The sequence below is a fragment of the Rhinolophus sinicus genome, linkage group LG07 (genome assembly GCF_036562045.2).
Source record: "Rhinolophus sinicus isolate RSC01 linkage group LG07, ASM3656204v1, whole genome shotgun sequence".
Lineage (NCBI taxonomy): Eukaryota > Metazoa > Chordata > Mammalia > Chiroptera > Rhinolophidae > Rhinolophus > Rhinolophus sinicus.
This window is the reverse complement of record NC_133757.1, coordinates 72,126,887-72,351,850: the sequence shown is the minus strand read 5'-3', so window position 1 is coordinate 72,351,850 and position 224,964 is coordinate 72,126,887. Positions and strand designations below refer to the sequence as shown.

Below are 224,964 nucleotides of genomic sequence, written 5' to 3'. Positions count from 1 at the left end.
ATCTCCTGATCTGCCAAACCTCCCCTGCCTTGAGAAAGAAGACCAGGAATTTGAGAGCATCAGCTGCCCTCCTGCTGGAGAGAAGGGAGAGGGGCCTGGGACGGAAGCAGTTACTGAGGAGCAGAGAGACTTCTTCCATAGGATTCATAGTTATCCCAGACTCCTGAGACTCCCAGAAAGCAGAGGGTTTGGTCTATGGACCCCTCAGACCATCCCCAGGTTTAATGATGCACTAGAAGGACTCACAGAACTCAGCGTATAGCCATCCTCACAGCTATGACTTATTACAGGGGAAAGATACAAAGCAAATCAACAAAGGGAAAAGGCACCTGGGTTGAGGACCAGAGGAAATCAGACGCAAGCTTCCAGTGGCTGCCCAGGGCCAGGAGTGGAGGGAGGGATGGATTACAAAGGGCTCGAGGAAACTGAGGGGGGTGATGGAAATGTTCTGTATCCTGATTGTCACAACACATCAATTTTCACACTGTGAAAGGAAACAGTGTGTTATACAAAAATCACTCTTTGACAAAGTTGGTAAGATTGGATCCAAAATAAAGAATATGGGCCGGCCCGGTGTCTCAGGCAGTTAGAGCTCCGTGCTCCTAACTCCGAAGGCTGCCGGTTCGATTCCCACATGGGCCAGTGGGCTCTCAACCACAAGGTTGCCAGTTCAATCCCTTGAGTCCCGCAAGGGATGGTGAGCTCTGCCCCCTGCAACTAAGATTGAACACGGCACCTTGAGCTGAGCTGCCTCCCGGATGGCTCAGTTGTTGGATGGAGCACAGGCTCTCAACCACAAGGTTGCCAGTTCGATTCCTCGACTCCTGCAAGGGATGGTGGGCTGTGCCCGCTGCAACTAGCAATGGCAACTGGACCTGGAGCTGAGCTGTGTCCTCCACAACTAAGACTGAAAGAACAACAACTTGAAGCTGAGCAGAACCCTCCACAACTAAGATTGAAGGGACAACAACTTGAGTTAGAGAAGGGTCCTGGAGGTGCACACTGTTCCCCAATGAAGTCCTGTTCCCCTTCCCCAATGAAATCTTTAAAAAAATAAAATAAAATAAAATAAAGAATATACACCATTCTGCCGATTTTATTCGGCATAAAGGAACAAAGTTAAATGCTTTTTGAGTTTCTCCACTGAAATGTGATCTCTTAAATTTGCTTTCATAGAGAGCTGATCTCATTTCACAATGACCTTTGACCTTAAAAAGCTAAGAAAAGCACCTAAATCTATACTTCCTTAAAAAGAAACATGAAATAACAAAACCAGTACTGTTTCCCAATTGCACCCTAACAAATAAGAAATATTTCTTGAAATCCTTCTTCTTCAATGGTTGGATTTTGGTCATGCTCTTTTGAACGTATGTAGACTGCTGTTGCGTGAACATGTAATAACTTGCTTTTCTGTTCTTGGAGTGGATGCTCATGTTTGCTGTCCCTCTGCAAATTTCTGCAGAAACTCAGTTCCCTAAGTGGTTTTAGTTATCATTGCATCTCACACGGGGCAGAAGAAACAGCTAGAGGAACTGCTCCCCTAGACCTCAGAAGTAGAACTAGAACAGGATGTGCAAATGCAGAAGCTTTAAGAAGAAAGGAATAATCATCACATTTGCTCTGCAAACACAGGGCCCCAGACACACAGGCACCAGAATTTGAGGGAAGTCGGTCTTCAAGAATCTAGAGAACAGAGGAGATGGGCCTCCAGGCCTAAGCCTCAGAGAAAGTAGAAGGTTCTGGAAGGAGAGGGGCCTCAGAAAGATACAGTCCAAATAAGGGGACAATATATTCTGTGAGCTTAGAGGACTGCCTTCTTTGGCACATAGAAGTAGTTTCATTGTATCCGTTTGCTGGGGCTGTCATACAAAATACCACAGTCTCAGTGGCTTAAACAACAAACGCTTATTGTCTCCCAGTTCTGGAGGCTGGAAGTCCAAGATCAAGGTGTCAACAGTCAGTTTCTCCTGAGGCCTCTCTCCTTGGCGTATAGATGCCGTCTTCTCCCTGTGTCCTCACATGGTCTTCCCTCTGTGCGTGTCTCTGTCCACATCCCCTCTTCTTATCAGGACACCAGTCAGATTAGATTAGAGCCCTCTCCAATAATCTCATTTTACCTTTTTTTTTTTTTTTTGTATTTAATAAAAAAGCTGATCTTTATTCTTATATTCTTTCTTCATGTTTGACATTACATTTTTTAAATTACATAATAGTTTTTAATTAACATAATAAACTCGGCTCAGTTGTTGTTGGTCAACTGTGGTAAAATACACACAACATAAAACTGACCATCTTATCCTTTTTTAACAGTAAAGTTCAGTGGCATTAAGTACAGTCACATTTTTATCTTGATTACCCCTTTAACACCCTGCTCTCCAAATATAATCACACTGTGAGATCTTAAGGGTGAGGGCTTCCACATATGGATTGGGAGGGGGGGACACAATTCAGCCTGTAACATTCACATTCCAGCTCAACCACTTATGAACCTCAATTTTCCCATCCACCAAAAATTACATGTTTACTTTACATAATTATCATGAGGACTGAATGAAGTAATACATTTAGAAATCGCTTAGTAAAGGAACAAGTACACAGTAAGTATACATCAGCTATTACCCTGATATACTACATACACATACATACAAATACATGCATGTATTATTTCTACAGGATTTTACAATGGGGCTCTCTCTCAAATAGGATGCAGCCCCCAATCTGGGAGAACATTACAATAAAAGTCAATAACAAAGCTTTACTATGTCACCCAAGCAGAGCTTCAAAGAAGATGGTTAAAAATCACCCTGTGACCCCTTAGCTCCAGGATCAGCAACTTTGGTTGTAAAGAGCCAGGGAGCAAATATTTTCAACTTTGCAATCCACAGGGTCTCTGTTGCAACTCTGTCATTGCAGTGTGAAAGCAGCCATAAATTATATGAATGAAAGTGGCTGTGTGCCAATACAACGTGATCTGTGAACACCAAAATTTGAATTGCATACATTTTCCATATGTCATGAAATATTATTCATCTTTTGCTATTTTTCTACCATTTATAAATATAAAAACCATCCATAGGAGTACTATTTGCAATAGCCAGAAAGTAGAAAGAGCCCAAATATCTTTGATGGATGAATGGATAAACAAAATGTGGCCCACACATATAATGGAATATCATCCAGAGATGACAAGGAATGAAGTGCTGATACTCACTACAGGGTGGATGAACCTTGAAAACGTAATGCTCAGTGAAGAAACCAGAAACAAAAAATCATAACTGTATGATTCAACTTATATGAAATATCCAGAATAAGTAAGTCTATAGAGATAGAAAGCTGATTGGTGGTTTCTAGGGGCTGGGGAAAGGGAGAAGTGGGGCATGAGGTTTCCTTTTGGGGTGATAAAAATGTTCTGGAACTAGATAAAGTGATGGTTGTACAACATTGTGAATGTAGTAAGCAGACTATCTACAGCCCTGAGTACTGGAGAGACAGTTTCTGAGCAGCAGATGCACACTGCAGCTAATCCTAGTGAGAAGGGTGGGGATACAAAGATGAGGCAGCTGTGTCTGGCAGTTGCCATTACCGGGAGGAGAACAAAGCCTCAAACACACCAGCGGCTTCTCGCAGCCCAACCTACCCCCACCCTTCACAGCTGATCCCAGCAGGGGTACCTGGGGCACCTCTGGCAGCACAGTACTGCACCTGACTGCAGGAGCAGCACTGGGACTTCAGGGGTTCAGAACGCCACCACACACTCCCATAGAGGTGGTGACCTGAGACGGAGTTGACCTGGTCACAGCAGAGTCACTCACCTCCCCAGGAAATACAAGGGATCTCCCCCGCACCCAGCAGAAATCCGAAAAGCCAACCAGAACAGTGCAATAGAAAATAAAATGCTCTAGCGCCACCTACTGTAAAACCTCTTCTTAGCAACCTGCTGCAGAATTCACTGTCACAGATGTCCAGGCAGAGAAAGAGTCCATTAATTACCATGAATAACCAAGGACCGAGGCAGCTCCGAAAGAAAATGAAAAGTCTACAGAAAGTAAACTTAAGAACATGAAAATATGTGACTTAAACGACAGAGAACTCAAGGTTGCAGTTCTGAAAAAACTCCAATGAGATGCAAGAAAATTCAGATAGGCATATTAATGAACTCAGAAATAAAATCAATGACTACTTTACCAAAGATATTGAAATTTTTAAAAAGAACCAAATAGAAATCCTGGAGCTGAAGAACTCAATAAAAGAGATGCAGAATGAAATAGTGAGCTTAGAAAATAGAGGTGACGACCAGACAAGGGAAGATTGAAGATAGAAATCTGGAAATGACTCAGATGGAAGAAGAGAGAGACTTGAGAATTAAAAGAAGTGAAAGACCTCTACAAGAACTATCTGACTCCATCAGAAAGAGTACTTTGAGAGTAATGGGTAGGAGAAAAGAGCAAGAAGGGCACAGAAAGCCCATTCAAACAAACATTCAATGAGAACTTCCAAAACCTATGAAAAAAAAAAAAAAACTGGATTCTTGAATCCAAGAAGCAAACAGAACACCTAATTACCTCAATCATAACAGGCCTTCCAAGGCACATTATATTGAAGTTGTCAAAAATTAATGACAAAGAAAGAATTTTCAAGGCAGCCAGGGAAAAGAAGATGGTAACCTACAAAGGAAAGCCCATTAGACTATCATCAGATTTTTCAGCAGAAACTCTATGAGCCAGGAGAAAGTGGAATCAAAGATTCAAATGATTGAAAGAGAGAAATTACCAGCCAAGAATAACATAGCCAACAAAGTTATCCTTTAGCTATGAAGGAGGAGTAAAGACCTTTCCAGATATTCAGAAGCTGAGGGAATTTTCCACCATAAGTCCTACATTACATGAAATACTGAAGGAGGTTACTGTACCTGAAACAAAAAGACAAAAGGATACAAAACCATCTGTAAGATTACTGACAGACAGAAGCAGGAAATGACAACCCCTACACAGAATAGGATACTATACACTTAAACATAACATAAAAAGTAAAGGAGATAAAAACATAAAAAAAGAAGAAGAGAAGAAGACAACTTGCTATTGCAACCCAGAAATGAACTCACAGCATAAATAGGGATAATTTGTGACAACAAAACATAAAAGGGACGGGGTAAAGTTCTGAATTTGCAAAGGAGAATGGAGATAAGATGCATGCTGAAGAAAAAAAACAAACTACTGTATATATAAAATTTTATTTTATTTTATGTTTTTTAAAGATTTTGTTGGGGAAGGGGAACAGGACTTTATTGGGGAACAGTGTGTACTTCCAGGACTTTTTTCCAAGTCAAGCTGTTGTCCTTTCAATCTTAGTTGTGGAGCTCAGCTCCATGTCCAGTTGCCGTTGTTAGTTGCAGGGGGTACAGCCCACCATTCCTTGTGGGAATCGAGGAGTCGAACTGGCAACCTTGTGCTTGAGAGTCCACCAGCCCATATGGGAATCGAACCGACAGACTTCTGCATTAGGAGCATGGAGCTCCAACCACCTGAGCCACCGGGCCGGCCCATAAAATTTTATTTTACATAAATTTAAGGGTAACCACTCATGAATAAAAATCCAAAACTGAGACACATAACATAAAAAAAAGAGGCAATGGGAAAATAACAGCAAAAGCAAAGAAACGATGGAGACACCAATCTTCAGCAAACAAAACATAAAATAGCTATAGAAAATCTTCAATAATCACCCTAAATGTAAATGGGCTGAACTCACCAATAAAAAGACAAAAAGTGGCAGATTGGATCAAAAAACAAAGCCTAACCATATGCTGCCTTCAAGAGACACATCTCAGCTGCAAGGACAAATATAGACTCAAAGTGAAAGGGTGGAAAATGATACTCCAAACAAATCACATCCAGAGAAAGGTGGGTGCAGTCATACTTATATCTGATGAAATAGACTTCAAGACTTAAAAAATGGTAATAAGAGACAAAGATTAACATTTTATAATGATAAAGGGGACAATACATCAAGAAGACATAAGACTTATCAATATATACAAGGTATGATGAAAAAATGTGATGAATGCTGCTGTCGAGTGTCAGCCAACGGATAAGCAGGGATCTTCAATATGGAAAATGACACATCAAACCTTAGTAATGGTGTGTGACAATTTTCAACTTGTTTGGTGCAGTCAGTAGGGTGTGAGCTATGGTTGAGAGGTGTGTTTTAAATTGTGCTGGCCTTAGAAATGGGCAAATGGTTTCATCCTCCATCGTGACAATGCTTCGTGGCACACATCACTTCTAGTATGGCAATTTCTGTCAAATAATAACATTACAGTGCATCTTCATCCACCTTATTCACCAGATCTGGCACCGTGCAACTTCTGGCTCTTCCCCAAAGTCAAATGACCATGAAAGGTAAACATTTTGAATTGATTCAGGACATTAAGGCAGCCATAACAGCTTAACTAAAGACACTCATGAAAGAGGACTTCCAGAACTGCTTCAGAAAGTGGCAAGAATTATGGAATAAGTGTATTTGAAGTGAAGGGTAATATTTTGAGGGGGATGAATGGCAATGTGTCTTTTACTGTAGTAGTTTTTTTATTATTATTATTGGGGAAGGGGAATAGGCCTTTATTGGGGAACAGTGTGTACTTCCAGGACTTTTTTTCCAAGTCAAATTGTTGTCCTTTCGATCTTAGTTGTGGAGGGTGCTGTTCAGCTTCAAGTTATTGTCCTTTCAGTCTTACTTGTGGAGGACACAGCTCAGCTCCAGGTCCAGTTGCCGTTGCTAGTTGCAGGGGGTGCAGCCCACCATCCCTTGTGGGAGTCGAACCGGCAACCTTGTGGTTGAGAGCCCGCGCTCCAACCAACTGAGCCATCTGGGAGGCAGTTCAGCTCAAGGTGCTGTGTTCAATCTTAGTTGCAGGGGGTGGAGCCCACCATTCCTTGCGGGACTTGAGGAGTTGAACTGGCAACATTGTGGTTGAGAGCCCACTGGCCCATGTGGGAATCGAACCGGCAGCTTTCAGAGTTAGGAGCATGGAGCTCTAACCACTTGAGCCACCGGGCCAGCCCTGTAGTAATTTTTTATTTAAACATTTACCATATTTTGTGATCATGACCCATATGCTCCCAATCAGAGAGCACCAAAATATATAAAGCAACCACTAACAGAACTAAAGGGAGAAACAAAAACACAGTTATAGTAGGGGACCTAAATATCCCATTGACAGCTATGGATAGATCATCCAAACAGAAAATCAATAAGGAAATATCAGACTTAAATGACACAATTGACCAAATGGATAAAGTCCACATTTATAGAGCCTTTCATTCCAGAACACCAAATTATATATTCTTCTCTAGTGCACACAGAACATTCTCAGTGATAGACCACATGTTGGGACACAAAACTAATCTCAAAAATTTTCAGAAGATTGAAATTATACCAAGCATAATCTCCAACCACAATGCTTTGAAATTGGACATCAACTGCAAAAAGAAAGCAGGAAAAACCACAAATACATGGAGATTAAACAACATGCTACTAAAGAAAGACAGGGTCAAAGAAAAAGAAAAACAGAGATCAAAGGATACATAGGAACAAATGAGAATGAAAACACAACATATCAAAACTCTTGAGATGCTGCAAATGTGGTAATAGAGGGAAATTTATGTCATTACAGGCCTATCTCAAGAAACAAGAAAAATCCCAAATAAACAACCTAACATTATATCTTTATTATTTTTTTATTAGTTTCAGGTGTACAAAACAACATAATGATTAGAGATTTACACCCCTCACAAAGTGATAACCCCACCTACTACCCATCTGATATCATACATAGCTGTTACAATTGACTATATTCCCTATGACCATTGACTATATTCCCATATTCCCTATGCTGTACTTTACATCCTGTGATGAATATATATATGACCATATATATATATATATATATATATATATATATATATATATATGACATTCAGTATTATTTTATATTAGTTTCAGGTGTAGAGTGCAGTAGTTAGGCATTTATATTATCTATGAAGTGATTCCCCCAATAAGTCCAGTACCCATCTGACATCCTACATAGTCTCTAAAACATTATTGATTATATGCCCCATACTGCATTTCACATCCCCACTAATATTACATCTTAGAAAACTATAAAAAGGAGAACAAATGAAATCCAAAGTCAGCAGAAGGAAGGAAATAATAAAAATTAGAGCAGAACTAAATAAAATAGAGAACAAAAAGACAACAGAAAAAAATTGATGCAACAAAGACCTGGTTCTTTGAAAATATTAATAAAATGAACAAACTCCTGACTAGACTCACTAAGTAAAAAAGAGAAAAGATACAAATAAACAAAGTCAGAAATGAAAAAGAACTTATGATGGATACTACAGAAATACAAAGGATCATACAAGAATAAAAGACTATATGCCACCAAATTCAATAACCTAGAAGAAATGGACAAGTTCTTAGAAATATATACCTTCCTAGATAGAATCACAAAGAACTAGAAAATCTAAATAGACCAATTAACAGTAAGGAAATTGAAATAATCATCCAAAACCTCTCCAAAAGCAAAAGTTCAGAACCAGATGGCTTCACTTGTTAATTTTACCAAACATTCAAAGATGATTTAATACCCATCTTCTCAAATACTTCCAATAAATTGAAGTAGAGGCAATATTTCCTAACTCATTTTATGAGGCCAACATTACCCTAATGCCAAAACCTGGTAAGGATAACACACAAAAAAGAAAACTACCATCAGAGACAAATATTCATCAGAGACCAATATCTCTGATGAATACAGATGCAAAAATCCTAAACAAAATACTAGCAAATTAAATACATAAATACATTTAAAAGATTATATATCACAATCAAGTGGGGTTAATTCCAGGGGCTCAAGGATGGTTCAACATATGCAAATCAATCAATGCAATACACCACATACACAAAATAAAAATTAAAAATCATATGATCATATCAATAGATGCAGAAAAAAGCATTTGACATGATATAATATCTACTTATGATTAAGACACTCAATCAAGTATGTCAACATAATAAAGTCCATATATAACAAACCCTCAGCTAATATCATACACAATGGTAAAAAACTGAAAGCTTTTGCTCTACGATCAAAACAAGACAGGATGCCCCCACTCACCATTGTTATTCAACATACTATTGGAAGTCATAGCCAGAGCAATTAGGTAAAAGAAAGAAATAAAAAGCATTAAAATTGGGAATGAAGAAGTCAAATTGTCACTTTTTGCAGACAATATGATTCTTTATATGGAAAACCATTAAGACTCCATCGAAAGAAAGAAAGAGAGAAAGAGAGAACGAAAGAAAGGAAGGAAGGAAGGAAGGAAGGAAGGAAGGAAGGAAGGAAGGAAGAAAGAAAGGAAGAAAAACAATAAACAAATAGAGTAAAGCTGCAGGATACAAAATCAATGTACAAAAATCCATTTCATTTCTATATACTAACAATGAAATTTCAGCAAAGGAAAAGAAAACAAAACAAAAACAATTCCTTTTGCAAAGGCAACAAGAAGAATAAAATACCTAGGAATAAACTTAATAAAGGATGTGAAAGACCTATACACTGAAAACTACAAGACATTATTAAAAGAAATTGAAGAAGACACAAAGAAATGGAAAGATATTCCATGTTCATGGATTGAAAGAACCAACATAGTTAAAATGGTCATATTACCCAAAGCAATATACAGATTTAATATAATCCCCATCAAAATCCCAAATGTATTTTTTAAAAGAAATAGAACATATAGATGATGTAATACAGAATTGTACACCTGAAATATACTTAACTTTACTAACAATTGTCACCACAATAAACTTTAATTTAAAAAAAAGAAAAAAAAAAGAAATAGAACAAAAAAAAAAATTATCAGATTTGTATGGAATCACACAGACCCCAAATAGCCAAAGCAGTCCTGAGAAAAAAGAACAAGGCTGGAGGTGTCACATTCTCTGACTTCAGTTTGTACAACAAAGAGACAATAATCAAAAAAGCATGGTACTGGAGAAAAACAGACACTCAGACCAATGGAACAGAATTGAGAAACCAGAAATAAGCCCACATATATGTGGGCAGATGATTTTCAACACAAGACCCAAAAACATGCAATGGAGAAAAGAAAGTCTCTTCAATAAGTGGTGCTGGATAAATTGGAAAGTCACGTGCAAAAGAATCAAAGTAGACTGCTATTTGTCACCATACACCAAAATTAACTAAAAATGGATCAAAGACCTAAAAAAATAAATTGCATAGAAGAAAACATAGGTATTAAATTTATGGACCTTGGGTTTAGGGAGAATTTTATGAATTTGACCTCAAAGGCAAGGTAAGTTAAAGCAAAAATAAATGAATGGGACTATTATCAAACTAAAATGTTTCTGCACAGCAAAAGAAACTATCAACAAAACAAAGAGGCAACCAACTGAATGAGAGAAGATATTTGCAAACAATACCTCTATTAAGGGGTTAATTTCCAAAATATATAAAGAATTCTCACAACTCAAAAAACACACACAAAAAAACAATGTTATTAAAAACTGAGCTCAGAAACTAAACAGACACATTTCCCAAGAAAACATACAAACAGCCAACAGGTAAATGAAAAGATGCTCAACTTCACTAGCTATTAGAGAAATGCATATCAAAACCACAATGAGATACCACCTCACACCTGTTAGAATGACTATTATCAACAAGACAAGTAATAACAAGTGTTGGAGAGGCTGTGGAGAAAAAGGAAATCTCATACACTACTGATGGGAATGTAAACTGGTACAGCCACTATGGCAAAAGTATGGAGCTTCCTCAAAAAATTAAGAATAGAATTACGAAATGACCCATCAATCACTCTTCTGGGTATCTACCACAAAAAAATCTGAAAACGTTTATCCATAAACATATATGTACCCCTATGTTCATTACAGCGTTACTGACAGTGGCCAAGATGTGGAAACAACCAAAGTGTCTTTTGATAGATAATTGGATAAAGAAGTGGTACATATATGCTCAGCCATATATGTACATATATTACTCAGCCATAAAAAAAGCTGAAATACCGCTATTTGTGACAACACGGATGGATCTTGAGATTATCATGGTAAGCAAAATAAGTCAGAAAAAGTCAAGAACCATATGATTTTATTTGTATGTGTGATATAAAACTGAAAGCAACAAATGAACAAGACAAACAAACAAAAACTCATAGATACAGACAACAGTTTAGTGGTTACCAGAGGGTAAAGGGGGTTGGTAGTAGAAGAGGATAAAGAGGATCAAATATATGGTGATGGAAGGAGAACTGCCTCTGGGTGGTGAACACACAATGGGATTTATAGATGATGTATTACAGAATTGTACACTTGAAACCTACATGATTTTACTAACCAATGTCTCCCCAATAAATTTAATTTTAAAAAGATTAAATAAAGCAATGCATGTAAAATGTGAATGAAGTATTTGACACAACCCAATAAAAGTTACAAAGTAAAAAAATAATTTAAAAATAGTGTGGTTAAAATGGTAAATCCTTTGCGTTACAAAAATTGTAAGGAACCACTGTTTCCCATATACCTTAGATAAGATTCACAGGTTTCCCATTGTATACCTATGGCAAGGACAAGACACTACCACCCAAATTCCCATTCTTTGCCTCATAAGCGATTAGATGAACTGCTTGTCACCACTGCTCAATCAGAACAAATGCTTATTAACTGAATTTTGATTACTCATAAGTTTCTTTCCTTTCTCCTGGCCCCTGAACTTTGACCCACCCTCACCTAATCCAGCAAACAGCCATCTTTAATCCATCCTGGATCTCAGAAATATGTTGGAGATAGAAAATTTGAATAGCACACATAGAGGAATTGTGTCTGTGGTGTGAAAGATCTCTTAGTGGGTCAGAGACTCACTAGTTGTTCAGCGAACTATTTCCCTCTTCCTCAGCGATACATAGCTACAGTATACTTCCCACTCTCCTGTGCAGTCAGGTATGGCCATGTGACTGAGACCCAGCCAATGAAAATGCAAGGGGAAGTGATGGATGCCGTTTCCAAGCATGGCCCATAGAAACATGCTGCCTGATCTTCCAAACCTCACCTTTCTCTCTTGCCCCATCTGCCAGATACAGGATCTAATAGAGGACATCTGGGAAGGTCTAGAGGATAACAGAGGCATGAGATGGGAGAAAGCTGGATCCCTAAATGATTGCTGGAAGGGAGCTACCTAGGGGAGTCACCCAACCAAGAACACCCACGTTGAACCATTGAGTGAGTGAGAAATAAGTCTGTTGTGTTAACCATTGGGAAATGGGGGCTTGTGTGTTATAGCAGTTAGTACTATCTACCCTAACTAAAACACCCAGAGTATTTGTAGAAAGAGGAAGTTCTAAAACAGAGCATTTAAAAACAAAGACAGGACCAGAGAGGGGGCCACACAATACGTAGACTGGAAAGGTTGTCAAGGTTACAGACAAATGAAAAAGCAGAAGTTTTTCAATTCTATTTATTACTTTTCATCCTTACTGCAGAGAAAGGGCCACAAGGGGTGAGACCCAAGATGAATTAAAACTCCCAAGAACTAGACACAGGATTGGAAAGAACCTGTAAAATCAGTGCTGCTTGTATTGTTTTAAATATCATGGGGCAGGGACCCATAGTATGAAGATTCTGACCCCAGTTTTCAAAGATCATCCCTGAAGACTAGAGATGAGACACCTGATACTAATTCCAAGTCAACTACTTTCACTCTTGAATCTGAATCTTCTTACAAAAGCCTCCAATCCACTACTTAACCAATCGTCAGATAAATGTAAATCAAAGCCACAACAAGATGCCACTTTACAGCCATTAGGATGGTGATTTATAACAACTAGGAAATCACAAGTGATGATGAGGATGTGGAAATCAGGACGCTTGTGTACTGCTGGTGGGAATGTACAATGGTGTAGCCACTGTGGGACACAGTCTGGCAGTTCCTCAAGAAACTAAATATAGAATTATCATATGATCCAGAAATTCCACTTCTGGGTACATACCCAAAAGAATTGAAAACAGGAACTCAGACAGAAATCTATGCACCCATGTTCAAAGCAGCTTTATTCACAGTAGCCAAAAGGTGAAAACACCCCAGGTATTCATCAGTGAATAAATGGATAAATACAACCTGGTCCATCCAGACAGTGGACCACTGTCTTATTCAATCTTAAAAGGAAGGAAAGTCTGACACCTGCTACAACATGAATGGACCTTGAGGACATTATGCTCAGTGAAATAAACCAGTCGCAAAAGGACAAATACTGTGTGATTCCCTTTTATGAGGTCCCAGAGGAGTCAGATTCATACAGACAGGAAGTAGATGGTGGTGCCAGAGGCTGGGGGAGGGGAGGGCAGTGAGTGTTTAATGAGGACAGAGTTCCATTTGGGGAAGACGAGAAAGCTCTGGAGATGGATGGTGGGGATGGTTGCACAACAATGTGAATGTACTTAATGCCACTGAGCTGTGCACTTCAAAGTAGCAAAAATGGTAAACTTTATATTATGTATATTTTACCACATGAGAAAGATAATAAAGTTATTTTAAACCCTCCAATAGCTTCTTTCGGTCACCACTGTTGATCTGCACAGAGTCTTTGTGAGAATTAGAAAAAGGCAGCCCTGCTCCCAAAGTGTATGGCTTAGCTCAGGACGAGTTTTAGTCCCCACATACCCCTGCAGCCAGGCCCTTTTGCACAGAATACAACTGTATACAGAAACACTGGCTTCCCATTATGATTAGAAAATGAGTTTTCATCAAAGCCTGTCCCTTCCAATCTCACTGCCTAATTCTCTCCTTGCTGTCTTTACTTCAGGCCACGCTAACCTTATTACCATTTCTTGATCTCACCAAGCTTATTCCTTACACCTCAATAAAGTGGTTTTGAAAAAGAAAAGAGGAAATTTGTCCAATGTCTGACTTCAGGCCTAAAATTCCACTATTAGAGAGTCATTACTTTAGATAAATATATCTCTTCTAGAAACTACAGTGTACTGACTGAACAGTTACTTGCTGCTCCCTCTGCTTAAAACACACATTTTTCTTCCCCATTTTTCCATGGCGCACTGTGTCCATTCACTCAGGTCAGAGAGGTCTTCATTGGTCATCCAATCCACAGTGACCACCCGCTGCCATCAAGAAACGCTCTAGCCTGCTACTTTGCCTTATTTTTCTCAATGGAGCTAATCTCAAAGTAAACTCAAACTAAGGCCACGTCTTTACTCAGCTTTTTCTCCTGCCCCTTTCTGCTTGACATGGGGGCGCCATTTTGGCCAGGACAGGAAGGGAGATGCAAATAAGGCTCTGTGGGCCATTTTAAGGATTCAGCCTGGTGCCTGTGCTATCTGATGTTAGGTGCGCTTTTCCCAAGTGAACTGGAAATGAGGGAGGCTGGAGACAGAGGAGTTGATGATACTAATGACTTGAAATTAGCTGTCGCTGCTGTATTTACACCGTGACGTTGGCAAACGCTATGCCAACACCCACTGACTGAATCACCTTACTCCATGGCTCCCCATCTTCTACAGTTTAAAGCTCAAACTTATAGGCCTGACTTCAAGCCTCCCTTTACAGTTCAGAAAGCTCTGAACTGTGCTGAAACCAAATCAGCGATTGCCACTAGACAGCAGCACACAGCTCCGGATTAGTGCTGTGGGGACAGTGGAGAAAGGTCTCAGGGAGCCTGAGCCTCCAGTCCCAAACTTCAGGGAAACACCGTGTGCTGTGTCCTGAGGACAGGCTTTCCTCCAGTCAACAGTCCCCATGAAGTATGATGGGACCTACATAAAAACCCACCACAGGAGGAAACTTTGGGAGGTGATGGATATGTTTATGGCCTTTATGGTGGTGATGGTTTCACAGGTACTTATCCCCAAACTCATTGCAATGTATACATTCAATATGTAAGCTTTTTATATGTCAATTGTACCTCACTAAACTGGTTTTAAAAAGGAAGGAAGGAAGGAAGGAAGGAAGGAAGGAAGGAAGGAAGGAAGGAAGGAAGGAAAAAAGAAAGAAAAGAAAGAAAGAAAATCTGTCCCAAGCTTGACTTCATTGAAATTCCATTAGAGAGTCATTCCTTCGGATCAAACATGTCTCTTCCGGAAGATACAGGGTACTGACTCAACAGCCCACACAGAGGCCCCTGGAAGGGACTAAAGAAGTGGGAAGAGACTTCAGATCAGCAAAAGACTCCTGGTAGAGTCCCCTCCACCTACAGTATGTTTCCCTGCCTTTTGAACAATATAAACATGAACTTAGCCCTCAAAGACCCAGATCCAACATCCTCTTCCGGGAAAATGCTCATCCCTCTAGGTTCCTCCAACTCCGTTTTTCCCTCTTGCCCCATGTCTACATAAGCCGGCTTTACATGTGCACGTCTGTATGTGCATGCATGCAATCGCCTGTTGAAGGAGGGTGTCGGTATTATTGTATCTGTGTGTTTGTGTTCTTACTCATTTTCAGTCTGTTCTCGGTGCTTTTCCGGGGGTGGGGGGCGGGCAGTACTTGGGTCTGGGGTCTGTTGGCCTTTTGCAGTGGGGAGGGGCTGGTATTGCTGTATCCGTGTGTCTACAGCTGTCTGCCTGCTGTTATATGTGGGCAAATATTCGTCTGTCTGTCTGTGTCCATGGGTGCATCCGCCTGCCATTCTGTTTGGTTCATTTGTCCATTTGTGTGTATTTGGGGGTCTTTGTTTCTTCATAATAATCTGTGCTGTCTTCGTCCTGTTGTATATGAGGGTATCTCTATGAGGGCTGTGTATACACTGTATGTGTTTCAAGGGTTGAAGTGCATCCTTCCAAAATTCACATGTGGAAGCCCTAACCCCCAGAACCTCAGAATGTGACCTTATATGGAAATAGGGTCTTGGCAGAGGTAATGAGTTCGATTGAGGTCACACTGGAGCACAGTGGGCCCCTAATCCAGTAGGACTGGTATTCTTATAAGAGGCAGAAATTTGGACATAGACACACAGAGGGAGGATGCCACGTAAACATTGGGGTTATGCTGCCACAAGCCAAGAAACTACCAGAAGCTCAGACACGCCTGGAATAGATTTTTCTCTGGCATCTTAGAGGGAGCAGTACCCTGCCGACCCATTGACCTTGGACTTATGGCCTCCAGAACTGTGTCCCCAGGCAAAGGGATGTAACTGACAGCTGGAGCTAGAGAACTTCCGAGCATTGTGAGGCTGCCATGGTCCTTTGAACCTCTCTGTGCCGGCATATTGGGGTGACAGACAGCTCTTCCCTCGAGCCCAACTCCCCAACCATCAGCAGGCCACTCCAGGATACACCTGAGGCCTTTCATTGTCTCCACCAGGCCCGCAAGAAGTAGCCTCCTCCAGCAGGTGTCTTCAGGAAGCCAGTCACCCTTCTCTTCCTAGTCCCCCTGGGGGAAACATAAGAAGGCAAGTCCTGCATCAGGCCTTACCTGGGTTTAGTCCAGCTTCTCCAGCCCCTCCCTCTCTCCCTTCCCCTCCAAGAAAAGTGAATCCTGAGGCAACTAGATGGCTCAGTTGGTTAGAGCACGAGCTCTGAACAAGGTTGCTGGTTCAATTCCTGCATGGGATGGTGGGCTATGCCCGCTGCAACTAAAGATTGAAAACGGCAACTGAACTTGGAGCTGAGCTGCGCCCTCCACAACTAGATTGAAGGACAATGACTTGGAGCTGATGGGCCCTGGAGAAACACACTGTTCCCCAATAATTTTTTTTTAAAAGGGAACCCTGTGCAGTTCCCAGAACCCACAAGGCACACCCTCCCTTGTATCTCCCCCTAAAATTACTTCCCCTATTTTTCTTTAATAACTCCAACTCATTGTTCAGGTGCTACCTTAGATATTTCCTCCTCCAGGAAGCCCACCCTGACCGTCTCCCCAACCCGAGATCCAGTTAGATATGTCTCTGTTCCCATAGCCTCCCCACTTTCCTCATGGTAAAACTCATCACTCCATGTTATGATTGCCTAGTAGATTGTTAGCATCCTGTTAGATTGTCCCGTTAGACAAAAAACAGATATTGTCTCACAGTTCTGGAGACTGGAAGTCTGAGTTCAAGGTGTCAGTAGGGTTGGTGTCTTTGAGTTCTCTCTCCTTGGCCTGTAGATGGCCATCTTCTCCCATGTCTTCACGTGGTCTGTGAATGTCTGTGTCCCAATTCTTACAAGAATAACAATGGCAATGAATAGGGCCCACCCTAATGAACTCATTTTAATTAGTGTGGTGGGGTAACATTAAAAGTATTATCTATTTTCCTCCAAATTAACATACAGCTGTGGCCCTCCCCAGCCCTGGCCACCGTCGTTCTTTTCCTCCTATGGACTACTCCTGCTGTCCGCAGGAGATTACCAAAGCAGCAGCTTCCTGGCTTTGGAACATCAAAAGCCTACTTAGAGTCTGAGACTTGGCTTTGGAGCCTCACAAATCTCAGCCCTGAAGGGCTCCAGATAAAAGTCTGGCTATAGCAGGTGGCAGGGACTGGGGGAGAGGGGGAGGTGTAGCTCAGTGGGTGCAAGATGAAAAATGCTGGAGATTGTATGCACATCAGTGTGGATAAACGAGTATGTCACAGTCCTGAACTGTACACGTAAAGTAGGCTGGGGTGGTAAATTTTATGTTATGTGTCTTTTGCCACAATTTAAAACAATAGTAGTCTTCTGTTAAAAAAGTCTGGCCATATATGTGGAAGTGTATTTCATCAGGCTGAGTCAACTTTTCCTGCAACAAAATAGATCAGGGTCCCCCACATGGAGGGGAAGGGTTGGGTGGGAAAGAAGAATGTTAAACTCAGAGATGGGTGCATCCTTGTATCCTACCAGCACCCCCCAACCCCCACGTAGATGGCTTCAGGGTGATATGAAGCTGTAATGTTCCCCGGAGCTCCCAGATCCCCGGCTGTAGCAACCTCTACAGTTTACCCACACCTTGCATGTGGTGGCATCCACGGAATAGCAATGTCTGCAAAGGGGTGTGCATGCGGTTTCCATTCTTTGGGAGAACACTGCAGACCCTGTCGGCACCCCACTCCCAGCTCCCAGCACTGGCGACATCCATACAGGTTAGTGACTCCCCAAACACCTGCGGTTCTCTGGCCACCAGAGCAGCACTGCCTCCTACAAGCAGCTATCAAGCAATGACTGATGGAAGCTGGTGAATAAATTCCCCAGCTCCCTTGCCCCTCAACTCCCAGGCATGTTCTACACTGACTTCCAGGGTCCCCAGTAAGAGTGAGCCCCCCTTGTCCACCGCTGTCACCTGCTCATCAATGTTCCTTGTGTTGGCTCCTTCACTTTCTCATCTCTCTTCACTCCCTTCCAGCTGCTTTTTGTGATTACCTCCCAGATACACTTTATTCCGTCCCCGACCCAAATCCCTATCTCAGGCTCAGCCTCTGGAAAAGCCCAACCTAAAACAATGACCATGTAATTTATTGCCCCAACCAGAACGTTTTGGAGAATGAAAAGGATTGTGATTAACAACCACACCCGGGTGAGAGCCAGGGCTGTCCCAGGAAATCCAGGACGTAGAGTCATTACACCCAACATTTATGGAAAACCACGGCAGAGAAGTGAGAAAGCTGAAGGCAGGGTTTGATGGGTCGGTGCTGGTCTGTGCCCCAGGGCCCCTTCCCATCTTTCCCGTTCCAGGGCCTTTTGAACAACACCAGGCCCTCCGTTTGTCATTTTATTAAAAGCAGTTGCCTTGAGCCCTGCCTTCCCAAGGGGACTCAAGAGGAAATCAATGTGTTATAAATTAACCATGGCAGGGCATCACCCCAGGAGCTCTGCCAGCTGGACGCTGGCCCTCCATAGTCCATCTCAGGTTCTCAGCCCACTGGGACCTGTCACGGCCCCTGGCCTCGCAATCTGCTCATCCTGGGCTCACAGCCTACAGCTTCTTGTCTCTCTGCCAGTGTGCCAGAGCTCAGCAGTATTCCGAGTAATCCTCCTCCACATAGTTGGATGGGAACCAGCCAACCTGGGAAGAGATGAGGCAGTCATCAGGACAGTCTGTACACTCTTCCTCCCGCTGTTCAACACCTCAGACAGGTTCCCTCCCACATTGCACCTGCCATACCTCCTACCCCAGAAAGTACACCCCTCAGGAAGACACACGGCTGACCTCCCCTACCTCCTACAGTTCCTTACTTACATGTCACCTTATCAGTAAGGGCTTCCTAACCACCTTATTTAAAACTACAAACACCATCCACCCCAATACTCCGTAACCCCTTTTTCTGCTTCAGTTTCTCCATAGTACTTATCACCATCTAATTTATTGTATATGTTATTACTTATGGGCTCGTTATCTGTCTCCCCCTACACACACTACAGCATGAGTTCCAGAAGGCAGGGATTTTTGTGTCTTATTCACTACTGAGTGCCAAGAGCCTAGAATAGTTCCTGGCACACAGCAGATATGTAAAGAATATTTTTGAAAGGATGGATGGATGGATGGATGGATGGATGGATGGATGGACCAAGAGACAGACAAATGGATAAATTCTTTACAGCCCAGACCTTCCTAAACACCCCAAAAGGCTCTCTCTCAAACACTAATTGTCTGAGAGACAATTAGTATACTAATTGCCTCTACTATACACTAACCTTATCCTCCATGGTTCTTGACAAAACTCTTCACCTAGGTAATTATCCACGTCACTTTTTCACATATGTTTTCCCCCCATAAGATGTAGGTTTCTAACCCATTTCCTTGTCTTTATTCAACAAATATTTCCGAGAAAACATTACTAGCAAGGCAGTATTCTAGAGGCTAGGAATTCATCAGCAGATGAAATAAAAAAGGCTCTCTCCCTTTGTGAAACAAAAACAAGAACCAGGCAGAAACCTTGTTTTGAGAAACCTTGAGGTCCTTCCTAACAGTCTGAATTCAGGCATGCAAAAAAGGACAAAAGGTAAAAATGGTTAGTCCCAGCTCTGTCTCTTCATGTATTCAATATTACTTGAGCACCTACTATGTGCCAGGCACTATTCCAGGCACTGGTGATACTACAGTAAACAAGACAGACACAAAACTCTAACTCTTCCTGTTCTCCAAACATGCCAATCACTCTTACCCCAGGGACTTTGCATAGGTTGGTCCCTCTTCCTAAAAATACTTTCCCCTACCCCCACATGACCTTTTAACCAGTTAACTTTACATATCCCTCAGCGACCAGTTTGGCCTCCAAAAAGTCATCCTGATCTGCTCCCAGGGCGGGTCAGGGGTTCTCTTGGGGCTCTCATGTTGCCCTGTGATTCCCCATTGCAATTTTGACCACTCAACATTGTAACTGCTTGGTTACAGGTCTATCCTCTTCACTAGACTATGAGTTTCATGAGGGCAGTGATTGTACTGTGCTCATTTTTGTCTCCTCAGCACCCAGCAGGATGCCTAGCACATAGTAAGTGATCAACAAATAAATGCAAGTTGCATCAATCTCTGTGTCCCTTCCTCCACATGAGCCACACCCCACCTCCTCCATTCCACAATTCCAGTATAGCTTGTGGATCCTAAGAAAGAAGATACCTATCAAGAAGGGCTCCTGGTGGCTAACTGGGCTCAAATTCCAAAGCAAAGCATAGCAACCATTTCTAAACAGGGGCCTAACATGCAAACCACACTTTAAGGAGAAGCCTGCACTGAACTGCCAGCCAGCACTGAGTTCCTACCACCTGAGCCAGCCCTTATAAAGGAGTTCCTGGAATTGTATTTCAACCAATAGGACTAAGACTTTCACCATCCAACTGGAGCTGTGTAGTCTCTTCACTGACCAATCAGAGAGGTTCCATTCTGACCAATCAGTACAGTACCTTTTGGACCAATCAAACTGTGAGGATTTGGAGTCCTCATTTGCATGAGGACAGACCAATCAGGGGCCAGGGAAGGGCATTCTATCTATATAAGTCAGCTCCCCTCCAGCTCACGGAGAGTACTTTCTGTTTCTAACACAGACAGAAGACTATGTTTTCCCACCTGAAGCTGAAACATCAAAGAAATCTAGCTGGACCAGAGCAGAATAGAATGGAGTAGAGCAGGCTGGCACAAAACAGACCAGGGCACAGCAGAACAGACTGGAGCAGATGAAGCACGCTGGAGCAGAACAGGTTCACCTCACCCCAAGGCTGCCTCACAGCCATGCTGCTTCATAATTGAGTTGTAACACTAATGAGCTGTTCCACAGCCATGCTGTTCTCATGTTCTCACAGCTGTACTGTATCACCATTGAGCTATTTGCATTGAATAAAGTTTCCTTCTTCACCGTACCCCAAACTGGGGATTACTACTGGTGTTGAATCAGCACCAATGATCATTGGTTGACAAGTTCTACTATGGCCAGCTCACCCCAACACCCTTTCCCAGGCTGCCAAACTCCACCCTGACTCACCCGGCCATAGATCTCCCCTCGCCACCAGCCTTGTTGCCCCTTCTTGTTAAGGATCTTGACAATGTCACCCTCTTTGAGGTTTAGCTCCGATCGGTCCCGGGCGCAGAAGTCGTAGCGAACTTTGGCGGTGCCAAAATACTTGGTGCTTCCTGCTGTGTAAGGGAGAGCAAATGTGGGAAAAAGTCCTGGAGCAGACACCCGTCAACTGTCCAGGGGCAGTAGGAGGGCAATGCTCTCAGAAGGTAACACCAGGATGAAGGGTCCCTTAATGCTTCTGTGTGCAGTGTCGGGTATCCTGTGCTCTGAGGAGACACAGTTGTACTCCCAGAATCATCCTTCCAGCCCAAACGGCATCCAAATTTAGAAAATAATACCACTTACAAATTTTTATATGGTTTGAATATATTTATAGTTAAAGGAGCAGAGGATTGATGTGGAAAAACTCATTCTAGGCTGTTAAACATTATTTTAAGGACCAAGTGTTGAAAAAGAGAGGAAATGGGAGAAAGATAAGCAAGGGGAAAAGACATAGAAGACATTTCATAGTACGATATTAAGTGATACTGTAGAATATAAAATTAATTTGTAGTATTTTTACAAATATGGTAAGATTGAACATCCATATATACAACAGGACAAATTAGTAACGCACATAGGCAGATAGAAATATTTATTCTATTGGGTTATGAGAATAGGGACAATTCTTGTCCTGATGTTATACTGGTTTTGCTTTTTCATTAATATAACAGTTCAATAACAATTTTCAAATATCTCTTTAAAAAATTTTTGGACATATGAAAAAAATTCAGACACTACACAGCCCACGTAACTTTTCTGAAAAACGTACTTCAGAATGTACTCCAGAAAGTGAAATTTGAATCAAAATAAAGAATTTTAAAAATAAGGAAAAACATGGAAAACAAGAGATGTAGATGGTCTAAATAATTCTTGACGCTATATTTGCAAAGTTAAATGCAACTGTTAAGAAAGAATTCCTGAAATATATTTCATAATTATTTTAATTCGTAACAAACTACATCCAGCATTTCAGATAATTTCAACAAATCTGGTGGGTGAGAGATGCAAAGGAAAAGGGGAGAGTGCATTAAAACTCTTGCTTTGAAGGAGAAGGTTATACATACTAATTAAGCTTTGATAGTCATACAAAAATATAGGCTTAAAAAGTACAGGTAAAGATCTTTCTGGTTCCTAGTGTCCTCATCTTCCCCAATACAAAAGTAACCCCTGCCCCACCTTCCATCCAAGCAAATGAGTATGCAAACCACTCAAGAACAAAGGGACACACAGGAGTGGGAACGGTTCCTGCTGATTCACAGATATGACCTTTGCATGCTCACTGGAAGGAATGTCCATGGTATACCCAAATTTTTCCTCCACAATAGGAAGGAAGTAGGGATACAGGCCCCCAGAATCAGGCCTCCTACCTGCTGGTTTGCTGATGGCTCTCCTCTCAGGCTCCTTGAAGGGGAACTGCAGGATGGTGTCCAACGACTTGAAGCAATCCTTTAGGGAGTTCTGCTGGTAAAACTCCACCAGCTCCTGGAAGGAGGACAGCAGGACACATGCTACCCCAGCAGGCCAATCCCCGAGGGGGCAGGCCCCTCTTTTGGCCTCCCTGGCAAGTAACTCCTTGAATGCTCCCCATGATGGGAAGCTCACTCCCTTTCTGCACAGCCAGGACCATTTTATAGGGAAGAGACTACATTGCCTAAAGCCAATTCTCCCAATAACCAATTCACTTCATGATAAATTTACCAAATAATCAACTTGCCTAACGATCAGCTCACCAAAACACACCCCATTCTGTGGGTGCCAAGAGCTTTATTTTTACAGTTAATTATAATAATAAATGCTATAAGGGCAATGATACATCATCAAAATATCCTAATAATCCTGAGAGGTGAATATGTTCATGATTCGCCCATTCTTTAAATGGAGAAACTGAGTCACAGAGCAGCCAAGTTCCTTGTCCAGAGTCCCACAGCTGGAAAAGGGTGGATCTAGAATTCAGCCTCAGGTGAGGCAGCAGAGTATAGCAGCTAAGAGCTGGCTTCTGAAATATAACTCATCTGAATTCCAGTCCCAGATTTGTTGCACTTCTGAATAATTTTTCCACAAATGCTCAAGCTGATTCTAATAATAAGTACACAGTGAGGCAAGATATAACTAAGGGACACTGTGTAAAACAAAGTGTTTGCATTTTAGAGTTCTAGACTCCAAAATTGCCAATATCATGAAAGATCAAAAAAATAAATAAAAGACTGGGGAACTACTGAAAACTAAGAGAAAAAGGAGATAAAAACTAAATGCAATCAATATGTGTAATCCCTGGTTATATCCGGGGGGGGGGGGGGGGAAACAGCTACAAAAGACTTAACTGGGGCAATCAAGGAGTTAGATAATAATTTTGCATCAATGTTCAACATCCTGAGTGTGATAGTGACACTAGGGTGAGGTATGAGAAGTCTTGGCTCTTCGGATATTCATGCTGAAATACTTATGGGTGAAGGATCATGATGCCTGCAACCTGCTCTCAAGTAGTAAAGCATATATGTGTGTGTATGTGTAGAGACAGAGAGCAAAAAAGGCAGAATATTAATAATTAATAAATCTAAGTGAAAAACTTACAAATATTCATTATACTATTCCAGTAACTTTTCAGAAATAAAAAATGTTGGAGGAGAGATTTTTCAGAATAAAAAGTTTGGGGGAGAAAAATATTTGTGGAATGAATAAACAGTCCCTAACCTCTGGGGGAGTTAAGGAACCCTGTGAGGATCAAGTGAAATCTGAGCCACACACCCCCCCTAAACAATGCATTTTCTTGATTTCAAGAATCCACAGACAATGGATAAGATCTATATGCCAATAGACTTAAAATGTCTAAAAGACAGTCCAAAATTACAAGGCACTAAATAGAAGCAAAACCACTTGAAAGGCATTTGAATTCTCAGCCAAATAATCATTGAACAGATTAGACAGAAATAAGTCTTAAAGTCCAACAGTAACAGGGGTTCTGCTGTTCGGTGATACAAGATGGGGCCTAAACCTCAGTTTCAACCATCTGTGAAATGGGAACTCAGAGAGTGAGTTGCGGGGATTAACTGGAGTCTATCTGTAACATGTCTGCCACTCAATAAGTGCTCTGTAAATGCTCACTACTGTTATTTATTATTGTTACTATCATCATCACTGGTCATTAGGGGATTGAGCTTAAGGCCAATTAATCCAAAATATCCTTGAAGGAGCTACTGTGAATGTGGGTAAGTGGGAGGTAGTCCCAAGATGGAGCTTCAGGGATGGTCCTGCCTAGATTCTGGGACACTGGAATTAGGAGGAGATTGGCCCTTACCGTCAGCCCCCGGAAAGCCTTCTTCTCTGTAATCCGATACAGTCCTTCGGCTGTCATGATTTTAATGTGCTTGACCTCAACATTATACCTGAAAGCAGTGAGAGACAGGCCAGTGGTCATTGGTCTCTGAGGCTGGGGACCCAGGCCCATTCTGAGCCAAGTCTCAGCCCCAGGATATACCCCCAACCATGGAAGATGCAATCTTGGCTACTTCAGGGAGGGGGCGACCACTGGAACCCAAAGACTGAAGCTGCCTCCTGCTTCCCCAACAGGATCCCTTCCCTGTGGCTTTGCTGTTCTAAGTCTTCATCTCTTCCTAAGGTAATAGGAATCATCTTCCTGGACTCACAATGCTGTTGAGAAGTCAAAGAGACCCTGTAAAGAAAGCAATGTTCTAGAAGAAATAGGACAAGATCCACACTTCCACCAACATGTCGAACCACAAAATGGTAGACACATGGAAGAGACAGTCACTCTGCCAATGTGGAGAACTAGATGACCAAAACACCCTCTACTACAGAAAACCCCAGAAATGCAGAGAAAAAAAGTGCTGAGTTCTCACAAAAGTAAGGGAAAACCCCAGAGGCCAAAAATGAGGACAAAACTAATAACTAAGCAGTAAGCCTGAACTGCTAGCCTAAGGAGTTTGCTAATCTTAGAAGCCAAGAAGCTTGTGTCTTGATGATCACAGAAACACAAGAATTACTGGGTCCCTGTCAGGTGGAGTGTTGACCTGACACCCACCCATAGCCTGTAAGACTAGACTGTCAAAAAGCTTCACCTTCAGGAAAAGAGGTAGGCTAGAAAAATGCCACCCATCAGCACAGCAGGGACAATAAAAAGCTGTCTGCCTCAAACCCAAAACAGAAGTCACCCTTGCAAATTCATAACCTCAGCCTGCCCTCAGGAAGGTTTGGAGTGTCAACCAAGGAGAGGTTCCAGCTGTAATAAAGAATAAAAGCATTTATTGGAGCGAAAGGATTGCAATCCTAGAGACACAGATTCGGGTAGCAACTACACTGCATTCCAGAGAGAATGAAGAAAGGCAGATTTGTAAAGGCAAAACCCACAAACTGTAATTCTTTCCTGCAAACACGGATTGCTGGCTAGGTTAGCAGGGCTCGGTTAGTTCAAATATGCAAACAACAGAGGTGAAAACTACAAGGAGAAGGTCAAGTCCAAAGGTGTCTACAAAGCAGTGGTTGTTCCAGGATGTTTATGGCTTGGCCGTGAACTAAGTTTAGCAACAGGTTATCATCTTAATAGCAGCTCTGAGAACTGAGGCACAAGACCGGCAGAAGCCCCACTTCCCTAAGAGCCTCCGACTGTATTTTAAGTGGGTCTCTTAGCAATGCTTGTTCCATTTTATATTTTTCCATTATCGGAGGTTTGAACTTAAAACACCTATGTAGTCTGGGAAACTAAGGAATTAACCTAAATTTTTTTAACCTCAAAAAGAAATTAACCTGTTGGTGTATCAACAGAAACAAATGCAAAATCTCTGCAAACCCAGGCAGGAAATGATTCCAACAGGGGGAGCACCACTTAAGATCACAAGACAAAATTATGAAACCTACGAGAAAACAAGTCACCATGAGTGAGAAGCTGCACTAAGCAAACAGAGACATAAGAGACAGAGTCTGCAAGATGTGAGTTCAGATGACATTCTGCCTCTTCCTAGAGGATGCTAAATGCCTTTTGGAGCCTCTCAAGGAAGCATATCTCTTTCTTGTGGGTTGTCAGTCATTTGAAGGGAATGAAAACAAAATTTTAAAACACCTAGGACCCCAGGTGTTCAGTAAACGGTGGCTATCATGACTGTACATTCTCTTCTTCCTCCCAGGCACCTGTAACGCCCAGGTCACAAGGAAAGATGGGTCTGGGAGGGAGGAGTTACTTAATGCTGATGGCAAATTCTGCTGCATCCTTCACCCTCTGCCGCACCAAGAACGTCCCGTCTGAACGGTTGGTGAGGATGCTTTCTGCTCCAGCACGTTCCATGGGGCCAGCATACCTGCCAAGACACACCAAGGAGAGAGGTCTGCACAGCTGCCATGCTGGGCCCCATATTGCTACATTGGGGCTTCTTTTTCTCCCAACCCCTTTGATTTTTTTAAGTTGGTGACAGCCTAGGTCCAACAGTCCTTAGACATTGGATTCTGAAAAGAAGATAACTATTGAGAAGGGCTCCTGGTAACTAACTGGGCTCAAATTTAAAAGCAAAGCCTTGCAGCTGTTTCTAAACAAGCCTCTCATGCAACCCCACTTCAGGGAACTGCACTGAACTGCCTGCCTGCACTTTGTTCCTAAAGACTGAGTCAGCACTTATAAAGGACTTCCTGGAATTTAATTTTAGCAGCATCTTCATCGACCAATCAGAGTGGCCCCATTTTGACCAATCAGGACAGTGCCTTTTGGACCAATCAGACTGTGAGGATTTGGAGTCCTCATTTGCATGAGGACAGACCAATCAGGGACTAGGGGCAGGGACTTCTGTCTATGTAACTCAGCTCTCCTCTTGCTCAGGGAGTGCACTTTCCCTTTCCATTGAAGACAGTGTTTCCCAGCTGCAGATGAAATACCTAAGACATCTGGTGGCAAGGTAGAGCTATCTAGCCAGGTGAGGGGCCTAGTCCCAGGGCCACCTCACAGTTGTGCTTCTTCATAATTGAACTATAACACTACTGAGCTGTTTGCACTAAATAAAGTTTCCTTCTTCACTGCACCCCAAATTGGGGATTCCTGTTGGTACTGAATTGGCACCAGTGACCATTGTTTGACAACACCAACTGAAAACCTGAGGAGGCAGTGGCCAGAGTCCAGAAGTGGGCAATGACCTTCACACTTCTGTCTAAGTCACATGCAAAGTTTGACACATGGATTGCAGAGAACTCAGATCTTTGGGTCTGGTTGTGTCTTTGTGTGACATAATAAGAAATACATTGTCTATTTGTTCTCTGCCCCCATTTCCTGGCACAAAGCTCCTAAAACCTTTAGCATCTCCAAAGTGATAAGTGTCTTTTTATATGCTAATGAGATGACTGTGGACTGGGGCCTCCTGGAGAGCATCATGGTGGGGGCTGGTGGCCAGAGGAATCAACTATGTGATTAGAGGATTAGAATTTTCAGCCCCACCCCTCACGCCCAGGGAGGAAAGAGAGGCTGGAGGCTGAGTTAATCACTAATAGCCAATGATTTAATCAATCACTTCTGTGTGATATGCCTCTATTAAAAAAAAAAAAAACCTAACGGAAGGGGTTTGGAGAGCTTCTGGTTGGTGAACAGTTGGAGGTACTGGAGAATGGTGTGCCTGGATGGGACATGGAAGCTCCACCCCTTCCCCATACCTGGCCCTATGCATCTCCTCCATCTGGCTGTCCCTGATTTGTAAACAGATGATCTTTTATAGTAAACAGATGATCTAGTAAGTAAAATGTTTTCCTGAGTTCTGTGAGTTTGTGTTAGCAAATTATCCAACCCAAGGAGGGGCTTGTGGGAACCCCACATGTAAAGTTGGTCAGATCAGAAGTAGCAGAGGCCCAGATTTGTGATTGGTGTCTGAAGTGGGGGGGTCAGTCTCGGGGGACTAAGCCCTTAACCTGTGGGATCTAATGCTAACTCCAGGTGGATGGTGTCAGAATTGAACTGAGTTACAGGACACCTGGTTGGTGTCAGAACTGGAGAAATGTAAGGGGAAAAAACCCACACATTTGATTTCAGAAGTGTTGAGAATGTGGGTATAGAAGAATATTTTTTCTTTTACTCTGGAATTTGGCATTCCTAAATAGGCATTTACAGAGTATATACTGTTTGCCCAGCTCTGTGGTCACCGAGACAGAAATAGGGCGAGAAGGGTTAGGCACTAGACTTGGGTACAAAATTTAAATGGGGAACCAAAAAAGTCACCCATCAGAATAAATAACAAATAAAATAAGAAGTATTTTAATGCAATATTTAAAAAAATCAAATTGACTGCAAAAGCAGACATAAAAAGGAGTGAGGCACTGACACTTGCTACAACATGGATGGACCTTGGAACACATGACGCTCAGTGAGAGAAGCCAGACATGTAAGGCCACACAGCGTGTGATTCCATGTATGTGAAATGTCAGAACAGGCACATCCACAGAGACAGGAAGTGGATTCACAGTTGCGAGAGGCCGGGGGAGAGGAATGGGGAGTGACTGCTGTGTATGAGATTTCCTTTTGGGGTGATGAAAATGTTTTGGAACAAGATAGAGGTGATGGGTACACATTACTGTACTAAATGTCACTGAATATAATTGTGAATATGAATATATCTATGTAAATGTATACATAACATATAGTAATTACAGATAATATATAAGTATAGATTATATATACAAGGTGTGATCAAACAGTATGGTGCATGTTTAAATAAAAAAATGTATTACACTAAAAGACACATTGCCATTAATCCCCTTCAAAATAACACACTTATCCTATCATTCTTGCCACTTTCTGAAGCAGTTCTGGAAGTCCTCTTTAGTGGGTGTCTTTGGTTGCACTCTCGTGGCTGCCTCCGTGTCCTGAATTGATTCATAAAGTTTACCTTTCGTGGTATTTTTGACTTTAGGGAAGAGCCAGAAGTTGCATGGTGCCAGATCTGGTGAATACGGTGGATGAGGACACACTGTAATGTTTTTATTTGACAAAAATTGCCATATACCAGAAGTGATGTGTGACAGGGAGCGTTGTCATGATGGAGAATGGCTTATGGCACACCTTCTCTCAACTGTAGCTCACACCCGACTGACTGCACTGAACAAGCTGAAACTTGTCATATAGTTACTAAGGTTCAGTGCGCTGCTTCCTGTATTGAAGATCCCTGCCTTTCCATTGGATGGCACTCGGCAGCAGCATTCACCATATTTTGTGGTCACAACAGAAAGGCTCCATGTGACACATCACTTCTGGTATATGGCAATTTCTGTCAAATAAAAACATTACAGTGTGTCCTCATCCACCTTATTCACTGGATTTGGCACCGTGCAACTTCTGGCTCTTCCCCAAAGTCAAAACAACCATGAAAGGTAAATGTTTCGAATCAACTCAAGACATTGAGGCAGCCATGACAGCACAACTAAAGACACTCATGTAAGAGGACTTCCAGAACTGCTTCAGAAAGTGGCGAGAACAATGGGATAAGTGTATTCCAAGTGAGGGGGAGTATTTTGAGGGGGATTAATGGCAATGTGTCTTTTAGTATAATACATTTTTAAAAAATATTCACCGTATTGTTTGATCACACCTTATAAATGTGAATATAAATATATTTATGCCATAAATTTAAATATGTAACATAATATACACTAATTACAAATAATACATAATTATAATGATACATAATGTAAATATATTTATGCTATAACTCTAAATATGTAACATAATATAGTCATTATAGATGATATATAATTATAGATAATATGTAAATGTAAATATGAATATATGTTATAAATATAAATATATACCATAAATAATATATATATATTAATTTAGGTAATAAATAATTATGATGTATAAATATAAATATGTAATATAAATGTAAATGTTAATATAAATGCCACTTTAAATGGTTAATTTTATGTGACTTTCACCTCAATTCAAAAAATAAATGCAAAAAAATTTCATTATAAACAAAATGTCAAAACTTTAAATAACAACAAGCTCTGATTCTGCACTTGCCTGGGTCTCCACAATTTGCCTTTTCCTACTTCCAGCCTTGTTATATCCTATCTTTATTTACAATTTTGATATTTTGTTCATCATGGACCATTTTGGGATTACTTTTGATTTTTAAAAAAATTACATTAAAATGTTATAAATCTCAATGCCTGAGTTTTTTGGTGCCCCCTTAAATTTTGCACCCACGGTGAGTGCCTCACCCCACTTCCGGCCCTGGTGACCACTTTCCCGGCAGAGGGAGCAGAATGAGTGCAGCCTGGAGAGACCATGGTTTGAATCCTGACTCTGCCATTTAGTTGCTCTAGACTTCAGGAACTGATTTGGCCACTCTGACCCCCATTTTCCTCTTCTAAAAAGAGGGTGATAATCTTACCCACCACAGAGGAAGATTTTTGACAAATGGCGGTAATGCAGTTGAAACACCTCGTACATGGAAACAGAGGAGTTATTATGCCCATTATGTTATTATGACTTTCTAGAGGCTGTGGAGTCAGGCCAACAGGCTCAAATCCCATCTCCGTCACTTCCTCACTGTGTGACACTGAACAAATCACTTCTCCTCTCTGAGCCTTGGTTTCCTCCTTTGCAAAAAGGGAGTTAAGAATAGCACCTACCTCAAAGGGCTATTATAAGAATTGAACAAGCTGACACACAGTCATAAAAACAATGCTGTTATATCAAATCTAAGATGCCAATGATTGTAAAATGCATCATTCTTTTGTGGGCCATAATTTTTATTATGAAATAAAAATTACTACCCATAAAGTTAAGCAGAAGACTGAGACTTCACTGATTGTAAAAGATGTTAAAATGCAGGGGGGCGGGGGGATGTACATTTTAGTTAGAATGGATGAAACGTGATCATAATAGCTAATGGTAATAACAACAGATACTAAAGTGCTTGTTGTGTGCCAGTTATGAAGCTTCATGACAACCGTATGAAGTAAATATTGGTATTAATCCACTTTCCAGAGAGGAAAGCTGAAGCACAGAGAAGTTGAGTTGCTAGCCCAAGGTCACACAGCTGGGAAATGTTGGAGTCAGGATTTGAACCCAGGCCAGCGAGCTCCAGAACCAAAACTATAAATCTTCACCTCTCACTGCTCTATATGCAGTATGTGCTCAACAAAATGGGGACCACTGTTATCACCACCATCATTTTCCTGCCAGCAAGACCATAATGTCCTAAAGTCTGGGACCCTTTTTTGATGCTCTCTCCTCAGCAGCCTCTGTCGAAGGGCTGGACCCAGCTGTCAATGCCCAGGGTTCAAAGAATGAATAACTGATTGGTTTGAAGGCCCCTCCGATGCCCAGCCCAGGCACCCACCCCAGAGGAACCCCAAGTTGAAAATAAGAAAGTTGGTTCTACTCACCATAGATGAACGGACAGGTCTTGAGGGGGACCCTGGGGACACAGACAGAGACCAAGACTTAGGGCAAAGAGCCCAGCTTGGCAACAGACTACAGGGCACTTCATTCATTCATCCATTCATTCATCCATTCATTCATTCATTCCACTAACCTTTGCTGAGTGCCTATGATGTGCCAGCATTGTGCTAGCTGCTGGGAATACAGTCCCAGAATCTAGGGGGAGAGACTAGTCCCCTACCAAATAAATCAGGGATTGTCCAGCCAGCTGTTTGGGCATGACCCTCCTGCTATGAAAGGTTTTTACATTTTTCATGGTTGACAAAAATTTTAAAAGACTAGTATTTCCTGGCATGTGAAGATGATACGAAATTGATATGTCAGGGTCCATAAATTCAGTTTTATTGGGGCACGTTCATGCCCCTCATTTACTGATCATCTAGGCTGCGTTGGCACTACTGTGGCAGAGCTGAGCAGTCACAAAAGAGCATCTCACTGTGAAGCTGTCAATGTTTACTGTCTATTTACAGAAAAAGTTTGCTAATCCCTGATCTAAATAAATGTAAAAGGGTGTATACACTTCCACCACCTCATACCCATCAAGATGGCAAGGGGGGTGGAGGGGAAAGAGAGAGAGTGAGAGAGGGAGAGAGAGAAGGAAGAAAAGAGGGAAGAAAATAACAAGCGATGGTGATGATATGGAGAAATTGGAACTCTAACTACTGGCAAGAATGTAAAATGGTACAGTCTCTATGGAAAACAGATGGCACTTCCTCAAAAAATGAAAAATATAATCACCATATGACCCAGCAATTCCTCTTCTGGTTACATAACCAAAAGAATTGAAAGCAGGGACTCACTGAGATATATTTGCACACACATGTTCACAATAGCATGATTCACAGTAGCCAAAAGGTGGAAACAACCCAAGTGCCCATCGATGGATGAATGGAGAAACAAAATGTGGTCCATCCATGCAATGGAAGATTATTTAGCCTTAAAATGAAGGACGTTCTGACACGTGCTACATCATCGGTGGAAACACTGTGCTAAGTGAAAAACGCCAGACACAAAAGGAGAAATACTGTGTGATCCCACTCACATGAGGTCCCTATAAGATCAGATCCATAGAGACAGAGAGTAGAGGGTGGTGCCAGGGGGTGGGGGAGGGGGATGAGGAGTGAATGTTTAATGGGAGTTAGGGTTTAACAGAAGTTCGCAGAACCTTGAGTTTGAAAATGACCTTCCATGATGGGCAGCCACCTCCCTGTCTCCAGGGTGTCTCCCCAAGCCTGCCCACCCTCGCAGGAGCCCCTTGGGACCTCCTTGCCCTCACTCCATCCAGACTTGAGGCACTCACATGCACGTAGGGCTTCACCCTGTTACAGGGAAACCAGCCAACTTCATTGGTGGAAGTATTTCTGCCCTAAAAAGCCGGGAGGGAAAAAAATGGACAGAGAGGTTACAGGCATCGGCACATATGTGTGTCCATCTTTCTACCCAATAGCCATTCAACCTGTCCATCTCTATCTCTATGGGCTGGATGACCCAAGGAGGTGCCAACTAGTATCAACTTCCTGGGAAGATGGCCAGCTCAGAAAAGCCCCACTAACCCCAGAAATCTCCATCTACACCACCTTCCCCAGGTGCCTCCTCCAGACCAACTTTCCCTTGCCAGAGTCCAGTGGGGCCATGACCCCACTTCCCCAGGTCACCTACACCCATCCCTCCCACAGCCTCAGCCTGTACCTCCCACCAGTTCTGTTCAGCCTCAGCCTTGGTGAGCTCCACGATGTCTCCGGGGTTGAGCCGTAGAAAAGGTCCAAAGGCTCCGGGCGGGGGAGGCAGCCCATAGTACTCCTGGCACACCTCCATCTTGGGCAGCCCTGGAGGGAGGAAAGGTGGTAGCACAGTGCAATTGGTACTCAGGGATCTTCAAACCTGAGTCTCGCCACCCACCAGGATGGCAAAAATTGAAAAGATTGACAATACCAAGTGGTGGCCAGGTAGGGAGCACCTGGGATTCTCCTATGTCGCTGGTGGGAATCCACTTTGGAAAATTGTTTGGCATACCTACTAAAACTAAATAAATGTCTACCTTGTGATCCAGCAATTTGCCAATAGAAATGAAAACACATGTCCATCAAAAGTCATAGACAAGAATGTTCACAGCAGCTTGAGCCACAACAGTGAAAAACTGGCAACAAACCAAGTGTCCTCAATAAAATGGATAAACAGAGAGTGATATAACCATGCAATGGAATACTATACAGCAATGAAAAAGAACACGTTATTGCTACAAGCAACCACGTCAGTGGGTCTCACCAACATTATGCTGAATAAAAGAAGCCAGATGCAGCAAGAGTATATACTGTATTTTTATGATTTCACTTTTATGAAGTTCAAGGACAGGAAAAACTAATCTATGGTAATAGAGTCAGATGGTGGTTCCTTCTGGGAGGTAGGTGGGTATGACTAGCACGGTGGATGGCCCCCAGTGCTGTCCCACAATACTTTCTGTGATGATGACGGAAATGTTCAATAATGTGTGCTGGCCATTGGCCACTGAGCACTTGAAAGGTGGCTAATGTGATAGGATTTTTAAGATTAGTTAAATAATTTCAGTTTATATTGGGCAGTGCAGATCTACAATGATGAAAATTATCTGAGTTGGTGACATGGGTAGAAATTCATTGAGCCTATAGTTAAGATTTAGTCATTTAATATGCCTTACAGTATGTATTTCCTATCTCAATAAAAAGTATATATATGATGAATATGTATAATTGTGTGTATGTATATATATATATATATATATATATATATATATACATATCTATGATGCATATAAGCACCTATATAGGGTATAAACATAATGGATATGTACACACATACACACACTCAGATACATTTCCTCCTATTGAGGACATTTGGGTTGTTTCTAGTTTTTGACAAATAAAACTGATACACACATTTTTATATAAAGCTGATTATATAGAGAATTATATTCTATATAAATATTATATGTATGTATATACATACACACACATATATATGTGTAGATAGATAGATATAGATATAGATATAGAGATATAGATAGACATAGACATAGAGATAGAGATAGAGATAGAGATAGAGATAGAGATAGAGATAGAGATAGAGATAGATATAGATATCCTACTGAGGACATTTGAGTAGTTTCTAATTTTTGACTGCTGCAAAAAAGCTGAAATAGCAAAACCTACATCTATCTATAGATACAGATCTATAGCTCTCTAGCTATAGATTGATATCAGTAAGTAGATATAAAATCTGAGTCTTTATAGTGACTCTGTGACCAAGCAAAGGGTTTCTTTCAGCCACACCAAACTGTTTTCACTTCATAATGCCTTGCTCTCTTGCCTCCTAGCCTTTGCACATGCTGTTCCCTTTGCCTGGAACACACCTGCCCTCCTCCTCACCTAACTCCTCCTCATCCCTCAAGGGTCCACTTAAATGTCTCCTCCTCTGAGAAGCCTTCCCTGAAGGCTCAGATTCATCAGGTCCCCCAGTTTTATGCTCCAGAAAACCCTGTAATTCACCCACCACAACTGCAACAACTTAACTAAAGTCTGTCTCCTGTTACCAGCCTGGGAGTTTGGGGAGGGTGAGAAGCAAAACTGTTTTAGTTAGCATTTGCCCCAAATGGTATGTACAATAGATGCTGAATAAAAGTCACCTATCACTGCTCTGCTCTGATTCCACAAAAACGATTGATGTAGGACTGAATCCAGCCTTTTCCTCCTGCCATTGTGCTAAAAAGATTCTGGCTTGGCCAAACTGTGTCTCCCACTCCCCCAACCTCCAGGTGGAGGACACTTTGCTGAAACCATCATATAACAAGATTTTGTAATGCAGAATCAATCAGAGAGGGGAGGAGAACTATCAGAGGTATTCAGGCATTCCCTTCATCGTGTTTGAGCAAAGCAGGTAAAGAACTTGAGTTATTTTTGTATTTCTTTCAAGTGTCTAGGACTGGAACAATGCTTTATAAGGACAACGTTATGTGGATATAATTGTTGGGATGGGTCCGTAGGCCGGCATCACTGAAACAAAGACCAGATTTCTTCCCGTCTCACACAGCGCCCCCTGCTGACTCACCCAGTTCATTCCTCTTTTTGTCCTGCGCCCGGCGATGTGGCTTATCCTGGATGGAGAGAACAAGAAAGTCAGAAAAAGTCGAGAACCATACGCTTTCACTGATATGTGGGATATAAAACTGAAAGCAACAAAGGAACAAGACAAACAAATAAAGAAACAAAAGCTCATAGACACAGACAATAGTTCAGTGGTTACCAAAGGGTAAGGGGGGGGATGGTAGATGAGGGTAAAACGGATCAAATATACGGTGATGAAATGAGAACTGACTCTGAGTGGTGAACACACAACATGATATATAGATGATATATTACAAAATTGTACATTTGAATCCTATATAACTTTACTAACAATTGTCATCCCAATAAACTTTAATTAAAAAAAGAAAAGAAAAGAAAAGAAAGCCCGCATGGCTACCTGTGCCAACCCTGGGGGCTCCTCAGCCCCTGTCTGAGCACCTAGCAAAGGGCCATGCCTACTGCTGGTGCCTCCTGGGGCCTCCCTTCATTACCTCCCCCCATGATTGCCCACGCACAGAAAGGAGCAAAAGGTCTTACCTTCTTCATAGTTCCAGCAAAATCTATGGGAGGGAAAAGGAAAGTTAGGATGGGAAATGCCCCTGCAGAACCAAGCCCAACTCCACCCTCTCTGCCACTGGTACCTTGCCCATGGCGGCCACAGGGAGGGACCCTCCCCAGACACTCCTTGTGTGCAGGCGCCCGGCACCGATGACAACGATAGCCCTGATAGAAGGTGCCTCTGGGATGCAGGGGATGGAGAAAGAAAGTAGAGTCAGTGATGTTGATGGACACAGCCAACCATTCTGCCAACAATGTGAAGGGCCCTGTTGGGTTCTCTTTAGAGCAGGAGAGAGATGGAGAAGATGATGAAAGGAGAGTCTCCTACCTCCCAACTCGGGGGACTGACAGCTGGAGGAGCCCCTTTAAAGAGGAAGAGCTGGCCAAGCCCAGGACCCAGGCCCATCCTCCCAGACTCCCACCTCAGCAGCATCTGGCAAGCCTTGCAGGACGTGGTCTCCTCGAAGGAGAACATCTGGAAGTCATGCCCATTAGCAGCTGCGTTCTCAGGGTAGATATTGGAGCTGGAGAGGGAATATAATTTCATTCAATGCAATCGTATTCAGCCATAAAAAGAAACAAAGTATCGATACATGCTGCAGTTTATTTCCTTTTTATGGCTGAATACCAATCTGTTGCATGGATATACCATATTGTGTGTATCCATCCACCCATTGATGGACATTTGGGTTATTACCACCTTTTAGCCATGTGCTGCTATGAACATGGGTGGAGACAGAAATCAGATTAATGGTTGCCAAGGGGCTGGAAGGAGAAAATGGGGAGTAACCGTTTCATGGGTACAGGGTCTTCTTTTGGGGGTATGAAAATGTTTTGGAACTGTAGGTAGTGGTTGCAAAACATTGTAAATGTACTAAATGGCATTGAATTGTACACTTTAAAATGGCTAATATTTTGTTATGTGAATTTCACCTCAAGGGTGAAGAAAAGGAAGGAGTAGAAGGAAAAGGAGGAAGGAGTTCTAGGCTGGTAACCAAAGCTCGCACAGAACCTTGGTATTCTTAAGCCTGTCCCTCCCATTTCCCAGATGAGGAAACTGAGATTCAGAATGGTCCCACAGAATGTCAAAGCAGAGGCGAGACTAGAGCACGGAATTGCCTCTCAGCCTGTGTACCCATGTGACAGAGTCCCCTGAGGATAGAAAGATGGAGGAGGGGGTCTCACATGGCCATCTCAAACTGCTCCATCCACTTCTTCTTCAGTTCTCGCGTCTTGAAGAACAGCTCATAGCCCTGAGCACCGTGGTCCTCAATCAGGAGAAACATGTGAGTCCACTGCAGGGAAGCAGGGTTCAGAATGAAGGCACCACAGGCCCACTGACCCCACCCTCTATAAGGAGAAAAGCATGGGGCCAGTAAAGCCTCTCTGCCCCAGAAGAACCATGCATATACCTTTGTAAAGGGCTGCTGGCAAGACCCACATACACATCCAAAATCTAAAATCACACACACACATATAAACACTCATGTCTGAATTACACAGATACACACACATTCCAAAGGTCAAGTGGTGTATCTCAAGCACTGGGGCTCCCCAGCAATGGGATCCCCAGTTCTGCCCTCAGAACTCCACCTTCTTGTTGTCGCGCTCTCCAGAAGAGTCATCTCGAATCTGGAAGCTGTGCAGGTTCACAAAGTCCTTGAGGTCGTAGGAGTCCCCTCGGCGCTTACAAATGAGCAGAGCTTTGTCGAGGAGGAAGGCGTACCTAGGAGCAGCTGGGTCAGGTGCCTCTGTCTGGCTTCTCCAGCAGTCCCCACCAGCTCTCTGCCTGATTCCTGGCCCCACCTTGCTATCCATCTATCTAGGACTCCTTCCCTTCTCCTCCAATGTGGCCAACTTGGCCACGCCCACCTGCCCATCCTGACCTCACCCATCTGTTCTTTGCTGGCCTGGTCATCTACCGGTCTTGGCTCCACCCACACAACCATGCTGGCTCCAACCTGTCCACCTAGGCTCCACCCCCTGGTCTGGATGGCCCTACCCACGGGTCTATCTAGAAATCTGGCCCCACCCCTGTTCAGGGTCCACCCAAGATTTATGTTGGCTCCGCCCACCCACTTATCTAGAGACCTGGGCTGGCCCCTGCCCAGGCCCCACCCACCTGTCCATCTTGGAGCGCCGCTCCACTGAGGTGATCTTGAGCTCCCCATCGATCTTGGGCCGGCCGTAGTGAGCCAGAGACTGGTCCTAGGCAGCAGGCAGGGGGTCTGGCAAGGGGCCACGAAGGAGGAGACCAAACACCCTCCCCACATGGCCACACCCCTGCCCTCCCTGCCGCACCCCCTCACCAGGTTCTCTATGGACAGCTGGAAGTTGGTGATCTGCCGCAGGGTTTCGTTGTCCCGCTTGACCTCGTTCACGCACTGCGCCAGGTCCTGGAGGTGGGGAAGGGGTGAGTCTGGGTTGCCCGCTTAGCTCAATCCCCTACCTGGCTGGGGATAGGGGTCAGCCCCCACCAGGGCAGGCAGGAGGCATACAGAGGGTGTCCACAGCATGCCACTGTCCCCAGTGGAGATGCTGCGAATAATTCACTCATCATACAGATGTGTCACTGCGTTGTTGGGGAGAGATTGCCGGTGGGTGTGACTGTGTCCCTGAGTGTTCCCACGCAGTACTGACTTGAATGTGTATATGCCTGTGTGTGACCATCATCTCTGTGTGACCACTCACCCTCATGGCATCCAGGGCCAGCCGCAGGTTCTCCTTCTCCATTGCGTCCTGAGTGTGTTTCACCAGCTCCTGTACGACCCACAAAGACAGACATCACCTTGGCCTGCCCTCTCCTCCTGGGGGGGGGGGGCCTTCCAAATAAGCCTGGACCACCAGCTCCTCCTTCTCCCTCCTGCTTCCCCAGCGACCCCTCCCAGAGGGTCCTAGAGCCCAGCCCCCAGAAGCCAGCTCCACCCCCTCTCCTATGACACAGGGAGGCAGATATGTCAAGCCCATTTTCAGTGGACCTAGGTCCCCATTTGTGCACCTGGAGAAGGAGGTGGTACTTGAGTACCCGCTGCATGGGCACCATCAGTAGGTCTCTCAAGGTGAACCTCCCATTGTTTGCTCGCTGAGAACATTCCTGGGGGATCAGAGAACCAGGTACGCAAGATGAGGTGGAGGCAGCAATGGATTTTTCTAGAGCCAGAGACATCCTATCTCCCCGGAGGAAATAAGGAAGGAAGAATGCTATGGGGTGAGGGGTGGTTGGAGACCCAGCTGGAAGGCTGCCTGGGGAAGAGGCCCAGGACTCCGCCAGCTGAATGGGGCAGGACAGCGGGAGGACAGGTCCAGAGGGTCCCCACCGTGCAGAGGCTGGATGTACAGAGCATACATTTCCTCATCATCCCGGCCTGTCTCTGCCTGTTTTTCATAATCCCTGTCTCTGCTTCCACTAGAGATACCAGTCCAGGTTGGGGCTCAGTCCAGACCAGGATCAGAGCTCGGTTTGAATTTGGAGCTCATCCCAGACTTGGTGCACAGCCAAGGTTGGCCCTCAGCCCAGCCTGGGGTTCAGTTTGGAGTCAGAGTTCAGTTTAGAGTCAGGACCTCAGCCTGGTATCAGGGCACAGCCAGAGCGGGGTTCAGCTGTGGTCAGGGCTCAGTGCTTCAATCCATTTCCACCTGCTCCAGTACCTCCCTCCCAAAACCTCCGATGGGCATACCCCTGGCTGGGCTACAGCAGACAGTGACACCACCTCCAACTCTGTGTCTTCCCAGCTACCCCCAGGGCCTGGAAAGAAGTGGAAGAGCCCCCAAGTTGGGGCCCAGCCCCACCTCCAGCTTCATCTGCACATCCTCCCGGGTGCTGGCCACGCGGTCCAGGTGCTTGCTGGCAGACTCCACTTGGCTGCAGTAGCGGCCATAGACGAGGAACCTGCAGGAAGAGAACAGGTGGCAGTGACTGGACAGGTAATAGTTGCCAGCACCGAGGTGAGACAGATCTACATGTCAGTTCCGGCCCACTTCCCCCCAGCTGGATGATACTGAGCCTCAGTCTCCCCACTTAGAAAATGGGCATAACAATAGCACCTCCCATATGGGGTAATTATAGCATTAATGAGGTAATGCACAAGAGGCTCTTAGCACATGGCGTATCACCTCTGCCCAATGTTCATTTAACAAATACTTATTGAGTATGTACTGTATGCCAGGCCCTGTGTTAAGCATTTTAAGCATCAATTTATTTAACCACATCCCTAGGAGGTATGTTCCTGTGCCACACTGATTTTATAGATATGGAAGCCAAAGCACAGAGAGGTTAAGTGACTTCCCAGTGCCACACAGCTCTCAAAGGGCAAAGCTAGGGATTGAACCAGAGATGGGTAGCCCCTTGCCCATGAACAAAGAAGAAAAAACCCTCCCTGTCCAGTAGTCTCTGAGGGCAAGGCCTCCCAAATGCCCTGCCCAGGCAGAGCAGGGTGACCTTCAAGGGTCCAGGCTGGCTAGCTGGGTCTCACCTCTCCTTGTATTTGATGAAGACCTGGTAGAGGGTGGGTGCACTGGGGGTGGCCAGGGCTTCCTTCATCTCCTTTAGGAAGTAAGTGTGCACACGAAGCAAGTCCTAGTTGGAGGGAGAGTTGAGGGCTGGGGTGGGAGTCTGGGACTCAGGAGAAGGGTCACCTATCGGACCTATGTTGCCCAACTCCCACCCCACACACTCCAGGGGCAGGTGGAGCCAGCAGAGGATCCCCGCTGGACAGAGGCCCAGGAGGGCTGCGGATGGGCCAGCTCACCTCGATGTTGATGAAGATGATCTCTATGTCTTCAGGTTTAAGGAACCGCTGCAGGGGCTTCATGAAGTGCTGAGGGGCGGGGGGAGAAGGATGGAGGAAGGTGAGACCCTTCCCTCCAGCCCAGCCCCAGAGAGACAGGGCCAAGGAGACAGAGGTGGCAAGAGGCAAACAGAAACAGAGAGACTGGGAGAGAAAGAAACAAAGATGGGGAGACAGAAAGAGACAAGGAAACAAAAACAGGCAGAAAAAGAGAGACAGAGATGGAGAATGTCCACATGAAAACCTGTACGTGACTGTTCATAGCAGCATTATTCACAATAGCCAAAAGGTGGAAACAACCCAAGTGTCCATCAGTGGATGAATGGATACACACAATGTGGTCCATCCATACAATGTAATATTATGAGTATTCAGCCATGAAAAAGAGTGAGGTGCTGACACTCGCTACAAGGTTGATGGATCTTGAACACAAGGTGCTCAGTGAGAGAAGCCAGACACACAAGGCCACAGTGTGTGGTTCCATGTATGTGAAATGTCCAGAGCACACAAACCCAGAGAGACAGAAGGTTAAGTAGATTAGTGGTTGCCAGGAGTTGGGGGAGGATGGGGGTTTAAGGGGTAATGGATAAGAGGTGTGGGGTTTCTCTGGGGATGATGAAATGTTCTAAAGTTAAATGGTGGTGATGGTTGCACAACCTTGTGTATATACCAAAGGTCAGTGAATTGTATACATTAAATGGGTGAATTGTATGGTATAGTAATTAAATCTCAATAAAGCTGTTGAAAAAGCAATGGTCAAAGGAAAGAAAGAAAATAGAAAGTCAGAGGCAATCATAGAGACAGAAAGAGACTAAGATACAAGAAAAGATATAGCCAGGGATAAAGAGACACATAGGGAGAGAAAGACAATGAGAGGCAGTAGGGAGAGACCAGGGAAAGACAGAAAAGCAGAGATGAAGAGGGGCAAAGACACACAAAGCAATGGGGACAGGGAACTGCCCCCGGCGGTCTTGGGACAGATGGAGTCTCTGAGCTTGGCCCCAGAGGCAGCAAGACAGGTGGATGCACACCTGCCAGCCATGCTCCCGCGCATGCGCCTGGCAGTGGCTGAGTGGGAGCCTCGCACCTGTTCGATGGAGCCCAGTGTGTCCGTGTATTTCTCCTCAGTTTGCTGGATCTCTCGCAGGCAGCAGCACCGCTTGTCATACTCTGTCATCTTAGGCTGAGAGTGGAAAGGAGAAGCCAGAGTTGGGGGACCTGGGGTTGCCCCTCACCCATGCACCCTCCTGGGCCCGGCTCTCCGCCCCACACACCGGCATGGGCATCGGCTCCGTGCGCATGAGGTCTTCATAGATCTCGTCGCCCTCAGCCTCCTCGTTCTCCACACAGTCGTACAGGTCCTCGTCCTCCTCCACGGTGTCACTGCGAGGCGCAGAGTCAGACAGGGCCACTGGCACCTCCAGGCCAGGGACCCCTCAGTCCCCTCCCAGATCAAAAGTATGCCCCCTCATGCCCAGGGCAGGGCCATGTCCCCCTCAGACCCCCAGGGCAGGGCCATGTCCCCCTCAGATCCCCAGGGCAGGGCCATGTCCCCCTCAGAACCGCCAGACACTCACTCAATCTGGTCAGACAGGCCACTGTAGATGTCTTCATCCCCCACACTCTCCTCCTCAGTGGGGAAGGGCCTGGGGAAACAGGATAGTATGAGCCAGAGGCCAGGGGCGGGCAGATGGAAGGGGGCGTGAAGGAAGGGGAGGATGGGGTCCAGATCAGCCCAAAGCTGTCACCTCAGTGGTTACTCACATGATCCCCTTGTTCTGGGCAATCGGGGTCCAGGACAGAGCGGACAGGGTATAGATGACCTATGACAAGGGCCACGTTTTGCTCAGCAAGCCCCTCAGCCACCCACATACCAGAACGCAACCTCCAGCTCCAAGCAGCTGAGGCTGGACTTGGAGGTTAGAATTAGGCTTGGGAGCCTAATTGGGGATTTTCTCCACCTTCACATCCCGCCACATCAGCATGCCAGCCTTCCCTTAACTGAGTTCCCAACACTTGAGCCCACTGTTCTGTTTAATACTCATAAACTCTCGGAGAAGATGGGATGATACTATTCCCTAGGGCTCCGAGAGTCATGACCACATATCTGAGGTCATGCAGAAAGTGGTGGATGGAGCAAGGGCTCAAACCCAGCTCTGCATGGCCTAAGTTAGGCTCTTTGCACCTGGTGTCCAGCCTGGTCTGGCCCATCTGTCCTTCCCCCAACAGCCCTTGGCTTGCCCATGTAGATGTTCATGGAGATGAATTGAAATCTAGTCTTTGGCCTCTATGTGCCTAGCAGCTCGACCCCAGCTCACCTTCCCGAAATCCTGCACATCGAAGAGGTCAAAGGCCTCAAAGAGCTCACTCTTCTTGAGGCCAAACTTCTCACAGCAGGTAGACAAGAAAGTGCGGATATTCTTAAGGCACAGGAACTGTGGAGAGAGACAGAAATGAGGGCGGGAAACCTATCAGGACAGGGGAGAAGCTAAGCCCCAAGCAGTCTAACTTGGGGACTGGCATAGAAGGGAAACAAAAAGGCCCCTTTCTCAGTGAACCACACCTTCTTCTGATAAAGATCAAGCTGTACCTGCCCCTGATTTTTTTATTGAGGTAAAATTCACAAAATATAAAGTTAACCACTTATCCATAACCAAATGTGCTATAGTCATACAATGGAATATCACTCAGCCATTAAAAAGGAATGAGGGGCGGCCGGTTGGCTCACTTGGTTAGAGCACAGTGCTCATAACACCCAGGTTGCCGGTTTGATTCCCACATGGGCCAGTGAGCTGCACCCTCCACAACTAGATTGTAAACAACGACTTGACTTGGATCTTATGGGTCCCAGAAAAAATACACTGTTACCCAATATTCCCCAATAAAAAAAAATTTTTTTAATGATATACATTATAAAAAATAAAAAGGAATCAGATTTTGATTTATGCTACCACATGGATGAACCTTGAAAACATTATGTTAAGTGAAATAAACCAGACACAGAAGGACAAATACTGTACATATGAGGTCCCTAGAATAGGCAAATTCATAGAAACAGAAAGTAGAATGTTGAAATCTATGCAGTTTTGTTAACTATTGTCACCCCAATAAATTTTCATTTAAAAAGAAATAGAAAGTAGAATGGAGGTTACCAGAGGTCAGGTGGCACAGGCATGGAGAGTTAGTGCTTAATGGAGACAGAGTTTCAGTTTGAGAAGATGGAAAAGTTTTGGATATAAAATAATGTTTACACAACATAGTGAATGTACTTAATGCCACTGAATTGTATACTTACAAACGGTTAAAATGATAAGTGTTATATTTTTTCCAAAAAAGAGCGGAAAAGGGAAAAACTCAAAGATGCAAAAAATGGGAAATAAATAACAAGATGATAGATTTAAACCCAATTACATCGATACTTATATCAAATATAAATGGTCTAAATACTCCAGTTCAAAAGCAGATATAGTCAGATTGGAAAAAAGAAGACCCAACTATATGTTGCACAGAAAGAAAGAAAAATGCCTTTCAACTATAAAGTACAAATAGGTTAAATGTCAAAGAATGAAAAAATAAAAAACATATACCAATGGAGCACTAATCAAAAGTAGATTCCAGAGCAAAAATAATATTACCGTAAATAGTTATGGTCATTTTCTAATGATAAAGGAGTTATTTGGTCACAAGAACATTACAATCCTAAATGTTTATAATCTTTTATAGCTTTAAAATACATCAAGCAAACACCAATATAACTGCAAGAAGAAATAGAGAAATCCACAATTATAGCTGGAGATTTCCACATTTCTTTCTCCATAACTGACACTACAAGTAGATAGAAAATCAGTAGGATGTAGAAAACCTGAACAGCATTGTCAAGTAACTTGGTCAACTTGACACAAAATTTTACTTGCATTTCAGGCTGAGATAACCAAATAAAATGCATTAATATGCAAACATCTAGTCTATTCATTAAGGAGCAAAATTTAAAAATTATTCACATATAATCATTAAATCATATGCCTAATATACATGGAGACAGAAAAATATAATTTTATTTCTTATGCACATTTATATAAATTTTTATTTATATTTATATATATATTTATTCATATAATTTTATTTATATAAAATAAATATTATGTATCTTTTACCACAATAAAAAATTTTAACCATTAACTATGTTAAAGGGTTCACTTCAGTGGCATTTATTACATTCAGTGTTGTGCAACCATCACCCCACCCAGTTCTAAGATATTTTTATCACCCAAAAGGAAACCCTGTACCCACTAAACAGTCACCTTCCATTCCCCACTCTCCTCCCTTCTCCCTGGCAACCACTAGTCTGCTTTCTGTCTCTACAGATTCTGTTTCTATGTCCATCCACTGAAAAATGGATAAACAAAATACGGTATATTCATACAATGGAATGCTAAGCCATAAAAAGGGGTGAAGTTCTAACACACACTACAAAGTGGATAACCCTCAAAAACACTATGTTCACTAGAAGAAGCCAGATACGAAAGGCCACATATCATATGATTACATCCATATGAAATGTTCAGAACAGGCAATTCTATAGAGACAGAAAGCGGATTAGTGGTTGCCAGGGTCTGGGGAGAGGGGAGAATGGGGAGTGACTGTGAACGGGGATAGGGTTTCTTTCTGGGGTGATGAAAGTGTTCTGGGATTAGATAGTGGTGATGATTACACAATTTTGTGAATATACTATTAAAAGCTACTAATTTTAAATGGTGAATTTTATGGTATATGAATTATTTCTCAATAAAAAAAATTAATCTTCCAGGTCCTTCACATAGCTACTCAGTCTGTGGACACTGAGTTAGGTCCAGTCCTTCCTCTGCCCACAGCCCTCCAGGGCTCCCACCTTGCTCCGGGTAAAAGTCCAAGTCCTCCTTGTGGCCCACAAGGCCCTGCACGACCTGCCCCTCTCCCCTCCCTGCCCTCACCTCCTCTCTCCCCCCCTCTTCACTCACTCTCCAGCCACACGGGTCTCCTCGCTGTACCTCTAACACATCAGGCATGATCCTGCTTCAGGGCCTTTGCACATGCTGTTCTCTCTTCTTAGAATGTACTTTTCCCTGTGTTATAACTGAACTGAGTCCCCCACAAAATTCATATGTTGGAGTTCTAACTTCAGGACATCAAAACATGACTGTATTTGGAGATGGGGCTTTTAAAGAGGCAATTAAGTTAAAATGAAGTCATCAGGGTGGGCTCTAATCCAATACAACTGGAGTTCTTATATGAAGGAGAAATTAAGACACAGGCACACACAGAAGGAAGACCATGTGAAGACAGAGGGAGAAGACGGCATCTACAAGCCAAGAAGAGAGGCCTCAGGAGAAACCAAACCTGCTGACACCTTAATCTTGGACTTCCAGCCTCCAGAACTGGGAGAGAATCAATTCCCATTGTTTAAGCCACCCACCTGTGGTGCACGGTCACGGCAGCCCTGGAACACTCAAATGGCCTAACGTGCACAAAGTTCCGTACCAGCGTCTTCGACGCTTTGCTCAAAGGTCACCTTCTCAGTGACCTGCCCACCCTGTTTAAAATTGCAACCCCCACCCCCATTCGGGCATTTTCTATCCCCTCCACTGTGCCTCATTGGTTTTCTTTATTGTCCATCTCCTCCAAATAAAATGTCAGTTGTAGGAGGGCAGGGCCACAGCTCTGTTCCTTGGTCCTTGTTGGACATTCAGCACCCACTAGAGCCTTAGTAAACATTTGCTGAGTGGATAGATGGCGACGAGGCCTGGAAAACTGCATTTTAACAAGCTCCCTAGGTGATTCCTAGGTACTTGCTAACCCCTGCTCTGTGATTTTGCAATAAGAGTATTTGCATTTTTTGGACGCCTACTGCATGGCATGGGGCACTCAGATTTATTCTGCTCTCATGACAACCCTGTGAGTTCTTCATGTCCATTTTCCCAACAGGAAAGAGGGAAGAGAGGGGAGGACGGCTGCGCAAGATTATTAACAGCAAGAAGAAATCGTGGAAGCACTGAAGTTTAACTCCAGGATAGTGGGACTCTAGAGACGACTTTCCTGACCACAGCATCTCATTGCCTTGCACGAGCGCCCGTCAGGTGTTCAATCCTCAGCACGCGCTCTCGCTCTCTCTGTTTTTTAATTGTATATACTTTTTAAATAAAAATATATATTCAAAGTGTCCAACATGATGATTAGATATTCATAGTAACATGATGACTGCAGTCAAGTAATTTACACATCATCTTCTCACGTGGTCACCATGGTATCGTGTGTGATGAATGTCCCTGAAATCGACTCTCTTGGCATATTTCCAGTGTTCATTAGTGTTATTAAGGACAGTCATCATGCTGGACATTAGATCTTAGACTCATTCATCCTCCATAATTGCAAGTTTGTCCCCTTTGACCAACATCTCTCAGTTCTCCCAACACCTCCAGCCCCTGGTGACCACCATTCTACTCTCTGCTTCTATGAGTCTCTCTCTCTCTCTCCATATTGACTGATAGATATATCGATACATAGATGACATGGAATCCTCACAACAATCCTACAAGGTAAGGTAAGTTCTATTGTTTTCCTCATTTTACAGATAAGGAAACTGAGGCAGAAACAGACAGCCAGGATGCAAACTCAGGATGCAAACCCAGGCAGCATGACTTCAAGCTCTGTGCCCTGACAGCACATAGGAATCAACTCCAAACACACTGTTCATTGTATCATTAGCTCACATTTCCATCCTCAGGTTGTATCTTCGTGATTATTGCCACATCCACAGTCGACCTCACCCATTTTGTATGGAATACGGACTTTTAATTAACTTTAACTTAAATAGATGTATTTAAGAAGAGAACTTTGTATCCTGTCAAAGAAAACTAGGATCATTTGCCATAAACAGAAGCCAGTGTAAAATCCACATAATATAAACGGTGTTATTAAATTCTAGCTGGATCCTGTTGCATGCCCAAGGCCTGGTCTCTCTGTCAAGAAGGGATTAGCCACAGTTAGAGACACCAGACATAGCAGCAATTCAACATCCATTCATGATTGGAGAGAGAGAGAGAGAGAGAGAGAGAGAGAGAGAGAGAAAGAATATTCTTGGCAAAGTAAGAATAGAAAGGAGCTTCTGTAACCTGGTAAAAAAAAAAAACCTTCAAAAAACCTTAAGCCTTTGTTTTAAATAAAAAGCAAAATACTACACTTAATACTGAAATGTTGAAAAGATTCCCTTTGAAATCAGAATCAAGGCAAGGGTGCCCACTAATACCATTTCTATTCAACAGTGTATTTAAAGTCTTCACCTGTACTACATGACGAGACAAAAAAAGAGAAAAGAAAAGAAAGAAATACAATGGTGGTCATTTTTGCAGATGATATGATTGTCAACATAGAAAGCCCAAAAGAATGTATAGATAAATAACTAACATTAATAAAATAATTTTGCAGGGTGGCTACATACAAAATCAATATACGAAGTTTACTGTGCATTGGTACCTCAGCAACAATCAATCAGAAAATGTTATTTTTTTTTTAAAGATAACATTTGCGAAATCCTGAAATAAGCAAAACTAACCTATGGTGATAGAAATCAGATTAGTGGTTGCTTCTGGGGTGAGGATGGTGGTGGAGATTGACTCAGAAATCCCACAAGAGATGGAAATGTTCTGCGTCTTGATAAGGGTGTGGGTTGCACAAGTATCCACATGTGCTAGAACTGATTGAATGGTAAACTGAAGACTTGAGCGTTTCACTGTATGAAAGCTGGACTTTGCTTTTAAAAAGATACCACTTACCACAGCCTAAAAATTGTAAAACAAACAAAAAAAGGCTGGTGATCTCTAACACACCTAACAAAAAGAAATGCAGATCCTTTATGGAGAAAATTATAAAATGTTATTGAAAGACATGAAAGAAGATCGACATAGAGTGAAATACATACTAAACTCATCTGCTGAAAGACTCAATATTTTAAAATTTTCAACCCTCTCCAAAATTGAGCTATAGATTCAATGTAACTTCAGTTAAAATCCCCACTTTTTTGGAAAAATAGGATTTATTCTAAGCCAGATTATATCCATTCATTTTGAAGTTTAAGGAGTTGCTTTTGTTTTATTGTTTATTAAGTTTACTGGGTTTTCATTGAACTTGACACATGAATGTTAAAATAAATTTGTATGGAAAAGCAGAGTCACAAGTAGCCAAGACAAGTCTATAAAGGAAAAATAAAGCGAGATTCTAGTCCTACTAGATATCGTGACTTATCATAAATCCACAATAATGGGGTGGCCGGATGGCTCAGTTGGTTAGAGTGCGAGCTCTTAACAACAAGGTTGCCGGTTCAATTCCCACATGGGATGGTGGGCTGCGCCCTCTGCAGCTAAAGATTGAAAACTTAGAGCTGAGCTGCACCCTCCACAACTAGATTGAAGGACAACGACTTGGAGCTGATGGGCCCTGGAGAAACACACTGTTCCCAATATTCCCCAATTTTAAAAAAATAAAATACAATAAAAGCAAATTTCCTAAGTTGGTGATAAATGTTTTAAAAATAATAATAATAAAATAAATCCACAGTCATTAAGACCATGTAATTATAGTAGTTAGTCTCCAAGATGACCCCCAGTGGTCCATGGGTCCCAGTATTCATGCCCTGTTTGTAATCCACACACACACTGAACCAAGACTGGCCCTGTGTAACTAATAGAATACAATAGAAGTAACGATATATGACTATTATTCACGGCTAAAGAATAAAGAATACAAGGCATTGCAACGTCTACTTTGGCCTCTTGAGTTGCTCACTGCCGCTGTGTTGCGAGGTGGCTCAGTCTGTCCTGTCCTGTGGAGAGGACCATGTGGGGAGGAACCAAGCCGCCCAGGAAGTGCATGCTGCAACCCCAGTCAACATGTGACTGCTGGCCTCAGAAACCCTGGACGCAAATCATTCATAAGCCTAATGGTTGTGTTATATTTTGAAGTTTTAGGATAACTTGTTACTCGGCAATAGATAAGTAATAAAGGGTTAAAGACAAATAACCCATACTACAGGACCCAGAAATAAACCACATATATATGAAAATGCATTTTATGAATGGGCAGGTATCATAGACACATGGTAAAAAGAAGTACTATTTTATAATCGTGGGTGGTCCAACTGGTTGCCCATAAGGGCAAACAAAATTAAATCAAATTCCTACCTCATATCCTACTCAAAATCAATTCCAGATGGATTAAACACTTAAATGCTAAAGACAAGACTTCTAGAAGACAATTTAGGAAAACATCTGCATGACCTCAGAATCGGGAGCAATAAACAGAAAGCCCAATTCATAAAGGAAAAGATTCAACTACACGAAAATAAAGTTCTATTCATCAAAAACATCATGAAGAGAGTGAAAAGACAAGCCACTAAGCAAAAATGGTTACCTGTTATACATTTGTATCCAAAATACATAAAGAACTCCTAATGATTCAACAAGCGCCAAACAGTATAATCAGAAATGGGGAAGACGTGAACAGGTGTTTCACTGAAGAGGAATTACATCTGCCCCGAACCCATAAAGAGATGACCAATCTCAGTAAGTAGCTACCAAAGAAATGCTATTAAAATCACAATATATAATTTCCTGCCCACCAGATATGCAAATCGTTTAAGTCAGGCAAATACCAAATATTGGCAAAGAGGTGGGATCCCAGAAACATTCTTACACTACTTCTGGGAGCATGAATTGGTTTAGAAACTTCGGGAAACAGTTTGGCATTATCGCCTCTTTGACCCCCAAATTCCTAGGTTTAAATCATAGAGAAACACTTGCTTATGCACCAAGAGATGTGTACAAAGATGCCGAGAGCAAGAATGCTTGTAAGAATCCTACAGTAGCCAATTTTCAAGATGACCCCAAGGAGCCTCACTCCCTGCTATTCACACCCTTGTGTAATCGCCTCCATGTGTGTGCAGGACTGTGACTTGCTTCTAATGAATAGTACAAGATGGGAATAACAGCGTGGGACTCAAAGGTGAGGTTCATAAAGGCAGTGAGATGCCTCTCTTTCCCTCTCTCCCTCCCGCTCTCTCTCTCCCTACTCTGAGTGAAGCCATGTTGTAAACAGCTCTATGGAGAGGCCCACATGGCAAGGAACTGAGGTCTCCTGCCAACAGCAGAATAAGCCATCTTGGAAACGAATCTTTCATCCCCAAACTCCTGATGATGGCAACCTAGGCCAACACCTTGATGAACCTCATGAGATACCCTGAGCCAGAACCACCCGGCAAAACCGTTCCCAGATCTTTGATCCTTAGAAACTGCATGAGATAATAAACGTTTGTTTGCTCCTAAATCTTCGAGTAATTTGTTACACAGCTATAGCTAACTAATACAAGCCCAGAAATGGAAACACCCCAAATATCCATCAAGAGTAGAATGAATAAATTGTGGCAATTTAACACAGTGGAATACTATACAGCATTACAAAAGTATTAACTACAGCCACATCCACAGACATGGATAAATTTCAAAAACATAATGTCAAATAAAAAAGCAACTCTCATGCATATATTGTAATTCCATTTATATCAAGTATAGACATTGGCAAAATTAAGCTGCACAATGTTTAAGGATATCCATACAGCAAAACTATAAAGAATACCAAGGAAATTATTATCTAAAAGTTGAGGACTGTGGCTACCTCTGGGGAGTAGGGGAAAGGAAGGGTATGCAGTCAAGGAGGGGCACACAGGGGCTTCTCAGGCTATGTCTTCTAGACTGGATCATGAGCCATTAGTGGGTCATGGAATCAGTAGATCCCACTAGAATAGAATAAAATACACTGCAATGTTTTCAATGTAGAAAAGGTAGGAATGGATTCATAAAGCTTTCCTTTCAGTTGCATGTGTACATGTGCTCTTGTGGCAGTGGCCAGGGGAGTCATGGGGAAAAAGTGCATTCACTATGGTTAGAGTCAAAAGAGCTTAAGAAATACTGTTTTAGGGATTCCCAAGAAGCAATGATGTTCTAATTCTTCACCGGAGTGATGGCACATCGTTCATTTTATTATTCTTTAAACGTTTCCTATATGCCTTACACACCCTCGTGCACATATAATAGATTTCACATTAGGAAGAATATTTCCAACAATAGAACAAAACTGAGATTAGGACTGAAAAAGAAACAAAGACAGAATGGTATTTATCACTGTGAGAGTTGCTGTTTTTTGTGGTCGGCCTAAAAGCATCTCAGGTGCCACCTGTAGTAGCTGGTGCCACACAGGGATTAAAATGACAGCACTTACCCGTACGTTTGTTCTTCACACAAAATGTTACAGTTGTCTGGAAGTGTTTCTTATGCTACAAATTGAGCAGCATACTAAGATTGCATGCCTATTTTAGTTTGGGTCTCAGAAGCAGCCCCTGAGAGGAGGATTTGGGGGTACAAGTAGTTTATCTGGGAAGTAATGCAAGGACTCAGGGCAGCAAGGAAGTGAGACAGGGAGAAGAAAATCAATGCAGGAGGTGTTTATTGGGACGTGCTGGAGTAAGCTGGGGCTCTGCCCTCTGGGGACCTCTGGGAGATGAGGTAGACATTGCCCAGAATCATCCCATCTGAGAAATGAGAACACTGCGACACTGATCTGTCAACTCCCCTCCAGCATTGATTGTGGCTGCCTCTCAGGGTGTTGACTTCACGCACCAGACTGCCCTTTGCAGGCTGTCAACCTTCCTACAGCCAGAGAACGTTCTCAGGCAGGGAGACTCAGGGGCCATCAGGAACCCTCTGTGTAGTGACTCCAGAGAGGGCTAAGAACTTATGGATTGGGAACCCACAGCATCCTCTAGAGTCCTGAACAATCCTCCTTTGTCTGCCCCCGCCCTCTCATCTTCCAGAGCTTCCTATTATGTTCATTGCAAGAATGACTGTCAAGGGGCAGCCAGGTAGCTCAGTTGGTTAGAGCATGAGCTCTGGTTCATTTCCCACATGGGCCAGTGTGTTGCGTCCTCCACAACTAGATTAAAGGACAGTGACTGATGAGTCCTGGGAAAAAAAACAACACTGTTCCCCAATACTCCCCAATAAAAATTTAAAAAAAAAGAATGACTATCAAGCGAATTCTCGAAGAAACTGAGATTTCAGTAAGAGTCCAAGTGAGGAATATGGGATCAGGACGTTCTTCCCAGAGGTGCTGGGACAGGACAGCAAGGCGCTGGCGGCGGGAGGAGGTCCAAACACATTTCTCTCATCAGCAAATTCGCTTTTGAGCAGGATCGCAGCACCTTTGGTGTAAACATCACTACACTCCAGAGTTTTCTCTCCAACCTATTCTCCTCAGCCCCTGGAGTCAGGAGGGAGATCCTGGGATGGTAAGGTCGGGAACAGGATGGAGAATAAACCCCAAAGTTCTCCTAATACAAAAGGACACAGGAAGAGCCTCCTACGTGCTGTGTGTCTTCGGGCAAGTCGTCTCCCCTCTCTGAACTTGTTTTTTCACTAAATGCCTACTGTGTCACGTTGTTTCAATTCAACACAACGCTGCATGTTAAAAGGCTTGGCATGGTGTAAGCCCTCAACATCTGGAAGTGATCGTTTTTTTATCAACATCGATGTCACCACCATCACCACCATTACCACCAACATCATATCCATCATTACCACTATCATCACCATCGTCACTATCATGCTAATCACACTATCATTGTCATTATCGCCATCATCATCATATCACCAACAATATCACCATCTTCTTCAACAGCACCATCATGATCCCCACCCCTAGCCCTTGTTGGGATGGGGCACCACTTACCGAGCACTTAGCCTTTGCCAAACTTTATGTGAAGAGTCTGATATGCAGAGTTGTATTTAATTCTCCCACCGTCACTGCCGAGATCTAAGAGGTGGGCTCTAATAATATATGTCCTTCGTATAGTATTCAGACCCAAAATGTTGGAGTCGCCTTGACTCCTCTATTTCTCTATCACTCGACTTCCAATCCATCAGGAAATCCTATTGGTTCCACCTTTAAAATATACCCAGAATCCCAGTCCGTCTCTCCACCTCCACTGCCACCTCCTCGGTCCAAGCCACCATCGTCGCTCACCTGGATTATTGCAATGGCCTCCTCACTGGATTCCTTGCTCTGCCCCTGAAACCCTATGATTTATTTTCAATACAGCAGCCAGAGTGATACCGTCAGACCCCTCCCAGGACTCTCCTCCCACCCACCCAGATGCAAACACAAATACTCTCTGCAGCCCACAGGTGCTGCCCAACCTGTCCCCATCACCTCCCTATCTTCACCTCACTGCGCTGCAGCTACATGTGTCTCCTCACTGTTCCTAGAACATGTCAGGCACAATCTAGCCCCCGGACCTCTGCACATGCTGTTCCCTTCTGCTTAGAATGCCAACCCCACAATTAACCTGCTGCCTCCCTCCCTTGTCTCTCTCACACCTTTGACGAAATGTCACTTTTCAGTGAGATCTTCCCAACTACTGTATTTAAAACTACAGCACACACACATGCATGCACACAGCACTCCCCGTCCTCCTTTTCTGATTTATTTTTTTCCCTATAGAATTTGTTGTCTGGAGCACTGTATATTTCACTTATTTTGTTATTGTCTGTTTGTTCTCTGCCCACCCTCCCCTATATACTAGAGTGTGGAGTTGTGAACATCAACTCCACACGGGCAGGGTTCTTCCTGTATTTTGTTCACTGCTGTGGCCTCAGCACCAAGTACAATGACTGGTGCATAGTAGGTGCTCAATAAAAGTTGGTGAATAAATTTCCACTTGACAGATGGAACAACTGAGGCTCAGAGAGGAGACATCCCCTGCCTGAGGCCACAGAGGTAGGAATGGGGAACCAGACGCCAATTCTCTGGGCATAGAGGCCAAGCCCCTAACCACTGTACCACTCTACCTCTTTGAACCACACCAAGCTGCTTCTTGGTGCCACGTAGGGCCCTAATGTGGGGTTCAGCACGTGACAGGAAACACATATACCACTCTCCAGCCCAGCAGCCTTTGCAGGGTCCTGGGCTGACTCTTGGCAGGGCTTACAGGTCACCAAGGGCAACAGAACAGATGGCTTCATCTGGCCTGGAGGAGGAAGTTCCTTCCAGACCTCAGGGAGATCAGCTGAGCCTTGAGACTCCTTCCCCCCAGTCATGTGACACCTCAAAGGGGGAAAGGGGGTATGACTCATCAGCCCTCTGGGTTGGAGTGGGGCCAGCAGAAGAAAGGGGCTACATCAGACAACCGGAGTAACTGAGGTTAGACCACCAGAAGGACTTCCCGGTAGCCTGAGGCGTGGGAGAAGGTGGCAAAGAACAGGAGGCCTTTTAAACAAATGTAGGCAGGGCGTGTGAGGACAGTTCCTCCCTGCTGGGGGGCAACCACTCAGCTCCTCTCCTCCTTCCACCAGAACATCAGAGTTGGGCTGGCATCTTACCCACATGCAAATCATCACCCTGGCACTTCCCCTTTGCCTGCAGTTCCCCCATCAGCACAGCCCCTGACCCAGGACAAAGAAAGAGCTGGAAAGGTTGTCTAGGTCACTGCCCTCCTTCAGGGAACAAGTGGGCAGGGACAGAGACCCCTTTTGGTGGCTGGAACGGGGAGCAGGAGAGTGGACCTGGAGCTGAGCACAACTGCTGCAATCAGCTCCCCACCCCCACCCCAGCCCCAGGGAGCCTGCCGGAAACAGGAAATGCCTGTTACAAGGGCTTGCTGGGGAGACAGAGAAAGGGGGGGCCCTCTATGTTCAGCCCTTGCAGCCCCTTAATCTTAGGGCTGCAAGACTTCATCTTGCAGACCAGAGAGGGTGGAGGCTGCAAGACATCATCTTGCAGACCAGAGAGGGTGGGTATGCTGTGCACCCTTTTCAAAGCCTGGAAGCAGCAGTGCAAAGCATACACTCCTCATCCTGGTCTTCAAAACCCTCCCTGAACCAGCGTGTCTCTCTTTTCCCCCTCCCCTCCCACCCCAGCACACACCCAACCTGTTAGTGTCAGTTGAGGGGGTCCAGACAGACGTGGTTCGACTCCCAGCCCAGCGGCTACAAGCTGATAGATCTTGGACGAGTCCCTGCACCTTCTGCTGCCTCAGTTTCCTCATCTTCACATTGGAAATGAAAATACCAAGCAAATCTCCACTCTAGCACCTGGGCCACTAGACAGGCTCATCCATTCATTCAGCAAACATGTATTGAGTGCCTACTGTGTGCCAAGCCCTGCGACCTGGTGGTGGCCAAGACAGAACCCAGTCCCCACAGACCTTATATAGTCTAGAGACAGACACTGAGTAGATATTAACACAAATAATTGATCAATTACCACAGTGGTGAGGGAGTACGCAAAAAAGCACAGAGAATTGTGGGATCTGGTTCAATGGGAGACGTGTCTGATAAAGTCAAAGAGTAAGAGATGGCAACCAAAGAAGAAAACCATTCCTGGCAACCCTCGCACACTGCTGGTAGGGATATCAGATGGTGTAAACAGTGTGGCAGTTTCTTACAAAGTTAAATATGGACTACCATGTAGTCCTAGTCCATCCTCAGGCATTTACCCAAGAAAGCAAATATCCCTCTGGAGACTGGCACACAGACGTGCACAGCAGCTTTATCTGTGACAGCCAGAAAGTGGAAACAACACAAATGTTCAGCACCAGCATGGGAAGTGGTCCAGGCAGAGGGAAGCGCATGCGAGGGGGCTCTGATCATCCACCCACCCCTTCATTGATTCAGTAAGTAGTTCTGAGCCTCTGCTCTGCTCCAGGTAATGGTCCAAGTGCTGGGGTTACAGCTGTGAGCAAAAGAGTACAGATCCCTGCCCCTGCGAGGCTGACATTCTGACAGAAGGAGGCAAATGACGCGTTAGATGAATATGAATATAGCTTGTTAGAAGGAGGAGAGTATGCAGAGAGGACAAGCGGTGGTACGTCCGCACGATAGAATACTACTCAGTAATAAGGAATGAAGGACTGGTATAGGCAACAGCACAGTGAATTGTACCAGAATCATGCCAAGTGAAAGAACTAGACTTAAAAAGCATACATACTGTATGATTCCATTTATATAAAGTCTAGAAGACACAAGCTTTTCTACAGTAACCCAAAGCAGATTAGTGGTTGCCTAGCGATGGCAGGTAGGGGGACACAGAGGGTTGGGAGGGAGAGATTTCAAAAGGGTGGGAGGAAACTTTGGGAGGTGATAGGTTCACTCTCTTGATTATGGGTCTGGTTTCATACATATGTCAAAATGTACCAAATTGTGTATTTTAACTATATCATTTATTGTATATTATAAAGCTGGTTTTTTTAAAAAGTCAATGGGGGACCAGATAACTGCTATGTATTTCCCCTAAAACTAGAAGCTTCAGGGGAGCTTTTAGGAAATGGGAGGGTGAGAAAGAAGGAATAATGTAAACCATCATTTGGTCAATAATGCAAAACGTACTCTCCTGTCACAGTTTTGTTCCGACCCTTGATAAAATATACCAAATGAGAGGCAAATATGTGCCCTTCCTGTCCAAATAAATCTTACTTTAGAGTATGAGAGGGCAAAAGTATGCCCAGCAGAGGGACGAGCATGCGAGGGGGCTCTGATCATTCAGCCACCTCTTCTTTGGTTCAGTAAATAGTTACAAGCACCTACTCCAGGTGGACCAAGTGCTGGGGATACAGCTGTGAGCAAAACAGTTCCAGATCCCCTTCCCCTGCAAGGCTGACATTCTGGCCAAAGGAGGCAAACAACGTGTTACATGAGTACTATGAGTAAAGCTTGTTAGAAGGTGGCGAATGCTAAGGAACAAAATTAAGTAGGAAGTGGGGGTGGAGAGTACCAGGAGCGGGTGCAATTCTAAATAAGGAGGCCCAAGAAGACTTGCTGAAAGAGTGTCACTGAGTCAAGGCTTGAAGGAGCGGGTGATCCAGGTAGATGTCTGGAGGAGCACTATTCCAGGCAGAGCGAACAGTCAGTGCAAAGGCCCTGCTGTGTTGCGGGAAGAGGTTGGAGGCCAGCGTGGCTGGAGCCGAGTGAGAGCGGGGGGAATGGAAGGGAGTGAATCAAGGGTGGTCTCAGGTGCCGATTTACAAAAACAGGCCATGTGATCAAAATAGGGCAAGTGGTTATCACCCTAAACAACCCAGCATTCTGCCACATCTCCCAGAGGCCCTGCAAGGGAAGCACAAATGGTGGAGGCGTTTTGAAGCATTTTCTCCAACTCCCAGCTCAATCACAGATCAGACTGAAAGCACCAGCCCCACATCTCTTGGGGTGCTCAGACGTTGTACCCATCTGGAGGTCATTCTAGGTCCCCCAGACAGACAGCCACCCCAAGGTGGAGTTCTAGAAACACTGTGCATTGAGGAGCCACGAAGGGGCTGTGAGTGTTCGGCCTGTTCTAGAGGCAACTTACAGGAAGCTGGGGACATAATCACGGTAGGCAGATCTCTGATGGGCTGTCTGGAGGAAGGCTGATTAGCTACGCACTGGTGGTTTATGACAAGGAGAGTCCAAAGAAAGGAGATCTGGCTTTGATCTATGAGTGAGCTAAACTCCAAAACCAACAGAGCCAGTAAAGCTAGGGAGGACCCTGCCATGGGAAATAAAACCATTGCATATCATCGATTCTCCGGCAAATAGCAGTAACAGCAGCTCCCTCTCATTGCAATAATACACTGAGCTCAAAAAGGCAGTAACTTGCTCAAGTTCTATGCGGGTCATTAGCCTGCTTGCTCTCAGATCCATTCCTTTGCTTTGACCTGTAGCCAAGAGAACTACATTTCCCAGGTTCCTTTGCACCTTGGCTTCCATGTAGGTTCATCCAATGGGAGGTCCAGGCAGGAGACTAGAGGGTGGGCGGAAGAGAGAAGACAGGGTACTTCTCCTTCTCTTGCTGTGCCTCTTCAGCAGCACACGCTTCTCTTTCATGGTCTCAGTTCCCTGAAGACAGCTCTTGCCCCAGGTTCTCGCTCTCATTGAATGGCTCTGGCCCTTGGCCCCTGGTCACACCACCTCTGTCAATTGTTTCTCCAGCCTAGTAGCTACTCTCTTAGTATCCCCCATCTGTCCTTTCCGCTCCCCCACCACCCATTAGCCAGTTCTCTGAGTTAAATTATCTCTGTCAGACCTAAGATTATTTCTGCTTTCCTGGCTGAACTCTGACTGGGACAACAAGAAGTTTGAATCCAAGACTATTTCCATAACTAGCTGAAAGGCGCATATGACCCCTCAAAGTGGTAATATTCATACAGTGCTTCTGGTCACAGGTTTGGGAGGCCTAGACACTTGGGTTCAAATCCCAGCATAGCTACTCATTCACTCAGGCAACTTACTTAAATTTTCCATGTTTCTGTTTCCTCATCTGCAAAATTAGGATAGTAACATGTAGCAGGTGGTGCTTTCCAAAGATGGCCACAAAAATATTACCCAGGGCGCAGCCAGATGGCTCAGCTGGCTAGAGTGCAAGCTCTCAACAACAAGGTTGCCAGTTCGATTCCTGCATTGGATGGTGGGCTGTGCCCCCTGCAACTAAGATTGAAAATGGCGACTGGACTTGGATCTGAGCTGCACCCTCCGCAACTAGATTGAAGGACAACGACTTGGAGCTGATTGGCCCTGCAGAAACACACTGTTCCCCAATATTCCCCAAATAAAAAAACAAATCACCCATCCAGCAGGCTCTTCTGTAGTGTGACTTGTCTGCTCTCATCAAGAGGTGGCATCTGATTCCCCTCCCCTTGAATCTCCCCTTGAATCTAGGCTGATCTTAATGACGTGCTTGTCACTAACAATGCCACAAAGTGACACTGCATGATCTCCAAGTAGGTCAAAAGAAACCTTGCAGCTTCTGCCTTGGTCTTTTGAGGAACACTTGCTCTCTCTCCACGTTCCTCCTCAAAACTTAGTTGCCATATTGTGAGGAAGCCCAGGCCACATGGAGAAGCAACATGTCAGTGCTCCAACAGCCCCAGTTGAATGCAGCCTCGAGTCATTCCAACCCCGGCAGCCATCACGCGAGTGAAGAATGCTCCAGATGATCCCAGCCCCCAGACCCTCAAGGTTTCTCATTATAGAGCTGACAAACCGTCATCACCACACCCTGTCTGAATTCCTGATAGAATCTGCAAGAATTATAAACTAGTTGCTGTCTTACATCACTACGTTTGCAGTGGTTTGTTTCACAGTATTGCAGTCCCCCCTTATCCATGGTTTTGCTTTGCGTGGTTTCAGTTAACCGTGGTCAGCTGTGGTCCAAAGATACTAAGTGGAAAATTCCAGAAGTAAACAATTCGTAAGTTTGCAATTATGCACCGTTCTGAGTAGTATGATAAAATTTCACGCCATCCTGCGCGACCCCGCCTAGGACTTGAATCACCCTCTTCTCTAGCACGTCCACATTGTACACACAGTGTGGTAAGATGTTTTCAGAAAAAGAGAGACCACATTCACTTAACTTTTATTAGAGTGTAGTATTAGAATTCTATTTATTGTTAATCTCTCACTGTGCCTAATTGATAAATTAAACTTTATCACAGTGTGTATGTATAGAAAAAACATAGTATATATAGGGTTCAGTCCTATCTGTGATTTCAGGCATCCACTGGGCGTCTTGGAACGTATCCCCCTTGGATAGGTGGGGGGTGACTCTAATAGATAACTGGGACATAATGGTACCTACTCCATGGGTTGGTTGTGAAAATCAAATGAGTTAATAAGTATTAAATACTAAGAACAATAATTGCACATAGTTAAGTGCTCAATACATGGAGCCTGTTTCTGTCATTGTTATTCATTTATACCTTCCCAATTGATTGCCATCCACCTCATTAAAACTGTTCTGTTCAAAGTAACAAGACCTCAGTTTCTTGGTACACTTGACACACTTTCCTCTTTTGGCCTCTTGACATTACACCCATCTGGTTTTCCTCCTACGTCACTGAATTCTCCTCTTCTGACTTCTTGCTGCTTCTTCCTCCTCTTCCTAACCTTCCCCCTCACTCCCCAGTGCTGCTGCACCCTAGGGCTCAACCCTTAGACTCCTGTTCTCTCTCTCTCTCCTCCCTCCCAAAATGAGCTCATCGGCTCCAGAAGATTTATTTCCGAATCACTAATAGATACTGCCTGCATTGTAACTTTAGATACCGTGTTTCCCTGAAAATAAGACCTAACTGGAAAATAAGCCCTAGCATGATTTTTCAGGATGACATCCCCTGAACATAAGCTCTAATGTGTCTTTTGGAGCAAAAATTAATATAAGACCCGGTCTTATTTTCGGGGAAACACGGTAGGTACCTCTGCGTTATAACTTTACAACAATTAACACGTTAAATTTTAGTATATGTGCTGCCGAAGCAAGCACAATACGTTAAATTTTTATAACAGCCCTTTAAGGGAGGGATTATTCTTATCCTTATTTGAAGATGGAGAAACTGAGTTACAGAGAGGTTCAGTAACTCATCCAAGATCCCACAGTCAGGATTGGAACCCAGACCCTTATGCAACTGGATTCCATATCCCTCAAATAGGATTCCTCAGCCTCGGCACAATGGATATTTGCAGGGCTGTCCTGGGCATTATAGGATATTTAGCAGCATCCCTGGTCTCTACCGACTTGATGCCAGTAGCACACCTCTCTGTCCCGTAGTGACAACCAAAAATGTCTCCACACATTGCCAAATGTCCCGTGGGTGGATAGAGTCCCTCTCCCCATCCCGGAAACTACTAGGTTAACCACTATTCCAAAGTGCTTTCCTTCTCCAGTGTAACATGGCCCAATCAGAACTCCCCAAAACCTGTTCCTCCCATTTTAGCCTTCCCATCTTAGCCAATGATACCCCCACTGATGCAGGTCCCTAAGCTACAAACTTAGACATCATCTTGCCTCCTTTCATTCACCCCTGCCCCTCGCCCTCATCCAATCTGTCAGCAAGTCTGGTCAGCTCAACCACCAAAATGTGACCCAGATCCATTGTTCCCAATTCCTAGTCCAGGCCACCATCACTTCTCATCAGAACACCTTCATCAATCTCCTCCTCCCAGGACCCCTTGCTGCCACCTCCATCGCCCCTAGTCTGGTCCCCACAGAGCAGCTAGAGGGACCTCTTTAAACCATCAATCTGCTTAAGCCCGCCAAGGACTTCCCATCACATTTGAATTCCACACACATTCCACAGACACTCTACTGAAGTACCTTCCTCCCAAAACTCAGTCCCCACCACTCTCCCTTCACTCACTCACCTTCTGCCAGCAGATTCTTCATTCAGTTCCTACCCACCACAGGGCCTTTGCACTGCCTTTGCCTTCCCTGCCCCCATTCTTCCCAGAGCTCGCTCTTCCTCCTTCAGCTCTCAGCTTCCCTTTAGCCACCCTCCAGAAAGCAGGTGCTTTTTTATTGCTTCATCTTGACCCCTGGTTTATTTTATCTGTAGCATTTATTACAATGGTTCATTGATTTGCCTGTTTACTGTCTGTTGTCGGTTGAATGGTGGCCCCCAAAAAAGATATGTCCACGTCACATCCTTGCGACCTGTGAACGTGATGTTATTTGAAATAAAAGAACTTTGCAAGATGTAATTAACTAAGTTAGGGATCTCGAGATGAGATCATTCTGGATTATTTGGGCAGGCCCTATCTAGATCAGTGACAAGTGCTTTTATAAGAGACAGACAGACACAGAGAAGACAGCTATATGAAGGCAGAGGCTGCAGTGACACAGCCACAAGCCAGGGAACATCTGGAGTTGCCAGGAGTGGGAAGAGAGACACAGAACCAGTTCTCCCCAAGGCCTCCGGATGAGCACCACCCTGCCAACACCTTGATTTCAGCCCTTCAGAACCTCGAAACAATGCTATTTCTGTTGTTTTAAGCCACCCAGTTTATGGTTTTTTGTTACAGGAGCCACAGAAAACAAATACACTCCCCTTGTCCCCCACAAGGCTATGAACTCAGAAGAGCGGAGAGTTAATCTGCTGTGCTCTTTCCCATAACCCAGCAATCACAGTGCCTGTTGTTGATAATAATATCAATGAATATTCTAACTCAAAGAAGCTCTCAACCTCTTCTTCACCGTCCCCAGACAGTAAGAGTTTATTTTTCATTGGATCCCCCTGAGATAGAAGCTCACTCTAAAACAGGGATTCTCTCACCCAGGGGTGATTCTGTCCCCCAGGGGACATTTGGCCATGTCTGGGAACATTTTGTTGTGACATCTCTGGGGGAAAAGAGTGCCGTGGAATTGAGTGGGTGGAGGCCACGGATCTGCTCAACATCCCACAATGCACAGGGCAGCCCCCATGTCAGAGAGAGTGATCCAGCCCCAAATTTCAGCAGTGTTGACATTGACAAACTCTGGGCTAAATTGAGTACTTAACGCCAATATAAACCTGAATTGCCTCCTGACATCTATTTCTCTTTCTTCTGCTAACAGTCCCTCAGTTTCCCCTGTGCAACTGCCCCTCCCCCTCTCTTAATCTAGCTCCTTTGGGAAGAGTTGACTCCACCCCCAACTCCAGCAATGGGCAGGTGACCTTGGCCTGACCAATCAGAGCATCATATTATCCCGGACACAGAAACTGGTTCAGGAATGGACCCTGCCAAAAGATGCGACCCTGCCAAAAAAATCATGTTCAATGAAAGATAGGTTTTTTTAAAAATTTTATTGGGAAATATTGGGGAGTAGTGTGTTTTTCCAGGACCCGTCAGCTCCAGGTCAACTCATTGTCTTCAATATAGTTGTGGAGGGTGCAATTCACTGGCCCATGTGGGAATCAAACCAGCAACCTTGGTGTTATACGCACTGTGCTCTAATGAACTGAGCTAACTGACCACCCCAAAAGATAGATTTTGGTTTGAGAGGCCTTTAAATCGACCCTCCTATTTTCCAGTGGAGCTAGAATTGTGGGAGTACAACTTTGGAGCAGCTGGGTACCATGTCTGCCTCCATGAGGGGAAAGAATGACTGAGAATGGAGATAAACACCCAAAAGAGCAAAGTTAAGCGATAAAGGGTGAGGCAGGAGAGGGGATCAGTTTCCCTGAGATAGTGTCTGAGCCCCTGGATCCAGCTGGACCTAAAGGCATTTTCTCCCAATCTTTTTAGTTATGTGAGCTAATAAATATTTTTTGTGACAGCCAGTTTCAGTAGGGTTTTTTGTCATGAGCTCTAAGAGACTTGGTTAAAACTTCTACAGACTAAACTCAAAATTTCCTTAAACCTTAAACTTCTCCAACTGACATCCTTATTTCTTCCACTATTCCCAAGGGATCCGATTCCCAAGTTCTTCCTAAAGTCCAGGTCACAGAACACCATCCCTGACATTGAAGGGAACAGTCCATCTCTGCAATGTGGTGAGATCTTTAGAAGGCTAGCTACATTCATCCAACACACCCTCAGGTCCTGCCCATTTCCTGGCCCCATTAGTATTAGCAAGGGAGACAAACAGAACTCCTTTTGTCCCCTCAAATATGCCCCAAACTCTCACATGCAATTGACATGTTGCCTCCTCCAGGAAGCCTAACCTGATTACTTCTGGGATTCCCTCCCCTCTGCCCCCACAGCACATAGGGGTTCATCACTGAATGTGTTGTAACTATCTATTTCCTCATCTATTTCCATGAGCTGCCTGGGGGGGGGGGGTCTGTGTCTCATTGATTATGGAATTCTCCATCACCCAGCGCATGGCCTAATACAAAGAAATGTCTGTGAGGTGGATGGTATTATCATTATTATTATTGTTATTATTATCATCATTTTCCCATTTTACAGATGAGAAAAACTAGACACCTACCCAAAAACTAGGAACTCACAGAAGCAGGATTGAGCCCAAGCAATCCAAACTCAACTATCACTAACCAACTACCACTAACCAACAATCAGTAAGCCCTCACCAAATGCCTACTAAATGAGGGCTCCATCAGCAAACTCTGTAAAGAGCCAGATAGTCATTTCTTTGGCTTTACAGGTCATAGGGTCTTTGTTGTGGCTATCCAGGTAATAAAATCAGCCATGGACAATATGTCAGCAGATGGGCATGACTGTGTATCAATTAAATTTTGTTTAGAAAAAGAGGCAGCCAGCACATGAGTTCATGTGCTGACTCCTGTATTAAATGAATGATGAATGAATGAAGTGAATATTTGATAAATATTTACTCAGCACCTACTATGTGCTGGCCACTGGGGATACAGTTTGTGAACCATACAGGCAAAAAGCCTTGCCCTGGGGGCGGCCGGATGGCTCAGTTGGTTAGAGCGTGAGCTCTGAACAACAGGGTTGTCAGTTCGATTCCCACATGGGCCAGTGAGCTGCACCCTCCACAACTAGATTGAAGGACAACAACTTGGAGCTGATGGGCCCTGGAAAAACACACTGTTCCCCAATATTCCCCAATAAAAAATTTTTTTCAAAGTTAAAAAAAAAAAAGCCTTGCCCTGACATTCCAGTGAGGGAAGCAGATAATAAGCAAATAAGTAAGTAAAAACTATGGTAGGTCAGAGGGTACTGAGTGCCTTGGAGAAAAATTAAACAAGAAGAGAATGAAAAGTGTATTGCGCAGGGCGGGGGTAGGGAGTCTGATTTTACATATGGAAACCAGCGAAGATCTCTCTGATAAGAAACCTGAAGGAGGTAAGAGAACAACCATGGTGTATATCTGGGGGAAGAAGGATCCATAGAGCAAGAACAGCATGTGCAAAGGCCCTGGGACTAGATTGTACCTGGTGAGTTCTAGGAACAGCGAGGAGGCCTGTGTGGCAGGAGTAGAGTGAGTGAGGAGGAAAGGAGAAGGGGGGTACTGGAGGCAGACAGAGGCCAAATCTTCTGGGCCACAGTGAGGACTTTGTATTTTGCTCCAAGGGCAACAGGGAGCCATGGGAGGGCTGGGAGCAGAGGAGGGACATGGTTTTCTAGTATCCTCTGTGAAAGCCCTGGACTGGGCCCAGGAGGAGGTCAGTGAACAGAACAGAATAGAATGGAAAAGAAGGCACAGTGTCAAATGTTGAACTTCCCAGCTTCCATCCCTATCAGTCCTAGTAAATGTGTTGAGATGAAATCTTCCACCCAATACAGCCCAGCGCACTTTGCTGAGATTTGCTTGCACCCAGGCCCTCCATCCCTAACTGAATCCCTTCCCCACAGCTTTTGTTCAGGTCCTCCTCACTCCTCATCCCACCGAGGATTGTTCCAAGCCAGCGCCCACCCCCACCCCCAGACCTGCATCTCTGAAGCTAGCCAGGCATCACCTGGGGGTCCTGTGGCATTAACTTTTCTATATCTACCCAACCCATTTCCTCATCCTCCCTGGCTCCCAGCTAAACTACATTCCCAGCCTCTCTTGCAGTTGGATGGGACCATGTGACCAAGTTCTAGCCAATGGAACAAAAAGAAAGGTGATGGCACCACTTCCAGGACTGGCGCATGAAAGCCTCCATGGTTTCCCTTCTCACACTCCTTCCTGGCCCTCTGGATAGAGAGGACTCCAAGGGCTTTAGGGAGGATGGGCCACGAAATGGAAGGAGCCTGGGTCTGGAAAGAACCTTGTAAAGAAGGGCTACCCCCTCCAACCCCCAGTGGATCCAAACTGGATTGTGATATGAACCAGATTTAAATTCTTACTGTCATGGAAGAGATGCAATTTGTCACGGGAGCTAACATCACAATTTGTCACAGAGCTAACACCCTGACTTATACCACATCCCACAGCCAACTTGAACCCACTGAAATCAAATTAACAAAAAGAGTGACTGCCATTAATTTAGCACTTGGTATACATCAATCATACGTCAATCACCATGATATAAATTTAACTTACCTTATCACATTTAATCCTCACACAACCCTGAGAAAAAGGGGCTATCCACATCCCCATTTTATAAAGAAGACAAACAGGGCTCAGATAGGTTAAGCAATTTTTTTTTCTCCAAGATCACAAAGCTAGTGAGTGCCTGACTTGAAATTCAAACCAACTTAATATATAAAGAGCTCCAGAAAATCAATAACAAAACAAAAAAAGCCAACAGTCCTAGAAGGAAAAAAAATAATGGACAAATGATATGAGCATTATTACTTCACTGAGAAAAAATAAAAATAGTTCTTAAATAGGAAAGTAGGATCAACCTCACTCAAAAAAAAAAAAAAAGAAGAAGAGAAATGTAAATCAAGCCATAATGAGCTCCATCAAGCTGGCAAAACTCCAAAATTTTGGTCAAGTTGGCAAAACTCCAAAATCTTGACACCAGAACAGTCTGCTGGCAAGGCAATGGAGAACAAGCATTCCCATGCACTACTAGTGGGAGGGTAATTGGAACAATCCCATACAGAGAACAATTTCCCCATAGCGAAAACATGGACTCATTTGCATTGAGCCAGCAAACCCTTCTGAGAATTTATCCCACGGACATCCTTGCTCATATGTGTGACAGCAACAGTTGCATTTATATGTAGCCAGGTATTTTTCTAGGTTCTCTACAGTAACTCATTTATCCCTCACAAATAAATGCTTTAAGATGGGGATGTATTTCTCCCTTTTACAGATGATGAAACTGAAGCACAGAGAGGTTAAGTAACATGCCCAAAGTCACACAGTGCAGGATCCAAAAAATGATTCATGGACAAGGTTATTGATTGCAGTAAGCTTGCCAGAAAAAAAGTATGGCACAATCCAGGTGTCCATTGATGTGGGGAATAATAAAATAAATGATCCCCCAGTTCAGCACTGAAACAAAGGCAGTTTAAAGTAATTGTTTAGATCAAATGTTAAGAGTAAGGATCCTGGGACCAAGCTGCCTGGGTTAAAATTCCCAACTCTGCCACTTTCAAGTTGGGTGCCCTGGAGCCTCAGTTAACCCTGATGAAAAATGGGGATAACAATATTATCTACCTCATAGGTTGTTGTGGGGATTAAACTAGTTAATGTATAGAAAGTATTTAACCAGGAATCAGTGAGCTTTTTCTACAAATGTCTGGAGAATAAATACTCCTTAGTCCAGAATCTCTGTCACAACTACTCAGCTCTATAGTTGTAGCTGGAAATCAGCCATAAACAGCACATAAATGAATGGGTGTGGCTGTGTACCAATAAAACTCTATTTGTAAAATCCAGATTCAGCGTTCTGACTGTAGTCTGCTGTCCCCTGGTTTAGACTAATGCCTGACACATAATTAGCACAATATAAATGGTTTGTTAAATAAATGAACTATCTGGGATACCACATAGCCATTTTCGAAAAGGAATGAGGACAATCTCTATGTATTGATCTGAGAAAATTCCCAAGACGATTATTGAAATGAGGAAAGCAGCGTATAAAGCAGTGGTGGATGTGTCATCTTTTGTGTTAAGGGAGAAGTGTAGTAAATAAGAATGTAAATTCCTATTTGCTTATATTTGCATAAAGAAATTCTATATAGATATACAATCAACTTAAAAAAAAAGAAGTAGTTACGGGAGAAAGTAGGAACTGCGTATCTGAGGAACAGGACTAGAAGTTAAAAATTTTCTCTGTACTCCTTTTTATGCATTTTAATACTTAAATGACATGAAAGTATTATTCAACCAAAAGGTTAAATAATTTAAAGATTCTATTGGGCTCTCTGGCACACGGTTTCTTGACCTCAGCACTGTTGACATTTGAGGCAGGATAATTCTCCGTTGTGAGCGGCATCCTGACCTCTATCCACTAGATGCCAGTAGCATCTCCCGGATTTGACAACCAGAAATGTCTCCAGACACTGACGAACGTCCAGACATTGCCAAATTGCCCCAGTTGACAACTACAACCCCAACCCAACTCCTACCTGCTGTGTTATGCTGCCCACCTTCCCGCTACCCCACATCCTTCCTACAAAGACTTTTTAGTGAGGGTTTACCTGGTATCAGACAGTGTGCTGAGCAGTACTGAAATATCATAAGCGTCCACCCAAAAATGGTGCCATTTTTGTCTATATTTCACAGATGGGGAAAGTTAGACTCAGGGAGGTGACGCCAGGAAGTGACGGCATCAGCATTTGAACCCAGGTCTGGCTCCTCCAAGTCACCGCCCCTGGCCCACTCTCCTGTTCTAACTCTCTCATCCTCCCGTCCTCTCATTTCCCTGCCTCTGCCAGTAGCACTAGCATTCATCTCGGCCCCAGCGCCTGCCCCCTGCCCCTAGCCTAATCAGCTCCCACGTCCTGGTGGATCTTTCCCACAATGACTGTCACATTCGTCCTTGCCTCTCCACTCCCTTGGCCTTAAAGTGTCAGTTCTGCAACCCAGAATTTGGAGCCCCAGAGAGCAGTGGAAGAGAGCTGGAGTGTCTGGTTGTCACTGTAGCTGTCTGTGATAGTATCATCCTCTCTCTCTGGGCCTCCAATCTGAGGGACCATCCAGCTTGAAGACTCCCTCCAATCTGACTTCACCCATGAACCATTTCCACCAGCCAGGCCACTCACTGACCTGAAGTACAGAATAGCCTATGTGGTCATTGACCCATTCCCACCCCAGGGCCTTTGCACTGGCAGTACCCCCTGCCAGGAGCACTGTTTCCCAAGATCCATGTGGCTCATCCCCTCACTTTCCCCAGGTCTCTGCTCAAATGTCACCTTATCAGTGAGGCCTCCTGGATCCCCTATTCAAAAGTGTGACCCCCATATTCCTGAGCCCTTTTTCCTGCTTTGTTTTCTCCAGAGCCTGTACCACCTCCTGACAATGTATACGTTTCCTCATTTGCTCACTGTCAGTCTCTCCCCCTAGAATGCAGGCTCCATGACAGCAGGAGTTCGTGTGTCTTGTTCCCACTGTCTTGGCACCAAGAAGAGGCCTGGCATACATCGTAATTGTGGATGGGTGGATGGATGGATGGATGGGTGGATGGATGGATAGATGGATGTTTAAACATGTTCTTCCCTGGAAACAACTGACCAAAAGCAGAGGAACTATGAAAAGGAAATGAGAGAAACTGGAACGCATTCTATTTCTATCCTGATTCCAGCCTCCACACCTTTATTTATGCCGCGGACCCCCTCCTCACTTCCCCGTGCTGATCAGGAGAACCCTCCCTTTTCTCTCTCTGCCCTTCCACATCCCATTCCATTCATGCTCCAAGCTTACATCTGTTGACAGACAGGGACTTGCAAACCTAGAGAGGATGTTCTTGTGGCACCTCCCTCTGGCTCAATGTGACTACCTTTTAGCTTCCTGCACATATCCCCACGGTGAACAGGACATGGGGCTGAGCTTTGAAGGGAGACAAATTGGGCAGGGGCAGGAAGGCACAGAGCTCCCAGGTAGGGAGGATCAGGAAACACTCTTGCTCAGCCTGGGGCCTGACACAGCCAGGTGTAGGAATCCGGAACAATGAGAAAGCTCCTACTCACTTTTCAAAACCCAGCACAAATGTCCCCTCTTGCAGAAAGCCTGACTCCCTCACGCAATGTCTTGCCTTTGCTCCAGGACTCCCAGCTCAGAGGTCTGTCCCTCTACCCCAGTCCTGACAACAGGGGCTGGGTGTCCTGGTTTTGTCTCCCCCAATCTGGGAGCACCTTGAGGACCAGGTCTGGGGCTGGGCCCCTGGCATTGCCCAGAACAAAGAAGCAGGATGGTCTTTGGAGCCCAGCAGCTGCTGTCCTAGAGATTAATGCCATACCCCCTTGCCTTTTTATCAGAAAACCAGCTTTAGGCAAGATGTATGGAGGAGTGGAAGTTCATCCTTAATTCTATCCACTTTCCCATTAGCTGCTACTGAAGCCTCTCTGGGGACTTTGCCTCTCTGCAGATCTGGGGCCTGACAGGTCCTACAGCTACTTCCTAATGTGCTGGAAGCCAGAAGGAGACAAGCAAATTTAGGCAAATTCAGGATGACCTGTGGCCAGAGGGCTGGCCAGGGGGACGGAGTCTCTGGGGCTCCCTCATTCTATCAAGAAGCTCTGCCTGGGCTAGAAAGGGTGGGCTACCCACCTCTCCTCTCACGGCCCTGTCCCCAATACATGTCCCCAGGGACCATGGGGACCCCACTCCCTGAGCAGTCATTTTCCCACCCCCATCTGCACATGGCACTTCAGACCAGAGAACAGGCAATGGATGCCCCAGCTGCCCTGCCCGCCATCCCCACAAAGTCCCCCGCCACTAGCCCACAGCTCCTCTGGACAAAGCTTTCATCCAGGCATAGGGCCTGAGGGCCTAACCTCATGTCCCCTCAGACCCCCAGGCAGACCAGGCACCCCCATGTCTCCCCCAGAAGCACACACCACTTCCACCAAGCACCCAGGTGGCCATAGGGAACCAGAAGAGGAGCTACAGAGAGAGCATCCAGCCCTGTTACCACCCCCACCCCAACCACATTCAAATAGGGACTTGAATGTATTTCCTGAGCTGGGGGCGTCACAGTCAAATCCACCTCCTTTTGGACCCTTTGCCCTTACAGAAATCCTTACCGAGAAAGAGCAGCTATTTCTAGGCTCCCAAACCCCAGGTCTGGCCTCAATGTGCCCCCAAGGATGGAAAGAGCTAGGAAGAGGAGAACCCTGGGGCGCAGCCCCCCCCTCCCCAGCCCCAAGCTGCCCCAGGCCCAGGCAGGAAGCCAAGGGGAAGGAAGGGGCCCAGGGCCCGGAGGAGGAGACACATGTGGGGAAGAAGGTGGAGAAAGCCCCTCCCCCATAGCCAGAATCTGGGGGTAGGGGGTCAAAGAAAACGTCAGACGCCCTGTTGGCCGCCCAGAGGGTTTCTAGGCACCCCGTCAAGACTTCCAGATGGTGGCATCTGGGGGCTTGAACCCCAATGGAGTCAGCCTGGGCTTGGGAGAGGTTAACCCCCAGCTTGTCAGTTCTCAGCCTACATTTGGATTCACTTGAGGCCTGTGAACGCATTTCTCTTAACCTGAGGTGGGTCACCTCAGAATCTCAATGCGACCACCCACATCCCCCTGCCCCCATGCCGGCCTCAGAGTTGGGCGCACTACCCCCTATATTGCCGGCCCAGAGGTAGCGTGCACTAACCCAGACTGGAATGCTCCCCACTTCCAACCCTCTGCCCGCCAGCCCACAGGGGTCTCACCTGGGACATCTGGGGGCGCAGGTTGACCTCGCGTAAGTTGATGGCGTGGGGCAGCAGGTTGTTAAGCAGCTGACAGAGAAGGACCCCATCCCGAAGGGCCTGTGCCAGCTCGCACACCTGGGCCCCGTCCCAGGTCACGCGGTGGCTGGGAGGCAGCACCCGGCACTGAATCAGCCAGTGGGTACACTGGCGCCACAGCTCCATGGCTGCTGCCTTCCCCGGCCGGCCCGCGCACCCTCGGGGCCTCCACCACCAGCCCGCCCGCCTGCTTGTGCTACTAGCTACCACTTCCTCTTCTTTGCTTGTAACTGTCGCCCGGAGAGGGGGTGGAGGAGGAGGAGCCGTGGGGGGGGGGGAGCAGGGGGCGGGGGGAGCACCTGCAGCCCAGCTCCGCCCCTTCCACGCGGGACTTCTTTTTCCTCCACCAACATAACACCTGGGCACCTGGGAAGGGGAGGGGCTGCCGGCGGAGTCGGGCAAACTAGCCTGAAGCCGGCTGCCTTCCTCCACATCCAACCCTTGAGCTGTAACACCTGAAAGCACTAAAAATCCGTCCTCCATACACCCCTCCCTTCTCTGCCTCCACCCTGGTCCAGCGCCATCATCACTAGCCTGGACCAACGCGGTCTCCTCCGCCCTGGTCCCCTCGCTCCCGCCCTCTCCCTCCGTAGTCTATCCTCCCCACCGCAGCCAGAGGGAGCCTGTGAGCACCTGAGTCAAGTCAGGATGTCCCTCCTCTTGTCACATACCTTCCTCATTGGGCTAAAAGTCCTCTCTGCAGCCCACAAGGCCCTCTATGACTTGCCCTCTCCTCCCCTCCCTGCCTTCACCTCCTCCACTCCCGCTTCGCTCACTCGCTCCAGCCAAACGGGCTTCCTGCTGTTTCTCCAACACACCAGGCCAGTCCTGCCCCAGGGCCTTTGCACATGCTCTTCCTCTGCCTTAGGCAACTTCAAGACTAGCTCCCTCACCATGTACAGGTCTTAGCTGAATGTCACCTTCCCATGAAGTCTTCCCAAACCTCCCCATTTCAAATCACAGCCTTTTTCCCCACCCTGTTCCACTTCTCTACTTTAAGCCCTGATTATCATCAAACCTGATATTTAATTATATGTATTTCTGTGTTGTCTATTTAGAAATGTGTGTCTCTTATGTACTGCTGGAAACTCCTCCCCAGCACATATACATGCTCCATAAATATTTGTTGAATGAATGCATGAATTAATAAACAAACAAACAAACAAATGGTTGAAAGCTCTATTGGCTCTACCTCTGACATTTATCCCAAAAACATCCATTTATCCCCATGGCCCTGGCCACCAACCACCATCTGCCTCCTTATAGTCTTCACTAGTGTCGTTCGTTAATTCATTCGTTTGGCAAACATTTACTGCCTTCGTAGCCCTTATCACCACCTGAAATCATTTTTTCTAAGCGTTTCTCGGCCTACCTCCATCCTACTAGGCTGAGTAGTTTTCCCTCCCCCCTCGATCTCACTCGGTACCCCTTGCATTATCTTTTTAAATTCTCATAACCACTAGGGGGCTCTAGGCTCCTTCACTGGACATACACCCTACCCTTTGTACCAAAACTAGGAGGAAGGGGGTCAAATAAGACACTCCCCTCAGCCCCTCGTTAGCCAGGTGTCTCTTCCACATTGGCGGGGGGCGGGGGGGAGGGAAGGGGGGGAAGCCCAGCCTGGAAATTCCCAGCTTCGTGATCCTACAGGCACCAAGACATCCTTCGCTCTCTTATGTGTCAATTTCCTCATTTGTAAAATGGGTGACCGTTTAGAATTATAGTAAGGAGCAGAGATAGTGGGGCTGTGAAGACGAAAGTGAGGAAGATAGGCTGACCCTTCGGGTCTCCGGGATTGTATCCCACTCGACCTCACAAACTGAGTCAACTTGGGCAAATGGCTTAGCTGTCCAATGCCTCAGTTTCTGTATCTGGGAAATGTGGGTGGTGAAAAGAGTACCTACCCCATCGAAAGGCCTATGTAAAACTTAAATGCTTTGCAGTAGGTAGAGCAAGCAGTACAGCCCTGGCATACAATCAGTGTTCAATAAATGTTAGCTACGACAACTGCTTTATTTCTTTTTTCTTTCCTTTTCTTTTTTCTTTTCCCCTTCCTTCCTTCCTTCCTTCCTTCCTTCCTTCCTTCCTTCTTCCCTCCCTCCCTCCTTTCCTCCTTCCTCCCTTCCTTCCTTTTCTTTCCCCTCCATGAACATGGCAGGGTTTTCTGTCTCTTGTCCCAGATCCCCCCACCTTTCTCCTGCTTGTCTCCAGACTTTACGATGAAAACCCCCCACCTGGGAAACTACCTGAATGTTACCCGTCCCCCCCATGCCTCCCCAGAGTCTAGCTCAACTCCATTGTGCTGTCACTGAGGGAGGCTCTAGCGTTTTCCCGCACCTCTCCCCACAAAACCCGACACTCAGCTGGGGTTCCATTCCCGGAAACCCAAGGGGGCGGTCTGGAGGAAGCGCACCCCTCAACGTCACAGCGGCTGCCACCCCCTGCCAAGTGAGAAAGTCCATAGGGCAGCCCGGCCCCTGCCGGGAACCCTGGGGGGCGAGGAGAAGGACATCCCCCTCACGCGCCCCCAAATTGCCAGGGACGCGTAGGGCCAGCCCGAAGGGAATGGAGTGGCCGAATTTTAACAAGCGGTACACGGAAAGAGACCGGGAAGTGAGTGGGCGTGGCCCCTCGGAGGAAGGCGAGGCGACGATCTAAGGGGACGGGCCCACTTAAAGGGACGAACGGAGTTTCCCAAAGGCGCGCGTTCTGTGAAGAAGGTTTTAGCCAAGGGGGCGTCGTTAGCGCCAAGAAAGGCTCTGAAGGGGCGAAGCGGGAACAAGGGGGCGAGGTAAAAGCCTGAGAGGCAACAGTTGGAGGCGGGGTCCGAAGGGGGCGGAGTCTTAAGGGCGGGGCCAGGTGATTGGGCTTGGTTCCCAGCCGGCACGGCTGGAGGAGGCAGAACCTGGGTAGGACTAGGAGGGAAGGCCCCGGAGCCGCACAGCCTCAGGCTTCCGTCCAGCACCTGCCTCTTGGGAGCTCCGCAGGCCCCGGCCCAGGTGAGTGAGGGGCCCGAGGGGGATCAAGGACCAGGGGATTATTAGAATAGGGAGTCTTCTTTTCCCGGTGGGGCCACTGGCTCGCAGGGAGGGAGGATCTGGGTGTCTGTTCACATGCGTCTGCGGATATAGAAGGGGTCACCGAGCGCCAGATTGGGTAGCTGTGCATCACGCGTGTCCGTGTCCCTGGGCATGCTCCTCTGAGTGTGCTTCCTGTGCAACACCGAGAGCCTCCCTGCTTCCATTTTTGCCTGACCGATCATTTTAAACGGCAAACTAGATCGGGCCCCTCCCTCATTGAAAACCTTTCCATAGCTCCCATTCCATGCCACTGAGAAATCGGGGGTCCACCAGTTCCTGCATGTTCTCATGCCTGCGGACCTCACTGCTCTCCACTGAGCTCTTTGCTCATTGCAGTCCAGAAACACTGGCCTATTTGATGATGTCAAATGTTAAAAAACAAACTCCATCTCACCTCCAAGCCTTTGCACTTGTAACCACCGCCATCTGGACTGCTGTTTTTCCAAATCTTTGCATAACCCTTCTTCCCTTTACTGAGGTCTCAGCTCCAATGTCACCTTCTGGGAGAGATCTTCCTGACTAGGCTATTTAAAGCCACCGTCATGATTACTCTGAGAATTTATTCTTGTTTTGTTGTGTGTCTTGTCCACCAGACAGCACAGAGCAGGTCTCTTTCATTACTGTATCTCCAGGGTCTAGAACAGCACACAGTACGTGCTCAACCAATCGGTGTTTGCTCAGTGTCAAGTTTGAGTCCCATGTCCACCTGTGTCCATGTGTCTATGTGTAGGTGGCTGCCCCCTACAATGTGTACACTTGTATATGGTCTCTTTGGCATGAATACCCCCTCCCTCCTGTCTCCATGCCCTAACCCTTCCTCTCTCCTCTGCCCAAATATCCAGAAATTATTCCAAAAGACACAGGGCAGGAAAATGACTTAGCCTGTGACTGACCTTTGGCCCACCCTGAGCTCCACCTGCAACTAATGAGAGTTTTGTCAGTGGCCCACCTCAATGCCCACTAAGGAGGGCATGAGACAGAGGAACCTGGAGTTGGGGGACTCTTAAGAGGAGGCCGGGCCTGTCCCAGGTGACAAACAGGAAGTGCACAGGCATCCAAGAGACACACCTGGCGTTCAGGTATGCAATGCCTGGAGCCAGCTCCAGACCCAGTTCCCCGCCCCTATAGCCACGTAAGGCTGGTCTGGGAAGTTCCTGCCCCTTGCAGTCCCTCATCTAGGCTGACTCAGAATGTAAGAATCCTGGTGCAATTCTCCTGCAGACCCTGGCTAGGCCCAGAAGATCTTGAGGGGTGGGGGCAGTGAGAAACAGACTCCCTGCTTCCCTCCCATCCAGGGCAGGTTTTCTCCACCAGATACTTGAGACAGGTCTGCTTAATGATCAAGACACCTTGGAGTCCCAAAGTGTCTGAGACCTGAATTTGACCATAATAATAACAACAAAATGTATTGGTTCCAAAATTGTGTTTGCTGACATTTCTACAAAAATGTGGCCTTTCAACATCCTTAAATACGGTGTTACATTGGAAAGCCGTGTATAAGTTCCATTTTCTTACGTCCTAAGAATCTTTGCATGTATACATAGATTGCTAAGAAGCCATGGACAGTAGTAAATTAAATTACCTTCAGCCTGAAATATTCTTTCACCCTGAGAACCACCCAGCTCGCTGCCTCAAAATCCTTCCAGTCATTACTGACTGAGACCTTTCCAGGCCACTGGTTGGAAAATCTTAACTCCACCGTTTGAATCTTCATATCCCAACCCTGGTTACATTTTCCACTTAGCTTTCTCTGGCCTATCTACTCCCTCATCTACTCATTTATTTTCTTACTCGCCCGTCTCCCCCACTAGAACTGCAGGGTCTCTAGCAGGTAGAACAGCTCCTGGCACAAAGTAGGTGCCGCTTAAATACTGGTTTAAGTGAATCAGTTAATTAAGTTTCTACAACACATAGCATTATGTCATCTGCATAAAGTGCCATTACGTTTGAAAGCAGTGCATATGTCTTCTCCCTTTGCAAGAACTCCAGTGAATGCATGGCTGTATCCATGAAGTCACGGCCAATTCTAAATTAAAGTTACTCCTACCCCAATTTTATATACAGGTGTGTGTGTGTGTGTGTGTGTGTGTGCGCGTGCGCGCACGCGTTTGACCCTTGAACAACATGGGCTTAAACTGCGGTGGTCCACTTATACAGATTTTTTTCAATAAATATGTACGGCATTGTCAATGGTATCTTCTCTTATGATTTTCTTAATAACATTTCCTTTTCTCTAGCTTATTTTACTATAAGAATATAGTATATAATACATAGAACATACAAAATATGTGTTCATCAACTGTTTATATGATTGGTAAGGCTTCCAGTCAACCATAGGGTATTAGTAGTTAAGTTTTTGGGGAGTCAAAGGTTATACACGGAATTTCAAATGCGCGGGGGTCGGCGCCCCTAACCCCTGCATTGTTCAAGAGTCAACTGTAATCTGGAGTATATCTATATATATATCTATATGTCTGCCGTATATATATATGAAATCTGATTATAAGTAACTTGTTTAATTTAGAATATAATATATATTTATATAATATTTGCATACATATACAGAGAGAGTTGCGTTTGAAGGTTTGATAAGTTGTGGGCTGCTGTCTCCAAAAAGAAGAGGAACATGGAAGGGTTGACCCAGCCACTCAGGAAGCAGGAATAATTATTCCAATTTTATAGATGTAGAAGACTGAGGCCTCTTGAAAGTACAGAGTTCAGCCCCAGCACCCACCACCTCCAAAAGCTCCATGCAGGTGCCACAGGATGGAGAGGACTTCGCCAGCCAGCCCTGGTACCATGGCCCCCTGTCCCGCCAGGTACCTCCTCCTGCAGGGCCTCAGCTCCGTCTGATAGGGAGCCTTTCCCACACTTGACCTGCTGGGGACTCCGGGGTGCTGGGTGAGGAGTTTAGGGTTAAGATCTATTGGAAGGGGTGGCTGGGGGACTAGGGACTATCTTGGAATTTGGTTGTCATGGCATGTCCCTCCTTACATTTAAATTATTACTTTCTTTGTGATGGTGCTGAGGATGGTAACAGAGATAAAAGAAGGTCCTAACCCCCTCAAAGCACTCCTTGGGTTCTGCTTCTCTCTCTCTCTCTCTCTCTCTCTCTCTCTCTCTCTCTCTCTCTTTCTGTCTCTCTCTCTCTGCTTCCCAGGCACCTGGGACCACCAGGGCCCCATCCCCCTCTCAATTCAAGGCTCCCCACGTTCATCTCCAACTCCGGGGTCACCTTCAGAAGTCCCAGGAATCTGGGCTTCCAATCAAATCGTGAGAGGCAGTATAGATTAGTGGTTAATATCCCACACCTTGGAGTCAGACATGTTGGGTTTATTTTATTTTTTAATTTTAAATTTTCTTGTATTAGTTTCAGGTTTACAAAACAACATAATGATTAGACATTTACACCCTTCACAAAGTGATAACCCCCCTCCCAGTCTACTACCCCTCTGACATCGTATGTAGCTGTTACAATATGTATATACAGAGGGTGCCCAAAAAATGTATATACATTTTAAGAAAGGGAAAAAACTGTATTACAATTACACCGATGGTAACCAATTTGAGCACCTCTTATAATTGCAGAAGTCAAACGTGACTTGTATTCATCTTTTGTTATCAGTATATATTGAGTATTAGAATTTTAATACAGTTTTTTCCTTTCTTAAAATGTATATACATTTTTTGGTACCATTTGTATGAGTATGTTGTATATATATTGCATATATATATGTATATATATATATTTAATGATAGTTAACATTCAATATTATTCTACTTCAGCTTCAGGTGTACAGTGCAGTGGTCAGACATGTACAAAGTGTATGAAGTGATCCCCCTGATAAGTCCAGTATCTATCTGGCACCCTACGTAATCTATACATCATTGATTATATTTCCCATACTGTATTTCACATCTCCATGACTATTTTGTGACTACAAATTTGTACTTTCTAATCCCTTCACTTTTCTCCCCTATCCCCCAACCCCCCTCCCATCTAGCAACCATCAGTTTTTTTCGCTGTATCTCTATGACTATTTGTTTTGTTTGCTCATTTATTCTGTTCTTTAGATTCCACATATAAGTGAGATCATATGGTATTTGTTTTTCTCAGTCTCTTATTCCACTTAGCATAATATTCTCTAGGTCCATCCGTGTTGTTGCAATGGTCAAATTTCCTTCTTTTTTATAGCAGAGTAATACTACGTTATATAAATGTACCACAATTTCTTTATCCAATCGTCTATTGATAGGCATTTAGATTGTTTCCATATCTTGGCTATTGTGAACAGTGCTGCAGTAAACATAGGAGTGCATATATTTTTTTGAATTAGTGTTTTGGATTTCTTTGGGTAAATACCCAGGAGTGGAATTGCTCGGTCGTAAGGTAGTTCTATTTTTAATTTTTTGAGCAACTTCCATAGTTTTCCATAGTGGCTGCCCCAATTTGCAATCCCACCAATAGTGCACAAGGGTTCCCTTTTCTCCACAGCCTCACCAATACTTGTTGTTTGTTGATTTATTGATGATAGCCATTCTGACATGAGTGAGGTGGTATCTCATTGTATAAAATAAATGCTTTTATTTGCATTTCTCTGATAATCAGTGACATTGAGCATCTTTTCATATGTCTTATTGGCCATCTGTATGTCCTCTTTAGAGAAATGTCTCTTCGTGTCCTCTGCCCATATTTTAATTGGGTTGTTTGGGTTTTTGGTGTTGAGTTTATGAGTTTTTTATAAATTTTGGATATTAACCCCTTATCAGATGTATCATTGGCAAATATCTTCTCCTGTTCAATAGGCAGACATCCTGGGTTTAAATCCCAACCCTACAACTTACATTCTGTGTGACCTAGGCCAAGGTATTTCACCTCTTTGGGCCTCAGTTTGCCTGTCTGTAAAATGGGGATAATACTTATCACTTAACCTGGGTAAAGGATTAAATGAGTTCATATGTTTTACACCTAAAGCAGCACTTGGCACACAGTAAGGGCTAGACCTGTGTCCACTGCGTGTATTGTTCGGCCCCCAGCCCCTATCACCAGCTCTGCTTTACCTCTCTGGTGCCAGAGCCCTCAGCCCCTGTTTTAATACCAGCTACCACAGCTGGCATGAGACAGTATGAAAATTTTTATGAAGGAAGATTTATCGGTCACACTCTGGAAGGATCCAGCTAATGGTTTATCTTGAAGCTACATTTGCATAGCAAGTACAGTGCATTTACTCATATTGAAAGTTGCGTCAGTCAGTGTTGACTACCAGCTGTAACAAACATTCTTAAGATGTCACTGGCTAAACAATACATATTTAAGGGCTCGTTCATGTCACAGTCCAAGGTGGCTGAGAAGTGGGGATGTGGAGCTCCACAAATCAGTCAGGACCTAAGCCTTTCCATCTTATGGCTCTGCCTTCCCCTGGGGCTCTGGAGATATCAACTGGCAAATAGGGGACAGAACCTGTAGGATTTTGCAGGAGAGTTTTATAGGCCAAGTGTGGAGAGTCCCCATTGCACTTCTGCCCTCATCCCATTGGCCAGGTCTCATTACATGCTCGCTCTAAACTGCAAGGGAGCCTGGGAAATGTAGTCCAGAGGTGTGTCCATGACAAAGGGGAAATAATGGTTTGGTTCAAAACTACCCTAGGTTGGCTTTTCTTGGGTGGGGATGGGTGGGGGTGGGGAGTCACCATTAACTGCTGATCTGAGCTCATACCTAAACCTCCTGCCCCCTGTACTCCAACCCCAGAAGGCAGAAGCTCTCCTTCAGCAAGATGGCGACTTCTTGGTTCGTGCATCTGGGTCCGATGGGGGCCACCCTGTGATCTCCTGCCGCTGGCGGGGCTCAGCCTTACACTTCGAGGTGCTCCGTGTGGCCCTGCGTCCCCGGCCAGGCCGGCCCATAGCCCTCTTTCAGCTAGAGGATGAGCGTTTCCCAAGCCTGCCTGCCCTGGTTCACAGCTATGTGACCGGCCAACGTCCACTGACACAAGCCACAGGGGCTGTGGCCTCCAGGCCGGTGACACGGCAAGGGCCTATTCGACGCAGCTTTAGTGAGGACACCCTCCTAGACAGCCCAGTTCAGACAAAGCTGCTCAGGTAGGTACTCACAGGCTCCCTACTTCCAGGTGACACCCAACACCCCCAGGGTTCTCCACCTAGGCACTATTGACACTTGGGGCCAGATCTTCTTAGTTGTGGGGGCCGTCCTATGCATTGTACAATGTTGAGCAGCATACTTGCTTCTGTCTACGAGATGCAGTAGAATTCCCCCCATCCCCAAGATGTAATCAAGGAAAAATGTTTCCTGACCTTGCCAAGTGTCCCTTTGGGGTACAACACCCTGGTTGAGATTCAGTGGTCCTGAATGCCTGGGAGTAGGGGTTTCGGGCATTGGTGGGGGTTGCCCTGCTCAGGCTGGGACTACACATCTTCCCCATCTCTGCCCCCCAGGGCTAGAAAGTGGAGTGACAGTCAGCCTGCAGGTTTGGAGCATGTGGGGCAGTCAAGAGAAGGCAACTCTGGACCAGGTGAGGGTTTGCCAGGACAGCGCATGGCTCAGAGATTGCTCTGCCCCTCACTCCCTGAGTAATCTTGGGCAGGTGACTTAACCTCTTGGAAAATGAGGATGATGATGCTCTCAAAGTTGTCACAGGGGTTAAAAGACACAGGAACTTTGTAGGTGCTTAAACTATGGGTTTACGATTAATCCAAGAAACCCTACATATTCTGACCATGGCTGACCTCTCTAATAACTACTGCCACATCCCTCATCTCTCCAGTCACACAGTCTGCCCTTCAGTTGCTAGCACCTTTCAGATTTGTTCCTAACTCAGGGCTTTTGCATTTGCTGTTCTTGCCATTGGAAAGCCCACACCCCTAATCTTTTCCTGACTCCTTCTCACTTAGCATGAGTTCCTCAAAGCAGCTGACTCTGATCATCACACATAAAGGAGGTCTACCCCTCCCTCTGCCCAGTCAGCTTCATCTGCCCTGTCCACTCCCCACCCCCACTCCATTCAACATGAACCCTCCCTGTGTGCCTGGGGCTCTACTAAGTGCTGAGATACATCAATAAACAAGAAAGACAAAGATCCCCGCATGAGTGGAGCCCACATCCTGTTAGAGGAAGATGGACTAAGGGGTTAAAAATTAGAAGTACAACAGAATAAAGGCGATTTTAAGTAATTGTCAGGAAATGCCCCATGGAGAAAGATTTTAAGGAGATAAGGAAAGGAAAGACATGGATAACTGGGGGTGAGAGTGGCCCAGGTAGAAGGAACAGCCAGTGCAAAGGTCCTGAGGCCAGAACAAGAGTTTGAACTATTCATTCAATCAAAAGGGGGTGAATGTAGCTGAAACAGCGGGAGTGAGGGACAAGTCAGAGAGATCTGGAGTTCAGATTGTGAGGTCTTTTTTGGCTACTATGAAGACGTTGGACCTTACTCAGAGTTGGCTGGGAACCATGGGAAAGTGTTAAGCCACTATAACAGATCTATTAAAATGGTTCATAAATATAGAATCTCCGAAAAGTCTGGGTGTAGTGTTAAGTTCTAATATCCTCAGAAGTAAGCATGCCACAAACTTAACAAAAGACAACGTTTGAAGGTTTGATAAATTCTGTTGTTTTGATGTTTATGTAGTTTTGTGAATTCTGATTTATATATATATAATATATTTTTTTTAAGAAAGGAAAATACTATTAAAATTGTAATAATATATACCGATAACAAGAGATGAATACAAGTCGTGTATACATTTTTTTGGCACACACATATTGGGGATGCCAAAAAAATGTATACAAGTGGACACTTTGGTCAACGTTGCTCAAGCAGTAGTTCACCGTAATCAGAAGTGTCTGGACGCTGATGGTAACCACTTTGAGCACCTCTTGTAACTACAGAGGTCAAACATGACTTGTATTCATCTTTTGTTATCAGTATATATTAAGTATTACAATTTTAATAGTTTTTCCTTTCTTAAAATGTGTGTACATTTTTTTGGCACCCTCTGTGTATTTTGTGCTTTCAATGCTTTACCATATTCATTCAGAGGAACAAAACAAACATTTAAAATGTGGTATTCAGAATTCTCAAAACCACATAAGTGTCAGAGAAAGTTCACTTTCAAATCATTGGTAAGTATGTAGCATTTACACTGGGGAAATTGTTCAAGTTCAAAGCTACACCAAGATAGATAGGGATACCCCAGTATTGGCTGAAGGAGTGGATGAACCAGGACCCACCCAACTATCTTCTCTGTGTACCTCTTGCACACCCTCCTGTGTGATCCCCTAGGAGCCTCCTCTGTGCCCACGCTTGCCCTGTCTCGGATTGGTAGTGACCCTGTGTTGCTGAAGACCCTGGGTCCCCTGGCGTCCATTGCTGACAGCCTCAGGGCCTCTGATGGGCAGCTTCATGCCAAGGCGCCAACCAAGCCACCTCGAACACCCTCACTGGTGCTGCCTAATGCCTCTGGACACTCCCCAACATACTGTGAGGTGGTGCCCCGAGTGCCCAGTGCCTGGGGAACACCCTCTAGCCACAGCTGCCCAGAGCCAGAGGCCCCATGGTGGGAGGCCGAGGAGGAGGAGGAGGAGGAGGAGGAGGAGGAGGAGAGATGTTTTGTGAGACCACAGGCAGAGGTCTCTTTCTGCCCCCCTGACAACCCCTGTGGCCTGCTGGGCCCCCAGAATCGGCCCCTGGAACCCAAAGTCCTGCGTACTCTCCGTGGCCTGTTCCTGGAGCACCACCCTGGGAGCATCGCCCTCCACCTGCTATTGACAGACTGTCAGGTCAGTCACCTACCAGGTGCCTGGTCCCCAGGCAGGGGCAAGGCCCAAACGAACTTTACACCCATATGCTCTCTCTGTTCACCTATCCTCCCCACCCTCCCTCCACCTCTACCCCCAGGCTGCGGGCTTACTGGGAGTGACCAAGGTTCAGCGGGGTGCCATGGGGGTTGCCTCTGGCCTGGAGCTGCTCACACTTCCCCATGGCCATCGCTTGAGGTCAGAACTGCTGGAGAGGTGAGCCAGCCATCTGGAATCCCCCAAACCTTCAAACCTCCATTCACCCAGGGGCGCGGGTGGGCAATGCCACCTCCTGTCCCTCCTCGCCCCGAAATACAAACTTCCCCACTGCCCCCGACCCTTGCCCTCCGCCTCCACAGGCACGAGGCGCTGGTGCTGGCTGGGGCGCTGGCGGTGCTGGGCTGCACGGGGTCGCTGGAGGAGCGCGCGGCCGCCCTGAGGGGCTTGGTGGAGCTGGCACTGGCGCTGCGGCCAGGGGCGGCGGGAGACCTGCCGGGACTGGCTGCAGTAATGGGCGCTCTGCTCATGCCCCAGGTGCATGGGGAGCAGGGATGGGAAGGAAGCCCAGGCGCAGGTGCTGGGGAAGAGGGAAGAGGAGGCATGCTAACGGTTCATGTCCCAGGTGTCCCGGCTGGAACGCACGTGGCGCCAGCTCCGAAGGAGCCACACCGAGGCCGCGCTGGCCTTCGAGCAGGAGCTGAAGCCGCTGATGCAAGCGCTGGATGAGGGCGCTGGTGAGTGGTGTCATTTGGAGCCCCGCACCAACTCTAAACCAGAATCCTAACCCAATTCTACGCGGAGTGCCTTCTTCTGTCCTAGGACCCACTCCTCCATAGGCGCCGCCCTCTGCACCAGACTGGGTCTTGGACCCAATCCCTAATCCCCGCCCTCACTCCTGTTCTAGGCTCCGCCCCTGCCCTAGGCCACGCCTTTGACCCTGTTCTGTGTGAGGCTCCCCCGCCGGTTACTTCTCTTTGGATGCTTGGCCCAATGTCCCACCCTCGTCACCTTAGGCCCCGCCCCCTGCCCTAAACCCATTTCGGACCCTTCTCCCCACAGGACCCTGGGACCCGGGCTTGGTGGCGCTGCCTCACGTGGTACCGGCGGCACGTCTGCTGGAGGGCGAAGAACTCCCGGGCCCCCTGGACGAGACCTGCGAGCAGCTGCTGCGCACCCTGCAGGGGGCGCGTCTGATGGCCCGGGATGCGCTCAAATTCCGTGAGGTGGCGGCCGGGCGCCTGCGAGGTGAGTGTCCGTTCTGCGCTGGGCTGCCAAAGAGTCTCGACTTCAGGAGCACCCCGCATGCTCTAACCAAGTGCCCAAAACCAACCGGGCCAGGGACCAGAGCCTCCCGCCACGCCCCCCAGAGTCCCACCCAAACTGGGATGTCTTCCCCCAGAAGCCCCCAAGCCTGTGCCATAACCAGCAGTGGTGACTGGAACAATGCCCTTCAGCCCAAAAGGGGCTGCCCTGCCCCCCAGAGTCACACCCACGGGATCCTACTCCCACCCTCCAACATGGCCTAACCTCCTTCCAAGTTTGTAGCTGGGTGGCCCGGACCCTAAATGCTGACCCTGGGCTGTCTCCATCTCCAGGCACAGCCCCTAAGGTGGGGCTCCTAGCAGCTCGAGTCTGGAACACAGCACCCCCATGCACCCTGGCCGAGCCTACCTTCATACCTGCAGAGACCCAGCAGCCCCTTTCCCCGCCAACCTCGCCCAGCTGTCCGAGTATTTGGGGCAGAGTCCCTCCCAGCCCCTGCTGGGTCAAAGTCCCCAGGGATGAAGGCAAATGTGAGGAGGGGTGAGGCAGGCTCCTGGGCCCCGCCCATAGCGCACCTGGCACCGCCCCTAGGATTTCGGCCGAACAGGGAGCTGAGGGAGGCCCTGACCACTGGCTTCGTGCGGAGGCTGCTCTGGGGAAGCCGGGGCGAGAGGTCACCGCGGGCCGCACGTCTCGAGAAGTTCCAGCGCGTCCTCAATGCCCTGTCGCAGCGCCTGGAGCCTGATAGCTGAGCGCAGACCCTGGGACACCAAGGCTTTTGGGGACCCCAGCAGGAGACCAAGGAAGTCATCCCAGATTGTTCACACAGTCAAACGGGGGGGGGGGAGGGGGGGGCGACCCACTCCCTGACTAGCAGAAGGGAGACCAGCTTTGCAAGAACCCACCCTGTCCCCTGAAAACATACAGGGATCTTGGAGTGAGGGGCACCCTCCCCCACACTAGAAGACCCAGGTGTCTGGAGGCCCTGGCTGCCCTTTCCCATCCCCCTCCCCTATACATATCCCATAAATGGTGAACAGGTAGCTTCTAATGGTAAGAGAACTTGCAGATCTGTAAGAGGCCAGAGTTCAAATGCCTTTGAAAAACTGACTTCTAGCAAATTATTTGCCCTTTCTGTGCCTACCTTCAACATAAATGTAAGACTACTTTCTAGGGGTTATTGTGGGAATTAAAGCTCAATGTTTAAATGAGATCATGGATGGAGAATACCTGGCATACAGTAGTTGCTCAATAAACGCTACCTGTTCTCATTAAGCCACCATGAACACGGAAGGGATGATGTTTGGCGCCCTTCTCCCTACACTGATCACAGACAAGGACCGAACTCTTATGGAGGGACAGGGTGTGTCCAAGTTCACCTCCCCTTCCTCCCCTCACCTTCCCTGTGTGGCCTGTAAGGAGGGTGGCAGTGGTGTTTCAATATCCAGCCCCAGTATCTAAATCTCCTAATAAAGCATGGACTTCAAGAACTTTACATGATTTTATATATATATATATATATATATATAAAACAAAAATGGCCCTAGCCAAGTGGCAGGAAGAAAAGATCTGAAACATGAGTATGTACATCAATGGTGAAAGGCACAGCGGGTCCATTTGGGGTGAGGAGTGTGGGGTGGGGGCAGCAGGTTACACAGGTTTCAGCTGAAGCCACGGGGGCAGAAATAAAGTGCACAGGTCCTGGGGCCCCCTGTGGCCCAGAAGCAGCAGCTGACAGCACCCCCTCTTCCCGCCTCCGGCAGGGTTCAGTTGAGTGTGACTCGGAGGTAGGAGGTGGGCACGTAGCCTTCACCTCCCTGTTTCCGCCTGACCCGAGTCCAGCCGTCGCCTTTGTCCTCTTCCATGAGACTCAAGTCTTCACCCTCAGCCATGGAGATGGTGCCCTCGCTGGACCCTGTCATGAGGGTGGCGATGGGTTCAGGTCTGCTTTAGGCGAATTTAAACAGAACCTAGCCAGACACCCCTCCACCCCTGCCCAAGCAACTGATACCTTCAAAGTGGTAGATGGCCACACAGTGACCTATAGGCGATGCAGGCTCTTCCTCAAAATCCTCATCGAACTCTGTGTAGATGGGGGTGTCCTGGCCTTCTTCCGAGGGGGGCTCTTCAGAGCTGGTTGGGGAGAGCAAAGCCGATGAAGACAGGCCTCCCACGTCCCAGGGGGCAGAGCCACTCTGGCTACCCCGCTCACCTCTCTTTGTTGTCCTGTGATCCGCTGTTGCTGTTGCTGCTGCTGCTGCTGTCCGGTGGGGCGCTGGCTGGGGGTTCTGGAGGCCGGGCATGCCGGCTCAGGCTGTCTCCCCGGTTGCTCAGGACCCGGCTCTCAGCTTCTACCAGCCAAGCCTGAGAGGAGGGACCACACGGTTAGTTCCAGGGTGGGGCTCTGGGGTCAGGCCACTCTGGGCTCGCATGTTTCCTGAGATCACCCATGCACACCCAAAGCTGTGATGAGAAACAGCTGGAGCGCCCCCCCCAACACCTCCCTGTCCCCCAGGCAGTGACTCAGCCAGGCCAGCTGGCCCCCACCCCTCCCCAGGGTCTTCCCTGACCTCATACTTCTGTACTTCCAATTTCAGCCGTTCAATGTTGTTCAGGGTTTCTGTGATCCGTGGCTCCAAGCTGGCGGGGTCCCCCATCTGGGGTGTCTTTTCATATACATCCTTCATTTTCTTCAGGGCTTCCCTAGGACCAGACAGAGATGAGAAAGAATAGCCCCGTGTGACTTAACATGCAAAAAATATGGGCTTTGCTTCAAGGAGCAAGTAGCCAGATAAGACAGTTAAAGCTCAAATACTAGTGCTTCACTACCTGGGTTCGAATCCCAGTCTGAGCATTTCCTAGTTGTGTCAGTTTGGGTTGTTACTGAACCTGTCTCAGTATGCTATCCTTGAAAATGGGGATAATGATACATATACCTCATGTGAGTTATTGTGCCTTTATTTATTCAGATACACACCGACTACCGATTGCATAGCAGGCACTGTTCTAGGTATCAGGAATATAGCACTGAACAAGAGAGTCAGGATCCTGCCTCTGCTCAGTGTCTCAGGAAAACTTAGGAACTCCAGCGAATCCATGTAAAGGGTTTGGGATAGTGCCGGGCATATGGTAAGCACTCTATAAACACTGTGCTATCGTTATCATTATTCCCTGGTCCCTATTTCCTCCACGACTATAGATACAAGCAGTAATCGCTATAAGCATAGATTTCTGGAATATGTCAAATCTGGGTTCAACTCCTTTCCAGTCCTAACATGACCCATGTTAGAGATGTGGAAACTGAGGCACAAAGAGGCAAAACATCTAGAATGGAAGGTCAGTTTGTCTTACCCCCATAGCACGCACCCCTTAACGCCTACACCATAAAAACTCAGGAACTACAGAGTTCCAAATGGAATTTTATACTAATAAAAGGCATTTTGTACAAGAGGTTCTATGCAAACGGCAAATAATTTGGCTGCCTGTTGGCAAGTCGCAAACGTCATTCCTATTATGTAAGAGAACTGGGAAGAGGATCTTGTTGCTTGGAAAGAGTGAGTAAAGATTTTCTTTTTTTAATCTGGCAGATTTTTTATTGTTAATATTTTAAGTGTTTGAGTTAGTAAATAGATAACCTTATGTTGTTTTTTTTCCTTTTAGCCAATTAATGTGGTGAATGAGACTGATAGATTTTTTTGATGTTGAACCATCTTTGCATTACTGGGATAACACCCAACTGCTCATGACTTTTTCTTTTGTCTTTAATTTTTTTTTTTTTATTACACTAAAATATACGTAACAAAATCTCCCATTTGAACCATTTTTAAATGTACAGTGCCATGGTATAAAGTACATTCACATTGTTGTGCAACCATCACCACCACGTAATCTATTAGTTTTAAAATCCACCATTGGATTTGCTTGGCTAGGATTTTGCACCTAAGGTCACAAGTGAAGTAAAATGAGCCCATAATTTTATTTTCTACCTTCTTGCTAACTGATTTTGTAATTGAGTTTCCACCAGATTCCACATCTGAAATGAGGTGGCAGCTTTCACTCTTTTTCTATTTGCTGGAATGACTTGTATAAGATGAGAACTGTTTCTTATCAGTGGGGCAGGAAGCACCTATAAAACCACTGGGGCCTAGAGTTTGTTGGGAGATGTTCGAGTACCATTTCAATGTATAGATGGTCCCTAACTTACGAGGTTCGACTTACGATTTTTCAGCTTTGTGATGCTGCAAAAGTGATATGCATTCAGTAGAAACCACATTTTAAATTTTGAATTCTGATCTGTTTTAGGGCTAGCAACATGCAGTATGATACTCTCTTGCAATGCTGCCAAGTACCATCAAGAGGGTAAACAACCGATACTCTACAGTGTAGCATTCAATGCATTTTGATTTACAGTATTTTCAACTTAAAGTGGATTTATTGAGACATAACCCCACCGTAAATTGAGGAGCATCTGTAATTCTTTATTATTTTATTTTCTTATTTGCCTGCCTCCCTCACCTTACCTCTGGTCAACCTCCTTCTGTAGTTCACGATTACGGTCCTCTAGCTGCTGTTGAAGCCGCTTTCTCTGCTGCTCTGGGGGCAAGTGGCTGAAATCCTCCGTCACCACTGTCTGCAAGGTGGGAAGAGGACTGAGTTCGGGATCCTGGAGTCTGAGTTTCCAAGCTCTGAGACACTCCTAAGATACACCAAGTCCACCTTCCTCCCCGCCCAAGGTTCTTGGGGGGCAAGGCCATGCACAGAGCAAAGCAGGTCCGGGTCGCACAATGGGAGGAGGGGACCCAGCCAGCGGCAGGAAGCGAGCCCAGGGTCCCGCCACCCGGCCGCTGGGCGGGCTGGAGCATCCCCTACTCCTCCCCCAGAGGCCTCACTTACCCCACGGCTGCCTCGAAGGCTGCGGAAGGATGCTAGCCGCGGTTTGACTGACTTACTGATCTCACTCAGTATGGCCAAGGGGTCGAGGCCGGAGCGGGGGGATGGGGGTCCATTAGGCAATGCCGAGGGCAGGGGGCCCCCCAGGGGGGAAAGGGGTGGGGGACGCAGCTACCGGCGGGGGCCGTGGAGGGGGTGGGTCAGGAGGGGTGGGAGAATATAGAGAACGAGGATGGATGGACGGACGGAGGGACGCAATAAAGGAAAAAAGGAAAAAACAAAATGGAGAAAAGAAAAAAAAAAACGGTAAGAAAACCACAACTCAAGATGCACAATCACACACAGAAAATGCATGCAAAGAGCAACATAAAAATCCGGGAGGTGGCAGGGAGGGCATTAGACTGTGAGCCAGAAGGCCAGACCTCTACCTCCCCAAGATCTCAAACTTCCCCTGCATCCCATGTCTAGTACCCAGAATAGGGCCTGGGGGCACAGGGAAGCCCATATTTCTGTCACCCCCACGCTAGCTTTCTGGGCTCACAGACTAGAATGTGGAGGGAGATGCATGCAGAAGTCAAGGTCTCATACAGGTATGGGGCCACAGAAGTCAAGGATAAGCAGAGAGAAGGGTCAAAGGCATGAAATATCAGAGGGTTACAGGTGGGGTTTCAGCTGGGACAGGGGCACCATGTATAAATTGAAGAGGGGTATCAAGGGTCAAAGGTATAAATTAGGGAGGATGCAGTTGCTGAAGGTATAAACCAGGGGTGTCTAGGTATATGCTTGACATTGAAAGCCAAAATAAATAAATAAATAAATAAGTAACAGCATGAAGGTCGGGGGCCAGAGCCCCATTGGTGGGATGGAGAAACCCAGAGGGAGTCCCCAGGGCCGGCATCTGAACCCTCACCCAGCCCTGAATCCTATAAGCAAATCTTCTCCCAGCATCCTGAGAAGCCAGACAGACTCCACAGGCCCCCCTCCTGACACCCCCGTCAGCCTCGGGGGACTCCCAGGCCAATCGCCCGGCTGCCTTCCTTCCCTCCAGCCTGGGCTGGCAGCCAAGAGGAAAATTCCTGCCCGGGACTCAGCGTTCTGGCGGCTGGGGCTGACTCAGTGGGGGACTCCCCCCTCTGTCCCCACTCACTCACACCCCCTCCCCAAGAGCCCTGGCCCCCACCTTGTTCTTCTTGCCGAAGGGCCAGCGCTTGGCACGGCTGCGGGCCGGGCCTCTAAGCTCGGGCCGCCCCTCTGAGGGGGTGCCCAGGCTGCTATCCGAGGGCGCACGGTTCATGGGCTGGCTAAAGTCTTCGAATTCCACATCACTCGGGCGGGCAAAGCCTGACTTGTGCAGCTCAATTAGGACCTGGGAGTCCTGGAGGGGGGAGGGCAGTCAGGGACAACACTAGGTGCTTAGTCTCTGGGTCCGCCCACCATCCCACAGCCCACTGGCCCAGGACAAGGCACCCACATTCTTGGCGTCCACGGCAGCCGCAGCCACCTTCATGCCCTCCAAACACTTGGCAATGATGGGCACCACCTGCAGCTCGGCCTCTGACAGCAGCCCATACCCGGCCCCCAGGTGGGTGGCCCGGCGCTCATCCATGTCCTGCAGCTTCTACAGGGACAGGGGTGGGGTGCAAATGGAGAAGCTGGAGCACAAAGACTTCCGGCCCAAGGTTGTCAAGGGACAGATATGGGGCCAGGGAGATTTCAGAGGGGACTTTAAGGAACCCCCCACCCAGAAGTCAAGCAAGGCTTCTCAAAAGAGGTGACAATGGAGACAAGGCTTTGAATAAGAAGCAGACCCAGCATCAATAGTGCCAATTCCAGGGTTAAGACAGAGAGCAGAGGATGAGGCTGAAACAAAGAGGGGAAATTCAAGACCTTTCAAAGGGGTTCTTCGAGCTGGGGCTTAGAAGAATGAATAGGAGAATCAAAGGAAAGAAAGACACTCCTGGCATAAGGGACAGCTTGAGTAAAGGCAGAGCTCATTGTTACACTTTGTTTCTAATTCCCTTTCAATTTAGAGATTGGGACATTACAGCTGGGGTTTTGACAAATGTGTAAAAGATGGTTAACTTTAGGGGGTTTTCGGGAAGGTGGGGCTGGGGCTAGGAGGACTCACATCAAATATCTGGGGCATCTGGGAAAAATAGAAGTGTGCCTGGTCTCTGTTGAAACGCTGTAGTTGGGCTGCATACTCATTTTTGCTTTCTTCTGCCATATGACTCCGAAGGTGGGCTTGTTGCTTGGCCTGAGGAATATCAATGAGGGGGTCAGTGACAAGTTCTGGCTCCACCCCACCCTGACCCCCCAAGGCTGTCCCAGATCCCACAGCACCTTCTCCACGTCGGCCTTGGTGGCGTTGATATCCTGGTCTAGCCGCTCCGCGGTCTGGGCCGCCTTCTCGGCCTCCCGGCAGTCCCGCTCAAATTTACGCTTACTCTGGGTGGGAGACAGAACCAGGATGAAGGAGCAACCATCCCTGATGTCAGAAGGTAGAGGAAGCCAAGATTTCAGGGACTGGTGAAAAGTTACCCAGCAAATGGGGGGCAATGGGCATGCTAGAAATGCAAGGAGGCGGGGGGCCCGGGCCAGACAAAGTGGGCAGCTCTGTGGCTCAGCAACCCTCACTCTGCTCCCTGGGACCAGAGCCACCTTCCACTCCCACAAACTCACATTCTCCAGCTGTTTGAAGCCACTTTCTAGCTGCTGCTGGGCTCGACGGCCTTCTTGGAAGTGCTGTGGAAAGAGGAGCGATAGGCTCTACCAGTTTATACAAGGGCCCTTGGGAAGACCCAGGGCAGGGACCACTCACCATCTTTCTCTCCTGTTTCATCTCCTGTGAGTACTTGGCCAGCTCGAGACACACACGGAGGCTGAGGTTCTCGGCCACGAGCTCCCGCTGGCCCGCAAAGTCATTTACTTCCTGGAGAATCTGTAGAAAGGACTGCTGCTGGCTGAACCTGGGGAGGGGTGGGAGAGGGCAGGGAGCCAGGGGTCAGGCCCCCAGGAGCCAGATACCCCAGGACCCATCTACACATGAGAAAGGGTAAGCTCCAAGACATTTACCCTGGAAGCAATGACAAATTCTGGCCCATATCCGTTATCCCTAACCTTTGAGTGGGATGCATTCCGGAACTCAGAATTTTTCAGGTTCTAGAAATGAGATATCCTTTGTGTATCACCCCAGTGGGGTGAGGGGCAACATCATGTAACCCAACACTAACACTAAGTGGGATAAAAAGCAAGCCCTTAATTAACGTGATCAACATCATCAAGTCAGTTCAGGTCAGAGGTTGCCTCCAAATAAGTTACCAGAAAAACTTTTGATTTCTAGAACTTCTTGGATTCTGGAACAGGAGACTGGAATAAATTGTAATGCTTCTACTTACTATGGGCTGAGCACTGTTTTAACGCATTATCTCAAGTTAGTCTTCACATGAGCTTTATAAGATCATCGTCATCATGCCCATTTCACATATGAAGAAAACAGAAGCATAAACGTAAGTCACTTGTCCAGTCACTCATTTAGTATCTGCTGGAGCCTCCCCTATTTAATAGGTGGGGGGGGGGGGGAATGGAGGCAGAGAACTTGAGTCAATTGTCCAATGCAGTTCAACTAGAAAGTAGTGGATTTAGGATTTCAACCTGGTACTCTGGAGCCTGCACCTATGCTCTTACCTCTAGCTGGGAATTAAGGTGAGAGGAGAGGGACCTGATTGAATGACCCAGCTGAGGGAAAGGAAGTGGGACCAATACCCTTTGCCCCTCAGATCTAACCTTGCACCCCCTCTCCATCCTTACTTGGATTCAGGGTCATCTTTGGCAGGTCTCTTGGGCAGATATTTTTTCACCAGGCTCCTAAGAGGAGAGAGAGTCAGGAGAGCTGAGGTCCCAGTCCCCTAACCGTAGCCCCTAGCCCCAGAACTCGTCCACCCTAGGGTTCTCACCGCAGCTGCTTCGCATAAGCCTGCTCCACCTCGGTCCGCTCTTTCACGAACTTAACATATCTGTCCAACAGGTCCAGCCCCCACTGCGTGTGCCGCTCAATGACGTCAAATTGATCCTGGCGGGGAGTGGGGGGACTGGGGTCAAGATCTTGGGACTCCACAGCCCACCGACCAGACAACCTGGGAGCCTCAAGGCTCTGAGCTCCAAGGAGTGATTTCCCGGCCCCACCCCGGCGCGGCGCGGGCAAAGGCAGGAAACCCGCGGTAACCCCCTCCCCTTCCAGGGAAGGGCCAGGGAATAGGGGCGGGGCCCCAGCCGGACGACAGGGTCCCTCTCTCTGGACCGCCAAGAGGGGTGTGGAACCGGGCAGGGCCACTCCCCTTGCTCCAACTCCCCTAATCCCCCCCACATTCCGGAAAATCCGGCCGGCCCGGCGTGAGTCAGGGCTACAGGGTCAGGGTTCCCTGTAGCTTGGGGGGGCCCAGAATGGCCAGGGGACAGGCACAAAGTTCCCCGGGGCGCCATGCTTCCCCCGGTACCCCGCTGGGTGTCTCAGTTTCCCCCACTGACTCCACTGCACAGCCAAAAGAAATCCCAGAGCTGAGGAGGGGGACGATCTAGTTACCCAGCTACACCAGGAACCAGAGGTGCCACCGTCCCCAGAAAAAGGAGGGGTCGGAGGTCCCAGCAAGGATGGGGGAAATTCCTGGGGCTTCCAGAGCTGAGGTTAGAGGATGCCCCTCCCAGTACCTGGAAAGGGCTGAGGGAGGAGGCCCAGCCTCACGCCCCCTCCCCCACTAAAGCGTCCCAAGCCCCTAGGTGTTGATTGGAGGCGACAGAAAAGGCGATCAGGACTTCTAGGTCTCACGTGGGGTTGAAAGTGGCCAGAGGGTCCCCTCCCCCCCACCAGCCGGACAGGCGGGCGGCGGGCAGGGACCCAGGGGCCGTAAGATAAGCCGCCAGCCCAGCCAAGGCGCTCAAAATAGGTGACCTCGCCCGGCCGCCCCGGCCTAGTCCCAGGACTTCTTCTGCCCTCCTCACTCTAAACCCCGTGCCTCAGTTTCCCTACGCCACACCTACAAGGTCGCCCTCCGCACCCGGGCGTCCTGAGACATCCCGGGAAACTCCGAGAGAGGGCGGAGCGGGGACTGCAGGGGTCAGTGGAAAGGATAGCGTGGAGCCCTGGTTAAGGTACTGCAGGGGCAATGGGGGGCTTCTGGACCACAGTAAGGGAGGAACTTGGAGCCAGGCAGATTGGACTCACCCACAGCTCGGTGCCCCAATCCATGCTGCTCCCGCCGAGGACGCCACCGAGGACGCCGCCGCCGCGCCCGGTCCGGGTCGCCCGCCACCCGCCACCCGCCGCGGGGAGATTCAGCCTAAGGCGGCGCGCCCGGCCCCGCGCCCGCCAAGGCCCCGCCCACTCCCGACTCAGTCACGCCCCTTCGGACTCGGTCACGCCCTCCGCCCGCGCGGAGCCAGAGCAACTCCCTAAAGGCGGGGCACAAGGAGGCGGGACCAACGGGTGCCCCGCCCCGCCTCTAAAGGCACGTTGCCACCCGACCGCACAGAACAGACCCCTTAAAGGACCCCGACTCATTTCAAAAATCCTCGGGCCCCTCTTATCCTCCCCACCCCTGCCTCGCCCCGGACTGTTCATCCTTTCTTCTTTCCCTTCAACGATGCCTTAACGGGTCAGGACACTAAAACCCTACCCAAGAGGTCCTCCCCCAACTCCTTCGCAGGGAGAACCTGAGGTCACCCAACTATTGCAGGCCGGCCCGGCTCCAGACATCTACGCTCGTCCTACTAATGATCTAGTCCCTCCGGCCACAGAGCGGATAGGAGGACTTCGATCCTGCCCAGGACGCACCTCCGCCAAGGCCGGGTCCATTAGCGCCCCCACCGCATCCTGCCCCCCCCACCCAAAGTCTGCATCGGGAAACTGAGGACGGGCCGTCCTTGGGGCGCTGGGCCCAGGCCTTTCCCTGGCTCTTGTCCAGTTCGCATTTCCACGTGCCCGTTTTCCAGTCGCATCCATCAAGGCTCTGTCAGGATTAATTGTCTGTACTGACCCTGGGATTCCGACTGCCCCTTCCTCCAAACACTCGGGTCCTGGGGGTTGGAATTCTTTTCAGCTCCCTCATAAAAGTCTGTTCACACCTTGTTAATCCTTTTGAGGCACTGGGATGAAAGGGGAGAGATCCCAACAGCTCCCATCCTCATCCTTTCCTGCCTTTGGTGCTTTCTCTGTGGCTACAGAGGTGACAGATGCCCTGCTGGGGCTGGGCCTGGGGAAAAAGTTAGGCTCTGAGCTCCCAAACTCCAGGTACACATACCAGGGAGCCCACACTGGGACAGATGGTTCTATGGGGGACCTGGCCCCACCTGCTGGTGGCTTCTGAGCTAGAAAACCTCAAGTTGCAAAGTGGGCTGTGCTCCAGTCTCGGGGACAAGATGAGTCAGGGGCTCAGGGCTGGGGTCTGGACTCAGTAGCTCAGCCTGGAATAGGGTCTCAAGTCTAGTCTCAAACTCAGATTGGAATTGGAATTCATGCCAGGTTGGGACCGAAGTTGGGATGGGATCCCAGATGGGTCAGTGTCTTAGCAGAAGGGACAGCAACCCAGTTGGGGGTCTAGGACTCAAAGTAAAGTCCAGGGGTCAGGCCTCGTCTGGGTTCAGGGCTCAGTCCAGGTGGGAGGCCCAACCAGAGATGAAGGCTCAGTGTAGGGCAAAGGTCAGTGGGGTACGTTAGGCTTCAGGCTGGGGTCGGGGCTACGCTGCACAGAGGGGCCTCACCTGGGGTCCGAGTTCAGTCCATAGTCTAGTCCAGCCTGGGATCTGCGGGTGGGCCTACAGTTGCCTCACTCTGGGATTGGAGGCTTTGCCTAACTAAGGCCGGGACTCAGCCTGGGGTCATAGGGCATCCTAGGGTCAAGATTTAGCCTGGGTCAGGTTTAGGCCTCCGGGTTGATCAAGAAAATTAGAACAGGACAGGCCTCAGCAAATGCGTGTGTTTACCAAAACGCCTGAGCTCTGGCTGGGAGCCACATCCCCAGGGTAAGAAAGGGGAAGTCCGTCCTTCGGGATCCTGGGAAATGTCGTTTACTTAATGCCTTCCTGGGCTGTCTGTTCCCTCTGCATTCTGGGTACTGTAGTCCTTGGACCGGTTAAAAGTGGTTGGAGACATTCCGCTTTAAGTGCTGGATATCGGATCTATTACAATTGGTTAGATGGATTGTTTATCAAATTACATCCGGGACAATCTTTCTAGTGATTGGTCAGGGTGGAGGCGGGGATATCAGCACTCCCATTCGGAGCCGGTGCTGTCCATTTGGTGTCATGTAGGCGCGGGCTTGCGAGAAGACAATCATTGATTGGTTGGCTGGGCTGAAAAAGCCGAAAGGTCGGCCCCCACCATGCGGCGATTGGCTCACCGGTAGGCGGTACTGGGGGCGTCAGAGGCGGTGTCAGGGGAGGCGGTGGCTCCAGAGATGGCAGTGAGCGAGAGGAGGGGGCTCGCCCGCGGGAGCCCCGCAGAGTTGGGGCAGCAGCTAGTTCTGCTGTTGCTGTTGGGCTGCTGCTGTGGGCGCATCCACCGGCTGGTGCTGACGGTGAGTCTCACCGCGTGGCGATTTGGTGCGGAGGGCGCAGGTTTGTCCCGGAGGAGCCTCTGGCTTGGAGTGGTCTCGTCCTACTTCCCCTTTTCCTTACGAGGGATGGAGCGGTCCGGCGCCCCCTATTCCAGGCCCAGAGTGGTCTCGTCCGATGAGTCCCCTCTGTCCTCCGGATGGAATTGCCTGGCCGGCCTTTCTAGGGTCGTGGCCCGCTTATCCGGGGCGGGGCTTCATCTTCGTGGAACACCCGTTCCAACTCTTAACCCTCTAAATTCTTGGGATCGCTTTGGGCGCTGCCCAGGGGAGTCCCCAGGAGTTCTAGAATGGGGTCTTATGGGCACTCATTGGGACCTTGGGGCTCATTTTGGGATCTAAAAGTTGTCCGGGAGGTGAGGAGCTGACACCAAGATGAATAACTCAGCTCTCAGGGTGGTACTTACTCAGTGAGGGGACTTCCAGGTGCCCCAGGCTATCTCTTTCTGGACTCTCAGAACAGTGGCCAGAGGCCCCAGAGACACCCTGACCCTGCCTGGCATTGGTCTGGCGACACAGCCTCTCCTATCACCTTTTTTGTAGCTGTCCTAAATAAAGGGGTGCAGGAGGGTGCTGAGGCCCTTGGGGGAGCCTGGTGCCAGACCCCCTAGAGCTGAGCTGGTGGAAAGAAGTCTGAACTTCCTCTGCCTCCTTGGTCTACGGCAGGGGGAGAAGCGACCAAACATCCAGCTGAATAGCTTTGGCTTCTACACTAATGGCTCCCTGGAAGTGGACCTGAGCCTCCTGCGGCTGGGTCTTCAGGAGACGAAAGAGAAGACCCCGCTGGTGAGAGGCTTTTGAGGGATTTACTAGAGGAAGACAAGATGCACAAATGTCCGAGCCCCCCTCCCACTCCAGTTCTGAATTCACATCCTAGCTGTGCTTCTCACTCCTATGATCTTTGGCAAGTCCCTTGACCTCTCTGAGCCTCAGTTAACTCATCTGGAACATGGGAATAATAATATCATGCAACATGTGCTACGCACTGAGCTGGGATGGGGGAGAGGGCATAGCAATGAACAAGACAACCCCAGTTCCCGCAGTCAAAATGAGTAGTTAGCATATATTGAATGCTCCCTGGGGACCAGGTACCATGCAAAGCAATTTCCATGGGTCTGTCCCCTTGTAGCCACCTCTCAGGGATGCTATGAAAATGTTACACCTGTAAAGCCAATTTTATAGGTGTTTACACGTGCCCAGAGGTGTGTGGCTTGCTCAGAGTTACAGAGCCTGGATGCAAATCCAAGTGTGCTGGATTCCAAAGCCCAAGGCTGGAAACCATCAACATTTTATTTGATTTTTGTTATTGTTATTATTTTTACGTCAACATTTTAATTGGGGAAAACAGGATGGGCTAGGTCCAGAGGACCAGCCAAGGTCTCCCTGAGCAAGTGATATCCAAGTTGAGTGGCACAGTTTGTTTAGGAGTTAAAGGAAAAGGATTGGGAGGTGTGGGCAGGATGGCTTGCTGAGTGAATGTGAGATCTAGCACATAGTAGGTGTTCAGTAAATTTGAGGTTGTGTTCTATTACTACTGAAAGAGGTGACTGTGTGTGGGGGGGTTTCTCTGCTGGAGTCCCTCACATCCTCCCCTTTTCTTTCTGCTTGCCAGGTGGGGTTCAGTCTGACCCGGATTCGATCTGGCAGTGTTCGATCCTCCTCAGTGAGTGGAGAAGGTGGTGGTGAGGGAGTGAGGAGGGACTAGGATGGTGTGGGGGTGGGCTGTCTTCTGTTTCTGGAACCCAAAAGCTGCTGTTCTTTTCTGGAGAGAGGAGCAGGAAGAGACGCTCCCTTGCAGGGTGGCTGCAGTGGAGGCAGGGTGGAACTGGGTTGGTCGGAGGTGGTAACCAAGGCTCCCTCTTACTCCGCAGACCCAGGACCCCAACGACTGTCCTCTCCAGAAAAACAGTAGCAACCCCCTGGTTCTCTTCCTTATCAACACGAAGGATCTACAGTGAGTTGGGGCTCCCCTAAAGGCCCATCATTTGTATTTCCCTGGGTGTGATACCAATACAAGCTGATCAGGTGGAATGAGAAGCCAGCTGAAAAGAACTTTGCTGCCCTTAATAAGAAAGCCACTTGCTTTTTAATTTCCCTTCCAAGCCTTCTGATTCTGGCCAGGAGGGAGAGAGGGGAAGGGTGCCCAGGGAGTGTTGGAGTCACAGGATAGACGATCTGGACACGGAGATGTTGAGAAAATCCGTAACAATCATTCCTACTTGCTGAATGCTTCCTATGCAGCAAGCAGCTCATCCTGTGAGCTTTACAGGTGTAAACTCATTGATTCCTGATGCTGTTATCCCCATTCTAAAGATGAGAAAACTTAGGCCCAAGAACTGGGATTTGGACCCAAGCAGCCTGGCACCAGAGTCCAGTGGTACCTCTGTATATACAGAGATGTTGCCGCTCTACACATACAACGTTCTCCTTTTTAAATAAGGTACTTCAATAGAATGAGCAAGTCACTGTCACAGAAAGTGACAAATAATCACTGGTGCAGGTAGCGCATGGATGTGACAGCCACCTTGATAGGGGGTGGTCAAATGCTGGAACTTTGTGACCACTGATTCAGCCCAGTGCCAGCCCCCAGGCAGGAGACCCAGAGGGCCCAAAGGGCCATTGAATCCCTCAGCACAGGTGGCATGCCTGACTGAGGTCTTTAGCCTCCTGGCCTCACCTCCCCCCTACCCCCCATCCTCATCCCAGGGTCCAGGTGCGAAAGTATGGGGAGCAGAAGAAGCTATTTATCTCCCCTGGGCTCCTCCCTGAAATGCCATCCGAACCAGGACTCCCAAAGCCAGAGCACTCGGTCACTCCCAAGAAGGACAGTGGTGAGGCAGGCTGGCGTGCGGGCAAGGAGGGGTGGGTGGCAGGGCTACTCTGCACGTCCCCCCATCTTTCTGTTGTCCTTCTGTCTATCTCTAAACTCATCCACTCCTCCCCTCTAGGGACCAGCGCTGCGCTCGTCGAGGCCAAGTCAAAGCCTGCAGTATCGCAAGGAGACCAGCAGGTTTGAGGAAGCCTAGGCAGGAGGGAGGAAGGCCTTGGGGGGAGGGCATGGCCAATGGGGCCCCGCCCCGTGATGCTCAATGCAGGTGCTCTGTCCCCTCAGGGCCTCATTGGGAAGGACGAGGAGCTGGTGTTGGGCCTGGGCCATCACAACAATTCCTACAACTTCAGCGTGAGTGTCTGTGAGCGCCCACGGTCTCCCCTTGCCCCAGAGTGGGGGACCCCCAAGCTGAGGTCCCCTCTCCCCTCTGTCTGCCCCATCACTCAGTTCCATGTGGTGATTGGCTCAAGGGCTGAGGAAGGCCAGTACAGCCTCAGTTTCCACAACTGCTACAACCTGATGCGGGGACAGGAGCAGCCATTCGACATCACAGTGAGCAGACGGGAGGGCAGCACGTCAGCGGGGCCCCAACTACCAGGTGCAGCCTGACCAGTTTGACTTGATCACATCCTCTCCCAGTGGCCACGCCATGAAATGAAAGCTGCTGTACCCATTTGGGAGATGGGAAGCCTCAGGCTCAGAGAGGGGGAGAGCTGGAGACCCCACTTATGGCTCTACAAGTCCAGAGCTAGCGTGCACCCCCCACTGCCCCCTCCCCAGGTAATGATCCGGGAGAAAAACCCTGAGGGCTTCCTGTCAGCATCGGAAATTCCCCTTTTCAAGCTCTACATGGTCATGTCCGCCTGCTTCCTGGCTGCTGGCGTCTTCTGGGTGTCTGTCCTCTGCAAGAACACGTAATACCCTTGCCCCTAGGGGTCCCCCACCTCCCCTACCACCCTCCCATCCCTGCCCCTGACTGATGCCCCCACTTCCCCTTCTGTCCCTAATCCCCTGCCAGGTACAACGTGTTCAAGATCCACTGGCTCATGGCGGCCCTGGCTTTCACCAAGAGCATCTCGCTCCTTTTCCACAGTGTGAGAGCCTGGGCTGGGAGCAGGGGGTGGGGCTGAGGCCTCTGGGTCCCAAGGTCCAGGAAGCAGCCCGAACAGGCCATTCCCCAAACCTCTGCAGACCGTGGGCTTGGCAGTTCCATGTATCCATCCACTTCATCTGTCTGCCTGTCCTTCTGTCCAGCTGTGACTGTCCACTTGACCGATTATCTCACTGTTCATCACCTAACTATGTCCTTTCCTCCATTGTTGTGGCTGTGACTGCCCATCCCTCAGTCCAGCCATCTGTTGGGCTGTGATGGCCCATTTCTGAGTCTACTCGCCATCCTGGTCTTAACTGTCAGTTCAGTCATCTTCCTGGCCCCCTTTGGGACCATCCACCGTCCTAAGCCACCACCATCCCCCCCTTTGGAACCACCGTCCCTCTGTCTGACTGTCCATCCATCCATCGAACTGCAGATCAACTACTACTTCATCAACAGCCAGGGCCACCCCATCGAAGGGCTCGCTGTCATGCACTACATCACACACCTGTGAGTGACGTCTGTGGGCAGGTGGTGGGTGCGGGCCGGGAGGGTGCGGGCCGGGCGTCCTGTCTCACCACAGCAGCTCTCCCCTCCAGGCTGAAGGGTGCTCTCCTCTTCATCACCATCGCTCTGATCGGCTCAGGCTGGGCCTTCGTCAAGTACGTCCTGTCCGACAAGGAGAAGAACATCTTTGGGATTGTGATCCCACTGCAGGTGCGTCTTGGGCCCCAGGTGGGGGCTGGGGGGGGCATGCCTGCTTGTGTGGCATGTGCACCTACCCAGCCCCGCCCCGCAGGTCCTGGCCAACGTGGCCTACATCGTCATTGAGTCCCGTGAGGAGGGCGCCAGCGACTACGGAATCTGGAAGGAGATCCTCTTCCTGGTGGATCTTATCTGCTGCGGCGCCATCCTCTTCCCCGTGGTCTGGTGAGGACCCTGCCCTGCCCACCCAGGCCCCGACCCCACCTCCCACGGACCTGGGCGGAGGCAGTGCTGACCGCTGCATGGGTCCCCTCCTCCATCCCAGGTCCATCCGGCATCTCCAGGACGCATCTGGCACCGACGGGAAAGGTGAGGTCCTGCTCCCCGGAACCCACTGCACAACCAACCCCCATCCGGCTCCAGGCCCTTCATGCTGACCCCTGGATGTCCCTTCCCTCCCTTCTGACTTCCCCCTCCTGCTTTTCTACCCATTTGCCACCCCCTGGATTCCCCTCCAGACTTAGTGCCTGGTGGACACTTCCCCCAAATGTCCTCCCTGTCCCCAGCCCGCCTCCACTTCTCTCCCCTTGGTCCTACTCCCAGCCTCCTCCCCTAACCCCTGCTCTCTGTGCCTACCCCTCAGTGGCAGTGAACCTGGCCAAGCTGAAGCTGTTTCGCCATTACTATGTCATGGTAGGAACCCCGTTCTCACTCATGTCGTGTGTTGATGGGAGAGGGGCACAAACGGCCCCTTGGCACACCCTCCCTAACCCCTCCTGCTGTCCCTCTGAGCCCCGCTGCTCATCCCTCTGCCTGTGATCCGCGGGCTCCAACCCAGGCATCTCCAGGGGTCCTGGTGTCCTCACCACCCCATGCCCACCTCGGCCCCATGTCCACCCGTGTCCCTGCAGGTCATCTGTTACGTCTACTTCACACGGATCATCGCCATCCTGCTGCAGGTGGCCGTGCCCTTCCAGTGGCAGTGGCTATACCAGGTGAGCACAGAGGAGGGAGGGTGGGCCAGACAATGGAGGTGGGGGGACAGGGTGTGTGCCTGACACTCCCACTCTGGCCCTTCACCCCCAGCTCTTGGTGGAAGGCTCCACTCTCGCCTTCTTCGTGCTCACGGGCTACAAGTTCCAGCCTGCAGGTGACAACCCGTACCTGCAGCTGCCTCAGGAGGACGAGGAAGATGTGCAGATGGAGCAAGTGTGAGCCCCGGGCCGGAGCGGCGGGGATCGGGTGGAGTGGGCTGGGCCAGAGGCTCTGAGGGTGGATTGGGTGGGGGCAGGGGGCAGGGCCTGGCACCCCTCAGCTCCTGTACCTGTGTCCTTGCTGTCTCCCTCTAGAATGACTGACTCTGGGTTCCGGGAAGGCCTGTCCAAAGTCAACAAAACAGCCAGTGGGCGGGAGCTGTTGTGATCATCGCCCGTCTCCAACGGACTGACCGTGCTCCTTTGTCCTCCTCTGCTCATACACATTCCTCACTCCAGCTTCTCTCCCGGAGCGTGGGGGGTGGGCAAGAGGGGGGCCGGTGTGCATAAGGCACCCAGCTCCCTGGGAGCCGTGTCCCCAAAGCCCTGTTCTCCTGTCCCTCTGAGCCCCGCTGTTCAGCCCTCTGCCTGTGACCCGCGGGCCCCAACACAGGCATCCCCTGGTCCTGGTGGTCTCACCACCCCAGTGGTCCCTAGGCCCCATGTCCCTACAGTCCCCTTTCCCCCAAGTATGGGGCATCCCTGTCCCCACCCGGGACTACCCCCCCACACACACTTGCATCTGTACAATAATGACCAATCTGTTTTGCTACCTTGGTTTCTTGCATTTCTGGGGGTTAAGGTCTAACACTGAGGTTGTGTTTACAGTTTAGAAACGTGTATTCACTTGGGGGCGTGTTGCAGTATCTATTGCTTTACACAAGCAATAACTATTAATTGAGTAACTGCTGTGTGCGGGACCTATGCCAGGTACTAAGGACAGAGCAGTGACCAAGACCCATCCAGTCCCAACACTCAAGGGGCTCATAGTCCTGGTGGGGGGGAAACTGGGAGGGGGACCAGGAGAGAGACATGTCATCAGACAGTTCCATCACTGGGCCCTGACCCAGCCTGGGAGTCAGGGAAGGATGCTGGCCCAGACGAAACAACATGTGCAAAGGCTGGAGGTGAGGAAAAAGTGTTGACTGAAAGACCCACAAGTGCCTCAGGCTAAAGTATAAGTAAGAGTAGCTAACACATTGTCATTGGTACATGCTGCACCCTATTCTAAGGCTTCCATGGACCTTAACTCATTAAAAAGCCTGTGAGGCACAGAGAGGCTAAGTAACTCCCCCAACGTCACATAGCTAATGAGTTGGTAGAAAACTCAGGACTCAAAATGCCAGTGACTACATCTCACCTTGCCCCCCTCCATTTGCTGTGTGGCCCTGGATAAATGGTTTAATCTCCATTTCCTCGTGTTAAATGGGAGTCGTTGAGTATCACGTATGATACTGAGTGTCTAGCTCAGCGCAGTGCCCAGCAACACAGCCTGACCTTTCATGGACTGCCCTGACCTTGAGTGACCCCAGGTTAGAAATGCATCTGTGCACATACCTGTGGGAAGACTCCCAAAATGCATTGTGTCCCCTCCACTCCCCACCTCACCCTTTAGAGCACCTTGAACGCCTTTTGAAGCTTTGAGAAACGTTTGTCAATGGGTCCACAGGCATGGACGAGTAGGGAGCCAGGCAGAGGTCAAAGCTTCCTGCAGGCGGAAACAAGAGTAACTGGGGCCTAGATGAATAAATAGCCCAATCAGACAAAGAAGGAAGTGGGAAGGCATTGCAGACTGAGGAAGTTATGTGATAATGGTGGAGAAGCTCAGAATAGTTTGCAAGTCTCACTGCAGGCCTGGCTGGGGCCAGTGGGAGGTGGAGAACACGGGGCAGAAGCCTAAAGATAGGCAGACACACTTGGACTTCATGCTGGGGCCCATGGCCGTCAAGGAAGAGTTTAAAGCAGGGAAGGAAATGGCCACACAGGGTCGATGTTTTATCCACGTGCATGCTGGGGTAGCAGGGTCATGGCTCCCCAAAGATGTTCACGTTCTACTCCCCAGAACCTGTGAATATGTTACATCATATGACAAAAGGCACTTTGTAGATACGATTTTTAAAGGATCTTAGACTAGAGGATTATTCTGGATCATCCAGGTGGGCCCAATGTCATTATAAGGGTCCTTTTAAGAGGGAGGCAGGAGGGTCAGGGTGAGAGAATGAGATGTAATGATGGAAACTTTGAACATGAAGGAAGGAGCCACGAGCCAAGGAACACAGGCAGCTTCTAGAAGCTGGAAACGGCATGGGACAGAATTTCCCCCTGGAACCTCCAGAAGGAACCAGCCCTGCTAACACCTTGATTTCAGACTTCTGCCCTCCAGAACTGTAAGATAATAAATAGGTGCTGTTTTAAGCCACCCTGTGGTCATTTGTTACAGTAGCAGTCAGAAACTCACAGTTTAGGAGCATGAACTCAAGTCCAGCTGCCTGGGTTCATTTCCCAGCTCTTACAGCTAGAGGATCTGAGTCAAATGGCTGAATCCCTCAGTGTCTCCATCTGTAAGATGGGGATAAAAATAGCACCTATGGCAGGAGGACTAGGCCAGTTCAGATACATGAAATAGACAAGATTCTGCTATCTGAGCCTCATGAAGATGTTCATACGTATTCATGTATTAATTACACATCATAACTTTGTAGAAGAAATACAAAGGTATGTTTTAGAAAACCCCAGTTGCAGTGGAGTAGATGAACTGGAGGGGGTGAGTCTAAAGCAGGGATGCCATGAATAGATGGGCTGGGAGAGAGTCCAGAAGTTGGCAAGGGCTCGACACAGAGGCTGAGGGAGAAGGAGGAAGGGGGTACTCTGGCTGGGAGGCCTGGTGGGGCTGTCACCAAAATCAGGCAACAGGGAGAAGAAACAGGTGTGAGTAAAAATAAAAATACAGTTCAAGCACACCCAGCACTCACTATGTGTGGGGTGCCAGGCTGAACTTTCTGCTTGCCTGATGCTACCGGCTTGACACCCTAAGACTTGGAGGGAAGTTCCAGGAATGTCTAATGCACCTACAGATCAGGAACTGAGGCCGGGAGAAGTCAAAATTAGAATCAAAACCTCTGCCTGCTGCATCCTCCCTGGATGGGAGCCTCTCTGCTGAGTGTGCATGAGGGGGTGGGGGAAAGAGCCAGAGGGCAAATAGATTGATTCAACCAGGTCAAGGTTACCTACGAGTTAATGAGTAATGAGTGGGGGTGAGGGGAAGCCCAAGCTGCTTGTTGGGGTTACGGTATCTGGCTGGGGGTCCTGAGGGAAGTTCTCAGAAAGCAACATGTAGTAGGGACCTTATCCTGGAAGTGGTGGGCTGGGAAGGAGCCGAGTTTCTTGCTTTTCCCAAGCCTGGCAGTGCGTCTGTGGGGAAAGAGTGGGGGTGCAGCAGGAGGATAACTGCTCCCAGACAGGGGTGATGTTGGGGAGGGGCACTCAGGCCCCCCACCCAGATGTCATCCCCACTTCCTTCCTCTTCTTCTCTCCTTACACCCCAGCTAGGGTTGCCACACGAAATATAGAGCGGCCAGTTCAATTTGAATTTCAGATAAATAACAGGTACTTGCTACAAGTACGTTGCAGATGGCTCACTTAGTTTCAGTGTAGGCAGCCTCGCTCTCCTGCCCTCCATGCCCAAAGGCTGGGCCAGGTGGGCCTGCGAACTGGAAATCCCCCCACAAGCCTCCTTCCCTCCCCCCTCCCTTCTGGCTTATCTTGCCCACCATCCCCCTCCCAAACTTCAGGCACAAATGCACATACTCCAGGAAAGGGGCGTGAAGAATTCCTCCTGTAACCTCTGTCCCTCCCAGTGGGCACCTTGCTGCACTTTCCCCTCCATCCCTCCTGTGGTCCGGGGCTTTGAGGAATCTCTGCTCCTTTAATTGTCAAAACATCATGGACTATCATCAGTCCTATTGTTCCGATGGGTCAACTGAGGTTCTGAGAAAAGAGGAACCAAGCCTTGCAGGGAGACAACGACCAGTCCAGGAATTTCTTCTCAAGCTTGTCAAACCACAGAGCCTGACTGCTTAAGGATATAATGAAACCAGTAAATGGGGTGGGGGCTGAGGGAGGGGCAGGGGAAGAAGATAGAAAGTATTGGGAGGCTGGAGGCTCCTAGCAGGAACCCCCACCTCAGTTTCAGAAGCTGAATCCTGATTCTGAAAAATAAGCAGGTGTTTGCCCTCTGTCTCCTCCTCTTCCAAAGAAAGGGTGTCGCAATCACAGCAGACAGAGGCCAGGTTTGTTCTGTTTCTTCACACCTCCCCCACTCGGGGCATGGGCAAGGCCGGGAAAAGAGCGTGGTTTACAGGAACTCAGAGCGAGTCCCCTGTTAACCCCATCAGCGGGGCTTTGGAAACTAGCCTTCCAGAAATCAGCATCCCCACCAACTATGCCTGACTTCACACACCCCCTACCCCAGAGGCCCAACTTGCTTTGAATCAAAGAGATGCAAGTTAAAAAAATGACACTGAGGCAAAAATTCAAAGCTTTGCCAACATGCTCTCAAGTAAGGGTGGGTGCAGTGGGGAAATTGACAGTTTCCTGCAGAGCCCCGAGTATGTAATTTGATACAATTATGGAGGGGAATCAGAGCTATCTAGCAAGATTACTAACTGAATATAGACTTTGATCCAGGTTATCGCCTTTCCTTACAATAACAACCTGTGAAGTGGGTGCTGTGATAACCCCATTTTACATGGGGAAACTGAGGCTCGGAGTGGCTCTCAGGAGCTTGATACAAATAACAAGTGCGGAGCTGGAAATTGACACAGGCTCAGGATAACTGGCTGACCAGAGCATGGTTTGTAACCATGGAAGTCTGTCCATCAGGTTGGAGGCTGGTGACTTTCACATAATATAGTAATAAGAGGCAGTTCCTTTTAAGAACAAGGAAGTTTTCTGTGCACTGATAATCAACAATCTCTAAGGTATATTGTTTATATATGTAAAACAAAAAGCAAGGTGTACCTCAAGGAGACCAGGAAGAACAGTATGTGGAGCATGCTAATATTTGTTTTTACAGCTTGTGAATGTTCGTAAGTGCATAAGATACCTCTGGAAAAAAACATGAGATTTGGTTATATGGTCATGGCTAGGACCTGCATGGCTCACAACAGGTGCAGGAGGAAAATTACCTTTTCCCTGTATATCTACTTGTACCTTTTAGATATTAAACCATATGAATATATTATCTATGCACATAAAAAAATAAATATGATTTTAATAATAATAATACCCTAAGAGGATCTTGATGTAAGACAGATACAAAAGCTAGCCATGGAGACGTTCCTCACTGATGACTTTTTAAAACATCACAGCCATTCAGGCATTCTAACAAGAGTAGGTGAAGGGAGCTGAAGATTCCCTTGGCCCAAGAAAACATGCTCACCTGGACAGTGGACTCCTATACATACTTCAAAGCCCAGCCCAAAGGTCCCCTCCTCCAAGAAGCCTTCCCTGACCTTCCAAGAAGCAGAGTTCTTCTTTTTCACCGGGGAAGACATTCCACAGGACTAGGAGTGTCTGTGCTGGACTCTGTCTCCCTTTCCTACCCCATCATGGAAGACTCTAGAAATGGGATTCTAGCTACCAGCATAGAGATGGCCTTATCGGAAGGGCTTGGTTAATAAATGCATGGACAAAACTTGACTGGGGGCCAAGCCCAGATATGTTTGGTGGGAGGCTCTCTGGTTCTTGGTGTCGCTCCACTACAAAGTGGGTGTAACAGGGAAGCTCCCTCTTCACCAGCTGACCTTGACCCTGAGGGAGGCCAGGGCAGGGGGCAGTTGTGTTCATATTGGAGGAGGACATGTCCTCAGGTTTCTTACCCCAGGATGGGCTGGCCCCAGGGATTGAAAAATGTAGGAAACAGTATTGAGAAATCTGGGGCAGCCCCAGGGAGGGGAGAGGCTACAGGGAGTGGAGGGCAGGGCTAAGAAGAGGAAAGGCAGGAGCCAGATAAAAGACAGCCTCCAACAGCCACTGCTCACTCCTCCCCGTCCTCTCCCTCTGTCCCCCAGCCCTCTGTCCTGTCCCTCTGTCCCTCCACTGTCCCTACACCATGGGGCCTGCCTCAGGTCCCAGCCTGCTGCTGCTCCTGCTGACCAGCCTCCCCCTGGCTCTGGGGGACCCCATGTGAGTTGTCATGACCCCAACCCAAACAAGGTGACTTCTGAGGTGGCAGTAGGCATTCCTGGGTTCAGGTACCTGTAGAATTCAGGGTGGACTTGGGTGTCTGTGGAAGAGAGGTTAGCAGGTTGGGATTTTAATAAATGTGGGCTACCTATGACTTTGAGGGTTTATGGGTTGGGCGTCTGGGGAATTCAGGGATTACACAGGGAATTACACAGGCAATTCTGTGTAATGGAGGGTTGACTATTTATAAAACTGGGGATCTGGAGGTTTAGGTTGCATGTGATGTTCAGTAATTATATGGATGAGGTGGTTTGGACTACCCAAGATTTGGGAGATTGCAGTTTCGGGATTTATGGGTTTCAGCATTTGCAGAGATGAGGTGTGGATTTATGTTGACTGGGGTGGCAGCGGGGCATGAATTTGGTTCTATTAATAGGCCCTGGGTGCTAGAGGTTTAATAGAGGCTTGGGGTTCAAGGACTTGGAGTTTAAAAGTTGGTGCATGTGAGTTTGGGTGTGTATAGTTTGGGTGTTTGAAGGTTTGGGTGTTTAGAGACTTGGAGTGTTTAAAGATGTACAGATTAGGGGTGCAGGAGTAGGTATGTGGGATCTCCGATTGTGGATTTGGAAGTCTGGAGAATTAGAGGAGTTGCTCGTTTTGAGGTTCAGGGGTTGATGGAACCCACAGCCCCTGAGTCGTCAGCTGGTGGTCAGCTGGATCCCCACCAGAACCAGCGCCTGGGGCAGAGCGCTGACCCCGGTGAAGGCTGGAATGTCAGGTCCCTGGGATGACCACGTGCCCCCCTCCGGCAGGTTCTCCATGATCACCCCCAACGTCTTGCGGCTGGAGAGTGAGGAAATGGTGGTGTTGGAGGCCCACGACGTGCAAGAAAACGTTCCCGTCACGGTCACCGTCCACGACTTCCCAGCCAAGAAACAAGTGATGGCCAACGAGAAAACTGTGCTGACCAGCGCCAATGGCTACCTGGGTACCGTCAACATCAAGGTGGGTGAGCTTTGGAACCCAGGCCTGTGGACGCTCTGCGGCTCTCTGAGTCTCCTCCCCATTCGAGCCCCTCCCTAGGTTAGCCCCGCCCGGTCTAAGCCCCACCCCTCTCAGAGTTTCTCCCCCTCTGAGCCTGTCCCCTTCCAATACTGACCATCTCTGCGCCCCTCCCCGTTTCTGAGCTCTTTCCCCTCCTAGCCCTCTCTTCCTTCAGAGCCCCTCCCCTCTCTGAGTCTCCTCCCCTTTCTGAGAGCCCTTCCCCTATGGAGCCCTCCCTCAGTCCTCTGAGCCTCCCTGTCTGATTCCGCCTTCCCATGGCCCTCTCTGACCCCTACCCATTCTCTTGCCCCTTGCTCCCTCTCCGTTACCCCTTTCTCCCCAAACCTGGGCAAACTAGGGAAGCCCAGAGTGATGGACAGGCTCTATTGTGAGGAGGGGCAGGTGTGGACCCAGCCGAAGGCCTAGAGGCTGGATCATAGGCAAGGGGCTCTGGAGCAGACCCCTACTGATACTCTGGTCCATGCCTAGATCCCGGCCAGCAAGGAGTTACGCTCAGAGAAAGGGCACAAGTTCGTGAGTGTCCAGGCAGTGTTCGGGAAAACCGTGGTGGAGAAGGTGGTGCTGGTCAGCCTTCAGAGCGGTTACCTCTTCATCCAGACTGACAAGACCATTTACACCCCAGGCTCCACGGGTAAGGGGCTGGGGAGTGACAGGAGAGGGCAGGGGCATCAGGAGGCGCAGGGCCTCACCGACCTGTCCCTTTCTCTCCCACCACCCCCAAGTTCTCTATCGGATCTTCACTGTTGACCACAAGCTGCTGCCCGTGGGCCGGACGGTTATCATCAGCATTGAGGTACCAGTCACACAGGGACTCAAACACGCCCGGGTCAAAGACTTAGGGAGAGACAACGAGAGATAGACAGAGAAAGAGATGTTAGAAAAGGCACAGCGGCAGAGACCCAGAGGCAAAGAAATATAGAGGCAGAACCACAGAGAGAGGCTTGGAGATGGGTGGGGACCCAAAAAGACAGCATAGAGTGATACTTGCGCCCGTGGGTTCCGGCCCCCAATAAACCTCTGGTCACTGTGACTCTGGACAGGTCATTCACCTTCCTAAGACTCAGTTTTCTCATCTGAAGATTGGGTTGACATAATTCTATGTAGTAGTCTGTTCTGCCTGCTGCAGCCAGGGGGCGCCTAGGAGCACCTGAGTCAGGTCCCGCCCCTCCTCTGCCCCACAGCCTTCCAGGGCTCCCACCTCCCTCAGGGTAAAAGCTTAAGTCCTCCTCCCCAAGGCCCTCAAGGCCCTGAAAGACCCCCCCACCACAACCTACCTCTTCTTTCGCCCCCTCACTCACTCTGCTCCGGCCACATGTGTCTCCTGGCTATTCTTCCAACGTGCCAGGCACAGTCCTGTCCAGCCCTAGGGCCTTTGCAGTGGCTGTGCCCTCTGTCCAAAAAACTCTCTTCCTCCAAATAGTCACACCACTTGCCCCTCACCTCCTTCAAGGCTTTGCTCAAATGTCACAAATGTCCCAATTTTACAGTGAGGCCTCCCTGAGCGCCCTGTAAAATTGCAACCCCTCCCCCCCACACATACACTCAAACACGCACTCTACTCTCCTCCCTGCCCACCACCTCCTTTTGCTATAGTGTAAATTGGATTAATTCATTTGTTAATTGCCAACCTCTGAGGAATCTAAATTCCCCAAAGGGAGGGGTTTTTAATCTGTTCCTTCAGGAGCCTTATCTCCTGAACCCAACAAAGTGCTTGGTGTATGTAATAGGGTTTAACAAAAACTTATTGGAAGAAAGGATGCAGGGAGGGAAAAAGTAAGGAGAAAATGAAATGTCACCTTGTGCTAACAGGAATGCATTATACACAGTTACCCGGATTTCCAAGAGAAGCCAGAAAACCAGATTTTTATGTGATGTCTTCTGATGTTTAACTGTTGGCAACATTTGAAATAATATGTGTATACAAAATAACTATTCTTGTAGGTCAAAAAGTTAAATGTAGGCAATTGTGTGTGGCTTAGCACAAATCAAATGTTTAGCCCAGGGTGCAGCACAAAAGTAGATAATAAACGCTAGTTATTATTAATATTCAGGGTGACACTGATAATAATGAATTCCTGCTTACATGCATCATGTCCCAGGCCAGGGGCTATATTTATCTCCTGTTTTGAGATATGCACATTGAACACAGATAGGTTAAGTAACTTGCCCAAGGTCACACAGCTTGTAAGTGGCACAGTGGGAATTTGAACCCAGGCTGACTGATTGAGGCTGAACTGTAGATATGACACAGAGATAGTGTCCAGACTCAGGGAGGAAGAGAAGAGCCAAGGGGCCAAGCCTGGTTTCTAAAGAGCCATACCCCTCCCTGTCTCCCCACAGACCCCTGATGGTGTTCCTGTCAAGAGGGACACCCTATCTTCTCAAAACCAGTTTGGCATCTTGCCCTTGTCTTGGAACATCCCGGAGCTGGTCAAGTATGTCAGGCCCTCCAGGAGGGGTTTCAGGGCTCCCCTATTCCAGAAAAAGGAGTGGGGGGCTGCTCAGCCTGGCCAGATCACTCACATGCCTTCCCCACAGCATGGGGCAGTGGAAGATCCGAGCCCACTATGAAGATTCGCCACAGCAGGTCTTCTCTGCTGAGTTTGAGGTGAAGGAATATGGTAAGAGGAGGAGGGAGCCAGGGTCGGGGGATCCTGTAACACTGGGCCCAGTGCTGGCCCCCCACCAGTGTCGTCTCTCCCCCCAGTGCTGCCCAGTTTTGAGGTCCAAGTGGAGCCTGAAGAGAAATTCTACTACATCGATGACCCAGAGGGCCTGGCGGTCACCATCACGGCCAGGTGAGGGGATCAGTTGAGGGGCTGGGTGAAGGGCCAGGTGAGGGCCAGGTGAGAGGCCAGGTGAAGGGCCAGGTGAGGAGCCAGGTAAGGGACCACTTAAGGGGTCAGGTGATGTCCAGGTGAGGGCCTGGGTGAGGGCCAGATGACAGACCAATTGAGGGGTCAGGTGGGGACCAGGTGAGGGGTCAGATGGGGACTAGGTGAGGGGCTGGGTGAGGGCCAGGTGAAGGACCAAGTGAGGGGTCAGGTGGGGACCAGGTGAGGGGTCAGATAAACGCCAGGTGAAGGACCAGGTGAGGGCCAGTTGAGAACTAGGTAAGTGTGAGATGAGGGGCCGGGGGCTCTGGGTCCTCACCATGGCCAGTGGAAGTTTGGGGGGGAGACTCAGATTTTCAGGAGGGAAGAATCTGAGACTCTCTTTACCACACAGGTTCTTGTATGGAAAGAATGTGGATGGAACAGCCTTTGTCATCTTTGGGGTCCAGGATGGTGACCAGAGGATTTCTCTGGCCGAGTCTCTCACCCGTGTTGTGGTACCTGCTAGAGGCCCCCTGAGTCTCCACCACTCTGAACCCCTCCCTCTCCCTCTCTGGGATCTCCTCCCCATCTGAGTCCCTCCACCTCTCTGAGACCTCTCATTTCCTCCCCTAGATCGCGGATGGCACTGGGGAGACCAAGCTGAAGCGAGAGGTCCTGCTGGGTGGGGTGCAGCCCTCCCGAGAGGATGCCCTGGTGGGAAAGTCATTGTACGTGTCTGTCACTGTCATCCTGCAGTCAGGTGAGGCCTGGACTGAGGGTGGAGGCCCCGTACAACTACACAGTACCGTCTGAGAGGGGAGGCCCAGCTGAGGGGGGACATCCAGTCTGAGGTGGGAGGTCCAGAGTGAAGGTGAGGTTCAGACAAGGAAGGTCCAGTCTGGGCTGAGAGGCCCAGCATGAGGGAGGGGGCCCGGAATGAAGGTAGGATCCATTCTGAGGTGCAAAACCCAGTCTGATGGGGGAGGCCCAATCTGAGGGAGGAGGCCTTGAATAAAGGTACAGCACCCTATCTGAGGAGAAAGGCCCAGTATGAAGGCGGGGCCCAGTCTGATGGGGAAGGCCCATACTAAAGGGGAGATCCAGTCTGAGGAGGGAGGCCCAGTATAAGGGCAAGGTCCAATCTGAGGGGAGAGGCCAGGTTCTGAGGGATGGCCCAAGAGCCCTCCCTCACAGCTGGTCCCCTCAGGCAGCGACATGGTGGAGGCAGAGCGCAGTGGGATCCCCATCGTGACCTCCCCCTACCAGATTCACTTCACCAAGACACCCAAGTTCTTCAAACCCGCCATGCCCTTCAACCTCATGGTGAGACCCAGGCTGGGGCTGTACCCGCCACCCCTCTCCTGAGCACGGGCCACCCCTCTGGGTCTGCTGAACCCCCTCCACCTTCTCCTGCACCCACAGGTATTTGTCACAAACCCTGACGGCTCCCCTGCCCGCCGCGTTCCCGTGGTGACCCAGGGCTCTGGGGACGTGCAGTCCCAAACTCAGGATGATGGCTTGGCCAAGCTAACCATCAACACACCCAACAGCCGGCAGCCCTTGACCATCACCGTGAGTACACGCCGACCTCGGGACCCCACACCAGGGAGGCAGGGGACTTTATTTCTAAAGCAGGTTCCTGACATTTGTACCAAGGGATCTTGGTACAAAGGGATCTTGGTCATGTGTATAGTGGGGTCTTTTCATTTGCACAAAGAGGTCTCGCCACTCGCATAGAGATGTTTCCTTTGCATAGAGGGGTTCTTGTCTGCACAGTGGGGTCCTACTATCTGCAGAGATGTCTTACTAAGGACCCTTGTGATGACATTGGACCCACCTGGATAATCTAAAATAGTCTCCTCATCTCCAGATCCTTAACTTAACCCCATTTGCAAAGTCACTCTGTCGTGTAAGGTACCATATTCCCAGGTCCCAGGGATTAGGATGTGGATATCTTTGGGGGGCCAGCATGCATCCCTCTCTCCGTGCACAGGTCAGCACAAAGAAGAAGGGCATCCCAGATGCACGACAGGCCACAAATACCATGCGGGCCCTGCCCTACAATACCATGGGCAACTCCAACAACTACCTGCACCTCTCTGTGCCCCGCGAGGAGCTGAAGCCAGGGGACACGTTCAACGTCAACTTCCACCTGCGTATGGACCCCGGCCAGGATGCCAAGATCCGCTACTACACCTACCTGGTCCGTTGCTTCCTAGAGCCCCCAGGCCCCCCTCCTCCTCACTTCTCCAGCACCCCTGGAGCCCTCCCCACCCCCCGGATCCACCCCACCCTCCCTCCCGCCTTCCAACCCTTATGCCAGCCTGTCCCCACAGGTCATGAACAAGGGGAAGCTGTTGAAGGTGGGACGCCAGACGCGAGAGGCCGGCCAGGACCTCGTGGTGCTGCCTCTGCCCATCACCACGGACTTTATTCCTTCCTTCCGCCTTGTGGCCTATTACACGCTGATTGGCACCAACGGCAAGAGGGAGGTGGTAGCCGATTCCGTGTGGGTGGACGTCAAGGACTCCTGTGTGGGCACGGTAAGCTTCCCTGGGTCTCTGTGCCCACCTTTGGACTCTGTCCTCGACCATTGCTTTCTCTGTCTCAGAATCCATTTCTCTCCCCTGTTTGCCTCTCCTCCTTTTCCACCTTGTTTTGTTCCCTGTCAGAGTTTAGTCTCAGTATCTCTCTTGCTCCCAATATTTTCTTTCCTTGCTGCCTGGTTGATACTGGTTCTGCGCGTCTCCCTTCTTCTCTCTCTGTCTCCACCTTTCTCCCCTCCCAGACCAGTCCAGGACCCCCTCTGTGCTCGACTGACCACAACTGGGTCCTCACCAGACTTACTCCTCCTTCCTGTTCCTCCAACTTCCTCACAGCTGGTGGTGAAAGGTGGCGGGAAGGAGGAAAAGCAGCATCTACCTGGACAACAGATGTCCATCAAGATCGAGGGTAACCGGGGGGCCCGAGTGGGGCTGGTGGCCGTGGACAAGGGCGTGTTTGTGCTGAATAAGAAGAACAAGCTGACTCAGAAAAAGGTACAGCCCCACATCACAGAGCTTGGGTAAAAAATGGCAGAGGCAAAGGGATGGCGTGTTGAGGAGGGAATGGCGCTGAGGAGAACCAGTGAAGTGGGGTTGGGTGGGGACTGAGTGTAGAGGTCCAAATGGACACGGATATGGGGGTGGGTTGAAGTTCAGGTTGTAAGATGGAAATGGGGATTGACAAGGGTCAAAGTCGGGGATGGTCATGGCAATGGGCACAGCTCTGAGTTCAACAGCAGCACACTCTAGATTGTCCACTGTGGACAGCCTGGGGACGGGGATGAGAATGGAGGTGGGGTTGGATGGATGTGTTGGCGAGTTGGTGCAGGCACTGCTGGCCAGGCCTCAGCCCGCTCCTGACGCCCTCCACACCCCGCAGATCTGGGATGTAGTGGAGAATGAAGACATTGGCTGCACGCCGGGCAGTGGAAAGGACTATGCAGGAGTCTTCCAGGATGCAGGACTGAGTCTCAAGACCAGTACAGGCCAGCAGACTGAGCAGAGGACAGGTGAGGAGGTGGCCATTGGCCATCCAGGGAGGGGTGACGTTTTCACCTCCCAGATGGGATCAGAGGGCCCTGGGTTCAAGCCCTGCCTCCACCCCCATCTAGTAAATCACTCTCCTCTCCAAGCCACAATTTCTTCATCTGTAAAATGGGAGCAATAACACTCCTACTTTGTGGCTCCTCTGAAAACCAAGACATGCAGTAGGTGCTTAATCCATCTTCTTCCTGGTCCACCTGCCCCTCAGATGACAAGTGCCCGAAACCAGCCACCCGCCGCCGCCGCTCGGTGCAGCTCATGGAGAAGAGGATGGACAAAGGTGGGGGCCCTTGCTCACCTTTCCACCCTGGATGCCGTCCATTCGAGATCCCAGTCAAAGCGGGAGGAGGGGAAGGGCCTGGCCCTGGGGGAAGTCCTCCCTGTGGTCTGTGCTGAGTCCCTGTTGCTTCGAGGCCCCTGCGGAGGGCGTGACTGGGGTCTGTGCTCCCACAGCGGGTGAGTACAAGAGCAAGGAGCTACGCAAGTGCTGTGAGGATGGCATGCGGGAGAACCCCATGAAGTTCGCATGCCAGCGCAGGGCACAGTACATCCTCCAAGACCGGGCCTGCGTGAAAGCCTTCCTGGACTGTTGCAACTATATCACCCAGCTGCGGATCCAGCACAGCCGGGACAGAGAACTGGGGCTGGCCAGGAGTAAGTCACACGGCAGGAGGAGGAGGCCCTGTCTGAGGGAGAAAGAGGCCCTGTCTGAGGGAGAAGGAGGTCCCTGTTATTGGGACTGGAAAGCGTGTTGATCAGATTGGGTTCCAAGAGCACAGGCAAGTAGTATGAGTGGTTCTTGAAATTGAGGGAAATTATGTTACCAATTACAGGATGAAAAGGAACAAAAAAGGATACCTTTGCTTAAAAACTAAGGAAGATTGGGAAACTTTCATAGTGGCAGCTGGCAGACCAATGCAAAAATAATCATCTTTTTTTTCCCTTAGTCTTTAATTTACAGAAAAACTGTTGTGCAGATTAGAAACCTTTTTTCCCCTTGAACTGTTTGATGCTCCCACACCCCCATGGGTTTTCTAGAAACAAAGATATTCTACTCAAAACCACAGCACAATCATCAGAATTAGGGCTTTAATGTTGGTTTTTTACCATTATCTAATCACCACTTGAGTTTTGCCATGTTTTTCTTTCAGTCCTTTATAGGAAAAAGATCCAGTTCAGAATCACACATTGGATTTGTGTGTCTGGTTGTGTCTCTTTAGCCTCCTCGTATCTGTCCAACTCCTAGCAGCTCTTCAGTCTTTCTGTGACCTTCACGTTCTTGACATATATGAAATAAACAGGCCAGATATTTTGAGGATTGCCCAGCAATCTGGGTCTGTCTGATGTTTCATTATCACATTCACATTTTGCATTTTGGCAGGACTATCACAGAAGAGATATTGTATCCTCCTTAATGTCATATATCAGGAGGCACCTGACATTGATTTGTCCCATTATTGGTGAAGTGAACCTTAATCACTGGGTTAAGGCAGTGTCTGCCAATTTCTTCATTGTAAAGTTCCACTTTATTTTTACTTATGTTTTTTAAAACTTCTTTTAAAATTAAAATCAAGAGAGATTTTCCCAAAGATCAATTTTCATTTAGCCTTTAAGATAACAGGTATCGATGGGCACCACATATGGTAACACAGGATTTTTGTGCACATTTGTGCTTTGGGGGGTGGGAGGGGGGCTTAGAAATAAGCAGCCACCTCTCAAAGGCAGCTATTTCCAATTCTAAATTCTTTTAGCTGGAAAGTCCTGAGCACAGGACGTTCAATCCCTTTGCGAATTATGATAACTAGGCATGTTGCTTCTACTCCAGTGACATAGAGACTTTCTTTCACAAAGAGAAGATAGGGCTACTAAGGAAGTTAGACAAAACTGATCTGCTGGGATATGGTTTACACGCACATGGGTATTTTTTTTTTCAGTATTGTGTTTTTTGTTTTTGTTTTTGTTTTTTAGCCAATTGGGGGTGAGGCAGAGTGTTGCTTAAATATTAGTACTCCAAAGGAACTTTGATGGATTATTCCAGAGCATGAGTGGATTTAGGCATCTATGGAATTCCACCTACTTTGTTGTTAGACCCTGAGCCAAGTTAAAATCTGTCCATCGTTTTTGAGAAGAGTCCAGCCAGGGTTGAACCCTCTTCCATCCCAGCTTTGTTTACTTGCTGAGGGATCCAGCTGGCTCTAAAGGCCACCACCTCTTCAACATTTTTTCCGCTTACCTGGTTGCCCTCAGGACTAACATAACCTCAAGACACATGCAGCAAGCATGGTGCCTGGGGACCATGATGTTTTTAGAGACTCTCACAAATGCTTTCATTTCTTTGAAAACAAGATGGGGGACGATGACTGTAACCCAGTCTGGGTTATTTTCGCCTTTATACCAACTCGGTTGTAAAATATGATTTTTTTATGTTTTTTATGGAGGCAGGATCTCTCAAAGGCAAACATGCCTGGGCCCCCCAAAAGTCATCATGTGGCTGTGGGTGTGTTTTGCTGCTAGGAGCCCCTCCAGAGCTATAGAGATGAGTATGTAGAGGACAGCAAGGAAAGTAGGTCTGTTTTAAACCCAGATTTCCCCCTCACCTTCCCAGGTGACCTGGATGAGGAGATCATTCCAGAAGACGAAATCATTTCCCGAAGCCAGTTCCCTGAGAGCTGGCTGTGGAGCATCGAAGAGTTAAACGAACCAGAGAAAAATGGGTAAGGCTGGGATAATCCCCATTTCAACCCACCCACAGGCCAATTCCTACCAATACCCCAGACCACACCACTTAATTTGCATGCATCTCAACCCCCTTTCTTTTATGGAATCACACCCCAACCTAGAAAAAACAAGAGTTGGGCTACCTCCATATGCCCACCCCTGTTCCCCTCCAACCTGCCCCTTTGGGCCCCTCCATACCCGCCCCCCCACCATGTCTTCTCCTAAGGCCCCCATTTCTCCTCCATTCAGAGTCTCTACGAAGATCATGAAGGTGTTTTTGAAAGACTCCATCACCACATGGGAGATACAGGCTGTGAGCTTGTCTGACAAGAAAGGTGAGAAATGGTGGCCCTGCTCTCAGGAGGTAGAAACCCCAGGGCCCCTGGGCCTTTTCTCATCCCATTCCAATAGGTCCTCTGTTTCTTGGTGGCTGATACTCTGCCCCCTGGTTACTGGGCAGGGATGTCAGAGTCTAGACAGTGGGTGACATAGTGCTTTTTATTTTTTAAATTGATTTTATTTTTAGAGCTGTTTTAGTTTCACAGAAAAATTGAGCAGAAAGTACAGAGTTTCCATAGATCCCCCCACCCCCGACACGCAGAGCCTCCCCTCCTGTCAACACCCCCCAGCAGAGTGGTGCGTTTGTTGTAATCCATGAACCTACATTGACATGTAGTGATAACCCCAAGTTCATAGTTGACGTTAGGATTCACTCTTGGTGTTGGACATTCTGTGGGTTTAGACAGATGTAGATGACATTTATCCACCAGTGTAATATCATACAGAATAATTTGCAACCACAGAAACTTTTAAGGAGGTGATTTCGACATGATAGTGGGTAAAGCAATTAAGAAAAGATAAAAGAGGAAGCAGGATGAAATGGGGGATTGAAACATCGGTGGTCAGATTGTGAAACATGACAAAAAGGTGTACCTGTCCCCTGGCCACCAACAGCTGGAGTGAGACGCTGAGGCGCTCCGGCTAAATATGCATGTTTAGAGCAGAGCTGGGAGTTGGGTGAGGAAAGTAAGGCACTGACGTTGAGTGGTGTCAAAAACCTCAGTCATCAAGATAAATCATATTTTTCTGCAAAAGTTTTTTTAAAAATCAAAGTGAATGCAAAAAAAGTCCATGATGAACAAAATATCCAAATTTTAAACAGAGACCAGAGCCGTGCTAAGCCATATTGGAGTTTAAGGCAAGAGGAAAAATGTGTGTCCCATATGCATGTTTTATGTGTATCTTAAAGGTTAATTTTTTTGAGAGCATTACATTTGTCGAAAAAATATTGAAACATTCAAAAGCAGGTGTATTAAAACTCACAATGTTAAGTGTAAATATTTTATTTATACCAAAGCCAGAATGTATTATCATTATCATTTATAATACATTATACCTTATTATCATTTTACTTTCCTGGCTTCCAGATTTCCAAAATTTGCTTATCTTGTTTTTAGTTGAAGGAATTGAAATTTTCTGGCAATTTTTCTTGTGCAAATGCAGATGGCAAGTGCAGTCACTATATGGGGGCACATAGTCCTCCTGAGACCAGCACGGCTTGGCACGGTTCTAGTTGTTGGCCCCCCTCCCTGTTCCAAGTTACAACATTTTTCCATTTACCTGTTGTACATTTTCATAAAAAAAAAAAGAAAAAAAAAAAGTTTTTGCAGCTTGGAAAAAAAAGTAAGTTGAAAGCTCCAGGTTAGATCCTTGCTACTCAAAGCATGGTCCCTGAACCGGTAGCAGTCTGGTAAAGTAGCTTTATATGGGAGTTTGTTAGACATTAGGAATCTTGGACCCCACCCCTGACCCACTGAATCAGAACCTTCCTTTGAACGTGATCCCCAGGAGAATTGTATGTACCCGAAAGTTGGCAAAGTTCTGTCCTGTATGAGCATTTCCCGACCTCAGCACTGATGTCGTTCCAGGCTGGATAACTCTGTGGTAGGGTGCTTCCCCGTGCAGTGTAGAATACTGAGCAGCCTTCATGGCCTCTACCCGCTGGATGCCAGTAGCAACCCCGTCCCCATTTGTGACATCCAAAAATGTCCCCAGACATTGTCAAATATCCCCTGGAGGTCAGAATGCCGAAGGGCCCTGTGGTTTTTAGATTCTGATCTCTGTGCCCTTGTAACATCTTCCCAATGTCACTGCGTTGGCAGCACTGTTTTCATTCTCTGCATATTATCTCATTTAATGTATACAACAATGCTATGGGCTGGTACTATTATTCTTCTACAAATGAGGGCACTGAAACTGGAGAAGGAAGGTGACTTGCCCAAGATCACCAGTGGATGAACCTTTCAGAACTCCCATCACAGAGCTTCAGAATAAATATTTTAGTGTCGTAACCAATGGAACTTGGAAATTTTAGACTCCTGAGCTATAAGAATTGAAATCATTAAAAACAGGGAGCTTCCTGATCGCAAATGCCGGGGTTCAAATCCCAGGTCCTCCCTGGGCAGCTGTGTGGCCTTAATAAAGTCACTCAACCTCTCTGTGCTCATCCATAAAATGTGCATGCTAGAAATAGTACCTACTCAAAGCATTGTGATGACTGTTATGAGTTAATACATGTAAAGCCCTTATAATAGTGCCTGGCACATTATAAAAGTCCATGAGTCTGAGTTATCATTATTATTGGAGTTTAACATATTTTAGAGATGAAAGGGTAAATGCCTTTCAGCAATACATGGATACTTCCTTAAATAATATGATAAAGAAGTTGTGGTATATATACACAATGGAATACTATTCGGCGGTAAGAAAAGATAAAATAGGACCTTTTGTGACATGGATGGATCTTGAGATTATAAATGCTAAGCATTATAAGTCAGACAGAAAAAGCAGAGAACCATATGATTTCACTGATATGTGGGATATAAAACTGAAACAAAAACAAAAGAACAAGACAAACAAATGAAGGAACAAAAACTCATAGATGTAGACAATGGTTTAGGGGTTATCAGAAGGGTACAGGGGAGGGGTGCTCTAGAAGAGGGTAAATGGGGTCAAATATATGGTGATGGAAAGAGAACTGACTCTGGGTGGTGAACACACATGTGAGATATAGATAATGTATTACAGAATACACCTGAAATCTATGTAACTTTACTAACAATTGTTACCCCAATAAACTAAAAAATAATAATAATACAAAGAAGTCATTCCCTTTTTATTAATTATTAGCAAATTTTTAAAGCAGTTTTAAACTTACAGAAACCACTGAAGAAAAAATATAGAGTTGTCATATATAGCTCTCACTTCCCCAAGTCCCCCTTTTTGTAACTTCTTGCATTTAGAGTGCTGCATTTGTCACAATCAGTGGGCCAATACTGATACAGTCTTATGAAACTGAAGTCCATATTGACAGTCGGATTAATGCTTGGTGTTGTACATTCTGACTTGGGAGAAATGTATAATGACATGTATTCACCGTACAGTATCACACAGAAAAATTATTTACTTGAAGCCGAATTTGGACCCTGTCTGTCCTGCCCACCCCCTACCCGTGGCACTCATGTTCTGTGTTCCCCTGGGCAGGGATCTGTGTGGCCGACCCCTATGAAGTCACGGTGGCACAAGATTTCTTCATTGACCTGCGGCTTCCCTACTCTGTGGTGCGTAACGAGCAGGTGGAGATCCGGGCTGTCCTCTACAACTACCGGGAGGCGGATGAGCTCAGGGTGAGTCTTAGGGGCAACACAGCCATGAAAGGAGCTTGGAGGAAGAGACCATGGCACATGCCCCTGACCTGAGGCTCTCTCCCTGGCAGGTGAGGGTAGAACTGCTTCACAATCCAGCCTTCTGCAGCCTGGCCACTGCCAAGAAACGTTACCAGCAGACTCTGCGCATCCCTCCCAAGTCCTCCGTGGCTGTGCCTTATGTCATTGTGCCCCTGAAGGTCGGTCAGCAGGAGGTGGAAGTCAAGGCCGCTGTCTATGACTTCTTCATCTCTGACGGTGTCAAGAAGACCCTGAAGGTCGTGGTGAGTCCTTAGGGGACCTGTTGCCTCTTGTCCTTCAGGAAAGGCTCCTGTTCTCCTTGTGCTGTCCATCCAGTTTGGAGACCCAGGCTCTGAGACACTAAGAACATACAATGTCCCGCTTAGGAAGTTTAGGAGTCCTAGAAGTTCAAAAGCAGGGCCACTATTAGGGTGAGGCAAGTGAGGCACCAAATTTCTCCTTGGGCACGAAATTTTGAGGGGGTGCCCAAAACCTCAGTAATAAAGATCAATTATCTATTTTTTCATTAAAATATATTCTAATATCAAATAAGGTATTTTGTATGTCATATTTGTATAACACATTTCAGTATAGGAATTTTCTTTTGACTCAAAAAATCTTGGGGAAACATAATTCACAGACCAAATTTTATAAAGCAATAATATATGATGCGAGAACATAGGAAAGTTCTATTTTCACCTATGATTTTTACCCCTGAAGTATACATTAACAGTGATATTTCTACTCTTTCCCACAGTGTGGAGCACTTTCAAATATAATAAGCGAACCATTAATAAAAGGCTTTTATCATCTTCGATTAATATTTTAGAGGAAAATGTGAGATCATAAATAAGACTACTAATATTTTAATGTAGTAGTTTAAGAAATAAAAAGTAATGCCAAAAAGCCCTGTGATGAATAAAATATCAAAATTTTAAATAGGGATGGGATCTGACAATGTCCAGCGAAGCCATATTGGAGCCTGAAGCAAAAGAAAAAAAATGAGTGCGCCACAGACATGCCTGTGCGGTTTTTTTTTTAAATGGTTAATTTTTCCCTAAATTGTTAAAGTAGTTGAAAAAATTTTGAAAGAAAATGTGGTAAAACTGACTGTGATTTTATGTTGAAATATTTTATTTATACCCAAACCAGAATTTATTATAATTTTCCTTTTCTGGCTTTAATGGAAGCAAATTCATATTTTTTCAACTACTTTAATGTTCTGTAATAATATTGCCATTAAAAATATATTACACTGTATATTTAGGGGCACACATTTTTTGCTTTTGCCTTGGGCTCCAAGATGGCTCAGCAGGCATTGGTGGGAAACCAGAGCCTGTGAGGCCAGCTGCCAAGAGCCAGTGAGCCCATCTCTTCCCAATTCTGCACTTACTGATGCTGATTGCTTTGAAATCCATCACGGTGGGGATATTTACACCAAGGAAATTGGCACCCTACAAATCAGGATTTCTTTCTTCCTGAAGACCTGGATGTTAAATGTTTGCCAGCACACCATGGGAGAAAACTCAGTCTGCAAAGGAAAATCTGGGCATTATTACTAGGTGAAAGGACAGTGAGTTCTGGGAAGGCAAAAACAGCCACTGTCCACAATAAAGGTTTATCTGAGGACATATGAGAACTTGATTGGGTCATTGATACTAATTAAGATAGCCCCTAATTTAACTGAGCACTTAATATGTGCCAGCACTGTGCTAAGTACTTCTGCAATCTTGTATTTTTATTTTTTATTTATTTTCTTTTATTTTATTGATTTATTATTTTAATTATTTATTTTAAAACTTAATTTTTAAAATTCTATTTCATTTTTATGTCTTTTCTTATTCTTGTCTATTTGTTTAATTTTATTATTTTATTTCATTTATTACTTTAAATCAATTTTTTAAATTTTATTTTCTAAAACGTATTTTTATTTTATTTAACTCGTTGAGAGGCACTCGGTTATAAACAGGCTCTGGAGCTAGACTACCAGGTTCAAACTCCAGTTCTGTTCTACAAGCTGTGTGACTCTGGGCAAGCTACTTCAACTCTCTGTTCTCCACTTTCCCCAACTTTAAAATGGGAGTGATAATAGCGATACCCACTACATTGGGTTGTTGTGAAGATTAAATGAGTTAACCTGAGTAAAGAAAGCTTTTAGGCACAGGGGAAGATTTCTAAAGGCTTTGTTGCTTTATCATTATTAATTTTGTTATTAATTCACACAATGATATGAGGTAGATGTTTGTAGTGCCTCCTCTTTATTAGGAAGGAAGCTGAGGCACAGAGAGGTTAAGTAACTGGCTCCCAGTCACAAATCTAAAACTGGGCAGATGCCATCATGCCTACGCTACAGTAATTCCCAGAACAGTGCCCTGCTGACTAGCTGTCTGTCTCTCCTTTTATTCCTGACTTTGCCCTCCCTCAACACTGTTCAGCCAGAAGGAATCAGAATGAACAAAACTGTGGCTGTTCGCACACTGGATCCAGAACACCTGAGCCAAAGTGAGTCAGTTGCAGGAGAGGGGGTGAGGTCTGGGTGGTGATGCAGCGTGCGGTGGGAGGAGGCTGGTGCCATGGGTGTCTCTCATTCGACCGACAGACGGTGAGCAGCGAGAGGAGATCCACGCTGCAGACCTCAGTGACCAAGTCCCAGACACGGAGTCGGAGACCAGGATCCTCCTGCAGGGTGAGACCTTGGTCCAACCCCTGGAGCCCAGGAAGGTGTCAGGGGGCTGTGAGCCCTGAGAAGGGAGCCCAGTTCCATGTAATTCGGGGAATACTTAACCATGGCACCTCTCTGCTCCACTTCATCTAGAATAGCCTTTCCTGGTTCTGTTCATTGACAGCTCCAGGCAGGATTTAGTTCAGCAAATAGTTTTTGCTGATAAAGAAGTTTAAATGAGAAGCAATAGAGTTCAAGAGCAGAAATTCTGGACCTAATTGTCCAGGATGGAGGACTCAGGTGAAAAGGGACAGAAAGGAGCTGGAAAGGTACCTTGCAACCTGTCAGCTGTAAGGTTTCAGGGAGAGACTCTTGGTTTCCTATCTGTGATGGAGGCAAATATCTGAGGGTTGTTGGGAGGATGAAATGAAATATTATACAGTGTTCTCTTAGAACAGAGTTCAGCAAATAACATTAAACATTATGTAAGTATTCATGCCAATTGTTCCTAGAGTTATTTTACCTCTAGGAACAAGAGGACCCAGGGACAGCTCCCTCTCAGTCGCATGTCCCCAGCCCAAAGCTGTCCCTGACTCTTTGGCCCTGGCTTATCAAAACCTGGGAACACTGGGGGCAGCTGTGACTCTCCCCGCCCCACAGTGGGTCTCCTTGCTTGAAGACCATCCTTTCTCCTGGCTGCAGGGACCCCAGTGGCCCAGATGGCGGAGGACGCCATTGATGGAGAGCGACTGCAGCACCTCATTGTGACCCCCTCGGGCTGCGGGGAGCAGATCATGATTGGCATGACGCCCACCGTCATCGCGGTGCACTACCTGGACCAAACAGAGCAGTGGGACAAGTTCGGCCTGGAAAAGCGGCAGGAGGCCTTGGAACTCGTCAAAAAGGGTGTGTCCCCTACGCCTCTCGGAGACACCCCGCCTCACTCCCCCAGTCCCCTCTCTGAGCTCTCTCCTCTTCTGAGCCCCTCTCTGAGCTCCCTGTGCACTGAACCCCCTTGCCCCTGAACCCCCTTGAGAATCCTCCCCTCTCTGAACCCCTCTTCTCTGAGAACTTCTTACCCCTCCTTTCTCTGATTCCCCCACCCTCAGAGTACATCCCACTTTAAGTTCCTCTCCACTCCAGATATCCCTCCCAGTACTGAGCCCCCTCTTTCCTCTCTGAACCCCTGCCCCGCCTTTGATGGAATCCTTGTCCCCTTTCTAAACCTCTCTCCTCTCTGATGTACCCACACCAGCCATCGCCTCCACTCAGCCCCTGCTCCTCTCGTAACACTTATCTCTCCCCTGCAGGGTACACCCAGGAGCTGTCCTTCAGACAAGCGAACAAGGCCTTTGCAGCCTTCAAGGACCGGCCATCAAGCACCTGGTGAGCTTGCCCATCCTTGGCCTTGCACCCCCTTGAGCAGGCCCTGGATCCCAGCCTACCCAGGTCTAGGCTGGTGTCCCCCACACAGCCCTTTGCCACTGGACCCCTCCACCCGCGAGTCAAGGCTCCCGTTGGCTAAGTGACCTACAGTCATTAAGCACTGCCTGCTTGCAACACTGGGTCCTGAGCCCTGACACACAGAAATGGCATACCCAGCCAGGCCCTGCCCCTCTCTGCTCATTGGTTGACTAGGATGGCAGTCTCCCAGAGCCAATTGGTTCATGCTCTGTGCCACCCCTAGGCTGACTGCCTATGTGGTCAAGGTCTTCTCTCTGGCTGCCAACCTCATTGCCATCGACTCCGAAGTCCTCTGTGGGGCTGTTAAGTGGCTAATTCTGGAGAAACAGAAGCCTGATGGAGTCTTCCAGGAGGACGGACCTGTGATACACCAAGAAATGATTGTAAGAGTCAGGGATTCAGGGCAGGCTGGGGGAGAGGGGTCCTGAGTGTCACAGGATGGATAGGAGAAATTCCATCTGCCATTTGCCCAATGCATTGTGTGGGGGAACAGAGGAATACAGGAATTGAGAGTGTCATTCCTCCTTTGCAAAGACCTGAGACTCGCAGAGTCCAGTGCAAAATGAAAGTTCCCTGGCTCTCCACTGCTTTGAAAATGAACTCAGAACTCCTTAGAGTTGTGGTTCTCAAAGTGTGGTCCCCGGGCCAGCGGCATCAGCATCACCTGCAAACTTGTTAGAAACACACATTCTCGGACTGGAGCCCAGATGCACTGAATCAGAAACTTTAGGGGTGGGGGCCTAGGAATCAGAGTTTAAATAAGCCCCCCCATCCCAGGTGATGCTGATGTGTGCTCCAGATGGAGAATCACTGCCTTATCCTGACGTTTTGGGCCTCCAGCCTCACATCCTTCCCCCTCTCTCCACACTCCAGCTGTACTGCTTGGAGCCTTGCTCTGTCCAGCCACAGGGCCTTTGCACATGCTGTTCCTGCTCCCTGGCATGCTACCCCTGCCCTCTGTGAGAATTGAATCCTACTCCTTAAATTGTGGCTCCACTTGTCATCCCTCAAGGACACCGTTCCCAACTTCCCCGACTGAGTCACACTCTCACTGTCCATTCTCACTGCCACACCCACTTCTCCTGCATAGCACTGATCAGTTTGTAATGATATGTCTGTTGATGAGCTGGTTGGTTCTTGTCTGTCTCCCCTACTGAATGGGAAGCTCTATAAGGGCTGGGGCCAGTGTATGGTTTTTGTTCACCATCTTATCCACAGCACCAGCAACATTTGCAGAATGAGTGAATGAACAAATGAATGAGTTTCATTCGTTCATTCACTCATGCTGTGAGACACTGATGAGAGATCCAGCATTGCCCTGACCTGCTGTTTGGAATGTGGGGACAATTGTGACCCCATCCTTGCTTCCTGCTCCACACTGTAGGGTGGCTTCAAGAATCCTGAGGAGAAAGACGTGTCCCTCACGGCCTTCGTTCTCATTGCGCTGCAGGAAGCTAGAGATATTTGCGAGGGGCAGGTCAATGTAAGTGACTCTATCCTCTCCTCTCCCCCCTCTCCTACCAAGGACACATCCACCTTGGAGATTTTGTGATCACTCCATCTGTTTTGTCCTAGGATTTTGAGAGTGGGTTGTTTGACCTTTAGCTTCCCAAGTGGGGAGCCACAGGATCCCACCATCAGCCAGCTGCTTCTCCCTCCTCAGGACCCCAGAAAAAAGATGGAGGGGAGAAGGCTGTTACTTTTAATGACCAAGAATCAGATCTTTCTAATTCAAACCTTGCAGATTTCAAAGAAATTATAGTAGAAAAGAGGCTGTAGGGTCAGATAGATCTGACTTCACAGCCTCTCTGGTGCTTCCCCTCACTAGGCCTCAGTGTGTGCATCTGTAAAATGGGTATAATGATTTTTGAATTGTTTTAGGACTCTCTGAATTGTTCTAGGTAACACATGTGTGACCCAGATTATACAAAAATTAATGGGAGAATTATTTTAAGCAGCCAACAATTTGTCAAGTGCAAAGATGAAATTGGCACAGGGACTCTGCCAGGATGCTTTGTTCATCTCTCCTGTGTCCTTCATTCCCTTTTTGCCCAATAATTCAGCTTTCTCTGCCAGCCTGCCTACTTGGCAGAACATGGCTGCCTTCCTTGGAGAAATAGACAGACCAAGGCTAGAGCTTTCAGATTCCCAGGGAAGAATTCTGATTGGCTCAGCCTGAGTAAGATGATCACTTCTGGACCAATCAGCTGAGACCAGGAAGTAGGTCTTACTGGGCAAATATGGCTGTTTCCACTGTGGCCATGTGAATGCAAGGGAGGAGTAGACGTTCCTACAAAAGTCATGGGTAGATGTAGGAGAGACAGCCTGGCTGGCAACAGGATTAGCTTCTACTACAACATAGCAACCTTACAGTGGAGTATAGCATAGGCTGTGGAACCAGACTGCTAGGATTCAAATAAAGAGTGTGCTGAAACTAGCTGGAATATTAATCAATTGTTAATGTTCCATGAATTTTGTAGCTGGTTGTTAAATGCAATCATTGTTAAAAATTAAATTATATAAACTTAGATTTAAATAAATTAGACTAAACATTAAACATAAAAACAAAGGTAATACACACTCAAAACTCATCCTTTCTTATTTTATTAACTTTTATAATTACCTATTTATTATTATTTATGTCTGTCATACCTGTATAGTGGACATACTGTATAATACTGTGCTACTACCCGTTTCTTCCCAGCTCTACATTCAGTGTCACCACATTGGTAGGCTGAAATTGGCCATGGTTGTATTTACACTATGGAAATCAGCAAACACTACAAATCATGTCTGCCCTGGCCCTCATCTCTCTAGGTCTCAGTAGTGTCATCTTTGCAATAGGTATGATGATGAAAATAATACCTAACTCATAGGATTTTGAGGTTAAATGAGTGAATATGTGACTAAGCACATAGTAAATGTTAGCGATGAAGATGATGATGATGATGATGGTGACTCTGGCTCATTCTAACTCCTGAGTGCCTATTTGAGGCATCTCTTTCCCACTCCATGTTAAGGTATGTCACACTGGTAGCTTGAAGTTGGCCATGGTGGGAGTATTTACACCACAGTAACTGGCAATCTATAAACCAGCCCCCACCTCGACTAGACAGCTGGTTATTAAACATTTACCAGTACACTGCTGGGTATATAAACTGCACCAGGCACATAGTAGGTCCTCAGCAACAAAGCAATTTAAGGTGGCTAATATGTCTGAGAAACCCTCAAACATAGACAGATCCAAGACAGACATGCCTCAAGGACAGAAACCTTGTGCCCAGGAAGTGGTGCTTGTGTGATCCTTGCCAGCTCCCGGTGGCAGCAGTGCCCCCCTGACCAGAGTACCCAATCTTCTTCTCATAGAGCCTGGAGGGCAGTATCAATAAGGCAGGAGACTTCCTTGAATCCCAGTACGAGAACTTGCGGAGACCATATACTGTAGCCATTGCTGGCTATGCCTTGGCCCAGTTGGACAAGCTGGACGGCTCCCGGCTCACCAAATTTCTGAACGCAGCCACAGGTGAGGGGCAGCCTGATGGGTGAGGAGGGATGCATGGCTATAAGCTGAGCTGGGATGGATGACGCTAAGCTCAGCTGGGGTAGATGGCTGTAGGTGTGAAAAGTCCTTATTGTTATACAAAAAGGTCCATTACATCATTCAACAAGTGTGTGTTGACCACTTGTTATAATACAGGAGCAAGGCCATGGGCTGATATCAGACAGATTCAAGTTCAAATCCCACTCTGCCACATTCTCACTGTGTGACCTTGTACAATTCACTTAACCTCTCTGGACCTTGTGTTTAAAATGACACCTACATCATAGAGTGGTTGTAAAGATTAAATGAGTGACGCAGGTAGAAGAAAGTGTAACACACAGTAAGAGATCTGTCACTCAGGTTGTTAGTGCCTTTAGTATTGTATTAGCATCATCTCAAGGATAATTAGGATCAGATAAGATAACGGCCTACGGATTTTAGCAGAGTGGGTAGCATATAGTGAGCACTGAATTACTGGTTCCATATCAGGTTTATGCGTACTGATATAACATATCTGAATGTATACTGAAGTGGTTTAACACGCAGAAGTTGGTTTCTTGCTGGTAACAGCTTTTCCTTCACACGGGTGATACGGTGATTCAGGCTCTATCTTTTCATGACTCTGCCACCCCAAAGCCTTGGAATCCATTCCATCCAAGCAGAAGGGGAAACAGGAAGACTGTGCAAGGGAGGTAGACCAGACATGGGAGGGGCCCCATCACTGCTGTCCACATTTCGTTGGACAGAGCTCAGTCTTGTGACCATACCCACAAAGCCATCTAGGAAATGTAGTCCAGCTGTGCCCAGGAATAGGGGGGAATGGTTAACAGTCTATGCTATAAGTACTTTCTTAGGCACTTGGGACATCACAGTGAATACGGCAGAGCCCCTGCAATCATGGCCTCACACTCTCGTTGAAGAAAGAAATGAGTTAATAGATTTCTGTAGAGCGTCATATTCCTGCCACAGGAGAAGCTCAGGATGCTTTGAGAGACAGAAGGAAAGGCCTCATTCTGTCTTGGGGTGCCACTGAAGCTGAATTGTTCAGGATAGGTAAGAACTAACCAGGAGTAGATGGAGAAAAGGTGCTTCAAATAGAACAGAATGTGCAAAGGCTCAGAAGTAAGAATGAGCATGGCAAGTTTAGGGAATCTCACATAGATCAGTGGGGCTGCAGTTCAGAGTTTAAATTGAGGAGTGAAGGCTGATGAGGGAAGAGAGTGAGGCAGGAACCAGTATATTGGAGCTTCAAATGTTGGCCAGGACACCTGAACACCCAGAGGTCTAGTATGAGTCTGTTTTCTGGGATTTCTCTGAGCTATCTCCAGGCTGAACAGAGCAGTAAGCATGGGGGCTGATGTTCTCTCTGCAGAGAAGAACCGCTGGGAGGAGCCTAACCAGAAGCTCTATAATGTGGAAGCCACATCCTATGCCCTGTTGGCCCTGCTGCTGCTCAAAGACTTTGACACTGTGCCTCTGGTTGTGCGCTGGCTCAACGAGCAGAGATACTATGGAGGTGGCTACGGTTCCACCCAGGCAAGTGGTCCCACATCCCCCAGGCAACTGCATCCTTACCTCTCTGGCCTCCCACCGGCCTCCTGGATAAGATGCTGAGAACCAAAGAGGCAGTTGTTGGAATGAAATTGAGAAATCAGTTTCATTTTGTTTTGTTTTGAGTTGCAAATCTATCTGTAGGTTCTAGACTAGATTCTGGATGCCTCAAATTGTGTTCTGAGTCTCCCTTTCCCTCCTGGTGTCTAGATCATGTTCTCGGGGCTCAGGTTCAGGTGTGAGCCTCTCTCTGGTGGGTTCTAGACCAGGTTCCCAATTATTGTAGGGAATTGATGAAGTCCCTCTCTCCCTCTAGTGGGTTCTAGACCATGCTCTCAGGTCCATCAGGCTCCCAGCGTTACCTTGTCTTACTGTAGACTCTAGACCGTGTTATTCTAGAGCATTATCCAAACCTCTCTCTCCTTTGTGGGTTCTACACCATGGTTTTAGCAACCTCAGGCTCCAGTTTGTTCCCCCTTTCTCTCTGATGGGCTCTCAAGCACATTCCAAGTGTCACTTTTGGATTCTAGATCACATGCTCAGTGTCCCCAGGCTCCAACTTTATTCTTTTTTCACAAGTGTGTTCTAGATGCATTCTCAGTGCCTCCAAACCCTTGCCTTAGACTTTCTGCTCTGGACGGGTCTAGATCACATTCTCAGTGTTGCTAGACCTTCAGTCTTATGCCTGCACTTTCAGCCTCACGCCTGCACTTTCTAGACATGTTTTCAGTGTCTCTGAGCTCTGGTGTAAGCCTCTGTCCCTTGGAGAATTCTAGAACATATCCTCAGTGTCTAATGTCTCCCTTGTGTTCTCTGTTGTGTGCTAGGTCACAGTGTTCATGTCACCAAGCACTGATCTGAGCCCCTCTCTCAGAGAGTTCTAGAACATGTCCTCACTACTCACCAACCCTCAGTCTTATCCTCACTATCCCTGTAGGGTTCTAGGCTACAGTCTCAGTGTCCCAGCTGTGATCTGAGTCTCTTCATCCCCAAGTGGGTTCTAACCACTGTCTCAGTCTCCCAGGTCACGCTTTTTCTCTCTCATGGGTTCTAGGCCACTATCATGGTGTTCCAAGCCTTGGCCCAATACCAGCGGGATGTCCCTGACCATGACGAGCTGAATCTGGATGTGTCCATCAACCTGCCCAGCCGCAGCTCTCCGGTGGTGCACCGTATCCTGTGGGAATCTGCCAGCCTCCTGCGCTCAGAAGGGGTACAGCCGCTCGGACACACCCCCCTCGCCCACGTCCTCTATGCCTGTCAGGGTCTGCTAGGAGGCAAGAAGGAGGGAGATGACCATGGTAGCCAAGAGAAGGCTTGGTTCCCAACACCTCTCTTCTCTCTCCCCACTCCCTGTAGACCAAGGAGAATGAGAATTTCACAGTAACAGCTAAAGGGAAAGGACAAGGCACCTTGTCGGTAAGGAACGGGACCCACACCTGCTTGATTCACCACCTTCTCTCGGACCCTATACCCCAAAGGGACCCTCTTCCCAAGTCAAGTAGGCTGATACCTTTTCTCCTGTCCCATCTCACCAGGTGGTGACAATGTACCATGCCAAGATCAAAGGCAAAGCCACCTGCAAGAAGTTCGACCTCAGGGTTAACATAAGACCAGCCCCTGAACCAGGTAGAAGGAATAAAGACCCTATCTGTCACCCTTGCCCCACTGCCATTCTAGTGTCTGCCCCTGTCCTGGGTGCCCCCTATCCTTCTGCCTTTTTATGTTTCTAGTCAAGAAGCCCCAAGATGCCAAGAGCACCATGTACCTTGAGATCTGTGCCAGGTAAGAGATGGGTTATTGGGGTTCATCTTGGCCATCCCTAGAAGCACTCCCTTGCTAGAAGTCGCCAGCAAGACTTATAAATATTACCCGTGGTACCTAATACTTTCTGGGAGTGTATTGTGTGGCTAGTGCTGTGCTGAGTACCTGCCAGGAGGTAGAGAGCACAGGCAGTCCTTGCTTTGCATGGCAGTGTGAGACTAGCCATGACCACATAAGCTCAGACTGCAAAGTGATCTTAATAGTCAGTGAGGGAAATCACAATTGTTCCAGGGCCTTTACATTTTTTGTATCACGACCTCAAAAAGTCTCATTATAAAGGTGTAGAGAAATGAAAAGTATAGTACAACGAGTACTTGTTTAGTGCACTGTCATTTAAAACACTAGCACACTGAAATTGAAGTTCTGTTTTGTTTTTGTGAAGCACTTACCCAAAGCACTGCAGTTTGAACAGTGCGTCCTCTCTTCTCTTTGTATAACTTATGATATGGAGAAAGCATCATTCCTATGACATCGTGAATGTTCCCTTCCAAGGTTGGGTCACCTTCCAATATTTACTCCTTTGAGCTTTCAAAGTCATGAGATATTTGAGAGTTTCTTTACTGTGAAGTTTTTTGCCGGTGCCATTGCCTCTGGGACGTCTTTGATTTTTGGAGGCCACTTTCCTCATTTTTGCCGGTGCGCTTGCCTTCACTGAGTTCCTCTTGCTGCCTGGCTGGCCTCCCCCACGGGGACAGGGTCCCCATTCCCATGCTCTGTTGTTTCTTCCCCGACACCATACATGTGCTATTGAAATTTTACTTCCAGCATTACCACTCTTCATTCCTTTGCCATGCTTTCAGCTTTTTTGGCCAGTTCCCTCTTTCGATGATCCATTTTGGTAAAATGTCACGTGGGTTTTTCACCAGGAGAGAAGGAAGTAACACAACTACGTGCTTTGCTATCTGTGTGTGACCTGAATGGCAGGTGCTCAGTGACCTGTCACTGATAGACTTTGAAAGGAGGGACATGATTGGTCATTTATTATGATGTGCACCTGTTATTTCTGTAGTGATTGGGGGACTGAAGAGGTAGCACCAAGATTTCTCCTTTAGGCAATTACTCACAATTAATATACCATGATACTGAAATTAGAACTGTGTTGTGGGGACTGGTGTTATTGAGCCAGACCATGGTAACGGAATCATGCAAAATGAGACTTGCCCATATTCTTGTCTTCATTTCCTAGAAAAATGGAGGCACAGAGAGGTCAAGTAACTCATCAAATGTCATATAGAGCTGGGATTTGAACCCATGCGGTTGGATTCTGGAACCTGAGCAATCAGTCACCTTGACCATTACGATACCTTTCCTTTATTCCCCTGGGGGTAGTGTTTCCCAAGGTCTAACATCCCTCTATGCTGCAGTGTGGGCACCAGAAGCCTTAGTCCCTGATCAGACCCTCTTGTCTAGGCACTGACCCCCAAGGCTGACCCCGCCTGAGACTCAACCCCTCTCTCCCTGCCCCATCCAGGTACTTGGGAGACAATGATGCCACTATGTCCATCCTGGATATATCCATGATGACTGGCTTTGCTCCCGACATCGGTGACCTCAATACGGTATGAAGGTCTTGGGCTGGGGGGCTGGGATCAGTGGGCAGGAGCCTGGTGTCTGGAAGAGACTGGAGGGAGGGAAGGCGATCCAGGCGGAGTTTTCACAAGCCCTGCCCTTCCCCAGCTGAGCACTGGCACTGACAGATACATCTCCAAGTATGAGCTGAACCAGGCCTTCACCAACAAGAACACGCTCATCATCTACCTGGACAAGGTAAGGCTTCCGGAGGGATCTTCACCCATAGTTGGCTGGCCTTTTCCTTCCCTGGTCTTTGTCTTGGAGTCCTCTGCTGGATCCATTCTTTCTAGAAAAAAAAAGGGATTGTGCGTGAAATGGGTTTTTCAAAATTTTTTTTTTGTATTTTAATGTTTAATATAATTTCAACCTTACAGAGAAATTGTAAAGCAGTATTAAAAAGTTCCATATATCCTTTACCCAAATTCACTAATTGTTAGCATTTTTCTCCAAATATACATGTCTATCACATATACATCTTTCTTTCTTCCTTCCTTCCTTTTCCTCATTTATTTTTTCCAGCTTTATTGAGATATAATTGACATATAACATTGTGTAAGTTTAAGGTGCACAATGTAATGATTTGTTACATGTGTATATAGGTAAATGAACACCATAATAAGGTTAATTAGCACATCTATCACCTCACATAGTTGTGTGTGTGTGTGTGTGTGTGTGTGTTGAGAACTTTTAAGATTTACTATCTTGGCAACTTTCAAATATACAGTACAATATTAATAATCATGAGATATTTTCATGGGCATAAATAGCATTCTGTTGGCCAGAATTCAATTGCTTGGCCACACCAAATGGAAGGAGAGGCTGAGAAGTGTAATCTAGTCATGAGCCTTGGAGAAAAAGAAAATAGATTTGTTGAACTGCTCATAGATCTTTGCCACTTCCTGCCCCCCATCCCTCCCACCCATATCACTCCTTGATCCCTCCATTTCTCCACCATTGCTCCCACCTCCAGTATCTATGCCAGGCTCCCTCCCATGTCACCCCACTGACCAACCTCCTCCTTTCCCCAGATCTCACACTCCCAGGAGGACTGTCTAGCATTCAAAGTTCACCAGTTCTTTAATGTGGGGCTTATCCAGCCTGGCGCAGTCAAGGTGTACTCCTATTACAACCTGGGTGAGGAGCCATCCTAGAACCTGGGGTCCGAGGGTCCCAAGGATCTGTGAGTTGGGGGCCTGGGGGTCCCAGGGATCACTTAGCATCTCTAGATCTGAGTTGGGAATCTGAACCCTACGGGTGTGGTCTTGGGTGGAGGCCCTAACCCTCTGACACCTCACACCCCCTTTCCCACAGATGAGAGTTGCACCCAGTTCTACCACCCAGAGAAGGAGGATGGAATGCTGAGCAAACTCTGCCACAATGAAATGTGCCGCTGTGCTGAGGGTGGGTGCACAGGAGCCAGCAAGCATCAGGCCACACCCACTGGACCCCCACTTCCATGGGGGTGACCCAAGAGGCCCCAAAAGCCCACACCCGGTGGACACCAAGAGGGATGGGCTTGGGGCTGGCCACAACCATGGGAGGTGGGCCATGGGTGAAAAGTGGGCCTTAGATCATGTTCCCTCCCCACTCACCCTGCAGAGAACTGCTTCATGCACCAGGTGAATGACAAGGTCAGCTCGGAAGACAGGCTGGACAAGGCCTGCGATACGGGAGTGGACTATGGTGAGTGGGGGTAAGGGGGGCACGTGCATGTGTGATTGTGTGTGAGTGACGGTGTGTGTAGCTCTGATTATGCGTGTGAGACTGTATAATGGCAGGTGTGGTTATGGTTGTGAGTGCCCACGGCTGCATATGGCTGTGCTTCAGGCTGTGGGTGTGGGTGACTGGTGTGTTTATGTGTGTGTGGTGTGTGTGTTAAGGGGTCATGATTACGTGGGATTAAGTGGGTGGGGTGTGTGCAAGAGTGTCAGAAAAGAAGGTTGTGAGTGGATGTAGTTGTGTGTGTGTGTGTGAGGTTGTACTTGTGGGTAGCCATGATTGTGTGACATGGTGACATGGGATAGGAGTAGCTGTCCTTGTGTATGTGATAAGTTGTGGGTGGTTGTAATTGTGCGCATGGCTGTGTGAGACAGGACTTGTATGACCACATGCGGCTGCATGTGTTCCTGGGAAGAGATGGGATCTGTAGCACAGCTGGCTGTGATCTGCTTGGGGGGAGCCATATGCCTAGTTGCGCTTGCAGGTAGGGCGTCCCATGGTCAGCCCTGCCCATGGCCCTTGCTGTCCTCCCCTCTCAGTGTACAAGACTGTGCTACACAGGAAGGAGCTGTCGGATGACTTTGATGAGTATGTAATGGTCATCAAGCAGATCATCAAATCAGGTCAGCTCCGTTCTCTGTCTCCTTTTCCTGCCCCACTGCAAACCCCCCCCACACGCACACACACACACACTCAGATTCCCTCTCCTCCCTCCAGGCTCTGATGAGGTGCAGGTCGGACAGGAGCGCAGGTTCATCAGTCACATCAAGTGCAGAGCCGCCCTGAAGCTGCAGGAAAAGAAACACTACCTCATATGGGGCCTTTCCTCGGACCTGTGGGGAGAAAAACCTAAGTGAGTGCCGGCCCTGCGCATGCGCCTGCGCCTGCTCGCCCCGCCCACCCTTCCCAGGCCTGCTCCTGAACGGCCTTCCCTCCCTCCCTCCCCCTGAACGGCCTTCCCTCCCTCCCTCCCTTCCCACCAGCCTCAGCTACATCATCGGGAAGGACACCTGGGTGGAGCTGTGGCCAGAGGCAGATGAATGCCAAGATGAGGAGAACCAGAAACTGTGCCAGGACCTGGCCAACTTCACGGAGAACATGATCGTCTATGGCTGTCCCAACTGATTCCCCCATCACCGTCCCCCCAATAAAGCTTCAGTTATACGTCACGTGTCTCACAAAATCTGGAGGTCTTTGAGAGGGTGAAAAAGGCAGTTGTAGTTCCCAGCTGCCTCACGTGCATCTCAGTTCTGTGCTTACTTGAAATCTCCAAGAACGACAAACGAAAGAAAGGAAGAAATAGAAAGAGGGAGGGAGGGAAGGAAGAAAGAGAGAAAGAAATCTCATTTGCATTCTCACTCTCACCTGCGCCCTCACCATCCTTCCTCACCATCCTCATCCTCACTTGTCCTCACCAGCAGCTCAATGCCCCTTCACCTAAGTTCTCACTTCTTGCTTACCTGCTTCCTCACTGCATTCTCACCTGAATTCTTACCAACATTCTCATCGGAATCATTACCTTCTCTCTTAGCTGCAACCTTGACTGTATCCACCTGCATTTTTTTGCGTCTGTACTTGGCCCCTCACTTACATCTTTATCGGTTAGCTTACCTGTATCTTTACATTCTTACCTGTCTTTCCACCTACATGCCCACCTGTATTTTCTCTATATCCTCGTCTGGGTCCTCACCTGCATTTTTACCTACATCCTTCTCTGACTCTCTTCCTGTCTTCTTTCTTTTCTTTTTTTTTTTTCCCCAACAAAGAAGGATTTTATTAGCTTATATAACTTTAAAGCCCAGGATTAGGTCTGTGTAATGACAAGCAAGGAAAGGAGGGAGGAGGGACACAAGCTAGAATGGGGCTAATGAATTTAATTATCAATAATCAATTTATTTAACAATATGTAATAGCAAAAGACAAAGGCAATTAATAGAATGTGCTAATGACAGAAAGTAAAGGTGGTTAAGACTAAACTATATACATTGATACCAATGTCATATCAAAGGAGTACACATACATGTAAGTGTAAGAGATGTTTACTATTAATCAAAAATAACTTGGCTAAATACACAAATAACATCAGTAAGGAGTATCCAAAAGCAGTAATAAGCTTTATAGGATAGTAACTATTACAGTAGATGCCAAAACCTCACCAAACTGAGGGAGAACAGCACCGGAAAAGTCATAAATCAAAACCTTGCCAGGTCTGTAGCTGAGAGAAACTCAGGCGTCTCCCACACCGCTGCTTGCTAGTTTCCAAGAATGCTGTGGTGTTGTTGTGAGAAGTCAAGGTGCCTTCTGATGCTATAAGCTGCAAGCTGCATATAAGTTTTCAAGATGTTAACCATTTGAAGAATGTTGCTGTTGTCATTGTTGTTGAAAGTTAAAATATCTTCTGATGTAAGCTGCAAGCTGCACACAAGTTTTCTAGATGCTAACAAGTTCTCAAGAAGGCTAACGGTGGGGAACAACACCGGAGAGGTCGGGAACCAGCCAGACTTCACCAGGCTCACGGCTGGAAGTCAGGACATCCCCTGGTGTTGTAAGCTGCACATTGCTGGAAGTCTTCAAGATGTTAGAATGATGAGAAATCACCAATGACAAATGACCAAATGATGAAATAATAATACTGCCAACTGAGGTCTGTCTTATATATTTTCTCAGATGTACCTTAGAGCCAAGTTTTTGTGTTCCTGCCTCCCCCTCTGGGAATGGCCAGTTCCGGGAGGGACCCACAGTTACTGATATGAATGTTGCCCATCCAGCCAAAGGGCCAATTCATCCGGATAAGCAATATCTACTGTTCTTGCTTGGGACCATCAGCCCAAGGTCTTCCAAAGCCTGGCAACGTGCCTGTCACGTCGTCCTGATGTAACTTAGCTACTGCTTCACTTCATCTGCTGACGTGGGCCAAACAGACAGAACAAAGAGGCAATTCTCTCAACCCCTGATCAAGAATTTCTTTAACCCTAAGCTAACCATCACCTCACAACACGGACTGAACAACAAACATCATCTCATATCTCCCCTGCTCGGGAGAATGAGACCAAAGGGGGACAGAAAAGTAACCTCATCCCATATCTCCCCTCTTGGGAGAATGAGACCCAGAAAGCAACCAAAGGGGGAATTTACTCAACCCCTGATCACAGCACAGAAATTACGTCACATACAGGAACAGATAAAAGCTAATAGACAAAAGCTCACATCAACAAATAAAGGCAAATTTTCTTTAACATCTATCCTACAATTTGGCCTCAAAATTTGTATTCATTGGTAATTACATGTAGTCTCTTATGTGAGAGAACAAAGAGTCAACAGACAAAACTTAACCATCACCTCATATGTGGTCTGTCATGTGAGGGAACAAAAAGCAAACCAATGACAAAAACTCACATTAACCAATGAAGACAAATTTTCTTTAACATCTTTCCTACAGTCTGGTTGAGCTCAGGCTTCATCCAGTGTCTCAAATGATGTCACTAGGCCCTTTGGTTTCTCACTCTTTCTCAGAATGGTTCTGCTGTCCTGGTGTTGCCTCGCCTCCTGGGCTCCTCCATCATGGAAGGCAGATGGCTATAGCAGCTCCAGGTTCAAGTCCAGCAGAAATGTCTCAAAGTCCTAGCATTGAGTCTTTCTATTTCTTTTTATTTTAAAAATATTTTTATTAAAAATATAGCTAACATACAATATTGTATTAGTTTCAGGTATACACCATAGTTATTCAACATTTATATACCTAAAGAAGTGATCACCATGATAAGTCCAGCAACCATCTGACACCGTACCACACCATCACAGTATTATTGACTATATTCCCTATGCTGTACATTACATCCCCATGACTTATTTGTTTCATACCTGGAAATTTGAACCTCTTATTACCCTTCACCTCCCCCCTTTAAAAAATTTTCAATTACCGTTGACATTCAATATTATTTTATATTAATTTCAGGTGTACAACATAGTGATTAGACATTTATATAATTTAAGAAGGGATCCCCCGACCATTATTCAGCTGGCGCTATACATAGTTTTTACCATATCATCGACTATATTCACTATGCTTTACTTTACATCCCCATGATTATTTTGTAACTGCCAATTTGTACTTTGTAATCCCTTCAATTTTTTCACTTTGTCCCCCAAGCTCCCTCCCATTTATCACCCTGATAAATCTAGTACCCATCTGACACCATACTTGATTATTACAATGATATTTACTATATTCCTTATGCTGTACCCTTATGTTTGTCCTTTCATTATGCTTGTCCTTTCAGTCTTAGTTGTGGAGGGTGCTGTTCAGCTTCAAGTTGTTGTCCTTTCAATCTTAGTTGTGGAGGGTGCTGTTCAGCTTCAAGTTGTTGTCCTTTCAGTCTTAGTTGTGGAGGGCGCAGCTCAGCTCCAGGTCCAGTTGCCGTTGCTAGTTGCAGGGGGCACAGCCCACCATCCCTTGCGGGAGTCGAACCGGCAACCTTGTGGTTGAGAGGACGCGCCCCAGCCAACTGAGCCATCTGGTTGCTCAGCGGCAGCTCAGCTCAAGGTGCCGTGTTCAATTTTAGTTGCAGGAGGTAGAGCCCACCATCCCTTGCGGGACTCGAGGAATTGAACTGGCAACCTTGTGGTTGAGAGCCCACTGGCCCATGTGAGAATCGAACCAGCAGCCTTCGGAGTTAGGAGCATGGAGCTCTAACTGCCTGAGCCACCGGGCCTGCCCATATTGGTATTCTTGATGTTGTCCCAGAGGTCTCTTAAACTATCCTCATTTTTTAAAAATTATTTTTTCTTTTTGCTATTCCAATTGGGTGCTTTTGTAATGTTGTCTTCCCAATTGCTAATTCAATCCTCTGCTTCATCTAGTCTGCTGGTGATTCCTTCTAGTGCAGTCTTCATTTCAGTTATCGTATTCTTCACTTCTGACTGGTACTTTTTTGTGGTTTCTGTGTCTTCTTTCATGCTTGCTATCTCTTTATTGATGTTCTCACTAAATTCCTTGAGCATCGTTATAACTATTATTTTGAATCTGTATCTGGTAGATTGCTTGCCTCCATTTTGTTTAGGTCTTTTTCTGGAGTTTTCTCCTGTTCTTTCATTTGGGACATATTTCTTTGTTTCCTCATTTTGGATGCCTCTCTGAGTGTGTTTGTATGTATTAGATAGATCTACTATGTCTCCCAATCTTAGATGGGTGGCTTTATGTAGTAGGTGCCCTATAGGGCCCTGTGTCCCAGTCTCTCTGGTCACCTGCTCTGGGTGGTCCAGGAGTGTCCCTTGTGTGTGTTGTGTGTGTCCTCCTGTTATAATTGAGCCTTGATTGCTATTGGCATGTTAGTGGGTCTGATTGACCTTCAGGCTGACTGGCTGTGGGGTTTGGCCACATCCACAGTTTATGGACTACTGTGCAGGGGCCTTACCCTCTGAGAGGGATTTGCCCCAGTAGGCTCTGGTGCCTGTTGAGACCGTCCTTTGGGAGTGCTGCCTGTAGGCTAATTGGGCAGTGTGCTGCTTTGGTCTGAAGCCAATCTCCAAGTATGTTGGTTCTGGGGCCTCTTGGGAGGGGCTCTGGTACAGGCTCAGGTCACCCACTGGCTGTGACCAGCCAGGAGCTCCCTGGTAGGAGCTACAAAGTGATCCGTGGTTAGTAGCTGAATGTGCTGGACCTGGAGGTGTGTGAGAGAGGCCATGCTGCAAACTGAGGACATCTGCCACCAATACCAGGTCTGAGGTAGCTCCACAAAAAGCCAGGACACTCCGAGGCCTGCTGCCACCTGCCGGCTCCCTTAAGGTTCAGCCACTGATAAAGCCTCAGGTGGCATAAAAGTTGGGTGAGGCAGGGTCTCAGAGAGCCACCAGGATGGGATGAGTCATGTTCACCAGGTTAATGTAGATTCTGGTTTGGTGCCAGTGCAGAGCCTGGAGCTACTCAGCAAAAGTATCAGAGCACACCAAGGTCAGTTGCCACCTGCCTGGATCACATGGACTCCTGATCCAGTTGTCCAAGAAAAAGTGTCATTTGGGCAGGCTGGTTGCTGGCCAGTAATGTGCCTCCTGCGTTGGGCAAGTTGGGTGGGGCGGGGTCTCAGGGAGTCACTGGGTGGAGGGAGCAGAGGTTTCCAGGCCAATTCAGATTCAGATTTGGTCATGGGCATGAGTGGAGGGCCCAACACAGGAAGCATAGCATGCATCTACTGGTTGTATAGAAGGAAGAACCCACACAGGGAAAATGGTGACTGTCCCTGCAGTCCTCACCCCAACGCCACACAACTCAGTCTCTCCCCATATGTCTCTGATGGCCCCCAGTCATTTTCCCTCTGCCAGAGCTTAGGGTGAGTGCCTGAGAGTGAGTGAGTCTGTGCGCTTGCCATTTAAGAGGACATCTGGGTTTCCTGAAGCCTTCCAACCCACCCGGATGGTCAGAATCCCCACTGTTTTTCACAGCCAGATATTGTGGGGGCTCATCTTCCTGGCACAAGTACTCCAGGCTGGGGAGCCTGGTGTGGGGCTGGAGTCCCTTGCTCCTCTGGGGGTGAACCTCCATGGCTGAGTCACCCCTCCCAATTCTCAACAGTCACACAGTGGTCTGAGGCAGCCTGTTCCATGTCTCCACTCTTCCTACCAGTGTCTGCATGGCTTCTTCTTTATATCCTTAGTTATAAAACTTTTTTTCAGCTAGACTTCCAGTGGTTCTCCAGGTTAATTGTTCTACAATTTCATTGTAATTTTAATGTATTCATGGGATGAGGCAAGCAGAGCATTTTCCTACTCTGCCATCTTGGATCTCTCCCTCTTCCTGTCTTCTTACCAGCATCTTTAACAACATTCTCACTGGCGCCTTCACCTGTATCCACCTGCCTTTTTTTTGCCTCCTTACCTGGCTCCCATCTACATCCATATCTGTAAATTTATGCTTATATTTATGTTATCAATGTTCTTACCTAGATTCTCACCTGCACCTTCCCTTGTATCTTTAACTGTGTCTTCATCAGCATCATAACCCTACAGTCCTCCTCTCCTTTCTTACCTGTTCTTATAATTATCTCATTTGTTTTCCTCATCCTCAGCTCACTCTCACTGGATTTCCTATGTCACTTACATTCCATTCGCTGTTCTCTAGGCTCACCCCACCCTCACAGTCACCACATTCTAGATGGGCCTGAACAGATTCATCAATGCTTCTGTAGGACTGAGTGGGATGGCTGTACCCAGGACAGGGCGGTAAGGGGTGGGCAGGGTGATATTTGGGGCAGGAGCCTTGAGTGAGTGAGCGAGGGGAAGGCATGAGTCAGCAGTTGAGGAGTGTCTTGGAGGCTATTTTGGTCACAGCATCACCAGAACTGCGTGGGTGGAAGTGGGGATGGCAACCACCAGATGGAGTAGAACAACTGGCTGCAGAGTGAAACTGGGGCCCCAAAGACCTCTTCTAACCTCTAGCTCCTTGAGGGCTGTTGAGGGTGGGTTCTAGCCTCAGAGCTCTGGATTAGGTCATCATGGGAAAAACTCCTGAACCTGGAAGCCACCCGAGCACATCCCCCTTCCCCTAAGACTCCCAGGTCCTGGAAATCCCCACCTTCTGTTTCCAGGACTATGGAAGAACACATTCACAGACCACCCCTTTTTCCTCCAGTCCCCAATTGTCAGAGACCTCTGTGATGGGGAGACTCAAAGATCTTCATCACTCACTAGGTATCCCAGCTGACATCTGCCTGCCCCCCCTTATGTACATCTCATTTCTTTTCTTGCTTATTTCCCCTTTCTCCTGCCGTGGGGTCCATTTTCTTCATTTCTTTAATACATGGAGTATTGTTTGGTTTGAGTGTCTATGGTTCAAATTTGTGAACAACACAGACAGGATCTTATGAAAATTACATTCTAACAACAGCATGAAGTTAATTTCGGACAGTAAGGAAAGGAGAACAGGGTGACATGAGAAGGCCCTCCTGTGATGGGGCCACCCATAAAGGTCATTTAGATTGATGGATGGTTCATTTCATGTGTGAACTTAGCTAGGCTATAGTGACCAGTTGTTTGGGAAATGTCAGTCTAAATGTTGCTGTGAAGGTTTTTGTTTGTTTTTAGCTGGGATTCACACCTACAGTGAATCCCAGCAGATTTCCTTTGAAAATGTGGGTGGGCCTCATCCAATCAGCTAAAGAGCAAAAAATCAGATTTTCTGGGGAAGAAGGAATTCAAGACAGTGGTGTAGAAATTCTGCTTGACTTTCTAGCCTTCAGACTCAAGACTGCAACATCAACTCAACTGAATCTCCAGCCTGCTGGCTTGACCTATGGATTTCAGACATGCCGAGCCATACAATATCACAAGCCAATTCTTTAAAATAAATCTCTCTCTGTCTCTGTGTCTCTGTCTTTCTCTATATATACATAAATAGATAGATGATGTAGATTAAATATAGATATAGATATAGATTAGATGTTGGTTCTATTTCTCTGAAGAACCTGCCTAATACAGGTAAACGCAGAAGGCTCCTGTGAGGAAGGTGTTCTTGACTCAAGACATAGATGACAAAGAGGAGCCAGCCATGGAGGCATCTAGGAAAGGCTGCTCCAGGCAGAGGGAACAGTAAGTTCTGAGACACCTGTTGCAGTGTGAGCAAGTGTGCAAGGGGTTCAAGATAGTGATGACCACTTTGTGTTATTCTAAACTCAGGGGATGGCAAACTTTTTCTCTAAAGGGCCAGATACTAAATATTTTAAGCTTTGAGGGATGATCGATAACATTGAGGATATTATGAAGGTACTTTGACCCTGCCATGCCCTGTTTGCTTGGGATGGACCATCGGGATGATGGACGTGCTTTGCCGCCCTGCTGGAGACATTCTGTGGATGAAGAGTGATCAGCATGAGGCTTGAAGGTCCAGGCAAGGGGAGGGGGTGAAGGGTGACCCCAAGCCAGTTTCTCTCTCTGCTCCAGGTCTCAGCCAGCCTCTGTCCCAAGAGCCAGCTGTCTCATCTGGATTAGCTGGCCAGAGGCAAGGCAGTATGTTGAGTCACCAACCTACAGAATGAGATTCATCCACTCAATGCCTGACAGTCACCAGCAGAGGACACTCCAACACGTAGGTGGTGGCCAATGTGACCAGAACTGGGTGTGGACAGCAGTGAGGCATTGGCGGCTGATCAGGGAGGTGAAGTGGAGTTTAGTGGACAGAGAAGGACCTCCCAGCTGGGTCTCCACTGCTCAATAAATTGCCACCCCCGAGAGCCACTCCTGTGGCTGTACAGAAATAAGGGGTCAGCCAGATTTGGCCCATGGGCCATAATTTGCTAACCCCTATAAGCTCAATAAGAGGCCACTGAAAGATTTTAAACAAGGGAGAGGTGAGAGCTATCTTAAGTGTTTAAAAAGCTAATTCCAGCCATTTCACTCCAAGTTAGTTACCCTAAAGAATTGCAACTTGGCACCCAGACAAATATATGTGCATGCCAGCTCACAGCAGCATGAGTCACAGTAGCCAAAAGGTGGAAACAAATGTTCATCAATAGATAAATAGATACACACAAATGTGGTCCATCCATACAACAGAATATTATTCAGCCATGAAAAAGGAATGAAACTCTGACACACGCTGCAATGTGGATGAACCTTGAAAACATTATACTCAGTGAGAAAAGCCAGACACAAAAGAACACATATTGCTTGTTTCCATTTTTGTGAAATATCCCAGACAGGAAATTCCATAGAACAGGAAAGCAAGTTAGTGGTTGCCCGGGGCTGGGGAGATTGGGGTATGCGAGTGACTGCTTAATGGCTATGGAATTTCCTACTAAAACATTGAAAATGTTTTAGATAGAGGACAGCATTGTAAATGTATTAAATAGCACTGAGGAGCTCATGTTGAAATGGTTAGCTTTATATGTGAATTTCACCTCAATATAATTAATATAATATAATATAATATAAATAAGCAATGTCACACTAGCTAGGAGTAAAAAATGAATTATAAGGTGGCAAGAGGTAAAGTGGTATATCCAGCTGGAAAGCTACTGCAACGACCCAAGCAAGAAGTGATGGGCACCTTAATGTCTTAATCCATTTGAGCAGCTATACATGATACCCTAGACTGAGTGATTTAAACAACAGACGTTTATCTCTCACAGTTCGGGGGCTGGAAATCCAAGAGCAGAGAGAGTGCCAGCTTGGGCAGGTTCTGGTGCAAGCTCTCTTCCTGCCTTCCAGATGGCCATCTGCTCACTTTGTCCTCTCGTGGTGAAGAGAGAGTATTTCTGTCATGTCTCATCTTCTAAGGGCACTAATACCACCACTAGGGCCCCACCCTCATGACCTAATTATCTCCCAAAGGCTCCACCTCTAAATACCATCACACTTGTGCTTAGGGCTTCAACATACGGATTTTGAGGGACACAAACATTCAGTTCATAGCACTTAGCTAGGGTGCTAGCAGTTGGGATGAGATCTAGTTTAGAGAACTTGCTGAAGGGTGGGATGTGAGGACAAGACAGAGGGAGGGGTCCAGGATGACTCCCAGGCCTTGGTGGACAATGGTTCTACCCCATGACTGTGAGCTCCAATTAAAACTTAAAACTTCCATATGCATGCACACATGGTTACACACATTCACACACACATGTATTCACATGCAAACACCTGCATGCATGCACATGCAAACACATACACACATAAACACACATGCATACACCTGCACAGACTCACATGTGCACACATGCACACACACATGCATGCTTGCACATGCACACACCTCCGGGCACACTCATGCACGCATGCCATACATACACCTGCACACACCACATGTGCAAACATGCACACATACATGTATGCTTGTACCTGCACACACCTCCATGCATGCACATCATACGTACACCTGCACACACCACGTGCAAACATGCGCACACACGTATGCTTGCACCTGCACACACCTCCATGCACACTTATGCATGCACACATACATACAGCATACACATACATGCACACACACTAATATACCTAATATACACGCTCACCCACCCACGCACACACAAACCACTCTTGTATTTTCCATTGCTCTTATCAGCATCTAAAACCCTATATATTATTTTCTTATTTATTGGGCTCATTGTCTTTCTCACCCGAGAATAAGAGCTCCATAAGACCAGAGACTTTTGTCTCTCTTGTCCAGAGCTATGTCCCTGAACCTGGACAAGTGCATGGCACACAGGAGATGCTTGATTAATATTCGGCGACCAAGTGAATGAAGCAGCCAGAAAGCAAAGCTGGGGCCTCTGTTCTCCAGTCCCCACCTGAGTCACATCTTCAGCTGCCTCTGGAAAGTGTGAGAGACTGTGTGAGTGAGAGTGAGATGGGACCAGCCGGGGGTGGGGGGGACAGGAAAAAGAGGAGGGTGAGGGGAAAAGGGGAGGGGCTGAACCCCAGCTCTAAAGGCAGCCCTGTGACCCACAGCGCCCTTCTGCAGCGTGTGAAGCCCAGGAGCGTTGGGCAATTGTGGTTTTCCTCCCAGCCCACAGGACTCAGCCGTGACAGCCTAGCCTGAGCATCTCGTGGCCTCATCAGCACAGGCATGGAGGAGATGGTTGTGCGGCCCTCAGTGTTTGTGGTGGATGGACAGACGGACATCCCAATCACGAGGCTGGAGAGCAGCCGTCGGAGACAGCGCTGCAGTGCTATCCGGCTGGGCCTGGGCTTCTTGCTGCTACTGCTGGTGGCTGGGCTGGCTGTGCAGGGCTGGTTTCTACTGCAGCTTCACTGGCGCCTGGGGGAGATGGTCACCCCCTTGCAGGTGAGTGGGGCCTGGGGGCTCGAGGAGGGTGGGTCTCCTGTGTGGCTGTGCATCTCTCTGTGTGCTGGTCTGTGGACTGAGGGACGCATTGAGTGGCCCTGAGCAAACTCATTCACTTTTTGAACCTCAGTTTCTTTATTTGTAAAATGAGTGTGAAATTAAGAGTGTCCACCTCATAGGGAATAAAGTACGATAGTACGTGTGTGGTGCCCTCGGTAGCTGGCACATGGCAATCATTCAACCAATTTAAATTGACACTCCTTTCTTTAAAAAATTGAGATATAATTGACATACAACATTGTCGAAGTTTAAGGTGTACGACGTATTGATTTGATACTTTTATATTACAGTATGATTGCCGTTGTAGTGTTCACTAACACCTCTATGATGTGACATAATTATCATTTCTTCTAGTTTGGGAATATTTAAGATCTAGTCTCTCTGCAAGTTTAATTTTTATAAAACAGTTTTGTTGTTTGTAACCCCTGGAACTGACATTCTGACGTTGCTAATTATTGCTTACAATACCTGGTCACCAAGATTGAGATTGTCGCTGATCCACTTTGCCCAAGTCTCTGAAAATCTCGGAGTCAGTTTCTGGTTGGCTGTGGATGTGTCTGTCTGCTGACCACACCTGTCGGTATGTGTGTCCCATGTGGTCAAGACTTTATGTCCTGTGTCTCCTGGTCATTTCTCCCTGTGTCTAAATCTGGTGGCCGCTTGTGCATGTCCATGTGCCCACGAGGACCTATGCTGCTGCCTTGTGTAAACGCACCCGCATGCCATGCCCTTACCTGTCCACAGCCTGTGGGTTGATGTTGTTTGTTTCCGGGTCTCTGTGTGTGCAGTCCCACCTGGATCCATAAACCATGCATTCACGTATCTGTGTCCATGTATGTCTGGTCCGTGTGTCACCTAAGTGTCCAGTGCCACTGTCCATGCTTACATGTTGGCATTTATGTCCATGCATCTTGAATATTATTTATTGAATAAACACTTATAGCATGCTTACTATGTGCCAGACACTGTGATCTGCTTTACACATATGAATTCATCGGCTCCTAAGCAGGCACTCTTCATATGTCCATTTGCAGAGGAGAAAACGGAGGTCCCATGTTGTTACCAGGCTGTTGGGTGTGTTGTGCACGTGGCTCTGGGTGTGTGTCTGAGGGTGGTGCTGTGCCCACGGTCTGCATGTGAGTCTGAGTGATACCAGGGTGTGGGCCCCACAGGTCCTCATCCTGGGTTCCTCTGCATTTTCAGGAGAAAAATGCTGGAGCCTGGGAGCAGCTGATACAAGGTGAGTCAGGGTCTTGGTCCCTGGGGAGGAGCTAGGACGGTTCCCACACTGCCCCCACCCCTATTTCCCAATGCAATTTGCACAACTGGCCCAAAGCCCCACAGGTGCCCTTCCCCCAAGCCTGAGAAGCAGAAGTTTGGGTCACTCCGGAAAGGGTGGGGATGGACTTGATGACCCCTTGGGAGGCTGGCTCTACCCCTCCTCTACTGTCTTCACCTCTGACCTCTGACCCTCTTTTCAGAGCGGAGATCCCACCAGGTCAACCCAGCAGCACATCTCACAGGTGAGTGGGATGCCGGGTCCTGGTGTGGGGTGGGGGTCAGGGTTTTTCTGGGAAAACCATGCAGACACACAACGTGTCAAAATATTCATTCATTCAATGTTTATTCACAGAGTTGCCCAGAGCACACGCACTGCCTAGGTCCTTGTGTTTCTAATTTTATTTGTACAGCAGGGCTCATTACGTGCCATGAACCGTAATATGCTTTATACATATGAAGTCATTAACTCCTACGCAGATATTAGTCATATCTTCATTTTATAGAGCGAGAAGCCGAGGCGCACAGAGGTTGTAAGGCTGCCAGACCACGGTGGCTTCTGCCTCTGCTCCGCAGTTCTGCCACTTACAAGTTTTGGTTCTTTCCACAAGTCACTTAATTGCTCCATGCCTCAGTTTCTCCACCTGCAAGAGGGCAATGAGATTAATTAAGATGTGTAAGAAGGAAGTGACTTCACCTCTCTGTGCCTTGGTTTCCTGACCAGCAAAAGAGGACGAAATGAGTTAAGATGATAAGAAGCAAGTGACTTTGCCTGGCTGTGACTCAGTTTCCCCACCTGCAAAGAGAGGATAAAGTGAATTAATACATGTAAAGCTCTCAAATAGCCTAGCACAGGTGGGGGCTCAGAGAGGGGTGGCAACTAGCCTAAGTCCACACAGCAAGCATGGGCCGTGTGCTGACCAGCCTCCTTTGTCTCCCTCCCAGGAGCGAACTTCAGCTTGAGTGGCAGCGGGGGCCCACTGCTATGGGAGACGAAGCTTGGCCTGGCTTTCCTGAGGAACCTCCGCTACCGGGACGGCGCCCTGGTGATTGCTCGGACTGGTTACTATTATATCTACTCCAAGGTGCAGCTGGGCGGCGTGGACTGCCCACAGGGAAAGACCGGTGTCCTGCCTATCACCCACGGCCTCTACAAGCGCACACCCCGCTACCCCAAGGAGCTGGAGCTGCTGGTCAGCCTGCAGTCACCCTGTGGGCGAGGAACCAGCCCCCGTGTTTGGTGGGACAGCAGCTTCCTGGGCGGCGTGGTGCATCTGGACGCCGGGGAGGAGGTGGTGGTCCGCGTGCCAGATGCGCGGCTGGTCCGACTCCGTGACGGCACCCGGTCCTACTTCGGGGCTTTCATGGTGTGAAGGATGGAGTGACAGTGGAATGGATGGGGTTCTGACCGCAGAGGTGCCTCAGGAGACAGACAACCCAACAAGCAGAGATCTTGGAGAGTGCCTGGAGGACCCCAAGACTCAGCAGCCAGGGAGCTCAGCGGGCACCACCAGGGGCCAAGAACCCAGCCAGCCCTGGAGGTTGGAGAACCAGCCGGCACCTCTGGAGAGGACTAAAGGAAACCGCAGACCCTGCCACAGACAACCCTGGAGACTTGGGGGTCTGTAGGCCCTGACACAGGGGGTAAAGCTGATCTGCTTGATGTTCAGGAAGAAGGGGCCAGGGGTGGGTATTTATACTTTTGATTCTGAGGAAAGTGTGGTGTCAGGGTCTAGGGACTTGGCTGAGAATGGGAAACATCACCCTCCCCAAGTGTGAGCAGGGAGGATTTGTCATCAGGACTCCTCCATGTGGAGCACCCAGCCCCACCCAAGGTCACAGTCACACTCAAGTTCCACCCACCAGCTTATGGCCACACCTCAACCTGGTCTTGAAAAGTTATGCTCAGAGACACAGGCCCAGGGATGTGTTTGACAGCCAGCCAGCTCTCCCAGGAGGCGACAGGCTTGGCAGCGTTTCCCCATTTTGTGGTGTAAATGCTCCCACCATGCCTGGCTGTCTGGCCCTGCTAAGCATTCATACCCCACTAGGGACACCACCGCTGTGTTTTAGCACCGAGGCCAGGGCCTGGCACATAGTGGGCACTTGGGAAATGTATGAAGAAGGAAAGGAGGGAGGGAGGCAGGGAAAAAGGGAAGGCAAGAGGGAGGGAGGTAGGGAGGGAGGAAGGAAACAGACACATCTACAGCATCACAGAGAATCACACAGCTCCACAATCTCTCTCTCACAACCACAGACTCAAGCACACAAAGCATCAGATTCTCATACAACCACATATGTCATATGTCATCGTAAAGACTCAGTCACACACACTGCATGACACATACGACAATCACAACCTGAGTCACTCACATGGGCCATACATTCACACACGTGATCATTACATCAGACTTCCACATGTCACGTCACAGTCAGGCCCATCAAACGTAAACAGCATCACGATGACAAACACACAACACACACACACACACACACGCGCACACACACACACACACACACACACACACACACACACACACAGCGAAGATGAACACGTCCTGGGGTGAGGACCAGACTTTGTCCATAACCCTGGGCCCCTGACCACTGGTCCTGGAATAAACGGCAAATGTTGCACCTGGGTCTGTCTAGTTCTTAGGGGAAGGGTGACTTGTAGAGACAGAGAAATAGACGGAATGACCCACAGAGGTCACTTTATGGATAAGAAACCTGAACCCAGCTGGCTCAACTGCATGCAGGAAGGTTGGGGCCAAGCAGAGACCTCATGCCTGAATCTGCCGTTCCTTCAAATCCACAATTCCTGAGGAAGTGGAGGCTCCATTCTGCCAAGCACCCTGATTGCAGACACCAGTACAGAGTGGCAGTCGGGAAGCCTGGTGTAACCGGACCATGGGAAGAGTGTGTAGGGAGGGGCAGATAATGAAATGCATACAAATCAGATTGTCTGTGCAGATGAACACACTTTAGTGTGGCTGGAGGGAAGTCTTACTTTCCAGGAGCCTAGGATGAGGGCTCAGACCTCAGAGATGAATAAATTATTCTTGTTATTATTGATATCGTTGCTGACATTGTTGCCTGGTGCACGAGTGAAGGAAACAGGCTTTACAATCCAATGGTCCTGGGTTCCAATTCCACTTCCTAGCTGCCTTGAGCAAGTTCCATCACCTCTCAGTGCCTCGGTTTCTTCTTCTGTAAAATGGGAGGTAACAACAGTCCTTGCCTCCTAGGTTTGTGGTAAAGATGAAATCAGACCTGTCATGGAAAAAGCCATTTTGTATGGTGCCTGGTACACAGTCAGAGCTCCATAAGTGTGTGAGTGCCATAAGTGATTTAGAAATGCTAAGAAGAGCATTTCTTGAGCACTTTCTCTATGCCAGACATCTCGTGTCATATCTTTACATACCTACGTGCCTGGGCAGGAGCTACTGTTGCCCTCATGTTCCATATGTAGAGATGGTGGCAGGGACGCTGTCCTCAATCCCACCCCCGCCCCTAGCAAGGACATAGGGCTTCATACTTCTCTGCCCTGTCTGGGCTGGTGGGAGGTGGGACAGCCCCAAATGCCTGGCTCCAGCCCCCACTGGAGTTTCCTTTACTCTCATTATGGTCTTTCTGTTTCCGTGGCTTTGATGAGGAGATCAAAGTGTGGGGCCAATATATTTATCAAAGCCACAAGCAGCCACCAACTTCCGTCTTGGGGATGGAACCTCTCGCTAAGTTTAGCCTCCAAAGACCATTCTTGGGAGGGGCCTTCCCGCCTTGAGGTAGAGGAAAAAGAGGAAGAGGGAGGTTGGGTAAGGAGGATAGGTAGGGGTGGAAGGGAGCTTGGAAAACCCGGAGAGAGAAGAAGGAGAGAGGGGGCAGAGAGAGCCCGGCAGTGCGCAGGCTGGTGCAGCAGGACACCCAACCCAACTTCATACAAAGTGTGGGGGCAGGAGGCGCCTAGCTCAGGCCACTAACCTACTTTTCAACTTCTTAGAACTTTATCTACTTGATTTCCGTTTTCACCTTCTGGGCTCCAGCATCTTTACAGATTTTACCCTCCCTTCCGCCCCAATCGACTCTTCCTCAAGACTTGAATTTTGCCATCCTCACCCTCCCTTTGGCCCCTCTTCTTTTCACCTCTTGCCAAGACTCAGAAGTGAAGATAATAGTAATAAAGTCATTTATTAATTTCTTATTATGATGCTACATCCCTCCTGTTAAATGTCACTACATTCAAACACTGAGCTGAGATGCAGCCTCTCAGAGAAACAGAATGGTTCTTATGCCGGAGCAAGACTGTCTGGGTTCAAATCTCTGCTCTGCCATTTCCCAGCTGGGTGATCTTGGAATCCATCCATTCTTGGCTTTTCTGGGCCTCAGCTTCCTCATTTGTAAAACAGGATGAATAGTGGCCTCTGTCTTACCCTGGTTATTACGAAAGGAAGTGACTTGAGCTTTTAAGTATTTTTCCAGAGCTTGGCCCATAGGAAGCTCTTTGATCCTTAGTACATACTCTTTTTGTAAGCATAGGTGTAATCATGTGCATATTTAAATTTCAGATTCTTTTCAGTTATTACACCAAAGGTGACCTTTCATCCATAGGCCACATCTAGTCACTGGGTGTGTTTTTTAAATGGGAACTAATAGCCAATATTTAAACATTACAAAACTTTGCACATGAACAAATCCAGATTTCTGGATTTTCTTGGAAATTTGGAAGCTGTGACAACAATCCAGGTTGGGTAGCGGCTGTCTCCTTGGGAGAGGGCATGAGCCCACAACAGTGTCTGCCACTTCCAGTTGTCTCCCTCACAGAGGCTGAAGGTCAGCTGCCTTTCCTCATCATGCTTGTGTGGTTGTTTTGCTTAAAGTAATAATGATTATTAATTATAGGCCCCACTTCTAATGAACTCACTGGGTGCCAGACACTCTGCTAAATGTATTAATTCACAGTAACTCATTTCTTTCTCACAATGACTCTGTGAGGAGTATTGTTATAATACCCATTTTATGGATAGGGAAGTCCAGGCACGGAGAGGTTAAGTCACTTTTCCATCAAAGGTGTGAATATAGATTACAGTCTGAAATGACCAGGAGCTTCAAGAAAAATGAGAGTTTGTAGTTGTATTCATTTCCTTTTGCTTCTGTAACAAATTCCCACCAACTTAGTTAAAACAATACTATTAGGTTGGTGCAAAAGTAATTGTGGTTTTTGCGATTATGTTTAACCTTTTAAACCACAATTATTTCTGCACCAACCTAATAATTTATTATCTGACAATTCTGGAAGTCAGAAGTTAGAAATGAGTCTTATGGGACTAAAATCAAGGTGTCGGCAGGGCTGTGTTCTTTCTGGAGGAAAGACCTGTCCCCAAATTCTTTTCCCAGGTCTGCCTCTGTGGGAGCCCAAACTAAGACACGTAAATAGGATACATAAATCTCAACTCACAAGGAGTGCAAATAATTCCTTTTTATTCCCAGTGCAACTTAATTTATGCAAAAATCCCTCTGCACCAGGATGGTAAGAACTTGATATCAGTCAATTGGGAACCATCCCTCCCCACCTGCTGCTTTCCCGAGACTGTCAAAATTCCAGGGAGCTCAGGAAATGACAAGAAATTAAAGGTGAGGGAGGGATCCATTCGATTCTTGTGCAATACAACCACACATGTACCCAACATCAGTCAGTTTCTGATCCATCGCCCTCCATTTTTATACTTGTGAACTATCAAGAATGGTGCCTTCTCTGCTACTCCTGAAACTTGCTGATTTTTGGTGATGAGACTGATTTTTGGCCAGGAAACTCTTTGAGGCTGTCTGTGGCTTCAACTGCCCAGAGACGCTATTGAGTCATTTCCTTTTTTGGGGACCTGCACCACCTCTGGTCTCTGTAGTGGGGAACAGAACTCAAACCTCTGCTGGGTTTGAGAACCCCTAGAACTTCTCTGGGGGACTTTCCATGTTTCCAGGGTTCTTTTTTTTAAAACCCAGGAACTTCCCCCCTGTCAGGGGTGCTGAATTGTGCCCCCCTACCCCAGCTAAAATTGATATGTTGAAGTTCTAAGCCCTAGTACCTCAGAATGTAACTGTATTTGGAAATAGCACTTTTAAAGAGAAACTTAAGGTAAATGAGGTCATTGGAGCTGGCCCTAATCCAATATGGCTGGTGTTCTTATAAGAAGAGATTAGGTCACAGACACACACAGAGCAAAGATTATGTGAAGACATGGGGAGGAGACGGCCATCAAGAAGAAAAGTCTTCAGAAGGAACGAGCCCTACTGACCACCTTGATCTCAGACTGCCAGTCTCTGGAACTGTGAGAGACTACATTTCTGTTGTTTAACAACCCCCTGCCTCAAGTATGTGGTATTTTGCTATGGCAGCCCTACTACAACCTCTCCTCTTTCCACCAGTCCTGGGTAAGCTTGTTCTTGACTGACAGGGTGGAGAGAGGCACTGGAGGCAGGATCCTTACAAGACAAAGAGGGAGGCAGAGAAGCAGAGGCACAGAAGATGTGACAATGGGAGCAGAGATTGGAGTGACGGATGTGACTGCTGGGGACGGTGGGGCTGGCAGGGTTGTCCACCAGCGCAGGGATGCAGGTGACCTCCCGCAGAAGTTGGAAAAGGCAAGGAAACAGATTCATCCCTGGAACCTCCAGAAGGAATACAACCCTGCTGACAGCTTGGTTTTAACCCAATGGAACAGGTTTGGACTCTGACTCTAGGACTGGAGGGTAATAGATGTGTGTTGTTTTAAGCCTCTAAGTAATTCGTCACAGGAGCCATAGAAGACTCACGTCATGGGGATGTGGGTGGTACACCACACCATCCGTGATGGTCTGCTCCTCACGCCACTCGAATCCATGTGCTTTGTAAAGAGATTCACTGCGTTTGGGGAAAGCTACTGCAGGAGTCTTGTTGGTCTCTATTTCAACCAGAAAAGTGGAAGTAAATGAGATGAGCCCCAGATCCCACTGCTTCAGCTGAATCTAGAAACCTCAACTAAGGCTTATCATCTCTTTCTCCTGCCATCCATTCTTCATTCCTTCCACCCTCAGCTGGAGCTTCTGGTCTGTGTGGCTCACATCGTGGGATGACCCAGTTCCTCATCACTGAGGGGTCTGAGACTTTGGTCACCCTGCCTTTTAGACATTCAAGTGTGGCAGTAATTTCTGCCATGCCACTGTGATGCCACATTGCATTTGATTTACTATCTTGGTTGGCAAAGGATGTGAAGGGGAGCAATTTTGGAGGCTCCCACATGTCCTCATTCGCAGAAAAACTTACTGACACTTGATCTGCTCCGTGATTTCCAAGTGCCAAGGGCTTAACAGGCATCATCTCTAAAACCTCATAACCATCCTATGATATTAATACAATTATTGTCCCCTTACTACAGATGAGGAGACTGAGGCATGAGGAGGTGAAGTGACTGAAGGTTCTTCATCTAGGAAATAGTGCAGCCTTCTGACCCAGAGCCCTTGCCCTAAACCACACTCCTAGATCTACCATGTTGTACCCCAGCCTATGCATAGACCTCATTTTATCATCTACTCCCCTACTGATGGACACATATGGTGTTTCATATTATTATACACAATGCTATGATGAACATTCTTATGTGTGTCTATTTGGTGTGAGGGGTCTCCCTCTCACATGTTCTGGACGCCCTCAGATGAGAGTTGGGAGAAGGGTTCTGAAGCCTATGTCCTGGGACCTGAAGTCCATGATTTCCAACCAGTTTTCCTGTATCCCCCACCCTTTCTCTTCCATGCCTCATACTGCCTCTCACTCAGGACACTCACCAAAACCTGACCCTAGGAACGGACTTTCCACACTCCTTGGGGCTCTCCTGTCACCCTGGTCAAGTCCCTTCACCTCACTGAGTCTATGTTTCCCTAGCTGTACAATGTGTGGGGGGAAATAGCTCATTACTTATCAAGTTGTTGAGAAGATTCAAAGATACCTTGCAGGGAGGGATAAAATGTTTGAAATAATAATTGATGATCTTTCTCTTTCCTTCTTCTGGCCCAAATCTCCGTCTGTCAGCTACTGGTTGGATGCCTTGACGCAGCTGACTTCACCTCTCTGTGCTTCAGTCTTTCATCTATAAAATGGGGATAATAATACCCTCCCCTCGTCATACCTTATAATACACCCCTCACTAGTGGGCATAGTTAGCACATGCCAAGTGCTCAGTGGAGCAGGTCCTGGCATATACTAGGTGCTCAGTAAATATTGAGCACTGCTGTTGATATGACTGTTTATTTCACTCGTCCCCTCCCCCATGCTAGCAGTAGTTGACGTGGCATATTCATTCCTTCTCGAGAGAGATGATGGAAAGCAGGACTAACCTATGAGTCTCTTCCTGGCATCAATCTCCAAAAGTCTAAAGCGATGAAGAGGTTTTGGGTTTAGCCAAAATTGTGAGGCTAAGTAAGGATAATTCTGAAGAGCCAACCCAGCTTCAGCGCCCTCCATGAGACTCACCGAAGCCCCTGTGGTTCCTGCATCACGTCCAAGTCCTCTCTCTTCCGGGTCCTGCTGCCCTCACTCCCTCACAGGTGTCGAACCTGACAGCATTTTGCAATTAACCCCCCCCCCCCCCGCATGCAAATCTCCATTTCAGAGTCTGTTTCCTCGAAACCCAATCTATTTAGAGGAGACTCAACTGGCACAGACAGACCCTGTTTCTACTACAAACATCTAGACATACTGAGTAAAGTATAATAAAATACTGTAGCATATAGATGAGCTTGCAAGAAAGAAAGAAAAGTCCCTCGATGCCAAAAGGAAGAGAAAAGTTAAAGCCAGAGTGACAATGGTGAGCTGTTGCTGCAAGAGGGTTTAGTCCCAAAGTAGACTCTTTGGGACTCTTTGGGCAAAGAGATGGGGATCTGAGAACCTCTAGGGGCAGAGATGTCGTTCAGATCTGTGGCACAGAGAGAAAGGGTAACTGAGGACCCCTGCCCAGAACCTGAAGCCTGGAAATGTACTCTGTTCTGAGTAAGGGCGTGTAAAAAGGTTTCCCTATTATGGGTGGGGAAAAAAGTTACCAGAAGAAATAAAGACCTCAGTCCTACTTCACATGTTAAATAGAGTGAATATGGAGTCTCTACTGCACAGAAAGCGCAGGAACCAAAGGCAAGCTCCACCGGGGCAGAGAATTTATCTGTTTTATTCATCTCATATCACCAGAACCCAGAACAGTGCCTAATATACAGTAGGTCCTCAAACAACAATGACTGAATAAATGAACTGTGGGTTACTTTAACCAATAGAGTGTGGCAGAAATGACATGACATGAATTCTAGGGTCTAGACCGTAAGAAGCCTAGTAGCTTCCACTTTTGCATTCTTGGATCCCTGAGTGGCCATGTAAAGAAGTACAACTGTCCTGCGAGAGAGAATGGGTGGACAGAGAGGCCCTGGAGGATGGAAGACATGAGAGGGAAACCTTAATAGTTCCACCAGCCCCAGATGAGCTGCCCCTGCCCTTGGAGCTGAAATAAATCAGTCCTGCCAAGCCCTGCCAGGCCAACTCACAGAACTGTGAGCAAATAGAAAAGTTGTTGTTCTGTATCATGCTTTGGGGTGGTTTACTACATATCAGTAGTTAACAGACAGATCTTGAAAGCCCTTTGCTATAATCATACAGATAGATGGGCAGGCAGAAGACAGATGAATAAATGAATAGATCAATGGGGGTTTGGATGGGTGGTTAGATGGGTTGGGGATGGATAATAGGTGGATGAGTGAAAGTGTGGATAGATGGATGGTCAATTAGATGTATAAATAAGACTGATGAATGATGAATGGATAGATACACACATATTCTAAATCAAACTCTAAACTTAGTAACAGCTTATTTTGGCATAAAATAAAGAAACACTAACTTATATAAAGTAGGCATCCAGTGGAGGATGTACCCCAATTTTAGGTTAAAATCTCTGTAGCTAAGAAGAAAAAAAAAAAAAAGCAGGGCTAATACTCGTATGTATTCCGGACTTATATCTAACTTAGGAGAAGCAACAACTTGTCATGTTCCCATCATTCTGATGACAAGGAATGTCTTCTGAGAGCACCCTTCATTTCCTAAGAGGAAGCCAGGCAGACGCATCCCAGCCCACACTGCCTTCATTAATATACTGAATAGAAGTCCTACTACCTGGTAGGTCAAGGCCCTTCTTATTCTCCTGCTTTGGAATTATCTCAGTTATGTAGGGTCCTTTACTCTGCTTGTCAATTCCATGAAAAAACCTGGTTGAGGTTTTTACTGGAACTGCATTGAATCTGTAGATCAAACTGGAGAGTACGGATATCTTTATGATACTGAGTCTTCCAACCAATGAACATGGTATAACTTTTTATTTAAGTCTTCTTTAATGTTTCTCAATAATGTTTCATAATTTTTTCATAAATAATTTGCATGATTTTTAGATTTATTTATAAGTGCTTTACATTTATTGGTGCTGTTATAAATGGTATGTCTTTTTTTTAGTGTAGAAGTGTTTTGTTGTTGTTGTTATAATTTTTATTGGGGACTACTGGGGAACAGTGTGTTTCTCCAGGGCCCACCAGCTCCAAGTCGCTGTCCCTCAATCCAGCTGTGGAGGGCGCAGCTCAGCTCCAAGACCAGTCACCGTTTTCAACCTTAGTTGCAGGGGGCGCAGCCCGCCATCCCATGTGGGAACTGAACCATCAATCTTGTTGTGGAGAGCTCGCGCTCTAACCAACTGAGCCATCTGGCCCATCACCGGCAACTCAGCAGCAGCTCATTGTCTTCAATCTAGTTGTGGAGGGAGCAGCTCTCTGGCCCATGTGGGAATCGAACCGGTAACCCTGTTGTTCAGAGCTCACGCTCCAACCAACTGAGCCATTGGGCCGCCCAAATGGCATCTCTTTTTGAAATTATATTTTCTAACATCTGTTGCTGATACATACAATGCAACAGATGTCTGTAGTCATCACAATGACATTGAAAAAATGTCCCTAAAATGGACATCCTTGTCTTGTTTCTGATCTTTAAGTGAATGCTTTCACTGTTTCACCATTAGTGATGAATCTGTAGGGTTTTTTAGGTAGCCCTTATCAGATTAAGAAAGTCCCCTTCTATCCCTAATGTGTTAAGAGACTTTTTTTAAATCATGAATAAATGTTGAGCTTTATTACATGCTTTCTCTACATTTATTAAGAATATCACATGATTTTTCCCATTTAGACTGATAATGTGGTGAATTATCTTAATCAATATTCTAATATTAATTCAAACTTTTATTCCTGGAATAAATCCAACTTGATCATGACGTATTTTTTTAATACATTAATGGATTTAATTTACTGATATTTTATACAGGGTTTTTGCATCTGTGTTTTGGAGAGAGATTTTTCTGACTCACTAACTATTCTTTTCAGTGTTTGGTATTAAAGCAATACTGACCTCATTAAAGAAACTGGATGTGGGTTTTTTTTCTTCCCCCTATATTCTAGAATAGTTTGTGTACAGTTAGCATTATTAGCTACACACATATTTAGTAGCACTCACTTGTAAACACATCTGGATCTGGTGTGTTATTTGTGGGAAGGGATTTTTTGTGGGGGAAGTTTTTAAAGTTATTATTAAACTCTTTAATGAGTTTTAAATTCTTCAGACTGTATTTCTTGATTCAAATTTTTAAAGCTACATTTTTCTAGAAATTTGAATATTTTATCTACATTTTTACAATTTTGGATGAATAGATGCTACACTGGTGAATAAAATCATTCTTCGTGTATTATTCTTTCAACCTCTGCAGGTGAAATTATGTCCCCTTTTCATCATTAATATTTCTAATTTACCCCTTTTCTTTGTTTATCCTTGATCAATGTCACCAAAAGTTTATCTTTTTTCTTCTTTACAAAAAACTAAATCTTGGCCTTCTTATTATGTGTTTGTTTTCTAAAATTTCTGATTGTTTCCTTCCTTATGCTCTCTATATTTTTATTCTATTTTTATTCTATTGTTCTTTTCTAACTCTCTTAATTCAATACATAACTCATTGACTTTCATTTAAGACGATAAATGTTCCTCTAAGTGTTACTCTGGTTACAGGTCAGAAGTTGGATATGTAACAATTTCCAGTTCCAGAGATGAAAATATTGCATTCCCTGTGCTCTGTTTTGTTAATGAATTGTATCTGCTTTTCTCCTTTTCCATACTATAAGTTTTGAGCTTCTCATGCCTATTTATTACCTCTTAGTGCCACTTAGTAAAACAGCCATATTTATACTTATCCTTGAAAACTACAAGACTTCCTAATGGCTGCTATAAAGTGTGTGTGGGGGGAGAGGGGAGGGGAGGAAATGGAAGGAGAAAGAAAGATTCTCCAATTGTTTTTTAAATTAATTTTTTAAAAAATTGTGGCAAAACATACATAACAAAATTAACCATTATAAGTGCACAGTTCACTGGCATTAGATGCATTCACACTGCTGTGCAGCTGTCCCCCCTATCCATCTCCAGAACTTCCTCATCTTCCCAAAGTGAAATTTGTCCCCATTAAACACTCACTCCCTTCCCCTCCCCAAGCCCCTGGCACCACCATCTACTTCCTGTCTCTATGACTCTGACTCCTCTGGGGACCTTATATAAGTGGAATCACAGTATTTGGCTGTGTCAGGCTTGTTTCACTGAGCACAATGTCTTCAAGTTTCTTCCATGTTGTAGCCTGTGTCAAAATTCCCTTCCTTTTTAAGGCTGAATAATATTCCATTGTAGATATATGCCTCATTTTACTTATCCATTCACCCGTCAATGGCTACTTGGGTTGTGTCCACCTTTTGACCACTGTGAATAACCCTGCCTTGAACAAATATGTCTTTGAGTCCCTGCTTTCAATTATTTTGGGTATAGACCCAGAAGTAGAATTTCTGGATCGTATGATAATTCTATTTTTTTTTTTTTTTTTAGAAATCACCATGCTGTTTTCCATGTGGCTGCAGCATTTTACATCGCTTGTTTTGCAGTAGCTCTATGGATGTTCCATATACATGGCCATGAGATCAAGCTTGTTCATTATATTGTTCAAATCTGTATCTTCACTTTTTGTCTGCTATCAAGTGCTAAGAGGGGTACTTTGAAAATCTTCCACTTTGGTGGTGCAGTTATCTAATATAAGGTATTTTATATCTTTTTTTTTCCATTCCAGATCTTAGAATTCTGGACAGCATTTTACATTAATAGTACATCTCAACTCACACCATCTACTACACATTTGAGTAGTTCTCTCATTTTTTTCTTCATTTATTGTGAAGTAAATATAATATTTATTACTATGTTTATAAGCACAAACACATTTAGAATTGTTATATTTTCATGACAGAGACTTAGTTATCTCTAGTAATGCTTTCTACATTAAAGTCTATGCTGTCTGATAACAACAGGGTAAAAACAACTTTCTTTCTGGCTATTTAGATCCTTTAATGGGAAACTTGCTATCTTGCTGATATTTAAATGTAAACATGTTGCAAGATTTTAATTTTTCTTATCCAGCCTGATAATACTTGTCTTTCATTTGGGTAAACTAACACAGTCCAATAGAAATTTAATGTGAGCACTTCTGTAATTTAAAATTTTCTAGCAGCCGCATCAAACGGTTAAAAAAATTGGTGAAATTAATTTTTTTTAATTGTGGTTTTCAGTTACAGTTCACATTTAATATTATTTTGTTTTAGTTTCAGGTGTATAGCATAGTGGTTAGACATTTATATAATTTAAGAGGTGATCCCCCTGACTAGTCTAGTACCCACCTGGCACTATACATAACTGTTGCAACATTATTGACTGTATTCCCTATACTTTACATCCTGGCAACTATGTTGTAACTACCAATTTGTATTTCTTAATCCCTTCACCTTTAGATTTTATGTAACGACATATCCAAAATATTATCGCTGGGCCCGGTGGCTCAGGTGGTTGTGGCGCAGAGCTCCTAACATGAAAGTTGCCAGTTCAATTCTCACATGGGCCAGTGAGCTGCACCCTCTACAGCTAAGATTGTGAACAACAGCTCTCCCTGGAGCTGGGCTGCCGTGAGCAGCCAGAGGTTGGCCAGAGCTGTGGTGGGCTGTTGTATGTTGCCATGAGCTGCTGGTGGCTAGTGTGAGTGGCCAGCAGCCAGCGAGAGCTGCTGTGAGCTGCTGTGAGAGGCCGACCGACAACTGGCGACCGACTGCCTCAGCCCGGGGGAGCGCAAGGCTCATAATGCCAGCATGGGCCAGGGAGCTGTGTCCTACACAACTAGACAGAGAAACAATGGCTTAAACTGGAGTGGGGGGACAGGAAGGTGGAAGAAAGGAGGAAAAAATGTTATCACTTCAAAACGCAATCAATATAAAATTTTAATAAAATATCTTACCTGTTTTTTTATTCCTGGTCTTCAAATTCTGGTATGCATTTCACACCTCTCAATTCAGACTATCCACATTTCAGGTACTCAAAAGAAGCTGAGGCTGGTGACTGCTGTATGGAATAGCATAGATTTAGACCATCTACATTAATTCCAATTGCTGGTATGTAAGGATTTATTTTGTGCTTTCTGATGGTTTCTCCTTTTCTATATTTCTTTTTCTCTCCTTCCTTGCCTTGTTTTGGATTTTTTTTCTCATTCCAGCTTCTTCTTCTACTTTGTTTAGAAGTGACATATTTTATTCCTATCCTTTAGGACATTTCCAGAGACACTTTTTTGTTTATAAATTTATTTATAAATTGAATCTATCAAAGTCTAATGCTATTCAGTCATTCCCCCAGTTTCAAAAGCCTCAGAAATGATCTGTCTGTATTCACTCTTGCCCCCTACAGGCCATTCTCCGCACAGCAGTCAAAGTGAGAGTTTGGTTAAATTTTTTTTAATGTGTTATATTTATTTAAAATCATACATAATCCACGCAAAGACATTTGACGAAACAAACATTTCTTAGGATAAAAAATATCCTTTTATACTCTTCCAAAAATGAAAATTACTAATCAAAAGTAATAAAACAACTCAAGTATCAAAAAAAGAAAAAGTAACACAGGACTGTGAATTCACTTTTTATTTTTAGTGGTTTAAAACATCTTACATTTATTTATTTATTTATTTATTTATTTATTTATTTATTTAAAGATTTTATTGGGGGAGGGGAACAGGACTTTATTGGGGAACAGTGTGTACTTCCAGGCCTTTTTTCCAAGTCAAGTTGTCCTTTCAATCTTAGTTGTGGAGAGTGCCGTTCAGCTTCAAGTTGTTGTCCTTTCAGTCTTAGTTGTGGAGGGTGCAGCTCATCTCCAGGTCCAGTTCCCGTTTCTAGTTGCAGGGGGCACAGCCCACCATCCCTTGCAGGACTCGAGGAGTTGAACTGGCAACCTTGTGGTTGAGAGCTCACTGGCCCATGTGGGAATCGAACCGGCAGCCTTTGGAGTTAGGAGCATGGAGCTCTAACCGTCTGAGCCACCGGCCGGCCCTACATTTATTTTTTATAGAGGTATGATTGACATACAAAAAATCTGCACATCTTTTATATATATATCTCGATAAGTCTGTAGATAAGGAAACACCTGTAAAATCATCACCATAAACAATGCTATAACTTTAACCATCACCTCTAAAACTTTCCTTTTACCTTCTTTTTTTGCGTATGTTAAGAACATTTAACATAAAATAGGCCCTCTTAAAAAAATTAAGATTACAATACAGTATTGCTAACTATATGCATTATGCTGTATGGTAGATCTCTAGTACTCATTTCTCTTTCATAACTGACACTCTGTCCCCATTAAGCACTCACTCCCATCATCTACATTCTCTCTCCATGAATTTGATTACTAGGTCCCTCATATAAATGAAACCCATTCCCTTCAATGGCCAAGCAATATTCCATTATATATATGCACCATCTCCTCTTTATCCATTCATCCATTGATGGACACCCAGGCTGCTTTCATATCTTGGCAAAGTTTCTGTTGAGAAATCATCTGACAGTCTTATGGGAGCTCCCTTGTAAGTTACTACTTGCCTTTCTCTTGCTTTTTTTAGGATTCTTTCTTTGTCTTTAAATTTTGCCATTGTTATTATAATGTGTCTCAGTGTGGGCCTGTTTGGGTTCATCTTGTTTGGGACTCTCTGTGTTTCCTGCACTTTCACGTCTATTTCCTTTGTCAGGTTAGGAAAGTTTTCAGTCATTATTCCTTCAAATAGGTTCTCAATCCCTTGCTTTCGCTCTTCTTCTGGTACTCTTATGATGCAAATGTTGTTACGCTTGATGTTGTCCCAGAGGTCTCCTAAACTATCCTCATTTTTTAAATTCATTTTTCTGTTTGCTGTTCCAACTCAGTTTTTCTGCTGCCTTGTCTTCCAAATTTCTGATTCAGTCCACTGCTTCACCTAATCTACTGTTGATTCCCTCTAAAGTACTTTTCATATCAGTTATTGTATTCTTCATTTCTGACTGCTTCTTTTTTCATGTTTTCTCTCTCCATTTTCATGTTTCTAATCTCTTTGTTGAAGTTCTCACTGAGATTATTGAGCATCCTTATAAACAATGTTTTGAACTCTGTCTCTAGTAGTTGTTTGTGTCTATTTTGTTTAATTCTTTTTCTGGAGCTTTTTTCTGTTCTCTCATTTATGACATGTTTCTTTTTCTCATAATTTTGGCTGCCTCCCTGTGTTTGTTTCTATGTATTAGGTAGTGCTTCTATGTCTCCCAGTCTTGGTAGAGTGGCTTTATATAGTAGGTGACCTGTGGGCCTCAGTGGCACAGTCTCCCTAGTCACCAGAGCCAGGTGTTTCAGATGTATTCTTTGTGTGGGTTTTGTGTGCCCTCCTGTTGTGGTTGAGACTTTGTTGCTGTTTGCATGTCAGTGGGATGGTTGACCTTCAGATTGATTGGTTGTGAGGACTGGCCATGACTACAGTGGAGGAACTGTGAGCAGGGGTTGACTCTACAGAGCAGGATTCACTTTAGTGTGTCTCTGGTGCCTGCCAAGTCATTTGTGGAGGTGTTTCGGTGGTGCTCTGGCATGGTCTGAAGCTGGCCACCAGATGTGTTGGTTCTGGAGATTCTTGGGAGGGGCTTTGGTACAGGCCAAGTTCGGCCACTGTCTGTGCCCTACCCAGAGCCATTTTGTGTGAGCTACAAAGTGACCTGAACATGGTTAGCACTTGTCCTGGGCTTGTATGTGCCTGAGAGAGGCTAAGCTGCAAACTGAGTCCAGCTGCTGCTAGAGCCAGGCTTGGGGCTCTTTGGCAAGGGGCATGGGGCATGCTGAGACCAGATGCTGCTTGTTTGTTGTTTGTGAACCTTTGAGAGAATTTAGGATAGTCCACAGAATGAACCAAGACAGGCAATTTGTATGGAAAGTCACTGGAAGCAGCTTGGGTGCACCTGCAATTTGGGTGGGGTGGGACCTCAGAGAATCACCAGGGCAGAGCAAATGGTTTCGGCCAGGTTGTTGGAAACTCAGATGTAGTGCCTGCCTGTGTATAGGCTGGGTGGCAGGAGGGAAAATGCTGTCCCTCCAGCCCTCACCCTGAGGCCAGACAATTCAGTTCCTCCCTGTATGTTCCTGGCATTTTGAGCTGCTGCCTCAATGCTGGAGCTCAGAATGAGTGAATCCATGCACGGGCCCTTTAAGAGAAATGTCTGGAAATCCAGAAGCCCTCTGTCTCACTAAGCCACAATCTCCACTGGTTTTCACAGCCAGAAGTTGTGATGACTTCTCTCCCCAGCACTGGAATCCTGGGCTATGGGGCCCAATCTGGGACTTGGACCTCTCACTCCTCAGGGGGACCTGTACAGCCAAGATATCCCTCCTGATATCACACACACATGTGGGTGTGAGGCCAGCCCATTTACATCTCTGCCCTTCCTACCAGTCTTGACCTGCCTTCTTCTGCATACCCTTAGTTACAGGACAACTTCTGTTCATCTAGACGTCAGGGGGTTCTCAATGATGGTTATTCTGTAGTTTAGTTGTAATACTGATGTGGTCATGGGAGGAGGCCAGCACAGTGTTTACCTACTTGGCCAGATTGACCAGAAGCCTCACTGCAGTTTTGATTTGCATTTCCCTGATAGTTAGTGATGTTGAGCATCTTTTCCTATGCCTCTTGACCTTTTTATACATTATTGGGTACTTGCTAACAGTTTCATTAGAACTTTTGCCTATGAGTTTTTAAATGAAATTGGTGCATTCTTGTAAGTGTCTTTTTGTGACCATACATATGTATCTATATTGGTTACATATCTAGAAGAGCATTTACCTATGTTCAGTCTTCATGAAGAAGAACAAAATGGAGTTACTCTTCCAGATATCAAGACCTATTATAAGGCTACAGTAATTTAGACAGTGTGGTATTAGTACAAGGAGGGATTACAATCAAGGTAGGTTGTACGTATGAAAGTGAAAGGTAAAACAATAAAGCTTCTAGAGCGTAAGATAAGAGAATTTATATTTATGTTAGGATAAACAAAGATTTTTTTAAAATGGGACACACAAAAAATACTAAATTTAAAGAAAAATATTATTAAGTTAAATATTATTATTAGATTACATTAAAACTAAGATCCTTTGTTTTACAAAAGACACTAGTTCAGAGAATGAAAAGATAATTCACAGGGTGAAAGAAGATATTTGGAAAAATATAATTGATAAATGGCTTACTTCCAGAGTATATACATAATTTCTTAAATAAAAAGAAAACCCACTTTAAAAAGGACCAAAAGATGAGAAACCAATACTTCACATAAAATAATATGCAAACAATAAACATGAAATGTTTTAAACCATACTAACTATCCGGAAAATGCAAATTAAAGTCACAAGGATATCCCATTATAGAACAGCTAAAATTTAAGACTGACAATACTAAGTTGTAATAATACAGAGTGACAGAAATTTTCACATTTGCCTTGTGCAGATGATATAATGACAACTAGTTTGGAAAACTGGTATTACAGTTGGAAAAAGAGAGAGAGAGAGAGAGAAAGAGAGAGAGAGAGAGCTCAATTATCAAAATTAGTAATGAAAATGAGGACATTATTATTAATTCTATAAAAATAAAAAAGGATTATAAGAAAGAGAAGGTCCAAGATAGTGGATTAGGTAAACACTATGCCTACTGCCTCTCAGGATCACACCAAAATTACAAATAAATTATAGAACAATCAATTTCAAGAATCATCTGAAGACTCGGTGAAAAGAACCCCTGTAACTAAGGATACAACAAAGAAGCCACATCGAAATTGGTAGGAGAGGCAGAGATGCAAAACAGGCTGACCCCAAACCCACAGATAGTGGTTGAGCACCAGGAGGCACACCTCACTGGCAGAAGTCTTCCCATAAGAGGGAAGCATCTCAGCCCCCAACCAGGCTCCCCAGCCCAGGAGTCCTGTGACAGAAAAGGACTTCCCACAACATCTGACAGTGAAACTCAGCAAGGATTCTGTTTGTCCTGGTAAGATGGAAGGTGACTGGAAACCCAGACACCCTCTTAAAGGGCCCTTGCACAGACTCACTCGCTTGCAAACTCTCACTGGTCTCTGCTGGAGGGGCAGCAACTAGAGAGGTGCCAGAGAGATACAGGGAAAGACTGAGTTGTGTGGCTTCAGTGCAAGGGCTTGAGGCATTGTCCCTGCCTCATGTGTAGCTTACAGGAGGGCACCATCTTTTCTATGTTGAACTCCCCTGCAAAGGGACAAATCTGAGACCGCATTGGTCAGGTAAAATCTGCACATATGCACCCCGTTTGTGACACCCTAGGTCCCCACCACACACAGCTGGTACTGCATTGCTCTGGGCACTCTGCTTTTGGGCTCCATAAGCTATGGAAGCCTTTTACAGCAGCAGATGGCCCTCGGTGACCAAGTGAACTTTTAAGGGTGGGCAGTGAGCCACAAAACCTGCTCCACAGACTCTTATGGGTAGCTCTTGAGGACCTGTGTGTCTGAAGCGAGTGATGCCTGGCCACCATGTTCTCAGGGTATTTTGCAAAGTAGTCACAGGGCAGACACTGCACCAAGGTGAGCAGTAGCTGGCTGAAGTGTTCTTAGGGTATGTTGCAGAGTGGTCATAGGCAGGCACTGGCACAAGAACAGAATCTGCATTAATCTTGTAAAAAACACTGGCCACACCTCATGACCCCCTGGGACCCTACCCCACCCAACTTGTGTTAGATTGCTGAGGCCACTCTCAACACCGGGTCAACTAGTCTGGCCCACACACCTAAGAACGCTCTTTCAATAGCTGAGGCTTACAGGCAGCTGGCAGAGGGCAACAGGTGTAGGAGGCCCTGGGCCTTGTGCTAAGCTTCCCTAGGCCCAATATTGGTGGCAGTCAGCCTCAGTTCACAGCAAGGCCACCCACACACACCTCCAGGTCCACAGACAGGTAGGAGCTTTGCAGTACCTACCAGGTAGCCCCAGGCTGATCACAGACAAGGCAGAAATAGGCCTGCATGGGAGCCCCTCCCAAGAGACACCAGAGGCCAGCTTCAGACCACACCAGAGCACTACCTGGTTAGCTCCACAAATGGCACACACTAAGGGTGGTCTCAAGAGGCAAAGGGACCATGAGGGGGCAAATCCCCCTTTGGGGTGTCAGCCCCCACACAGTAGCTCACACACTGTGAGCAAAGCCAACCCTCACAGTCAGTCAGACTGGGAGTCAGTCCCACCCACTGATGCACCGAAAGTAATCAAGGCTCAACTACAACAGGACAATACACACAATGGACAATCTTGGGAGAAACACACAGGAGATCAGGGAGACTGCACCATTGGACCACACAGGGAACACACTACATAAGGCCACCCAGCAAAGACTGAGAGACATAGAAGCAAACGCAGAGAACCAGCCAGAATGAGGAAACAAAGAAACATGTCCCAAATAAAAGAACAGGAGAAACCTCCAGAAATACAACTAAATGAAATGGATGCAACCAACCTACCAAAGAGAGTTTAAAACACTGGTTATAGAATGCTTAAGAAACTTAGTGAGAATTTCAACAAAGAGATAGCAAGTATAAGGAAGGACATAGAAACCATAAAAAAAGAACCAGTCAGAAATAAAAACTACAATAACTGAAATGAAGAATGCACTAGAAGGAATCAACTGCAGATTAAATGAAGCACATGATTGAATCAGCAATTTAGAAAACAAGGTAGCAGAAAACATTTGATCAAAACAACAAAAAGAAAAAATAATTTGAAAAATATAGTTTAAGGGATTTGGGGACAACATCAAGTGTAACAAAATTCACATCACAGGAATACCAGAAGAGAGGGAGCAAGGGGTCACAAACTTATTTGCAGAAATAAAGACTGAAAACTTTCCTAACCTGGCAAAGGAAATAGACATGCAAGCCCAGGAAGTACAGAGTCCCAAACAAGATGAACCCAAACAGGCCCACACCAAGAAACATTATGATGAGAATGACAAAGTTTAAAGACAAAGAGAGAATCCTAAAACAGCAAGAGAAAGACAACTAGTTACTTACAAGAGAACTCTCATAAGACTATCATCTGATTTCTCAACAAAAACTTTGCAGGCCAGAAAGGAGTGGCAGGAAATATTCAAAGTAATGAAAAACAAGGGCCTACAACCAAGACTACTCTACCCAGCAAGGCTATCATTTAAAATTGAAGGAGAGTTAAAGAATTTCCCAGACAACAAAAAGCTAAAGGAGTTCATCACCGCCAAGCCAGTATTACAAGAAATGTTAGAGGACTTCTTTAAGCAGAAGAAAGAAGAAAACAAACAAAGATAAAAAAAATATATAAGTAATAAAATGTACCTATCAATAATCACTTTAAATGTAAATGGATTAAATGCTCCAATCAAAAGACACAGGGTAGCTGAATGGATAAGAAAACAATACTTATGCATATGATGTCCACAAGAGACCCACCTCAAACTGAAAGACAAACACAGACTGAAGGTAAAGAGAAGAAAACAAATATTTCATGCAAATGGAAATGAGAAAAAAGCTGGGGTTGCAATACTTATATTGGACAAAATAAACTTTAAAACAAAGGTTATATAGTAAGAGAAAAAGAAGGACATTACATAATACCAAAGAGATTAATCCAACAATAATATATAACCTTAGTAAACATTTATGCATCCAACATAGGAAACCTAAATATAAAACAAATATTGACCAACATAAAGGCAGAGATCAACAGTAACACAATCATAGTAGGGGACTTTAACACACCACTGACACTAATGGACAGATCTTCCAGACAAAAAGTCAACAGAAAAAGAGTGGCCTTAATGACTCACTAGACCAGTTGGATTGAATTGATATTTTTAGAGCATTTCACTCTAAAGCAGCAGAATATACATGCTTTTCAAGTGCACATGGAACATTTTCCAAGATAGACCACATGTTAGGCCACACAAGAAGACTCAATGAATTTAAGAAGATTGAAATCATATCAAGTGTCTTCTCTGACAACAATTATATGAAACTAGAAATCAATCACAAGAAGAAAAAAAACCCTGAAAAACACACAAACACATGGAAGCTTAATAACATGGTGCTAAATAACGATTGGGTCAACAATGGGTCAACAATGGAAAGAAATGAAAATATACCTTGAGACAAATGAAGATGGAAACGCAATGACACCAAACCTATGGGACACAGTGAAAGCAGTCTTAAGAGGGAAAATCAAAGTAATGCAGGCCTACCTAAGAAACAAGAAAAGTCTCAAGTAAACAGTCTGACTTTACACCTAAGGGAACTGGAAAAAGATCAGCAAACAAACCCCAAAGAGAGTACAAGGAAGGAAATAATAAAGATGAGAGTGGAAATAAAAAAAATAGAGGCTAAAAAAAAATCAATACAAAAGATCAAGGAAACAAGAGCTAATTTTTTTGAAAAGATAAACAAAATTGACAAATCTTTAACCAGACACATCAAGAAAAAAAAGAGAGAGAGAAACCAAATAAATAAAATCAGAAATGAAAGAGAAGTGACAACAGACACCACGAAATACAAAAAATTTTCAGAGAATACGAGCAACTATACACCAACAAATTGGACAATCTGGAAAAAATGGATAAATTTCTAGAAGCATATACTCTTCCAAGGCTGAATCAAGAAGAAACAGAAAATTTTAACAGACTGATTACTATTAATACTAACAAAATTGAATCAGTAATCAACACACTCCCAACAAAAAAAAGTCCTGGACCAGATGGATTCACAGGTGAATTTTACCAAACACTTAAAAAAGAATTAACACCTATTGTTTTCAAACTATTGCAAAAATTCAAGAGGAGGGAAGGCTCTCAAGCTAATTTGATGAGGCCACCATTACCCTGATTCCAAAACCAGACAAAGATGTTACAAAAGAAAAAAGAAAACTATAGTCCGATATCCCTAATGAAATCCTCAACAAAATATTAGCAAACCGAATTCAGCAATACATGAAAAAGATCATATTGGGCCAGTCCAGTGGCTCAGGTGGTTGGAGCACTGTGCTCCCAATGCTGAGGTCACCAGTTCAATTCCCACATGGGCCACTAAGCTGCATCCTCTACAGCTAAGACTGTGAACAACGGCTCTCCCTGGAGCTGGGCTGCTGGAGGTGGGCGTGAGCTTCTGTGGGCTGCGGTGGACTGCTGTGCTGCTGTGGGCTACCATGTGCCGCGAGGAGTGGCCAGCAGCTAGCGTGAGCAGCCATGGGCTGCTGTGTGCTGCAGTGGGCTACCATGTGCTGCCATGAGCAGCTGGTGGCCAGTGTGAGTGGTCGGTAGCCATCATAAGCAGCCGGCAACCGGCGAGAGCTGCCATGAGCTGCTGTGAGCAGCCAACCGCTGACTGGCGAATGACTGACTCAGCCGGGGGAGCGCAAGGCTCATTACACCAGCATGGGCCAGGGAGCTGTGTCCTACACAACTAGACTGAGAAACAACGGCTTGAACCGGAGTGGGGGTGGGGAGACAGAAGAAGGGGGAAGAAATCATATACCACAATCAAGTGGGATTCATTCCTGGTATGCAAGGTGGGTTCAATATCCACAAATCAATTCACATGATATACCACATTTAAAAAATGAGAAATAAAAACCATATGGTCATAGCAATAGATGCAGAAAAAGCATTACAAAATCCAAATCCACTTAGGATAAAAACTCTCAGCAAAGTGGGAATAGAGGGAACATATCTCAACATAATAAAGGCCATATATAACAAACCCATAGCTAATATTATACTCTATGGGGAAAAGCTAAAAGCATTATCTGTAAGATCAGAAACAGGACAAGACTTCCCATTTCACCACTTTTATTCAACATTGTACTGGAAGTCCTAGTCACAGCAGTTGGACAAGAAAAAGAAATAAAAGGCATCCAAATGAGAAAGGAAGAAGTAAAACTGTCATATTTGCAGATGACATGATAGTATATATAGAGAACCCCAAAGATTCCATCAAAAAACTATCAGAACATAAATAAATTTAGAAGAGTAGCAGGATACAAAATTAGTATTCAGAAATTGGTTGCATTTTTATACACCAATAAGAATGATCAGAAATAAAAATTAAGAAAACAATCCTATTTACAACTGTTCTTCCTGAGGAAGAACAACACTGGAGGTATTACGCTACCTGATCTAAAATTATACTACAAGTCCGTAGTAATCAAAACAGCATGGTAGTGCCATAAAAACAGATACATAGATCAATGGAACAGAGCAAAGAGCCCAGAAATAAATCCATGCCTATATGGTCATTTAATTTATGACAAAGGAAGCAAGAATTTACATTGGGGTAAAGACAGTCTATTCAATTAATGGTGCTGGGAAAACTGGACAGATACAATCAAAAGAATGAAACTGGACCATCTTCATGGGCCATATACAATAAACTCAAAATGGATTAAAGACTTAAATGTTAAGACCTGAAACCATAAAACTCTTAGAAAAAAATACAGGAAGTAAACTCTCAGACATTACCCTTAGTAATATTTTTACTGATATATCTCCTCAGGCAAGGGGAAAACAGACAAACAAACAAACAAACAAATGGGACTATATCAAACTAAAAAGTTTTTACACAGCAAAAAAAAAAATCAAGTAAACTAAAGGACATCCTACTGAATGGGAGAATATACTTGCCAATTATACATCTGGTAAGGGGTTAATATCCAAAAAACACACAACAACAACAACAACTCATAAACACCAAAAAACAAACAAATAATCCAATTAAAAATTGGGCATAGAACCTGAATAGACATTTCTCCAAATAGGACATGCATATGGCCAATAGATATATGAAAAGATGCTCAATGTAACTAATCATCAGAGAAATGCAAATAAAAACCACAATGAGATACCACCTCACTCCTGTCAGGATGGATGTCATCAATAAATCAGTGAACAACAAGTGTTGGTGAGAATCTGAAGAAAACGGAAACTTTGTGCACTGTTGGTAAGATTGCAAATTGGTGTAGCCACTATGGAAAACAATATGGAGGTTCCTAAAAAATTAAAAACAGAACTACCTTGTTACCCAGCGATTCCACTCCTGGGTATTTATGCAAAGAAATCCAAAACACTAATTTGAAAAAATATATGCATGCCTATTTTTCCTGCAGTGCTATTCACAATAGCCAAGATATGGAACAAATTGATATATATATATATGGAGAGAGAGAGAGAAAATATAGATATAAATAGATATAGATATATCTATATCTATCTATCTATCTATCTATCTATCTATCTATCTATCTATCTATCTATCTATCTATGTTCTGGGGTTACCAAAAAAAATTATACAAGTGGACACTTTGGTCAACGATGCTTAAGCAGTAGTTCGCCCTAATCAGAAATGTCTGGACGCTGATGGCAACCACTTTGAGCACCTCTTGTAATTGCAGAAGTCAAACGTGACTTGTATTCATTTTTTGTAATTGGTATATACTGAGTATTACAATTTTAATACAGTTTTTTTTCCTTTCTTAAAATGTGTATACATTTTTTGGCACCCTCTGTATGATACATATAGATATAGATATAGATATAGATATAGATATAGATATAGATATAGATATAGATACAGATACAGATATAGATATAGATATAGGTATAGATACATACATATATATGATGTAAGCTACAAAATAGGGAATATAGTCAATGGTATTGACTATAAAAATTGTAATAGCTATGTATGGTGTCAGATGAATAATGTAGGCTTGTTGGGGTTATAACTTTGTCAAGTGTGTAAATGTCTAATCATTATGTTGTTTTGTACATCTGAAACTAATTTAAAAATGAAGAAAAACAGGATTATAAGAGAATACTATTCAAGAGTTCTATGCCAACAAATTAGATAACCTATATGAAATGGACAGATTCTTAGAAATACAGAATCTACCAAAATTAGCTCAAGATGAAATAGAAATTTTAAATAGACCTATAACAAGTAAGAAGAGTAAACCACTAATCAAACATCTTCAAGAAAGAAAAGCCCAGGACTGGATGGCTTTGATGGTATATTTTATCAATCATTTAATGAAGAATGAATACCAATCTCTCTCAAACTCTTCCCAAAAAAACTGAAAGGAGGAAACACTTTCTAACTCTTTCTGAGGACAGTATTACCTGGCTACCAAAATAAGACAGTGGCATCTCAAGAAAAGAAAACTACAAACCAATATCCTTGATGAATATAGATGCAGAAATCTGCCAACAAAACACTAGCAAACCAAATCCAGCAGCATGTTAAAAGGATCACACACTATGACCAAGTGGGATTTAGTTCCAGAATGCAAGGATGGTTCAACATACAAAAATCAATGTAATACACCACATTAATAAAATGAAGGGATAAAAATACATTATCATCCCAATTGGTGAAGAAAGAGCTTTTGACAAAATTCAAAGCTTCACATTTACATTCTAAAGTCCAACAGAGAAAGATAAAAACCATATGATCTCTCTCGTTCTCTCTTTCTTAAAAAAAAATTTTTGTTGGGGAATATTGGGAGAACAGTGCGTTTTTCCAGGACCCATCAGCTCCATATCAAGTCATTGTCTTCAATCTAGTTGTGGGGGCATAGCTCAGCTCCAGGTCAAGTCATTGTCTTCTATCTAGCCATGGAGGGTGCAGCTCACTGGTCAATGTGGGACATGAACCAGTGACTTTGGTGTTATGAGCACAGCATTCCAACCACTGGGCAAAACTGGCTGCCACATATATGTGGAGTCTAAAAAAACAGTAAGTTCATAGACACAAAAAAGAGATTGGTAGTTGCAAAAGGCACAGGATGGGGGTGGGATGGGAGAAATGGGTGAATAGTTGTTGTTTTTTTAATTGAGGACATTAGAAACATGGTGATGTGAGAGGTTCCCGTGATCTTTCCCCTTTGAGTTACAACAAGCTGAACAAATATAATTCAACAAAAGATTCCTTACACAACACACAAACATGTCTGAGAAATCCAAGCATCGAAACATCTGAATGTGGGTGAATCAGGGTGAATGGGGGAGGAGGAAAGGGAGAGGTACAGAGATGGGGACTGCCAACAGATCCCAGAGCTCACTGTGGTCCTGAGAGAAGGGAGGATTCAGGCTGCAGGTGCACTCTCTGTGACACCGAAAAATCCTGCCTGAGTGATCAGCATGCAATATGACTGAACTCAGCGATAAAGGCAGAGACATTGGGGCAAAGACAAAATGCAGAAGTACTGCACTGTTACTGTGATCTAATAGCCCTCACTGCCAGGAAGAAAACAAAGCCACAGAGCCTGGCTGCCTCCCCCACACCCTCCCAGTGTTAACAGTGGGGCCCGAGAAAAAAATCGTAGCAGTGTCAGATTAAAGAGCAGAGTATCTATAGCCCCAAGAACTAGTGAGAGAGTTCCTAAGCAGCCAATGCATACTGCAAATATTCCCCGTGACAAGGTAGGAGATATAGGGGCACAGCAGCTGCGGTTTGGCAGTCGCTATTACTTGGAGGAGAACAAAGACACAAACACACCAGCCTCCTGTCCTAGCCCATCCCACCTCCACTTTTCATGGCTGATCCCAGTGGGGGCACCCAGGGCTGCTGAGGTGCACATTTTAAGAAAAGAAAAAAGGTATCAAAATTGTAATACTTAATATATACTGATAACAAGGGGCTGCCAGATGGCTCAGTTGGTTAGAGCATGAGCTCTAGTAATGGGGTTGCCAGTTTGATTCCCACATGGCCCAGTGAGCTGAGCTCTCTACAACTAGATTGAAGACAACAAGCTGCCGCTGAGCTTCCAGAGGGGCGGCCGGATGGCTCAGCTAGTTAGATTAGAGCGTGAGCTCTTAACAACAAGGTTGCCGGTTCAATTCTCTCCATGGAATGGTGGGCTGCACGCACTGCAACTAAAGATTGAAAACGGTGACTGGACTTCGAGCTGAGCTGGGCCCTCCACAACTAGATTGAAGGAAAACAACTTGGAGCTGATGGGCCCTGAGGAAATATACTGTCCCCCAATATTTCCCAATAAAATTTATTAATACATACATATATATACACCAATAGCTAAAGTTGAATATAAGTCATGTACATATATTTTTTTGGCACCCTCAGTATATGCTCTCAATTAGGGAGCACCAAAATATATAAAGTACCTACTAACAGAGCTAAAGGTAGAAACTGACAAAAGCACAATCATAATAGGGGACCTAAATATGCCATTGACAGCTATGGATAGATCATCCAAACAGAAAAACAATAGGAAATATCAGCCTTAAATGACACATTAGAACAATACCTAATTAGATATAATGGGCATTTACAGATCCTGTCATTCCAGAACACCAGATTACACGTTCTTCTCTAGTGCACATGGAACAGTCTCAGGATAGGGCATATGTTGGGACGCAAAACTAGACTCAACAAATTTAAGTAGATTGAAGTAATACAAAACATATTATCTGACCACAATGCTTTGAAATCAGAAATCGACTGCAAAAGAAAGTGGGGAAAACCACAAATACATAGAGATTAAATAACATACTACTAAAGAATGACTGGGTCAAAGAAGAAATAAAAAAGAGAGATCAAAAGATACATAAAAACAAATGAGAACACATCATATTTGATACATCATATCAAAATTATTGGGATACTGCGAAGGCAGTATTACAAGTGAAATTTATATCATTACAGGCCTATCTCAAGAAACAAGACAAATCCCAAATAAACAACCTAACATTACATATTAAAGAACTAGAAAAAGAAGAACAAATTAAACCCAAAGTCAGCAGAGGGAAGGAAACAATAAAAATTAGAGCAGAATTAAATGAAATAGAGAACAAAAAGATAATAGGAAAAAGTAATGCAACTAAGAGCTGGTTCTTTGAACACATTAATAGAATTGACAAACCCCTGGCTAAACTCACTAAGGAAAAAAGAAAAAGATACAAGTAAACAAAGTCAGAAATGAAAAAGAAGTTATGATGGATACCACAGAAATACAAAGAGTCATACAAGAATACTATAAAAGACTATATGCCTCCAAATTCAATAACCTAGAAGAAATGGACAAATTCTTATATATAACCTTCCTAGACTGAATCATGAAGAACTGGAAAATCTAAATAGATCGATCCATAGTAAGGAAATTAAAAGAACCTCCCCAAAAGCAATACTCCAGGACCACATGGCTTCACTAGTGAATTCTACCAAACATTCAAAGAGGATCTAATACCTCATCAAACTCTTCCAAAAAATTGAAGCAGAGGCAATACTTCATTTTATGAAGCCAACATTACCCTGATACCAAAACCTGGTAAGCATGACACAAAAAAAGAAAATTACAGACTAATACCTTTAATGAATACAGACACAAAAAATCCTAAAGAAAATACTAGCAAATCAAATACAACAATACATTTAAAAGATTGTACATTATGATCAAATGGGGTTCCTTCGAGGAACACAAGGATAGTTCAACATATGCAAATCCATCAATGTGATACACCACATAAACAAAATAAAGGATAAAAATCATATGATTATATAAATCGATGCAGAAAAAGCATTTGACAAGATACAACAGCCATTTATGATTAAAACACTCAATAAATGAATACAGAAGAAAAGTATCTTAACATAATAAAGGCCAAGTAAGACAAACTCTCAGCTAATGTCATACTCAATGGTGAAAAACTGAAAGCTTTTCCTCTAAGATCAGGAACATGACAAGGATGCCCCTCTCACCACTGTTAGTCAACGTAGCACTGGAAGTCCTCGCCAGAGCAATCAGGCAATAGAAAGAAATAAAAGGCATCCAAATTGGGAATGAAGTAGTATAATTGTCACTTTTTGCAGACAACATGATTCTTTATGTAAAAAACCATAAAGACTCCACCAAACAACTATTAGAAACAATAAACGAATACAGTAAAAATGCAGGATACAAAATCAATGTACAAAAATCTATTGCATTCCTATATACTAACAATAAAATTTCAGAAAAAAAAACAATTCCTTTTACAATTGCAACTAAATGAATAAAATACCTAAGAATAAACTTAACAAAGGATGTGAAGGACCTATACACTGAAAACTACAAGACATTATTAAAAGGAATTGAAGGAGACTCAAAGAAATAGAAAATATTTTGTGTTCATTGATAGAAAAATCAATGTAGTTAAAATTGTCGTATTACCCAAAGCAAAATACAGATTTAATTCAATCTCCACCAAAATCCCAATGGCATAGTTTAAGGAAATAGAACAAAAAAAAAAATCATCAGATTTCTATGGAATCTGAAAAACCCTGAATAGCCGAAGCAATCCTGAGGGAAAAAAACAAGGCTGGAGGTATCACACTCCTTGATTTCAATTTATGTTACAGAGAGATAATAATCAAAACAGCATTGTATTGGCAGAAAAATAGATATACAGACTAATGGAATAGAAGTGTAAACCCAGAAATAAACCTACGTATACTATATGGACAGAAAATTTTCGACAAATGAGCAAAAAACATACAATGGAGAAAAGAAAACCTCTTCAGGTTCTGGTCAAGATGGTGCAGTGAGTAAACGCTGTGCTTACCTTCTCTTACGACCATATCAAAATTACAACTAAATTACAAAATAACCATCATTAAGAATCACCTAAAATCTTGTTGAACCAAAGCCATACAACTAAGGATATGTAGAAGAAGCCATCTTGAGACTGGTAGGAGGGGCAGAGATGCAGAATGGGCTGGTCCCACACCCTTGTGTGACCATGAAAAATCAGGAGGGCTATCTTGGCTGTGGAGGTCTCCCTCAGAAGAGTGAGAGGTCCCAACCCCACCCCAGCCCAGGGTTCCAGTGCTGGAGAGAAAAGTCCCCATAATTTCTGGTTGTGAAAACCAGTGGAGATTGTGACTGAGTGAGACGGAGTGTGGCTGGAGTCCCAGCTGCTCCTCTAAAAGGGACCATGCAAGGACTTACTCTGAGCTCCCATGCTGGAACAGCAGCTGGAAAGGTGGCAGGGACGTATGGTGGGAAACTGAGTTGTCAGACTTGGGACAGGGGCTGGATGTCCAGCTTTCTCCTGGACAGAGGGACTGGAGAAGGCCATTGTTTCTTTGTTGAGCCCTCCCTCCTCCCAGCGTGTAGACTCAGGCGGCTACTATATCTGACTCTCCGCCATTCATTCCCCACGCCCTGGTGATTCTGAGACCCCACGCTGCCCAATTTTTGAGCACACCCACGCAGCTTCCAGTTGCTTTTTCATACAAACTGCCTACCTTAGCTCATGCTGCAGACTTTCCTAGGCTCTCTCAAATGTTTGCAGAACAAGCCAGCCAGGTAGCTCAGGCGGTTGGAGCAATGCACTCCTAACGCGGAGGTCGGCATGAGCTGCCATGGGCTGCCGTGGGCTTCCAAGAGCTGCCATGAGCAGCCGGTGGACAGTGTGAGTGGCTGGCAGCCAGCAGGAGCTGCTGTGAGCGGTCAACCAATGACCGGCGATCGACTGCCCAACCCACTGCCTCAGCCCGGGGGAGCGCAAGGCTCATAATACCAGCATGGGCCAGTTTGCTGCGTCCTACACAACTAGACTGAGAAACAATGGCTTGAACCAGAGTGGGGAAGCAAAGGAAGGAGAAAAAAAAAAAAAGCTTCACAGAATCCAGACAAGCAGCATCTGGCTTGAGCATGTCCTGTACCTCTGGCTGAGCAGCCCTAAGCCCAGCACTAATGACAACCAGCCTTGGTTTGCAGCTTGGCCTCTTGAGGCACTTCCAAGCATGGCACAGGTGTCAGCCATCTGCAGATTTCTTTGCGGCTCCTTCTGGGTGGTCCTGAATGGAGTACCTGGGCTGCAGCTGAACTTGACCTGCAGCACATCCCCCACAAGGCACTCCTGGGGCTGGCACTGCCAGTGGCCAGCTTTGAATAGAGCTGGAGCATCACCCAGCTGCCTCCAAGAATGACACATCCAAGGGGCAGACTGGACAGGCACGAGAGTCCTGCTGAGGCAGATCCTGCTCTTTAGGGTTCTCCCTGCACCACAGCTCCTCCACTGTAGACAGAGCCAGTCCTCACAACCAATCAGCCCAAGGGTCAATCCCTTCCACTGATGTGCAAATAGCAGCCAAAGCTCAACTGCAAGAGGAGGGCACACACAACCCGCACAAGGGGCACACCTGGAATGTGTGGCTCAAGTGACCGTGAAGACTGCCACTGAGCCCCACAGCACACCTACTACATAAGGCCATTCTACTAAGACCAGAAGACATAGCAGCCCTACCTAATACATAGAAACAAACAGAGAGACAACCAAAATGGGGAGACAAAGAAACATGCCCCAAATAAAAGAACAGAACAAAGCTCCAGAAAAAGAACTAAACAAAATGAAGACAAGTGATCTACCAGATGCAGAGTTCCAAACACTGGTTATGAGGATGTTCGAAGATCTCAGGGAGAACTTCAACAAAGAGATAGGAAACATAAATGGAGATAGAAAACATGAAAAAGAACTATTCAGAAACAAAGAATACAATAATGAAAATGAAGAATACATACAGAGAATCAATAGTAGATCAGATGGAGCAAAGGATCAAACCAGCAATGCAGAGAATTAGGTAGCAGAAAACACCCAATCAAAACAGCAAAAAGAAAAAAGAATCCAAAAAATTGAGGAGAATTTAAGGGGCCTCTGGGACAACATCAAGCACACCAACATTCGCATTATAGGATACCAGGAGGAGAAGAGAGAGAGAGAGGAACTGAAAACCTATTTGAAGATATAATGACAGAAAACTTCCCTAACCTGGCAAAGGAAATAGACATACAAGCCCAGGCAGTGCAGAGAGTCCCAAACAAGATGAACCCAAAGAGGCCCACACGAAGACACATTATTATTAAAATGCCAAAGGTTAAAGACAAAGAGAGAAACATAAAAGCAGCAAGAGAAAAACAGTTACCTACAAGGGAGCCCCCATAAGACTATCAGCTGATATCTCAACAGAATCTTTGCAGGCCAGAAGAGATTGGCAGGAAATATTAAAGTGATGCAAAGCAAGAACCTACAACCAAGATTACTCTATCCAGAATATCTATCATTTAGAATCAAAGGACAGATAAAGAGCTTCCCAGACAAGAAAAAGCTGAAGAAGTTCATCATCACCAAACCAATATTACAAGGAATCTTAGAGGGACTTCCTTAAGACAAATATATATATATATATATATATATATATATATATATATATATACACACACACATATATATGTGTATATATATATACATATATATACAGATAGATAGATATAGATATATATACAGATAGATAGATAGATAGATATAGATATATATACAGATAGATACATATAGATATATATACAGATAGATACATATAGATATATATATACATATATATGAATAATAAAATGGCAATAACTACATATCTATCAGCAATTACTTTCAATGTAAATGGATTAAATGCTCCAATAAAAAAAAACATAGGGTGGCTGAATGGACAAGAAAACAAGACCGTTACATATGCTGCCTACATGAGACTCACTTCAGATCAAAAGACACACAGAGACTGAAAATAGAGAGATGGAAAAAGATATTTCATGAAAATGGGAACAAACAAACAAAAAACTGGGATAGTAATACTTATATCAGACAAAATAGACATTAAAACAAAGACTATAACAAGAGACAAAGAAGGACCCATTAATCCCACTTCTGGGTATTTATCCAAACAAACCCAAAACGCTACTTCAAGGGGACGTGGTCATCCATATGATCATTGCAGCATTGTTTACAGTAGCCAAGATATGAAGGCAACCTGGGTGTCCCTGAATGGATGAATGGATAAAGAGGTGATCTATATATATATATATATATACATACATACAATAGACTATTACTCAGCTGTAGAAAAGAATTAAATCTTGCCATCTGCAAAAACATGGATGGACCTATGTACCACACACAGGGTACTGTGCTGAGTGCAATAAGTCAGACAGTGAAAGACAAATGTCATATGATTTCACTTGTAAGTGGAATCTAAAGAACAAAATAAAGAAACAAACAAAACAGAAACAAATTCATAGATACAGAGAATATTTTGACAGTTGCTAGATGGGAGAGGCGTTGGGAGTGGGTGAAAAGGGGAAGAGATTAAGAAGCACAAATTGGATGTTACACAGTAGTTATGGGGGTGTAGGGTACAGCATGAGGACTATAGTCAATAATATTGTAACAACTATGTATGGTGTCAGATGGGTACTAGATCTATTGGGGTGATAGATGGGAAGGGGTTGGGGGCAGGGTGAAAAAGGTGAAAGGATTAATAAACACAAATTTGTAGTTACAAAATAGTCATGGGGATGTAAAGTATAGGGAATATAGTCAATAATACAGTAATAGCTATGTATAGTGCTAAGTGGGTACTAGTCCGGGAGAATAACTTCCTAAATTATATAAATGTCTAACCACTATGCTGTACGCTTGAAACTAATATAAAATAATGTTGAATGTCAACTCTAATTGAAAAATTAAAAAGGGAGGGAAGATCAATGATATTGTAATAGCTGGTACAGCGTCAGGTCTTTGCTGGACTTATCATGGTGATCACTTCTTCAGCATAAGGAATATAATCAATAATGTGGTAGTAACTCTGTACAGTGCTAGGTGGGTACTGTTGAATAACTATGATGTATGCCTGAAACTAATATAATATTGTATGCTAGCTATATTTTAATAAAAATCTTTTAAAAATATATACGCTCTCCCCCTCCTCACCAGCCTCATCTTCCAGGTCTTTGGCCCTCGAGAGAACAAATCAGAACATAATTTAAAAATCATAATTTTAAACAACTAAAATTTTCATAGGAGCAGCTTCAAAATTAGGAGTGGGTTATAGTCCAAAAGAATTTAATTAAGTGTTTTTAACCCAGAATTGAAATAGGTAAGAAATAGGTATAGTATTTGGGGGAAGGAGAGAACTTGGCAATGTAAATTAAAATTATTTCTCTACTCTGATAGGATTCAGTAATTCTACTCCTAGACTTTATCCCTTGGAAATAAATGATGAGAAAAATATCCAAAATATATATATATATATATAAGTATGTGACTCACAGGGTAATAATGAAATACTGAGAACAGTCTAAATGTTGAAAAACAGGGCAATGTTCAATAAATCATGATGCATTAATGCAGAGGAATTCTAAGCAACTTTTAAAAATGGTAGTATAGTTATATCTTCTTTGTTTGTGTTTGGCATGGAAACAAGTCCATAATACATTAAGTAGCAATATTAAAGACAATATGTATGCTTTATAATCTCAGTTTGGAATATACAAATAAGTGTGTGTGTTTGTGTGTGTGTATACAAATATAAAATCTGGACAAACGTTCACCAAAATTTTAGTGATATTTCTATATAATAGAATTATAGATAATTTTCTATTTTGGATTCTGCATTTGTCATTTTAAAATGTGTTATTTTCATAGTCATCCCAAGGCATAGGAAAAAACAATGGCATTATTTTTGGTATTTTTGTTAATAAAAGATTGTTATGTTATAAAAAAGAAAAGAAAACCTCTTCAATAAATGGTGCTGTGGAAATTGGAAAGCCACATGCAAAAGAATGAAACTAGACGACTATCTGTCACCAAATACCAAAATTAACTCAAAATAGATCAGAGACCTAAACATAAGACCTGAGACAATAAACTGCATAGAAGAAAACATAGGTACTAAACTATGGACCTTGGGTTCAAAGAGGATTTTATGAATTTGACCTCAAAGGCAAGGGAAGCAAAAGCAAATAAACGAATGGGACTACATGAAACTAAAAAGCTTCTGAGCAGCAAAAGAAACCATCAAAAAACAAAGAGACAACCAACTGAGTGGGAGAAAATATTTGCAAACAACACCTGTCATAATGGGCTAATATTCAAAATATATAAAGAATTCAATAACAAAAAAACAAACAATCCAATTAAAAAATGGGCAGAAGACTTGAACAGACACTACTCCCAAGAAGACATACAAGCAGCCAACAAATATATGAAAAGATACTCAATGGGATTTATAGATGATGTAATACAGAATTGTACACCTGAAATCTATGTAATTTTACTAACAGTTGTCACCCCAGTAAATTTAATAAAATAAAATTAAAAAAAAAAAAAGATACTCAACTTCACTAGCTATTAGGGAAATGCATATCAAAACCACAATGAGATAACACCTCACCCCAGTCAGAATGGCTGTCATCAACAAGACAAATAGTAACAAGTGTTGGAGAGGCTGTGGAGAAAAAGGAGCCCTCATATACTGCTGGTGGGAATGTAAACAGTATAACCACTATGGAAAACAGTATGGAGTTTCATCAAAAAATTAAGAATAGAGCTACCATATGACCCAGTAATCCCTCTTCTGGGTACGTACCCAAAATATCTGAAAACATTTATCCATAAAGATATATGTACCCCTATGTTCGTTGCAGCATTATTCACAATGGCCAAGACATGGAAACAACTAGTGTCCTTTGTAGATGATTGGATAAAGAAAATGTGATACATATAGGCAATGGAATATTACTCTGCAATAAGAAAAGATGAAATACTGCCATTTGTGACAACATGGATAGATCCTGAGATTATCATGCTAAGTGAAATAAGTCAGACAGAAAAAAGTGGAGAATCGTATGGCTTCACTCATATGTGGCATATAAAACTGAAACCAACAAATGAACAAGGCAAACAAAAACTCACAGACACAGACAATAATTTAGTGGTTACCAGAGGGTAAAGGGGGAGAGGGATTCAAGAAGAGGGTAAACAGGATCAAATGTATGGTGATGGAAGGAGAGCTGACTCTGGGTGGTTTAACACACAGCATAATATATAGATGATGTAGTATAGAAATGTACATTTGAAGCCTATATAAATTTACTAACCAATGTCACCCCAATAAATTTAATAAAGATAAATAAATAGATAAATTAAAAAAAATCAATTTGTATGCATTTAATAACCAAATATATTTTTGCACCATATGAAGGAAAATATCTCATAGAAGCCAAGAGAAGTGACTAAACAGCTGATTTAATATCTTTAATGGTTATAAAAGTATTAAAATTTCCTACTTCTTGAATCAGTTTTTGTAAGTGATATATTCCTAAAACTTTCCTATTTCACTGAAGTTTTCAAATTATTTTTCCTTTTTTAGTTTCTTTTTTAAAACTGAGATATAATTGACATGTAACATAGTGTGAGTTTATGGTAAAGAACGTGTTGGTTTGATACCCTTATATATTGCAATATGATGACCATCGTAGTTTTAGCTAACACCTCATTTCACATAATTACCATTTCTTTTTTGTGATGAGGTCATAAAAAATTGAATAAAAATTTTGAAAATTCATTATAATTCTAGGTATTCGTGGAGGTCATGTAAGTTTAATTAAGATGTGTTGGTTTGGCTATTCTTGGCTTACACTTAATTTAGAAGGAAACTGAAGCTACAAGCAAATGAAGTGATCTACACAGCATACAAAATAAGGAATCAGTTGGACAGATGTCAAAAAAGACCTGAGCAAAAGTAGCTTCACAGGAGAAAGTTGCCCTCTTCACACCATGCTTGGTGCACAGTCAATGCGTTGCACGAGCTCAAGAGAATTGCAATTGAGGCACCCCAGCTAGCCATGTTCTTACGCTTGGCTGCTTTCAGAGCCCAAGTGCCTTCATTGGAAGCCTTTTCATAAAGAGGCCTAATAATGACTCCTGACAAACATAGAAAACTAAATGAAGTACTGACTCGTGTTACATACAGTGTGATGGGCCTTGAAGACACGATGCTCGCTGAAAGAAGCTAAACAAGAGACCACACATATTGCATGATTCCATTTGTATAAAATGTCCAGAATAGGTAAAACCCTAGAGACAAAGTAAGTAAGTGGTTGTCAGGGTCTGGAGATGGAGGTTCTTACAGAGGTTTTATTACATAGTTGTAAACAATAATATAAATGGAACCACTTTAAAATGGAGCCAGAACTGCTATCCCAGAGGAACTGCTTTGCATGTCTTATACCTCAAATCTTTGGGATGTTAAAACAGAGCAGAATAAACTTTGGACTGAGTCTAAGCAACCTTGTGTCCAAAAAAGCTATTTACAAGGATAACAAGAAAGCAGATAGAATGACTACTGGAGTGCAATTTTAAAACATTGTTTAGAATTAACATCTTTGTTAGCTTATCTGCACCAATAGAAATGCCCTCCTTCTATCGATGTTATTGTTCCCCTACCCTTTCTCATAAATACCCCTTGCCTTTGTCTTCTAATCAGGACACTATTTGGACTTCTGCCTGAATCAGTGCTCCTTCAATAGCTATTCTTATTACCTCAAATAAATGTTTGTTTGCTTTTCTCTTTGAAAGGCCTTTTATTTTTAGGTTAACATGGTTATGACTGATTAAATCATTGGTCATTGGTGATTAACTCAATTTCCATCCCATCTCCTCTCCCTGGAGGTTTGCCATGGGGAGGGGGTGTGGCCTGAAAGTTTCAACCCCATAATGACACTTTGGTTTTTCTGGGATCCAGCTCCCATCCTGAAACCATCCAGGGGTCTACCAAGAGTTTATGCTAATGGCATAAACTCAACTGTGTTTAAAAGGGGATTATTATGAATAACAAAAGACACTCCTCTCACCCTTGTCATTCAAAAAATTCCAAGGGTTTTAGAATTTCTTGTGTCAGGGACCAAGGATGAAGACCAGATATATATTTCTGATTATATCACAATATCACGGGGCTCTGATCTTCTCTTTTGACAGAAGACCAGGAAACTGAAGGTGGGAATGAGAGAACAGAACAAAGTTCTGATCCCTGGTACTTGTGAACATGACCTTGTTTGGAAACAGGGTCTTTGCAAATATAACTAAGATAGAACAAAGGAGCTTGGATCTGAATAGAGAAAGGCGTTTGATAAAAATGAACTGGCATCGTAAGATGCTTAACCATAGAGTAGGGAAAACTATGGGTGGAGCTGGGCCCCTGTTAACTCTAGTCTTGACTTCCTGTTGAACTTTGTGGTAACTTCCAGGGGAGGGATGAGAATAAAGGGGGAAGCCATGTTGGCCTTGGCCCCTCTTTTTTCCACATGGGTGGCAGGTTGGGACACAGGCCTGCGAGTGTGTATATACACACTCCTTGGTGGCTTTGTTTCTTTTTCTTTTCCCAAATAAACCATTCTTTTGGTGGGTTTTCTGGAGAGTTGTTTTCCACCGGTCCACAGGTTCATGGTGATAAACCCAGGGCTAGCAAGTAGGAATCTCTGTGAGTGAAGGCATGGCTGGTGGATCTTGTCTTCATGGACATTTAGTCAATAACTATTTATTAAGCACCTACTGCGTGCCAGGCACTGTTATAGGCATCAGAATTAGAGCTCACCCTCACTCCCTGCTGGGGTCCTCTTAATGTCTGTCCAACAGGATTTCAGAATTGCTACTCTTCCCCTCCCCAAATGGGAGTATGTGCCATGGGCCCCTGATGAGCCACTCGATGTTGGACATGGAAGGAGGCAGATAGCTCAAGCTTTTGGTTCTATGGGCTTGCTACTGAGACCCACACATCACCCCTCAGTGCAGTGAAATAGTGGAGGTTATTTCACATCACTGAGATATCCTGACTTTACAGCTTGATGCTGTAACAGGTGGGACTTTGGGGCCGTCTCTCTCAGGGAGTGGTGACTGCATTTTGCGAGCAGGAAGGAGAATGAGCTGAGTTTTTGGTGACCTAATGGGTGGATTCTGATAGTAATTAGTGTTTTCCACCTGATATTTTTAGCCTCCCTTCTCCCAGGCTCATGGAAGCTGCCACTTCCCTTCATCCTCTGGACTTAGGCAGGGCAGCATGACATGCCTTGGCCAATGGAAAGTAAATAATGGTGACATTTCAGCTACCATGAGCAGATGTGAACCCCTCACTGACCTGCATGTAGCATGAGCAAGAAATAAACATTTCTTGTGTAAAGGCATAAAGAGATGTTTGTTACTAAAGCATAACCAGTACACAAGCTTCAGGGGAAGGAGGCAATAACAGCTTTGACAATGAAATTTGAGACTTTTTAGCTCCTATCAAGGCAATAGTCTTGAAAGCTAACTTTGGCAACAGAAAAAAAAAAAGTATTTTGTAAATTATTTAAACTCTAATTATGTATTGACATTCAGATCTGAAAGACTTTTAGGGTTTAGGTTACTATAGTCATATAGAGACCTGAAGTTATCACGATAATAATATTATTAATAGGAGTAGTAGTAATGGCCATCAACAGTTCCTTACTACATGCTAGCTTTGTGCTAAATACTTGGTGGATATTAACTCTTTTAATCTTTATAGCAGGTCTATGAGATAGATAACATTATTACCTCCAGGCAACTGAGGCACAGAGAGGTTAAGTAATTTGCCCAAGGTCACATATACGGTAAGTAATGGAGCCAGAATTCAAATTTGGGCTTCAAGTTCAGAACTAAAGTAAGGAAAGGGGTAAGTCAGGCAAGTACAGGGTCAGATCCAATCTTTATTTTAAATATTTTGGGTGAAGGTGGTACAAAGGTATGAACTTCCAGTTGTAAAATAAATAAATCATGGGGATATCATGCACGTGGTTACTATAGGTAATAATAATGTATTGCATATTTGTAAGTTGCTAAGAGAGTAGATTTTAAATGTTCTCATCACAAGAAAAAAGTTGTTAAAAAATTTTTTTAAAAAGCATTTTGACATTTTGTTCATTTCATCCTGCACATTTTCTGCAATAATTTTTTGACTTTTGAAAATATTACACTAGAATATTATTTAACTTGATCACTGAGTTTTGGGATGCGCCTTACTTTTGCACCTGAGTGCCTCACTTACTTCACCCTGCTAGGCTGGCTTGCTTTAGAACCTGATCTTTTAGCATCTGAGTCATGCAAGCCCTTGCTACATATGGAAAAATGGAGGGAAATCCCAACTTTTCCAGTACTAAAGAGAAAGGGACAAGTATGGTGTAGGAGAAATCGGTGCTAAGACAAGGGTGTCCAGAAGCCCCAGTCCTAGCTTAAATCCAAGAATTGAGAGGCATGGTATTAGTTAAGGGGAAGCTGTAGCGAAGGGACCTTTGTTGCCTTCCTGTTTAGAATTCTGCCAAGGAGAACGGCAAGAGGCATAGCCCTCTGGCAAGATGGAGGCACCCATAGCAAAGGGACCGTGAAGGGGTGGCCACGTTGGAAAACGAGGACGCCTGAGTGGGCACCTTCACGCTGTCCCTAATTTCTCAGGGGTGTAGATAGGTGTGGACAGTTCCACACTGTGCCAGGCAGGCGTCCCCCAACTTCTCAGAAGTCGTGAAGGGACTTAGCTGAAAAGAAAACGCCATGTTCCCCCACCTCCATCCTCTACGGCCTCTCGAATGAAGGCACAGCCAGCGCTGGTTTCAGAACCTCCACTCTGTGCCGAAACTGCACAGTCTAGAGGACAATTGATTGAAGGAACTCCCCCAGCGACACCAATCAAGTAATTCAAAGCAGCGTCTGGTCTATAGTAGATGCTCTAATAAAGGTTTGCTGGATGGGTGGATGGGTGGGTGGGTGGGTGGATGGATGGATGGATGGATGGATGGATGGATGGATGGATGGATAAAGAATGAATGAGTACCAGAAGCTGAACTTAGGAAGTGGAATGGGAAGATTGAGGGACGGGCAACTCCCTGGCCCAAGGGGCCCATCAGGAGCTAGAGGGGATTTCCCTACACTGGAAGAACTCAAGTCCCCCCACCCCCTTTGCCGGGACCTCCCCACAGGGGCGGGGAGTATCCTTGGCAGGTTGCGACTGGCCCAAGTCCTAAACTGCGGGCTGAAGTTCATTTCCTGAGTGAGCTCGCTCGCGCCCTTGGGCTGCTCTGTGGGCTCGCAGCTGATGCAGCGCTGGCGGAAGACAAGGAAAGAGATGGCAGAGGAAGGCTCCTGCACCTACTTGATACGCCGCCTGCCCTGGGCGCTCATCTTGCGGACTGTTTCTGTGCTGCTTTTCATTGTCACGGGGATATGCAGCATCGTCTGCATCCAGCAACTCGCACAGCAACACCGGCTCGAGTCACCTGCGGTAAGTCAAGAAGGGAGGGTAAGAGAAAGGCACATCTGTCGCCTGCTGGGGAGCGTGGGGACCCTCTGGAGGGAGCCTGGCCGGGCGGGGGTGCGGAGGGGAGGTGGGAAACGAGGGACAGAATCGCAGGCAGAGGAACCAGCTGGAGCGCAGACTGACTAACCAAAAAAACTGAAATAAAATAAAAAGACAAAACCAGAATGATGGGTAAAAAGTCAGCCAGGAGGAGAGATCTGATTGGGAAGGGACAGCAAGAGATAGAGCCCAGAGCAGGGAGGTAGAGCAGAGACAAGGTTTCCCTGGGATTCAGGACTGGGGGATAGTCCTGCCCAGGAGGTAAATCCCTCATGGGGATCCCAGGGTGGGCGGCTGCCTCTGGGAAAGCTGCGTGGACGCCGCACCGACAACGGATGACTCGCAGGCTGACTCAGAGGCTGTTCCCCCAGCAGGCTGACTCAGAGGCTGCCGGGTGCTTCACAAAGCTGGGAGGGGGAGTTCAGGGGCTCCCAGGACAGGAGCACCGTAGCTGCTCACCTGGACACCCACCACAGGGGACGTCTCTCGGGGCGCGCAGGGCCCTCACAGCCGAGAGAGACAGGCGCACGTGCCTCTTCCCCGCGTTATGTCCAGGAAACTAAGTTCTTTTAAGGTTTTTTCTCATGCTCCATGCTGGTTCAAACATACTTCCTCTTTAGGAGGTTATTTAAAAAAAGCATGCCCAAGTCAGCCCCTTGAGATGAAGCTGCATAGGAGGGTGGGCAGAAGAAAGAACTCTGATTGCCCTGTTTTCTCTTTTCTTCCAGTGGGACATAGCTGAGCTCCAGCTGAACCACACAGGTGATGCAAAAGGCGGGGGAGGCGGGGAGGGGGGCTGGTGCTGGGAGGGAGAGAAAGAGTCACAAGTGAGAGAAAGAGAGAGGAAGGGAGGGAGACAGAGAGAGGAAGAGAAAGAAGAGGAGGGAAGGAGAAATAAACAAAGAGAAAGGGAGAGAAAGAAAGAGAAATGGAGGGAGAAAATAATGAAAACGAGAAGAAGAGGGAGAGAAAGAGAGAGCTTGAGGCAGTGTGTTTCTGGGTGTGCTAACTTACTCTTTCTCTCAGTCCTTCGCATTTGATCTTCTGCCTTGGGAGAACCAAAAACAACTGAAGCCACACTGATAACAATTGCTATCATTCCTGCATTCATTCCATAAATATTAGTTGAGCATCTACTGTGAGCCAGGCACCACTCTGCTGCCACAGCGGGGACGAGAACAGACAAAAGGCCCTGCCCTCTCATTTTCCTTCTACTGCGGGGGCACTAATCAAGGGGCAGGAAAATTATGTAGCATGCCAAGTAGAATAAAGTGCATATAGTGTATTTTGGAGCAAAATGAAGCAAGGGAGGGGGGTCCACATGCCAGCCTGAGTTTGCAGTGGAAAGTGAAGTTCTTAGGGGAGGCGCCCCTGAGCAGGTGGTGTCAGCAAAGGTGTGAGTCATTCAGCCATCCCCTCCCATCCTCTCTGTAATCCTCGTCCTCTCATCCTCTGAGTTTTGAGGGCTCTGTTCTTTCCATTCCCTAGTGCAGGAACCCCTGTTCTTCTTTCCTTCTCTGCACTACTGTCCAGGCTATTGTAACAGCATACCACAGACTGGGTGGCTTACAAAGAACATGTGTTTTTTTACCAAGCATAAAGCCCTCAAGGTCCATCCATGTTGTATCAAGCAGCAGGACTTCCTTTTATGACAGAATAATGTTCCATTGTATTTAGATATACAGCTTCTTTATCCATTCGTCCATTGATAGACATGGGGTCTCTTTTATAAGGGCACTAATCCTATTCATGAGAGTGCCACTCTCGTGACCAAGTCACCTCCCACCTCCTCAGACCCCACCTCCTACACCCACCTCGAGGGTCAGGTTTCCACATAAAAATTTTGGACAGTCAGTCTGTAGCACTCAGTTTCCTTAAACCTCCATCCTTCCACCCCACCCCCACCCTTTGCTTCCAGGACCTCGAATGGACCCCAGGCTGCACTGGCAAGGGGGCCCAGAGCTGGGTCGGTCCTTCCTGCGTGGACCACAGCTGGACAAAGGGCAGCTGCTTGTCCAGCGTGACGGCATCTACAGGCTGCACATCCAGGTGACATTAACCAACTGCTCCTCCTCCCTGAAGAACACCATGTCATCCCGGGCCACCCTGGCTGTGGGCATCTGCTCCCCTGCCACCCGGAGCATTAGTCTGCTGAGACTCAACTTCTACCTCAGGTGCACGGTCGCCTCGCAGCGCCTGACGCCTTTGGCCCACGGGGACACTCTCTGCACTAACCTCACTCTGCCACTGCTGCCGTCCCAAAATGCTGATGAGACGTTTTTTGGGATTCAGTGGGTGCACCCCTAAGTTTTGCACTTTTTGTCCCAGATTTGTTGGGACACAGTCTTCTTTTTTTCTGTTTTCTTTTAAAATTATTTCTTTAAAGATTTGTATTATATGAATTATAATAAAAAATATTATATATTTGGTTGTATGGCTCTTTCCTTCTTTAGAATTAACACTAGACTGTCATTATGCAAATGACAAAGAAGGCACCCTGTCACTCAGGGGGCAAGCCCAGACATGCCTGGGCTTTCTTCAGATTGAGATGTTATCTGGGCTTTCAGGTTCAAATATAGGCTGAAAATACCCACAGAAAACATGCACATCGCTTACTCACATGCACACATTTATGAGGTCCTGAGAGGGCCACAGTTTGATGCTTGCCTAATGTCAGTTTTTACTGGGTTTTGGGAGGAAATTGTGGAGAGTTGTTTTGAACAAAAAGTTATTGCAGGAGAACAAAAGTGGCAGCTTTTCACTGGCAACAGGTGGTAGTCAGTCTTGTTTTTAATGAGCTATGAGAGAATCGTCTTTTCCCCTCTAACAATGTAAACTGAGATGAGAGGTATTTTCACATTTCCCCCTCCTTATCAAGAGCTTTTCTCTGAAAACATCACTGACTAGTGTCTGGTTATTTACTTAGCAATGAGTTTTCTTTTCTTTTTTTTTCCTGGTCTGTCTGTGTCCCTCAGAGCCATGAAGAACCTTCCCCGAGTGTCATGTCCCATGGGGGGATGACTGGAATCCATAACGGTCATATTTGTGCAACAAGAAAGGTAGAATAAGGGGTTCTTGGGCATTTTCGACTTTCAAGTTCATATTGCATCTAGGTGTAAGCATTGGAAATCATCTCAAAGCACTGCGCTATTGATGTAGGAATATTTTCCTGTGATTCCCCAAATGATGTAGGTGATGTTGGATCTGCCGGCGGTTTCTGAGTGTGGGCTGGGATCGTGTCTCGTGAAGCCGAAGAATGGAAACACGGACCAGGGAGAGGCAAAAAGTTTTAAAAAGAGGATAGTTTATTAGAGGCAGGAGAAGAGGTTGCAGCTCCTGAGAGGGAGGGCGTCCCGAATGGGGGTGCCCCATGACTGAGGCAAAAGCTCTTACTTTTATACCTTCCCTTGCCTGCTTGTGGAAGGGGAGCTGTTTAGAGAAGGGAACTGTTTGAAGAAGGGAAACGGCACCTTCTAATGAAATCCGTCTACCAGCTTTGTTCTGCTTGCCCATCCTAAAGGAATTAGCAAAGTAACCCACTCTTGTCTATCAGATCTGCTCCGTTTGTCAGGCCAAAAGGAATATTATGATTAACCTCAAGGCCTTGTTACATTATGTCCTGAAGCGAAGGAGTGATTTCAAAACCTGGAGTTTTAGGATATGGCTGTCTTTGTTTATTCCACCAGGGACCTCCCTGTCTACCTAGGGACATGCTAACTCTCCTGTATCACTAACATCACTCTATTTTTTTGCAGCATGTCTGCAGAGACCCCATAGGTAACAGATACAAGATTTAAAATCAATGGTGCAAAATAAAATTAAAAGCAATAGGACAAATCCAGTTTTTATGATGTTTCTAAACCATGACCCTAAACCTGAGGTGGCCAACTCAATAAATCAAGGGACTATGGAGTGAGGTGAAATTTGTTGTTAACTGACGACTGGAAACAGCATCGACTAGGTATTCCATCACCAAAAAGGATTTATTGGGGAGGTGGGGGAAATAAAGGACTACAATCCGGTAAGTACAGACATGGCCAGCCATGTGCACACTCTGAGCTGGACAAAGATGGAGGAAGGAGATAGAGAAGGGAAGAGGAAATTAAGGGGAGGGGCAGTTACGACCATTGAGCTCTGCTGTAAGCATGGAATTCTTCCTGTCGGGTCCTGGCGGTCACATACAGTGTGAGAACTCCTCCCAGAAGCCCTAGCTCCTCTCACAGACCAGCCCGAATGATGAAGTGCAACTTAAGTCTCTGTCATAATTTTTATCATAACCAATGGTCTTTTTTTCTAATTTTACATAGCTGAGTTTTGACTTCCCCAGAGGAATTTATCCAAGTGCAACAGGTTGTGTTGGCTATTGCACATACAACTCCTTGTTCAGCAAGGGAATAATCCAGAGCTATTCTGCTGTCCAGAACCACTGTGGCTAAGGAATCAGATGATCTTTGTTGAGTTAGCTATTGCCTTGGCAGTGGAATCAGCAAGGTCTCCTAACATCAGAAAGAAATTTCTGAGCACATGTCCATTGGCACAGGAGGGAACAATGCCCTTCCCAGGGAGGAAAAGATAGAATCAGGTTTCTCCTGGGAGTTCGCTTTTAAAGAAACTATGAAGGTTTAGTGGGGCAGACCAGTGGGAGGCCTCAGATCTGTTATGAAGAGCAAAGAGAACATTAGCTACAGTAAAAGCAGTGTCATGCAGGGTGTCAGGCGGGGTCTCTGGTCCCGCTCCCCACATAAGGACGCAGGATATGGTGAGGCCAGAAAGGAACACCCACGGAGCCATAGGTAGGGGCGTCATACCACTATACTCTCGCTGGCGGCTGGGTTGGAGATACAAGAAGCAGGAGCCACACTATCTGCAACCTGCCATCCACTTCTCTACCAACCAACCTCATGTGCTAACTGCAATCCGCTCTTGCAGGCTCAGCCACCATCTTCTTGCTAGGCCCTATTTTGCTGCTAGCATAGCCACAGCAGTTATATTAGTGGCCAATGGCTCACTGGTTACGGCTGACGGCCAACTGGCCACAGCTGATGGCCATCCAATCACGGTTGATGGCAATTTACTACCTGAGCCAGCACCTTTCCATGTGAGGCCGAGAGCCTGGAATCTGCACTCCTGGCTCTGTCCCCACACTCCACCCCTACAGGGTCTCACCTCACAATCTACCGACAAGTGTCTTCTGCGAGGGGCCCTGTGCAAGGAGCCTGGAGGTGAATGCAATATCCTGGACACAGCCAGGCTCTCTGGACACAGCCAGGGTTCCTCAGGGCACCACCAGTACTTCTGGGCAGAGCCAGACTTCCTGGGCTACTTAGGGTACCATCAGACCTCCTGGACACAGCCAGAGCCTCTCAGGGCACTGCCACTCTCCCTGGGCACAGCTAGACCCCCTGGGCACAGCCAGGGCCTCTCAGGGCACTGCCACTCTCCCTGGGCACAGCTAGACCCCCCTGGACGCAACCAGGGCCTCTCAGGGCCCTGCCACTCTCTCTGGGCATAGCCAGACCCCCTGGACACAGCCAGGGCCTCTCAGGGCACTGCCACTCTCTCTGGGCCTCTCAGGGTACCATGTTGGAACAACAGCGACTCACAGTCAAGGTGCTTATTCTCTATGGCAGCCGGTCAAGACACAGGAAGCAAACATCCACCGGTTCCACTACATGGTGGTATGTTCCCAAGCAAACAGTCAAGTGGTCCATCAAATAAGGGATGGAAGGCAATTCTCCATAGTCTACAGTCATTCACCAGGGCTGTGTGTTACCCTCACAATCTGTGCCCTCTCCACAGGGCAAGGGCTCCAAGTCCTCCCCAACCTGGGGGTGAGGGCCTCAGCAAGCACTTCCCAGCCCACAGGACCGTGATGACCTTCGTTTTCTCCATCCTATGCTGTTTGGGGAACCATCCATGTCTTCCCACCCCCCCCACGGGGGTCCAGCTCTCTGGCAGCTGCTCCTCCTGGCCTTCCTGAGACTGTGTTCATACGCACAAACTGCTCCACCGCCCTTCGGAGAGCTTTGGCCAGCACCGTACCCTGCTCGCTGCGTCATGTGTCATGCAGGGTGTCAGGCGGGGTCTCTGGTCCTGCTCCCCACATAAGAACGCAGGATATGGTGAGACTAAAAAGGAACACCCACGGAGCCATAGGTAGGGGAGTCATACCACTATACTCTCGCTGGCGGCTGAGCTGGAGAAACAGGAAGCAGGAGCCACACGATCCGCAACCTGCTGTCCACCTCTCTCTGCCAACCAACCTCACTTGCTAGCTGCAATCCTCCATGCTAACTGCAATCCGCTCTTGTTAGCTTAGCCACCTTCTTCTTGCTAGCCCCCATTTTTCTGCAGGTGTAGCCACAGCAGTTATATTAGTGGCCAAAGACTCACTGGTTACAGCTGACGGCCAACTAGCCACAGCTGATGGCCATCCAATCACAGTTGATGGTAATTTACTACCTGAGCCAGCATCTTTCCACGTGAGGCCAAGAGCCTGGAAACTGCACTCCTGGCTCTGTCCCCACAAGCAGATTGTCCTTTTATCCTTCTGCTGTCAAGACAATGAGTTGCCCAAGCATAGGGGCCATTGCCAAAGCTTTCACATGCAAATGAGTAGCCAGGGGGTGCACATAGGGCTCCCTCGTAAGTATTACCATTTACAGACCCATTGGCCAGAGTAGAGGTGTTGTCATCATTCAGCCAAGGTTCAAATACTGTATTATTACATATTAAAAGACTATCCAGATACATGGGTCTGACAGCAAGCCTACACATGGCCTGTTTTATATTGGTTGCTCTGTGGTATCATCCAATATATATGAGATGGAGCTTGTTTTCCCATTCCAGTGTTGGGTTACATTGAGGCAAGGAACTGGAGGATTTAGTTTTCTAACCCTATAACAGGAACCTGCAGAACAGTTTAGGTATACAGTGGCATTTTGGATTCCAGCGAAATTACTTATAGGGCAAACTAAGAGGTCGCTGCTGTCATGGACCGATGGAGGCGTCTGGTGAGCTCAATGAGCTCTATGGGTACTGGTACCTGTTTGCTCACCAGCCTCAGAGTTGTTGGGGGTCTTCTTTGGATTCCACTTCTGATCACCAAGTAACGTTAAACTTAAACTGAGCAAAGAGCAATTTTATTTTATGTTTTTTAAATGAGTTTATTCAGGAATGGCAGAGGAATTGCAATTCAGGACAAGCAGACAATGGTGAACCATAGTCAAGTCCAAAGAGGCAAAGGGGAGGTCAGTTTTTATTGGGTCTGGGGAGAAGTTTGGCAGGGTTGTTTAGAATAAAAAGTCATCAGAGGGCGGCCGGATGGCTCAGTTGGTTAGAGCGCGAGCTCTGAACAACAAGGTTGCTGGTTCGATTCCCACAGGGGCCAGAGAGCTGCGCCCTTCACAACTAGATTGAAGACAACAAACTTCCATTGAGCTTCCAGAGGGGCGGCCGGATGGCTCAGTTGGTTACAGCGCGAGCTCTCAACAACAAGGTTGCTGGTTCAATTCCCACACGGGATGGTGGGCTGCGACCCCCCTGCAACTAAGATTGAAAAACGGTGACTAGACTTGGAGCTGAGCTGCGCCCTCCACAACTAGGTTGAAGGACAATGACTTGGAGCTGATGGGCCCTGGAGAAACTCACTGTCCCCCAATATTCTCCAATTAAAAATAAATTTTAAAAGTCATTTTGATATGGGAGCCCCCTCACTATAGAAATTTTTTTTTTCACTATAGAAATTTTAAGTCTCCTTTTCCCTAGTTTCTTAGCTCCTTAGCCCCTGGCTTTGATTACTCTTCTAATCAGTTTCTGAATCCTAAAGATTGCTCCTAGCCTGAATCACAGAATGTCTCTCAGATAAATACTTAAAAGCCTGTGACTTCCCATCATCCCCCAAGCCATTCCAGACCCCCCAGGACAGTATACTTGATTGTAATCATTGAAGCCTAATGTTCTTTCCAATCCATTCTGGGCCCAGTCCCTGGACAATTGAGGCCACCTAAATGACTGGTGGAATGGCCACAGGCTCTATAGAGTTAACGGATTTATTAATTAAAACCTATTTTTCCTCATTTAGGGGACTTGGGGATACAGGGGATAACCCAGCAAGATTGGCAGTTGCAACCAAAGAAGCCAATGAGTTCTTCCAGGTGGATCTCAAGACCCCTTCCTCTCATCTGAGATCAGATAGGGCGACAGTTCCGTGAACCCCCAATAGGTAGGGACAGCTCTACGCCTCTGTCCAGCAGGAAGCAGATAAAGAAAGAAAAGACTTTCTGTCCCTCAATTTCCCATAGAGATTTTATGGGGATCACATCTCTCAAGGTGAAAACAAGGCAGACAGTTAGACATAGGCATCGGGTATCTACATTACCGCCCAAAAGACCTCCCCTCTCTGTCCAAAACTTCCCCTTTTCATTGTAAACAAATGGATACAAGATACCCAACTAGGTCAAACCAGCCACTCACACCAGCGCAGTTTAAAAAGATGAGGTAATAGCCTCTTGTCAGTCGTAGGTGTCAATCAAGTGGTCCCCACGTTCGGAAAGCAACAGCCCATTCTAGAGAAAAAAGGATAAAAACTCCAAGTCCTCGCCAGTCAGACCCTTTTATTTGACCCTGGGCTCTTGGCCCTTTGGGCCGTTTTGCCTTTTGAGCCTCTTTCTTTGTTCCACCTTGAACCCCTGGACCTTTTAGCCTCTGAGCCCCTTCTTTTGCTCCTAATAATGCCACCTTGGGCCCTTGACATTCTCTACGGCTCCGGTCTGCTCCTATTCCCTTGAAGTGCACTATCTCTTCTAATAAACTGCTTTTTCTCTACTTTACCTCTGTATCTCGTTCAACTCTGCTCTAGACGCCAAGAACCTGGACACTGCGCTGAAGAGGCCCCCCCCTCCGGTAACAATTGGAGAACAACAGTTGAGAGGGGCAATTTTTCATCAGCTGCTGGTGGTGGACAATCGGTTGTATTGAGGCGTGTGAGGATTTTCTTCCTTCCTGCTGACCATGCAGATTGAAATGCTGGTACCCCTTCATGGCTTCCCGACTCCACTTTGGAATTAGATTGCCTTATCTATATTTTTCACATGAAGTTTTTGCAAGTAATCCAAACATAACTTTCCAGAACAAGTGAATTAATAAATATAAGTTGAAATAAAATTTATACGAGACCTTTTCAATAATTATGTTTGATAAAGCATATCTACTTTAAAATAATTTCAGATTAAAAATAGAGTTGCCATATGACCTAGCAATCCCACTTCTGGGTATTTATCTGAAGAAAAAAGCAAAACACTAGCTCGAAAAGATACGTGCACCCCTATGTTCATTGCAGCATTATTTACAATAGTCAAGATATGGAAGCAACCTAGGTGTCCATCAATAGACGACTGGATAAAGAAGAAGTGGTACATATATACAGTAAAAGATTACTCAGCCATAAAAAGAATGCAATCTTGCCATTTGTGACAACATGGATGGATCTAGAAGGTATTATGCTAAGTGAAATAAGTCAGACAAAGACAAATACCATATAATTTCACTTACATGTGGAATCTGAAAAAACAAAACAGAAACAGACCCATAGATGCAGAACACAACCTGAAGTGGAGTGGGTGGGGGGGACTGGAGAAAAGGGAAAAAAATGAATCAACCATAAAAAAAAAAAATAGTTTCAAAATCCTTATGGTAACTTGAAATCTTAAAGTTTTACTAAGTTAAATGATAGATAGTCATTGAATATCTAGATCACTTCCAAATACGATAATACACTGAAACATTAATTGCTAAACATAAGTCTAAGTTTACCTGCTTTTGGCTTTCTATTTGAACTAAAGATTTTTGAGTCTGTTTAAACATTTTGTACTACATTGAATAATTGGGGATTATAGGAGAACACCCTGACTACAAGGTCTCCAAGAATCTCCAGAGTTAGGCAAAAGGGTTTTCTTTTATAGAAAGTGTCACGCGGGGTGTCATGTGGGGTCTCAGCTCCCGCTCCCCACATAAGAACGCAGGACATGGTGAGGCCAAAAAGGAACACCCACAGAACCATAGATACGGGCGTTGTACTACTGTAGTCTCACTGGCGGCTGGGTTGGAGACACAGGAAGCAGGAGCCACACTACCCGCAACCTGCTGTCTACTTCTCTGCAGTCCACAACCCGCACTCCACCGTGTTAATTGCAATCCGCTCTTGCTAGCTCAGCCACCATCTTCTTGCTAGGTCCCATTTGCTGCTAGCATAACCACGGCAGTTATATTAGTGGCCAATGGTTCACTGGTTACAGCTGACGGCCAACTAGCCACAGCTGATGGCCATCCAATCACAGTTGATGGCCATTTACTACCTGAGCCAGCACCTTTCCATGTGAGGCCGAGAGCCTGGAAACTGCATTCCTGGCTCTGTCCCCACAGAAAGGAATAAACAATGCTAGAAAAAAACTGAACTTTCTAGAACTCAGGGAGCAGGATGAAAGGACAGAGGGCTAGGACAGTATACCAAAGGATGTTCACCCAGGGCCGCCTGTTCTCAGGAGGGGCTGTCTGCTGGCCGGAGTGAGGGGAGCCTAAATTCAGGGGGTCTGGAGGAAGGAGAGTTGCTTAACCAAAGATTGGTTAGCAAACATTTTGTTTTGATTGGTCAGTGGAGACAAGCAGTTCAGCGAATCACTTAGGACCCAAAGAATGGGAATTGGAGGGTGTGCTCTGGCCTTGTTACAGATAAATGGGACATCTGTAAGTCTTAATCTAAGTCATATGCGAAACAATGGTTCCTTGCTGTGGGGCCAAACCCCACAGCAGTTTCCAGGCTCTCGGCCTCACATAGACAGGTGCTGGCTCAGGTAGTAAATGGCCATGAACTGTGATTGCATGGCCATCAGCTGTGGCTAGTTGGCCGTCAGCTGTAACCAGTGAGCCATTGGCCACTAATATAACTGCTGTGGCTACGCTAGAAGAGAAGAGAGGAAGAATGGGGGCGAGCAAGAAGATGGCGGCTGGGCTGGCAAGTGTGGATGGCGGTTTGCGGACAGTGTGGATCCAGCCTCCAGTGAGAGTATAGTGCTGCCAGAGAGAATATAGTGGTATGACTCCCCTACCTATGGCTCCGTGGGTGTTCCTTTTTGGCCTCACCATATCCTGTGTTCTTGTGTGGGGAGCGAGACCAGAGACCCCGCAGGCCTCCCTGCACAACAAATGGCGCAGCGAGCAGGGTCTCCCACACGACACTTGCAGTATGCAGTTTTCCATTAACACAAATGATAAGGGAATTTCTTAACCTTTAGGTAAAATTCATCCTTGCCAACTCACAGCAGCAGATAGAAAAGGAACCTGCAAATTGAGCATCATCAAATTGTGCCCCTTGATTTATTTATCCTACAAATATCTAACAAGAACCTGCTATGCACTACTATGTGTCTGCTGGGACTACAGTGTGAACTGTATCCCCAATGGTCCCTGCAGAGTCAGTCAGGGTCAGTCAGGTCCAGCTGGGAAATAAATAGCACCTTCACAGTGTACAGACAAAGGACCATGTCCAACAGTGTGAACAGGGCTAAGGGAAACTGCCAAGAATGGGTGGATCCCACATGGGTTAGGGGAGGAAACAATTACCAGACCCCAGTTTTTGCTCTCTTTGTAGCAAAGGTCTACAGGAGAGCACCCGTGGCCTTCAGTGAGGCGTTCAAGTACAATTTCCAAAATATGAAAATTGTGATGGTCATACTATAATAAAATGAACACGTGTCAAAGATTTTCTCCCACTTATTCATTAATAAAGAAACCGGAAAGATGGTAAGGTAAGTTCAAATTCAAGGGACACAATAAATATAATCAGTCAAAAAAACTCTAAAATGAGGGGGCAGCCAGATGACTCAGTTGGTTAGAGCATGAACTCTCAACAACAAGGTTGCCGGTTCAATTCCCACATTGGATGGTGGGCTGCGCCCGCTGCAACTAAAGATCGGAAACAGTGACGGGACTTGGAGCTGAGCTGCGCCCTCCACAACTAAGATTGAAGGACAGCGACTTATTGCTGATGGGCCCTGGAGAAGCACATTGTTCCCCAATATTCCCCAATTAAAAAAATAAAATAATAAAATAAAACTCTAAAACAAATTTGCTAATAAATACAAAAAAGTTGCTAATGCTCATACACGAATATGTGTAGCAGTATTACTCATAACAGCCCAAAGTGGAAATAACCCAAATGTCCTTTAACTCATGAATGGAGAAAGAAACTGTGCTACATTCATACAATGGAATATTATTCATACAACAGAATATTATTCAAGCATAAAACAGAAAGAAGCACTCACACTCGCTACAGTGCAGATCACACAAGGCCACGCAGTAAGTGGTCCATTTATGAGTATATGGAATGTCCAGAACAGGCAAGTCCACAGAGACAGAGAGTGGGTTCATGGTTGCCAGGGGCTGGGAGGAAGAGAAAATGGGGAGGTGACAGCCAAGGGGCATGAGATATTTTTGGACAGGTAATGAAAATGTTCTAAAATTGATTGTAGTAATGATTACACAACTCAGTAAATACACTAAAAACCAATGACTTGTACTTTTTATTTATTTTTCCCCCTAATCTGCCATCTTGAATCTCTGACTTGTATTCTTTAAATGGTATATGAATGTGAATTATATTTTAGTTAAACTGTTACCCCTTAAAAAATGAACTAGTGAAAAAAACCACCCTATAACTTTTGTCCTTTCTCCTAGAACAAATGTACAAGTTCACATATAATTGTACAATGTCTAGACTTTAATCAAGTTGAAAATAGCTAATTTGAACCAGGTGTATTTTCTACTTACATCACATTGTGAAAAAGACAAAGCTGAGGGACAGAAATCAGGTCTGTGGCTGCCAGTAGCTGGGGGAGGGTTTGAGGACAAGGACATGAAGGAAATACTTGGGTGGTGGAAATACTCCATGTCTTGGTTGTGTTGGTGGTTACGCAACTGTGTACAATTGTACAACTGCCATTTGCAACAACGTGAATGGATCTTGAGAGTATCATGCTAAGCAAAATAAGTCAGACAGAGAAAGTCAAGAATATTTTTACTTCACTCTTATTTAGGCTATAAAACTGAAAGTAACAAACGAACAAGACAAACAAAGAAACAAAAACTCACAGAAACAGACAACAGTATAGTGGTTGGTTACCAGAGGGCACGAGGGGAGAGGGTCCATTTCTTTCTCCCACTCAGAACACTGTGGGAGAGGCAAGCTCTGCTGAGGAGCTGGAGGCTGGGTCATAGTAACAGCCACACCACTCCTGGTCCCTGGTCCCTTGCCCGTGGCAGCACTGCACCCCTCAGCCTGGCCACTCTCCAGGCTTCAGGCCCCCGGACACCGACCCCACTGGCAGCAAGCAGAGCCTTCCAATTCCAGAGCAAAGTTATCAGAACATGAAACAAAAATATGGTCGTTATCGGAGGTAGAGGATTTAGAAGTGGTTCTTCCTCATAGACAGAGAACAAATTGTGGTTCCTAGATGGGAGGAGGTTGGGGGCTGGGTGAAAAAGGGGTAAGGATTAAGAAGTACAAATCGGCAGTTACAAAACAGTCACGGGGATGTAAAGAACAGCACAGGGAATATAGTCCATATTGTGATAACTGTGTCTGATTTGGGGGTACTAGATGTCTAACCACTGCTCTGTACACCTGAAACTAATATACTATTAAGTGTCAACTGTAATTGAAAATTTAAAAACAATTCTTTTAAGGTGTTCTTAATCAGAATAAAGCTTGTACTTGGGAAGTCGGCCTCACTCCTGAGCACACAGCATCTGGTTGTCCAGGTGCCTCCTAGATAGAAAAGGACCAGCTCACCAGCTTACCTTTCCTCTCCCGCAAGCTGGACAACACGTGAGCAGCATCTAAAAGACCACGAAGCTAACATTCAGGCAGAGTGTGAGCAAATCCTCCATACCAAACCAGGACACTGGGAATCTTTGGTGAGATTCACCCCGGGTCCGGTTATGCCACCAGATGGGACAAGGCCCACAAGCTACACCTCCTGAAGCTTTCTTGCCTATCTGGGTCCCAGGCTGGACCTCAACACACGGCTACTGAACACTTCTTACGTTTGGTTTGACATCACATTTTGGCTCCAATTTTGCATCCTGAGAACACTTAAACGTTTCTGCAGGTTCATTTTGTACAACTTGAAAGACCTTATATCTTCCTGCTTGCCACAAGCATATCTTTCTTTCCTGCTCACCCAATAAACAGCTGTGCCCTACTGGGATAGATTTTCCAAACAAAACACCTGGGACAGCAGTTTCCCAAAATATGCCCTCAGTGGCGATTCCCCAAGCACAGATCTGTAAGAAGTATGTGACAGCATGTGTGTGTGTGTGTGTGTGTGTGTGTGTGTGTGTGTTAAGTTATTATGTGTCTTTTGCAAATTTTTGTTGTTGTTGTTGTTGGGGAATATTGGGTAACAGTGTTTTTCTAGGACCCATCAGCTCCATGTCAAGTCATTGCTTTCAGTCTAGTTGTGGAGGGCACAGCTCATTGGTCCATGCGGGAATCAAACTGGTTACCTTGGTGTTATGAGCACTGCATTCTAACCATTGAACCAACTGGCCACACAAATTTTTTTTGACCTTGGGGATTCTGGCTGTGAATTTGATGTACAATTGTGGTTCAAAACTTTGCTTTGTGACCACATCAGTTGTAACAGTGGGTTGTATTAGGTGTAGGTATTATTGTTAAAATACAGGCACTGTTTCCAGACACAGAATACGAATCACGAGTTAGGATGGACATTAGATGTCATGATGATGACATAGCAAAGGTCTGTAGTCCTAGATCTGGTGAAGAATTAGAACAGACCCAGGGATGGGCCATGGGACACATGGCTTCTGCCATGTTAGAAAAATACTTTGACTCCAGGCCTTCAAATACCCACATGGCGTCTGTGCTCAATCCCATTCACACAAAGTTTGCTCCCTGGACACTGAACCTCTGGAAAGAAAGGTCTCCCCTACAGCAAGCACACTGAGGTTTGCTTGGGAACATAACACAGTGAGTACGGGGTGAACCAGGCTCCTTGGGAGAAGCCTTTGTGTCGTTTACTAAAGACAGATTTCTATCCTTCGTAACACGTGTCCATATTCAACGGCTTGCGGCTTGAGCTTTGTTTTGGCAACCACCATGCCGGAAATTGCTCACATTTTGTTTATCTTCTTTCAGGTCTGAGGAACAGAAAGTAGGCTCTGTTTTGAGGAGGTGGAAGTTAAATATACATTTATTCATTTACTGTGACTTGTTCAGGACCACATTTTACAGGATGCCTTGTTTCATTTATCGTTGTTTCTGGAAAGATCTATCACAATAGTTTTAGTTTGCATATAGACTACTTTTTCCTAAGCTTTTTGTTTTTTCAAATTTGTATTAATTTTATTGGATATGTAATTTTATTACATAGGTCTGAAGGGTACAATTCTGTAATACACCATCTATATACTGCATTGTGTGCTCACCACCCAGAGCCAGTTCTCTTTCCAATACCTTATGCTTGACCTCCTTTACGCTCTCCTGCCTCCCTCCTCCCCCCTTATCTTCTGGTAACCACTAAACTATTGTCTGTGTCTAAACTATGTACCTTGTTCATTTGTTGCTTTCAGTTTTATATACGAGTGAAATCATAAGATTTTCGACTTTTTTCTGTCTGACTTATTAATTTATAATCTCAAGATCCATCCATGTTGTCACAAATGGCAGTATTTCTTCTTTTCTTATGGCAGAGTAATATTCCATTGTGTATATATACCACATCTTCTTTATCCAATCATCTATCCAAGGACACTTTGGTTGTTTCCATGTCTTGGCCACTGTGAATAATGCTGCAATGAACATAGGGTTACATATATCTTTATGGATAAATGTTTTCAGATTTTTTTGGTAGATACCCAGAGTGGCTGTACCAGTTTACGTTTCCACCAGTACTGTATTTGTTCCTTTTTCTCCATAACCTCTCCAACACATATTGCCTTGTTAGTAATAGCAATTCTCACAGGTGTGAGGTGGTAACTCATTGTGGTTTTGATTTGCATTTCTGTAACAAATAGTGAAGTTGAACATTTTTTCATATATCGATTGGCCATTTGTTTGTCTTCTTGGGAGAAGTGTCTCCTCAAGTCCTCTGCACTTTTTTTTTTTTAATTTTTTTATTGGGGAATATTGGGGAATGGTGTGTTTTTCCATGGCCCATCAACTCCAAGTCAAGTCGTTGTCCTTCAGTCTAGTTGTGGAGGGTGCAGCTCAGATCCAAGTCGATTTGCCATTTTTAATCTTAGTTGCAGGGGACGCAGCCCACCATCCAATGCAGGAATTGAACAGGCACCCTTGTTGTTGAGAGCTCATGCTCTAACCAGCCGAGCCATCCGGCCACCCCTCCTTCAATTCCTTTTAATAATATCTTGTACTTTTCATTGTATAGGTCCTTCATATCTTTTGTTAAGTTTATTCCTAAGTATTCTATTCATTTAGTTGCAATTGCAAAAGGAATTATTCTTTTTCTGAAATTTTATTGTTAGTTTATAGGAATGTAGTGGATTTTTGTACATTGATTTTGTATACTGCAGCTTTACTGTATTTGTTTGTTTCTAAGAATTGTTTGGTGGAATCTTTATGGTTTTTTATATTAAAAAAATCATGTCATCTGAGAAAAGTGACAATTACACTACTTCATTCCCAATTTGGATGCCTTTTATTTATTTCTCTTGCCTGATTGCTCTAGCTAGAACTTCCAATACTATGCTGCTAGACTAGTTTTTAATTGGCTTATTTTGAAAAATTCTGACTTTAATTCAAGTGTATGCCAATACCTTCCAAAGTAAGGTAACATCAGAGACAGTCTTGACCAGCTGGCTTAGAGAAATTTCTAGAGCATTCACATTAAAAGATTCCTTATCATGAAGTTCTTTCATGTAAATCTAACCAAAAATTGCCACATTATTCTTTGTACATTTTCATTATGTAGTGTTAACAAGCTTAGTTGCAAACAAATAAAATACTTAAACTATTTGTTTAAAAAATACTGTGGGACAGGGAAAAATAATTAGGTGAAACATAGAACGGAGGATTTGGGGTGTGGTGAAACTATTCTGTATGATCCTACAACAGTGGGTATGTGTCATTATATATTTGTACATCACCAAGAGTGAACCCTAATGTAAACCATGGACTCTGGGCAATAAAGATGTATCACTGTACGTTTGTCCGTTGTCTGTTATGTCAGTAGTGGGGGGGCTGTGTGTGTCAGGGGCGGGGGCTACATGGGAACTCTAGGCTTTCTGTTCAATTTTGCTATCAGCTAAAACTGCTCTGAAAAATAGTCTATTTTTTAAACACCATACACCTAATGTACCTGAATTGTATTGCATGTAAATTAAAGCTCAATTCATGACTTTTAAAAAAGATACATTTTTCTGGATAATTAAATAACTTTTGAATAAGCCTGGCAAGAGACACCACTCAAATCTCTCTAGAGAAAGGACCTGCCATTCAGCTGCAAGAAATGCAGTCCCCTGAGCACTTCCAGCTGTCACCGCCTCCCGGATCCAGCCCCATTGTGATCACAGCAAGGTTTCTGCCCAACGCGGGATTCCTTCATGAGTCATCGTCACTACCGATTTCCATTGTCTTCTCTGGCACTCAGTCAGGTCTGGATTGTAGTCAGTGTTTCTTTCTACCCAGTCCTGCTTCCTTCCTTTCCATTTGTGAATCATCTTCTCTCAATAATTCTCTTAACACTTCTCAGCACCCTCTTCCTAGACAACACAAGTGTGAAGCAATGATCCCGAAAGGACACATGGCCATCTGCTATTTCCCAAGGTTCAGATAATTTTTTTCTTAACTTCAGGTGACCTGGCAGAGAGGGAGGTAGGGAGATAAACACCCAGCCCTCCATCACCTTTTCAGTGCTTTCCATGTGCTAAACCCAACTGGGAGCCGGAGATGGGGGTGGGAAGGGACCTTTATGGCATCAATTAATGTCTTCATCTCAGGAGGTGGAGCAGCGTGGACAGTGCATCTGAAGGGACAAAGTATCTGGATACTCAATGAGCCAAACATCAGCCTGAGAGACATTAATGTAATGCTAGCTGTTGTAACAGATAAATCCCAAAGTTCCAGTGGCTTAATACAAAAGAAGTTGACTTCTTGCCCACATGAAGTGTAAAAAAGGTGCTTTCTGTTTGTGAGGAAGCTCTTCTCCAAGCAGTGACTCGTGGACCCAGGCTTTTTCCCTACTCTGTCTCAACCATTCATCAACGGGCTCATCCAAGGAAGAGGAAAGGTAATGAAGGATCATTTTTAGGATCTTTTTGTGGGCTAGATATGGAAGTGGAGTACATAGCTTCCTCTCAGAACTCATTGACTAGAACTGAACCAACCTACAGCAAAGGTGTCCAAGAAACAGTTGAATAGCTAGCAGTGTGTGCCTAAGACAAAAAGGTAACAGTTTGGGTGAATGGCTAGCCAGTCTCTGCATAGGCAGCAAACAAATTATTACCAAATATAAAAAATTTTGAATATAAAAAGTGTTATAGTAAGATTTATAAAGGGAGTTCAGGGAGTTATAAGATTATATAACAGAGATCTTGGTTAATTGGTTAATGGGAGAGGGGTGAAGGAAGGGGTCCCTGAAGCAGTGACATTTAAGGCAAATACTAAGGATGAACAAGGGTTGGAACTGGCTAGGAGGAGAGGAAAGGGGTTCAGGGAGCAGGGATCAGCAGTGGGTAATAGCTGGGAACCAGGAAGAAGCAGCCAATTTAGCTACAGTTGAGTCCCCATTTTTATAGCTTTGCTTGCCCTTCTAAAGGAAAGGATATGGTTTGAGTTTGGTTCTCAAAACACCATCTAAACAAAAATGGTAAATGGCAGCAGCCTCAGTTCTTGTTTCTGGGTCAGCATCCATCAAAGCCAACCTGGATTTTGTTTGTTTGTTTGTTTTTAGGATCATAAAGGGGAAAGGGTATCTTGAAAGGATAAAGTATTTTATCTTAAGAAGAAAACATTTCATTATATTCAGAATCAAAATACTGACCCAGGTGGACAATGCTGAACAGACACTTTCTCTGATACCCAGTAAGCAAATCTTCCTCCTTCTGATGGGTGAGATGGGGGGGGAGGGACGAGGACAAACTCTTTGAAAACCTTCAACAAATATTTGTTGAATAAATAAATGAGCAAATAAAAAAATATTCTCTAATCTCACTCAGATCGGTCAATTTCTTCACACTTGAATGTTTTAGAACATTAATGAGTGATGGTTTTTCAACTTTAAAATTTCATATCTTCCTGAAAGGTTGACAATGGAGGGTTTTGCTCAAATTTGAGGGAGCATCCTTATAAATTTTATTGTTGGTGTATTTAAATATTGTTTAATCTAAAATGAAATCTTTCTAGGAAGAAGACTTAAGCTTGTTCTGGAATCTTCTGTTCTGTTAGCTCTGTTTCTTCACGTGTTCATTCTTTTCTGTTGTTGTGGAGTTTGAGATGTCCCTTTCATGGTACGGATTTTGGTCACATGCCCAATGATTCTTAGTTACCTGCTCACCTTTGTGTTTGAAAATTCCAGTTCTCCTGCCCCTCCTATTTGCTATAATTTGACTCAGGAAAGGAGTGCTGTCAACTTGACATTTTATATCCACTGATTTACCCTCACGGCAAATTATACCACTAAATCTACTTACTACATGGGCCAGAAGAGAGAGTAAATCTAACTCAGCTAGCTCCTGTGTTTCTTTCTAAGTAATCACCTTGATAAATGCCCCCCAAAACTTCCTCCGATTTTTTAAATCCACTCACAATACACTTGGAGTTTCCTAGAACTGCCCCAGCTTCTGAGTTTGTGGTTTTCTCTGGTTTTATTTCTCAACTATCCTGGTTTTGTCTGACTCAAATAAATACTTCCAATTTATATTTATAACACAGTGGAGGGAAGGAAAGGGCAGAGACCAGCTAATGAAGCAAATGGGGTAAAATGTTAGCAACTGGTGAATCTGAGTATAGATCGTAAGGGGCGTTCTTTGTACTCTTCTTATGCAAATCACTTTTCTTTACATTTGAAATTATTTTCCAATACTAACGTGTTTTAAGAAGCTGGCTATTAAGACAATCTCAAGTTCCTTACTTGTCACTAATTCCCCAGGCCACACTTAGGCAACTGACCCACTCATGCCCCTGAAAATGGCCCTTATAAAACCACCTGTGATTCTGATGATTCAAAATCCGGTAAATGTTTTCACTTCTCATCTAACAACTCCCAGCGGTATCGGACACCATCGACTGCTACTTCCTTTTTGAAACAGATTCCTTAGGATTTTGTTTCCTAGTCCTGTGCAGCTGCTCCCGCGCAGACTTTTGTGCAACCTGGCCTCCCACACAACCGTTACTTCTTGGACCCTTGATCTTAGACCCTCTTTTCTTGCCACCTCTTTACTTGTTCTTCTAAAAGATCTCACCCTTGCCCAAAATGTCCATTAGATAAATACACCAACGACTCTCAAATTTCTATCCCAGCCAAAGAGTTTGCAGAGCCCCAGAGTCACCTCAGCATTCTCACTGGGTCCCTTCAAAGGCACCTGGAAATTCCACACGTCCCGAAGTGACTTATGCTCTTTTAGGGTCCCCCAAATCCATAAATGTGTCCACCATCTATTCAGTCGCATGAGCCGAAAGTCTTGGCTTCTCCAGCTCGACCATACTCAAATCCTTGCCAACGCCTATTCCTTTCATCATTTAGCTCTTGTCTGCATTCGTTGCCTCTCCATGTTCAAAACCTTCAGTTCCTCCCAAACTTCCCACTACCTCTCATCTGGGTCCATAGGCCTCCTTATCTCCACTCTTTGCCTCCTGCCAGAGGTCTAGCTCCTTTTCTTATTTTATTTTATTTTTTATTTTTATTGGGCAATAATGGGGAACTGTGTTTTTCCATGACTAAATTTTTATTGGGGAACAGTGTCTTTTTCTAGGACCCATCAGCTCCATGTCAAATCATTGTTGTTTTTTTAAATCTAGTTATGGGGGGTACAGCTCAGCTCCAGGTCAATTCGTCGTTTTCAATCAAGTTGTGGAGGGCGCAGCTCACTGGCCCATGTGGGAATTGAACCGGCGACCTTGGTGTTCTGAGCGCTGTGCTCTAACCGCTAGGCAGCCCCAGAGGTCTAGTGCTAACAAGCTAATGTGACCACTTATCTCCTTAATACTCCATCGCCCTCAGGATAAAGCTTTGGGTTGGCGTCCATGAGCTTGCATGGTCTGACCCTCTCATCCCCATCTGCACTATGCTAGCCACTCTCCTACGTCTGGCCCTTTGTACATGCTCTCTTTCCCAGCTGAAACTCACTTCCCCCAATCCTTTCTTTACCTGATTCACTTCAGACCTTAAATGCTATCGTTCCATGACCCAACTGATGCAATAAAAACAACTTCCACATATTGAATCAAGTGTCAGTCACTGTGCTATTAAACCCATTGGCTGACTTCATATTCCCCATGAGCTACAAAGTTTGTTTCAGTTTTACAATTGAAGTCCCTAAGCCCAGAGACGTGAGTACACTTGCCCAAGGATGTACAGCTTAGCTAGCAACGGCAAGACTAGGGCTGGAACTCTAAAATGCATGTTCTGTATGAGCCAGCAATCCCACTTCTGGGTACATATCCAAAACAATTAAAATCCCAAAAAGATATCCCCACTCCCATGTTCATGGAAGCATAATTCACAATAGCCAAGACATGGAAACAACCTAAATGTCCATCAATAGATGAATGGATAAAGCAACAAAGAAAATGTGGTATTATCCACATGACGGAATGTTTATGGCCTTAAAAAAGAAGGAAACCCCACCATATGCAACAGCATGAGTGAAACTTGAAGACATTATGCTCAGTGAAATAAGCCAGACACAGAAAACAAATACTGCGATTCCACTAATATAGCCGAGTTCACCAAAGCGGAACGTACAGTAATCGTTGGAGAGGCCAAACGGAAGGGGAGGGAGAGTGTGTGTAATGGGTGCAGTTTCAGTTAGGCAAGATGAATAAGTCGTAGGGCTCCATTGCACAACAGCATGCCTATAATTAACGTGCCGCACTGTGCACTGAAATTTTCGTAAAGTAGATCTCACATTAAGTGTCCTTAGCATACTTTTTTTAAAAAGAAACATACCCTGCAGTCTCATCTCTACTCCTCCCTCACTGGGCTTCTCCCAACACACACACTCACATGAGAAGCTGTGTCTGGATTCACATCCCAGTCCTGCTTACAATTCCACAATCCCTGATCCCAAGCCTTGGAAGCCAGACATGTTTTGGAATCCACAATTTGCAATGGGAATGGAAATGTGCATAGCCTATTGTGAGATAAAATATATATGTTGGTCTCTGCCCCGGGTTCCTGACACAGGCCTCCTAAACCTTCCATGATCCAACTGATGCAATAATAACAACTTCCACATATGGAATCAAGTGTCAGGCACTGTGCTATTAAATCCATTGGCTGACTTAACATTACCAAAAGCCCATAAATTCCTCAGTAAGAGGAACACAAGGAGCATCTTTTGGTCTAATGAGGCAACTCTGTGTGGCCCGTGGATGATCCCTGGATGGGTCCTGTCACCAGAAAGACCCAGCCATGATTAGAAGCTGGGAATTTTCAGCTCCCAGCATGTCCCCATCCTCCAGAGAGGGGAGAGAGCTGGAAATGGAGTTAATAAGGAAGCCTCCATAAAACCCTGATAGAAGGAGGTTCAGAGAGCTTCCAGCTTGGTGAACACATCCACACCGGGAGGGTAATGCTCCCAACTCCACAGGAGCACAAGTTCCTGCACTTGAGACCCTCCCGTATCTCTGGGTGATCATCCGTCCCCTTCCTCATCTCCTTTAATACACTGGTAGGCTCAAGGCAGTGTTTTCCCAATTCTGTGAGGTGCTCTAGCAAATTAATTAACCCAAGGAGAGAGTGGCTGGAACCTCCAATCTGTAGCTGGTTAGTCAGAAGCACAGTTGATAAACGACTTCAACTGGCCTCTGAAGAGGGGCCAGCAGTCTTGTGGGACTGAGCCCTTCACCTGTGGGATCTGATGCTATCACCAGGTAAATGGTGTCAGGATTGAGTTGAATTCTTAGACATGCAGCTGGTGTCTAAGAATTGCCTGTTGGCGTGAGGGAAAACATCCACATATTTGGTGATGAGACGTGTCAGAAGCCAAGTGTTTTGTGTGGGTAGTAAAGGAGACTCGCATGAGAGAAACTCACAATAAGGAATAACTGGGTTTTTCCCCGACTGGAAAAAGAAACCAAGAGCTTTTGCTTCACACATATGTTACTGTCACCAGGGGCTTCTGGGACACCCCCAGTAATCAAGCATACTAATGCCCTTGCTTTATGAGTACTCGGGCTGAAGAATAAACAAAGACCGTAAACACATCTACACGGGTTCAGTTTGGACTGCCAAAAGAGTTGTGGAAATTTACTTGTTTGGGGATTTTAGAGTTGTGGGTGCAGGATTATGAAGCTGTGATTGTCTTTACAATGCCCCAACTTTGTATAGTTGCCTTTGTAACTTTGTAACTCCCATTTTGGCAAGGGTATATTTATAACACCACAGCTATGTCATTGTAACCCGTCTCCTGTGAACTGTTGTTTCCTTGTAACATGCCCATGTGTCATTATAGAATTCCATCTGTATATTGGGTGTCACTAGTTGATGGTTCCACCTTTCTATTGTTCTGTTTTTGTTACACCTCCTTGATGCCCCATTCTATTTCCACCACGTACTGTCTCTGTTGCTGGCCTTGTCTATCAGCTTTTAACACTCCCCTCTGTTGTATCACTGTGTTGTTGTAACATCATTTCTGTCTGAGTGTTCTCCTAATAACAGTTGAAGTGTATTGAGTGCTTATCAAGAGCCAGGCTTGAATATGTATTAAATGTATCAACTCCTGTAACCCTCCATAATAATATGCTGGGCTGTCATAGCAAAGTACCACAAACGGGTCCTTAAACAGCAGAAATTTATTCTCTCACAGTTCTGGAGACTAGAAGTCCAAAACCAAGGTGTTGGCAGGGTTGGTTCTTTCTGAGGGATGTGAGGGAAGGATCTGTCTGCTCTCAGCCTGACTTGCAGATGGCCGTCTTCATATTTACATGGCATTCTCCGTGTGTGTGTGTGTGTGTGTGTGTGTGTGTCTCCAAATGTCCCCTTTTACAAGGGTACCAGTCATTTTAGATCAGGGCTCAGCCCAATGACTTCCTTTTAACTTAATTACCTCTTTAAAGACCCTTGTCTCCAAATATGGTCACATTCTGAGGTCCTGGGGGTTAGGAATTGGGGAAGAGGGCACAATTCAACCTCAACTTTTATGTATTCTATGGGGTCTCTTAGAAGTGACTGGGGTTCCAGGCAGTCAACTCTAGAACTTATACTGTCAACCACTCTACCTATAATTGTCTGTATGACTTGGGCTAACATCCAGGAATCTCAGTTCTCTTGCTCATAAAATAGGAATAAAATTAGAATAGTACCTTCCTAATGGAGTCCTTCCAAAGCAATTAGTGTCTGGGACCAATAAGCATTAATAAATGTCAGCTGTGGTTATTGTCGCTATTGTAGAATTCCAACTGCATACCTTGAGTCTTGGTAACATCCTACAAGATTTGCGGCTCAAGCATCCTTGCTGTGGGATAACCACACACCCAACATAACCCAGAAAGTAGGACAGTCTCTCAGATCCCAAAGCCACAAGGAAAAATACCAACAGCCTTGAAGACCTGCTTCCTTGGGGACCTGTCTTCAAGGTTATTTGGCAGCATGGAACTGAACCCACCCCAGAAGGAAATTCATAGGAGGACCCTCAAGTTTCCCATGGCCCCCAAGGGGAGATACTAGATGTACCCCGTGGAAGAATGTCCTTCCAAGATTCATGTCCTTCCTGGAACCTCACATTATGACCTTATTTGGAAGCAGGTCTCTGCAGATATAATTAAATTAAGATGTAGTCATACTGGAGTAGTGTGGGCCCTACATCCAATATGACTTGTGTCCTTATGTGAAGAGAAGGAAAACAAAGACAGAGACAAACAGAGGGAAGATGGCCATGTGAAGATGGATGCAGAGATGGAGTAACACAGCTGTAAAACAAGGAACACCAAAGATGGTGGGTAAACACTGAAAGCTGGACGAGGCAAGGAAGGATTCTTTCCTAGAGGCTTTGGAGGGAGCATGGCCCAGCCGACACCTTGATTTTGGACTTCTGGACTCCAGAACTAGGGAACAATATACGTCTGTTATTTTAAGCCACCCAGTTTGTGACATTCTGTTAGGGCAGCCCTAGGAAACTAATAGGGTTTCCCAGTAGGCATAGGGTATCCTATGTCACCAGGAAGAGACAAGTAGGAAACTTAGGCCCCTCCTCTCTCTCTCTCTAGGGCTCTACAGTCTCACCTGTGCATTCCTGTGCATCTTCCTCTCCTTCTCTGTACTCCAGGCCCTTTCATTCTTCTCTCTCTGCACTTGGGGCCCTTTCATGCTTCTCTCTCAGGTACAGTTTCTGATTCCTGACCTGCCCACTTTCTGCAGATATCTGATTGGCCCAGCTTGAATCATGCATTCACCCTGGCCCAATCGTCTGTGCCAGATGAGAGGCATCACCTGGTGCCAAGGGTGCTATTCAAAATAGGCAACAACCAATGTAGCCAGATGCTGACTAATCAGATTTGACGCTGGCCCCTGGACCAACAATTCTGGGTGTGCACCAAGTGTTAAGGCTTTGGATGCTGGGTCGCAAAGGCCATCCTAGGGGTCCAGAGGAACCCTCCAGGAATGGGGACCGGGAGTAACAGGTACTTGCCAACCGGTATGGAACTGGTTTAATGTAATTTAATGACTGTCATGGTCATATTCATGAGTGTCACCTCAACATCAGTTGTGCCCACTCAGGAAGGTCAAATCCCTTGAGAAGGGGTAGAGATGGGTCAGGCAGATGGCATTTACCACCTCTTCCACATCTTCACTGCCATCCCACACCCTCCTGTCTGGCCACTGGAGGCCACTCTCCCACCTCTGCCTCACTCACCCCCATCTCTTCTCTTAAAGTCTATCAAGGTCACCTGCTCCAGAGACTTCTCTGTCCACCCCAATCCCTTTTGTCCCAGGTCTGTAGGGAGAACCAAAGTTTAGCTGGTTTATATGGTCCAGTGGGCGTAAGACCTACATGGTGGTGAAAATTATGGGGTTGGGGGAACTGGCCAGGTGTGGAGAGAAAGAGGGATGCTGGAAACACGTGTGCTGGCACGTGTTTAACAAGCAGCTCTCAGAGGGGGACATGACATTGTGTGTTTATTATCAATTTTACGGGCATAAGTGATTGTGAAGCACACCATTTACAAATAAAATAGGAATACTCTTCATTGTAAATTCTATATAGTCAGTTGATTCTTACAGAATGCCTTACTGTTTCCTGCTCTTGTTCTCATAGCCAACCTATGGGTGCAAGTGACAAGTGAATGTAGGTTGATATTTTCCTTTAAAGACTAAGATAAAATGGAATGACAAAGTCCACACTTCACCTGCCTGGCTGAGAGCAACTTCCTTGCTAAATCAGATCATGGTTTGAAAACACTAAACGATGACTTCCTTGATTTTTATGTGTGACATTCACAATGTAACAGGCACAAATAAGACACACTTTTAAGTCTAATCTACAGGCTTAACCTCATTTCCCCCAGCACTTTATAAGTCTAGATAATCAACGGAAAATAAAGCAAGCCCTAACTTACAGCATTTGCTGATTTTAAGTTTCCCGTGTGATGTCACTGAACAGAGTTGGCCAGTGATATCCTGCAGAACTACCTTATATAGTATTTCCACCACACATTTGCAATAGATGGAAAAACCTCAAGAGCATAGATAAACTGGAAATAATAAAATCCTTAAAGCATAGGGTGGCTGTGAGTCTCAAAAAACTCACACTGTCTGGCATCCAGTAAACGCTCAATACACGGTAGTGATGAAGTTTATAAACATTTTATTATCCAGTACCACATACCATATCACACTCTTCCCCATGCCCCAGTCACACTGAGTCACAGACAATCACATTTAGTGTCAAGCCTGACTATTAGATGTCAGCTTAGCAAAGACAGATTTGGGTCTGTCTTGTTCACAGCTGTGTCCCCAACACCTAAAACAGTGCCTGACACATAGTCGGTGATCAATAGAAGTTGCATGAGTGAATGATGCTCACACAACAAGGAGTTCTGCAGACCTCCCAATAGCGAGCCCTTCGAATCCCATTGGGGGGTAGGAGTGAGTCTTTATAGCTCACATATTAACATAAATAAGGATTTTTTTTTTCAGTCTGCTTTGCTTGATGATGTTTTTCTATCCCTAAACAGGATCTAACTCAATAAATATAAGTTGACTTATAATAAAAAGTGCACTATCTGAGCTCAGGCTCATAATAAATACCAAGGGTTTGGTTAAAGTGGAAATGGTAGTGGGACCTAGGAATCCTCCAGGAGGAGTTCAGCAGCTGGGAACCCTGCCCAGCCTGGTGAGGTAGAGAAGCTGGGATCCATCACCACAGCTCCCAACTAGGCAAGGCAGGGTTCAGTCTCCCTCCAGGAGGTGGCAACCAGGCTGCACCTCATGAGGGCTGTGGGGAGGGGAGTGCAGCGGGGACCTTGGTGGCCACTCGATAGAGGCCCAAGACCGTGGCACCTTGTGCAAGCTGCCAGGCCAGGCGTGCCGCTGCCTCTGCGCTCAGGCGAACACCCAGGCGCTGGCCAGCACCCAGATGCATCAGGCCACCCCGGAAACCAGCCACTGAGTCACGGGCTTCCGAGGACAGAGGAGGCAGGTTCAAGGTCAGGGCCAGAGCTTCGGCCCCTGCACCCAGTGGCTGTAGGTGCAGGGCAATGGAGACCCAGCCAGAGCCAGCACTGGCCACAACGCGTCGCAGTTCCAAGTGCAAGAAGACATAGTAGATGCCAGCCTCATCTACTACCAGCTCTCGTGTGCGTTCATCATAACTCACACCGGGTGCCAGGAACACGCCTTTCAGGCCTGGGTTGCTGTACCAGTGCAGGAGCCCTTCGGTCAGCAGTGCTAAGGGAGGAAGAGGGGGACGCTAAGCATGGCTGTGGGCAGGGACACAGCCCTACGAAGTGGGTGGCAGGACTGAGGAAAGGGTAAGGGGCCTCTGAGGGAGGCAAGAGGTTCCCAGAGGGCGGTGGGGCTGGGGGATGGAAGGGAGGAAGAAACTCAGAGTGAGGGGTGGGGGTGGAGAGTGAAAGATTTTTAGGAACAGACAACAAGCAGGAAGAGAAGGAACTGTGATGCAAAAGAGGATGAGGGAAGGGAACAGGAGACTTTCGGAGATAGAAGGAAGGGGTTTAGAGAGGGAGGTGAAGGAAATGGGGGAGATAGGAGGAAGGGGGGATGGGGGTGGGGGTGAGGGAGAGTGGGCAGGGGTTTCAGGAAGGGTGAGGAGAAGAAGAGAAGAAAGAAAAGGGGTGGGGAGGAGAGTCTAGAAGAGGGAGGGGAGGAGGGTCTAAGGAAGGAGGGAAGGGAAGCGAATGGGAAGGAGGGTCCAGACCTCCTAGAGCCTAGAGGGAGAGACCAGACCAGGCTGGGATCTGAGGATCCAGCCCCAGCTCTGAGAGGGCAGGCTTTAGGTGGGCACAGGTGGGGGTCAGCTGAGAAGGCACCTAGAGGTCAGAAAGAGGGACAGCTTTCAGAGAGGGGAAGGGAAGAGGGTCAGATTGAGTCAAGGACCCCTCTGGCTCCCCAGACCCCTCCTCCTTATTGTCCTCCTCCCAGGGAGACGGGGAAGGCGCAGGACACTCACCATCTCGGGCCACCAGCTGTGCGAACACGCCAACGCCCTGCGGAGGAAAGGCAGAAAGTGGGTAGAGGTTCTCCCTCCCGCAGCCCTCTGAAAAGTGGGAGTCTGTGCGGGCCTTGAGCTCCGCTTCCCCCTGCTCCAAAAGAATACACTAAAACACACGCACACCCGAAGTTGGGGTCTCAATCTGACCCAACCGGTGCGGTCTGCAAAAGGACAGCACCCGCAGGATTCAGTACGGAAAAGAAGCGAGATCGCTCCAGCGGTCCTTGAAACAGGGAGGTATTGGGAGAGAAAGCGGGACACCCCGAGGGTACGGGAGAAAGTCGAGGTTTTCCGGGAGCTGGAAAAGGAAGTGGGGGTCCCCTAAATGGTTTGGCATAAAGAAGTGTCCCTCTGGGTCCGCGATGGTCTGGGGCGCTGAATGCAGACAGGCTCATACTGGGGGAGGAGATGAGGAGTACCCCCGAAGTCCCGGATAAAGAACGGGTGCCTTCAGGAGTCCGAGAGGGACGGACCGTCGGCCCGGGGTGTAGAAGGGGTCGCGTTGGGGGTGCGGGTGAAGAAGGAGACCCAGAGCGGGGTAGGGGTCTCCCCCCGGGGCCCAAGCCGGGGCGCAACTCACCTGCGGGGAGTCGCCGAGGCCGGCGCGGGCGTCCGGCGGGAGCTCGGGGACCTCTGGGAGTCTCGAGCTGGGCGAGGGGTTGGGGCCGGGCGAGGCGGGGCACTGGGTCAAAACCCAGGCGCGGACCGCGCAGACGGCGCAGACCGAGGCGAGCAGCAGCAGCGCGGCGCTCAGTGCCCAGGGCAGCAGGTGACAGGCGTGGCGCGGGGGCGCGGGCGGCCGCGGGGCCTCGGGGTCCGGAACGGCGTCCGAGGAAGAGGGCATGGCCGGCGACTAGCGGCTACAGCTAGGGCCCAGGGCTCCGCGCTTTATACGGAATCCGGAAGCCCCCCCCTCCCCCCGCTTTCCGGGGCGGAGTGGGTTAGGGACCTTGGCGCCCCGCCCCAGTCCCCATAGGGCCAAACTTTCCCTAACTTTCTTTTCTCGGGATTTCTTTTCTCTCCTTCGCCCTTCAGCCTCGGCCCCACCTGTTTCTTCTTTCTCTCTCTGCCTCTCTGGGTGCCTCTTTGTATCTCTCCTTTTCTCTGTGTGTCTCTCGCTCTTTGAACATGTCCCTGTTGATTGTCTCTGAATTGGATCGCAAGGGATTCTTTGGTCCCTCTTTTTTTCCGTGTCTCTCTCTGTCTCTGACTGTCGCTGTCTGTCTCTAATTTTCTCTGTCTCTGTGGCTCTCACTTTCTGAGTCTCTGTGTCTCTTTGTCTCTTTCCCCTCCTTCCTGTCACGCCCACCAAGGCACCCTCAGGGATCCGCTAAAGCCAGCACTTCTGCAAAGGGTTCAGAGGACAGTCAGGCCTCAGCCCCTTTCTCTTCTGGAACATAAACCCCCCAGTGGAGCCCTGAGTGCCATGCTCAGCCCTTCCCCCACCCTCCCTCACCTTCCCCAGGATCACTGGGCCTTCCCTGGCCTGCCCCCACCCACCCACCTAGACCTGCTTCCTGTCAGGAGCCCCCCCATGGACCCTACAAACAGAAGGCTGGAGAATCCAGGTAGAGAAATTCCCCTTGTAGGAAAAGGACACTTGAGTGAGGCAGAGGAAATTCAAATTTCCCATTCACTCAGGCGGGGGCGGGAGGAGAAGCAGACTAGCAGTTAAACTTGGCCAAAAAGAGGAAGCAACCCCGGATTGAAAGATGGGAACAAAAGCCCTGGGCTGCACTAGAAGCCTTGCTCTGCCCAGACAACCAGGGTAGACATGCCAACCCCCTGACCCACTCCAGGCCTCACTTTCCCTATGTAAAGTGGGAGATTGGATGGCGCCATTAGTTTCAGGCTTCCGCCAGCAGTCGGGGAATTTTAGTATCCGATGCCTGCCATGTGCTTGATCTTGCACTGGGCCTGGGTGGGGAATTACGG

At 46.0% G+C, this 224,964-nt stretch overlaps 8 protein-coding genes and 2 long non-coding RNA genes across 20 annotated transcripts; 5 read left to right on the top strand and 5 right to left on the bottom strand.

The window, feature by feature from the left end:
• Nucleotides 1-18,756: 18,756 nt before the first annotated feature.
• Nucleotides 18,757-72,775, bottom strand: VAV1 (vav guanine nucleotide exchange factor 1). Of its 2 annotated transcripts, none has more exons than XM_019710808.2 (27): nucleotides 72,458-72,775; nucleotides 43,741-43,857; nucleotides 43,187-43,245; nucleotides 43,000-43,068; nucleotides 42,697-42,805; nucleotides 42,510-42,605; nucleotides 41,384-41,452; nucleotides 41,108-41,211; nucleotides 40,425-40,524; nucleotides 39,634-39,729; nucleotides 39,327-39,395; nucleotides 38,945-39,031; nucleotides 38,758-38,843; nucleotides 38,229-38,361; nucleotides 37,821-37,930; nucleotides 37,058-37,159; nucleotides 36,719-36,816; nucleotides 36,615-36,637; nucleotides 36,061-36,106; nucleotides 33,670-33,806; nucleotides 33,281-33,346; nucleotides 31,926-31,957; nucleotides 26,744-26,860; nucleotides 24,847-24,934; nucleotides 22,919-23,033; nucleotides 21,474-21,625; nucleotides 18,757-19,063 (listed from the first exon to the last, which is right to left on the bottom strand). In XM_019710808.2, the coding sequence occupies exons 1-27, from the start codon at nucleotides 72,659-72,661 to the stop codon at nucleotides 19,010-19,012; spliced, it is 2,538 nt and encodes an 845-aa protein (XP_019566367.2). In that variant the 5' UTR covers nucleotides 72,662-72,775; the 3' UTR covers nucleotides 18,757-19,009. The 2 variants fall into 2 exon arrangements, with proteins under 2 accessions (XP_019566367.2, XP_019566369.2); XM_019710810.2 differs by having other exon boundaries at nucleotides 21,474-21,622.
• Nucleotides 72,776-74,995: 2,220 nt separating this feature from the next.
• On the top strand, nucleotides 74,996-86,970 carry SH2D3A (SH2 domain containing 3A). 3 transcript variants are annotated; one of them, XM_074337688.1, is made up of 10 exons: nucleotides 74,996-75,534; nucleotides 78,298-78,434; nucleotides 81,365-81,714; nucleotides 82,069-82,145; nucleotides 83,913-84,409; nucleotides 84,528-84,625; nucleotides 84,787-84,961; nucleotides 85,050-85,161; nucleotides 85,487-85,672; nucleotides 86,023-86,274. In XM_074337688.1, exons 2-10 carry the CDS (start codon nucleotides 78,366-78,368, stop codon nucleotides 86,232-86,234), a joined length of 1,776 nt encoding a protein of 591 aa, XP_074193789.1. In that variant the 5' UTR covers nucleotides 74,996-75,534; nucleotides 78,298-78,365; the 3' UTR covers nucleotides 86,235-86,274. The 3 variants fall into 3 exon arrangements, with proteins under 3 accessions (XP_074193789.1, XP_074193788.1, XP_019566349.2); XM_074337687.1 differs by having other exon boundaries at nucleotides 74,998-75,534; nucleotides 84,528-84,643; XM_019710790.2 differs by lacking the exon at nucleotides 86,023-86,274 and adding an exon at nucleotides 86,282-86,970 and having other exon boundaries at nucleotides 75,003-75,534; nucleotides 84,528-84,643.
• Nucleotides 86,971-87,177: 207 nt separating this feature from the next.
• On the bottom strand, nucleotides 87,178-96,778 carry TRIP10 (thyroid hormone receptor interactor 10). 5 transcript variants are annotated; one of them, XM_074337684.1, is made up of 15 exons: nucleotides 96,613-96,778; nucleotides 94,537-94,652; nucleotides 94,391-94,447; nucleotides 93,402-93,549; nucleotides 93,263-93,325; nucleotides 92,924-93,028; nucleotides 92,709-92,837; nucleotides 92,052-92,198; nucleotides 91,761-91,955; nucleotides 90,584-90,751; nucleotides 90,211-90,320; nucleotides 88,261-88,393; nucleotides 87,903-88,054; nucleotides 87,702-87,823; nucleotides 87,178-87,605 (listed from the first exon to the last, which is right to left on the bottom strand). In XM_074337684.1, exons 1-15 carry the CDS (start codon nucleotides 96,682-96,684, stop codon nucleotides 87,457-87,459), a joined length of 1,866 nt encoding a protein of 621 aa, XP_074193785.1. In that variant the 5' UTR covers nucleotides 96,685-96,778; the 3' UTR covers nucleotides 87,178-87,456. The 5 variants fall into 5 exon arrangements, with proteins under 5 accessions (XP_074193785.1, XP_074193786.1, XP_019566352.1 ...); XM_074337685.1 differs by lacking the exon at nucleotides 96,613-96,778 and adding an exon at nucleotides 95,802-95,959; XM_019710793.2 differs by lacking the exon at nucleotides 90,584-90,751 and having other exon boundaries at nucleotides 96,613-96,773.
• A 1,208-nt stretch (nucleotides 96,779-97,986) lies between these two features.
• Nucleotides 97,987-104,621, top strand: GPR108 (G protein-coupled receptor 108). Of its 4 annotated transcripts, none has more exons than XM_019710798.2 (18): nucleotides 97,987-98,151; nucleotides 98,854-98,973; nucleotides 99,800-99,850; nucleotides 100,059-100,141; nucleotides 100,894-101,018; nucleotides 101,136-101,197; nucleotides 101,300-101,368; nucleotides 101,465-101,569; nucleotides 101,798-101,931; nucleotides 102,036-102,111; nucleotides 102,547-102,620; nucleotides 102,710-102,827; nucleotides 102,910-103,040; nucleotides 103,141-103,184; nucleotides 103,459-103,508; nucleotides 103,727-103,810; nucleotides 103,902-104,026; nucleotides 104,165-104,621. In XM_019710798.2, exons 1-18 carry the CDS (start codon nucleotides 98,032-98,034, stop codon nucleotides 104,235-104,237), a joined length of 1,644 nt encoding a protein of 547 aa, XP_019566357.2. In that variant the 5' UTR covers nucleotides 97,987-98,031; the 3' UTR covers nucleotides 104,238-104,621. The 4 variants fall into 4 exon arrangements, with proteins under 4 accessions (XP_019566357.2, XP_074193792.1, XP_074193793.1 ...); XM_074337691.1 differs by having other exon boundaries at nucleotides 98,028-98,151; nucleotides 98,731-98,973; XM_074337690.1 differs by lacking the exon at nucleotides 97,987-98,151 and adding an exon at nucleotides 98,347-98,543.
• Nucleotides 102,619-109,499, bottom strand: LOC141572679 (uncharacterized). Its single transcript, XR_012498034.1, has 2 exons — nucleotides 109,290-109,499; nucleotides 102,619-102,779 (listed from the first exon to the last, which is right to left on the bottom strand). It is a non-coding gene; the product is annotated as an uncharacterized LOC141572679 (long non-coding RNA).
• Nucleotides 109,500-109,751: 252 nt separating this feature from the next.
• On the top strand, nucleotides 109,752-139,448 carry C3 (complement C3). The gene is made up of 41 exons (XM_019710799.2): nucleotides 109,752-110,035; nucleotides 110,848-111,040; nucleotides 111,569-111,731; nucleotides 111,823-111,893; nucleotides 113,441-113,535; nucleotides 113,639-113,721; nucleotides 113,808-113,898; nucleotides 114,329-114,431; nucleotides 114,550-114,676; nucleotides 115,124-115,239; nucleotides 115,339-115,488; nucleotides 115,910-116,119; nucleotides 116,253-116,459; nucleotides 116,796-116,954; nucleotides 117,340-117,469; nucleotides 117,712-117,783; nucleotides 117,957-118,157; nucleotides 120,109-120,217; nucleotides 120,471-120,556; nucleotides 123,765-123,907; nucleotides 123,997-124,209; nucleotides 126,382-126,448; nucleotides 126,546-126,632; nucleotides 127,311-127,514; nucleotides 127,919-127,994; nucleotides 128,296-128,455; nucleotides 129,457-129,555; nucleotides 131,439-131,595; nucleotides 132,986-133,149; nucleotides 134,219-134,377; nucleotides 134,524-134,583; nucleotides 134,703-134,793; nucleotides 134,898-134,949; nucleotides 136,460-136,547; nucleotides 136,666-136,755; nucleotides 137,589-137,694; nucleotides 137,872-137,961; nucleotides 138,160-138,243; nucleotides 138,819-138,902; nucleotides 138,997-139,132; nucleotides 139,263-139,448. The coding sequence occupies exons 1-41, from the start codon at nucleotides 109,962-109,964 to the stop codon at nucleotides 139,402-139,404; spliced, it is 4,992 nt and encodes a 1,663-aa protein (XP_019566358.2). The 5' UTR covers nucleotides 109,752-109,961; the 3' UTR covers nucleotides 139,405-139,448.
• Nucleotides 139,449-149,720: 10,272 nt separating this feature from the next.
• On the top strand, nucleotides 149,721-154,022 carry TNFSF14 (TNF superfamily member 14). The gene is made up of 4 exons (XM_019710756.2): nucleotides 149,721-150,052; nucleotides 151,316-151,352; nucleotides 151,594-151,635; nucleotides 152,336-154,022. The coding sequence occupies exons 1-4, from the start codon at nucleotides 149,834-149,836 to the stop codon at nucleotides 152,761-152,763; spliced, it is 726 nt and encodes a 241-aa protein (XP_019566315.1). The 5' UTR covers nucleotides 149,721-149,833; the 3' UTR covers nucleotides 152,764-154,022.
• LOC141572677 (uncharacterized) lies at nucleotides 151,756-219,670 on the bottom strand. Its single transcript, XR_012498033.1, has 3 exons — nucleotides 219,582-219,670; nucleotides 193,897-194,020; nucleotides 151,756-152,034 (listed from the first exon to the last, which is right to left on the bottom strand). It is a non-coding gene; the product is annotated as an uncharacterized LOC141572677 (long non-coding RNA).
• Nucleotides 193,545-196,413, top strand: CD70 (CD70 molecule). Its single transcript, XM_019710747.2, has 3 exons — nucleotides 193,545-194,025; nucleotides 194,829-194,862; nucleotides 196,019-196,413. Exons 1-3 carry the CDS (start codon nucleotides 193,840-193,842, stop codon nucleotides 196,405-196,407), a joined length of 609 nt encoding a protein of 202 aa, XP_019566306.1. The 5' UTR covers nucleotides 193,545-193,839; the 3' UTR covers nucleotides 196,408-196,413.
• A 1,476-nt stretch (nucleotides 219,671-221,146) lies between the features above and the next one.
• Nucleotides 221,147-223,940, bottom strand: TNFSF9 (TNF superfamily member 9). The gene is made up of 3 exons (XM_019710753.2): nucleotides 223,610-223,940; nucleotides 222,988-223,024; nucleotides 221,147-222,245 (listed from the first exon to the last, which is right to left on the bottom strand). The coding sequence occupies exons 1-3, from the start codon at nucleotides 223,871-223,873 to the stop codon at nucleotides 221,785-221,787; spliced, it is 762 nt and encodes a 253-aa protein (XP_019566312.1). The 5' UTR covers nucleotides 223,874-223,940; the 3' UTR covers nucleotides 221,147-221,784.
• Between the last annotated feature and the right edge of the window lie 1,024 nt (nucleotides 223,941-224,964).

Excerpts from the sequence above, each read along its gene's own strand:
- CD70 (XM_019710747.2), top strand. The coding sequence starts at position 193,840 with ATGCAGCGCTGGCGGAAGACAAGGAAAGAGATGGCAGAGGAAGGCTCC. Across the intron at positions 194,026-194,828 it reads ACCGGCTCGAGTCACCTGCG|TGGGACATAGCTGAGCTCCA; the intron begins GTAAGTCAAGAA and ends CTTTTCTTCCAG. Across the intron at positions 194,863-196,018 it reads GCTCCAGCTGAACCACACAG|GACCTCGAATGGACCCCAGG; the intron begins GTGATGCAAAAG and ends CTTTGCTTCCAG.
- C3 (XM_019710799.2), top strand. The coding sequence starts at position 109,962 with ATGGGGCCTGCCTCAGGTCCCAGCCTGCTGCTGCTCCTGCTGACCAGC. Across the intron at positions 110,036-110,847 it reads CTGGCTCTGGGGGACCCCAT|GTTCTCCATGATCACCCCCA; the intron begins GTGAGTTGTCAT and ends CCCCTCCGGCAG. Across the intron at positions 127,515-127,918 it reads CTTGGAACTCGTCAAAAAGG|GGTACACCCAGGAGCTGTCC; the intron begins GTGTGTCCCCTA and ends TCTCCCCTGCAG.
- VAV1 (XM_019710808.2), bottom strand. The coding sequence starts at position 72,661 with ATGGAGCTGTGGCGCCAGTGTACCCACTGGCTGATTCAGTGCCGGGTG. Across the intron at positions 39,396-39,633 it reads AGTACCACCTCCTTCTCCAG|GAGCTGGTGAAACACACTCA; the intron begins GTGCACAAATGG and ends TGGGTCGTACAG. Across the intron at positions 23,034-24,846 it reads AGGCTTTCCGGGGGCTGACG|GAGCTGGTGGAGTTTTACCA; the intron begins GTAAGGGCCAAT and ends TCCTCCTTCCAG.
- TNFSF14 (XM_019710756.2), top strand. The coding sequence starts at position 149,834 with ATGGAGGAGATGGTTGTGCGGCCCTCAGTGTTTGTGGTGGATGGACAG. Across the intron at positions 150,053-151,315 it reads AGATGGTCACCCCCTTGCAG|GAGAAAAATGCTGGAGCCTG; the intron begins GTGAGTGGGGCC and ends CTGCATTTTCAG. Across the intron at positions 151,636-152,335 it reads CCCAGCAGCACATCTCACAG|GAGCGAACTTCAGCTTGAGT; the intron begins GTGAGTGGGATG and ends TCTCCCTCCCAG.
- SH2D3A (XM_074337687.1), top strand. The coding sequence starts at position 78,366 with ATGCAGGTGCCACAGGATGGAGAGGACTTCGCCAGCCAGCCCTGGTAC. Across the intron at positions 78,435-81,364 it reads ATGGCCCCCTGTCCCGCCAG|AAGGCAGAAGCTCTCCTTCA; the intron begins GTACCTCCTCCT and ends CTCCAACCCCAG. Across the intron at positions 84,962-85,049 it reads GCGCTCTGCTCATGCCCCAG|GTGTCCCGGCTGGAACGCAC; the intron begins GTGCATGGGGAG and ends TTCATGTCCCAG.
- GPR108 (XM_019710798.2), top strand. The coding sequence starts at position 98,032 with ATGGCAGTGAGCGAGAGGAGGGGGCTCGCCCGCGGGAGCCCCGCAGAG. Across the intron at positions 101,019-101,135 it reads CACTCCCAAGAAGGACAGTG|GGACCAGCGCTGCGCTCGTC; the intron begins GTGAGGCAGGCT and ends CCTCCCCTCTAG. Across the intron at positions 101,570-101,797 it reads AGCAGCCATTCGACATCACA|GTAATGATCCGGGAGAAAAA; the intron begins GTGAGCAGACGG and ends CCCCCTCCCCAG.
- TRIP10 (XM_074337684.1), bottom strand. The coding sequence starts at position 96,684 with ATGAGGGAGCTGAAAAGAATTCCAACCCCCAGGACCCGAGTGTTTGGA. Across the intron at positions 93,550-94,390 it reads AAAGATGACCCTGAATCCAA|GTTCAGCCAGCAGCAGTCCT; the intron begins GTAAGGATGGAG and ends ACCCCTCCCCAG. Across the intron at positions 90,752-91,760 it reads CCTTCGGCAAGAAGAACAAG|CTGCGTCCCCCACCCCTTTC; the intron begins GTGGGGGCCAGG and ends CCCCGCCGGTAG.
- TNFSF9 (XM_019710753.2), bottom strand. The coding sequence starts at position 223,873 with ATGCCCTCTTCCTCGGACGCCGTTCCGGACCCCGAGGCCCCGCGGCCG. Across the intron at positions 223,025-223,609 it reads GCCTCGGCGACTCCCCGCAG|GGCGTTGGCGTGTTCGCACA; the intron begins GTGAGTTGCGCC and ends TTTCCTCCGCAG. Across the intron at positions 222,246-222,987 it reads ACAGCTGGTGGCCCGAGATG|CACTGCTGACCGAAGGGCTC; the intron begins GTGAGTGTCCTG and ends TTCCTCCCTTAG.